Source organism: Triplophysa dalaica, chromosome 8 (genome assembly GCF_015846415.1).
Source record: "Triplophysa dalaica isolate WHDGS20190420 chromosome 8, ASM1584641v1, whole genome shotgun sequence".
Classification (NCBI taxonomy): domain Eukaryota; kingdom Metazoa; phylum Chordata; class Actinopteri; order Cypriniformes; family Nemacheilidae; genus Triplophysa; species Triplophysa dalaica.
Window position 1 is genome coordinate 22,240,916 of NC_079549.1, and position 288,358 is coordinate 22,529,273.

Genomic DNA, 288,358 nt, shown 5'->3' on the forward strand with positions numbered 1-288,358 from the left:
CACGAGCAGGACATGTCTATACCTAGTACATTTATTGGCACGGTTTACCTATTTTGGTTTATCCATACTAGTAAGTTAGAAACACCTACCAGGGCGTTAATAGTTTTTTCTGAATCATACATGCTATGAAGTAAAAAATATCATCATCCACAGCATGCACACACATGTATGCGTGTTCATAGATGTGCTTGAATGTCTAATGATCGCTTGATTTATACCAAAATATCCGAAGTCTAGTCATTTTGCAGTCAGTGCAGTTTTGTTGTGCTTGCACAATGATAATAAAACTTTTCTTCAATTTTTTTGATTCTACCATAACACAACAACTGTTTATGTTATTTACTGACTTTATTTGGCTAAACAAAACATAAAACAATGTTCTTCTTTTAACTATAACATATCTTTCTTAGAAAGTAATCATATTTATGATTAAATCTCTTACTTACATACTCTTAACATGAGATAATCAGCCACTATTTGGATCTTCCACAGCTTTGTCTAATCCACTGACAAAGTGATCTCAAGAGCTTCCTGAATCTTTCTCCGCTGGTTATGTAAGAGCTGAAATGAAGCCTACTTTAAAAGTCTTTTAAATTGTTTGGAAATTTTTTGATCGTTTGGGATCTTACAATAAATTTAGCAGTTTTGCTTCATCTCTCTTTGAACTAATAACACAGAAGCGAGGAGATTTCCACAAATCAACACGGATCACTCTTAAAACTGGCAGCGTAGATCAACATTGGAAGCAGGGTTAGAGACATGAGATATAGAATAACATGAGAAGCATCAAGTATATAGCGTTGACTAGATAAAGGCCTCTTAGTATCAAAAGAAGCATACACCCAGACATGATCCAACTCATACTTGCGAGATGATGTCAGGTTCAGGCTTCTGTCAGTGAGTGGCCTCACAAATGCCTTTAGTTACACCGTGGTTTATAGGTCAGCTCTACCGAGAGACAGCACATTCTAAGGAAAACATTCACATACAAAGCACTTCTGTTGTTGGACAAATAATCTCAATTTCCAAAGGTATTTGGAATTTCTAGTAAAGGGGGTCACATCTTGTAGACAAGCAGACAACAGTTTAGCGGCACATTATTCACAGTTTAAAATAATGCATCTCAAAATGCTTGGACAGAAAAAGTGACTGTGCATGCACGAATGGAAAAGTTGATGACTTCCATCTGGTATACAATGTGCCGAAAGGGTGGGTGTGCATTTTCAAGAAGGGTAGTTTTGGTTAAGTCATGTATCTTCAAATTAAATGTCACCCATTTTTGATATTTGTTTTGAAAGACAGAGTTTGTAGTTTGGTCTGAAAGTCAAAGTGCATGCAGTTAAAAAAAACTATCAACGAAAGATCTTCATTTGCCAAGCTTTACACAATACAACACAACTTTTTTTGGTGTGTGAACGACTCACAACTTTGTTGGCATGTGAACGTCATGTTATGTAACTTAGCCAAATGTGCATTTCTATTACAAGTCGTGAATGAGAGAAATATTTGAATCAGTCACGCTATCCAACTGAGCGGCCATAATGCGAGGTAGCATGTCAATGGCTAAAGGATTCACACCTAAGGACTATTTCACACCTGCTTTGGCAGACAACAGCCCCCTTTTATGTTCTGTTTCCAAACAAAAGTCAAAAGCAAACAGCCCAATAAACACCAGAAAGACAAAACCACACTTTGCAAACTTGAACTCAAGATCGTACAATGCGAAGCACCAAGTGTCATGACCTGCTATTCAGTCTCTTGAATATGGAGGAGAAAGGGCTGACATTTTAACAATACAAAGAATCGTGAAAAATGTTAAGGACCCCTTTTCAATGGAAGAGGTCGTTCTGTGTTGAGGCGCAGCACCTACCCCCACCTAGTTGAAAGCACGTTTGGCTATTTAACCTTTAATTTGCACAGTGAAAAGAAATACCTCAGGGTTTTAGCAAGAAACTGGACCAGAAAAGGAAATAGCCCATATTTACTTGCCCGAAGACAAAAAAGTTGGTACAAACCTAAATTTACCTACTGGCTATTGGCATTGTGTACTGTATATATGTTCATGTATATGTTTCATATTTCATATTCATTTGTTTGGTATTGTATATTAAGTTTCTAGTCATGGGCATTGTTCTTTGCAATTCCATTTCAAGCATAAAGTCCAATGCTTTCATTTTAAATTCGTTATGGCCTCATCTAGTTGAGTCTAAACAAGTTGTATAGTTTATGCCCAGTCTGAAAGAATAATTTGTAATGGTTGTTGGATTTTGTTATCATTGTGTAACTTTGTTTGTTGGTTCAGTTTGAAAATCGGAGTTAGGTTATTCAACCTTTTACAAGAGCTTTATTATATGCCCGAAAAAAAGTGTAGAAAATTTGCTATAACTAAGTTTTGGGGTCTGGGTTCTGCATAATTTTGGTACAACTGGGACAACAAAGAATGTGTCTTAAATATATTTACTCAGCTTTCACGGTTAATATGTTCCGTTTTTTTTAATGTCAAACCACAGTTAAGGGTCGTTTACACCATGGACGATAAGCATAACTATAAAAATAAGGCTTTAGAAACCCTTCCTAATTTAGGAAAATAGCAACAATTTCACATCACAACAATAAAGATGAAGATACAGGGAACGGTACTGTTGGGATAACTTCACAGCAATTTTTCCAGCTGCTGGACGATAAAACAAACAGTCTCTGGTGTTGTTAAGCAATTGCTGATTGTGATGCAGGTTTAATGGCTAATTTAAAGACTGCAGAAGTCGGAAAGCAATGTGTGTACGGCAGGATATTATTTATTGATAGTCCGAGCAAGCTGGCAAAATATATGCTTTGCATCCAGGACACGAAAGCACCTTCAGCCTCCAGATAGACAATCCAGTTTTTAGTTTTTAGTTCACAGCACTAAAATTATAATAATAAAATAAAAATAAAATAATATAAAAAATGTTCTTATCAATCAACTTAAGATATAAACCAATGAATTATAAAATGACAAAAACATCTACCAAAATTACTAAAACTTTAAGACAAAAACTAAAAATATAAAAATAAAAGGGAATTTAAAAAATATTAATCAAAACTAAAATCAAAACTATAATAACTCTGGTTACAGTTAATGTTATAATTTGAATTCCGCCATTAGTCGTTTTCTTTAAATCTTTCTAGATAAAGTCAGTTTTATTTTCAGTCACATATTTGGGCGTGTTTGTGCCTCACCTTCCCACTGCAGTAAAGTTTTCAAGTTCAAGAGCTTAAATGTTATACAAATATTTTCCTTAACCCATGACCATATAGGACAAACAAGAAGGTCAAAATAATAGAGTCTGTATATGTATTGACCTGAATCATCTCTGTGGAGTTTTCAGAACAATTTTTTGGCTTTTATTTAACCTGTGTCATTCCACTAGGCAAGGCAAGGCAAGGCAATTTTATTTATATAGCACATTTCATACACAGTGGCAATTCAAAGTGCTTTACATAGAAGAAATTAAAATAATAAAAAGAAATAAGAGTAATTAAAACAGTTTATAAAAGTAAAATACAGTACAGTACAGACAGTCGGACGAACATTGGCACAGTGCTCATTCATTAAATGCATATCTAAACAGATGCGTTTTGAGTCTGGATTTGAAAGTGACTATTGTAGGAGCACATCTGATCTCCTCTGGAAGCTGGTTCCAGCTGCGGCTGGCATAATAGCTAAAAGCAGATTCGCCATGCTTTGAGTGAACCCTTGGTATTTCTAGCTGATATGATCCTAGTGATCTGAGTGATCTGTTGGGTTAGTCTAATAGTAAATATTTTTTAAGTAAAGTTTAAGTGAAAGAAAGTTAGCAAAGCAACAGTAAAGCATTTATTTTAGACAGTGCTGAGACATAACCGCATTTCTGGTCAATAAAAGTGAAGTATTTCATTGCCTACTGTTGAGATTACTGCGTGGTTAAAGTAATTGTCGGCTAATGCATGCCTACAGACTACCCACAATGACCGGCTGATGCTTATTGCAGATAAACCTGGCAATCAATCTGCAGTTCTAAATTCATTATTTACAGTAGCTTAATGCAACCTTTAACAGTTTAAATGAGTGGCTCATGTCCACCTGGAAATGAAGTTGTGCTCTTGATAGAATAAGCTGTTTGGGAGATAAGAGCTGGTTTGCCAAAGTTTGCCAGGCTAGTTGCATCACGAGTTTAGTTTGAACCACTGAGGCAAGGAACATAAAACAATTCTGATCGTTTTTTTTAACCATGTGTATGAAATATTCTCTACTTTTTACATTTTGGATGGAAATCTAACTACACGATTTTATCACATTTTGCAGGTCCTGCAGTGCTTGCATAGCCCGACACTAAATAAACAACTCGGATTGATGACTCTCATAAGTGCGGTCCACTTGAATAGGACGTGGAAAGGTAGTTAAAATGTAATCAGGACAAATACAAGCTGATAGGAAACTGCAGTTGCTCAAGGAAAACCAACAGCATTATCAATGGGTAAACAAAAAGCCTGCTTTGTTGGTTTCAGGGTCTGGTGATGAATAATAGTGTTGAATGCACAGGCTTATATTCACCTTATCATAGCTCTGGAGAGGAACAATAGAGTTCTCATGAGCCTTTTTGTGCAGGGGTGTTTAGAATAGGTGAGCTAAAATTCCCCGAAGCATTTCATTTTGAGGACAGGATCTGTAATATCCGCATCCATTTACCCTGAGATAAATCATGAAACATCATGATACGCTTGAAAAAACATCCTCTTTTTTTGTGTACTAGGTCACTGAAACTGAGACTTGTTTCAAAGGCTTTCAAAGTCAGTCATCTACATCCCCAAAGCAGCCCCAACCTGTCTGCTGTTATTTTTTTTCTGTTTAATAAAAAATTGAGACTTTACTCTGATATTCTACACCCTCCAAAGCCACATGTAGGTGAGGTTGCTTTTTTAAATAAAAAATGCTGCTTTGGGATCATTTATGTCAAACTGTCAGTTATGCTATGTGAAATAAGACTTTAACACTGTATGGGTGTATTTTTATGGTGCTTAAATTGTTTGTTGTTTTGTCGTTGTTATAGTTGTTGACTGAATTGTCTGTGTGAGTATGTTTTTCAAGAGTTTTGTGTTTCTTGTAAAAAATAAAACAGTACACAGTCTGGGAGGGACATAAGGGTTAGAATTCACATTTTTGGGGTCTTCAACAAAGCTTTTAGATATGTTAAGGTAGAAGGCGATGAAATGAATAACAAGAACAAAATCCCTTTTCTGCAAGGCATACAGCACTTTATAATATTAACTAAAAAATGTTTTCCTTTTTTTGAAGGAATTTGTTGGCTGACTGGAGAGGCAAGACAATAAACAGATAAAGAGATTCAGATCACCCAGCCAACTCTATTCACTCTTGTTGAAAGCAGATATGTCCTGGAGTCCACGAATGGGAGTACAATAATAAAACCGATTCTCCAAAGAGCCTCTCATGAGAAGTTCAACGTGGGTGATATTATTCTAACCAGGTATGATTACATCCAGGTTTAGATTCTCAGTAGGAAACTGAGCTGGTCCAGAGAAGAGTAGCTGAGCGTGGGATGGGAAGTAACTAGCCAAGCGTAACTGATCCAATTCAATTTTATTTTAAGATGCACCAGTATACTGTGTGCTCTCAGATGTCCATGTTAAGTCTGGCTTTTTGAAACCAGTTACCGACAAAGCTTAACTAGTTCAAAAAAGGATGGTGTACCGTTCACATTTTAACCGGTACCAGTTTGATACCTACAATTCCATACCTGTAAGGTAACTTTTTTCAAACTTTACTTTATGTGTAATAATAAATACATTTGAAAAATGTCCAATTGAAAAAAAGTCCAAACACATTTGTTAAATTTTCACAATAGTAAAATCAAATAAAGACAATAGAAATATATTTTAACAACGCGATTATGAAAATTAACAGATTTTTTATATAATTTTATATAATATATATATATTTTATATAATTTTATATGTAAAAAAAATTGGTCATATGGTGTGATGGCATACATTAAGAAAAAAACCCAGATAAGATCTATCTTATGCTCTTTTACATGATCAATATAAATATTAATTATGTAAAAAAAAAAAATTGTTTTCATAATTTTGCTATGTCACAACATATGAAACATGATTTATCCACATACATCACATAATATCAATCTTTAAACGAGCATATGGAATTAATTACATGTGAAATAATATTAACATGATAACCATGTGTTTATTCGTCAAATGTTTTGTACGTTAATAAGAACAGTTTGCTTTATGGTACCCAACACTGGTTCATTGTCCACAAAGAAAATCTTTTCGACATTGTTAACAAAAATATTCAGATGTTTTTTCTAGCCACTATGGTTTGATGGATGTATTTTGGTTGTTGGCAAGGGAAGCATCCAGCGCTGCCATGTTCAGATTGATTCTTTAAATATGAAGCTGTTTGACTGACACTAAAAGCCATGGGAGGAAAAGCTGTCTCTGTTTAAACCCACCATGCTCCCGGGTGTGTGTTAATCCACCATGCCCTGCGCCACAGCAAAATATTCCTTCGTAGTTTCTTGTCAGCAAAATAATTTTCCTGTAATCAGACAAAAACAGAAATAACACTTCCCTTTCAGCCCTGAAACCGTTGAACCAGCCATGCAACATCTGCAAAGGATCACACACAGAGCCGAAGAAAAAACATTCGGTTACAGATGAATCCTGAAACAGCTGCACCACCAATTCTGAAAATGACATCGGAGAATGCGTTCTAAATCATGAATGGCAGGAAAACTAGGCTTATGTGAATATGCGAAGTAGACGATCTGAGCTCTGTTTTAGCCTCTTGGAAGGATAAGTTAAATTAAATGCACTAAGAATAGCCATTTAAGTGCTATTTTAAAAAGTCTGCATGCTTTTAATCGGCTTTGTGTTGAATTGAACTCGGTGCCACCCATGCATCCACCCTCATGTAACTTAAAATATTTTCCAAAGTTCCCATCTTCTTTTAGAAAGAAAAAACTGCGGTTTATCTGGTGGCTGGGCAACCTCAGTCTTCTAAAATGTCAGTTTATTTAGAGCAACTCGGTCTGAAAAATGTTTGTGGGTTTTGATGGCCGCTGATGTACACTGTACCTATTTCAATTCAAAAACTTTAGCTGCCCTAAAATTGAGGTTAAATCAATTAGGCTTTACAAAAATATAATTATATTTTACAGACTTAAAAAAGTAGTTTTTCGTATAACTGAAATAAACTGTGAAATCTAGTGTAAGTATTGCAGCTTTTGGCAGAGTACAAATCTATATTTATCATGCGTTCAAATAGTTTGATTCAAAATTGTAATAGTTGTATTATATACCATTGGGGATCATGTGTATAGTGATGGAATAAAGCAGACGATATATGACAAAGGTATTTAATTCAACTCATTTTATTCCAGAATGATTTTTGGTTTTAACAAGCAATCCTTAAGGATTTACTTTATTTATTTTATAAAAATGTATAATTTATTAAACACCTAGTTGCCATTTTTCAAATGTTTACTTCATTTGGTTGAAAAAGAATGCACTTTTCAAACGGCTTTAACTTTTGAACCCATTAATACAAAAATTCTACTCAGCACACGTCATGCACTCCTCACGCTCATCGCATTCCATGCGTTAAACTAAGACCCTGCCCATTACAGTAGTGGCCATCTCAAAAAGTACAGTAATGTGTTTTTTCGCATCTAGTCCTAGAAATTGTTACAGATTGTCACGAAAATGTGCTAACCTGATCTTTGGACTTTGCCGAATAGAAGTGAAAATTTTTCTAAGTTGACCCAAAAATGGATCTTAGGCCGTATGCTGTGGGCTTACTGGGGGAAGTGTGGGCTGTATGTGGGCATGCTCTGGGGATACTGGGGGAAGTGTGGGCATGCTGTGGGGATACTGGGGGAAGTGTGGGCTGTATGTGGGCATGCTGTGGGGATACTGGGGGAAGTGTGGGCTGTATGTGGGCATGCTGTGGGGATACTGGGGGAAGTGTGGGCTGTATGTGAGCATGCTGTGGGGAAACTGGGGGAAGTGTGGGCTGTATGTGGGCATGCTCTGGGGATACTGGGGGAAGTGTGGGCATGCTGTGGGGATACTGGGGGAAGTGTGGGCTGTATGTGGGCATGCTGTGGGGATACTGGGGGAAGTGTGGGCATGCTGTGGGCATACTGGGGGAAGTGTGGGCTGTATGTGGGCATGCTGTGGGCATACTGGGGGAAGTGTGGGCTGTATGTGGGCATGCTGTGGGGATACTGGGGGAAGTGTGGGCTGTATGTGGGCATGCTGTGGGCATACTGGGGGAAGTGTGGGTTGTATGTGGGCATGCTGTGGGCATACTGGGGGAAGTGTGGGCATGCTGTGGGTACACTAGGGGAAGTGTGGGCTGTGTGTGGGCATGCTGTGGGCATACTGGGGGAAGTGTGGGCATGCTGTGGGTACACTAGGGGAAGTGTGGGCTGTGTGTGGGCATGCTGTGGGTACACTAGGGGAAGTGTGGGCTGTGTGTGGGCATGTAGGGGAAGTGTGGGCTGGTTGTGGTGGGTACACTGGGTAAAGTGTGGGTACACTGGGCAAAGTGTGGACTTGGCCCCGGTGGTACTGCTTGCAGTTCTTGTTGGCAGTTGTTATATAAAAGGACACACTTTCATTACAAAAATTCACCAAAAATTGACTGCCCCTGGCTACGGGCCTGTATTACACAATTTTTTTTAATTATAGTATCACGGTAAACACTTGACAAGTACGATTTGACGCAGTGCTACTTTAAAGCATGTAAGCATGAATCAGCAGTAAGATCTAATCTAAATTAGGGCCTTTTTCTTTGTGTCACTTCTGTGAAATAATAGGTGTTTATAGATAAGAGTGGTAAGTTAACACGCGTGTGTAAATATTCTGATATAAGAAAATCCAGACTTCCGATTAAACTAAATGCAAATTCAGTCTTAAAGTCTTTTTTGTTAAGCTTAGCATTCACGTAAACTAAAATGACTAAAAGTACTAAAGCAGTTTATTTGTAAGTGGAGACCAGTTATAATCTGCACTAATGCTGATATACCGGCAACACCAGACTGAACAGTTACCAAACAGTGAAGATTTGCAGAACCTGATTAAGTGACTCATTGTCTCGTAACAGTTTTAGCGAACATAAACATTAATTTATGAGCTGCAGTGTAAAGAGATAGTCTGGTTATAAACTTACTTATTTCAGTAAAGTGAGAAATATTGCAATAATACAATGTATTCTAATTTAAAGTATTATGTATATATTTTCATATTAACATCCCGCTGCTGTTTCTACTATCTGTATGTATAATGCTGTTTGCATCAATGCAGAAGTGCTATAGAAATACAGGTTTAATTGACATGAATCTGAATTTTAATCCTATATCCCTATAGGGATCCTATAGCATTCAATTGTAAGAGATTCATTTACACTGCATACAGCTAGAAATTTCAATTGTAACAAGTCATTTTAACCCATAGAGATGATCATCAGTGTTTAACGAAATATGTAATTAAGACATAAAACAATTGTATAATAGTGCATAAAAATCCACACATTCACTTTTGTGCAGGTGAATCATTTCTTGTTGAACTGGTTCACATGAACCATCTTACAAGCTCACTAACTATAAGTCTTCCCAACTCTAGACGTGTGAGATAGACAGTTTGATTGCTGACAGATTGATTGATTGTACAGTTCATTTGTTGATAAAGCTCTGAGCTATGCATTGTTTTGTAAAATACACCGATGTAACAGTTTGTTGTGCAACTCTGATACTTGTAAACGAATACTTTAAATGCTGCTATCAGGATAACAGCAGAGCAGTATACTTACATGGCGGAGTAGTTCACAAACATAAAGATCAACTTAACCATTAGTTGTAGTCCTACTTGTAAACATTGCTTTGTAGACAGCACCTGTTGTTAACTCATTATACAAAATGTTGAAAACCCTCCTCCACTGTCTGCTAAATAAATAAATGTAAATGATACTTTAAATGAGTTACTGCCAACCGTTTATTCATTTAAATTATTGTTTTGTGTCATTGTTTGGTTAAGGAGATTGTTATACAAACCAGTGAATGACCAGGGTACAATAATCCCTCTGAAATGGCCATTGTTATTTTAGAAAATGAGTCCACTCGCTTACCTTATCTGACTGACTGAGTTATAGCAAAGCAAACTGATCTGACCGATAACGCAGAGATGCTGCCAAATCAAACATCATTCAAAGAGACTTCATTAAACAGAGGTCATAATGTCTTTGAACATGTTAAGATTTCTCTTGAACTGCTTAAAATAAGGGTTTTCGAGTTTCCTGGTCCTCAGGAATAAACAAAATAAACATCCCAGAAGAACATTTTATATCTCATATTGTTGCTCCTCGGGAGACTAAAAGGAGCTCTCAGTTATTTTTCAGCAACTTAGCTACTTTATCTCAGATGTATCGCATTAACTTGCTCTGAATCACAAGAGGACTGTTTTTGATGCATCACTGTTCTTACGTCTGTACAATAAAACTGAATGTTAACTGGGGTTCTGATAATATCATAATATCTTTTTAGCATCTGCGAGTAAATGACGACAACAAGCATTTGTTAAAATATTATTATAATGTTCAGATCTAAGTCACTAAGCTGCCTCGTCGTGTTCTGTGCAGTTTTAAACAGACTGGTTTGTCTGGTTCATATACGCTTAAAGTCACCATGAACCGGAAGGTGCGATTGACTATTTTTCCGCATCGTGACAAATATTCGTGAAACGGCTAATGAAATTAGAAAAAAATGTAGGGCGGGGCTTTACTCTGCCCTTCCCTTTTTGATTGGTTTGTTGTAAGTTGGGCTTGGAGTGTAGGGCTAAAAATGATGGCCATTAGATAGTCAGTATTGTCCTACAACTGTTTTGTTGCTTACGTCATGTGGTGAAGAGTCGCTATTCCAGCTTATTGTTTTTGATTAAAGATTGTGAAAATGAATTTTGAATTTTGAAAAAATAATGGTGTGCACAGATAAATCATTTATAATAATCACTGCAACACTGTGAAAACACTTTTCCTGTTTGATTTCATGGTGACTTTAAGTCTTTGTTTTCAAGAATACTTTAAGTTTAACTTGTAATCATGGCATCTTTCAGTGCATCATCTGTTCGGAGTGATCTTTTGACTTTGACGCAAGGACGTCTTGGCCTGTTCTTTCCCCTTGTTTGTATATTGAAGTGCTTTGAAAATGACTAGTCTAAACACTCCACATGACGTGTAGGTGCAGATAGAGATCGGAGAGTGTTCGTTTGCATCAGACAAAATATATTCGTCAATGTCTGAATTCCTTGTGCATCATCTGTTCAGAACGATCTTTTGTCTTGTTCAAGGACATTTGCTTTCTTTACATTTCTTTGTACTGTATATTCAAGTACTTTAAGAAATGTGACCAATCAAAACAGTCAATATCAAGACGGTAACTAACTATCCGGATTTCAAACATTAGGCTGACTTTAAAAATTAAACATGACCCAATCGAAACTCTTGATATTATTATATTCAAATCGTAGGGGTGAGTGCTTAAAACAACCTGGAAGCCATCCACCCTGTTACCACAAAAATGTGTTGATCCAACAGTACTTTGGATGCCGCCTACTGAATGTTAGCCGAATGTTCAATCACGTCTGAACAAGTAAGTGCATACTTCTCCACAACCAGCTGCGCGGGTACATATTACTGGTGTGATAATCTCTTTGAACTTGTACAATACACACGATGAAAGGGAGACACCCAGAGAGGCTAAAGAACACTACAGTTTGAAACCTAACATGATAAACCCTAAATCTAACGCTGATTTTGTTTTGCTTTAAAGGGAAATAGTTCAATACAAATAAATCAAATGTGATTAAAAGTTATTTTTAATAAAACCAGTGATGCCTATTTATGAGACAATAAAGTAGACTACCCGGATTAGACGATAGTTACCAACTGTCTCATCCTGGTCAACATTTTAAACACGTCAGATCTGTTTTACTGTTTACCAAGTAGGACAGGCTTCTCCTTGAAGATCTGAAACACAAACATTCATGGTTGAGAAATTAAAACAAGCAATCCCTAAACCTATCTCAAAAAGCATGCGCTAACTGACTATTCATATGTGAACCTGGACATCAAAACCAGTTTTATGGGTCAATTTTTCTATTGTTTTATTAGTTGTTAGAATAGGACAATATCTGGCTGAGATACAACCGTTTAAAACTCAGGAATCAGATTTTGAAGTTGTTAATCAGGGACACTGTGGCAGGCCGTCCACTCACGAAAATAAAAGTTTATATATATTTAAGGTAGGAAATGTATATAATATCTTCATGGAACATGATCTTTACTTATTATCGTAATGATTTATAAAAGAAAAAGAAATAATTTTGACCCATTTTTGTATGTATTTGTGTTGTATTTTAAAAATGTTCCTGTGCTACTTAAGACTGGTTTTGTGTTCCAGGGCCACATATATAACACATAGTTGAGTCATCTCAGCATGACTTATAGTTTATCTTTGTCCACGTAAGAACAGACACAAGTATTAATGATGAATGCCAAAAAGTGTTCCTCCACGTTAACACAAAGCTAAGCAACTGTTAAGTGACAACCCCAACATTAAAACAAGCAAACATCCAGGCATTTCATCATCTGTCCCTCCACTCTGACCTTTGACCTACTTTGTTCATAAACACCTTCCGCTGGCCTGCAGAATCCTGGTAGTCTCGATCACACAAGCGAATGGAACTACAGCATCACTTTGATTGACAGTCTGCATCTTACTTTCTAATTTCCCCCATCCTCCAGTTCACTGTGTGTACAACTTTGATACAGTGGGCTGAGTAATGACAGGGTCTGGCAATAACGTCTTCACTCCTCTGTGTCTGTGCTTACGCATTCGTTGTAATGGAATCCACGGATTCACATGGCAGGAGGAGATGACTTCAAAAGCAGGCGGACACCATCACTGTAGGGCACCCGGCCAGTCTGGCCAGTAAGCTTTGAGTACAGTACTATCAGACAGACGGCTTGCTTCGAATTACACAGGACATTCATCTTTACAGGGCTAATATCAACTTGATTTTTCTCCCATTTGCTGAAGAAAATGAGCGCTTTTATGAAACTAATAACAGATCTCTTCACATACGATATGAGATGTCATTCAGGTTAGGGGGATTGAGAAATCCATCCTAAGAATGAACAATAGTAACAGGAATGCATGTGTTAGTGCTGCTGTGAAGACAGTGTTTGTTATTCATCGCTGTGAAAATACGGCATAAAATATTTAGAATATTTTCAATTAGAAACAAAATGGCAGCAAATTTTAACAGTGGAACAGCGAGTGTTTAAATTTACAGCGGTGTGACACATTTCAATCATTCCAGTAAACATTTTTGATTTAATTTATATGGAGCTTTTCACGCTTTTTAAAGCAGCTTTACAGAGATTTATTGCTGCAGAATGACATTATTATGTTGCTATTTTGTAAGTATTTGTATAAATGTCATCTTTCAATCCCTCTCGAACACCATGTGGCGCCGTCGTCAAGGATACTAGACCACTTTTGTAATTGCGGCGTACAAATAAGCAAGTAAGTAAAAGTAAGTAAAATGTATTTATATAGCACATTTATCTCAGCAGACCTGGTCAAAGTTCTGTACAGAAATAGAGTTAAAAACAAGACAAGTGAAACAAAAAAGAAACAATAAAACATAAGTAAAATCAATCGAAAGACTGAGAATAAAAATATGTTTTCAAGCTTGTTGAAAGATGGACGGTGCGGCCATGCCGATGTGCAGGACGCCACCCTCCGGGATCGCAGTCAGGGGAGATGGGTAGCAGGGCTGGGCTGAGACACTTACATTTATGCATTTGGCATTCGCGAGAGTAACCTCGTGTCTCACTCATCGGTTGGCCCGTGGGCTGTTTTTTTTGCCTTCACCTTACCGTGCTTTTGGCCAATAAAAGGAACAGGATCCCTTTGACGACACAGAATTAGAAAAAACTTTCTGAGTATATTTGGAGTGCTAGGGGAGTGTATCAAGCACAGAAATACTATGTCATACGTCCAACTCGTTTTTTAACAAGTTGACCATGTTAAGCATGAAAATGACCACTTTAAGAAGCTGTTACAAACATCCATCCATCCATCCATTTTCTACCGCTTATCCGAACTTCCTCGGGTCACGGGGAGCCTGCGCCTATCTCAGGAGTCATCGGGCATCAAGGCAGGATACACCCTGGATGGAGTGCCAACCCATCGCAGGGCACACACACTCACTCATTCACTCACACCCTATGGACAATTTTTCCAGAGATGCCAATCAACCTACCATGCATGTCTTTGGACCAGGGGAGGAAACCGGAGTACCCGGAGGAAACCCCCGAGGCACAGGGAGAACATGCAAACTCCACACACACAAGTCGGAAGCGGGAATCGAACCCCCAACCCTGGAGGTGTGAGGCGAACGTGCTAACCACTAAGCCACAGAGGGTAGTGGTCCATGTTTTTGAAGGCATATTTAGATCCTTGCAGTCAGCATTTCCACACTTTTGAGAGAAATGGTGTTCATCAAAGTTCTCCTGGCCTGGTTAGATGCCAAGATGTATCAAGCAAGCACCCAACTAACTAACCATCAAATCAAATCCCTTTATTGTCACTCAATCATATACACAAGTGCAACAGTAGGTGGAAAAACTTGTGTGCAGTTTCTCTTTTAGACCAGTAGAGGGAAGCAGGGATCAGGGACATGAGAGCTCATCTCAGATTTCAAATGAAATCACAATGTCATTTAAAATACCAAAATCCGTCTGGAAGATGGAAAACACAGTCCATTGATTTGCTTCACTGAATGTTTTTTCCTGCATTCGCTATTAATGTGAGACTTGTAAGTTTCCCCATCTATGAACAATATTTGCCCTTACATAAATGTCCATCACATTAATATCGTGCTTATCATCTGTTGGAAGAGTTTTGCCTAAGTCCAGAAGAAGTGTTGATGGATCTGGACCTGAAGCAGCCCCTCCCTCTATCTCAAGAAGAGCACATGGTATTTATTTCATCCTTTACTCATACAAGACTTTTCCACTCTTTCTGCATTTCTATTGAGTGTAATGACTCCAAACAGTCTCTCTTTGGTCCCGCCACTCACAATCTTCCACTGGCAGATCAGATTAAAGGTGATATGAACACAAATTTGTGGGAGTTCAGATAATTGAATGGTATAAACATGTACACGTGCACACTGCACAGTTGGCCAACAAAATAAAACGTACACAAAATAAGATGTCTGAATAAATAAACAAACTAGAAATGTCAAGATGTCAAAATAACCACCATCACATATACCATCGTGGTATTGGGATGCATCTGCTCTCCACAGAAGATTATGGGGAGGATTGGCATGAGTGTAAAGTCGTGTTACTTCTACACAGATTGAAGAGAGTGGGTTGGATTTATCAGTATCCCTACTGAAAACCCAGACTTAATTGGTTGGCTGGTTTTAAGCTGGTCTCCCTGCCTGGTTTTAGCTGGTTATGCTGGTGAAGCAGGCTGCTTGAATCTCAGGAGTTTTGACAGCTGCAGGTGTGGAAATGGAGTCCTCCAGTGGTGATCAGTGGTACTGCATTGAGATATCCAGGGAGATCTTGAGTTTAAAGAGGCTGCAAGGCTGACTTTCTGAACGTGACAGATCCTAATGGTAATCACGTACAAATAGTCCTGGCTTACACCGTTTCTACGCCTAATAATAAGTAAATTGCTTTGGATAAAAGCGTCTGCCAAATGCATAAATGTAAATACAAAACTGACATTATTCTTTGTTTAAGTTTACAATAAAAGCTAACTGTGTCACATTATGTGTCAGTGCTGTCACCAAGGTTTAAAAAATAAACTAAGACATGTATGTCATCACTCTGAATTAACCTCAAGGACAATGATTTATGTAGGCATGTGGCAGGACGGGTTCTGTTGGTGCTGGTGGGATGCTGGTGGATATGAACCTACTGAAAAAGACCAAGACACACAAAAAACATTTTCACTGTGTTTATGGTAAATTACCGATGGTTTATATGATATTTGTAATAAACCTGTTAGAATTTATATTGTTTTTATCAGCAGTAAAATAAACAGGAGTAGCTTCCGTTCCCCTCACAGATTGACCCCAAGCAGTTACCATGGTAACCATGAGTTATTTTTTGCTCGATTAATGTACCCTGTGGACTTAATAGTAACTACACGCAAATAATTCACGTCGCCAAGCAATAAACAAACCCTCTAGGCTTCAGAAAACAAAAAAAGAGTTCAGAAATGGATTTAGTTCTGTAAGGTTCAGTCTTCGTTATGCAACGGGATTAAACCTTATTAGGATTAAGACTGAAGCCAGCCGTGACAACCACAATGAGAAAAGTATTATTACATCTCAGCAGATTGAAAATGGGTCACATGGGTCGGAAAAAGCAATCCGATTTTGCCATTTAAGAGCAAATGCAATAAATGAAGTTTGGGAGATATTGTGGGTGAAGGACGCTGCTGTTTTGACAGAGGAGAGTGTGTCCAGATATACACAGAGACCAAAATAGGAGCTCGGCATTCTCTAGTGACTGCATGGGGCTAAATTCAGGAGCCACATATCTGATCTGTCCGAGGAAAAGTCGCACTGTGGGAGATTAAACTTCAACGCAACGCTGAAAGAGAAACGCTGTTGATCATTGGCCAGGTAAACTTGTTTTTTTATGCATGGTACGCCGGGCTAGTTGTCACACGGGGAAGTGCTGTTTCTCAGTAAGTTGGATATACATTTGTTCTTGTTCTAGTAGTAGTTGTGTGTGTTGATTTCAAATCTAGTTAGAGTAATGATTTGAGAACTAATTCACAATTTTACAATTTCTATTAAACTGCCATTTATTAAAGCATCTACGTAATGAGGTTACAGTGCACTTCAGTAGTACTTTTGTCACCCTTGGAAAAATGAGCAAAGGCGGCTGTTAAAAATGTCTTCATTGTTTAACCTTTCCATCTTTTGTTGAAAATATTAGCAAAAAGAATATTAACAAAAGGTGTTATCTGATATTTATACACTTGTGAATTCCCTTTTCTTATAGCAAAACATTTATATATTTATATAAAGTGTATTTTACTAATAAATAATTCATAATTAGAATTCATAATTGGGCCAAATATATGAGGGTAGTTGACAAATATACCCTACATGTGTTCTATGACAGCAAAAATGTAGAAAAAGAACTAACAATAAAGATAAACCTCTCTTATGCGATTTCATATTATAAATTAAATATTATTAACAGTTAGTTTTCTATATTTTTTGCTACTGTATGTCACACCATAGGACACATGTTCGGCATATTTGTCAACTAACCATATATTTTTCAGATAAATTGGTTGTTGATGAAACAATGTTGTGTCTAAAAAATTTAAGTTATCCATGACAGCCAAGTATTTGTATTAATATTTTAAAAATAAATAAAATGTGTTGCTAACATTTTTACAGCATTTTCTTTTTATGTTTAATGATTTTAAAGATTTATTTTATTTTATTTGAAAAATCTTGATTTCAAGACATGGGAGAATAAGTAAAAATGATATTCACTTACAATGACTATGAAAAATTGTGATAATCCATGTGTTGTCTGACTGTGTGATGCTTACATTAGAATCACAACATATTATCACGAGGGTTTATTTTTCCGATGAGTCGTTTTATGACAAAACAAATTTAACCACTTTTCTTTCTAGAAAAAATGTCTGTAAAAGGTCACAGCAGTTACTCCTACGAGTTCTGTGATGAGACTCACTCATCTGAGTTGCTGGACGTACTCCATCAGTTTCACACAAGCGGTCTGTTCACAGACATCGCCTTGCGGTCTTCATCGGGACAGGTCTTCCACTGTCACAAGGTGGTCCTGTCCTCACGCAGCTCCTACTTCAAGTTAATGTTCACATTAGACATGAGGGAGCGTGAGAATGACATCATCAGCCTGCCTTGCACAGACGGAAACATTCTTGGTTCTTTGATAAACTACGTCTACACCTCAAAGATCAGCATTACCCAAAGCAATGTTCAGAGCCTTCTGGAGGCGGCAGACCTACTTCAGTTCACCTCCGTCAAAACAGCCTGCGAGAACTTTCTGATTCGCCTGCTGGACATCGATAACTGCCTCGGGATGCATTCGTTCGCTGAGCTTCACGTGTGCTCCGCCCTGCAGCGTGAAGCTTTGAGGGTCATGCTGGGACGGTTTGCGGAGCTCACGGATCAGGACGAGTTTCACGAGGTGGATTTCCAAAAGCTCAAGATGATATTGACCACGGAGAACCTCAACGTATGGAAAGAAGAGACGTTATTGGGGGCGGTGGTGAAGTGGGTCTCTCATGACACGGTGGTCCGAATAGACCACCTTCAGGAGCTTCTCGCCTGCGTTCGTCTCGAGGTGGATGACGTTTACCTCAGAACTGCTTTAGATCTACACAGTCGTTGCTCTGAAAACATACTGCGCTCTCTTATCGTCAGCTCTTTAAAACCAAGCAATCATTTATCTCATTGCTGCAAGACACTGACAAGCAGCTTGTACGTTATAGGAGGATATTACTGGCATCCGTTGTGTGAAGTCCACACATGGGATCCTATCTCCAACACCTGGACTCAAAGAAAAGACATTCCCGATTTTGCACGGGAGAGTTACAGTGTTGTACTTTTGGACCCTAATATCTATGTGACCGGAGGCTACAGGACAGAAACTGTGGATGCTTTAGATACCGTATGGATTTATGGAACAGACACAGATGAATGGACAGAAGGATGCCCAATGCTTACAGCCAGGTATTATCATTGCTCGGTGGCTTTACGGGGATGTATTTACGCCATAGGTGGATACACAGCAGGAGCCCCTACACGAGAAACTGAATTCTATGACCCTTTGAAAAAGAAATGGCTCCCTGTGGCAGATATGATACAAGGTATGATATATTCTGGTTCTTTTTACACCATATGGGGTATTTAACCTATAATCACACCCTTTTTTGACTGTCTGGAATTGCGTGTTGATAAGCACCTTGATATTAACACACATTTCTATAAGAGATCTATTAAAGACAGATTACACATGGTATCGTAAATTATCTACCGACATTCGTATTTTGAACGGGATTTATTGCCCAAATTAGGTCTGAATTTGCAAAATTCTTTTTTTTTTTATTTAGTTATTTATTTTTTCAGATCGCATAGATATTGTACATTCTTTTGGCCACGATAGTCCTATTCTGGTTTTGTGAAAGCCCTATTCTGGAAGTTTTTCAATTCATTTTCTTTATAAAGACAAAAACAAAACCCATTCAGGATTTAAGATCTTAAGAGTCATATGAAACTAGGCATGGGCCGAATACCGGTTACAAGGTACGCCGCGGTTTAGAAAAGTCACAGGTTTAAAAACCACTAAGTTTCTCTTATAACGTTCCAAAGGTATGAGCTGTTTTGTGCAGGAATCCGTCAGGTTCTATATTTTGTTTATGCTTGATTAGTTGTTTGCTCATCTGCATTTAATTTATTTATGTATACGTATATATACACATGTATGTTTGAATGCATGCAAGTTTAATTAAAGACGACTAGAAAGCTGTGCCATGCTTTCAAAATGTTGGGGAAGCAATGATTTAACCCGCCATCCTGTTCATGTTTACTACTGTTCAAAATGTTCTGTGTTGGTTAACAATAAAATTGTGTTCAGTTTTTTTTTACTCAGACATCTAAAATAACACACTTTAAAGCTGCAACGGCAATACCGCCATACCATGATAGTTTGGCTCGAGGTCACCATACCGTCGAAATGTCATACCGGCCCATGCCTATATGCAACTTTGATCTAAGAAAATTCTTTTTTTGTTTTTCGTCATGAGAAGGACAACAAACAATAAATTACAAGACTATTAAATATAAACATATGCAATAAAAGACAAATGAAGAAAAACAGCAAAAGGTCAATTCATAGTAAAACCCATAATTACTGATATTAGATTGATGACCTTTACTTACGCTGGAACATACCAGAGTAGCAACATAGCAAAACATGTAGAAGGAAACCCACAGGAAAGCCCTGTGATTGAGAAATGGAGATAAAGTCAAAATTGTATGTGACTGTTCACAGGTGATTTATTAACTTCATCTCCTGCAATGGCCAGAGCTTCTGTTTTATTATATATGTGTTTTTGTAAAAAAGGTTGTTATCTCTCTATTGACTTTTATAGGTGTTGGAAATGCTAGTGCTTGTGTAATAAATGACCGAATCTATGTAACCGGAGGGCATTATGGGTACAGAGGAAGCTGCACTTTTGAGAAGATTCAGATCTACAGGGCAGATGTCAATGAATGGAGCATTATAACAATATGTCCACATCCTGGTAAGACAGATCCAGACATCTAAGTAAAGTAGCCTACAATATGTTACTTTGCGCTAAACCGTTTAACCACTTCTTTAACACTCTTCACCTTCAGTTGTGATTGGAATAACTCATCAAATCTTTGCTTCTTTCAGAATACGGCCTGTGCTCTGTGTCATTAAACAATAAACTGTACCTGGTCGGCGGTCAGACCACCATCACAGACTGTTACGACCCCGAGCAGAATGAATGGAGGCAGATAGCAAAAATGAAGGAGAGAAGAATGGAGTGTGGCGCTGCAGTAATAAACGGATGCATCTACGTAGCGGGTGGATATTCGTACTCGAAGGGGGCGTATCTGGAGAGTATAGAGAGATATGACCCTGAGATGGACTGCTGGGAGATTGTGGGAAACCTTCCGTCGGCCGCCCGCTCGCACGGATGCGTTTGTGTGTTCAGTTTGTGAAATCTCTTCTGATGTTATAGTCATGCGTCAACGGATTCAGGTCATTGTGATAATGTCAATGTGGTAACATCTTTGTGTGTAATTTGTCACTAACATTGTGTGAGAAATGGTTTGGCCTGTTCTCGGCAGGAAGATATTTCAAAATATGAATGGCATGAAATATTACATCTGATAACGTCACTTCTGCAAACTATACACAGCAGAATTTAACAACTACACTTAATGCTAATTGCAAAATGAAATGAATCATATAATTGTGCACTATGGGGATGGTAAAATAAATAGTGTGTTAGCATTTGAAAAGGAAATGTCAAAAGAGGTACATCCATTTACAACTCAATGGTCTTGAATTCATTTGTTAGAGGCATTCAAATGTCTCATTCTCAAATGCCACGAGAAGCCTTGATTCAACAAAACTACACCAGATAACTGACATCGCAAACCTGACTGTTTTATATGAAACATGGTATAATGTGTTTTATGCATTAATTTATTGTCATTATATTCTTAGATATTATGAAATGATTGTTGTGTATGATGCCAAAATGTGAAAAATTACTACGTGAAATAGTAACAACAATGTTGTTTATTGTTATGATACAATATAAAATTCATTTTGAGAAATGGAATTAAAAAAAAAAATTGCACTTTATGCTGGTGTGAATCGAATGAAGTCCACTTGAATATCAACCTAAAATGAAAAAAAGTTAATTTCATTGTACAGTTTACACAACGTCTGGATGTTGCCAGTGCAACATTAAATGCCGTAGTACTTTCAGGTCGGAAAAAGCAAAACATGTTGACTTACCGACTTCTTTTTGTGGAACCTGAAAGATGCTGGTAGATCATATCTAAGCTCTGCGGAGAAACAACACCAGGACAAAAATTTCCTTATTTCTAAGTAACTTTGGATAAAAGCATTTGCTTAATGGATAAATGTACACATTTATTTACTTTTTGATTTAAAATATAATGCATATCACAACCTACACGCTAAAGCACACACACCATACACATGTGAAACCCAGACACAGAAATATTACCTGCAATGACCTCCATTTTCACTTTCCAGTCATTTGCTTTCTTCTGAATGTGCTGCAGAGAAATACAATTCAATGATAAATCTAAGAATAGTTAAAGGGGATGAGCAACAGTGTTTCGTGGATTTTGATTTCTTTACTATGTTAAACGCAAACTTCTTATTCTTGACATGGTCAACTTGTCAAAAAACGAGTTGGACGTTTGACGTAGTATTTCAGTGCTCGATACACTCCTCCAGCCTTTGTATGGGTTTCAGAAGGCTCTGCATTCGTGAATTTCAGCTTTGTTTGTTTGTTCACTGCATTTCGGTGAGGAATGTTATAAATATGGTGGATATAACAGCTTGATTTGTAGATTGTTTGAAACTGATATATGGAGCGGTCCCAGCGCTAAAAGATGCCGGACATGAACTGCACACGGTAAGTGAAACTTAGTCATATGTGTGTTTTGTTGAAAATGAGCATTCCCGTTGCCGCTTACATCTCGCGTGGAGGTCTTGTGAAGAGAATACACAGCCGTTCTGGCCATGGATATTGCTGTCCTCAGAAACTGCATGTCAATACCTAAAGATTAAAAACACAGAAACAGGGCTGAACTTTCCAGTAAATCTGAGGATTTACTGCATGGTGAAATCAAAGTAAACCCCATTTTTTATGCACAATTGATAAGAATTCCAAATAAGAAAATTATGTTTTCATAAATTATTTTGAAATTGTGACAAAAAGGTCCTCCACCTCTAAAGCTTTATAATACATCCACTTAGAGAAGTTAAAAAGATTTTAACATAGACTTGCCTTGGTTATGCTTTGTGCCGAACGGAGGATTCATGATAACCGTGTCAAATTTCTTGCCGTACAAAGATCCCATAGAGCAAATGTCACACTGGACGACATCAATGTTCGACAATTCGAATTCTTCCACATTTCGTTTAAATATCTCCAAAGCATCTTCATCAATGTCAAATCCCACACAAAACCTGTAAGAAGTACAAGACACTGACAAATACTGATAAAAAAATGATACCCTGAATGCGAAATCGCTTTGGATGAAAGCATCAGCCACATATTTAAGGAAAACCGTACCCAGCATCAAGGACTGATGCTCCTATAGACAGCACCCCACAGCCACAGCCCAAATCAGCTACAAGCTTGTTCTGTATGTCATCAAATGTGTTATGGATGGTGTATAACATACAACCTGAAGTGAGAGAACATTGATCATTATACATAAATGTTGAAAATTGTGACATTACTACTTTGTTCATTGGAAATGACAAAAATAATACTGCTAGACTGTTTATGGTAAATTTAGGGTCAGTAAATGTTTTTCATGACCTTAAAAAATTAAGTTTGGTATTAAGTGAGTAAAATGTTTAAAGGGTCATTTATGATTTTTTGTAAAATAGTTTCTTAGTCTTGTACATTCTGAGTGTTTTTTTTGTTTGTTTTGTTTACTGGTGTTTATTGTTTTGAATATAATTGTATTATGCAATTAGGCTTTATTTTATATTAATTTTGTTTATTTAGGTTGAGGCTTTAAATAGGCACTTAGAGTTTGTTTTGCCTTTCCCTGCACAGTATTGTTGTACTTTCAATTTTTATTTTTAAAAGTTCAAGTATACATATCATTTTACATTGTGCAAAACTAAACTAATCTACAGATGTAGGCTTAAATGTTTAAGATTATTTGGTTACACAAAAATATAACTGTTATAATGGCAACATTCTATTAGACGATAATATTTTATTAGAAATCTAAAATAAAATATATGTAAAAAACTACCTCAAGAAGCTGCTTGATAAATTAACAAAATAACATTTATTTTATCTTATTATATTCTTTCACAACATAATTCTTATATCGTCTTATATTCACAACGTAATGTTTTCATTCGTGTATTATTACTTATCAACTTATCAATGCCTCAACAGAAGAATAATAACGTTAACGTTACCTGCTATGTGAGGGCTGGTGGGGTACTGCTCCAGGAGGATTTTGGGCTCTTCAAACCCGTCCACCTGCTGAAGACAACTCTCCAACTCCTTCAGCTTCATGTCAACATGAGATCACTTTTTTCACAGATCCATTATCACAAACGTAAACGTTTAAACAGCGTCTTGACAAGCAGAGTTCTTATGAAAACATGTACACATGTTTGCGCTTTTTTCTTCTGCTGCACTTGAATGGTGACTTGTGAAGCAATACCGCCCCCAACTGGACTGGAGCGTGAAGCATTAACAAAAAGGGCAAATAAATAAAGAATATCAAATAAAGAGTGATTATTAGCACTAACGCAATATGTTAAGAACAACAATATTAATATGAATAAAAACTTGTGCAATATGTTTGAAAAAAAATATATTTACAATCTTGGTGTTTTAATATCTTCTGTCACAATTTCACACATTTGATTTTTCTACTTCTTTTAGGGGGTAATTTAAGAAATGTATTGTTCCTTACAGAAAGAGTAAGGTTTCACATTGGACATACATAGTAATCACATTAAAATGTTTCAAAACCACAAATTGAAATTTGTGTGTAATTTCTAGGTGTGTGTTTGTGTATATGTGTGTGCGTATGTGCAAATACAGCTAATTCTGGTTCTCTTTGTATCTTTGATTGTTCTAATTCTAAACACACAATTTAATATTTTACATTTGCTCGAGTTTAATGCAACCTTAACTAAAAACTGATTAATGTTAAACATTTTCTTCAGACAGTGGAACATTTGTGATGCAATACCACATCCTGAACCTTAAGCAAAACACAATGACACACAGACTCAAAAACAACTCTTCCCACCACCTTTCTTTTGATAAACATCAGTTATACAAGCAGATAGCAAAGCAATAATTATAATGGTTCATATTATTCTGATAATTAATCAATTGAATGAAAAGATCTTAAAAAGTACTGTTGCAAAAACACACATGTGAATGTAAAATGCATGATCAAGTTATTGTTTGTGTACTTTAATAATTACATATTATAAATAAATATGACAGAGAAGTCCTGGTGGACAAAGACTCAGGTTTAAAAAATGTGTTTAATTGAAATAGTGTTTGAAGAATAAAACCTAAATGAATTTACTCACTGCATTAAGTGTATTTGTGCAATTATTATTGCAAGAATGGTGTTGTGGGGTGTGTTGAGAAATGAAATGGATTGCTTCACTTCTCTGTGTTGTGTTTTTGAGGGGAAGTGGACAGGATGGTGAAAGCCTGTTTTCGCGAGGCAAAAACACAGACAGACCTCTAAACAGTTCCATTCTCCATCAGTAAAGACATTTTATTGCATACTTTTGAGAACCATACCGAAATCATAATGATTTGGCTATGACAACAATTCAGAAGCAAATCTGTGTTTAAAGTTATGACATAGAACATAAAGGTAACAATGATAACATCTGAAACCTTTGCTGTGAGGAAGGGTTTTTTCATAGATTATAAGATACACCAAACAATACGAAACCAACCCCTTCAAAGATTGTTATCATCATAATAGAAAGTGACTGACAAACACACACACACACGCAGGTTTTTTGTTTTTATACATTGTGGGGTTTTATGCATTTTCCATGGACACAACGACTTTGAAACTGCAAATTCTATCCCTTCACCCTTACCAACATCACCAAAACCATAATGCATTTTTACAATAGGAAACATAGTGCCATAACCAAACAGAGATCTTATGCACAATGAGATATTAAGATTTTGAACATTTGTTTTATTAAATGCTATGTTTCCAAAATAAAATAAGAATCGCTTTAACAGAAACAAAATTAGTCTTTATATCTTGTCGTACAAATTTGCACACATTGAGTAAGTAAAATAGCAGCAAGCTAAGATTTGGTAGTTTTACAGCAGCTCTTGTGAATTATAATGTATTAAATTGTCCTGAAATCTACATTAAAAGAGAATGTCCCGCTTGTTTTGTGCCCATCCGATACAATTTAAAAGGGGCCAGTTTTGTTTGCTTGCCAACATTTTTCAAAATATCTTATTTTGTGTTCTGCAGAAGAAAGTCAAACAGGTTTGGAATGACACGAGGCGGTGTGAATTTTCCTCTTAGGGTGAACTATCACTTTAAATGTATCTACACATAATAATCTCCAAGCTCTGTTGCTTCATAGCCCCAGAAATTGCATTTACAGGTGTAGACTGCATCCCCCCCCCATTTTCTGAGATCACAGGTGATAAAACATGCATTTCCGGCACACTGCAGACCTCACAGGAGCACTGAACTCCTCCTGTCATTGTTACTTGTCTGTAAATGACATTTGCCTTGAGCTCACAGAACTAAAGCCTGATCCAATTCTATATCTGGAAAGATTTTCTCTCCCCAGCAGGCCTTTCCTAAAGAGCGCCATCAGGAGATGGTTGCGGAATTTCTTCCCAATAAACGCGTACAGAATGGGATTGATGGCACAGTGGCTGAAAGCCAAAACCTCTGTGATGTACATCACCAAATCCACTCGGTATCTCAGCATGCAGCTGTCCTTGATCCAATCGGCACGTATCAGGCTATCAATGAGCTCTGTAATGTTTCTGGGCAACCAACAGATGACAAATACCAGGACGACGCAGAAGATGACCCGCATGGCCTTCTGCCTTTGGTTGTTTCGTGTGTGACACAGCGTGTACATGGTAAAGCTGTAACAGAAAACCATCACAACCAAGGGAAGGAAGAATCCAGCCGTGTGGCGAAGAATCCTCAGGCCCAACCTCCAGTCGTCCATGGTCTCGGTCAGATTCTCATGACATTCGTAAGCGTCATCCGACGTCACGGACCCAAAGGCCTCACGGTGCACAATAATGGGCAGGGATAGGAGAACCGCACACAGCCACACCAACGTGCACACCACCCCTACCAGGTGGCGCTGTCTGGAGAGGAATTGGGTGGCTTTAACGATGGCCAGGTAGCGATCGATACTGATGCACGCCAGGAGGAAGACGCAGGAGTAAAAAGTGGCTTCCTGCACGCCCGATACCAGTTTGCACATAAAGGTGCCAAACATCCAATGATTGTGGTGAAGGTAAACAGCCCAGAACGGGAGAGTCAAAGAAAAGAGCAGATCAGCAACAGCCAGGTGCATGAGGTAAACGTCGGTGGACGCCCTGTTGTTTTCCATGAAATACACCACAAGTATCACCACCGTGTTCCCCAGCAAGCTGAGGAAGAAGACTATGATGTAGATAACCATAAAAACTGTGCGGTTGAGATACTCTGCGCTGTCAGCACACGGTGGCTCCATTCCATCGTATATGTAATCCATCGTAGAAACTTCCATGTTTAAGTCAGGCTGCCAATCAAGACAAAAATTAAGTTTTGTAATGAAACATTTGTACAATATTTGCTTTTAATGCTCCCTCAGGTTTGATTGGATATCAAATAATGAAACGGGGTATACAGAATGGAGAAACGCGAACGTTTAAGCTTGTATTTCATGCACAAATTTATACAGGATATCGGTGAACAATGGTTTTAATGTAAAAAAGGCATTTAAAAACAAAAAGGCTAACAGGAAATAATGCAAACATGCATGATGCAAACTACAATTGTACATTTATATCTTGTTGATCTCATTTTTGACTACAGAAGTCATTCTTTTCTTACTCAATACTTGAATTTACACTCCAAGCACACCTACACAACATGCATACACATTTACACGATTAATACATCTTCATGTATGATCTTCAATAACATATTTGAAATAAAAAAAAATTACATCACGTTGGTCCACCACTGCATCGAACGTTTCCTACAACTACAGCACTCACTTTGAAATCTGTCAAAATTCTGTATGCATATATATATGTTTAAAATTGCATCTATGCATCTAAAGAAAGAATATAGTTTAGAAAGCCATACTTATAAATTGCAAGTAGATGACTGAAGACTATAATGCATAATGTGTTAAATCACAGAATTGTTATTCTTGAATGTAAAAAAAAACAATTGTGACCAAACATTCGAGTCATAATAAATAATATAAAATATGTTTTTTTTATAAAATAACAAAAGGTATTACAACAAATACTCCATTTCCTAATCCCAGCGTTAATCATTTTTAATTGATCATTTTTGTAAGCTAAAACACAGGAAGCATCTAGCACTTACCAATTAAACTTCTGTTCAAATGTGTGTGAAACCAACCCATGTGGCCATTCAGTTCAATGTGATATTCACTGTCTTGTAGGTTTCTAAGAAAGTCTTTGAATATCTGTTTATTTCTACCTCATCTCTTTCCTTCCTGTATGATAAATAGAAAAATCTGAGGCTTAAGGTGGGCGGACGTCAAGAGATATGATCAGCACTACAACTTTTTAAGAAAAACAAGGTTCTATTATTGTAGCGTCATGATCAATACTTATTGTAAGTAATTTAGCCTTTTAGTTCAAATTTATTGTCTTCCACTTAAGCCAGGAGTACACACATAGACAACTATAGTCTTTCCTGCTGCATGTAATTTCTTAAAATGAATACATTGACTATACATGTTATTTTTTGTGGTCTTCTTACTATAAATTTATATAAAATTTATTTTCATTGTTTATTAATAATATCCATGTCAAGAGAAAGAGTCTTTTTATTTATTCTCATAAATAGAAAATAAAAAAATACACTATACACCGAGACATTTAAAAAACAATGACCTTCCAAGTATTCTACATATTCTTAAAAAAACACCACACAGCCTACCTTACAGTTTTAAACTATACGTTGCCTACTGGCAGTCAGCGGACCAATTCTTCCTGAGTCTATGGACCTCATTGACCGCTGAGAACTTTGTGCTTAAACGTGCTGTTAGAAATTGCAGATATTTGCAGACTCACTTTTAAACCACCCATCTCTTCTCAGTAAGTTTCGCAACGAGGGGTGCTATCAGTGTTTGTAATAGCAAGGGTTCAGGTTGACATAATGTAATTTAAAGTTTGATAAAATTCTTAACCCTCCGCACAACAGACCACTTCAGATGACGTAAACAACGCTGGTTTTACAATTGTCCAAAAGAACGTTCAGATGCAAAACCCTCTAAATCCTGCAGACGGCTTTTCGGCAATACCACATATTTTAGACTGGGCAGTGTGTGGTATGAAGAGGGATTTGAAGCAAAAAATTTTGAGGAACGTATGTGGAGAGCATTCACTCAACATCCTAATCTCATTTTTCACAGAGGTGGCATTTATAGCAGGGGTTCTCAACCTTTTTGACTCTAAGGCGCCCCGTTGTATTCAATAATATTCAAAGGGCCCCATTCCAATATTTAAGAGCTTAATGTTAACTAAAAACTTTTATTAACTATAAAAATGGCCAAATAATAAGAAATATCTTGTTTAAAATAATATGAAAATTTTGTCTCATTTTAAAATATTGGTCATCTTGAGGCCCTCTTGGAAGTCAGCTGGAGGGGTCCTTTTGGGGGAGAACCACCGATTAAGAGGGTTTTGCATCTGAACTTTTCACCAAAATGACATTTTTATAGATTTAAAATGACTTAACTACATATGTAAGATTAGAAAAAATAATAAATAAATAAAAACCAGAAGTGGGTCTGGAACAGTGTTTATATCTCGCAAAGTGGTCTCATAACGCCCTTACGAAAATGAACCATAGTTTTTTTGTGGTACAAGTGTAGTAATGTTTTTTTGGTGCATTGATTACTTAGGGCAAAACCATGGTTTTACCATCATTTACTATGTTTTTTTTACCAAAAACATGGCTGAATTCACATTCAGAACCATCTATGCACACCATTATTTTTTCAAAATGAATTTGCACTTGTAATCTTTAATCAAAAACATTCATCTGCCCTCTCAACAACGACTCTTCACCGCATGACGCAAGCAACAAAAAAAGGTAGCAGGACTATACGGACTCTCCAATGGCCAGGCATTTTTAGCCCTCCCCTCCAAGCCCAACTTACAACAAACCAAGCCGTTTCACTCTGATATATGTCACAAATTTGAAATTATACTTTCAATTAACATTTCATTGTGAAAGTAAAAAATGGCAGAACAGTATATAGTCTACAACTGCTGTTTCTGCTGCATCTGCTAAATTGAACTATTTTCTCATTTTTAAATTTCTCGTTGCTGTTTGACTAGAAGGTATACAGCTACCTGCACTGGGCATGCGCACTTCAATACCGCATCATTTTTGTCACGCTGAAAACATTTGACATTTTTTTGATTATTGTGGGTTTAGGTGGAGGGTCGGGGTATGTGTAGGCGTTAGCTAATGTAACTTATTGAAATAATATGGGGAGGTTTTGCACCACTTCCTGCAATAGCTGTATCCCTAGCAACAACCCATTGGACATCTCAGGTTCTCCAAAAATGTGAATGAATGTTCCCTTTCTGACCACTAGAGGGAGACATGACGTCATGACACGACATATCCAATAAAAAGTGTTGAAAATGAAGCAAGCAAGGGTATTACACTTATGCATTTGCCAGACATTTTTCTTCAGAGTGATTTACAGTTAGGCCTATAGGTTTCCAGGGATAGAACCCACAGCCTATTCTAATACCAACGAAGGTCAGTTTGTCTTCATTCACAAAGTTAAAGTCCATTATATCGGCAGCTCAAAGGACACTCGAGGGGATTTCCGATGAATGTGGCACAGAAGAGGACCTGCTGGATCTTGATAAGCGATCCAGCACTCCTCTCCTTTGGAGTAATTGCATAAATCTCCTTCTAAACTTCTCACCCACAAAAGCGTACAGCACCGGGTTCACGCAGCAGTGCACGAGGCCTAGGTTTTGCGTGGCAAACATAGCGACGTCCACAGAGGTCCGCATAGAACAGCTGAACTGAAGAACTTTGGCCCTCAACAGCATGTCGACTATCGTGGTAACGTGAAACGGGGTCCAGCACAAAAGGAACGCCACAACCACAGTCACTATCACCTTCATGGCTCTCTGCTTCTGGAAACCCCGCGTACGCAAGAGGCGGGCCACCGTCACACTGTAGCAGATCAGCATGATCGCCAGAGGAAGCAGAAAGCCGAGCAGGTGCCTCAGGATACGAGTGGCCATTCGCCACTCGTCGGCATTGTTCGCGTCAAAGTGTTCAGCACATACGGTCTGTTTGCTCATATTGGAATAAAACTTCTCGTTGTAAAGTGACGGCAAGGAGAGCAAGCCCCCCAAAACCCAGACCATTCCGCACGCGACGCCGCTGCACAGCCGCCGCTGAGCCTTCTGGGATTCCATAGAGCGCACGATGACCATGTAGCGATCCACGCTGATGCACACCAAAAACAGAATGCTTGTGTAAAAGTTGATTTCCTTCACCATGCAAACCAGTTTACACATGACATCTCCAAACACCCAGCCGTGCAGTAAAGACACCGCAGAAAAGGGCAAGACCAGAGCCAGCAATGTGTCGGCAAGCATCAGGTTGAACAAATAGACATCCGAAGAGGAAAGGGCTTGTTTGTTTGAGCCGATCACCCAGCCCACGATCAGATTCCCAGGTACAGCCAGCAGAAGGATGAGCACGTAGATGACACAGAATGAGATGTTGACCGCATCTGCGAAAGTGATCGGTGAACAAATAAGCGTGCTCTCATCCAAATCAAAGTCGGTGATGTTTTGGAGATAACTGTAGTTGAATTCTTCATTGTAGAAGTCACTGAAGTCCATATTTTGATAGGAGGTGTTTGGATCTGTAAACATTTTGTTTAATTAATAAGCATATAGTCAGCAAAAACATGATCCCTTAAGTGGGTTCCACTTTAATCAATTAGTGGTTACATTAATGAATAAGACAAAGCAAAATATGTATCTGCAAACTAAAATAGTATATGAAAGGGAATATTGAAAGGGATTGAATAAGGCTGTATAAAATCAAATAAAGAGATAATATCTATATAATAATAAAATGTTTGAGTACTAACTTAAAACTCTTTCATTAGTACATTATTCATTGAAAATGTGATTACATTTGTTCGGTTTGATTTTTGTTAAAAAGTAATCTTTACAAAGATCTTTCAAAATAATTTGTCACACCACATGACTTTTCAAACAAACAACGCTGTTTAATTACAAAAAATCAGAATTGAAAGTATTAACTTTATTCTAAATGACTGAGTCCAATAAATGATTTTGAAATTATGATTTTATCTTACCAGTCATTGCAACTTTCTTTATATGATAATGCCTTACATGAGAATCCACAGATGTTTGCGATGTATAATGAAGGTTCCTTTATACCCTATGGGGTGATGTTGATATATCCGTTTGCTTAAGACTGACGGTTACTCAGAGGGTACCATCCCAACAAAAATGTTAGTTACGAACTCAACACTGATAATACATCTGGAATAGTTTTAGAAAGCTTTTTCTCTTCCATAGGACACACGCTTCATGTGGATGAATTAAAAAATCTGTGGCGGATCTAGAAGTTGAGGATGCTGGAGGATGTTGCTTTTATGTGACCAGAAGAAAGCAGAACATCACAGAGATGTTTGATGGGGGAAATTTCAAACATTCCTAGTGTCACAAGATCAACATCCCGTGTCGAATGTAAAACGTAAACACGATCAAAACAATCAAAGTAAAACTAAGAATCATGTGGCACTTGTGATGCTAAAAATATGTTTATGATGTCGTATTAGAGTGTGTACATGACTATGCAAAAATAAAAATTCAAATAAGAAAAAGGTGGATAAATAAATAATATATGTAGTCTCTATTCTGCAGTTCATAAAAACAGTAAAAAATTTTAATTAAAATTATAAAATGCTTGAACATGGTTAGAATCAAAGAACTAGAAGATTCTGGAGAATAAAATGATTACATAATAAAATATCATATTTTTATGCGAAACAATTACAGGGAGTGACTTTCAGCATATAGAGAATATTGATCACGTGTAAAAAGACGAGAAGCCACACGTCACTTATCACAACCATTAACCAAAGGGAAATTGAGCAACCCGTCTTAAAACTTTCAGAACATGTTTGTTAATCACATGAGAACCGCCAGTGTATTACACATCCGTTTAAATGTAAAGAATGACAAGAATTGTGTTTCCCAGTTTAAAACATATCTGTTTAGAATAGCTTTTAGTGATTTTAAAGTTTGTTGTGTTCTGTACTCCTTTGTAATGTATTCTGTTAAGTGTCATTGAGTGCCTTGAAAGCTATTATATAAATGTATTGTTATTATTAACATTAATAATAAACACAATTATTTAGGGACATTTGAGAATGAATTTATTTCTTAACATGTTATAGTGATATTAAAATCTTGAGAAGACTGTAGCCACCCCTGTTCCCTATAGAGCAACTTTTTTGGTATTGCACTCTGTGAAACACGTTCAAGTTTCAACTTTCAACTTTCAAGAGAGAATGCTATTTTTTACAAAGGCCCCTTTCTGTTGTATTCAGGACAGGAAGGGGCACGTCTCTTTTGGGAAGGATGATGTTAAGGAATTTGATATTAAAAGGACAGAAACCTCAGAATGTTATACTTATGCTCCACGTTTAAGTTTGTATCGGTTTTAGATGATTTAGCCCATTTTAAAGCATAGAAAACGTAAATTATTTAAGCATTTATTTGTTTTAATGACAGAATTTTGCATGTTTTATGTTCCATGTTGAAAGATCACAGGACTGAATGTCACAGAGATGTGAACATGAAGATACCACACTCATGTACACAGATTGCATGGAAAATGTGTTCTTTTTATTTACAGTGTGGGTAAAAGGTAGTGGTTTTCAACTGGGACATAAATATAAAAGAGGTAAAAATTGTGTCCAATCCACGGCACTGTATGTTTTGCCTCTTGCCAATAAAAATAAAGACTTATTTAATGCCTGTCCTGGTAAAAAACATTGTTCAACAAGAAATGGAAAAAAAAACATGTCATTCTCTCTTTCATGTCGTTTTAAAATCACATGCTGGCATTTGAGCACAAAATTAACAATTATAACTTTAGCATTATTTTTATTTAGAATTATAACATTATTTAGTAGTATGCCTGTGCTCCAGCCTGTTTTAAACAGGTTAGACAATTTAACAGAAAATTGACTTAAAAATCATTATTATTATTATAGTAGGTAGTACTGTGCTTAAAGTACTGTATTCAGTACGTGGTGTACGTCAGTCAGCTATGGAAATTAACTGATCGAAAGTAGTTGAAATCCACAAGATTGACTTTTAAAATGGAAAATTATTAAATAATACAATAATTAAACATAACATTTAAATTGCATGAGAGCACCATTTTACCTACAAACGAAGTATTTTTTTAAACGTCGACTACAAATGGACAGGCACTGACGCGGCCAGTTCTTGGGTCCTATTATTGAATGCGGAAGTAGGCGGAAGTCAGGAAAACCGAAACGACTCGAAGAATTGTTGAAAAAACAACATTTGCCGTTTATTTTTTAATTCTGTACCGCCGCTAAACATTATTTCAGGTCATCATGATTTTATTGGAAATCAACAATCGGATCATTGAGGAAACTCTAACCCTTAAATTCGACAGCGCGAGCAACGGGTAAGATGATAATCTTCCTGTCTGAGTCAGAACTCGGATCAAAGATGAATAATTCAATGCTTTTAAACGATACATAGATTATTGTGCTTCCATATAGCGACACAAAATGCAAGCATCGATGCACGATTGCTTTTGTTCTTTCAGTATTAATGAATGCCTTTGATTGTACAGTAAAGCATTATGACTGGGGTGTGTCCAGCTGTACGCGTTACACAGAAAACCAGTTTATCTCTCTTCGGGATTAACCTATCAAACGAACTGCCTATCAATTAACGTTACATTGAAATAGCTCGAAATTAATTCTGATCATTGCGTCTGTCGTTTTAAGATGACCTCCTCTTTGGGAATTTTGTAATGGGACAGGGAAGTTACTTCCTGATCATACATCCAACCTCATCACACAAATGCTTGTTGCTGCATGGCAGAAACAAACCAGTGCGAATACTCCCCTGTTAAAAACCACAGAAATTCTACTTTAATTCATTTATACTATAGGAATTGTATTGTCTTTAATGGGAACTATAATGGCTCTCTAGTCTCTGCTGGTAACGCGTTGGGTTCTAATAGTGGGAAGTTCATTGGCAGATAGGAACAAGTAGAACAGTATAAAATCCTATTGGAATAAGGCCCAGAACATACTACCTAAAGGAATGGTTCATGATATAACAGATTTAATACCACCAGACGATATTAACATAGACAAAATAAGACATTCGTAAAAGATGCAAGACAATAGTCTTTGTGTGAACTGTATAACCTGAATTTCAGTCTTCCACAAAGCTGGCATTAGGCAAGCGAAAGGTTAAAGTGCCAAATTATATAGATCGCCTTTCTTATCTGTTACCAAACTACAATAACGTATGTCCATGTTCTGTTTTGTTCAGGAACAAGCCTGAAGCAGTAGAAGTTACTTTTGCAGGTAAGCTAAGAGTGAAAATGACCTTAGCAGTAGTAGCATGTTTTTAAATGTGAAAACAGCCTAGACATGTATTTCTTTGACCACCATTCTGCTTGCAATACCAATGTTAAGAATGTGTATTTGCATTTGGATCTGTTGTTGTTTAGATTTTGATGGTGTGCTCTACCACATCTCCAACCCTAATGGAGACAAAACGAAAGTAATGGTCAGCATCTCTCTCAAGTTCTACAAGGAGCTGCAAGTACATGGTGCCGATGAGGTAAGATTTTGTAAGATTTATCCTTTAACGTCACCCTTAAGCATGAAACTTTACTGTGCAATTGGATTAGTGGGTTGGAAAATAGTTGTGTGTGATAATTGTATTGCGTAAAATTCTAGCCTGCCCTCCCGGTTATGAAAATTACAGTCTAGACTTCCTGACATATGACAGAAGCTGCTTTCACATTGTTCTTTTGGACATTTTATTCATACCGTCGTGTGATGGTAATAATGCTGTATGGGGTAATTATAAAGTATCTGCACACCATTTAAGGTGTTAAATGTCCTCTGTGGTTTCAACTCTGAAACGGGAAGTGACTGTTACTCAGTTTGGATGGAGGAAGTCACATGTTAAAAAAAGAACTAAACTACTGTTCAACTTATTTAGATTATATTCCATTATCCCATTTCAGGACAATTTTTTTTTTAAATAATAAAGTGATATAGCTAATATTCCTGATGATTTTTATGGGACTATCACTTTTAGCGACATTAATATATTGGTGTTATTACACATATTTTCATCCAAGTTTTCTTTCAGTCAGTTGTTTACTGGTTTATTGAATCTGGATTGAACCGTTTCAATGGAAATGCATAAATATTGAGATTTATTGTTAAGAGACAGTATGGTACAGTCTCTTTGCGCAGCTGACTGAGGCTTTTAAACAGCAAGTCCTTTTGTTTTATTCTGATGTGACTTTGCTTGTATAAAAGTTTATTCTGGCGGTGTCATGAAGTTCGCACCATAAATTTATTTATTCGATTTTTAAAAGCATTGATGTTATGACCTTTTTCCTGACAATGCAAATTATCATTCAAAATATGCCCCAACTTCATCCAGCCTTTCTGTTGCAAGGATTGCTAATGCAAATCAAGTGATCTACCGATGCAAATCATAAATGTCCCTCATCTTTCGATAACAATACAAGAGCTGGATGTATTGAATCCTGTCTGTTAACTCCGGTGACATTCGAAAATATACAGGTGACAAAATACTAAATACAGGGCACGGCATCTTAAAAATGCAAGGAATGAAACAAGCCACTGCTTGTTACTTCACACGGGGGCCGTTTATATGTCCTATTTGACCGTCTATGCTTTGCTCAAACAAACACTCTTAAACAGCAATTTGATCATTTTTATGATTATTATTTAGATTTTATTACAAAGCATGACGTCTGTGCTTTTCAATATAAATTTAGGAAAACTGAGTTTTACTTCTCTGATTATGATGTGTGTTTTTTATTTCAGTTGCTTAAACGCGTTTATGGCAATTTCCTTGTGGCCCCAGAAGACGGTAGGTCAAATGACTGTGTTCTTTATTTACCATCTGACATTTGCTTCTCAACATTTGACAGTTTGTTTTTGTTCTTTAGGGTACAATATTTCTCTGCTCTTTGACCTGGAGGCACTTCCACCCAACAAAGAACAGATGATCCACCAGGCAGGCATTCTGAAGAGGAACTGCTTTGCCTCCGTCTTCGAGAAGTATTTTAAGTTCCAGGAGGAGGGTCGTGATGGAGAGCAGAGGGCTGTTGTGCATTACAGGGAAGATGAGTCTATGTGAGTGATTTCAACATTTCGTCATATTTGCATTATTGTATATTGAATAGCTTTATTGAAAATAAACTTGTTTTGGAAAGATTGTTTTTAGACTATTTTGCATATTTGCAACGTGATCAACAATCTTCAAGATGTAAATACAGTATCTTTATATTAATCGTTACATTCTCTGGACCTTCTTTGAAGTTGTGAATATATAAAGATGCTTGAAAGTTGATGTTTTGCCCTATTTAACAAAAACCTGTTGCAGATAGTTTGAATATCCGCTCGTCTCTTGTTTCAGGTATATCGAGGCTAAGAAAGACAGAGTAACCGTTGTCTTCAGCACAGTGTTCAAGGATGACGATGATGTCATCCTCGGGAAAGTGTTCATGCAGGTTTGAGTTTTTTAATACTAACACTGAGGTACTGTGAAGGGATCTGATGTAATCCTCACATTCTTCTAACATTCCAGGTTTCTTCTGTACGTTTATCGATTTCAAAGACAAGCCCTCCGGGGCATTCGCAATTCAGCTGTTTCCTGTCATGGTTTTCTATTTAAATTACAAGGTTAAACCACCATCTGTCAAGCACGGCTGTCATTTGTGTATTTACAGAATTATATCCTCATGGGGGCTGTCATTAAAGCCGCAGGTATACTTGACTTTCCGCGTCTGTCTCGTGCACAAACGCATCCGCACAGCTAATTTAGCATTCTCTTCACGGATTAAGTGATGAGTATGTGTGCTCTACCAGACCGTCAGAGGGCAGCGCTGAGGCGCGTCATTCACAGACCCACTGCAAATTAATGATAGAGGAAGTCATTCGCCATTGTAAATAATCCGAGCAAACCGCAACAACAACAACAACCAAACAGTGTGGAGAAGGATTTGCTTCTTAGCTTACTGTTCTTTGTTTTAGTGTGTTGGTTTTGTATCATTGTTCTTCGACAACGGCACAATGCACACTTTCTGTGTGTAGTGACCCCTAGTGGACTAGTGCAATTTTCATGCGCATGCTCCGTTGTACGCATCAAGTGTGCGGACGACTGCAAACCCTCCTGATGACAAAAATTACATCATGCAGGCGGCACGCGGACGTCCGGACTATACTTGTGACTTTACAGTGTACTAAAAACTTCCGAGCTCATTTTTGATGCTCTACATTACTAATGGGTTGTAACTCTTGTTATTACGGCAATATAGTCTGATCCTAATAAAAGAATACAATCTTACTGTAGATTCATTTCAGCCACTGTCTCTCTCCCAAAACGCAGTCCTGTTTGTGACGCCAAATAACGAAAGACCTTCTTATCTTGAAAAAGAGAAAAACATGTTCTCTGAGTTTCTTTATTAAGATAAAATAACATCTCTGAGTTGTATACAATGATCATTTGAAAAGAATTCTCTTCCTATGTAGAACAATAGAGGATTATTAATAATGAATCAACAGTCTAGCATCCCTACAAAAAAAGCGATATTTTATAAAGCTAATGTTAAAACAAAAGACTCATAACAGAACTATTATACAAGACTTCCACAGTAGAGTTGGAGCCTCATTTGAAGTTGTTGTTGAACAACTGCATTCGGGATGGTTCGGTCTGCCTCTTAACATCTGTTTTTCTGTGTTTAGGAGTTTAAGGAGGGGAGGAGGGCCAGCCACACGGCTCCTCAGGTGCTGTTCAGTCACAGAGAGCCTCCGCTGGAGCTGAAAGACACCGATGCTACAGTGGGAGACAATATTGGCTACATCACTTTCGGTTTGTACCACCAAAATGCTTCTGTATGAACAGTCCAAACTGAGGTTGTTTAGCAGGTCCTGAATTTGCGGTTTCTTTGTTCAGCATCAAACTCGCCATGAAATTTGAATCCTTAAAGACACTTAAAACAAGGAAGAATATACCTGTAAATACACAATGAAAAGTTATTTTTAGCTTAAGGCCTTTTCAAAGAATAGTAAAGACTAGCCTCTTGTCTTATTTTTCCTGGTTCATTTGAGTTTTTGTCACCCATGGATACGAGGCGAGGACAAAGAGGTGGTACTAACCTGTAACAGGTGCTCTGTGTTTGTGTTCTATTCACAAAAGCAAACATCAGCCTCTTTACAATCGTACACACTTTTTTTATGGGAAAAAAGCAGACACACCCTTTTATCAATGCCGACTGTATAAACCAGTACTACGCTGCTTCTGCTTTTTTAATCTGTGTTTTCTTTTCTTCTTATGTAGTTCTGCTTTTTATTTATTTATATTCATTGCCTTTTATTTAACGCAATGAGAGTAGCTATAGCTTGAAATAGGAACCGTTTGTATTTTGAAAAATACATTTCAGCACAGATCCTAAAGTGCTTTGATCTGATTTTCTCCAGTGCTGTTTCCGCGACACACCAACGCCAACACCAGAGACAACACCATCAACCTCATCCACACCTTCCGGGACTATCTGCACTACCACATTAAGTGCTCCAAGGTGAGACGCTCCCTAAAATCTAAATTCAAGTCCGACAATCGAAAGACTCTTGAAAGACTCTCGAGGCCCTAGAGCTCATAGAAAGCGTTGTAGTGTGCTTCTCAGTTTGCATACTTATCATTCAACCACATGTACCTTAATAAAAACAAATATAATGCTGATTGATTTTGTAATCCGGGGAAAGCTGATGTTTTATTGGTGTGTTTATCTCGTGCCAGGCCTACATTCACACTCGCATGAGGGCCAAGACCTCCGATTTCCTCAAGGTACTGAACCGAGCTCGCCCAGACGCTGAGAAGAAAGAGATGAAAACTATTACGTAAGTGCGGTTTTCACAACATTTTTACACGTTATTACCAATTTTACTCTCAGCCACACAAAGCAGATTTTTTTATTTGAAGAAAAAGTGTTTTTAACCAGATACTTTATTCAATAGTAGACGCCGACTTCTCCTGTGATAGCTATGAACATTAATATAATTTTTATTTTATTTTCGACTTAAATATGCAGTGTAACATTTTGTTATGGATTACATTAGTCTTGGCTCTATTTTGAACGTCTGTTGCCTTGTTTTGACCTGAGAAAATAAAACTAACCCTCACATGATCTGTTTAGGGGAAAGACCTTCTCACGTTAAGGATATGTCACACGGTCAGACCACATGCTGTCACAAGACCACGTTGAGATCCATGGGATTTTTATACACCTCTGGCCAGTGATGTCCGTCATCCTGTCATTTGCACCTCAGCAGGGGGACAAAAGATATTCCTCGCTTGGCATTTATAGCATATTATATGTTGGATAAACGATTTTTGATACGCTCTTGTGTTTTATCGCATAGGACTCTGTTGTCTGGCAGAGTTTTATTGACAGTAGTCATGCAGTATTTTCCTCTTCCTCTTTTGCCTTTTGTTGTTTCGCCAAATGCATCAATATTTGACAACATGAAATAAACCGGCCCTCTATATAACTCTTTCGCTCTGTTTTTTTTGTCTGGTATTTTGTTAAGAAACTAAATAAAAGCAATCCTTTTATTTGCATGAAAAGAATATATTTTTAAAACAAACTTGACTCTAATACCCTTTCGAGGGCATGTCATATTGGGATTTTTATTGTGATCAAATTTTACAGGCACTGCGGTTAAACGGATGGGTTTTATTGCTTTACTTAAACATACCACAACCACAGTATACGATTGACCAGTAACGCTGACGAAAAATGAAGTTTATTGTGTTTTATTGTCACACAGGAGAGTGGAAAAAAATTAAAACAGATGCGCATGCTTCATAAGGCTGTGTTAACAAGACTAGAAAGTAGTGCATAGTTGAAGGAGGAAGTCACTCGTTTTGCTCCAGGGCGTCAGAAGAAGCTTCATCCTCCTTTTGCTCAGCAGGTGTCTCCTCATCTTCCTCCACACGAGCGTCTTGGTTGTTGAAAGGAGCTGTGTTTTGCTCATGTAAGCTCTCAGAGATCACCTCTTCGTCCTCTATCTCCTGGCGAATGATGATAGCTTTCTTACTATTTTCGGGAGGAGGAGCTGGAGACAGATGTTGGAGATGCGAGTCAGTCGGTGTAGTTTATTTTATGAGTTTATTAAAGCTGCAATCCGTAACATTTCTTCTCTATTGGCATCTGTGTTTGAAATGTAAAATTACAGGTTACGTTGTGTGCTTGTTTTTACATTGGGGTGAAGTCCAATTATGTCAAACTGACATTATAAATCATCTTCATATGCTCACCACTGTGAATCGTAGTAAGGTTGGAGATTGATTTTTTATGTAATGGCTTTATACCTGTTTTTTCTTTCCTTTTAACCAAAAAAAGTTACGGATTGCGGCTTAAACAAAATAAAGAAGTGATTGTTTCAAACATTCCAAGCTGTTACAAGCAAACAAAGTTTTGACACACCATGTTAAGTCTCAACACAGTTACGTTAGTCGTTTAAAATGGAAAAAATATTTTAATATAAGCAGGGCCATTCTATAAAATGGTGCTTTCTTCTGTTTGATAAATGCATAGATTTCAAATGTGTTTAAGCCGATTAAGACTTGCTATTTAAAGTCATTTTTAATGTTTTAATAAATGAATATATATATATACATAAACACATATGATATATTTATATTATATGCGTGTATATATATATATATATATATATATATATATATATATATATATATATATATATATATATATATATATATATATATATATGAATACGTATGTATGAAGACTTTGGTTCTAAAATGAGATAATGAGATTTTAAATCATGTTTTTTACAGAGCATTCCAATTAATATCAATCAAGCTGCAGTACCTCAAAAAAACCTGCTAACTAACAATAAAAACATGATAACACAATAAAAACCATGATTTTTTAATTTAAAAAAAAAAAGGAGTCATCTCATTTTGGAACCAAACTCATATCGTCGCTGTCCTTCCAAAACCTTGTATATATTCACTATTTTTCAGGAAATACTGTGTTGTCAAAGATGGTGAAAACGTTATACTTTTAATATTGGTAAGAAACCCAGTGAAAAACAAAAAGGGTGACTAATAATAATTACTTAAATATCACATAATCAAATTATGAAAATATGAAAGAAAAATTATGAAATGTGGAGATACAAGGTTTCAGATGGCCAGCACCGATATGCTGTAAGCAGCGAAAAGGTCATGAGTTTGATTTCGATTAAAACACATACTGATAAAATGCACTGAAAGTCCCTTTGGTTAAAAATTGGCAAATGCTGGCTAAAATCCAGGATCCAAATGACACCTTTTCTATGGAATGGCCCATTTCATTCTTACATAATCTTCTTGATTAAATGTAATGAATACGTGAGGTTAGCAAGAATAACATGAAAAGCATGACTGATTGGTGCATATTTGGTCAGAGAGGGTGCAGGCAGCATTATTGACTCCTTATTGTTAGAAGTGAGTACAGCGGGGGTTAGTTAGAAGTGTTTATTTGGGTTAAGCAAAGCACGGTTGTCAACTCACACTGATAAAACCTGTAATCTACACACACGACACTTACCTGAGTACAACGCCTGCTCTAAAGAAAAATCCACTCTGTGGGAGGCAGGAGAGAACACGAGAGGAGAGAGAGAGAGAACGGAACAGATATTGTTAACCGGGGTGAACACAGGCTTGTTTTGAAAGGATAACAACTGAGGGATCAAAGGGAGAATTTAAAGAATCGGTCAATGAAATGGTTATTGATCTGTATTTTAGAGGTCGGGCCGGCGGGCACATCTACTGTACCTCAATGTCAACAACCGTTTTGCTGGGCGTCTGCTATTAGAAGGACAGACGCATGCGTGGACATGTTTTACAACAAGCCTGTCGAGAGAATTTGTGCCATATTTGTTGCTACAGAGCGGCGTCATTGCGTATTGTGTGCTCACAAGGGAAATTATCTATTGGACCACAGTAATATAAAAAATAACGGTCTGCAATCAATGACCAAATTGTTGCAATGCATTGGTATTAGGGATGAGCGATATGGCGTTGCCTTTTTTCTATGCTTTATTCACAATTCTTACATCAAGCTTATGAGGCACGGGTGATTGTTTTTTATTGGAATAAATGGTAATGATCCAGTTATTGTTCAGTACACAGCACGACGAGCAGTTCAACATCTCTAACCTGTTATTGCCCCCCTTGTCCTCACCAACACCCTCCAGGAGGCTGTGATAGGTGGCGATCTCGGCCTCGAGTTTCATCTTGATGTTGAGCAGGGCCTGATATTCAGCGGTCTGGCCTTCCACCTGGGCACGCACCTGCCCCAGCTCCCCCTCCAGCTGCTGAATTCGAGAGTTGTGCCCGCCGACTTCCTGACCGTAGCGAGCTTCCGTCTCATGCAGTGTTTCCTCCAGAGATCGAATCTAAGGCACGGATAAATAACAGACCCTTTAGTTTTGGGGCGGGGTTTGGTGAAATGTGCAGATGACTGATTTGCGTAACGTGTGTATCGTACCATGTTGTGCAGAGTCTGCAGGTCGATCTCTAGAGCTTGTTTCTGTCTGCGCAGATCATTCAGCTCTGTCCTTCGGGTCTGCAGAGCCTCTGTGTTCTGTGTCACTTCAGCTGCGATGTTTTCAAACTGGAGGGAGACATGTAAGGGTTAAGCATGATCATCTCGATAAACAGGGATGCAAAATATGAGGTTATCTGTGGCCTATGGTTCGCACTGACCTTGTTTTGATACCAAGCTTCAGTTTCCTCTTGGCTCTTCTGCGCAGCTCGCTCGTACTGCGTACGGATGTTGGTGATGATTTCAGAGAGGTCCGCGCTGTTTTTATTCTCCATTTGCACATTGACTTGGGAGCCGTTGATTTGGGTACCCATGTTGGCTACATCCTGTAAAATATGAAATCGTGTATCGATATTGTGGTTACTATACAAGTATGCATATGGCCTGCCCTAAGGCATAGACTAGGCTACTTGTCAGTGTTTGTCTGTTGGCCTTGGATTCCTTCCCAAAACGACTTCACAAAGTTATAAACCATGTATGAAACCAAGATGAAAAAGCGCATGATTAAAATCAATAACGATGAGTAAGATGATTGTTGAAAATTCTTTTTCAGAGTCTGCTGAATATTTTCTAAAACAAGGAAGCTTGTGTGCAATAAAATCATTGTGTTATTTGGAATCTCTTAGCTCAAGATAAGGTTGTCTTGAACACAATCTACATCTCTGACGGAAGTGAACGACATTCCTGTGAGACGTTCTGTTTACTATCTGTGGGTTTGTGGTACGGCCAAGCGCCTCACGAAACAGATCAAACAAACCACCCGAGTACATATGTACTCAATGCAGGTGTTGATGTTTCTTCAGAGTAAAACAGTGTATTGAAGGCGTGTACCTCCTCGTGGCTTTTCTTCAGGAAGGCGAGCTCTTCTCTCATGGACTCGATCTGGCCCTCCAGTTGCATACGGCTCATGTAAGTGTCGTCCAGCATCTTGCGCAGCCGTGCCAGATCCTGCTCCACCCCTTGCCGCATGGCTTGCTCTGACTCGAACCTGCCCGCAGGGAACAGTTCATTTACATGAAGGACTACAGGACGCTGTGGATCATCGCGCTTGAAAACATATGTGTGTCTTACTTGACTTTAAAATCGTCAGCAGCCAGGCGGGCGTTATCGATCTGCAGAATAAGTCTGGAATTGTCCAAGGTCATTTCCAGGATCTGAGGTAGAATAACAAAGACACTGATGGTCAAAAATGTCATCATTTTGGACAGTTGTCATTCAATCTTATGCTGAGTGATGCAATTTAATGTGTTCGCTTTTCTATTATTGATTATTATTAAAGATAATGTCTAGATGTTTTTTTGTCGTCTTTCCGGCTAACAAAAATAAAAGAAATGCGTTAGTTCCTTTTTATCCTTTGCTCTGGTCTTTTCCTGCATCACACCATGAATATATTAAATATTTGCATTGAAGTTTGCAAGTGGCTGCAGGGCACGCCACACAATGTTTTTCAAAGTCCTATTCAAGTGAAATGGGACACACTTGACCGAATTCACGCTTGTGTCTTAACATGCATTTCACCTCTGCCTTACTGCTTGAAATTTCAGGTTTGCACAAACTTTGCCAGTTTTGCCCACATCTCAATTTTGAAACCAAAATATGACATTATATGTTATTCTCAAATGTGGGAAATATCATAAAGAACACGCAGGTGTGTCCAAGCTTCGATTGTTCATGATAATAAAACAATGGATGAAAGTCTGACAAAAGCTTATATTTGCTCACCTGGTTTCTCAGATCAGTGATGGTTTTCTCATAAGCGCTCCAGTCCCTCCCAGTCTCGTTGCTTTTTCTCATGAGAGCATCTTTGATCTGCTCCTCCAGGGTGTTGTTGGACTCCTCCATGAGTCTCACGTTGGACAGGTACCCCGCCAGACGATCATTCAGACCCTTCATCGTCTCTTTATCATCAGGGCTGAAGGTGTTGCTGTTGATGTTCACGTACGGACGCATTGAGTTGGCCATGTTACCTATAGAGGCAGATGAAATAGACCCAAACTTGCTGCCTCTTTGACCCAAGCCAGATAGACTTGAGCTGGAGAAATTCCTGGAGGAGTTCCTGAACGACATCGTGAGGATTCGAGTTGGTTGTTTCACTTGAAGCAGGTAGACAGTGTGGGGGGATGGAGCACAGAGGGTTTATATATCACCTGAGTGATGCGTTCAGCTCTGTCTGCAGTGATTGGTCTGTTTGTCTACACCTGTTCGTCTCTCATTTGCTTTACACAATGCGAACGAACATCGCAAAACAAACAAGATTAGAGCAGCCTGGTTTATTGACACGAATACACGAATGAATACACTTCACTTATTGAATAAATAAAACTGGATGTCCTGGTAAATGTTCTAAATGAACAGGAAGCCTAATGCATGATCATTCTTGCAATCCAAAGAGAAAAAAAACTGTGAAGCAAATAAAAATGGTGAAATGTGAAAAATATGCTTTTAAAATATACTTTAAGTCTAAAAATTATTTTCTATTATTTTCTATAAGAACAAATAAGTTTATCGCAAATATTGAATGCATATTTAGTTTTAGTATTGCTTAGGTGTGCATTTTTGCTTTAGTGACCTGCTTGAGATGCATAAACGATCATTTAGTTTAGTTAGGTTGCTAAAATGTTATGAATTCCGTTTGATAACAGCTCGACACTTTTGATTTATTTCCTGATTTAAATGCAATTTTTAATGATCAACAATTAATAAATTGGCGTTAGATTAAAGTCAGAGTTCATTTGTGTGTGGAAAACAGTTTATCATGTGGACAATATGTTGCTTTATAGCCCCCTCTAGTGGTTGGAAACATTTTGTGTTTTTTTATTTCGTAAACGGATGGTATTTATTTGTTTTGGTGTGTTCATTTTTTATTAGTGTGGCAGCATGCTCTATCTTTTTATTACAAGTATAACGAAGGCTCAAACTTAAGATTTATTTTGTGTAACTTTTACATTTATTATACTACATCAAAATGAAAAGCATCTTTAAAGGATATTTTTTAGGATCAGTACAAACGTTTCAAAAAAATTGTATAGCTTTCTCACATTTTTTATCCTTTTACATTAAGAAACGAGAAGTACATTCAATAACACTGTATGTGTGATAAACCTGTGATCATAAACATTTTATGTCATCAATCATCAGTCCCAAATTGTGGGCCAATGGTGTAAGTAAAATAAAATAAGGAGGGCAAACAAATCGTGTAGACTAAACATTGTACTAGAGTCTAGCCTTACACAACCAATAAAGATGAAATTTTCTCAGAATTGAAAAAACAGCCCGAACAGCCAAAACAGAGACTTCTAAGAACACCAGAAACAGATGATAAAAGCACAGGGCAGTACATGCCTTCTATAAACAATATATCAGTATAGGATTAGATTTGAAACTCCTATAGACTACTGTTGAATCAAAACACATCAATCCACATATCATGTATATTGCCCTCCCCAAAAAACAGGTCTAAAGAAAAATAAACATTTGGGAGATTGTCTTAACTCTGCTGTCAATGTCAGAGCCATTTTTGTACCGACACTGGGCAGAAAACGCACCGCGGTCTGCTTCTGCTCAAAGGGAGGATTTTATATTAGAGGTGTAACTCAATCTGCTGTAAACATGGTTGTGTTGATCTACATTAGCGTTGTATAAATCATTCCGACTTGCATGCGCAGGTCAATTTGACTGTGGAGTTTCTCAGGGACATAAATAATGTCAGATAACATTTACACCTGTTGATTTCTCAGATTTAATTGCTAAATTCTTAACTTTAAATTCTGATTCAGAACTGATAAACACAGACCCGTGACTGTTCATATTAATGCAACCCATAACGTGCCATGTATATGGGAGAACAAAAACTCATAACGAACAACATGACAGTGGTATAATTGTTTATTTTGATAATTAATATAAAAGTATTTAAATCACTATTTATTGAACATTGATGTTTTATCAACCTGCCATGGACAGCGCTTTATGAAAGCAATCATTTACGTTTATAGCTTTATTATTCTTCACAAAGCAATTTCTTCACACATTCAAAACACATCATAAAATAATAAACATGTTAAAAACATGACACATAACAAATCTGTTCCTGTAATTTTTAAGGCATTCTATTTTATAATGTTTTGTTTTTAAAGTCATGCATTACAAGGATTAAAGTCCATGTTTTGTAAACAGATTGACTTTTCTTTTATTAAGTCTTTTAATAGGTTTTAATAGGAAACTCTGTATTTATAAATAAATTAAGAATATCTCGTCCCTTTTTGATTCAGAAGATCTGCTGAACATCAATGTCTTGGCCATGGAGACCAAAACGAATATAGAGATAAACAACATCCTGACAGCCAGTAAAGCAGTTAGAGAAGATGAAGAGCCAAATAAAGGGTAAAAAATGAGTTTGGTCCAGTATATTTGATATTGGTCTAGTTACATTTTAAGTAAAAAATTGTCGAGGTCCGAGAACAATATTATGATGTAAAGTTCTGATTTACTGCTGCAATATCATTGGCACCAGAAACATCGTATTTATAGAAGTGGATTTTAAAATGAAGGCACAATATAAGGCCCGGTTCAGTCGGACGGGTTATGAAGCTGCACCTGGATTTTGGCTTTTACTCTCTAATGGGTTATTACAGTTGCCAATTGATGAATGGGAGCAATTCTATTTCACAGGTGAATCTCAAGAACATCCAAGTCTTATTGCACCCCAATACTGAATCTATCCCAACATTTATTTCTTACCTGAACCATACCCATTTAGCGCTGCCTCACCTTGACTGAGATTCTTCTCATGCCACTTCCATCTACCTTCATCTGTCTCCTTTTATGCTGCAACAATATAAAATAATACAATCTAATACTCAACCTTAACTTGCCCCAATACTACGTTTAAATAAAGTTGCACAACATTAATACAAATGTGAATGACATTCGCTTCAATCTTAACTTCTTGTTTTGAAACTTACAATATTTGCACCAATTACATAATACATGGAGTGACCATATTGTGTAAGTTTTGCACAATATTTGAAACATCACTCTTGATAAAACTGAGCCACGGCAAAAAGCTGTTAACAAAACTGTCTGTGTACTTAACTTTTGCATTTATCCCAAACTATTAATGATTAACACGATTTTCTGATGAAAATGTAACAGGTGCTTGCTCATTCAAAACTCTCTGTCACAATGCATGTTCAGAATGGTTGCTAGGGAGTTGCTAATGTGTTCTGGGCGGTTACTAGGACATTGCAAGGCAATTGTTGGTGGTTCTAGCATGTTGTAGATTATGCATTTGAGCTATAGGCACAACTTGAAAGTCAAAATGATGAACGTCGAAAAAACCCAACATAATTTGCCAGCTATTTTAAAAGTTCATACATCATAACTCTGTCATAACTCTTCGCTCTTCTGTGAGAAACAAGAAGAGGAAGAATGTGCAACAGATGAATTTGTGTGTGTGTACTGCAGTTTTCATACTCTTGACCTTGTTTAGCTTCAAACCATTAGGGAACAACGAGTCACAGAATTTCTCTGTAGAATGCAAACCCAAACTAAAACCACTATGACACACTTTTATCTTTATATAAATGTGTATTTGAGTAATGATCAACATTCGAGTGCAGTCGACAATGTTTGTAGTAACGTTACTGAAATGTTCACAAGGTACACAGCATATTTCATAGTTTCGCAACATCTAACACAAACTATAAAGGCATCTTCATTTGTCTTTTTCTATTGTTTAGTCACTATTCAAATTTGACCTCTTTGTGTTTGGCGCACACTGACTGAAACACACATTCTCCAGACTTCCATTGGGATTAATGGGTTTGTCAGTGGACAGACACTTTCTGGGAATATTTATACAGCTATTTTGGAAAACACTTATACATCAGTTTTTTGCCTCTCATTTGTCTATTAAAATGTTCCATATTTGTTCATTTATGACTACAAGCTCTTCTTGACGTGAAAAGTATGTCTCATTGTAAAATGTTTTATAAATGTTTACAGTATGAGTAATACACTGTGACATGTTTTGTAAGATAACACATCATAGTCTGCTAGATTTCCCTGTGTAATTTCCCTCGTTCTAAATCTCTAACCATGATGCTTTTCACCTTCTAATGGACTTAATCTTTTTTTGCATAAATTACAGATTGGGTTATTTAACATTAAAGCCCTTGATTGGACTGCATGATTGGACTAAAAAATCAGATCAGATGGCTGGACAAGATACAAAGATAGACAGGCAGAGAGACAGATAAATAGACAGATAGACTAGAGAAAGATAAAAAAGACAAACAGACAGACAGAGAGAGAGAAATCCAGATAGATCGACAGACAGACAGACAGACAGACAGACAGAGAGTGAGAAATTCAGACAGACAGACAGACAGACAGACAGACAGACAGAGAGTGAGAAATTCAGATAGATATATAGATAGACAGACAGAGTAGACAGACAGACAGAGTAGACAGACAGACAGACAGAGAGTGAGAAATTCAGATAGATATATAGACAGACAGACAGACAGACAGACAGAGTAGATAGACAGAGTAGACAGACAGACAGACAGAGTAGACAGACAGACAGACAAAGTAGACAGACAGAGTAGACAGACAGACAGACAGACAGAGTAGACAGACAGAGTAGAAAAACAGAAAGAGTAGACAGACAGACAGACAGAATAGACAGACAGACAGACTGAGTAGACAGAAAGATTATAGAGAGACAGACAGACATGCAGACAGACAGACAGACAGGCAGAAATAGAGTAATACGGACTGACAGACAGATTAAACAGATAGAACAGAAAGTGTTTTGTTCTTATACTTCATAAAGCATTTTATGCACCACAGAACTGTTGAGTTTAAAGTCATTGACACATTTAATTGAAACATCTTTCGGCTCATCAAAGAGTAATATCTCTGCTGTTCTGTCCAGCTCTACATCGGTTTCTCAGCTTACGCATGACTCTGCTGACGGGCTCTGTGTACTGCTTATTCGCCAGCCCCAGTATGAGTGGAACGATGGCCATGCTGCCGATGCCCGTACAGGACATGATGATGTATAAGGAGGAACTGGACGTGCTCACGCCGCTCTGCAGCGCCGTCACGGACATCAGCTGATAGATGATGTACGGAACCCAACACACCAGGAACGTGAGGGACACGGCGGCCACGCATTTGGCGTAGCGCAGGTTGAGCTGCTGCTCGTGGTCCGACTGCTGCTGTAGACGGTCCACGGCGCGCTGAAGCTTACAAATGTTCTTCACCTGTTTGCGCGCGATCCACAACACCCGGCCCGTCATTCCGCCGATGGACAGCATGGCGGGCAGCACCAGCCCGTACACTTCCAAGTAAATAAACACCTCGGGAAACACCTGCCTGTAGGAGCAAAGCTCATCCGTCCCGGAGTAGTTCCCAGATGTGTAGGATCTCACAAAAGACTCGTTGACGTCCGAGCTCTTGTTGCCTTTGGGGTCCACCCAGTTGTTCCATCCGAAGGCAGGAAGTGATGCGTACAGCAACGGTGGGAGCCAGACGATCAGCAAGGCCACGGGGAAGCAGCGATGGACCCAGAACTGGCTGTGGTGCAAAGGACTGACGACACACAGGTAGCGCTCGTAATGCACCATGACTAGATTAAAGAGGAAGGACAGAAATAAAAAATTGGGCAATATGTACATCAGCAAACAGCTCTTGAAATCCAGCAGCCGGTCGAGGGCCATGCGTGGAATGAACGGCAGGGCGATGCCGGTGCACAGATCGGCCACCAGCAGGCTCAGGAAGAAGTAATTTGGGGTGTTGTGTAGCTGACGGTTGCAGGCTATGCCCACTATGATGAAGAGGTTGGCCAGGATGATGATTGAAGACAGTGGTACGGTGATGTAGAAGATTAAGTTATCAAAGCTCGGCTTGTCAAGCTGATCCATGATGGAGCTCAACCCTGTGCTCCGCTGGACTTAACCAAGGCGGGACTAAGCCCATCCAGACTGAAAGAAATAGGAGAGATGTTTATAGCATAGGAATGAGTTTTATCAGCTACATAGGAAACCTGCTGTATATACTTTCTGCTCTTATCTTTTAACTCGGTTTAGTTGCTTGGGCACATAAGCATTTGTGTCACAAAGATGGTGTTAAAGGAATAGTCTGCTTTTAATTGTATGTAGTCCCACTATTTAATAGTTCCCCTTATTTAGAGAATAATGAAATTTAATAATTTAAAGAATTAAATAAAAGTCTTTTTAAAACTGCATGCCATTATATTTCCATATGATTGTTATATGATGCACTCCGTTCCTAGTCTTCTGAAACCACATGACAGCATTGTGTGATATGGGACCTGGTCTGTAAAAACCAGGCTAAAGTCTCATTATAATTATGAGATAACAAGCATAGTTTTGTTTTTAACCATTCATTTCACCATGATTTCAGCTATACTCAGTGATTATTAAGAACACCAAGATTTATTCATTTATATTATGACCTGTTTGAGCCATTGTTTATTTTCATTTTAGTATTACAAGAGAAAATTAATTTTAGCATATGTTAATACAAATATGAATATCAATTGGCATACGAATACAAATATGGATATAGATATAAATAGGAATATAACTATGAATTTAAGTAGAAATTGAAATAATAATACAAATATGGTGATTATGAAAATTAATTTCAGGCTTGAAAAAACATCACATGGACACATGAATTCTCATATTCTAAACAGATTCGATCTTGCCATGATGCACAACTTCAATGCGCAATTTAAAATGAAACCGTGTTTAATGATCGACACTTTAAATACTGCATAAAATAGTCATTACCACAACATCCTGTTTTAGTTTCACAGAGAGCATCTTTAACATCATGGCAGGTTTGAATGGGTCAATGCTGCATGGTCGCATTCGTATAATGTTTAAATATTTATATAGGTGTCAAGTTGCCGTTTGTATTTAACGATTATATCAAACATGACCTCCGGTGTCCACTACTAAGAAAATAAAACTTCTACGAAGAAAATGTCCTACTTTCCAAGGTTTTAACATGTTTATCACAGCAGGGGATCCATCCATCCATCCATCCATTTTACTTTTATTTAACATAACATGCTAAATATTTAAAATTGATTAGTAGTTTAGAAATATAATACATTAAACACATCTATCCATTATGTTGCCTTTTGGCGGTACAGTGGACATAAAGTTATATTATGCTTCATTAGAAGTGAACATCTAGTTTGTCCAAAGCATGAAATTCTCACAATGTCAATATTCTGGCCAAACTGTACTGCTTATAAGACTTTGTTTAAAGAAAGAAAAAAATATTATTGCACTCCAACTTTTGGAGCCCAATTGACTTGAAATTGATAAAAGTAACAACCATAATGTGAACACTCACCTGAAAACAATGATTAATCTTCATTCAACAGACATACGTGTGATGTAACAGCCATGTGTTGATCTGTGATCTAGTGATATTCCTACTGTCTGTGCTCACCGTACACCAGCATTTGCAGCCCAGTGCTCCCAGTTAACAGGAGTCACACAGTCGAGCAGGATGCTTCTTAAAGGGACAGTGACCTCATTCTGACTTGAACACAAAAACACCACTGGAGAGGTATTTATACTCCGGAAGTCACAGTTTACCCACAATTTACGATACGAATGTTGCGGTGAGTGGAATAAAAAATGACGTATTACATGATTCTCCTCTGAAAACGAACCAGCACACATTCATAAACTCACAAGAGAGTTTTGCTTCATCTTTTAAGTGTCAAGCATAAATCTTGCCCTCTTGTGCACTTAAAACGCCAGAAGGCTTCTTGCACACAGCTACCGTTTGGCTTGCTTGGAAAATTCTGCATTTCCTGTAATGCACCGTGTGACATTTCACAATATATAATGTTATGACTCACAAGGCCTTGCGTAGTGTGTACACTTCACCTATAAACATTTTTTACTCACTGTACAAATGACCGTCCGTGATGGATGAGAAACCCATTGCGTTTGCTGAGGAAAAGCAGGCAGATGAAAGTCAGGCTTGCTTTGCCTGCGGCCATTGCAAACACATCTATCAAACTCTGTGTCACTTTTGTAAGCTTCCGCTTGGCAGGCCTCATGCCTGAGATATGCAACGTCACAAAAAACACACAATTACACACTTGTATAAGAACATGACTTCCATTGTTTTACCAGATTGTTCATTTTAATATCCAATAAACTAAACCATCATACAATCCTGAAACATTATTCGTTTTAAAATAACACATAAGTATAACCAATTCTATACGCATACACACACCAGCACATAAACACACTTTTAAGAGAAAGACAAAGAGAAGTGTCAGTGTTACGTCATGAAGGATGTGTTTTGGATGGGGTAAGAGATGAGGACGGGATGTGGACACTTGGACGTGTATTTCTCAGCGGTCAGATATGGAACAGGGTTATGTATGGAAGACGTTCCTCATTTTATGTCAGATGCTCACAATCTAGAAGGAAAGAGTTATTGTCACGAAACAAAGACATGCTGAAGAGAAATGCTTCAGGTGTATTTTTACATGCTGATGTTTACGGAAACTTTTGAGCGCCGTTTATTTATTACCCCGATTTGACTTTTCCTGTAGTAAATAAAAGTAGTGCTTGACCATCAACAGTTTAGCTGACTATTGTCGACTTTGTTTAAAACCTGCGTGTGACATCTGTGGAACACAAAAGAAGATATTTTGAGAAATGTCTCAGTGGTTTTGTCTCCGTTCAAAGGTAGGCCACGGGGACCGGTGTTGGTCGGACACCAACACTCTTCAAAATAACTTCTCTTGTGTTCAGCAAAAGAAACTCATGGAGGTTTGAAATGACATGAGGATGGAAAAAGAATGAATGAATTTTCCTTTTTGGATGAATTCTCCTTTTAACCACCAATATTTTATAAAGTATAATCTATTCCTTTCAGTATAAAATGACATCAAACACAAGGTAATATCCATATCGACTACTAATTGGCTTCTATCTAGTGCAAATAACTCACAAATAAATCTTATCACAGTTATTACAGGGAGGTTTTTGATGGAACATGAAAGAAGCTTCCCACAAAAACAATCTCACAAAAGCGATGGCTATATTTTTTCTCTTAAGTCTTACAGAGGACTGCTCTGCCGCTCACATACGCCTATGAGCTATAAAATGAGTGAAATGTTTAAAAACAATTTTATACATGCCAAATGCTCTATTGACAAGCACTAAGAACAGGAAATAGAGTAAAGGTCAAGCACTTCATGGCAGTAAAATGACTTTGTAAATGGGTTTTTGCAGTAGGCTATATCCATTTAACAAACAAAAAAACTGTTAAGCAATTACTATAAAAAATCCATCATCCAAAATATGTGGAAAAATATCCTACTGTGGCAAAAGCAATGCAAACTGGCATGAGAAACTTTACAACTTAGGTACGTTTTTATATGTCTTGACGCAGAAAATGCAGAATCATTTGGAAATTTAATAGCAAATATTATCATATAGTTGGCGCTACCAGTTTAGTGGTTGTTGACATACTGTATAGTGCAACTGCACATCTGGCGTCTGGAGTCAAATCCCGACTCAGGGTCCTTTGCCGACCCCGTGATTCCATTCAATCTCTACCTCCTGTCTGCTTAAGCATAATATATATATATATATATATATACAGTATATATATATATACTGCATATATGTGTATATGGGCATTTTCACTGTCACATAAGATCAAAATGAATATGATTAGTATTGTCATAATTTTAAATGAAGTAAATGGTCAAGCATATCTTTATCTTACATGCACCTGTTGTTAAAAACTGCTGTTTTTAGATTAATACATTTTTTTTAGCCAAATGTCAAAATTGTCCTGTGGTGTGACTGTCTCAAGCATGGTTCAGTAAATTAAAACTTTTATAAATAAAAAAATGTTAATAAAAACATCAGGCATAATTTCACAAGTGTCTATTTTAGTAAATGAACTTGATAGATTTTGTCACTGAAAACCATGTCCTATGGTGTGATCCTGATTTTAAATCGGGCAAATCCACAAACATTACTTTGCTAAAAAAGACCCTATTCAAGATCATGTTAATGAATTCCCTGTGAGGCACACGACGTGTGTACATGCTAAATTTTTGTCTCAAAATTGTTCAAATATTTAACATTTTTGGAACCACTATAAAAGTGTCAAGTGATGTTGTCCTTTGTTGTGACGCCCTGAAATTTTATAAAAAACACTATGTCAAACTACATAATCATGGAAAATGATCCCAATTATTTTTGCTTAATGCTGTTGACAGGCAGTGTTGGGTGTAACTAGTTACTAAGTAATTAGTTCATGTAATTTAATTACTTTTCCCTTAAAAAAGTAAAGTAAGGGATTACTCTTGTTTTTCTGTAATTTAATTACAGTTACTTCGGATCTAATTGAACTAAATACTTTGTGTAATTTATACAAAAGTGGAACTGATATTAAAATTCAATGTCTAACTTTAAAATGCACGTATTAATTCAACTTTCTCACATTTGTAATACTTTATTCAGTTAATAAGAGCAAATTATGTAGCTTTATGTCATTTATTTGAATGAATTAGGAGTCGTTTCGTGTCTAAACTTAAATCACTTAACTAATCAAGGTTGATGTAGGATATAGAAAGTCGTAATAAGTAATTTAAAACTTTTTGGAGAGAGTCCAAAATATTGACACTATTGAATATGTAGTTAGTAACTAGTAATGAATTACTTTTTCAGAGTAATTTACCCAAAACTGTTGACAGGTTAGCTAGAAACAGCAAGGTCTCTAGCTGAGGCTAATACGTCCTTCGGTGTGACAGATATTGTCAACTGGTGAGATGGATAATGTACACTGTGTGACGACTGTACTGTCACAATTTTACATAACATCTTATTCATTTTTGATCATTTGTGGTGTTCTATAATTGAAGTAATACATTAATTAAAACAATTCTGATGTTTTTGCAGAAGATGTGTGGTCATGAAAATAAATAAAATGATGTACTTCTTTGGTTTTGAGACAAATTGTGGGAGAAAAATGAATGGAAGAGAGAGCACACGTATAGAGAGAAAATGAACAATGACTCAGAAGGGAGGAGATCATGAGAGAAGGACAAAGAAAGAAAATAGAATCAAACCGATTCCTCATAGAAAGAGCAGCATTACACTTTATAAAACTAATTCACTTCTTAACGAAGTAATATTTAGGTAATAAGTCATATTTTACAGAATGTTGGTAACTAAAAATCATTTGCTTCATTGACATCAATCGTATGAACACAAAACCAATTTTTGTCATAACATCTTCTTTCGTGTTTCACAGATGAAAGAGTCATATACAGGTTTGAACAAAGTGAGGATGACGATGAAAACATAATATGACTGAAATTTAATATTATGGGGGAACCATCCCTAAATGAATTGCATGAGAGGTTGTGTATACTGCACCATATAGTGGACAGTTTAATGTGTGGTAGACAGCACCATCTACAGCCGTTTTCAGCTGGTGGGCTACAAATGGGCCGTGCCTACCCTGCGCCACATCCCAGTGTGAACAAAATTGTATTAAATTATAATGTGTCTAATGCGTTTCTAATGTTTATAATGTAAGGTATGTCTGTTCAGCATGGGCAGTTAGCCCCTAGTGGTAGATTCTGTAACTACACCAATCTGGAGGCAAAAAACGATTGATGGCCAGTCAAAAAGAGCTTCTGCATGATTGAATGTAAATATGTTGCCAGTCATCTTAAAGGCACAAAATGGACTATCTTGCATTTAGAGGTCAGGTGCAAAATCATCCAAAGTTTTGTACCAAAAATGTAACGCCCATGAGCAAAAGTAAAATCATTTTTACTTCTGGTAAAACTTTGCCAGGTAAATAACTCACCAGTCTGAGTGCAGCTATGACACGTCAGAGGGGATCTGGCCCTCCCGGTTGAGCCTGGTTTCTCCCGAGGTTTTTTTCTCCATTAATCAATCATTGGAGTTTGGGTTCCTCGCCACAGCAGGGCAGTGTTGGCCTGCTCACCGGGAGACTGCATTCATTCATTCATTTATTTATTTATTTAGAAATTAGATGTTATTTATTAGAATGAACTTACTCGTTGTATAAATACCATGCACTGTGCTGTGTTTTAACTTTTCTGTTTTTCCTGTTTGCCCCTGTAAAGCTGCTTTGAAACAATACACATTGTGAAAAGCGCTATATAAATAAACTTGAATTGAATTGAATTGAATAACTGTAATGGAGATGAATGGAGATCTGTCTATGATTATACAAACATCTTATATAAATGATATATTGTTTTACTCTTTGACCATTAGAGGGCACTCTTTGATAGTAATCTACATTTGTATTACTGTCAGAGAGAACCGCTGACACAACAGCTGACCCTACATGTTAACACAATATCATTAGAAAAATTTTTTATTTCTGTCAATATAAATGAATTAGAAACATCTGCAGAGAAATCAGAGAAGGTATTTTCTGGTAGAATCTGATAATTTATCGCACTTGTATAGTTATTACTTCCTGTAAAACTATCTTAAAGCTGGCATTTGTTTGGTGGAGGAAAACCAATTCATGGAAAGCAAGCGAGGACTTTGGGAAGACGTAATACTTTTTTTAATAAGGAAAGGGAAGCCGCAGACATTATGGTCTGACCGCTTTTGTTATCCTGTGGTGTTGCATTGTGGCGTAAGAACTGTAACATTCTTCTAAACAGCCGAGTTGTATATCCATAGAGCGCCGGGCCCCTGCTATAACCGGCCCCTTTGAAAGGGCTGCCAAATGTCGGCTTCGAGTCAAATTCCGCACATCATTGCCGCCCCCCGGCCTTCATGTTTGGATTAAGTGAGTGATGGTAATTGCTGCTAAGGCCCTGGACTTTAAATGTCACCTTTCTACACACCAAACACAATCGTGCCCTAATGTCCACTCGTAATTTGAGCTCGACCTTTGACTGGACAATGCCTGAATCCGTTTCTTTCGGAGACAGAAATCTCCCTCCTTTTCTCTCCTCCCTCATATTTAGCAGACGAGGAATCATGACGGGATTTTCCCAAGGTTTCCTCCTCCAGCCATCTATTGTGGGTTTTTAGATATAAATTAAACAGAGATTGTGTTTTGTTATCATGCCTATAAACATTATTACAGGAAGACATTTGTTCGCACATCTTTTGTTCACATCATGTTATTTCAAACCGGCATGACTTTCTTTCTTCTGTGGAACACAAAAGAAGATATTTTGAAGAATGTCTCTAACCAAACAACATGGCTCCCATTGACTTCCAATGTATGGACACAAAAGCACGGAGACATTTCTCAAATTATCTTGAGTCATACTCAGGCTTTGAGTGACATGAGGGTGAATAAATGATGACAGACGTTTTCTTCTGTGTGAATTAGATAATAATAAAAAATAATAAAATTCTGTCATCATTTACTCACCCTCTTGTCATTTTAAACCTCTTCTGGAGAACACAAAAGAAGACATTTCAAAGAATGATGAAGACATTTCAAAGAATGTTGGTAACCACAAACAACGGCGGTACCCATTCACTCCTATTCTATGGACAAAATGAAGCATATCTCAAGTATACAACACAAATATGTTTCTTGAAGGAACTCATTTACACACCCTTGGGTTCTTCCAAATCTGTATAAATGTCTTTGTTCTGATGAACACAGAGAAAGATATTTGGAAGAATACTTGGAACCAAAGAGTTCTTGGCCACCATTGACTACCATAGTAAGAAAAATTGCTTTATAAATATCTTTGTTCTGTTGAACACAAAAGAAGATATTTTGAAGAATGTAGGAAAGCCAACATTTCTGGGGCACTTTTGACTACTTTTGTAAGCCTTCCAAATATCTTTCTGTGTGCTCATCAAAACAAAAACATTTATACAGATTTTGGGTGAACAGTTCCTTTACTGTGTGCTCGTGTTTTCATAAAACCTCATAGGATTTCATCACATATAATAACTAATGAAATACTCCTGCAGTTCTAATGTCTTTAAAAAAAAAAATTGTTTTTTCTTGCGGATTAAACCATACACCTGTATCAGCTAATCTCTCAAATGCTATAATCAAACACCGACAGCAACTTCATGATTCCCCCCAAAAATGCTCATCGTCAGCACTCCTGGAGGCCACAATAGGTCTCTGTGAGACGGATTTGGGGTCAGACCGGTGCTGCTTTCATGTCTAGAGACTTCGGGACTCCTTCGGTCACTTAAATCCACAGGTGCTGAGAGGGGACGTCTGTGCCCTGTTCAACATGCTCAACATTCCCCACTGCTATTCGATACAGAGGTGAATCAGAACATCCCAGAGCTGATGACTAAATAAACATTGAACTCATTCATCAGCTCAGCAGTCACATGTTCATCCTGCTCACGGATTTCAGATGCATGATCTCCGTTGTTTATTTTATTTAAACATGTTAAATAGGAAGCACATGGATCATGATGCAAGTTACATATCCTAAAGGGTTAACCATTTAAGATTAGCATTCAGATGTTTCTCTTGTGGGTGGTTTACTTGAAGGGATAAAATGCGTTTTAGCCTTTCGGGCCACATTAACAAATTATCCTCATTCAATAGGATTGCATTGTGGGACTTCATATCAGTGTGCTGGAACCTTTTAAAAACAAATACGCAAGTCCAATGTGCCATTATTCAATTAAATTGGCACATGGCCCTGATACCCACTGATACACATGTTAGTCCCCAATCCGTGGTGATTTAATAGAGAATAGGAAAATGAAGAAAGCAGGACGGAAAAATGTAAGTGCCGTCTGCTCGAGACCCCAACATAAAACAAAACATGATAAGGCCTGCCGTTCTGCACTGCTGTTGCGTTACCATCTCATGGAAAAATCTGGCAAAAGAATGTACACAAAGATCAACAATCCGACATAAATCCTGGCAGCCTAACCTTCCCAAAACATGTCATAGAAATGAAAGGATTTTCCGAGCAATAAACCTTAATTTTTCTGTCTCTGTCGGTTCATCTGTGAAAACAGAATATCGCCTGCAGGACTAACAGCAATAACCTTGTGACGCTTCCTCTACAAAGACGTTTGATGTTGTAGGGCAAAGCAGATATTGGGTATTGTGGCCAGGGAATGATTGTAGGGCATTCTGTAATTTGAGGATGTTCTTTACAGAATAATGTGCAGCATAATAATGACAGCAAATTAATATCTCAGATGACTCCATGTCATTCAGCGGTAAAGTATGTATCACCTTTCTGTGTTCTTTTATTCTGTCCAATGGGTCTATAGAGGGAGGGGGACTTTATTACCTCCTGCAGGTTTCGATTCAGTTTTGATTGATGAAAAATTATTCTCCACGAAAAATGCATCTCAATATTTTAGTGAATAAGAGAGGGGGACTGTGTTTGGTGAGAATAAAAAACAGGAATAAAATCTGTCCACTATGTGACAATGCATCAGAATGCTAGTTCTTAAATCCTAAATAAAATATACAGTACATCTGATTTGTACATAAACCTAAGTCTAAATACCAGTTTCCTGTTTATTTCCTTATTTTCATAATGTTTCCCTTATGACTCTATACTGCTGAAATGTTTTCGTGAAGTTTCTTTGCAATGATTCAAAGCTGTGAAAAGCATTATATAAATAAATCTGATGTTGTTTTTATGTTTGCCGTTATTCTGAGGAGCTGAACAGTTTTGTATTGTTTTTTCTGAACAATGACTATACATTTCTATTCAGTTCTATTCTAGTCAAATAACTTTTCCTCATATGTAATGTTTATATTTGTTTGCATTAGCATTTTTAACAATAAATCAATTTATCATTCTATTCTATTCAAATAACTTTTCCTTATATGTAATGTTTACATTTCCTTTTTTTTAACAATAAACCCATTTATAATTTATCATTCTATTCAATTCAAATAACTTTTCCTTATATGTAATGTTTACATTTGCTTTTTCAACAATAAACCAATTTATCATTAAGCCAATTAGATCAAATTAGATCATGCACTTCAGCAGATCAATCCAAAAGCATTTGAGAAACAACTGTAATGCAATTTGTGCATCATTTTTTTTTCTCCCACCTGTATCAACAGCGGCTTTGCTCCACGCACAGAACCAGGGCTGTGCCAAGACAACACACTTCTGACAGGGCTGCGTCTTGGCCTCCCAAGACGCCTTTCATGTGGAACATAAAAGATAAAAGCCCTGGAAGGTACACAAGAACAAAAGCAAACATTGAGGCAAAAAACAAAAGATACATTCTGTATTGTCAATTTCTCCAAGTAATGATTCACTTATGTTGCATCTTGATATACCTTTCAGATTTATGGTGCAATTTCAGGTGTGTTTCTTGACAATGAGCACGGCAAACGACAGAAAACAACAACACTAGAATTTCAGACTCTGAAAGCGCCGTTATCATTCTGTCGATCTTTTAGAGACCAGACCAAAAGATAACTTTCAAGTTGAGGAATGTGAAGATTCCTCTACAGTACACCTCCGTTGCTTTGAAAACATGCATGTTTCTCTCTCACTAAAAACACACAGCCACGAAACATGTCTAAATATTTTTCAAAGATTTGATAGCAGGAACACCTAGTTTTGTTGTTTAAAATATACGATAGTGCTCTGGAATAGACAGTGGCTGGGTTATCGGTGGTACTGTGTGTGAAGCTAAGACAAACATTAAAACAAACTCTATTGAAACTAATTATAAAATCTTAGATCTGCCAGGACAACACTTCGGCACATTGCCAATAAAGATGACAATAAAGATAACCATTTCTGACCTAGAATCAAGCTAATAAAGAGCTTTCATCATACAGTTGGTTCCCATGGATGCTTACCTGTACATAAAAGAGATAGCTGGTTCTGTGAATCAGGAATGTCTTCATAGCCAATCCTTAATATCCCGTAAGGAAAGGAAAGTGTATCAAAGCGTTCGATAAGAATTTTAATGGTGCATAAGTCTACAGTATGCTGTCATATTTTAAAGAGTTTTAGGAAGAATTTTAAAGAGTCTTTCAATCATTTTTTTCAATAAAAAGATAATACATAGAGACCACAGCTGTCAAGCACCATCATATAGCACTTAAATCATACAGACCAATTTTATGGCACTTTTATGAGTTGTCTTTGTGTAACAGATTTTTGAATCTTACAGATTCAAAAGCACATGTTTATTTCATTGATGCACTAATGATAATGTTTAAGGATGATTATTATGGAAAAAAGTACTGCATATAGTCTACATCTGCCTAAGATAAACGCACGAGGAAAAAGAAGACCGGTTTAAAATGATCTCAATTATCTCAGTGTCATTATTCTCAGTCTCTCCCTCAGCCGAGCTGAATACTAATGGAATCAATGGTCAACGGGAAAAGGACGAAGACAAATTGGGCTGTGTAATGAATTGAGAGAGGCCCTTTGATCTTTGACCTTGGCTATTGCGGCACTAATGTAGTTATCCTTCATTACGTGCCATCCCACCTCTGTGCTAATACGGTAAATGTCCTCAAAATTGCCAACAGCAGAGGAGAAAAACAGTCAACCAATGTCACAGCATGAGTTCTCGAAACATGACAAATTACAGCTGTTTGCAACGCCTCTGAAAGAACACATAGAATTTTGGGCTCTTCTCAAAAATCGACACTTTCTCCAGATGTGAACCTTTAATAATAGAAACATGACCAAGTTCATTCTTTACTCCAGCATGTGCATACTGAAAAATGGTTTAAAGGATCAGAGCACTATGTAGAGCTTGGCAATCCAAAAAGTACTAGAAGCGAAAAAATTCTGTCCCTTTACGTGTTGTGTGTCTCCGAGTGACTACTGTATGTCAATTTACAAAAATGAGTCTCTGCCTAGAATTAGTCTATTGACATTAACTGAATCATACAGAAGAGACATTACCCGTTAGGTCTAAGAATGAGTACATTTCTTATATTTTGGACTAAACCTTCTTGATCTTGAACCTTTCAAATGACCAGCGAAAGAAATGATGACACATCAACCACAAAATTAACCAGCTTTCCTGTAGCTCAGTGGTAAGAGCATTGCGTTAACAAGGCAAGGTTGTGGGTTCGATCCCAGGGGATTGCAAATACCTATGTAAAATGTATAGGATAAAGCAATTTAAGTCGCTTTGGATAAAAGCGTCTGCCAAATGCCTAAATGTAAATGTAAAATAAAAGTCAAAGAATAACTCCCACTGCAAAACCAAAACAATCCAGAATTCATGAGACGTCTGAGGAAGGAAGTCATTATTTAAGCTACTTCTTATCTGTAAATGCAATTTACCCTGCTGGCCTGAACTACCAAAGTTTAATACAACAGATAACAAATTGGGCACTTCGTCTGCCAGATGTAAAGGAGTATGTGTCCAGCCTTTATGGATAAAAGCTTTCACGGACTACTTTCTTCCTGTTGAATCAGTGACGTATTGATTCAGGGATTGAAATTGTCCATTAAGTGCAATTAAAAAAGGGCTCTAAAGGCAAGCCAGGAACACACGTTTTAATCACAACACTGTTTTTTTTTTCCATTTCAGACCACTTTAGTAGACAATGTGATTAATGTTAGCTATATAGAGTGAAACCCTGAGTGCCACAGACAGTCCAGAATACAGTTAGATACAATGTAAAAATAGCCATAAACATAACACACAAGCTACAAAGTGTACACATAATAAATCAGAACAATTGTGCTAAATGTTAAGTTTCAATGCAGCATTCTTATCCTCAATCCTATACAGTCTTCCGGGTTAAATTAAATACATTCCCTGAGGGCATTTCACTATCTGTTCTGGTTATTTTGACAAATACAATTTTTTTAAACCCCTCAACACAAATGGCACATTTAGTTTTAATGCACACTTGTATTCAAGCCCCTGAAGCTCTCATATCATGAAAACAATACCTGGATCTGTGATGGATCAGTAAATGTAGGTAAACACTTGCTGATTGTAACTTTGTTCTCGCCGTTTACGACTTTACTGCGCTGATAACAAGTAAAGGACAGATAAACTCTGATATCGGCTCGACAAAGCCTTAACTAAACGTTGAAGATACGCGTGAAAGTTGATCATTAAAGGGCCTAGAAAGATGAATGGATACATCTGAACACTCCCTCTGTGTGTCATAGGTCGGACAAACAGATCGGCCCGCCCCTGACTCACACTATTGGTTAAACCACAGTGCAGTTTAAGCGCCGAGACGCTGCGTAATGTCAACCTTCCCGTGGTAAACTTTGCTTTTCATGGGAAAGTTATAACCAATAATTTGGGCAATACTGTTGTTGTCAGGTATGCGTACAGTTTTAACACTTTAAATCTGATGTACAATGCACGTGCCTTTATTTCTGATGCACGTTGAAGAACTCCACGCGTCACTCTGATGAAACATACGTTGCGCGTGTTACATTGTAACAATGTTAGTGATGTTACAGTATAAATGTTACAGTGGTGCAAAGTAAAGCAGCGTGTTTCCACTCAGCGCCATTCGCTTGTTCTGGAAGGAGTGTGGAGTTACACATCCCAGATTTCCAACTTTTCCCTCTCACACTCCAATCCTTCCTGTTTCTACACAGCGGGAACGCGCTGCTGCGGGATTATGAATGGGATTTCTGAGGGAAAACGATCATCGTTCGCGTTCAAGTTCGCACTGACTCGGATAGTTTAAAGAGACGCGTGGATTGACGTGTAGCCAGTGTAAGCGTACGAGGTCTCGGGTAAAACAGCACATCAAGAGGAGCACTTACCTGTCGCGCTTACCTTCAGGAGGATTCATCGTTGTGAAGTTCGCGTTGAATGGGTCGTTATAGTTCTCATCTAAACCTGTCTGGATGGGATGCACCGTGAGCTTCATCTGTTGTGAAGAAGATTTTCTGCAGATGCCTTTGGATCAACATGTGGAGAAGAAGAAAGAAAACGGGCTCTTGTCTAAGGTAAGACGCGCATGTGATGAAGAAAGCGTTTGATCTTGTCGAAGCAGCTGGAAAGGAGTTCAGCTTTTATTTGAATCAGTCGGTCGGATTTCATGGGTGAAAAATAGTAGATGCACTAGTATTTACATTTTCTTTTGACAGACCTACATGTTCTTTCTATTATTTTTATGCTTTGGAATAGTTGAAAATCAAACATGACTGACATGACACCAGTTGAGCTATGGGGACTATGTAGTGACCACCATAAAATCTACAGTATCTCATAATTTAGCTCATTTAAAGTAGTCACCAGTTCCCCATGGGGTGCATCCTGGGATGCTTTTGAAGGTTTTGAACCTATGCAGGACATATCTGAGCTGCTTTTTCTGCAGTCACTAAAGAACGATTAACTTTGGGATTTGGGCAGTGGATTGTTCGGTGATGAAAGATGAGTTCTTGCTATTGATTGGTTTAATTCAGAGATGTGTGCATTCTGACCTCATGCCATCAGTTTATAAATCTATGGATTGTTTACAAATAAATGTGTCCTATAAAAAATGTAGAAAAAACCTAACAATGAAGATCAGTTATTATAAATATAAATAATAATAATATTAACAGTTTGTTTTCTAAATGTCAAACCATTGGGCACATGTACAGTATATTTGTCAACTACCCCATACTAGTAGGCCTATAGATTTAAGTCTTAACAAATTCTGTTTTATTGCATATTGTGTTGTTATTATAGGGTAATGTTCTGTCCGGTTGCAAAACTACTAACCAGTTTGACAAGTGTATTTGTGCTTCTTGAATATGGCTGAAATGGGACCCTTGTGATGGGGTGGTCTTCGCTGGGCGGTGGGGTCAGATTTAGAAGGTCAGTCAGGGCGTAACTTAGGGCAGCAAGACTCGAGCAACAAGGTCTGCATTGTTGCTTTGCTCTCCGGCAGAGAACCAGCTTTCTAAGAGGAATGCTGTTTTCTGATGCTGCATGCTGTTTCCTTTTGGTGCCATTGTGACATTAGCTTCTAAACCTGGCTCACCCCAATATATTTTAGGGTGATAATAGGGCCTATATTTTTTGTAAGTTATGATGGGAATGTTTATCTTTTATCAGCACTGGTATCTTGGTTTGTAATGCTAATGTGTTTTGCCTCTGTAGTGTTAAGCAATCCTTGATGTCCGTCGCGTGTTTTAAAGGAATATTCTCAACGGAGCACAAAAGGACACATTTTTAGAACATCGTTGCACTAAAATAAAACGACACCGCTGGGAAATAGTAACAGTCTTATGGACTTACTGTTCGTCTAACTTTGATTGGGCATTCGGATCATGAGAGCAATGTGCATTTCTTTTTAGATGGTAAAAGTTTTATTTTGAAGATAAAAACTAGCCATAACTTCTAGTCTAGAGACCTGTGCTGCTGCATTTTTAAAACATTTGCATACAAATCTGTAGTGATCCTTATGCATGTAATTATCATTTTAATTCAATTTAATTTAAATAACATAAAAAGCTTTTCTCCTAGGGGTAATTGAGGCGTTACAGGAACAGAGAAAAACAGATGCAAAAATGTAAATGATAGGAATATTTAGATATCTGCCTTGCATGATATGATCACTTCACTTGTAATGTGCATTCGTTCGCGCATAAAAATGTCTAAAATAAGTAGATGGAAAAAATCCACGTGTTTTAAATGAGACGAAATGCTTAGAGTTGTTTAAAAGAAGTAGGTGTCTTTCATCCCTCCAGTGGGAATAAATCAGGCAGACGGCTCTGTGGTGGGATTAGACAGGGTTGGGGGATAGACTGACAGCAAAGGGGAGGTGGAAATTCCAGGGATTTGCAGGGCAGTGAAAATCTACAGTTACCTGCATCAGGTAGCTCTGTGGGGTAAAACTCTGGGTAGTTTGTGTTTGAAACACTTGTAAGAGCTCAGAACAAGGGCACTTAACCTACTAAACTAGGGTAATAGAGAACCGCTCCCTTAATTGGGCACATCGCGTTACGCCCAACACTTTCTAGTTTATTAACTTGTTCAGACAAAAATGTGAGGTTGTGATTTGACTGAGTTTATGAATCCTGGGGCTGTGTTGGGGTTATAAAAAGGTGCTTGATCTTGAGTAATCAACAAAGTTTGCATTAGCAAGACAGAAATACCAGGAGGTTTGATCTTCTTTGGAATAATGCTTCTCTAGGGATCTTTGATGTCTTAACTTGGTTCCTGTCGGCAAGAGTTTATTCATACAGTTGTTTAGCGTGGCTGTGTTAAAGGAGCACCAAGCAGAACAGCAGAAATAATGATCGTTTTCAAACAAGTTTCAGAAACTCTCCATCTGTCATCTGACTTGCCCAATATTCCATACAGTAACATGATATATTGTGATACAAACAATTTGTGTTTCTCAAATGTATTGTAAAGCGATATTTTACAAAATGACATCTGTTTAATTTTATTGGGTGAGTTTCCAACATGTGTCAATGTATATAATGCTTTCGTACTTTTACTGCTTTACGAAATTCAGTCTTATGGTTTTGCTTTTTAAGTCCTTTCTTAAAACTAAAATTTTACAAAAACTAGACAGAACTTTTTTCCATTGACTTGGGTAGTTGAAAAATAAACCATACATGTGTCCTATGGTGTGACAGCAAACATTTAGAACTAACAATGAATATAAATCTCTCTCTGTGTGTTTTGTGTTTTTATATTATAAATATAACATTTACATTTAGTCATTTGACAGATGCTTTTATCCAAAGCGACTTACAAGTTGGGTAAACAATTGAAGCAATTGGGTCAACATTAGGACAACAAAAAGCAATTTTTGTTTAAATTAATATATAAACAGGTTTTTTCTAAATTTTAGCTGTCACGCCATAGGACACCTTAGGAATTGGTTTATTTGTCAACTACCTACTTGCAGAATTGAATTCTAAAACAAGCTTTACATTTTTTTTATATTTTGGAAATTAATATTTATATAATAAACATGTTTCTAAGTATATATATATATATAGACGTATAATTTAATTTGATGCACGCGCCTGGCCTAAGTTACCCCCAGTCTGTGTTTGGTTATCGGTATGGCTAGTGGCTTGTTATAAAATTGTAACATTTAAATTATATTTATATTAATTAATATTAATATTTTCTTGTATGTTCATTATGTTTAATTTAAATGAAAAACCACTCAACAGTTATTGATTCTTTGTTGAGGTCTAGCAGAAGTTCTTAATAATCTTTGTTTATGTGGTTGCCTACATAACCTTCTATAATAAAATTGAAATAAATAGTACAATTTCAGTTTCATTATTTTCAAATTTTGATCTAGAAATAATGATTTATAACATTAATGGAAATAAAGCTTGCATTGCAATGAAATGAGAGTGACCGAAAAATGTCTGAATTTGTTTTTTAACTGTTGTATTAATTATGCCTCATCTTATGACATGCATGTTAGATTTCCAAGATTTTAGCTGTCCTTAAGCTGTTTTTATAGATCATTCTTCTCTCACATGGATATTCTGGATGATCTGTCAGCACCTGGCTGAATCACATTCCCTCTATCAGACAGTCAGCTCAGTGTTTTGGTCTTATCTCTGCGCACACTCGCTGTATTTCTGTCTGACTGCTGCTCAGGCTTCAAACGAAGCGGCTTTCCCTCCCCTACGTCGCCGTTCAGTCATTCCACACACGGCTGCCCGGGCCTTTGTGCGATCACAGAGCAATTGTGCGGGACACAATGGGTTCCTGAGTGAAAAACACAGCCAGTCAGGTGTAGAAACATGTGCCGGTAAAAGTCATCTCCTGCAACGCCCCGCCCCCTTTTTTGCTGGCTCTCATGTCAGACATTTTGGTCAAGGTCATGTTTGTTCCTTGAGATGAATGCCTTCTCTTTATTTTTAGACCCATCTTCATAAAATTCACACCCCTTGCCTCTAGCTACACCTAGTCTTAGAAGATCAAAGGCAGCCCGTCACGGTTTCCTGATCCCTGAAAGCCGGGCACACACTGTACCGTTTCTGACATAATTTTAAGGACGATTCTAGTGATTTTATTGCTTCCTTCAGGGACCAAAATTGGAGTTGCTCGCTCACAATGACCCATTAAAAGCTTTTTGGATAAATCTTCAGAGGGTGTTCTGCCAGTGCCCATCTAATGAAGAACCAATAGGAGCACAGAAACAGTTAACTTCAATCACACACGCGGCTTAAGGTCTTTCTCATGCTATGACATTGGGATTGACTCTCAAGTTCATTTAAAGCTGTTTTTACTGCCCCAGGTGCTACGGCTTGTGTTGGATTGACTTGTTTTGCAGATTCAGGTGTGGTAGATTTGGTAGAGAAAGGAAGCCCTCCCCTGTTTGCGAAGTGCTTTTCTGTAGAACGCAGATGTTGTGTAACACCTGTATTTCAGTTCTCTCTTATTTGCAGACTAGCATGCCATGCTTTAACCCTGCCAGGAAGAAGAAAGGTAGCAGGAAACCAGACCTAGGAACACTTTTATGTCTCATTTGTTAACATTAGTTGGTGCATTTGCTACCATGACACCAGGAAAGAACACTTTTGTACATTTTAACTGTAAATATTTTTTGGTCTAGGGATGTAAATTACCATATGTATGAGAAACTTGTGTTTAGTTGTGTAGTAGTAGTCACATTTAAAGGGATACTTTAATAGCAAATCAACATTTCCCCACTTTTTACTCACCCTCAAGGCATCCTAACAAAATATGTTTTTATTCTTGAAGAATGATGCTGTCAGAGTTATAATACCATATCTCATGGGAGTGGAGTGAATGGGAGTGAATGGGTGTTGACTTTTTGAAGCCCCCAAAAGTGCATCCATCGATCAAAGAACTGCTCGACTCGGCTCCATGGTCTTAATAAAGGTCTTCTGAAGCAAATCGATGCGTTTGTTTAAGAGAAATAATATTGAAAGCGCAATTAACATTGATGTAGAGCTTCCGTCATCTCTCGAATACATGGGAACCAAAGGCTTGTTTTTCCAGCTAATGACTCGACGAAAGCTCCCGCCAGAGTAGACGCTATCCTATTGGGTCACAGGAACTTACGACATGCCTGCGTCATCTGCCGGGGATGGAAGCTAGACATCAACGTTAATAGTGCTCTCACGTTCGATATTTCTCCTAAACAAACGCATCGAATCGCTTCAGAAGACCTTTATTTATGGAGTAGTTCTCCCACAAATTGAAATTCTGTCATCATTTACTCACCTTCATGTTGTTCCAAACCTGTATAACTTTCTTATTTTTTGGTTTGTTGAACACTAAAGAAGATATTTTGAAGAATATCCTATTTAAAAATTTCCTACGTGGTAGTCAATGATGTTGAATTGAATTACTAACATTCTTCCAAATATCATTCTCTGTGTTTATCAGAACAAAGAAATTAATACAGATATGAAATTACATCAGGATGAGTAAATGATGACGGAATTTTCATTTCAATTTTCAATTTTCACAGCAGTGTCGAGCAGTTCTTTGATCGATGGATGCACTTTTTGGAGCTTCAGAAAGTCAACACCCCTTCACTCCCGTTCTAACCGCTTTGAAGTAAAATGATATGTGGTATTATAACTCTGACTGCATTATTCTTCAAGAAGAAAACCATATTCAGTTAGGATTCAGTTAGGCTAAGTAAAACATGGGGAAATTTTGATTTGGTTATAAAGTACCCCTTCAATTCTGGCCTTTTAAATGTGTGTGTTGAGTTGAGGCCATGTAAAATATTGTTGGCTTGTTTGATCAGAAACTTTCCATTGTGACAATGTTTTCTTGGTCTGTTCCAAAGGGCAGAGTGGAGTATGGATGCTGGCCAAAAAACAATGAAATTTATTCTATTATTCAAGCTTTGAACAGATGGAGCCCAGTACATTTAGTCAGTTCAAAGTGATTTTCTAGATGAAGAATGAAGATGAAGACAAAAGAATTAAGTATTAAGAATTAAGAATTAAGTTCTACTTGTATCCATGGTGCTTTTAAAAGTAATGTTGAAAACCAGCAAGTGAAAGTTTACATAAAAATGTAAATGTGCATTTATTCACCCACATGCCATTCAGAACCTCTTTCTTTAGTCCAACACAAAAATAATTTTAGAAATATCTTGATGGTTTTGTGTCCAATAGAATTATCAATAGGGGTCATGTTTAAATGATGAAGGAATATTGTTCATTAGAAAAAAAAAGAAAGTTTGCATCATGGCTCATACTCACTGAGTCACTCAATCAAAAGAAGTGTCACTATATTGAGCATGTGGATTGGCAGAACAGAAGCAGGTCTGTCAGACACCGTGCCCCGCCGTTGCGTTCGACAGACCTCCGGCAATGTTGCCCCCCGCCTCCGCTATGTAATTATCTGATAAGGTATGTAGTGCAGTGAAAGTTAGCCCCAATCCCGCACAACATTCCAGTCTCCTGCTGGCCAGCAGAAAACAGTGCGGCCTCTGTGAACGGTCTCTACGGCAACTCCTGCAAGTGACCTCTGATCCGCTCCCTCCATCCTTTAATGAAAGTATCAATGTGTCAGGAACTATTTCTGACCCCTGGCTGACTTTTAGAGAACCCCACAACTGCATACGCTGAAAGTCATTCTTTGTTCTTGTGCGTACTCTGTTTCCTGAGGTTATCTGTTCTTCCACAGCAATATTTGTTCGAGTTAAGATTGCGATTTTTGAGGTCAAGCTCGTACCTGTTTTCTGTGATCTTGATGCATTGGGATTGTTCCAAAACCTAGTGAGATGCCTACCTAGCCAACGGCATGATATGTGCACTTCAGGGATATTTTGATTCCCATTCTAGTTTTGAGCGTTGAACTTAAGAAGCCGTTTACACAAGACTGTTCGAACTAAAAACTGAGTTTTTTGCGTTTTAGCTGTTCGTTTACAAGCCAATGGTGTTTTGGGGGACTGAAAACGCAAACTTTTGGAAACAAGTTTTTAAAACGATTGCGTTATCTCCTCAGTTTAAACTGAGCAGGCAGGTAGTGTTTCTTTACAAAGTGACATCGCCATCCACTGACCTGGCATGTGCAATACAGCATTCTTACTCGTTTTTGCGATTCCGTGTAAACAAAGATCGTTTTGACAACGGTGTTGTGTTTGTGTGAACACTTGTATAAAACGCGAAGGAAAATCTTATCCATTTTCCACTCCATCGTTGTCGTGTTAACGTACTCTGTGCTACTGTGCTCTGTCTGGTCATTTCAACAGAAGTCACACACACCTGTGAGAATTCAGATGAAAGGGATCCTTAGATATGGTCTTACTGTGGTGAGAAAAGACAACTTGCTTCACCTGACACTCAATAGTGAGAAAACCAGATTTTTGGACTGAGAATCAGTGAGACCGTTGAAGGCTTCTGTCTTTTAATAGACGCTGGCCAAGCCAAACAAGAACCCTGGGGTTTTCACACAACTGCGTTTTTTAGAATGGAAACTGAATTGTGTTAATGTCTACAGCAAAACATAATAGGCATCGGGTAGTGTTTCATTAAATTGCTTCTAAGATCCTATAAACCTTTGCTGACTTTTAGATTGGAGCATGACAACATGCATGTGCTATTGTTACATGAGTGGGTGATGATTAAGATGCAAATAGAGTGAAACAGGTGTAAAGAATGCCAACACAAAGAACTGCTCGTTTCAGATTACTTCATTCCATCACCGAAGACCTGCGTGAATGACACCAGGATATCATTTTTCCAATTCCCCAATGCTCACGCTTGGTTTAAGACTTAGAAAATGACAGTTCGCTCGACGTCAAAATCTTGACAATCTGAAACCTGAGAAAGGGATTCACGCTATCTCACTTTCGTCCATTGAAGACAGAAAATTGGTGTTTGGGAAGTGATGTGTGAGGCACTGTGTGTAGGCTGTGAATAGGACGGTCAGATATGTGGTTCGGAGGCTTTGAGAACGTTACAGATCCACTGATGCAGAGACTCTTTCACAAAGACTCTGTCAACAGAAGATAATGGCATACAAAAGACTTTAATACAGTCACTTAAAGCTACTTTAATGCAGCGCGGGCATCGCTTTGAGGATGAGATGACTGTCCACATGATAGATTAAGGGTTAAAGGCGACTGTATTTTTCCCAGAGTTCCGCTTGCGTGCTCTCTTTGTGGGGTATAACACGGCTTGTCTAATTTAAACACCTCTTTTGGCCAGAGACCGGACAAAATGTGAATTCTACGCAGCCGTTTCCGTCCAGATCGCCGTCTTTGTCTGTTGATGAATGTGGCTTTTATGTCGGATTTTTGTTGACACTTTTCTGCCAGAGGGATTTTCTTGTCAGTTTTCTAATACTTGGCAAAGAATCGTGTCGATCGCACTTGGCAACCGGGAACTCCTACAACGTCTTGCTTGTCTCCTTTTGTGGCTTCTTGCAAGATTTTGTGGTGATGGACAGGGTGGTTTGATTCGCATTTGGATTCATATGGTGCTTAGATGGTTTTAGCGATCATTTAGTTCTATAAACTTGTGTAATTGGTGGGGCAGAGCCATTTAGGTTGGGTTCCTGGCGAAGTTTTTTTACCAAGGGATGGTAATATATCCTCTCTGACATGCGGCATTTACTCTGAATACACGCAGGAAGAAAGACAAGTTTTTTTCTTTCCATTTCACGCCAAATGTTGTAACAAGCCAAGGCAGATAATGGTAGTTGACTTGCTCTGACTGTTTCTAAGGATAGGCTTGCACACTTCCACATTCCGTGTAAGTGGATTTTTTTACACTGCGATTCCAAGTGCTAGTGGACTGTAAGAAATTCCAAGGAATCTGATCCAACTGTTCTTCATTTTGATCATGTTTCAATGGAGCGAAGGTGTTTCAAGAATGTCAAACTCAGACACAGTTCCTAGCAATTTCCATGTGAACAACTTTGATTCCCAACTGCATAGCAGCAGGTACCCGCGTAATCTCTCCAGGTCTGGGATGCATATTGTTAATCCAGTGTTTTAAAAGCCCACCCTTGATCAATGCAAAATAAAACTCAAAGAAAGACATACTGTATGCCGCATGTTGCAAAGACCAGGATTTTGAGACTGTTCGGCTGGTGTGGCACCTTTAGGGATTGGCATAGCTGTAGACTCCAGCGAGACTTTCTATCCCATTAGGCATGAAGAATAATTTTTCATCATTTTTTTTATGGGGTGGAGTCACCGGGATGACTCACCCGGGATTACCCAGACACGCTTTAGATGCCAAACTGAATCAAGTTACGTGCCATCTGAGGGGAAGCGCAAGTGCACCACGCCTGTGAAATGAAAACACATGTCATGTTGTCATTCTGATGTCTCTTTATAGATGGAGCGCGTTCCTCTGAATGGAACATGAGCTGGGTCTTCTATATTCTCCAATGGCGCTAAGCTTCAAGGGAGATGTGTCACATTCACATGTTTACAGAACAAAGCGATGTTTTGTCCAATTGTGAGTTCTCTTAGGACATGACAAGCTATTTAATAATGTGCCTTTTGGTGCTCAAGATAGTCAAGGCGTAAGATTGTTCTCTTTGTGTCTTCGCTGGTTTTGCCGTTGGCTATAAACTCTCCGGAGTTCAGCAAAAAGGTCTAGGAACTCGTCTAGTGGACGTAGGTCTGTGGTGGGGTCTCTAGTACCATGGAGATGACAAATATTTGATCTTTGAATAAAGTAATTGTTTTGAAGAAGGCATTGCTTTTTTTAGAGAGTCTATTTTAAACATATTTGTGTGCAAATATTGACACCTGCGTGCCACTTTAATCTTACAGTTTTTAATGAGCTTTTATGTCAAATATAAGAGAAGACAGATAAATACATTCCCTTAATTGATTTTAAGTCTGATAAAATTATTTTATGCAGAATCATCTAAAAAAAAAAAAATCCTGATGAAGGTTGTAGCCGTTGATAAATGCGTCAACACTCTGTGTTATCTGAAGATTGGTGTATAGAGTAATTCAATGTCACCTTCAGTGACACACAGACGCATGTGTCTCTGAGCCAAACGCACGTGGCAGTTAATTTTTCCTAGAGCCGATGATATTTCAGATATACCAGATGAGAATTCTGCTGTTGTATTGAGATGCTGTTTTAATAGAATGTGTCAGGTGGAGGGCGTCTGTGCATTCATCACTGACTGACGCTCATCTGATGTTCAGATCTAGATCCGCAAACACTAAATTTCACAATATTAGTCAACATTATTTCACAATTATACATTTTATGTTAAATTTTGTAGTTTCTTTTGATCTATTGGCAGAGCATCATTTTATCAGTGAAAAGGACATGGGTTTGATCACAAGGGCACAAACATACTTATGAAAATAATTGACAGTGATTTCAGTCTATACATTAAGTTTACATTTTATTTTAATTGTAGTTGTTAAATATTTAGAATTGACTTGTTTCTTATATTCTTAGTTTTAATTTTTTGCAAATTTGTAGTGAATTTGTCATTTAATCATTTATTTTTTAATATTCCTATTTACATCTATTTATTATTAGTTTTGGTTTCAGTTTACTTTACTATAGTTTTTATTTATCTCCACTTAATAAATCAAGTGCTTACAACTTACAGTATTTTGTTTACTATTAAAGCAGCATTTCTAATTTAGTTAAATTTTATTTTAATCAACAGAAATGCGTTCGCTTTAGCTAACTGTAAATGGCTTTGGAGGAAAAATTTTAATGTGTTAATGTGTTTGTAGTAAAAGTAGTAATTTAGCTTGAACTTATTTTAACTTACTTAATTAAATTAGGTCTGTAAGATAATGTTTGAAATTATGATCATGATTATTTTGCTCAGTTTTCACCACAAATTGATCATCACAATTATTGTGTCAGTTCTGAACTTTATTTCACTTCTGCATATTCTTAACACCTCAATGCCATTTAATACATGTTAGTCTGCCGCTATTTAACTTTTGTGATCCTTCAGAAAATGACATTTTTGTTGGGGAAAACTATTTGAAAAGTTACAAAGTCCATAAGGTCCCAATCAGAAATTACCGATATAACATCTAACTGCCGTGTCTGTCAACCGAGTCCACCGGCTTTTACTCCATCTAATGCAAGAACAAAGCTCAGAACTGCACCTTGTGTGGTTTTACACGCACGGCTGACTGGTGCATGTCTGCCAGGCAGGCGGTAGCTGATGACACTGAGGTGTGGAGTGACTGAATAGCAGGCGGTGAAAGCTGATGATTATATGCATCTGTTGTGAGATCAGTGAATGACATCAGGCAGAAGACACTCACAACACCCCCACACTGCAATCTGACCACACACTTATCATCGCAGACATCTCAATCACCTGCTTTCCTTCCTCCTGCAGACTGCTTAGGCTACTAGAGACGATCCACCAGCGGTAGCAAGACTCATGTGCTCTGGGTACAATACTCCCTGACATGATGCACGGGGGCTTTGGGTGGTTGCCGGGGTGTCGCTTTGTGGTTACTAAGATATTTTTAGTTTGTTGTCTCGGGGTAGCTCTTGTGTTGTGGGTCAATCATCGTGGGTCTTCATGATACTGGTCTGTCTAAATATGTCTGTGCATGGTCAGAGTTTACTAATGTGACATTTCAGACTGAGAATGAAGTAGCTTTAATGAAATTTAGACCCTTTTTTTCTTACTAGAACTGCACGATGTTTAAGAATATGTGACTTGATATTTGATGGTTTAAGTTGGTATATTTTATATATTGTGAACTATATTGAAATATCATAAAAACTTGATTACGTAACTTTTTGACGTAGTAAAATCGTTCAGTCACTGCAAGCCATAGAAATATTCCTATGTATTCACCCATGCACTATTTGGTTTTTCTTTTGCAGTCCTTGTATTCACACAGTGCAGAACAATTGCACCTCCGTCACATGTGAGAAAAATTGATTTTGACTTTTTATATTACAGTATCAAACCAATTTTTATTGCATCTGCCTGACCGGATAAAACATGAATAATAACAAGATAAGAGCTCTTGGCCACAAGATGGAGGTGTTGTTGTAACAAAGAAACACAATAAGCATTGTTACTGCCACTAGTCAAGACTGGTGTGTGTGGTGTGACCCCATTTAATGTTTTTACTGGAAACCAGTGCCTCCATTACAGTCAGTTCAGTTTCCTATTGTCTCTCTCTGAAAAAACAAAACATGCTGCAGCTGTTTAACTTTTGTAAACAGTTCAGTGACTGTTTAAAGCTGAGGTTTATTATAAGGTAAACATCCGTATATATATCTTTTTTTAGATAAGCTGACTGTGTTTGTGTTAGATGACGTGATGAAAGCTTGTCATTGTGTTTGGCTTCCGCCTCTGATTAGTGCAAGTACAGTATGTCCAAAATAATATCTCATTGAAATTATTTGAGACTGGAAATTTTATGAAATCCTGTTTTTAATGTTCTTAAGTCTTGATATTGTCTTTAAATAAAAAAAGACACTTTTAATAAGGCCCGTCAATTTATCGCATTCAGAATAAAAGTTTGTGTTTACATAAAACGTGTCTGTGTACTGTGCATATTAATTTAGTATTCATAAAAACATACACATACATTCATATATTTCATAAATTCATAAACATTTATACATCATTTTAATTATTGCAAAATATAAATCAATACATGCAAATATTCCCAAACTATGTATACATGCATGTATGAATGTATGTATGTATAAATGTGTATGTGTTTATAAATAAAAAATGAATATGCACAGTGCACAGACATATATTATGTTAACACAAACTTTTATTCTGGATGTGATTAATCGCGATTAATCATTTAGCAGCCTACTTTTAATAAAACCCGTAATCACAGTCCCTCCCTTAAGATTATAATTAATGGTTTTATTATAGTCATTTGTAGTGACCATGTTTTTTACCAAAATATTTGTAAGACCACAGTAAATTTGTGGTTACTGTGGTTTCACTACAAATACAAGTCTAAAACTATGATTTGTATAGTTAACTTTTGTAAGAGCTCCAATGCTGAATTTTTCCTTGTCTGGTCGGTTCTGACCGCAGGACAGTAATTGCGTACCTCTCTGCAGGAGGGGCAGAAGTATCTAATCCCCTAAAGGGTTCACACGCTCCCTCCTTAACCCATCTCATCCCTAACAAGACCCGGCAGCCTCACAGTGGAAACAGCCCCTCACCAAACAAACCTCGGTTATCCTGAGAGATGACACAAATGTCACCGTGGGCTGACATTCCTGGTTATAAACAAATATTCACGAACGCCTCCATTCTGTCGCTGACTCGGCCCTTGGTGTTTTGGAAAGACGAGCCTCCTATTCAGCCGCTCTAAACATATATGAATGTGGCAGTTATGTATTCCTCACACGTAAGCTTCTGTTTACTGTTTCCTAAATGCGGAGGGTGTAATTGTCTCGCACTACAATGTGCTGGGTGTTTCCCACAGTGTGTAGCAAAGTGATGCGTTCAAATGTTTGCGTGTCTGTTACGGTTTAGTCATTGGTTTGGTTTGCATGCGTTTACATTTATGCATTTGGCAGACGCTTTTATCCAAAGTAAATTCAATCTAAACGTTCTTTATCAGTATGTCTTTTTCCTGGGAATCAAATCTGTGATGTTTGATCTCTAGTACTAATTGTTAGATAAGATGTTATGATGTTAAAATATTTTTTTGTTAGTAACTAACTTAACACTTTTCTCAATGAAATTGGATAGGAGTGAACAGGAGACGTGTTGACCGCTTGAACCTATTGCCCTCCACAGATATTAATATAAGGTGTAAACAGGCCTGTTTAATCTTAAAGGTTTTCTGTGATCTTTGTGATGTCGTCCCTTAACAGCCACTGTTACGTGACGTTATTGTGGTGTGTGGTCCTGCCCACAATGTTTCCTCTGGAGTTAAGAGAGAGTACAGTCCAGGGCCAGAGGTTTCTATAGTTAGCCCATCAGGTTGTTTTGTTGTCTAGCAGGAATGTTTTCTCTGGGTGTGTTTCCTGTCGCACACTTGTGTGTTTGTGTGTGTGTGTGTTTTTTCCCATGATGTTCAGAGTCAGCACCCAGGTTCACATCCGCAGCTGACCAGCACCGGGAACAGTTTGTTCTTAAAGTGCGCCTATTTTTATTTTACTTTGAAGAAGTCTTCGTGAGATTCACACAAGATGAGCTTCAATTCAACAAACTTGTCAAGAATGTTCATAGAGATATATTTTATCCCAACATCAAAAGAACGAAATTGAAAACGATTTTGATTTTGCCATTTTTTTAATAAAAATATAAAAGATAAAAAGTTTTGAGTTGCTAGGGTGTTGCTTATGGATTCTCATTGCATGAAAGGGGACTTCTAAATCTTTGCTAACGTTTTTTTTGTAGGGCTGTTCAATAAATTGTAAATAAACTATTGCGAAAACAGGTAAAACGGTTATTGTTCCACATTCTGTTTCGCAAAAATTGTCTCAAGTCTTCTCCCTAAAAACCTACAAGGTTTCGTCAGACATATTGAATGTAGTTTATCAATTTTTCGACTCTGGTAGTGGTTAGGAGTTTTAAGTATGTTGTGGCGGTTTTAATTATTAATTTTTAAATATATTTATTATTGTTTATATTGTATAATTGTTTATATTGTATGATTTTAATTGCAATATTGTTTTATATTTTTAATAATTTTAATATTAATTTCTACATTATAATTATTTTCATAACTGTGCACCTTTAGTGTAGTGATTTGTTGCTAAGATGTTCTGGGTAATATAGGGTCTGGCTAATTGGTTGCTATGGTGATTGCAATCACCAATTGATAGTGGATCTTCATCCTTTTCTGCGTCTTCAACAATGATTTAAAAGCAATCCCAAACCTGTGTTTGTACAGTTACAGTTGCCTTTGTCAAGGGAAACTAATGATGAGTGTGTTGGTGGGCTTGTGTGTGTCTGCTGGCACTGGCGGCGTTCACTCATTCAGTCAGGTACTAAGTGTTCTCTCCTCAGGGCATCATGTCACGCAGCTTTTGCCAAATGAAAACACGGTTCACTCAAGGGGGCCGTAAATCTGCCTCTTTTAATGGAGGACGTTCACTGAATGTCCTGCGACGAGACCGCAGACGTGTTATTTAATACCTGTCGGTGAACAGAACGGACCAGCGTTTCTCTTTTATATCACCTCTATTTCCCTTTCGGTTTCAAAGACACTATCTATTCATTTTAATTCACGACTGAACATGGACGGGGGTATTCAGTATACTGAAGTCCAATTGTGTTGTTACCTCTTGGGTTCTGGACATTTTCTGTAACTTTGACGTGAGACACATTCACCTCTGTGCTAATTCTCTAAATCATGCATTAGAAGAGCTCACAAGTTCGATCTCTATAAACACAACTGTCTCGGTGTCTCCACCAGTCAGGCAGTTGAAATTTTGTCCCCTGGGTGTAGATTTATAGATGAATGACCCTGTAACCGGGGGAACTGGTTGTTTCCATCTACGGGTTCAATGTTGTTTGGTTACCAATGTTCTTCAAAATGTCTTCTTTTATGTTCTGCAGAAGAAAGTAAGTCATACAGGTTTGGAAAGACGTGAAAGTAAATTTAAGTTTAATTTTTGGGTGAAATATCCCTTAAACACGGGTAGGAGTTTGTTTGTCTGTGTACGTCTGTCTATGCTGCATGTCGCTCTGTCTTAAAGGAACAGTTCACCCAAAAATGATAATTCTGTCATCGTTTACTTGCCCTCAGATAGTTCCAAAACTCTACAAATGTCTTTGTTCTGCTTAACACAAAGAAAGATATTTTGAAGAACGCCAGTAACCAAAACAGATTTTTTTCCCCCTACATAGTATTTATTTCCCCTACTATGGCATTAAAAAGTTGGTTTGGTTGCTGACATTCTTCCAAATATCTTCCTTTGTGTTCAGCAAAACAAATAAGTTTACATAGGTTTTAACCAACTTGAGGTTTGAGTAAATAAATGGTGACAGAATTTTCATTTTTGGTTGAACTGTCGCTTTAATATCTGTTAGTCTGTCTACCTTCTTGTCCATCTGTTTATTTTTACATCTGTCTAATATCAACTTTATCTTGATGTTTTTGTGCAGATTTTTTTTTCTATTTTACATCCATACACATACAGTCCGTCTGTTTTATAGAGCTGAGAGTCGTGTTGTGACAGCGGCTAATTCAGTTTTGCACACCTCTGGTTTTGACCTTTAAGAGTTTTAAGAGACACTAATAACTTATTCTTATGAAGAACTCGTAAATAACCGAGGCAAAGCCAGGGGAGTTGACAGCCTGTTCAGACGGCTTCTGTCAATGATCAACATGCATGTTAAAAATCTATCTTCTCTTCAGCCGGAGGCCTGTGCAAGACACTGGTTAAACTTTGACCTCTGAACAGCGCAAAGGGAAAGAAAACAATGTCGCCTCGCGCTGCGTGTTGTCCCATGATCGAGTCCCCCGGGAGAATCGCGCAGGAGAGTGTGTGTGAGTATGCATGTGTTTCCTCTCCATGGCTTACAATGTAGCTCAGGAAATATGTCAGAACAAAGGCCAGACGACCAGGCTCTGGATCTCAACACACACGGCTGAGGCGGGCTGGAGCACACACGCTGACGACGTGTATGAACCTCACAGGGCTTGGTCACCTGTTTGGATTTAACATCTGGTGGTTTGTAAAACACACGTTAACCGGGTGATCGACGCAGAAGGCCGTGCAATGTCTCTCTTGATGGTGAGTCACTTGTTGACCATTTCTACCCGATGGTGTTTGTGACGGAGTGCGCTTTTGGACGTGAGACTAGTGAGGGTCATTGACAGACCTTCTGCATCTTATCATTGATCATATTAATTGAAAATCCTGAAAATGCCTCTTGGATTTCGACTATTTTAATGCTAGGGAAAGTTATATTTCACAGTTTTTCGGAATCATTAAACGAATGTAAGCAAACCTCAGCGGATGTAACTTTTTGTTAAAGCGCACAAGATGTTCTTTGAAAGTCATCAAGAATTAGGTTTGGGAGTCCGTGGTGTCCAGGCCATTCTTTCATTAAAGCAAAAGAACTGTCTTGCTTGAACCGTCTGAATTGAAATGATCGTTTTGTAAAGAAATGCTGTGTTCCTATGTTCGGCAAAGAATGCAAAATTGAAGCATATTCAGTTATTATCTCAAAGTATCGGACATTCTGTCATTTCTCAGAAGAGGCATTATTGAAGCAGACTCATCCTATTGTGATCTTCCTTCACTCAAGTAGTAAACGTTTAATTTGAGATTTTGTATTTCCATTATTTTGGAATAATTATCTTTATGCCTTTCCTGGCGAAGTCCCACAGTGATTCTATTCAAAGACATGCTTATCTGAGTCTTTTCATTTTTATTTGCCGAATGTATGATTTTCCTTGCTGTGTTTTTGCAAAACAAAAGCCTTTCTGCTGATTTGGCGTTAAAATTCAATCAATATCATAAACATCCATTGTTTTGCTTGGGGCTGAAGAGTTTCTGAATTCGTTCTAGGCAACGGCGCGTGTAATGTTATTGCAGTATGACCTGTAACGTCACAAAACGTCGCAAAGGTTATGACTGTCAAACACAACACGCGTTTAAATCACAGCCCCTCTGGGTGCGTTTTTCAGATGTTGTCAGAATGTGAATCTCGTTCTGGAAAAACAAGATGCAAAGCGAAACGGACACACGACTCCAAGTCTGGACTTGTCAGTGAGGTGTGCCGCAAAAATAAAGCTTCAGAGAACTGCGATCCAGTGAGCAGTGCTGTCACTGTTTACTTAACTGAACAATTCAACAGCTTTTAAACTTCTCTGGAACCACTGTTTAAGACAGAGGACAAGCCTCACGTGGACATTCTGCTGTTAAAGTCTAACGGTGGAAAGACAGTGTCTGAGCTGCAAAAGATCAAATGCTTGTAAACAGAAAGCAGAAATCATTTAAATAGTTTTTTGAATAATGGTTGAAATAAACTTTTGGTGTCCTTAAAAACAAGGTTTTGTTTTGCTGTATCAAGTACATGTAGTCTCATTTCAACTGCTCCAACTTCTTTTAGTTAAAATGAAACATTAAGTATTATTATAATTAAATATGTTCCTCAATTTGCATTGGTTGAGTTTATAATAATTCATTATAAATTGAGCCGTTGGGCTGATTTCATGGGAAATATCTTAATGTGACTTCAACAAATGTAAAGACATAAAGTAACCTGCAGTTTTACGTGTTAAACAGAAATGGCGATAGGGAGTGAAAGAGGATTATTAATAAAGACCGTTTGTTGTTGGTTTGGTGCAGACTGAACTTTTTTTTGGCTGATTTTGTTAAGTATGCTTAGGGTGTTTATATGTTTAACATAATTGCTGCAAATTTTTATGGACGAAAGTGTCATTTGCAGTAAGAGAAAAACGCATGTCCTACCATTGGGAATCTTGCCCACTTTGCCGATTTTGTCCATTAACATCAATTGTCACCAGTCGTGTTGTTCCAAGGAAATAAGCCGGCAATGTACGAGAACTTACTGGAAAAGGTTTAAAACACAGACCATAACAAAGAGTCAGATGACAGATCTGTGAAAAGCCGGGAGCTTCTGCACGGGTGTTTTGATGTATCTTGATGACTTTGTGTTGTGCATGTCTCAAATTCCTGGTCACAGTGCCTGCAGGCCATTCAGAAGGTCTATATGACCCCCAGGATGGTTTGTGTTCTTCACACTATAGGAGCCCGCAAGTGATGCGTGTCTGCACAAGTGAGGCATGTCTCCTGGGCAGGGCACTGCTGGCCGTTCTGACTCTTAGCGTTGGGCTTTGTGGACACAGAGCGTGGATCATAATAAGAGCCTCTTTTACATGCTCTTTGGGCGTTACTGCTGAGCAACTGGCCAAAACGTTGACCTTTGAGATTTCTCATGAGAGAGAGATGGTGTGGTTTGGCTTCCTTTTCAATTTTTCTGAGTTTCTGATCGGTTGTGGGACACATGTTTGCCTGGTTGTCAAAGTTAATCAGAATGTATACAAATATGATTCATACAGACATTGGGCCTCATTCAGGAAACACAATATTTTGTGTAAATCGTCGTAAATTTCGGATTCATGAAAATGTTTGTATTTTCAAAATGTTTACACCTGCTACCTACCATGTGTAAATAGTGCGTAAAAACGGCACGTAACGTTTTCTATTCTTTTAGACAAACTGATGACATTGCATTTTGATGCACTATGTATCATAATGATATTTCACAAGTCATTTTGGCCTGTCTTTTATCTTTTTTCTTTTTTCTTTTTTTACTATTTCCCTTTGGTTAACACGCAGAGCTCGTCAATGTCTTTTTTCACACAGCAAACCAATCACAGTGGAGAAGAGGCGGGACAAACACTACATTGACCAACCGTCATACACAACAATGGAAAAGTTAATATTAATGGTTAGTGCATTTTCATATTAAGTAATATTCTTTAAAATGAGATACTAGTAAGTAGGCTAACTGTTGCAGATTTTATTAATCATACCAACCAACGGATCTCCGGAAAAACGCGCAGTGCCTCCAAAGTGTTATTAGTCGTTTTCAGAAGAGCACCAGGTATTATTATTTAAGCTGGCTAATAACGCTTTAGTTGACACAGTTTAATTGATGAATTTATTGGTAAGTATATAGCCTATTCGTCTCTTATGCATTTATGCAATATAATGTAGCCAAACCAGAGAATGACGTAGAGAGGATTCTAGCGTTCCTAGATACGTAATTTGCGCTGTAATTCATAGGTGGGGATTGTGCTAATTGTGAATGAGCGTGCATGCACGTCCTGTTTATGATTGATTGGAAGTTATTAACACACGTTTTACCATCAAATCTGACGTTTACGAAGTATTAGTGAATCCAGAGTAGAGTTTTCGGAAAGGGCTGTTTTACGCGCAAATTATTCTGAATTTACACATATATTTACGAATGTTTCATGAATGAGGCGCATTGCTTTTATGATTCTCATTCAGTTTTGGAATTACAAAGAATTTCGAGATAAGCTATTTTTTACTTTTCGAATGATTGTTGCATCAGTGTAATGGTTGTGGCTACAAATATTTGTATTAAAAAAACAGAATACAATTATTTACAAATCCAATAAAGCCATATTTTATTCACATTATTATATAAATATACTTGTAATGTACCATTTTAAAGTATCTAAAAAGGTTTTAATTAGGTTTTGAAATCAAAGGAATTTCATATGTGTCAAATTAAATTTTACACATCGTCCCAACTTTTTTAGAAATGAGGTTGTACTTTGAATTAACTGTACATTGATTTGGATAAAAGCCTTTGCCAATTGCTCAATCATATATGTTTTATAAATACATTGTTATAGTCAATTTTGAATGTAGTCAGTTAAGTTAAAAATGATATAAATGTGTTTATGGTTTATGAATTCATCACATTTTGAGAATATGGCAAATGTATTTTCGACACAATTGTTTCTCCCATGTCCTTATTTGCCTTTGACCCTTTGGTTTCTCCTCCTCAGACTAACACTGATGTGATATTTTTAAGAGTAATTCAAAGTCACCCGCAGAGGTTATCTTGGGGCCGGTTTTCCATCTCACATATTATTGCCGCAGTCACGGGCCAGAACTCTCCGCCGCTGGCAGTGTAGTGCGCTGGTATACGTTCCAGTCAGCAGAGTAATGAGATTAGCTATCTCTTACATAAAATGCTCCTCTGGCAGGCGCACGTGTCCCTCGGCTATTCATCAACGTGGATGGACGCAGGAGTTATGAATATAGCGAAACTAGAATACACTAGAGGAGAAACGTCCATTGTTATAAATGAGCTTAGAGTCAAGTGTTATAAATGGGCTGAATGAACTACATTGCATCTGAGAGTAATATTTGAAAGGCACTATTGGTTTGCCTTAAAGGAATAGTTCTCCCAAAAATGGAAATGTATTCACCCTCATAAATTTCCAGATGACTTTTTTAACATGATTTAAGTTCAAATCAAATATATGTCACTTTATGTCCATAGGTTGGATGAAGCTCCAAAAAGCACACCGTCCATCATAAAAGTATCCCGAACATTTCTAGGGGGATAAAAATGTCAAATGTGAAAGAAAACTATTAATATTTTGAGCTTGTTTAGCAATGTTGAAATATGGCAACACATCAACTTGAATTTTCGTTCTTGTAGGTCTTGTGACTAGTCATATATGTTTATGCACGATTACTGTGAGAAACAATTGGATTATAAGTCAAAGATTTGACATAACTATATAAAACCAAAATTTAGTTTAGTTATCATCATCGTGGATGAGTTTTATTAACCTCCTAGTCATTTGGATTTCTTTTCAGAAGAATGTTCTTTTTGGGGTGTCAACATTTATATGGACATGAAGTGATATTATTTTAGTTTTATACACATTTTATTACAATTAATTATAACAATTAATACAATTATTTTTAAATATATTATTTCGTTTTTTATTTAGATTTTTATAACATAATATAATAATAATTATAAAAATTATAAATAATTGTATTTTATTATTGAGTAAACTATTTCTTTAAGCGTGGTGGTTGGAGTTTGTTTTATACTTTATAATTAGCCTGAACAATGAAACACTAGTATTTTTTTGCATAAAATATTAGTTTTTTTCAAAAATCCAAATGTGTACGAGCTCCGCTGGTCTTGATCCTGTTTATTTTTTATCTGTTTGTACCTTCCGTTAACATCTTGGACACCTCGCACATTCCCACGGGGAACATCCTGACCTCACTTAACAATAGGCAAATGTTTGAATGAGGGGCGAGAGGGGCTTATTGGTCCGGCTTTTCATTGGCTTATCCCCTTTTTTAACGGAGAGGATGAGAAAGCACAGGCTTCATTAGAGGCGTAGATGATTACATGGCAGTCTGCGGGTCAAGCATGCGTGACCCTGTTATGTCCCTCTTGTTTGGCCATTGTAATGGAGAAATCCTTGCTAGATGATTAGAAACACCCTCTATTAGAAATAAAGGCCAGAGCATTTCACAACAGGTGTCCCTCCTTCTATCGAGTTTTGCAAGTTTGTTCGCTTCAATGCCAATAATATGCTAGCATGCTCTTAAAAGTGATTGAAAATACTCAAACATTTAGCCAGTCGTTTACTACATCACTATAGATTGTTGTGTTGAAAACATTGTCTGGCATAGCTCGAGACTCTTCAGTCAGCACAAATCTTCAGGAGACCGTACGCTTGAGTTCCCACACTCTTCCTTATTAGCCTCCATTCAGCCGCAGGATTAAAAAGGCCCCGTTCATACGGAGGAAGAGGACCCTGTGCGTCACGTCTTGATAAGACATTAGAACCAAATATCCTGGAAGAGACGAGAGGTGGAGAGGATATTCTTCTGCGTTTCCCTCCTTTCTTGTCTGTTCTTTGCCTCCTTTCCTCTCTTTTGTGCTGCTTCTTAAAGGGCCACACAGAAATGTTCAATTTCGAGTCAATAGGATTCCAATTAATTCCAATACGCTTCTGCTAATCCTGCTGCGTCTCCTCTGGTTACTTTCCTGTCTGTCTGATTCAGGGACTGGCATGATTTGGGACGCTCCGGAAAGTTTTTAGGCAAACGTATGAACAGACACTGGAATCATTTAAAGGAATAGCTCAACCAAAACTGAAAAGGAGTTTGTTTATTCGCCCTCATGTCTATCAAAATCTCCATGGCTTTCTCTGGAACACAAAATAAGATTTTTTGAGATATCTCTCTCTTTGTTTGTTTTTGTGTTAGTCTGTGCCAACGTTCTTCAAAATATCTTCTTTTGTGTTCTATAGATGAGAGTCAAACAGGTTTGGAATGACATGATGGTAAGTAAATGATTGAAGAGATTTTCCTTTTTGGGTAAAAGCATCCCTTTAAAAGAGGATAGGCGTGTTATGGATGTATTAGACATGTAAATTACAAAAATTTAACAAAAATGCATTCTATCTAAAAGCGAATGCTCACCCAGACCTGCCTGTAACGCCTCGTGTAACCACACCCCCACAAATCTACATCAGTTCTTTGTATGATTTGCCTTAGACCGTCCAAACGTATATACAAGTAAGGTGGGCTTACCTGTCACTACAATTGCTTTCGACCCTGATGTTCCAAATGTGGTAAGACGTGTTACATTCCGTCACACGCTTACATTATTCGACCAATCACTACGCACTGGTTAACTAACGGAGATAACATGCACGGTATGTGGAAAATACAGCGTTGTTGAACCTTAAATCGTGTATACACATTGCATTACATCTAAAACAAGCGATAATATTTGCTTTAGCCGTGTCATATGACTCCATTAAATGTTAAACACCCATATGTTCCTGTCTCGTAAGGAGAGTGATCTTCTTCAGTGCAACGAGAAGTTTTATTGAATTAATCAGAGAGTCTCCATTTGTAGACTTCAATCCTCTGAATGGCTTTTGGATCAATAGGAAGAGGTGAAAGGGTAATTGATTACATTAATCTCTGATGTTATGATGAGGTTGGCATCCATTCGTATCCATAACAAAGCAGAATGGCTGTCACTAATTGCTTCGTGTAATGTATGTGTGTATATGTAAATAAGGCTGAAATGAATGTCTGCTTTTCTTAACACTCGATTTAGTGCACTTCAAAAGGGAAGAAGGGCTAAAATTACCCTACAATGGGTCAAAGGAAGCCATTATTTTCGTTTGAAACAACGCAACATAGTTTAAATTAAAACCCAACGGTTGGATGCCTTTTCGACCGAATGCTTGGTTGAAAATAACCCAACATTTTGTAGATTGTACACTAGCAGAAATGTCACACACTGTTTACCTTTGTCACCATTGAAGGTACGTGCATATCTTGATGATGTAACCGAGGTCGTGCCAGACCGAGTTATAAACCAGAGGGAGAAAACGCAACCGGCTGCTTATATAATCAAGCTCCATTTTGCTGTGCACTCCGAAAATGAGAAAATATTCATTTATTCTCCAGCACGTAAAGAACTGTGCATAGCGCTGGCCCACGGCATAGTGCAGCATCAATAAAAGAATCAGCCGTGGGGGATGCGCATACACACACACTTACAAAATTGAATTTGATGAAGCACAAGCACCCTCGGTTCTCTAGCAGGTTATGCTGACGCATCAGCGAGCACGACACATGGAAATGACCGGCTTATATCTCTTACTTCATGCTTTTCTTGATCGATTTCAGTTATAGGAACAGGGCTATGATATTGTTTTGTTCAGTGTTTGTGTAGGTCTGTCTTGTAGCCGCTTTTATTGTTTGATGTTGGCTGTGAGGTTTTGTTAAAGAGATGAATATTTTAAAATATGTTTCTGCTTGTGTTTCGTCTGTTATGCAAAGCTAAATGAGTTTTGCAAGCGTATTAATTCGGTGAATATATTGACGTCATCCTAAATAAAATCGTATTTGTCTTTTTTATGTCGCGATATTTTTAACATGACGGTTAACTTAATTTTCACAAAAGTAATGTCTTTTTTGTAAATCATTTTGAATGATTATATATTTGCTTTGCTTATAATGGTGAACATCAGATAGATTGTTCCTTCACTTTTCCAGACTACTGTCTCTCTTTTCATTTCGATTGCTTAAAAAAATAAAAAAAACAATGAAAACGCCGCCCTCTTCCTTCAGTTTTCCCAGAAATGCCTCGCTTTTGAGGTACACGCACATCTCTAGGCTTTTTGTCCTCCCATCAAACAGGAAGTTTCTGGTTTCCACACCCAGCGTGCTGTGTTCATGTCAGAGATGTTCTGTGGAAAGCACTTTGTGTGTTATGCCGTCGTATTTTTTCTGCACGTTGTGTTTGATGTCCTCAGGACAAGCGGGATGACGACGTGTCATCATTCGTAATGGAAGATAACAGACTTGTCAAAATCGCAATTTTCCACTTTTTTAAGGACTAAAGTGCAGCGTGTTCCCTGGAAAACAGGACACGGTGGAGATCCGCCCAGGCCGAGTTTATCTTTGCACACATTTGCTGATTTTCCTGATTATTTTTTTTTCAGAGATCAGTTATGTCTCATTTCCCCTTTTATAAAGCCGACAGAAGCACATCCGCTATGATTTTATGACTAAAACATACACGGGTTGGCAGCTGATGGATCTCCAGAGGCTCTTCTGAGGGAAATTCATTTAGCTACTTTTTGTGAGGAGCTAATTCGATATGGACATCTGCAGGGAGCCGCTGGAGTCATGCTGAGTTTTTTGGGGCTTTAACACTTTTTATTATAGACAGTTAAATAAGAGAAGAGATATTATGAGGGCACAGGTTTGCTGTGTTGACGTATTTCCTATTGGAAAAGGAAGTTTGGGTGGGACGTAATCTAAGGACTTCGTTTTAAAAATAGCCGATAGTCTATAGTTGCATCCCAGCTGTGAGATTTGTATTCCATTGCAGGTGGAAATATTCAGAGGGATTTTTCACTCAAAACTCTCATTGTGAATTTTTATTATAACTTCACGTCAAATGAGATTTATGAAAGTTATGTCAGCGTATTTTAGAAAGGTACAGTGTCAACAATTAATTTTACATTGATACGACAGTGGAGGGTAGTAGGAGGCGGGAAAGGACCACGAGCCGGGACTCGAACTCCGGTCGCCAAAAGAAATAAACCTTTTGTGATGATTTTCAACAATTACTAAAACAACCTTAGAAACAAGATACAGTCGCTTAAGCAAAATTATGTTTCATGCTTTGGTTTCAGAGAAATCGAATACAATTTTTGTGATGTTTTTGCCAACAATTAAAAGCTGTTTTTCAAAGCGTTGAAAAATAATATTCTTATTCAAAAGGAAACTTTTTTTATCGCACTGGCATCTTTTTCTTGTTTTATGCATAAACTTCACAAAATTCTCTTTGATCAATCTGAAATCAAATTTCAAGTAAGTAAATCTTCGTTTTTAAATGTTTTGACAATTGTTTTGCAAAAGAAGACAAAAATATGATTTTTTTGCATTTGCAGTTGCATGCATGCATGTGATCGCTTCTACACCCCAAATACACAGGTTTGACTTTTGTACTAATATTTTCAAAGTAAGATCTTCATTTGGTTGTGTGACATCCTAAATCTGCATGACAGGTTCACCTCTTTCACCTTATTGTCAAACACTGTTTAGTAAAGATGATGTTGGCTGTGTTAGCCTGGCAGAGGTCCAGTCCGTCTCTATCTCCCGCAGCCAGTCCTGTCCAAAACCACCAGTGAATTAGTCACAGTCCTGTCAGAAAGCTGTCCCTTCCGTATCCTCTGTGCAATAAACGGCTTCATCTGGCCTTATAAACACTCAAAACTCTTGTGTAACTCTCTGTTCTTTGATACATCATGCACTCATGCAGAAGATTAAAAGTTCTTGATCATAGATGCATACACAATATGTACAGCTTTGTAATGTGATATATGCACACAGAGAGGAAATGAAGACAGTGGTTCAATCTTTAACTCAAGGCAGTTATAAGTGACTGATTTAAAACACTATGGGCAACAATACAAAGCACATTTCTTGTTTCAAGGACCTCTGAGACTTGGCTGTCAGTTTTTTTTCAGTAGTACATTTGGTACATGTTGCTGAGCATAAAAATAAATGGGAGACACAAATATTATTCATACTTTGGGGCATTGAATGATGTACAGAATATTTAAATTTGAGGTTTTTCTTTATGGACTTTCCTCCACCTTGTTACAGTGACATAAGAGTCCAAACGCCTATAACTATAAAGATACGGAGTAAAGATTTACGTTTATTCATTTAGCAGATGCTTTGATCCAAAGAAACTTACAAATTCGAGAACATTTCACATTCTGTCTTTGAGCTAGACCACAAAGAACAAGTGGATCCCTTTCAGAGATTTGTTTCCAGCTGATGAACAACATTGACAGCCAATCAAAATTTGTGCATTTGGCAGACGTCTTTATCCAAAGCGACTTACATTGCATTATTCTATACATTTTGTTTCTAAGCATGTGCAATACCCTGGGATCGAACCCACGACCTCGCGTTGTTAACGCAATGCTCTTACCATTAAAATACAGGAAAGCTGTTGAAGCAAGGCTCAAGATAGGGAAGGAAGGCGGCGGGAACCGGCAGGCATGTAAATAAAGTTTTAAAATAAAGGATAACAGCCGCCGGCTCCTCACGGCCAACAAAACAAATCACGAACAAAACAAATCACAAACTAAACACGGAAGTAAAACATACATACAACCATAAAACATGTTCGGGCCCGGTCCTCTCTCCTCGACGGTCCGGTCGCTCGTTCTCTTATATGCTCCCGATCTCCTAATTGATACGAGACCGGTGGGCGCACAGCTGGGGCTCATTCACAATTACTCACCGGTCTCGAACCACGGTCTCGCCCCACATACACGACTACAGCTGTAAATTCAAATTAAAAGTTTGAACAATTGTAGTGCGCAAGCTTGGAACGAACATTATTTTTTGTTTTCATCTGTTGGTGTGGGTGATACGGGAATAGTAACCGTTACTGTTTATGGTCTGAACAAGTCTTTATTCTATTAGAGTCCATAAGTACAAAATAGTGGATTTCATCTATTGCTCTGTTAGTTCATATTCCAGACCGGAAACAAGTATAATGTTATGGTTAGTTCTGACTAATTCTCTTGTGATTGTGAAATCTATTATTCTTCATATTCGTAATGAGAGCTTTTACTCCGACAGGGAGAAGAGCCCCAAAGGGACAAGAGCCCATTTTACAATTTTTTAGACAGAGTCAATCTTCATTATGTTGCTGCTTCCTGTTCTCAGAGTCTCCCTGGGGTACATCACTCGATTTGATGTGGTCATTTTTACATGTCATTTCTTATTGTACCCATAGACATGATTCCATGCCATCCTGAATCAAAATCACTTGTCCAGTAGGGCTGGCTGATATGCTGAACATAGTTTTTAAGTACCAATATAAAGTTGAGCGATATGATGCAGTTATTTTTCGCCGTTTTCGAGATTCTGTTAATTACTCGTGTTTAAAACAATGGGTCTTTTAATAGCTTTTTCATCTTAATATATTTATTTATGGAATAAAACATGATTGATTTTGTTTTAATTATGAGTTGAATAAATATATATTTTAATTTTAATTTAATTTTCTCTTGCATTCAATATTTAGAATCTAATGAGCTACAAGGACCATTTGATTGAAATCTTTTTTTTAATTAAAAGATTAAAAAAGATCCTAAAAAGTGCTTTGAACACGTTTGTAGATGTGTAAAGATGCAGTTTTTTTTTCAGGACACAGTTTTGTGATGTGAGCATCACTTATATAAGTCAAGCTCTGATTTTTATTCTTGCGATCTTCACTTTCTAATATCCATCTTTTAAATAACTATTAGTTTGCTTGCTACAGCAGATTTTTCCTTGTATTTGCTGCTTGACAAATGACATCTAGCACCGATCCTTCTGTTTCTCCACTGGTGATTATCACTGTTCTGTTCTGGCAACCACCCACCCGCCCCCCGCTCCAATTTCTCCTCTAACCCCCCCCTCGCCTCCTCTTCTCATGGCTAGAGGAGCACTGCAGCATCCAGTGTGTGCGAGACGGCATCATCCCTCCGCACGGCGCTCACATCAGGGGTGCGTTTAACCTGAGTCAAGCTGTCGTCTCGGGGACGCCCCACTGAGGAAAGCCGGCTTGCTGAATGAAGAGGGACCACGCTTCTGGTTTGACTTTGGATTCGGACCCTGGGGTCGCTACATCCTTGTGATTGAATCGGAATTCGAGTTTGCCGGGATACGTACATCAGGATGGCCCGTCTGAACTGGTGCTTTGCGGCTATTCTCAACTGGGGGAAGTTCCTCTTCTTCTGTATCTTTCCTCTCAGATTGTCCAGGAATGAGAAGGTAAGTCCACATCATCCCCAGCATCCCGGCATTTACTTGAAGATCATGCAGGGCATCTTTTGGGGGCAGATTCTTTCCCAGCAAGCCATTGGTTTTCCTATTTCCCCCAATGTTTTTCATTTACCCCATTCTCTTGTTTGGATGAAATATATCGTGCTGGTACGCAACGTCATTTAGACGGTGGGCGCTTTCGTTTTTACAGCCGCAACACTTTGCTTGAGTGGGTGCCCTTTCATATCTTCAGGTTGTGGTACATATGAAATATTGCAGGTTGTAAAATTGGAGGTGACGGTGGGCTTTTACTGCCACTCAATTGATTATCATAACAATGAGGTGCTTCAGTGCATAAAGAGTTTCTATTTTTTTGGTGGATTCTATATGACATTTAGCTACAGACCTCAGAAAACTCATTATCGTATCTGCGAAGGTTGGGAGTTTGTGCACCCAATGTGTTATGAATTGCGGTCTGACGCATTTCGTAACGCATCATTGCACAAAAGCGAGCCTGTATAGCTTATAGCTGAGTTTGTGTTCACTTGTGTAGAGTACAGCATGTTTCAGGACTTCGTCTAGTGTTCCTATAGTTATATTATATAATTTGATCTCAATGTCAAAGCGTACCAATCAACCCCATTTCACTCTCTATCTTAAATGCAATGTACAATATGTTGCTTTGGATAAAAGCGTCTGCCAAATGCATAAAGAAAATTGTATTGGTATCCCATGATCCCAGTTGAATCACCATTTGCCTGCATTTAAGGCCAAGGACGTTCTGGATGTTGCCTGTGCATGTTCGAGCATTTGGCATGAATAAAGTGAGCACTTGATATCTATAGCATTCAGGCCATTCTATCATGTCTACGTTGGCTCAAGGCCACCGAGCAACCAAGTGCTTATCTGGCATGAAGCTTTGGTGTGATACTTTTTGGCGGATTGGCTGAAATGTTCCCCGATATGCCCTCTGTGTGATTTGCATTCTTCTTTTGATGCCCATGCTGTTTGTGACAAAGCCAAAAACATCTTTATGCCTGTATCTGCAGGGGTACGTAGGAATCAACCATGCAAAGAGATACCAGACGGTGTAGTGACTGTTCATTAAACAGTAGCAGACATTAGTAGTCATTGTTATGATTGTCATTGAGCATTTAATGAACATTGTTGTTTTTAAGTTAGCCACACTTTTTTGTAGCCTGTTTTTGTCAGAAAAATATGATCACACAGATGGGTTTTGTCTTTACACATTTAGGTGCAGGTCCATCTGAAACCATAATACCAGAAATTTTTACAGCATTTTGTAGCATTCTTATATTCTAATTGGATTATTTCATGTTTGTTGTATATTGATCTTTGTTGCAAACTGTAGGTCACTCGGAAGAGTTTTGGAGTAGCAGCACAAAGGTCATTCAGATTCCTGATGATGTGTTAAAAACAAATACTTAACTCCGTAAGTCGCATTGAATGAAAGCATCTGCTAAATGCGCAAATGTAAACCAACGAAACAAGCCGAACCTGCAGTCATTATGTCCTGCTGCCTGCTCATAAAGAGCTAGGGATTTCAGGCATAATCTGATTTTAGCGCAAGCATTTTTCTTTCACCCTGAAATCAATTTCAGGATATTGGCATTTTGATAGCAGTCCTCCCCGTTTCCCTCCAGCATTCATCATTGGGGAGATGAAGCGCTTTTTCTCTCGTTTACTTAATGTCTTTACATCTGCTAAATTAAAAGCCTCTCACACGTTTGGCAAAGAGAGAAATGTGTGCCTTCGAACATGTCCTTTGAGTCCCCAACAACCTTATCTGTGATATCTAGCTCAATGCACATCAGTCACGCATTAAAAAAATGGTACACATACGGTCTTTGTCTGTAACCTGTAACATCCACAGAACCGTCCTGTTGCACACAACGTTCTATGTCGAGAAAAAAGATGGTTCTCTATAAAAATGTATGAAAAAGTTTCATTTTATGTCACTTGGGACGAAAGTAAATGCAAATGTATGCAGAATGCAAACTGAAATGCCTTTTTGCACAGAGCTCTTTAGGAACTTTATTTTGATTTCATCCTTTGCATTTCATTGTCCTACACTGTTTATCCGAAGTTAGTTTTTAGTTGAAAAATGAAGTGCTTGTGTGTGCTTGCTGTGATCGAAAGCTCAATGTTTACAAAAACACGCTTGGTTATGACATCTCATTTCTTTGGATGATTTCGTAACATCAGGCTGGTATGAGTAATGCTGTTGAGCAATGGAGCAGTATTTATTAATAATAGCGGTTACTTATGTATTATATATCAGGTAATTAGGTGGAGTTCCCAGAGCTTGGGATGAGATCTAATATCTGCTCAGGCATTGGTTCCTTTTAAACTCGGTGTAAACACGCAGCACGCAGACTTAGTATGACGAGCAGGGAACAGGAATGATTTAATGGTAGAACTTTCTGGATAATCCTGAGATTCAAGCGAAGTTTGACAAGCATCGGGTTGTTAGTTTGGTTTGGCACTCAAACCTGTGGTGTGTAATAGGTTAGAATGACATCTGACCGCTGGAGGATTTCAACCCTCTGACATCATCTGTGTGTTATGATGAAAGGTTTGTTAGATTCATGTGCGTGTTGGCCTTTACTTTTTAAAAGACCACTGGGTAAAACCCTTGCTGTTACATGTGAGATTGAATCTGGGTGGGAGGGTCGGTGTGTTTTCTATTGTTTTCCATGGAAGAACAGATGTTGTTGTGTATTTGTGACGGTACTAATATAACACTGTTCTAGAATGAGTCCAGAGGAGAGTGTTCAACAAGTGTTGTCACATCTTCGCAAAACAAACCCAAATGAAGACAAGTACTCCGTATACAAAAATTGTTCCCGAATTGTAATCATGTAGATCATCCAAATTATACAGTACTTTGTAGAAGTATGTTATTATTATTATCTTAACATGTACATTAATGCACTTGCCAGATACTTTTATCTAACGGCGACACGGTGTTACTCTTACAAAAGACTGTGGCTCATCCAATCAGAATTTAAAGGGAAAGCACCCTAAAATAAAAAATCTTTCAACATTTATTCAGTCCCATGTTTGTCAAAGCCTGTATAACACAAAGAAAATATTTTGAAAAATGTCTCTGGAGTTCGTGTCCATACAGTGGAATTCAACGGGGCCAGTGTACTTTGGTTACCATCATTCTTCAAAATATCTTATTTTGTATTCTCCAGAAGAAAGTCGTCTGTTTGGAATGACATAAAGGTGAATAAATTAAGAATTTTCATTTTTTGGGTGAACTGTCTCTTTAGATATCCAGTATGCCCATCCGTGACTCAACATCAGGTACATTTTAAATGAACGTGGCAAAGTCTGATGTTGCTTGGCAACTGTAAACAACCACACTAAACCATCACAGGTCCTGTATCTACTCATTCCTCCACGTTTCTCCATCGCACTCACGTGTATAGCAGTCCTTCCCACCAATAACCGCACAAACATTCTGCTTCTCATCTCTATTGGTTTGCACATTTCTATCGTCAAACATATAATATCATACCAGCCACACCGACTCATTTCCTCCCCTCCCATACTTCCTTCCTTCCTCTGATCTTTTCATCCTCAAGTCCTGGAGCTGAAAACCTAATAGCACAATTTTTCCCAGAACAGCCCTGTTTGACTCCAGCGATAAACTGTACTGCTCAGAGAGGGACTTTATTATCATAATGGAGGCAATGAGTATAATGCATGTGTATCATCTGTAGCGAAGGACTCCGCTGAAGGTCGTAGCCATGTTGATGCAGAGCCGATGGATTTCATTATGCTGTGTGTTTTTGCAGGACCCCTCCTCCTCCTCCTCCTCCTCACAGCCCGTGTTGGGTAGATTAGACCGGGCTCTGCACCAGATCTCTGCCTGTCAGCGGAGATACCGTTTATGCTTTTATGTGATAATAGATGGTTTTATCTTAGTTTGATGTATTTGCTTTAATTTCAAGCTGGCTTTCTCTCGAGACGAAGATTAGAGATTGTTGTGAAAGAAAATAAATCAGTTTTGCGCCAGTCTGATAAATGCATACATTGGCTTGACCACTAGAGGCTGCTCTGGCTTGTCATGAAGAAAACGTGCAGCTCCACAAAAGTACAAGAGCTCTTTTTTTGCACTGCTGTAAATGCATGTTATTGCAATTTTAGAATTCACAGACCATTTTCTCCACAGCTGTCTCTCTGTCTTTCTGAAGTGTCTGATTTTCCCCTCAAGGAATGTAGATTTTGGTAAAAGCGCCAGTGATGTGGCATAAGTATCCGGGTCACGCCGTGTGCCTTTAAGTGATAGTTCACCCACAGATGAAAACTCTTGTCATTTTAAACCTGTATGACTTTATATCTTCCGCAGAACACAAGTAAAAATATATTTTAAAGAAAGTTGGTAACCGAACAACAATAGAACCCAATCACTTCTTGTGTGGAGACGAAACCAATGCAATGAATGGATGCCCGGTTAACAACTTTCTTCAAAATATTTTTTGTGCGTTTTACCCCAAAACACAGAACAGAAGCGCAATTCGCCTGGACTATGCAGAGCCCTTAAGTCTTCAGATTTTATCAGTAGAAGTCAAATAAAAGTCTCAAGTGTGTATATGTTGAAACATTGAGGGCGGTTTTACCGTAGTGACATAACAGCTGAAAGTATAACACACTTACATATTTTTGTGTGAGTATCCTTGTGAAACTCTGACTGTCCTGTGCAAACTGAGAAATCTGGTCATGTAACATTGGTTCATGTGGAGAAGTTTGTGTAGCGCTTGTGGCGTGTCTTGAGCTCTTCTGAAGCTCCAGTGATGTCCTTGACTTTTCAATGTAACATTTTCCACCGCTTGTCATTTCAATGGAGGACAACTTTAGTTTTAGTTTCTTGTCACAGTAGATGTGATTTGCTGTGAGTGTGAGGTCTTGGAGGGTTGTTCATTGATTCTGTGTGTTCTTATTATGTGTTCTGGTAATAGAGATGAAGCACCATGCAGCCCTTGACATCCCAAATCGCTTCAGATGATGCTTGCTAAAGAAACACGTCGTGTTTAACAGAACAAATTACACAACCCTTTTTCCAACTATTGTAGTCAAAGAACTGCTAGTTGCTAACATTCTTCCAAATATATTTATTCGCATTTAACCAAACAAAGACGTTTACAGTTTTGGAACAACTGAGTGAGTAAACTGGTGAAGACAACATTTTTATTTTTGTGTAAAATGTCCCTTTAATGACTCTCTTTAGGTACAGAACATCATCATCCACGTGTGACCGCTCAGTTTCCAACTCTCAAGTCATTACACTTTTAAATAATCTCTTCAAATTGTTAAGCTTTTTTATGATATTTTATGATCTAATAAGGTTTATTAGGGTGTTTAATAATATAGTTGTATTTTTCACCCTGATTTATACGTATCATTTATTGAGTAAGAGTTTGGAATCAGTTAACAGAAAGATTAGGGATGAAAGTATATGAAGATGTCAAAGTGACATTTCTCATGAATTCCGACTCAACATCTCAAGTTAAAAATTATAATTATTAGCTTTCAAATTGTAAATCAGGTTAAAGAGACCGTTTTAAACACCATTTTTTATTTGCTTTCTTTTTATTTCTTTTTGTTACTTGTAACCATGAATTTCTTTCAAGTTATTTATGAAGATAACGTAGCTGTGAGCTGTGGCCGTAACGACATGTGTTGGGTAATTTTAATATCACCAGAAACTATATTATAAATATTTAATAAATCCAGCCCCACAGAGAAATGTTTCTGCTCTTTCACACAGTATGCTCTGTCATTATCTTACATAACAGTTTCTTGAGAAGTTGTAAAGAAATACTCTCACGCTCTCTAAATCAGCTCTTTTCTCACTGTTTTGACCTCAATTTCCTCTAATGCGCCAAAACCGTGGCTGGATATGATATCCTCCGTTATATTGCTTCGCATCTGATTCATAATCTGGAAATAGAAGCGGGTGAATGCGCATCATGGCCGTTGTGTGTGTGTCTGTGTATATTTAGCCGGTCTGTCCACAAGAACGGAACTCACAAAGGGATTGAACTGTGTGATGAGAAATATGAAGGTTTCTGTAACTTCGGGCTTTGAGGTGCTGTGAAACATTTCATTGTGACGGTTAATATGCGGATTAATTGTGCACTTCTCTTATCTTCTGGCCCTCAGCCTGTTGAACCTAAGAGTGCGTGTGGAGACATACTGTAAGTGACCTGTAAAGAAAGCTCAAACAATTAATGAAATCTAGAATCGGTGGATTGGGTTTTTAAGGCGCTATTTTTCTGATGTTATTGCGGTGTGATGAAGTGCCTTAATCCATTTTAATCCTTAACCCACAACTTCTATAAATCAAAGTGGCATCTAATTTTATGAATTATTACCTATCACCTTACGGTCCTGAGTCGGTTTTGAGCTCGAGCTTCCTATAGGACATGCATGCTTTAGGTCTGTTTTTTGGTGATCGTCTGGCTAGTGGCTAATAATATCACTTTTTATATTTTATTTTATTTATATTAAAATTCATTCTTCAATGAATTTTATTGTATGTAATTGTATATAATTAACAATTTGTTGAATGGGTCGTGTATCTCAAACCCAAAGTAATACTGGCTGCTGGCTAGACATACTTCTTAACTTGCTTGCTAATATAATTGCCTTTTTTTCCTGGTTATCAGAAATAATCTGCAAGAACTCTGTTTTGTGCGGATGTGTACCGGAAGTTAAGTTTGGACCACAAAAGGGTGCATGTGCAGTTTGCTTTGAAACCATCTATTGCATCAGTGACGAATGCACACGCTCGCCGTGTTGTGAATCACTGCAATATTTTTAATTTAAGATATTAATCTTCCTCACTGTTCGAAGGTAAAAGTCATTTGCATCTCACATGACCTGAGGGTGAACTGGCTCTTAAACTGCGGTAAAATCACTGTAATCCACGTCATCCAGTGTCTTATTTCTTATTTCTCTAAATAGTCTCATTTGTTAATAATCTAAATAAACAGATGTTCCACGATGAGATATTGTTCATTATCCTAAATGTGGGCTTTTTACAGTTGCCAGGCAACAAAACAATTTGCACATGTGTAAGGGGTGGGCGGATAATATCCGGTATGGCAATATCCTCAAGACACCATATACATTGTGTTATATGTTATATATGTTTTTGGGAATTCTGAGGTTAATTCATACTTCAACTAGAAGATTCTAACTGCTCATCTTCACGTTTCTTGCAAAGTAATTATCAGACTTTTCACAGGCTGTGGGTTTAACATCTGAGTGTGAGACTACTGCAACCCAAACCATAAATGTGTACAAACTGTCCCGCGATGGGCACTGTGAGGAAAAACAGGACTGACCCCCGCGAGACGTTTATAAAGGATCAGGTTGATGAAAAGGAAATGCCATGGGATTACAGACATTACCCCCTAAGATTGAGAGAGAGGGAGGGAGACGGACGTCCCACAGTGATGGCCAACACCAGACCACCTTTACCTCCAACAGACCAATTTAGATGTGATGGATTGTGACTCTAATGAAACGATTTAACTTTTACAGCCCTCAGCTCTGCCGTCTGTCTTGGGATGTGTCTTTGATGGCTGTTTTTCAGCTCAGAAAAGCAACACGTGGCTTTTGGTTCTATCTGGGGCAGAGTTGCAGGCGCAGAGGGAAATGTGCTCCTCGTAGATTTGTCACAGAGACGTATCAGTTCTCACTTATTTTTTCTTGAACTTTTTGTCAGACATTTTGATAGAATTGTGTAAAAAACACATAGAGAAATTTGGTGACATGAGAAAGAATTGCGTTCATATATTCAAATATCAAATATTTAATTGTAGACTTGAGGCACAGTTTTTGAGACATCTTCTAAAACCTATGTGAGATTACAGAAAGTGCAGAAAACCTCAAACAGATTCATTTTGCTCTATATTTAATTCAGAAAAATCTGTTGTAATCTATTTGCTTGTTTTATTTGTCCAGGAAAGTGTTATTGCTTAGATGTTGATCGTTTTGTTTTTCTTAATTATTTTAATAAAATACTTAACTTTGTTTCAAATTAAATCTCTGACATTTGAGACATTTGTTGAGATCCCTTATGAAAATCTAGAGAACAAAATGTTTATTTCAACTAGGCGTTGAGTCATAAATGGACAAACCCTGCCTTTGAGTTATAATTTATTGGGTTATTTGCTAATATATGCCAATAGTGCCAATAGTGAGGTCGAGTATAAAAAAATTCTGGGTTATTTGTCCATTTTTCACCCAATGTTGGTTTGAATTTTTTTTTAAACGCAAGACCCGAGAAGCGTGAGCTTTTTCTCCATTTGGTCTCCCAATCGAATGGTCTAGGAGTAACAACCAAGATATTAGACATCGCCTTCATTGTTCTTTCTTATGTGGATGTTTGACCACAGCCGGATTGTCACACTGTTTGCTGAAGCGAGAAGAGTTCAAGATGAGAATGGTCGAGCTAGCTTTGAGAAAATTGGCCGGTGGGGGATGTGAGTACGGGAGGCAGGGGGTGGAAGATGTGAATGAAAGTAAGAATGAAGAGAGAGAGCGAGATAGGAGGAGCCAAAGTGAGAATAACCACAAGGAGAGCAATGAGGAGAAATAAAGAGGCTCTCAGTCACCCCCCCTCTCCTGTGGAGCTGAGCTACATGACCCCAAAAAAAGAGAGAGAGAGGGAAAGAGAGAGGGAGGGGGTCTGGAATAAGAGAGAAGAAATAAGGAGAGCAGCAGCAGTTGAGTCAGACTCTTCTCAGCGTGTCATGGATCTGCAGAGCATTGTGGGAACAGCGTGTGGAATAACTAGGCGTCCTGTGTTGGATCCAAAGAGGAATTGATCTCCCGTCGTCTCGATCTCGTCATGCCCTCCGTGTCTTTGAGCCTGCCGGCGGCGCTGGCCGGTCGCGCGCGCACCTGGGTCTGCCTCTCCTGCATGTTTTGGGTGAGCGGTGGGTCGGTCCACTTCACCGGGGTGGGTGGGATTTGGGTAGCGACAGTGTTTCCCAGGACAAAAACGAATAATGAGATTAGTGCTGTAGCAGTGGGCTTGTTGTTTACTTGTGCGTGTGGCGTTTTGAAACGTTCTGCATTTATGTTTATGATGTCGGTGCGCCTTGTCCTTCACCGCTGTCTCCATGCTATCTGTTATTTAAAGGGATAGTGACCTGTAAAAAGGGAACCCAAACGTTTTACTCATTATGTCATTCTAATCTCAGATGTTTTCTTGCAAGATGCTGCGTAATACGGTAGATGTGTGATAACCGCTAAACTTGGACTGTAAAAGAATTCCACACAAAAACATTTCATATCTTTATTGAGAAACTGGTTAACTTGAAAACTCTGTGGTGGCACATATCTCTTATATAAATTTACTTTAGTAACCGTAGTTTAAATATTTATACTACTTGATTACTTCAACTTTTCTAAGGGATTTGTAATAATGTAGCATGGAACCATATAAAAATTTGTACATTTTGATGAGAAAATTCTTGATTGAAATTACAAATTTTAAGCGAACTGTGTCTTTACCAGTCTGTCTGAATGGTGCGATGCTTCTCTCTGTGTGTCTGTATGGTCATTCTCTCTCTCTGACCTCTCTGCTCTCTTAATTAGCATTCTGCTTCACTGAATGGAGTGGGAAAGGATCCCAAATCCCTCCAAAGCTCAGGCACCTTTTGAATCTAAAGACTAGCTGAGCATTTCGTCCTTTCAGACTCTGAAGTTCCACTGGGGCTGATGGAGGCTCGAGGTCTCTGTTTACAGCTGTAGATGTTATCAGACGCTGCCGAGTGAGAAGATGCAGGAAACAGGCGCTCAGAACCGAACAGATGTGATTTATTTGCTAGCTTCATCCAAAGTGAAATGCCTGATGCAGAAATGTATTTGGCACGAGTCGGAGTACCTGCTGAGCACAGGTGACATTTGAATAGGAGGAGGGCTTGTTCGGTGCTCAGGATGTCAATGCTCTGAAAGTGTGTCAGCAGAACGGGAAAAAAGGAAAAAGCATAAAAAACATTCAATAGTTATAAGCTTGGAATGCACTTTGGACAAACCCTGAATTATAAATGAACTGTCTGAGAGTTCTTAGACTAGTCGTGCTGAACGGTCTCTTGTTTCCTTGAAAGTACCTTGAAATGAAAGTATTTTAAGGTTTGGCTTGAAGTTAAAGTTACTGAAGTCAAAGTGAATTGCTGTTGTGACATGCAATGAGAAAAATCATGTGGAAATGTTATGTTCAAAATGTGGTTGCATGCCCAAATGGATCCCGGTGGTTGGAGGTTGCAGGCTGAAAATATGTGCCAAGAAAGAAAGTTTGACCATTCATGAATTAAATTTGGATTTCATGTAGACTCTTAACCTGTTTGTAAGGCTGAAAATTGACTTTTTCTATTCTCAGCATGTCTAGGAAATTGAATCCTTGGTGTTTTACTCAATGAATTGTTGTAGAGATGAGTGCATGCATCTGCCACTCAGCCAATGCAAATATTGACACGTCTTGAGCTGTCCGGGGTCAGAGAGCTTTGTGGAATGATCGATGTCCATTACAACTCCCAGAAGAATCAAGAGTTCATATGTGACCCTGACTGTACAGTGATACGCTTTGATTCTGATATACACAGACATGGTGATGGAGCAGATGCCCAGTGTACTAGAACCGTTGATGTATTAAAAAGTGATGATGTTTTTAGTGCGGTGTCCTAACATTCTGTCAATGGTCTTAATATAAAAAGTATGATAGTTTTAAAAAAACTCAAAACCAGATATTTATTTTAATAAATGAATCATTTTATTAATTACATAATTGACTGCAATTTAGTTTGATACTATACCATTATTTTACTATCCATTGGCCATAAACCAATATTCTCTTATTGTGACTTTTGTACAATTGAGCAATTGTACTTACAGGTACGCCCACCTTACTTGCGTATACATTTGGGCGGTCTTAGTCAAATAATATCACCAAGTGTGGTTACACTAGGCGTTTCAGACAGATCTAGGTGAACATTCGCTTTAAGATAGAATGTATCTTTTGTTCCGACACTTAAATTTTTGGCAATTTTGCGTGTCTAAAACATACACAGGCAACTTAGTTATAACAAACCAATGACACAGATAAACACGTATTCGCGCTGTATCAGCCCTTTAAGTCCTGTCTGTGCATTACATGTAGCACTTGATTTTTCTCGACTAATACTTCTTTGAAGTCACCCGGAACGTAAACGAACAACTCTTGCACTTCTCATAGGTGTTCAGATTCCATGTTGATGACCTCATGGTCTACATGCTATTGGTCCCTTTATCAAAGCATATGAGGGGCCCCTATAATTTTGGCAAATTCAAAATTACAACATCTGGTTTGACTTCATAATGGATCAGACACGGTGCTCCAGGCAGAGACTATGCAGCATGTACGTGTCTGCAAGTGATTGTTCGTGTTTATAAGGTGTGTGTACATGTTACAACTGGACTGTACGGAAAATATTTGTGATATGTGCGTAATATGTTGGCTAAATAATATTAAGAAACTGAAAATCACATTTATTTTTATACAATTTCCTACAGAGTACGTGGTTGCACTTTATCTTACAGTATGTGTGTTTGGCCTGCAAAATACGAACTATGAGTTTTTAATGTGGGTTAGGTTCAGGCTTGCTATACAGTATTACTGTATTTTTACACCGTAAATACATATAATGTGCTCATAGAACAGGGCTGTAAAATAAAGTGCTGTTGTCAGACTAATTTTACGATAATGACTCAAAAATGAATACTTTAGTTCAAAGGGTTATAGTTTTCCCAAAAAAAACAATTCTGCCAACATTTATTCACCCTCAGTCTATTACTTTCTATAGAGTTAAAAGTGTTGTTCCATTGTTGTTTGGTTACAAACATTGTTTGAAATATTTTCTTTTGTGTTCTGAAGGAGAAAGTCATGCAGGTTTTGGAATAACATGAGGATGACAGAATATTCATTTTGTAAGAGAAATATGCCTTTAAAAGCAATGTGGACATTTTAGTGGCATCTAGTGGCAATGTTCTGACTTGCAACCAATGGGTCACTCCACCCCTCCCTTTCGAAGCACTATGGCGGCTCTCAAAAGACAGAGATCTCGTCGCGTTTTCGCTTCTTTGCCGAAGGAGATAACGTATTTATGAAATGCTCTGTAGAGTTTGGCAGTTTAGGGCCACTATAGAAACAACATGGAGAATTCCATGTTAGGGGACCAGGGTTGTATGTATATTGAAATAACTCATTAGATAGAAATGAGTAATTCTAAGGTAATAAATCATAGAGCATTATGTAAGGTCTACACCTCTGAAGACATAGTTATGTCAGTAGAATTAAATTAAAAGGCTAGTTCAATCGGAAATCTAAATTCTGTCATCATTTACTCACCCTCAGGTGGTTTCAAACCTATATAAATCTCTTTGTTCTGTTAAACACAAAGGAAAGTATTTGTAAGAATGTTCGCCATTTTCAGTTCTGTGACATCATACACTGCCATAGCAATATATTTTGAATAATTCAGGAAAACAAACAGTTCTGGGGCACCTTTGACTACCCTTTAAATTTTTCTACACTGTAATTTCGGAGCAGGTTTCCCAGTAACTTACTGTAGATTTATTTTACAATTTTTTTCAAACATAAACTTACCTAGTTTATATATTTTTCTTTCATAAAACAAGACTAAATATCTTGAGTCACTTACATGTGTGAGTGTTAATGTGTCGTAATTGAAGAAGTTTCTAATATTTTTAAAGAAAACAAGAGAAACATGAAGAATGTCGTTCTTCGCAGTGTTGCTGTGCTCTCCTCTTGCTCATTTTGAATCTCAAAAATCAAAGAGTTTCACTTTTGATTAGAGTAATTGAAAACGGCAACTGTTGGAAAGTCTATTAAGGTGTAATTAAATCTACAGTAAGTTACTGCAAAAAGTGCTGCAAAAACTACATTAAAGTTTAAAAGTTTACTTTGCCACTCAATGATGTCACAGAATTGAAAATTCCTAACATTCTTATACAGGTATGAAATGACATAAGGCCTATTGAATGATGACATCATTTTCAATTTTGGGTGAACTATAACTTTAAAAGGCTGAGAATTTTTTGAATTTTGACAATTGTCAAAATATTTCCCCGCCCCGTAGTGCACGTGTTTGTCATGTAGCAGAGCATCATTTGTAATTGACAGTCAAAGGAAGTTCAGCACCCTTCTGAGTGCACTTAAGGCGCTTTAACTCCGATTTATGAAGCGAGTCTAACTACAGGCCCGTGTACACTTCACTGCTCTCTAATCCCCTGCTGTCAATGTTGCTGCATTGTGAAATATCTCATGTTCCCTACTTGCTTCTTCATCGCCCTTCTCCTCCCCTGCTCTTTTTATTACATCTTTTATATCTCGCTTTTCTCCGTCATTCTATCATCCGCCCTCATTCTTACCATTTCCTCTTTCATTCCCATCCTCTGACACTCTCTTATTCCTCATTATGCTTCATTGCCAACTTTGTCATTTTTTAAGATCAGTCTCCAGTACCTGTCTTAAAAAAAATTGTTATAGACTTTATATTTAAGGCTCTAAGGCGTACGATTCCGGTTCCCATCTGTTTTAACGTTTTATTTTTCCAGATATCTGCACCTGCGTAGTATGTCTGGGAATGTGAATATTTAGGATCTGTTTGGGAAGATGAACAACGTAATCACCCTAGGTTTACAGGCCCAAATATTGTCTGCTCCTTCTTTTCAACCAACCATAGCTTGTTTTATTTTAAGTAATGTTTCATCTTAAATACACTACCAGTCAAACTGATAATCGATAGAAAATTGGAAATTGATTGAAACTGTTTGACTGTTATGATTTTCATGTAAGGATGTGCTGATTTGTGCACTAATAATTTGGTCGTGAACTTTTTGTTATTATTTTAATTATAATTGCAATTAATAACAAATTTGACCTTAACTAGATTAACTAATTGCTGCATCATCAAATAATTTTCATTATACATAATGTAAGCCAATAAATACCTTGATGTATTTTTAGTTTCATCCTATGGCTTGTGCTGAATTTCGGAAAATGGTTTTAAATAAAAATTAGGTGGAGATGGTGCCATCATGATCTTGTGCACAGATGTATGCGTAGGCCTAAGTGGCATAAACAAACACTTTACAAACAACTTATTAAGAGCTCTAAAAATTTGATTAAAATGGCAATTATTAAGATATATTAAGCATTTTTAGAAAATATTAAATTATTTCAACCAAACAAAATAAAAAGTTGTTTAAAATAAAATTTAAGCTTTTATCATTTTTAGCCAACAAGAGCCAACTGAATTTGTCAGTCTTATTTAAAACTAGCATTTTTTTGTGTGGTTCAATGAGCTTTGAATGTTTCTTTTCAATTGTTCAAACAATTCAGTTCAACAGTGTCATTCGTTTGTGAGTCGTTCTGATCACAGTTTGTGTTCTTACAGGCGAACTTGGTGTGTACAGTGTATGTTGTGTAAATTGATCCAATGAGCCACCTGCACTTAAAATATTACACTGAAGAACATCACGTAAAGTTAAAAAAAATCATTTTCAAGAAACTGAACGTACAAGAATGCAAAATAAACTATATTTACCTGAACTGCGGTGAAATACAGTTAATAGAGCTCCTAATATAGCGGAGTAAAATAAACCGCAACTCTCAAATTTTAAGGAATGGACAGTGATAGAAATGCAGTTGTCCAGTGTATACAGAAACTCCTTCTTTGCCATCTTGTTTATTGGCACAGTGGCTCGCCCACAACACATCTAATGCATTTTAGTCAGTTTGTGTAATTGATCAGAAACTCATTACTGTTTTGGTTGTGTTTCTTGAGGCCTGACAGGGGGCTTCGCCTGCATGTCATGTGGTTTTCATCATTTTCAAATTTACTTGATTATTCCTCATTTGCGTCCTTGTTTTGTCTTAGTATGAGGCTTCATTTGATGTGAGGTCAGATAGCAGAAACACTAGCATTGCCTGAACCAGAGGTTGACAAATAAACAGACATCTTTGTGAATCGATCCGAATAGAGGGTGCTTTCATTCTCACTTCTCTGCTCGTTCAAAATTGCTAAATACTGTCAAGTGCTTTACATGTTGTTGATCGATCTTTCAGTGTCTTTGAAGGGGTTGCTGCTCATTGGGCGGTTTCGAAGAAAAGTGGGCAATAGATAATAATTAAGTTTCCTCTTAACTGCTTTAACTTTTATGTATTTCGTCTTTTGCATACTTATGTGTCTACAGAGGGGTCAGCGGGTCGTTAAGCGGATGAGGTGATTGAGCAGATGTGGAGGTGTTTAGCAGGGAAGTGGTTACGGGGCCGGGCTAGAGAATAATGGATGTGCTTTCCATAAATCTGAGAGTCCATGAGGTCCTTAAAGCTGTTTGCAATTGTGTTTAATGTGATATGGTACGCAGACCCTCTGAATGGGACCTCCTACTTTGTCTTTTGAGAGGACTTCATTGATTTAGTTTTTTAAGTTCACTTTGATGTTCTCTGTTGCCCAATTTTGAGGTAAACAACTTTTAAGGGCTAGCAGTATTGTCACTGAATGTGGTTTGAAAAACTTCTGGGTTTCGTTTGGTGCATTGTTTGGTTTTATCTGTGTATAATTACGTTTTTCATGAGTGCATCTTGCCTCGGGCCCTCAGAACAATCGTGTTAAATGGTGGGACTCTTCTCTTTTAGAGGTGTCACATAAGCGGAACAAACAATCTGCATGTTTACAGCTTATACTGCTCGAACAGTATATATTTAAGTGGACTTGATTCTCATGTGATGAACATAAAGGGGCTGTGTGTAATATTTGTGTGGATCGACACATCGTTTCTGACAGAAATTCAATATAAAATAACTAACTATTGTCTTTAGAGGTGTATAAAGTCCTTACATAATGAAGCTTTTTTTTTATCTAAACACAGCTTGTCCCCTTACATGGAATTCATCACATCGAAAGGCAGAGGTGGAGTGAGCCATTGATTGCAATTCATAACCTTACCACTAGATGCCGCTAAAATCTCCACATTGCTCCTTAAAGTTGATAAATTGACTATTTGTGCTTACTTAATGTACCTACTTAAATGTGTTGAACATAATATATATGTGAAAATAACAATATAACGTCTATTTGAATGTGTTCAAACAGTCTTTCGATTCCAGATCAGGAATATGACACACAATGTCACACGACACTTATTTTTAGCTGGTGAAGAATAACCAAGTGTTTGTTATTGGCCTGTCCTATATTAGTTCATGTGATTCAGACATTGTGACCTCATTTCTATCATAGTACATTTGGGTCTCTCGCCAGGTGCCTGCTGTGCTCTGAAAGGCTTCAGGTTTGTTTGTCCCACACTTGTGACTCTTAAAGGCCTAGAAATCTGTCCGATTTAAAGTTGAATCTCTACACCAGTGGTTCTACAAACTTTTCAGAAGTACAACCTTAATTACAATGAGTTGTTCCAAGTACCACCTATTTACGGCCATTGAAAAATCATATGAATAGTAATGGATCTTTATCTTTACACCTCGTTCTCCAATTCTAATGTATTATTCATAATACAAACACTTTTTATTTACTAGCTGTTTTCAAACCAAAGAACATGTTTTTCAAGTTAGTCAGCAGGAATAGAGGACACAAAACACTTTTCTGTAGTGCACAGGGCTCTGTAAATAACTTTGTAGGGACTTGTAGAAAGACTAGTAGCTTATATTTAAGACAAACAATGTGGAAAGAATATTTGACACAGAAGACAAATAAGTATACGTTTACTTAAACATCAAGAGAACAGCTGTATATAACAAACAGAGACTTACACTTTACTGCAGCAGCTCGCCAATGCGCCCTTCAAACTAAATCACAACGAGCACTTCATTGATGAAACCTCGACTAGATGCAGACGTGTTTTGAATTAGCGCTTTGCAACATTAACAACAGCGGTTCAAGTGCAGAAATACCCAAGAAGATTAATTTATACGCATTGAAAGAGAGGGATAGAGAGACGCACAATTTTCTGTCGTGTCACACACCACCAGGGTCTCTTGAAGTACCACAGTTTGAGAACCAGTGGTCTACACAATCTCATTGCTGGGGGCAATCTGGTGTTAGTTTTGTTATTGTATTTCTGAACACAGCATGAATCATTGTAATTGGCAAAGTTGAAGGTGGCGATCTGTTTAGCTGTGAAATGAAAATAGCTGGCGTAGAGGTTGCTTTCACTCTGTACAGATGTAAGACAATGGTATCTTAACTTCTTCGTTTTTCCCAAATGCATAATCTGAGATTTATTTTCGTAGGATAAATCACGTCACGTGTTAAAACGGGCCTTTATTTGGGTTAGGTAAACAAGCCAGGATTGTGTAATCTTTAAAGGTAACATATGTGCATCTCAGCTTTCATACGCTGCCTTACATGGCTATGCTTTAAGATTTCAGATAGAGTTATTTTTTGCCAAAAAATACCATTATAACACCGTAATCGAATTGGATGTCTGTTCTGTGATCTAATCGCGTCTTTTTAGTCTTGCGAAATCTGGCTAAAAAGCTGTTTTTTGGCCTGTGGCTGTTTTTGCATAGACTGAAATTGCAGGGCATCAAATGGATATATGAGATTAGCTCTTTCTTCATGCACAGCAGGCTGTTTCTTACCCCAAGAGATTAAAGATAGCTGCCAGTGTCTCTAGTTTCTTTGTTGTTGCTTTTATTTAGTGAAACACAAAGTGATGAGTCCATATGGAAGTGTTTGGCAGAGATGGATATGGCACCTGTCAACATTGATTCATATACTGGAAGTTCGGGATTGCGAAATAGTTAAACCGATTATACAGTATCTCAATATGTTTCAGCTGTTTGGCAAAACGGACATGTTTTGTTAAAGTTGTTTGACTGAAGAACAGGAAAAGGATGTGTTATAAGTTGATGGTATATAGTAGTGACCAGTGTTTCTTTGTAGTCATATGCACATCTTCAGAAAGCAAACGGCCCCAAACCTTCAGGCTGAAGGAGAGCCTGAACTTAAGCGATTGAGTAATTTCCTCCTCCGGATCCTCCTCTTTTGAAATCAAATGCTTTTGAATAGATGAGGGATGTGAAGAGGAGAAGAGAAGAGGGAGAAATTGGAAAGCCTGAGGAATTTTTGTTTGACTAAATGAAAAGCAGGTGACCATCACAGGGTAGCAGGGTAAAGGGTCACATTTAAACCCATCCTCCCCCGTGAGAAAGAGAGAATAAGAGGGAGTGAGAAAGAAAGAAAATGAATAAAATAAAAGTAAAGAAAAAAAGAGAAAGAAAGAAAGAACGAAAGAATGAAAAGTAATGAAAGTGAAAGACAAAATAATGAAAGAGAAAGACAAAATAATGAAAGAGAAAGACAAAATAATGAAAGAGAAAGACAAAGAATGAAAGAGAAAGACAAAATAATGAAAGACAAAGACAAAGAATGAAAGAGAAAGACAAAGAATGAAAGAGAAAAACAAAAGAATGAAAGAGAAAGGGAAAAAAGAAAGAAAGAAAGAAAGGGAAGGAAAGAAAGAAGGAAAGAAAAAAGGAAAGAAAGAAAGAAGACGAAAGGAAGGAAGGAAAGAAGACGAAAGGGAGGAAGGAAGGAAAGAAAGAAAGAAGACGAAAAGAAAGAAGACGAAAAGAAGGAAGGAAGGAAGGAAGGAAAGAAAGAATGCTCATAAAAAGGCTAGTTTACAAACATTTCCGTTTTGTCATTTGTGGTGCACTTTGTTTTAAACACAAAAAATAAGGGATAATGTATAGGGAGCCGGTTGTTATCGCAGAAATAAGCCCCGACAGTGTGATCAGGACCCGATGCAAAGCGGAGGGTCTTGTATCACACTGAAGGGGCTTATTTTACGATAACAACCTGCTGCTTGTACATTATCCTGCCTATTACACGGCTACTTGCAACATGAGAAAAAAACTGGACATAAAATTTAAATTATAATAATTTATTAGCTCATTTTAACCGAATGCAGATCTTCCGCTAGGAAAAGCCGTTACAGGGTGTTATTAGTTTTGAGCGGTTGTGATTTGAAAATAAGGGCCGTTGGAATGTCGCGACTGGCCAATTAGAATCAAGCATTCAAATGAGTCGTGTAATAAAATAATATATCATCTCTGCTGTATCTACATTTTACTGTATTTATTTTTTTTTTTTCTAGTGTTACACAAATGTAATATAGATCATAGAGGTCCAAATACATGCCCACTTTTGCATGTGAGGAGAAACGCGCTGTTTTGGTTTGTGTCTCTTTAAGTGAATGGGAGCTGCTAGTCTCCGCCCCCTTTTCATCAGAAATCGTGCTGTGAGCCTGTGCTTCCAGCAACAAAACAATAAAGTACGGTCACATAAAGCGAATGAGAAACAAGGTCTCGTCTTTGACACAAAACACATTGTTTTCGAAAAGCACACCGGTTTCCCTCAGGGCCATTCGAGGAGCCCCTCCGGACCCTGTTGGTCCGGTTATGACCGCATTCGGAACATAGAACCGCGTCCTGGTTTACAAACCATACACAGATTGAAAGTCCATCAGATCAGGCTAACAAATTTTGTGTATATTCTTTCTGTATTTGTTACTGTAAGTACTTCTTGTACTGCTTTTTGTGCGACACGTGACCAATCTGAGTATTACTGCAATTTGCATCAAATCCCGTTTATTCCAAATCCATTCAGGACTGTAGAGTGCTTTCATTTTTAAGTAAACGTATGCAAAAAGATTTTATTTCCGTGCAGAAAAATCTATTTGAAACATGCACATGTGCTTTGATACTGCTGATGTTCACCATGGTGCCATCTGATGTGGTGTAGTGTAATCATTCAGGTCAGTGGATCCGAAAGATGTTTGTTTGGAGATGGGATCTGGTGCCAGCATGTCATCCTCACGTTCCTCTTCTGAGAATTTCCGGTGGGATAGACAACGGGTATAAGAGCGAGCGAAGGGGATGGGGAACATTACGTTAAAACACTCATTATGATCAATAAATAGATTTGCTGGCATTGTGTGCCAGTAATATAAACGCCAAAGATTCTTTGCTTGGACTAGTGCAGATAACAGATAATGTGAACCAGATGGAAACTGCTTATTTTTACAGAGCTTGCTGCATACAAGGTTTGTTTGAAATGCTAAATCGACATTGGCATTATTCGACTCGGGATACGACCGGGATTGGTATTTTGTATTTTAAATATTTTGTTTGATCTGTGGCGTTTGGGTAAAGCTGTGAACTGGATGACAGAGTTCCAGGTTCTTATATCCGCTTTAATCCAGTCATGTTTGCTTCCGGGACGGTTTGTGTTGCATAGAGTCATTCCACAGTGCTTTTAAAGGAACTTCTCAATCACACGTGACCGAACACCTCCAGCGCTCACAACATCGGCTTTGAACCCTAAAAGGAGCAACGAGATAGATCGAGGAGACGTCCTCGTGTGTAGATGTGGGGTCGAGACGAGTGTAAGGAAGGGGGTGTGAGGTCAAAGGTAACCCCCCAGCTGAGAAATGTTTTTGTGAGCAGAAGAATCGCAGTCTTGTGAAGAAAAATAGTGTGCTGGGATGGGTGGGGGAGTCCCGGAGAGGCCAGAACCTCTTGAACACAGTTATGCGCAGTGACGGAGATATTTCTGGTTGTTGATTAATTAAGTGTGTTTAGAACGGTTTAAGACGTGTTCAGACTGTATGGATGAGGTGGGGCTGACCACGGGAGACCACAATAAAAATAGGATATACATGAAAAATTGTAATTGTTGTTTGGATCTTTGGAGCAGAGCCATTGAGAGAGTGAGTTCTGCCAACGGTCACGTGTCCAAAAGTCCAAAACGGTGGAGCATCACTTGATTCATGGAGCCTTCAGATAGTTCCAGGAAGATGTGTTTTCTCTTTAAATGCTTTATTTCTTTCATTTTTTTTATTCATTGAATGGCTTTCGTCTTTAAATGGGTTAAATGTTTACATAAGTTAGTCTGTTCAGTCGCAGCTCCATGCGTAACTAGTAACTTCCGGGAACCAATGGACCAGTTTTTTCACAGTTTCAATAGAGTCAACGGAGAAGACGCGACTCTTCTCTCTCAATGGCTCTTCTTTGGAGGTGCTCCAGTCCAATGAAAGGATTTGACTAAAAATGTGTGTTATTTAGGACTTGCTCTCATAGTGTTTCAAACCCAATGGATTTAGACAGAATGTTACTCTAACAGTATATGAGTTTATGTTGGAATGACATGAAGAAATAACAAAATGTTTATTCCTGTTTAAACAAACTCTCTAAGCTCTTCCTACGTGAAGCTATTAAACCAAACAGTGTCAAATCAAGCATGGTCTTAGGTAAAATTGAGTTTCTGGTGAGTGCAGGAGTGCCTGTACTGTAAAATTGAGTCTGTTTTGACACTTTATTGGGTTTTGGCAGCCGCATACATCTGCTTGGGTTCAGGTACAGGTTATGTGGTTATTTCGTGTTTTTGTGATTGTATGTTAGAAGGTTGATTGATGACACATACAAAGGGTGATTTTTTTTTTTTTTTTTGGTGTTTGTGTGTGTTTGAAAGATTTATATGGAGGCTTAAGTGAGTGTATTTAGAAGGGTGATTTAAAGTGTGTGTGTGGGTTTCGCAGATTTATGCGATGTCATTGTATTTAACAGAGTTGCAGGCCGATATATTAGAACGAGTAATGCTGACGGGTCTTAAGTGATTCGATTTGGAGAGATTTCCTGAGCAAATAACACATTGTTTGTGAGTCTGTGACTGTCTCTTGAATCACTAACATTGATTCTTTTTACTATTTCGTATACTGTAGTGAAAGCTATGAAGTGCTTCATAGACATTTACATCCATTAACATTTACTCATTTACCAGACGTTTTTATCCAAAGCGACTTACAGATGAGGGAAAGCAATGGAAGCAATTGGAACAACATAAGGACAACAAAAGCATAAGTGCCAAAAAACTGGTTTTTTAGAGTAGAAAAGAGATAGCAGTCAGAACTGATTGGTCAAGTGATTTCAGACGATTCTTAAAGATGGCAACAGAATATAAACTAGACCAGAATAGAAGACTTTAAGCAACCACCGCTGTAATGTCATATATGATAAGAACTGAATGCCCTGGAATGATTTCATTTACAGATAACAAGCTTTGTGAATTTTGAGTAAATGGCCCAATTTTCCATGCCTCACTGTGCGCCAATGCTTTCCCATGATGTTTGGTGGGTTTTCCCCATATATGTGTCATATGACCGAGACACGGCTGAAAGATGAAGCCTTAAACAATATCAGTTGAGTATAAATAAAACATGCATTGGGATCTAATGCAGTAAGATTAATATGTTTTTTAAAAAGACCAAAAATGGCCTTTTGGCACATTAAGCTGTGCTCAAAGTAGAGGGTGTGCCAGTGCGAGTTAGTGTGTAATGGTGACACGCCCCTTTCTATGCCCCGGTGTGCGGCCAAGTCAGTCTGCCAAGTTGAAAAATGGATGACAGAAAGTGAGAGTGAGAGATGGAAAAAGAAACTGGGGTCCAAGCCTGGCGGTAAATAGGTAGCGTATTAATACTTGACATATGTGTGCTGTGCTCTTTTGGCGTCCCGTCTCACTGCAGACCTTTAAGAATTATAGAACCTGATCTTTCACTTCAGCTTCTCAAACATTTCCCTTATGTCCAGTTCAAAGAAAGCCATCAAAGGGAAGCCAAGTTGGCTTCACCTCACCCACCCACCCATCTGGATTCATTGTGAACTCATGGTAACCGCATGTGTGTCCAGGTGGTGATGCTCATTATTGTGCGGTGATCGTTATGTTGTGAGAAGAAGGCTGGACATGCTGGAGTATAGAGTAGGAGTTGATATTTTGCATGGTCTCTAATGTAAGACAGATGTTTTAATAGCTTCTTAGATATCAGTTTCACTTGCAAGAACTGTGTTAAGTTTGAAGCATGCAAATGAAATGGCTCAAACTTGGTTTTAAAAATGAAAAGAAATCTCTTTAAGCCATTTTCATGCTTTAAGCATAAGTCTGACCCTTTTAATATTCAAAGTGTCTTGCAATGCAGTCAAGACAAATTTGATCTGTCTGTGGTTTCTAGGCTCCAAACCATGACCTTTGAGTTGCTAACCCAATCCTTTGGCAAGAGAGATCCAACAACACATAACGAAGTTAACCTACCCCTTTAACATACCCTCTGAACTTTCCAATCGATCACATTAGGGGGCAACCCATGCTTTTCCTCATCCACACTGGAGGTCTCGGTCCATGCCCCACACTATGAGGTGGCCCGCCCCACCTCTTGTCTCTCGTTGGGGCGAGAGGATGTATTGTTTGGGTGTATGGATTGGTAGCCTGAATGGGGCCAAGTGCCTTTCCCAGGGGCTTAGCATCCCGGCATGGGGGCCTTGTATGCAGTTACGCAGGCCATGGGAGATGATGTGTGCCCTGTTTTGGGAGCTGAACCTTTGTGGCAGTCTGAGTGTGTGAGACGGGCCATTTGAATGGCGGGCAGTGTTCGGATCCGTTTCAAAAGAGATGGTTATCTATCTCTTTCTGTGATTTTTGCATCCCCAGCACTGTTTTGCAACAATAACCAATATCCCATGATGCTGTATTGTTTGGGAGATGTACTTATGTGCAGTGTCCTTGAGAAGTATTTAGAGAGTTAAAAATATATAGACATTCTTTAAAGCGACATCCATTTGAACAAAATACATTGTAGCACACACTTTACTTTAAGTATTTATACACTTTCTGGTTATGAAAATCTGTCCAACAGGCCCATATTTGGTGTGATAAGACTGTGGTTACTCTGCCAAAATAATTGAGAGCCAATGTATTCATATATCAACACATGACCTTGAAACCGGATTGTTAAAGACCTGCCAAAGTGTCTTGAAATACACAGCTTTGTTTGATGTGTTTACAATTTCCACTGAAACACGAACTGAGAGCTCCTCCCCCTTTTCAAAGAGTCAACAAGGCTTACTTGACCCCACAATCTGACATTTAACGAGAAACTGAAGAGCAGAATGGTGTGAAAATGTTTTAAAAATTGTTGATCCATATTAGTTGATGTGGAGGTTTTGATTTTGACTGTTTAATTCATACTGTTTCTTCTGAATGTGATTTTTGAAGCGAACTAGATTATTGGTATCTTTAGAGCTGGGAAAGCCAATTTTGTATTTTAATTTGAATTTAAATATCTGTCTCACAATAGTGAATTGATTTTTTTTTTAAGATTTCCGAACCAGGACAATTCCATGAAAATGTCAATCTTACCACGAAAAAAAAAAAATCACAAACGGTTTTACTATGGTAACAGCACAGATATTAACATTTGGTGGTTTAAATACCCTTGTGAGATGTCTTTTCAAATTTGTTAAGTATTTGTTTTATTTTTAGTACATGATTTTTCATAGTCAGGTAAGAGCCATTTTCAGGATTGTCACATCCATAACGCAACATATTCCTCATAAATGGACACTGAAAATTAATACAAAGTAACTATTTGATGTTCTATAAAGAGGCATCCCTTCTCCATTCATTGGGTAATATTGCTTCAGTATTGTGCATTCATTTGAAAGAAATCCTACAAAGTTTATCGTCTCCCAAAAGACGTGTCCTTTTTTTTGTCACATCCATAGCGCATGTTTATTTCCCTTTTTTAAATACAAAATGCGTTCATAGACTGACATTTTTTTACGTATAGATTCTATCAAAAAGGGTTTAGTAAAATATAAACAAATGGTTCAATATATTTGTAACAAATTCATTCTCTGAGCATTTTTATGTCACGTCCATAACGTTGGAATTGCCCACCATTATTATTTGAATGCCATTTTCTATTTTCTAAAACGGTACAATGAAGTATCCATCCAATGTTAACGAAAGTGTCCAAATGCATTTATTGGATGTGTGCCCAGACGGGCATTTTTCCTGTCAGTGTGCTTGAGTTTCTCTCATTGACATCAGCCTCCTGTAGACTGTGAATGAGAGAACACATGGGATCTGTCTTACTGTCAGGAACGCAGACACGTCTCGCTGTCTGCTAAACTGAGCTCAGATTGAGACGTTTTCCTGTCTGCACTTTAGCTCTCTCTCCCCCTCTTTTTCTCTGTCCTGTCCTATTCATTCTTTTGTGCGGAAAGCTGAAAGAAGTGCTGGAAGAAGCATCCCGAGTGTGCAATGTTAAAGTTTCTAAAAAGCTTTACAGAAAGTCATGCACTGATATTTTGTTTATCTGTCAAATGGATGGCAAAAGCAAATGTTGACGAATGGGACTGGGTCTCAAAGGCTTGTTTGCATATGTGGAATGATGTTTGTGATCTGCAGATGAGATTCTTCAAATATGAACCGCATACCGTACAGGTTTGGACTGACATATGAGTCCCTTTCGTTCTTGTTAAAATGTGTTGGGTCTAAATGTATGAAACCGAAAACAGGATCTATTGATAGCGTTTGTTACTGTCCCTGTTGTACCATAAACAACGTCAAGTCCCAAGCAGGTGATGGGCTCAGATCTTCACATTGGCTGAATGCGACGGTTTCATCCTATCTGCACATTTCCAGAGTAATTGAAAGGCTCTGAGAGCTCAGACTGAGGTGCATTGATTGTTTCTGGTTAATTAGATTAGACTAATCACGTTAAGTTGGTGCCGTGGCGGAACCTGGCGGTGGAATGGAAATGAGACTGGCATTGTTGGCACATAGTTATCAATGTAGCACTGTCCCATGAAGGTTAATTCCTACGAGGTCTGGAGATAAACCATCGTTGTTTTGTCTGTCCACAGCTTTTACGGCTGTGTGTTGAGAGAAGACTGGATCGTATAAACCCTTAGACGGTTCTCTGCCAGCATTGTGTTGTGCATCATCCAAGACAGAGTGGCTATAATTATCGTGGATATACCACTGACAAAACAAGTTTACTTTTTATATATTATTTTCTATTAGGGCTGTGATGTATATCGAAATGATCAAATATCGCACAATTGCATTCCACAAGATGCATATCGCGAGGGTTTGCAATAAATGAGGTATTTAATTCTTCGAAAAGTTATGTATGGTTAAATTTTTAGGTCGATGCAGATAGTATAGTATCTATTATTATTTAAATCATTTTTAAATCATATTTTTAATTGTGCATTTCAAGTAATAGCAATTAAACTGCGCTTAACCTATTTAAAGAAAATCTAGCTTACTTTCACAATAAAACACAATAATTACATGAAAACAATAATACATACTTTTTTCTGTTTATATATATTTGATTAAAAAATTATAGAAAAACATGTTTTTTGTCCCATTTTGCTAGGACAGTTATTATTATTGTATTTCTTCATGTTTGTGCAAGGCATGCGATTCAGGACAAACACTTTTGTTTTGAAGATGCTTTTTTTAATTATTCATGTTACCTATAGAATGGGTTAATTTCAATTTTTATGCATTGGCATTGAATGCAGTGCATCCAACATAAACTGTACGTGTTTTATGTTTTGCTTTACCAACTGAGTTGAAGGAATACAAATTAAGCAATGTTTAATGTTACAGTTCTATCAAATACAGTAAGATTTGAATAAGTCATTTTGAGCATCTCCCCTGATATGCTCTGGAGCCCCCTAGGGGCTTTTCACACACTGACATCGAGCGAATGCATTATGTCAAAATATTTTGTGATCAGACAGACACATGAGCCCTTGATAATTAGACTGAGATTTGCCGCTCTAAATGCAAAGCTTCAAATACAAGCTTTTAAGTATAGGTCTGGAATTTAAGCTTTGTAACTCAAATATTAATCCATGTTAAAATATTACAACAAAAATGCATTATTGCATGATTTTATCTTTAGCTGCAGGGCCTTTTTTATCCAAAATATTTCGTTTTTTTTCCACATACTTTACAATTATATGGATTCCCTGCAGGATTTGTTCTCATCTGCATACTGAAAAATTGGGCATTGCGCATCCATTGTTTAATTTTTCTGCAATAAAATAAGTCTGGGCGAACACCCAGAGGTAGTGATGTCATCGTTTCATCCCCATAGACGCTTGTCATCATCTCATTACCATTCCACGTTATCAACCAATGTTCAGCTTTTAACCTTCATCTCTTTCACATATCCTGATCGACAAAAAATCATCACATCCAGACAGAAAAAAGAATCAGGTATCATTAAACACGGAGGCCTCGAACAGAGGGGCTTTTCACAGAAACACAGCCAATCCCATTGTGTCGGGTCCGAATATAGAGTTCCAGCTTACGTAACACACCTGCAGCGACCCAAAACTCCATCCATGGCTATCTTGTTTTTGGATGGCCTCTCTCTCCCCTCTCATGTCCTGCTGAGGGTGAAGGACGTACTTTAACTCAGCTGCACCGCTTCCAAATATGGTTCTCTCTTTCACTTTCGAGAAAAAACAAGTTCTTGGCGATTTCAACAGTTTGTTTGTTCTTTTAAGCTTCTTCCATGCATGTACATATTCAAAGAACAGAAACATTTACATTTATACATTCGGCAGACACTTTTAACCCAAGCGACTTACATTGCATTATCCTATACATTTGCTTCTAAGCATATGCAATCCCCTGGGATCGAACCCACGACCTTGGCATAGTTAGCGCCATGCTCTTACGACTGATCTACAGGAATTACTGCAGATTAAATGATGGTTTATTATGGATAACCATCTATCGTTTTTGTAGTACAACCATTTTTTATTTTCGTAAGGTAAATGAGATTGAGTATCTTGCATTTGTAAAGTGATTGAAAGGCAGGTATTGAAGAGATAGTTCACCCAAAATGAGAATTCTGTCATCATTTACTCACCTTCTTGTCATTTCAAACCTGTACGACTCTTTCTTCTAAGGAACACAAAATACATTTTGAAGAAAGTTGGTAACTGAAGACTGCTTCTATTGTATGGACATAAAACCAATGCAAGTCAATGCGTGCCTATTAACAACATTTTTCAAAATATCTTCTTTTGTGTTCTGCAGAAGAAAGTCAAACAGGTTTAAAAAAAATTCTAATTTAAAATACCATTACCATCAATTTCAGTGTCTTGAACGGTCAGTGTTTTTGTTTATACGGTCAATGTTTTGTAATCCAACACTGGGTCATAAACTCTAATTTGTTGACTGGGACTTTTAGTGATGTCATGCTCCAGTGATACCGAACACATGTTCCCGCTGTGAAAACAAACAGGTCGTCTTATATTGCACCAGTTCAGGTCAGACCTCTGCTTCAGTTCTTTCTACCAGATCTGTTGGTTAGAAGACATGGTGCTGCCTGCACTCCTGTACTTTTACTGGTGTTTACAGAAATATCACTTTGACTATTGTAAACACATGGGGTGAGAATTAAACATTGTGTAAACATGTCCTGCACTTGGAGGGGGGCTTTTTTGTGTAGTACAGACCACCCAGAACACCCTACAAACCCCTGCAATTTACTTAAAACCACACCAAAAAAGCATAGCAACAACCATTAGGAATTTCACCTGGGGTCACTTGTTATCGGTCATGGTTTATTGCTTATTTCAGATTTGTAAAACTGTCATGTAAAATATAATGAAATATATAAATCTATCCAATGCATATTTGAAAAAGTAGTTACAGGAGATCCTGACATGTTTCTTTTCCATTACAGCCTGAAGAATTTGAAGCCGTCCATTCTCACACCTTCCGCCTGAAGACCTTCAAGAAGGGGAAACACTGCGGCGTGTGCAAACAGACTGTAAACAATGAGGGGCTCATCTGCAGAGGTCAGTCCAGGGCGGGGTGGTAATTGTGGTGGTCTCCCAGCAGAGACCGATCCAGCATGCGATGAAACTAATGGAAAAGTGTGTTGGAGCAGATCGCAGGCTTGGCAGCTGCGCCCGTCGTCCAGTCTGAAAGTTTCTTAACTTGATTATTATATTTATTAGATGACAGAGAGGAAATTGTGTGACGTAATATGAACCTCTTACGACAGCTGGGGGCCTGAGGGTCTGTGATATCTACTTCAAATGATATCACTGTCTGTCTCAGGCACAGAACACGGTGAGAGAGATGTTTGGACACAATGTTTCCATTATGGCACTACGCTGGTGTAGATCACCTTCTCTGTACGTTTTCTACTTGCTGAACAGAAACGGCTCATGTCGCGGCACGCATGTCAGACTCATGCAGTCTTGGCTGTGCTGTTATTTATGAAGTGGTCATATAAAAAATGTAAGCGTGTAATGCAGGATACTATGACAGGTAATTTTATTCTTACATGATTATTATCACATTTATAAAAACACATTTTGAGGTTTTATTTTATACAATAACTAAATGCTTGATTGTATAGTAGAAGTGCCACAGGGATGATGTATTTTTGTAGGGCAACCCGGTAGTTAGTGTCACAATGGTTTCCTCGTACCAAACCCCTATGGAAATTTCCCATAAACTTTAGGAAGATCTCAAAAAATATGCCTGAAGGTTTGTGATACGTGCACGCTTCGTCAAGATAATTTTTTCCAATTCAAACACAACATTTATGAGTTTTACAGTCTAAATTAAATTCACCAGAAGCAAAAAGCTAACATGAGGCTAGAAACAGGCTACACCTTGGTCACTCGACATCAGCGTCACCACCATCGAGAGTTTGACAATTTTTTTATACTTTATCAAAAACATGTTCCCTGAGAAGTAACTACTCTGTTAATTAGGGATATAACTATATCAAAATCTCAATGTACAATAATAACCGGGTATTACGTTTGCGGTACGGGATTTGTTGATATATCTTAAATGAAATGATGACTTGGAAACGTCCCATAAGCATGCTCTTTTCTTTAACCTCAAATCATAACTTGTTTAGAGATACGAGTTCTAGTATGATATGAGTCAAATTACCTAATGATCTCTTTTATAAAATAAATATTTGCACCAGATGGACTTTGACAAAGGTAACATCTATAATTTTTTCTAACATTTTCTATGTTAGGCCTGGAAGACCTATCGTTTCATACAGTCATGTGACCACAGTTATATTGAGACAATTTTGATATTGCGATAACACGATATAGAAATATTGTTACACCCCTAACATTAATTAATCTCCATCTACCTTTGAGATTTGTGTCCATAATTGTGTGATTTAATGTCACCGCTATATATGTAGTTGCAATTCGCAAATTGTTAGCAGCCATCATTTTTGAGACGTGTAAAAGGTTATTCTCTTAGCCCGTTAACCAGAATATTTCTTTCTCAGAATCTCGACACAAAAACTGTAGCATTGTAAAAAGGATTTGCAGAATTAGATGTGTATGTTGATCACTTTCAGACAGTGTATAACCGTTTCGCAGACGTCCAGAATCAATACAGTCTGGAACAAGTCAAAGCCAAGGACAGTTCCAGGTTGAATTCAAGATAATGCTGATTACCAGGGAAAAATTCCATGCTTTGTTTTTTCTTGGTTACAGTGGAAGTCGCCGAGCCAATGGTCTGGAGGTTTTTAAACCTGAAACTTGTATTTTCAATAAAGCATTTACAATAAAAAAAAATGTATCACTTACACGTCCAGTCTATGAAATTTAGCAGCACCTAGCGGTGAGGTTGCGAATTGCAACCAATGGCTCACTCCACCCCTCCCTTTCAAAGCACCAATGTTGAGGAGTAGCGACGCTACAAGTTACTAACCCCTAACTTAACTACATTTTTCAGTAGATTGGCGGTAGCTCAACTAATTAAGTAGTTAATTGCTATTTTTAGAAAGTAACGGTGTAGTGCGACCAAAATCTACATTCCGTTCTCCCTTCAGAGCAGTTCTGTATTATCTAGCTATAGTAAATTCATACACTTTATAAATTCTTTAGTATACTTTAATATTTTCTTAGAAAAAATGTAAATTATGCTCCTGCATTTTTTTTAATGTGAGATTTAAAAAAATTAAAAAGTACTTTCAAAGAAGCTAGCTACTTTTTTATAGTAACTTTTAGTGTAGCTAACTACTTTTTCAGATGGGTAGCTAAGCTGTAACTTAACTTCTTTTATTAATAGATAGCTTGTAGCTTATCTACAGTTAATGCAATTTCAAAGAAGCTTCCCCAACACTGCAAAGCACTACGGTGGCTGACACAGGACAAAGATGTTGTCACGTTCATGTCTTTGTCGAAGGAGATAACGAATTTACAAAACAGATTCTGTAGAACAGTTAATCCGTTTTGGGCTACTGTAAAAAACAACATGGCGAATTCCATGTTGTGGGACCTGCAGCATATGTAGATAGAAATAGTTCATTCTAAGGTAATAAAAACATAACCCCTAATTATGTAATGTCTTTATACACCTCTAAAGACATACTTATGTGTATAATATTGGATTTCTGTCTATAGATCCTACAGAAAATGACACACCGGACCTTCAAAGCTGTTTGTTATTTCAGATATAAATTGTTGCATTCAAGTTGGATTACTTTCACTCATCGTTGTTTTACTAACAGTTACCAACATCTTATTATAGTAGTTGTAGTAAAACCATAGTAAACACAAATTTACCATGGTCTCACTATAGTAAAAATTGTTAAATTATATATACATTATATCTGTAGAAACTATTGTAAAACACATGCTTACTACAGTTTTACTATAATAAAACAATGGTACATTTTTCTACGACAATGAATACTTGTGTTGAAAATCTGATATAAATCTGATAAAACAATTCTCTCTCACTTACGCCAGGTATGGATTTTCATGGTCAGCAGTAAAAAAATCCATAGTTATTTAAACCATCAAGTTGATAGTGGGAATTTATAAGCCTTGAGGGATATCTATATAGGGTTATAGTTGGATGTCTGTGTTCATTACATTAGTATACATCTTGTGTTGGTGGCATTAGGCTTCTATCCAGACATTTGACCCTTCGATCGTAAAGATCATCCCGGGTAATGATTTCCATTGAGCAAGAGCGATGTCTCATTGTCAACATCCCTGGAGAATGTGTGCCATCTGAGGGATTGAGTTAAAGCACTAAAGACTATTAGTTAAGAGCTTTGAGAGGTGATTGTGTGACACTTGTGTTAAACAGCTGAAGTCTTCGGCCAACAAAAAGGATGAACTCTCCTCAGAGAGCAATGTTGCCTGTGGGCTTCGAGCTGGAGAAGACAAAAAGATTTATGCCCCTCTTTGTATCTGAATTGTCTGATGGGGCTTTAAGTGAATGGTGGAAGAGGTCAGTTCTTTGTAGGCTGTTATTTAAGGGATAGTTAGCTAAAAATGGAAATCCTGTTGTAATTTATTCACCCGCCCCGCCACATGTTGAGACAAACTCGAAAGCTGGCGCTTTTTTCTGTGGCCTTCTGTAGGCTTTATTTTAAAATGGCAGATGTTTGTTGTTCGTCACAGCTGTGAACAATGGCAGAACGCATTATATGGAAAAATGTTGATTTGTGCCTGAGTGCAAGATCAGTTCAATTAGATTTTTTGATTCAATTTCATTTTAATTTAAGTATTGAAACTTGTAAAACATGGTTGGTTACTATGAACTGCCGAATGTAAAAGTGGATCATTAATGGAAGTTTACAGAAAACTAAATATGTTGTAACTATATAATTTTCTCACTTTTATGCCAGCCCATATGACTTCCACTCTTCGGTGAAACACATTTTTTAAATAATGATATAAATATCTGTAATTTTATGGGTCCCAAAAGAGAATATGGATTTCTCTAATGTATTGTTTTGCTTCATTTTTTATTTAATTCATTTATTCATTCATGAATTATTTAGATTACTTATATAATGTATGTATGTGCATTTTTGGACTCTCAACATTTTGGGATATTTATACAGTATTTAGTGACAGTTGAAAATATAAGGTAACATTTTATAAACCCAAAAAAACTTTCATTTTTGAGTAAACTATTCTTTTAAGTGTCAAAAGTTGTTATTGCGTTTGAAATGTCATTTGAAAACTAATTTACAAACTGTTCATTTGAATTCAGGGACTTTCAGATGCTCGTCTACCTTAGAAATAAAGGTGCTTCACAATACCATAGAAGAACAAGTATAGTATAAATGGTTCCATAAAAACCTTTATCATCCGAAGAGCCTTTCTGTTTCTTTTTGTTGAAAAAAGTTAGTCAGATTATATAAAGACCAAGAAAGAGATGGTTCTTTAAAGATCCTTTGACTTCTTCTATGGCATCATTTCAGAAGAACCTTGTAAACCCAATATTGCTCTTTAGCTGATATCTTTGTCTGTTCAAGTAAACTTTGTCTGAAAGGAACCATACCTGCACTTAAAGCTACAGTTAGATGAGCATCTACCACAGCTGTCATAAAAATAAAATGTGGCGTAGCTTAACAGCAAGCAGTTTTGTCTGATATCATTCCAAATATAGAAAATATTTTAAGCAGATCTGATCACAGAGAGACATTTGTCAGGAACACAGCCCACTGCTGTCATCTTTAAGATGAATATCCCTTCAAATTTTTATTGCACAGATGTGGTTTACAGTTTTAAAGTGTCTGTTGTGTGGTCTGTACAGTTTATTGAGGCGGTGAATCAGAGATGACACTTGAGTGAATCTGTTTTATTGATTCATCCGGTGCAGCTGTAACCGACTTCCATTGACAAAGTGTTTAAAATGGTCAGTAATTTACTAAGGCGACTAATACATCATTCATTTAAAGTGTTTCAATGATGATTTTAGACATACTAGTGTGTCAGTTAAGTGAAATATTTCTCTTGACCTTACAAATGGTTTTGATCAGAAGGTGTATGCATGAATGTCTGAAATTAATTTTGTGTGCAAATTATAATTCTGCAAAAATATGAGGTTTTGTTTTCATTACAAAACTAATATGAAGTTTTTAAGTGAATGGACTTGAGGTTGAATAATGACAAAAAACAGTCAGTAAGAGTCTAGAATTGATGTGAACTTTAATATTGTTTGAAATGCATTTCAGGGTGAGACCTCAAGAAACGTCTGGATAAAATGACAAGAAAACATTCCTGCAAATAAATTCTAGGCAAATCTTAAGGTGACTACACTGATGATGCCAAAATATGTATATATTTTTTATTAATTTTAGTCATAATTTCATATTTTTGAAGAGTTTTTCCATTTCAATGGACATGTATTATACTAATTCCATGGCATTTCCGAAGGTAGTACTTAATAAAAGAATTGTCATCATTGATGATATTCCCCCGATGATATTTGTGCATTTCGTCCAAGATGGCTTAGAAGTAAATAGCAGAATATGCCCTGTACAATATCGTCCTTCTCAGTGTGATTTGGCAAGAGTTTGTTGTACCTCATGGGACACAAAAGGCCAGCAGTCATCCCCGTCGAGACCCCTGTCCTGCAACGTGAGCTCATTTGATTATTTTCATTCCAGGCGATCGCAGTGTTGGAGTTAAACCAGCCCATCTGACTCACGACTCGTTCCCCGTTTGCCTTTCAATGGCATCAGTAAATCCGGCGTGTCCGTGCTTCCCGCCAGTATAAACACCGTGGGCACAGTGCCGAGGTGACCCAGAGATACGAAACCCTTTCAAGGGATGTATGTGTGGGTAAAAATAGCCTTTTCTGTGGTTTCATTTAAATTCCATCTCTGCCTCGGGACGCTGAGATTGTTTTCCTTTTTCTGAGACAAATGTGAAATCTCTCCTGATCGCCCCCGGGGGTCCGGAATGAAATGCAGGCTGCTTTTGAAGACAATGCGGCTGTGCTGGATTGCACACATGGCGAACACATGAGTGTGGACACGCCGTCTAACAAAGTTTAGGTCAGTTTACCCAAAGGACTACAGCTGGAAAACAAGGGAGCATACGAGTGATTTATGTACCTGTAGTTGGAGGAACTGCAAAAATGTAGGTCCTCTGAAATTATAAACTAAATCAAATGTACTGCAACTAGGTCACGGTATGACAAAGTGACAAGAATATTGCACACTGTTTGAAACAACCGCTTCATGATTCCTTTTAGGAAATGGTAGTCAGTAGGTTGTGGAGTTATGCTCCATTCTGAACAAACCAGACGGTCGTACAGCCCAACTCAATATCACATCCATTGCAGCTGAAAACCACCGGCCTTTTCTAGTTGGCTGGTTTTATCTGGTCTGGTTTTTCACGCTGGCCATGTCTTGTTTTAGAGGGGTTTTAAAGGGACCACCCGAAGACCAGCTAGGACCACCAGGTAACAGGAGCAACATAAACCAGCTAAGACCAGCCAACCAGTGTACGCTGGTTTTAGCTTTTTTTTCATCAGGGCGGTTGAGCCGTGGCTGTTATGTCTGGCTGTTTTCGTCTGTTGCTGCAGTGCCGAAATTACACAGCAGGTCCATCACGCAATGTTTACTCTCTCTCATCCATCATTCTCATTGTGATACAGGCACACACGCACACGTTACATAACTATTCACTATAGCTCATTAGGGCTTCCAGAAGTTGCCACTCCTCTCCTTGAATTGCATTAGTGAAATGAGATAAGCAGATTGATGAACACAGCCGGTCATTTCTCCTTGTTGATAGACGGCCTTTGTGCCGAGTCTAACATCATTATTTTAATCAGCTGAACCTCGCTGTTTCTGCACACCACATCACAAACACTCAAGACATTCTGCGCGCCTATTGATATCTTTAAGACTACCTGTTTTTATATTTGTAATTTAATCTATCCCTTCATCTTATCCTCGTTTGGACTCGTGAGAACTTCGGCTGTGTTCAAAACTGAAGGCCGCCATTCAGTGATATTGTATGAAGAAACTTTTTTTTTTTCTTAATTAAGAAACTTAATTCTTAAGTTTCTTATTCTTAATTTTAGTCAAATGCACCAAAAGCCCGTTAAATATTTTGGAGGGATGCTGCCACCTTCTGGTGAAATCAAGTTTGTTTAGTCTAAATTAACATTTTCACATTTTTAACTGCTGAAAATATTGAATAATGTCACATTGATATTTTGACACGGCATTGGAAAGGAACTAGTAAAAATTCTGTACATGATTTCAATCAGCCTCTTATTCCCATCAGACGTTTCTGCTGATTTTGACCCGCCCCAACCCTTCAACCAGATTTCCTCTCTCCTAAACATGCGTCTAGGGGCATGTCAGTCATCCCACAACAAATACAAACCATAGTGCCTCCCGATTGACTGAAAAAAAAAAGGCTGACCTTGACCCCTGTCACAGGTGTGATTTCTTTATAAGAGATCAGTATTCGGCAATGTATGTATATAGAAAGAAACGCGCATATCCAATGGAAGTCAGCTGTTATAAAAGAAGATGGAAATGAACCTTCAAGGCAAATGATAGAGACAACAAAGATACACCGCATTGCAGACAAACTCATGCAGTAATTGTTCTCGCCACTAAGAGGCAGTATAAGAATATATACTTCATATTCTGTACAAATCCTGTAGGTGTTTCATGATTTTTAAGACATTCACAACAGTTCTGAAACCGTGTTTTCTCTTTTTTATCATAAGTGTTTTGATCTAGAAGCCGAACTGAACAGCTGTTTCAACACACGTGCGGTTTATCTCGCATTCCCAGGCTTTCAGAAAGCATGTCGATTCAATATCGCGCTGCACTTTGACTTGGAAATCACTTTGAGGCATCAGAGGGAATTGTGGGAATTTTTCCACACAGGATATTAAAGCTTAACGGGGGTTTGTTTTGTAGTTAACACCTGAAATCACACTTTAAAGGATGGGTGATCTGTATAAACGCAATAAGAGGAGAGAGATAAGAATTAAGAGGTTTCATTGGTGAGTCATGTTCTGTAATAGTTTTGAGTAAGGAATTATTTCCGTAAGCTGTTCTCTGCTATCAAATCTTATCAATTTACAGTGGAAAAGTAGCCTTTATCATCTTCAGAATAAAAATTGCAGGTTGTTGAAACGCATCACCTGTCACTGCTACGGGTGTACGTGTGTTCACGACTTGCTGTGCGTGTGTTCACTGCTCGCCGGACGGGTTAAATGCAGAGGTCATTTTTTCGGGTATGGGTCACCATATCTGACAAATAGGTCACGTTCACTTTCAATAAATTGCCATCTGGAGTTGTGTCAGCTGGTCTCTGAATCTTCTGTACTGTATGTGGTGGTACGCTGAATCTTCCAGAAAAACGACACGGGGTCAATATTTACCACGCTGCCGTATCCAGTTGTCAGTGTGCTGTGGAATTCTGTGCGGTTTGTCTGGAATGGTGAACTAGGCACTATAACCAGTCTTTTGCCAAGCTATGAATCATTTTATATTACGGTAACCAACCACATAAACCACTGTATGCTTTTAGCTGAACAATTTTTGCTATGTCATTTTATATATAAAATCTGCAAACTTTAACTTTCGGGTTTAAAATGAACAGAAATCTGATATTGAGCGCGTAAATAAAAAGTTTAAAACTGGCTCCCTTGATTGAGCCTTAATGGTATTATTATTAGTACACGCTTTATTATAAATCATAAAAAAAGACAAAAAAATTTGGTTGTTCATTCTCTTCTTTGCTTACTCCAGCTTTAATCCTCCTAGTAGCATGGCCTTGTAAACTTAACGGTAATGTTTAGCGTGTTGACAAAATGTTTAGATGCTGTCATACTTGTACGTTAGTTTTTTTTTAAATAGAAAACGAGACTTAAATTCCGGGGTCACTTTGCTTCTGAACATAATATAACTTGATTTAGTATTTTTTTAGATATACAGTATGTTCTGCAAATCAAGACTAAATAAGCATTTTTTTTATTATTTTTTACGTTAGGTACAAAAAGCATCCTGAGATGGTGATAGAGATGTAAATGTTACAGAGTTGCAAATATTAATGACTATATGATTAAGCCTATTCAAGATTTTAAACTTTTTAAAAGTTATTTCATTTCACTTTTGAACCGACCAAAAGTAATTTCTTTGAAAAAAGTCAGGGATGAAAGTCTGGGATTAGTTCAAGATATATCTACCATAAATAGTCAAAAACTTTACAGAATGACACATTTCAGCATCATGTAATCATGAGCGTGCAGTAACGCTTCACCCTCATAAGTCACTCAAGAGAACCGTGCTGTTTGAGAGAATAGCTGTGTGTGTGTTTGTGTGTTGAGTGCGGTCCAGTGTACTTGTTTGTGAGGAAATCCGTGGTCCAGCTGTCTCATTGTGCTTTCGGTGTAACCCGGCACGGCCCAGCCTTCTGGGACTACGTCCCGCTCTAAAAGGCCAGTATGGGAAACGCCGATCCCCGTCCCACCTCCTTTTCTCTTTCTGAACATTCTCAAAGCCATGAGTCAGATATTAAACAGTCCTCCGCTTCTGTAATCTCACAGCCGTCACCTGTCTGTTTTGCCCCTCTTTAGCCCTGTGCTGTTTACACACCAGACATGATTTCCTAACAAGGCAAAACCACGTGTGATTCACACAATGTGCTTTCACACCCAATATGGTAGTGCTGTTTTTCATCCCGTATCCTTCAGAAAGGCAGGGCACATGTGCGCAGAAAAGTCGTAGAAGTCTGATGAACACAAAGTTAGGATCGCACATTTTGTGGTGAATCGGCTCAAATTATAAATCATTTCTTTGATGCAATTTAGTGATGCGTCCGTTACGATTCTGGGTAAGGGAACTGATTTTTTACGTATCTACTCAATGTTTATTTTTTACCAGAAACATTTCAGTTTTGGTAGTTTGCTGTGATCATCTCTATTGCAAAAGCATCCTCGAGTTGTAGTAAAATGCACATTCAATTCGACAACTTCGAGCATCCCGAGGTTAAGTGTTCTGCTCACAATCATGGGAACCGTTTTCTCAGCTTCCATTCCGGATCCGTCAAGCCACAACACCTCACACCCGAATCAAACCCTCATCAGGTCTCCAAACTGTCTCACATCCGACACACTCGCAAACAGGAGGATCAAATGCTAATGAAAATATCCTTCAAAAGCCCAAAACTATGCAGACCTGACGCCAAAGCTCCAGTTTTCCATCACTCGAATGAGAATCTTGCCCGACCGAGAGCTTTCGGCAGAACTTTCTCAGAAAATCGAAACCTTTATGAGCTGGAAAAGAAATGCTACAAACATTACACATGCACACAAATATGTGACCCAAGACATAAAATACAGTCTACTCCAGAAAAAGCACATATTTTTTATCTCTGATAGAAACTATTATTTTCCCAAGGCTTTTTAGATATGTGCTCTTTGAAAGGAGTTGGCCGAGATTGAGTGGATTTGTATTTTATTTATCATTCTTGCAATGACCCAAGTTGACATGCGAGAAGAGAGTAAGTAAAAAACCTGGTAAGGTTGATTTCATAGAAAGAATTTTTAAGGTATCTTGTAGCTGGTCTTATAGTGGCCAGCGTATATTTTCTGGATCTTTCTTTTCTCTCGAACAAGGGAATCCTTGTCGGAACAGAAGCAATGTTGACTGTATGTGTAATGTATTTAATACCACAAAGCCATTAGGGGGGAGTAAGAGATGACGGGGTGTGGCTTTGGAAGCATTTCATCACTTTGGTGACTGAAATACCCTCCCGGTGTATAGACCTCTGTCTTTAAGGCCCGGCCCCTTTCTTCGGAATGGAAGTGGAGACGGAGAACAGACCAGGTCTGTGTAGCACCAGAGATTTGTGGGTGTGTGTTTGCTGAAGTTTACCTGTATAAGCAAGCAGCAAGAATATAGAACTGGGACGGATTGTTTAGGTTGTTTATGTTCCCTGGTCCTCGCGATTCAGTCCGGGAGATTTATTTGGACAGGATTAGTTTTTGACAAATTATTTTTTTAGGGATAGTTCACCCAAAAAAAAAATGTTCTCGTCATTTATCCACCCTCATGATAGCTCTTTCTTCACTGGAACAGAAAAGAAGATATTTAGAGAAATGTCTTGGCGGTTAAGTGTTCATACAATGGAAGTCAGTGGGGGTCAATGTTGTTTGGTTACCAGCATTTAAAAAATATATTTTTTGGTGTTCTGCAGAAGAAAGTCGGGTTTGAAAAGTAAATGTTGACAGTTTTTAAGGGGATGAATTTTATCCCTTTTTCCTCGGTGATAATTCCTAACATGGTTTAGATTTTCTCAAACTCCAAATACTTGTAGAATTATAGCAATTCTCTGCTAGTTGCTTTAAAGAACCTGAAGCATCTTTTTCCTTAATTGATGTGCATTTGATTTATGTGCATGTGTACAAGATGAAGATTTATTTATTTGATTTTGATTGCCTTTAGAAAACGATTCTTCTAAATATAATTTCTGTCAGCAAGATGCAGTTTAGTCTTGGTTTATGTATTTTCTAAACAAGCTTATTTTCGGTCCGTTTTGTCCGGATTTTTTTTGGAAGATCTGGCAATGCTAATGTGGAATTGCACATTCATTCAGCTATTAGATGAGTGGACAGAATGCTTCTGCTTTCAAAAACATGCTTTTCCTGCTGTGATTCCAGTCTAATGTCTTGGAGGGAAACCCGGATTTCAAATCTGAATGTGATGTTACCATCTCATGTGAGAAACAAAGATGCTGGATTGTGTGTCTGGTGTGGGGGAGCTGGTCAACGTTAAGTCTCTAATGGCAAATGTTATTTGACGGGTCGCAGTATAAACAGGAAAAACCCTTCATGTTAAACACGCATTCATTCTGAAACAGCAATGACAGAAACATTCTTGCTTTTTTAATATTATTGGTTCTAGCCTTGATTCCAGTTTTGTCTCAACTCGAAGTTACAGCGTTACGGCAGCCGGTCAACCGCATTAATGCGAGTAGAGAGTAGCGGACGTGGTTATTTTTGTGATAGAAATGCTCCACGAGTTACAATTGAAACAACATTATAGAATTGCAGAGAACTGGTTTGTACAGAGATGAACATGTGACGCTGCAGTACACGGCTTTGTTTATGTGTCTAAATTTTGCGACCAGACGTTCAGAATAAATAAATGAAAATAACACGACTACATTTGTAAAAGAAAGTTGGAAATGACATCACTTTATGATTCGTATGCTTGAGTGTGTTGATCATGGCTATGTTCCAAAAACTTGTGTGCTGTAGGAGACGGCATCTTAGGGCACCGTTAGCTTTCTTTATACTGCTTTCTAAAATACACTTATTTAAAATATAAAGCCAATTTTTTGACATGTGAAAATAAAATTTTGACAAAAACATTTTGTCCCTTGTCTTTTCGCAGTTTGCCGGATAGCCTGCCACCGGAAGTGTGAGGTTAAGGTAAGAAACAAAGCATGGCTCATCTAACATTCTGCCTTTCGTGTTCCAGTTAACAATCTAATGCCTAAAATTGAAAATGACAAATGACATTGGATGTGCTCGGCCAGACTTTCAACATTCCTGAACCAGGTTCTTTATGTGCCCTCAAAACTAAACTGAAATGAATTGTCGATTCTACCATCACATTTCCTTCTGGAAGCCACACAAGTTTTATCACAGTGAAATGTTTGTCCTGACAGTGAATACAGGTCTGTTTTGTTGGAGGAAGAGATTTGGCATACTCTGACAATCTCAGGAATCTAAAAACAACTGCATGCAATCACAGGACATGTTTGATTTGGCCAACACTTTCCTTGTTCAAGGTTCCCCTCCCCAAAAATTAAGACCTCTCTGCTATTCCTGTGGGGCACTCGCCAGTTTTAAGAAGAGGTTAATATGTTTGGGTAATGACGTATTTATGTAGGTAAAACCCGGAAGCAAGTGAGCATTTTAGGACTTCCGGTTCCATTCCTCCAAAGTCTATGTTTTTTAATGGGTTTTTGGTAAATCGGCCGAAATAAGGTCTGTGGTAAACAAAACTTCCACATTTTTTCATGTTTGATTCTATGAGATGAAACACACCAGTTATAACCCGGTTGTGATTTTTTTAATTAGCGGTTGCTAACAAGTTGCTAAAAGGCGATTACTTCCTTTGGCGGGGTTGTTAGACATCATCGTGCTTATAAAGCTCACAAATAATGCACACAATTATCTTAAAACGTATTTACCAGGGAGCACATTTTTAATAAAGTTTGAAAGAGTTGTTGGGGGTGGTGACGTTGATATCGAGCAACCTTATGTGTAGTCCGTTTATAGCATTGTGTGAGCCTATTTCCTCTGCCGATTGTGTTTCGGTTTCAAAAGTAACTATTGTTGTGTTAGTTTGTAAAGATGATCTTGATAGACAAAACGTGTAAACATCATAAACCTTTGTTCATCACGGAGCTTGTTTTTTGCGATCTTCCAAAAGTCTATGGAAAAATGCATAGGGCTTTCGGTCGAGGGAACCAGGGTTAGCCTCCAAAGAAAACTTATTCTCTGAGGTACTGGATTTGCAATCAAACTTTCTTTTCAATCATTTTGCATCATATTTTTTTCATATTGCAATGCATTATGGGATTGCCATCTCCAAAGGTGCACAAGTGATGCTGCTAAAATGCCCTAAAATGCTCCCTACTTTGGCAGCGCACTGGGAATTGGAACAGAGCCATCATCTATTATTGTGTATTTTGGTGGTGTGTGTATGCGTGCGTGCGTGTGTATACAGCTAATTCTGCCTACTGCTGTGCTCCTCATCACACCCACAGGAAATTCCAGAGGTGTGAAAGGGTCCGTTTGTGTGTTTTGAGTCCTGTTGAGTGTGTTTGTGGATCAGTGCACACTATCCAGTAGCTTTCAGACACTTCAGCATTCCGCTGTGTAGTTTGTACCATCCGCTATAGAGGAATGCATGACACATTAAGACGTGTTTTCTTTAAGCATTGTTGGATAGATTATGTCTAATTTAAGAGGAGATCTTTGACAAGTTTCTTTGATTCGACTGCAATTAAGACTAAAATAACTCTCCAGATCTGTTTGGAGATGTGTAATAACTTCCCCTGCCAGTCACTGAGGAATTTCCGCCTCAAGATTCAGGAATGGATGCAATTCGTCCTCCCACCATTAGATAAAATATTAAAATGACATTTGATAATTTAAAAATGACAAATAGTCTTAGGAGTTTCCTGTTTTAGATGTTTATTAAATTCTTTTGTGGCGTACGGGACATGTTTTCACTGTTTACTAAAAAAACGGTTGATTTTTCAACCTCAGACATCCATTTCTACCAAAAACAAATAGCACCAAATTTAAGAGATATATTTAACAGAGGCAATGACAAATAACATCAATATTAATGTTTAAATGTTAGGATGTTTTTATCTGGACTTTCAAAAGTAGAGAAGATTTTATTTTACATTTTTTGATGTAAACACTTTTTTTAAGATTTACTTTTGGAGTTTTTTGCATGTATTTTGTATTACGATAGTACAGAGGAATATATGACAGGAAGCAATTTAGGATAGAGAAGGAGGGGCAGAATTGGCAAAGGACCACGAGCCAGGCTTCTAACACAGGTCGCCCTGAGCGTGACCCTAAACCATGTCCGAGTACTTGCCAATGAGGCTATTGACTCCGACATAAACACTTTTTAATGGAAGATAACTTGCTTACAGCTTTTTGGCTATGTATTATAATTTGATACAAAATGATGTTTTATTCAATGTAAGAAAGACAAACTTTTTAAACTCCCATGAATTCATATTCGACCAAAAGGGATTTGCAGCAGGATGCTATGCCATAAATCACCTATTTCCATTTTTAGATAAGACTTGCAGATGGCCCCTGTGTAACCTCTGCCACTAAAAGCAAATGCTCAGACAGTTTGCTATAGCCACATTGGAGGGTTTACTGGCTCCGGTCCCCGTCTGATGGAAGGCTGGAAGAAACCACGTAAACACAAATATGACAGACTGAAGTGCCCTGAGCCCAATTTAGAAACAGTTATCACAATTTGTTAAACAGTTTTCGTGTCTTGGATAATGGTTAGCAGGAAAGTCCCCTGTACAATATATCCACGTCCACATGTGCATGTCCGACCTTCGCTTGGAAAGCTCAGAGATCTTGGACAGAAGAGTTTTCAACCTCTGTATTCTCATGCCAAGCTTAGATTATATATTTGTGTCCTGACATCACTGGTAAACCTGGCTCAGACTTGAGAACATTGTGCAGGTCAGACATCTCCAAACAGAACACATCACATCTGTTGTCGGATAGGATCTTTTCGTGGTCTTGTACCAAAAAAGTACAATAATGTTGCATGAAAGTATTCATTTGTTACTGCTGTTTGGCAGAGGTGTGGATGTTTGTGACATGAAGTGTGTGTTTATGAAGTTTAGGGAGATTTTAAGAGTTAGTAATTCCCATTTCTGTTGACAGTTTAACTTGGTGTCTCAAGAGGTCAAAAATGGCCGTTAACTGCTGCGGGCTCACAGCGGGTTCACAGCACATGAGTTTGGAGACTGGACGTAATTTGAATTCCAAAAGCTAGAAAATGAAGTGACAGTCTCTGGGTGATTGTAAATATAGTAAAAAGTGAAGTTAAGTGGTGGAGTAAAATATTCATTAGACTCGAAGGGAAGCCGCGAGCTGTGGAGAGCTGATGTGACGCCAGCGAGTGCAGAGCACCGAGGAGAACCAGCACGTCGAAGTCAGAGGCCAATTACTGTAAACGCCAGAGGAAATGAGTGCAAATTAAATGGTGTGAGAAAACATGCAGCTGATGACGACCTCGGCTACATCTTCATTGTTTAGCCTGACATGTTTCTTAAAGGGGCAGTGTGTCCGTTCTATGCTGATGCATGACCAAACTCAATGCAAAGATATGTTTTTTAATCACCAAAATCAAAGTTTGAAACAATCAGTACAAACCGATTTGTTATCTTAAAGAGTACATATTACAAGATCATGTAAATTACGTTTCATACAGTGTGTAATGTTGCCATGTGTGAATTTAAGCAAGAGAAAAGGGAGTCGACTATGAATCACCCAAGCGAGTCGTGCCCTAGTCCGATTAGCGAACCGCCGCAGATTTACGTCACTACATATAGTCCCCGCCTACGTTTTGCTAGGACTGCCTGCGAAAACTTTACTCTTCTCCCCCAAACATAGTAGCTTGTGAGCCTCTTGAGTGGTAGACTAATCATAGCAGTCTAGACCATCTGACCAATCAGATCAGTGTAGGCTTGCAGAAAGGAGGGGTTTAGACGGATGAATCAGTTAATAGGTAAGGTAACAATAACTGCCTAATTTAACAAAATAATAGTGTTTTTACAACTTGTATGTACATAAACTTGTTGTTGGACTCTACATTAACTAAAATAGGACCTTAAAAAATATATAAATATTTACTCTTTAAAGGTGCAATATTTTAGAGGACTTATTGTCAGAAATGCAATATAATATACATTACTGTTTTCAGAGGTGTATAAAGATCTTACATTTTGAAATGTTATGTTTTTATAAAGTTAGAATGAGCTATTGCTATCTACATACACCATGAATCCTACTTACAGGGAATTCACCATGTTGAATTCACGCATTTCCTAAATATGTTCGGATGCCATTGAAAGCTTAGGCAGCTGACTTGTTGCCTCGCTGTCTCATGAGGCAATGACTACGGAGGCAGCGTTTAGGCATGAAGGCAGCTCCAAGAAACACGTTCGGACAGCCTTCATAGGTACCGTAACGGTAAATATTTTAAAACTACAATAGTAATTTCTCAATAGAAATGCAATTGAATTTGTAAAAATTTAACTTTATTTACACAAAAACTGTGCTATAGTGGCTTTCTTGGTTGCATTTTTTTTTTTTTAACTCGACCCTGGTCGACCGATCACATTCCCCACACACATAGAATTGTGGGACATTGAAGGCAGCGAAGAAGACATCTTTGCTGCCTTCAAAAACCGACCAGATGGAGGTATGTCAGGAGACAGGAATTAAAGCAAACATTGGATTTAGACATGCCTTGATGTCTTCCTACCTTGATATACTGCCCTCCAAAGGTAAAATTTTAGAGCATTTGGACGCAGGCGTTATCTACTTCGGCAAAGAAGCGAAAACATGTTTGTCTTGCGCCAGCCACCATAGTGCTTCGAAAGGGAGGGATGAGGGGTGATTGAACCATTGGTTGCAATTCGTAACTTCACCACTAGATGCCGCTAAATTTTACAAACTGGACTTTTCAAGGTTGAGCTCATCCCAAAATCAAATTTGTGTGTTTTTAGTTTTATTTTACTCACCCACATGACGTAAATCATGTTTTGAGACCTCTGGGCGTCTTCGGAGAACAAATAAAAGATAATTATGTGACATCCTCATGGACATAATGGTTATAGTTGTTGTCAAGGTCCAGAAAAGTACTAAAGACATCGTAAAATTCGTCCATCCGCTCATAGTGGCTCAATTGAATTTTATTGAAGTGACGAGAATACTTCGTGCGAAAAAACTTAACAAAATAACGACTTTAATCTATATATTCTCCTCTGTCTTGTCAGTCTATGGTGCACCTTCATGAGAGCACTTGGACGCATACGCATTAGGTGGGGGCAGACGCCGGCATTCTGACTGACAACCTGAAAGCGTAATTTATTAATGAAGACTTGCACTTTTTTGCCTCATCCGTATGTGCACATGCGTAGAAAATAATAACTTATAAAGTCGGGTATGATTTTGCATAAGTCAGTTGGCCTTAATTTAACTTAACCAAATAAGTTCTGCTGTAATAATTTGTCTCATAGAGATGGGCATATAGAAGCTTTAGCTTGGGCACTGAAACACTGGTTTAAATCTGAGTTTGAGGTGTTTACTTCATCGTCATGAGAAAATTGATCTCAGACTCCAAATATCCATATTGTATGTTTTTGTCAGAGATCCATCCAGTCTTAAGTTATTTTGGGTCTATAGAGAGAAATATTTATCCCTATTTTGGTTCTAGTTTATCTTTCTTCACCCTTAAAAATGAAGGTGCTTGAGAATTCCATAGAATAACCTTTTTTTTGTCTAAAGGGTTCCATAACCTTAAACATCACAGAACCGTTCTGTTTCACAAAAGGTTCTTTGTGGTGAAAATTTGTTCTTCAGATTATAAAATGGTAAGAAAGAGATGGTTCTTTAAATAACCTATGACTGAATGGTTCTTTGTGGATTTAAAAATAAAAGGTTTTCCACATCGTTGCCATAGAAGAACCATTTTTAGAGTGTTGATGCCATTACAAAAACTTTGTGTAGAGGTTTCTGGCCTGCGGGTTTAGTGTAGAACCGAGCTGGATGGATTTTGCTCTGTTTGGACGATGAAACACTACCGCAATGCGTCATGAGTAATGTTCAGGTCAGTCTCCGGGCAGCAGTATGAGAAAATAAACTAACTGTGACCACTGTAAATCGCCTCCTTTCCTAACAGTTAAGCTTTTCTTTCTTTTATAGTTTTTTTGTAATCGAATATGACCACAACACATTGTTAGTGCTGGCGAAACACACTGTCTCTTTACGACGCTTTGCCTCATTTCCACAACGTAATGTTCCTCTGTTTCACTTGAGGTATCTGAGGACTTACTCGCCGCTATCGGGAGAGTTATAACCTTCCCGTGTTTGTTTTTTTGCCACTTGAGGGGTTCGATTAAGCTCCTGACATGCTGGTGTTCGGCTTGGGGTGGTTTAGGAGCATGGTTTCAATCGGGTTTTTTTTTTTCTTGTGGCGAGTTCTCACTCTGTTGACCCGCTAAGGTTAGAAAGATCTGAGGAGGAACTATAAGGAACTGTTTGTCGACAGAACAATGATGGGTCCTTCTCCAAAACTACATCCCCTGGTAGCCAAGAAGAACACGGGGGACTCAGATCTGGGTCTGGTCGTGGGGGAAACAGTACAGGAAAAGCCCCGCTCCACCCTGTCCGTGTGAAGTCCGCGTGAATCCAGGCCGAAATGCACATGTATTTGCAATGATTTTCGGAAGCTGGCTGTTCAAATAGCAGAAATTGCAAGAATTGGGATATTCTTTAGTACTTATTAAAAAGTGCTCTGACTGTCACACAAGGCTTTTCATCATTAAGCACAACATTTTTTATTATTTCACTTTATTTTTTATTTTTTATTATTATTTTTATTTTTTTATTTTTTTGCAATTAATTCTTTATATCGTTGTCTACAAAACTCTCCTGCAGATAAAAACGATTTCTAAGATCCTGAAAAACATTTTAATCAAGTGATCCAACATTTTTGAGACTTTTAGAGTATGTTATAAGCTTTTATATATATTATTTTGTCAAATTTTTATTTTATTGAACTGAACAGTTTGATTGCATGTCAGTCAAGCCTGAATCAAGAAGGCAACTCAACCCTAATGTTTCTCAACATAGCTACTGCTCGAGTCTCACACAGCCAGGCAAAAAAAAAACATGTCAAGAGAGAGAGAGAGATAGGGAGAGAGGGAGAGAGAGAGAGAGGGAGAGAGAGGGAGAGAGAGAGAGAGAGAGAGAGAGAGCAGGGAATGTGCTTCTAAAGTTTGGAGGTTGATTGAGGTGTGGTTGGCAGAAAGAATGTCAGTGCACCTCCTGTACACACACTTTCCTTCTCGTAAGATTTTACAGCCCGGTTGCAGCTGCGGTTTAGTGCCACACATTTGGACTTTAGAAAACAGGACTGTGGAGCCTCAGCATCTTTCAGCAGTCTCTCGCAACCAGGTAAGAGTAGTATTGATAGAGTTAAATGTTGGTTTTTGGGTAGTTTTACTTGCAGCTCACATCAAAGTCTTGCACTGAATAGAGAATGTGTCCTGTGGAATTTAATGTTTGCATCAGCCTTTTAGGGCTGGGTGATATGATCGAAATCCTACACATTTCATTTACATTGTGGTGATGGTATAGAAAATATGTTAACACTTTCCTTGAAGTATTTATGTATAGTGCATTATAAAGAGTTTTTAAAGGGGAAGATGCATCATAATTCTTCATAATGTGTGTTGTAATGCATTATAACCGATTTAAAATGTACAGTGTAACAATTAATTGCTAAGTGTTATAATGTATTAACTGTAATAACAATTATTTTTAAGACGATACAAAGCAGTAAAAGGTGCATTACAATGCTTTAAAACTTCTTTTATAATGCATTATACATACATGCTTCAAGGAAAGTGTTACCCAAAATATTTTGGTCTTTATTATAACAATTTTCTCACGTCTATTTTTGGAATAACCTTTGGTATAAATTAAGTATATTTTAAAAACAAGCTTTAAAGATTTTCTTTATATTTCTCGCTTGATAAAACACCAAAAACTGATATGAATTGAATGATAATTCTGGCATCAAAGGCAAAAATATTTTTACAGAAGATGTAATGCTTGTAGATTGGTCAGTATGCCCACAGATGTGAGTTATCACTTGTTCTCTGCTGTATATTAATGTACCAAATTGGTTTCTTGGCAACCGTAAAGAACTACACTCTGTTGTGCCTAACAGCACGCCTTTAAAACAAGTTTTTTCTCATCTTAACTTGTTTGGGACACGTCCCGCTCTGTTTTCACAATACAGTAATTCATGTTTTTGTTGCTCGTGGGTGTAAATAATATAAACCCCACTAATAGCTGTGCAAATATTTCTGGTGCAGTACAAATGACATAATAAAAAACCTGTTGACACATTTCCGACTTTGCACGGTATATCGAGTCATGCCGCCTACCGTCTTTGCTCTCTGACCTGTTTTTTCAAAGTCACTTAAACTTGCACGAGTATTTTGTAGGTCTACTTTTATCTGGCGAGTCTGTGGTTACGCAGTCAGCCATCGAGTGTGAAGGCTCATTTGGAAACGGTCTCGCAGCGAGTGCTGCTTCAGAAGTGGCTGACAGTTCCCTTTGTCAGCGTTTGAGGTCGGATGGACCGTTTGCTGCAGGTCAGTCCATTTCTTCATAGAGAGGTTTGGTGTCTCCTGGTCTAACCTCTGGCTGACTCTTTCGGGATCATTTCATATGCAATGATCTGTTTCCTGTCCTGGAGACCTAGTTTAGAGAGAAAACGCTTGTCATTAATGGAGATTTATATACAGCGTGAAACAGAGATGTTTTGACTTTGTGGAATATGGCTGAAGTGGTTGAATAGTCCTGTGGGGGTGTCGGGCCAACCACAACCACCCCCTACCTGTGGAAAAGAATCACCGTATTTTAAAGCGATTTACTTCGCTTGACTGTTTTGAGGAGGAAATCTAGATTCTTACATGTTATAAAGCAAATCTAAGTGAAGCTGGTTTGGGCAAAACTTACCTGTGGCTTTTGGGTGGCTGTTGGGTCAATGCTGTATTTCTGTTCAGGTGTTTTTTATCAGGTTATTATGGGTTCTTTTGGGGAGTTATGAGTGGTTGCTAGGGTGTTGCTGATCAGTATAAGTTTGGGGAATTTTAAAATGTTTGTATCATGGTCTGGTAGGTGTCAATCATGAGTTTGATTTGTTTGAAAGGTAGTTGCAAACTTCTGTTTTCTGACCCAACTACTGAAAATGTTCAGCCTTTTATGTAATCCCACGGTGGCTAGCATGCACCTGTATCTGTGAACCAATGATCCTTAGCTCAACCCTGGCGAATAAATATTCATAGTGCAATATTCATGATTTTAGCTGTACGCCTGGCACAGTTCATAAGATCGGCCACTTAGAGATATTAAACATCCTCGGGTAAGAATGAGAATAATGCATTTTTAAAATATAGATTTTTTATTCATGATTCAGCATTATCTCCAAGAGGCTTTGGGCTAGACTTTCAAACTTTTATGATATTTATAATTCCCCCCATTTATAGATGATTTATACAACCCCTGGCCAGATGAAGAGAGCGGTAAAAGGGGGATTTTGGTTAGACTCCATTATACTCCAGTGTTTCCGCTCCGAGTCCCTCCTCTATGGCCCCGCTCCAAGTCTTTGATTCTTTTCTGTGCCTCTGGGGTTTTGCACGTCCTCGGCGTCGACTCCAAGCCTTTGCTCCTGAAAACAATGGCATCACACAGACCCCTCGCATGGCGTTTGGGTGCGGCCATCATCTATCACTGCTGTACCCATCCATTTCAGGTCCTGCGACTGCGCAGCACATTGTTTCTCCTATTAACTTAATACGCACACGTATTAATGATCATAATGCCGATATCAGAAACATTTGTGTCGAGTCATTTTTATTTGGGGTTTTACAGAAAGTCATACTGTAATTTCAATGGAGCGTTACAGTAAGATTTTTTATCTTTTGCTGATTGTTGTTGGTCCAAGGAGATGGACCTAGATGTTGGAATATGAATGCAGTGATTTGCTTCCATTTAGCTTGAAAAGCACCAGGGAGGTCAGGTGCTGATGCTGGGATATTCCAATTCATTTCAAAGACAGTATGTACACCATTATAATTTCCACTTAAACCAATACAATTCCTGTTATCCACTTGTTAAGGCTGACGTCACGCACCACCATATACGGAAGGTTTATCTTCATAACGAAATCACTCATGGCTAGTCAACGATTTATTTTTTATAATTTATGCGAGTATTGATGTTGGAGATTCCGTGAGATTCCGTGAGCCAACAGCAAGGCTACAAAACGATATGATGTCATTGTTTGAATTTTTTATATATCCATGCTAGTAATGTGCACAATATATACCAGCAAGGTGCACTAACACAGTTTCCAGGATCAGTATTGATTTGGTATAATCTAGGGAGTCTGGCTTTGTGAGAATGCGCTAATAAATAACACTAATACTAATAAACATCTTCAATGTTGCTTTATGTAATTCTGTAAGGCTCAAGGTGAACAGAATTTGACCCCAGAATGCCCGGTGCAGGAGACGATGAATGAGTTGTCTTGATGGGGAAAGTGAATCTGTATCTTTACTGATGATTTGGGGCTCTATGATTCACTTTTTTGAGTCAAGTGAGAGGTCTTTGTTTAGATCGGAGGCTTAAGGTCATGAACACAGATCATTTATAAAGCTCCGCTCTCTTCTCTTCTACTGTCAGTATCTCTTTCTCTCTACCTTTCTCTCTTTTTCATTATTGTATCTCTGGAGATCTTTGAGCCCAGTTCCTAACATTAGTAGACTCCAGAGAAACGATTAAAAAACATATATAAAAATGAATAGATCAAATCTGATATGGCCACTTCAGCCAACATTTCCTTGATGTCCTGGGAGCAGTTTTCTCAGGATGGCCCTGTTCAGACCCCTGACACTGGGGACGGGCTCGCAGCTCGATTGCTTAGGCTTTCAGAGCAATAAACCAGTCATCATCCTATACATCATCAGCTTTTAAAAAGGGTTGAATCTCCTGTGGAGGTAATGACAGCGGTTGTAAAGACCGGAAACTAACGACACCACATGAACTCCTCTATAATAGGATTATTTTTCTTACCGCTTCCCGCGATACGGTTAATGAATGTTGAAGCACACGTGTCTCCAGGCACATTCTCGATGTTTGGAAGACATGCACGAGGAACATGAAAGCACATGTTGCCCACTTGGTTGTGATTTTGTTTTGAAATAGATTGTGTACAGCTGAGCTCTCATGTCCAGATCCGGGCATCAGACAATGAGGTATGATTTTTCATCTTTCTTCATTTATGTGTTTGTCTTTCTCCTCAGCTCATACAGTTGGGAAAACAAACAGCGACATACAAACTCCGTTAGATGGAATACGACATCAAAACGGCATTGAAAATATGTAAACAAAAGGCCTTCAATGTAATGTAAATATGATGTGATGTCCAGTCTTTGATTCAAACGCGAAGATGTTTTCCACCACAGTCAGCACGTCATATTCCTACAAGATGTGTGTCTGCATTCATTCCGTTGGCTCCGGCAGAAACTGAGCTCTGTGACTCAGGTCTTCCAGTTTCTGTACAATACCTTGTTTAGGCTTCTAACTGAAGCCAGGTGTACAGTACGCTGTGCTCTGTTTTTTCCGTCCGTGATTTCTGTTGGTCAGATTGTAAGATATGGCCTGATTGAGATGTTGAGTAAATGTTAGCTATGGTTAAGACTGTACGATATCTTGGGTTAGATTTGGTCATTATGTATGCCACTGACTGGTCTTTTTGCATGAATGTTCTGTTTGGGCATTAAGATTTGCACAAGAACTTTAACTGAGCGTATCAAAGTGGGCCCGTTGATGTTGATGATGTCTTGCCTGGAAAATAAAACCATCACAAAAAGTCTAATGGATTTAATGGTTACGATGAGAATTAGACTGGTTTTGATGGAAAGTGATGTGTTGGGTTCTGTTAGTGGCATGTTATCTGGCTGATGGGAATGAGACCCAAAGTCACACTACATTTACGTTGTTGGATTTTGTGATGGTAAGCAGCTCATGGTTCATAATGGTATTTGTAACTTAAGCAATATGATTTTTAAATTTATAGTCTGGAGTTTGACGTGACTGTATGAATATAGTGCGAAGACCGCTAAATGTAATGACTTTTTTATTGCAAGGTGTGGTATAGCTACACACTATTCATTGTCTAGTTGATGACCGTCATAGAATTAAAAAAATGTATGCTTTCAAAGAAGGAAGTTTACATTTATTTACATTCAGGCATTTGGCTTTTATCCAAAGCGACTTTCAATGCATTTTCTATACATTTTGTTTCCAATTATGTGCAATCCCCTGATTCGAACCAACATCCTTGCTGTTGCTAGCGCCATGCTTTAACTACTGATATAGCCACTGCTACAGGAAAGTTTTGTTCTCATGTACTTCGAAAAAAAATGTTGTCAAACAAATTGCAGCTGAAAAGATACAATCACCCCAAAGACGGCCTACAAGAGGTCTCTTTTAATTGAACATATGCAAAGTGGAAAAAGTGCAAAGAAAACAAAGAGCTGCGTTTCAGCCAATGTTTACATTTTTGGCTATTTGGTTGTCAGGATAAATCACAGCAATGTGAATCAAGTTTTTGGACACCGGTAGCGGCGAGCCGTGAGTCCATCTGACGCTGAGACTAGCCACATACAGAACAAATCCAAAGAATTCATACTAGCTTAAAGTGCTCTTCGGTAAACCTATAGCCGTAATGTTGTTTTACAGGAACACAGGAGCAGGGTACTAAAGCCCCCCTCTGTGTTCTCAAACCCACAACATTCTCTCTTACTGTAACTGTTTATTATTTTCAAAGCCCTGTTTCTGGTTCTGCCGAGAGTGTTGGCTCGGGAGTGCGCGTTGGAAACCGATATGTGGACGAACAGTAGACTTTGCCGGTCTTACCGAGTTTGTGAGCCTGTATATATCTTTGGGGTTTTTATGTGTTTAGGTTCTGTTGATTTGAGTGGTCTTGGGTTTCTGCGGTGAGCAGTGAATGTAAGGAGGCTTGAAATCATGAGACCTCACTGAATTGGTCTTCACGTACAAAACCACCTGCTGAGAGTCGTAAAAGCATACAGTTTGTATACAGTCAATGCGTGGGCTCGAAGATTCAAAAACAACAGTTCAGTCATCATTTTTACCATTATGTTGTTCAAGCCCTGCAAATGACTCTTTCTTCTATGGAACGCAAAAGAAGATATTTTGAGAAATGACTGGTTTTGTGTCATACAATCGAAGTCAATGGGGGCCAATGTAGTATGGTTCCCAACGTTCTAGAACGATCTTCTTTTGTGTTCTGCAGACGAAAGAAAATCATACAGGTTTAAAATGACATGAGGGTGAATAATGAATGAATTTTTTTCTATCACTTTAAATAGAAAGTTTACGCTGTAGCAGGTTTGATATATTTATATGTATATGTATATTTATATATATATGACATGGGAGCATTGCTTGGGAGTTTACAAGGATTGGAAATGATATTCGGCCATTACCACCTGTAGCTTTAAGAGAGGTGAAGGAATTCACAGTTAGTTGAATGTGTGCGCTCCATATGTGCAGCTCAGTGTCATTATAAACCGCTTTGGTGGGCCTCTTGTTCCCGCACCTGTCTCTCTTCAGGCTTCTGATTGGCTCCTGCATGTTCCAGCAGGACATACCTTCCGGGAATCACGGGAATGTGCTCCTTTAGATGGAACATCTAGTGGACATGAAAAACATTTTCTCATTTTGACCCCACACTTTCTTATGCCATGCTGGACCTGGCGTTTGTTTTCCCTGCACGTAACTACAAACATTAATGCCTCATTCTAGGCGTCCTAACAATGCTTATTACAGACAACACCGAGGGGAACATAAAAGATAATAAAAGCCAGGACGCAGGAAATATGTCAGACTCATAACATCTAATAGGGCCTTTTCAGACGAGCCTAAATTCTCAGCTTAAAAACAACAGCAACAACAAAGACACAACAACCATGCATGATATTTCAGCATACTTTCCAACCTTGACAGCATGATGTTTGCATGGAAACAAAAAACTTTTTTATCTGCATTTGGTCATATTATTCAATTATGTGTGCTCAGTGTAAACCAGTTGACCGTGGTGTTCGAGGCTATGAGATGTTTATGTTTATATTCTTATTTTTCATCCACATCATACATTTTTTTAGAAAAGAGGCAAACACAAATAGCACCTTTTTCATAAATGTCACAATATTGTGTTTTTAACTGCCATCTGAGTTCATTTATTATAAACTATTAAAGAATGTGAGATGGTTTTTGGGGGCGAGCCAGTGTCTTGTTTTGTCTCCTCCTTTTTCTTCAGGTTTGTGATTAATGCTGAACTTTGCGTCCCACATAGTACATCAACATCTGTTCCGCGTAACTGCAGGAACTCTCCAAACTTTCATACTCGCATCTTCTGTATAATTACTTTGATATCACCAAACAAAAGGCTCATGTTTTCCATCAGGAAGGTGTGTTTCTTAAACAGACACCCAGTTGTTTCCTTTGGAAACCACCGAAAGGCTTGTTAAATGACGTAACAATTTACACTGTCACGTCTAAAAAACGGTCCTTTTCTTTTGGAACGATATCAGCGCTGTGTTTATCAACCTGGTTCTTCAGTTGCATTACCACTATAATTATTATGGTTCGAAGTACTGTGAATATAAATATTCCAAATATTTTTGTAAGAATACACACATTTTTTACTGTCAATAGAATGTAGTTAGATCATCCACCAGAGGGGGCGATCTGATCACGCAAGCCAGCCTAATCCTGACCCCTGGCATTAATAATAGCTATCATGCATGTTGTTTTGGCTGTGATGTTGGCGGTTGGTAGGTGTTTGTTTGGGAGGGGTAGGTGTGTAATCTGAACAGACCCCTCAACCCAGATTCAACAGAGAACTGATTTCAACAGAGACCACATTGTGTTGTACTTCGATCTCAGAGGCTTTGTAGATCGATGATCGCTTTAGTCTTGACATCAGGGAAACAAAGAGAGAGAGAGAGAGGGCAAGAGAGAGAATGAGAGGGAGAATGAGAGAGAGAAAGAGAGCGAGATAGAAAGAGAGAGAGAGAGAGAAAGAGAAAGAGAGAGAGAGAGAGAAATAGAGAGGGAATGAAAGATAGAAAGAGAGAGAGAGAGAGAGAGAGAGACAGAAGAGAGAGAAGAGAGCGAGCGAGCGAGAAAAAATTGAGCGAGAAAGATAGAGAGAAAGCGAGCGAGTGGGATGAGTGTTGTGTTAATATAAAAAAATTCTATTTAACGTTTTTTTGTACATTGGATAATTACACATCAAGAAATTTTGTGATATTGTAAAAGATATTTGTTGGGTTAAATGTTGAATTTTATCCCAAATGTTATCTTTTGAATTTCAAAACATTGGTGTGATTTCCCAAAGGCACCGAAACACTTGGAGGCGACGGTTTGAAGAGAAAAGTCCTTTTAAGGAATAATGAATCTTGAAAATAAATTCATTGTCCAAACCAGACATTTTTTCACCTAAATATTACGAATTTGGCTTTAAAAAAAAATGTTGTGCAGCCCTGAAGTTGTTATCTCGTAAACACAGACAGACTTCAAAATGTCTTTGTCTCCTGAGGGTGAAAGGTAAAAGTGCTAAAGCTGTCAGTGAGAGCGCATCAATTGCTTTGGATCTGTCTGCTTTCAAACAGCTCCGAAGCGTTAAATTCCATGTGCCCGGATGCTCACCTGCCTGTTTACCTCTGAAGTCAATTTAAGTGATCTTTATATTGTGCTAAAGAACAGCACTGTATTCATATTTGTAGAAATTGTCTGTAGGGTTTTTTGTCTAAACCCCTTAATGTTACCCATAAGAGACATCTGAGATTAAACCAACATTTTATTGACATGCATTGTTGTCAAAATCTTTCTTTAAACAATGATGATGTCAACACAATCTACGTTTGGCATTTTCTTCCTTTAAACATTTTTTTTTTTGTATTTTCTCATCTGTAGTCGCTTTGAACGTTTTTCTTTTTACCTTTCACAATAACAAGCTGCATTTTTCTCCAGCTATAATTCAACAAATAGTTTTCTTTAATCTGAACTCTATTGCATTATCTTTCAGAAGATGCTTTCGGGCAGGTTGAAGTGCATTCGACATGGTTTTGTTTGATATGTCAGAGCCGGTCCGAGTAAGCTTAAACGCTCTCCACAGTGTTCCTCACATTCACAGCTACACGCCTCATGCTGAGCACGGATTCTGGGACTGCTCCTGGCGTAACTTTGAGCTTGTCAACTCATGTTTAACCTGTAAGCTGAGAACTTGATAACAACTGGAGAAGAGAGAGAGAGGAGTGGGCGAGAGAGGTGGGCTGATGAGGGAGAAAGAGAGAGGCAGAAGGGCTTTTGTCTGTCAAAACCAAGTCCAGCCCACATGACTAGTTGGGAATTTCGGCTGTGTGTGTTTCTAAGGATTTTTTCCCCTGGCTTGTTCCATAAATGCTTACAGAGCGAGAGAGAGAGAGAGAGAGAGGGAGGTAATAAGAGGGAAAGCAGAATGGCAGTAGCCTGCACTTAGACTTCCTAGATTTCCTTTCGTAGCTGCTTGTACGACAGAAGCCAACCTTCTTTCTCAAGTCAATAGCCATATATAGTGTGGAGGTTTGTTATGATCCATCCTTTTACCCGGAGTGGGCAGCGAATGCGAGTCATTTTTCCAAGAGTTAAATCTTTCCCGGGAAGCCAAGGAGGCAGACGTGTCCGCACACTCGCACACCCCGACACACTCACACTCTCGCTGGATTACACCGTGTCTGTGTGAGAAAGCCGACTGCAAGTCTGCAATACTGTCTGCACGGAGGAGAATGCGGCGCTGGGCTTGACACATGCACACACGCATTGACACCCAGCAAACCTTCTCGGATGATGGCCACTGCTGTGTTTCAGGTAGGAGGATCGTGACTTAGCGACGTTGATGGAGATATCGAGGGATTTTTTACCTCATTTGCTCTTCGAGTTGTGTGTGTGCGTGCTGCAGAACAGTTGATGGGTTGTTTGCTTGTTCTGTGAAAAGACTGAGTGTGTAAGTGTTTGCAGACGCGCTTAATGGATGGGGAGGAAAGCTTGTGTGTGTGTATTCTGTAACAGCGATGGTAAAACGGCTCTGAAGGCGAAATGAAAAGTGCAGGAGCGCTGCGGTGATGTCGAAGAGAAATGAGACATAACTGATGTTCGACCGCGTTCAGACTCTGGGTCTGGAATGCCCCGGCAATGCAAACATGCATCAGAACATTTCAAGGGGTCGTTGTGATTTAAAGGAATAGTTCACCAACAATGACAGATCTGGAATTATTTTCTTAACCTAATATTCTGTTAAACCCAAATGTTATTTATTCATTTTGTGGAGAGTATGTGGAATGCACATGCTCATACAACGATAGTTTATAGTATGCTATGGTTGTTCAGCTTGAAAAATGCGCAAAAAAATCTATAAAAGGAAAAATAGTGCATGCCACGTGTGTGCTGTTAAATCTTTCGATGCCACTTGATAACTTGAAAAAATGTCTAACATATTGTCAACTGGATTTGGTTTGCGACAAATGTGAGAAGCAATACTGCACAGGAATGATGTCAAACTACAGACACCGTGTTCAGAATTTGTTTGACAACCAAAGTCAGTTTAAATGTAGTATAATAATTCTCATTATTGAGTGATCTGCTCTTTAAAGGTGTATTGTATGTTATGTAGCATGTAACAGTGTTTAGGGTGAGTCGGGGTTGAGGTGGTGTCGGTGTCAGCGGTCCACAGCGAGGTCTCTCGGCTTTGATTTAGGGCTCTAGAGTGCCGTGTCCACAGAGTTTCCCTTTCTACTGTAACAAATGTATCTGACAGGCTGACAAAGTTGCTGTTAAATGCTGAACAATAGCCTTCCCCCTGTGGCGCAGACGAACAGCGTGGCGTGTGGCTCTCTTTCTCTCATTTATCTTCGCTTGTTTAGGGTTGAATCTCACGAAACATGTCAAATGTGGTTACATTTACCCCAAATTTAGAAAGAGAAGCAAAAATATACATTCTGCGGCAACCTTTTTTGGTAATACTTTGGTAATAACTTTAGTAAATGCATTAGCTAACATAAACTAGCAATAAACAATCATATTTCAGCATTAGTTCATCTGTGTTAATGTTAGTTAATACAAAAGCATTTCTTTACTCATTTTTCGTGTTTGGTACTGTGCGTTAACTCATTTGAAAAGATATAACTTGTTGCTTTAATCGTCATGAACTAAGATTAATGTTTATGGGAGTTTATGTTAGATAAAGCATTAACAGAAAATTCTATTGTAAAGGTTTACTACTTTTTAAATACCAGCTTGCCTAAATGTAAATGTGTAACAAAAGCTTGAATGTGAAATGTTCAGGTGCATTGCAGTTAAAATGATTTTAGGTGAAACAATGTGACAATACGCACAAACAAGCAAAAAACAAAATGCTTGTAATTCTTCATGCATACTATTTTTCTGTTGATTTCAGTGACCTGTATATGTTTTTATGAGATTCATATACATAGGTTCATCACTGTGACCCTGAGGTCAAGAACAGTTGTGACCCTAGATATCACACACCAGACTCTTTAAGTATTTATGACGATGCAATTCAAATGCATTTATGGCATCAAAGGTCAAGTAAACCTTTTAACCGTGCTATAATGTTCTCTAAGGTTAAAATACAGGCACATGTAATATTCTTTAAGACGTGCGGGTCTTGTGCTATGCAACATTTTGAGGTTTGTTTCTGTATTCCTCCCTTTTATCACAACCGTGGGAAACAGTGGTATTTTGGGCACTTTTGCAGATGCAGTTTTGACTAATTTGACTCAAATTGAGGGAAAAGAAAGAATAATGTTGTTTGAAAATATCAAGTGTATTTATCTTTAGCTAAAGATACCGAAAGGGGAAACCGAGTCAGAGATTGCATTTCTCATGGGTGTAACAAATATGTTGTATCGCCAGACTCCTGTTATTTCATTCGATTTCTCTCCATCATCAGACCTTGAACGTTCACTCGGCCTCACTGATCTCCGTAACATCTGAATCACCAGGAGAATATCACTCTTTCATTTTGAATGAATAGTTCACTCGAAATGAAAAATGTGACTAATTTGAGAGTTTGAAATGCGTGGAAAAGAACTACATGAAAATCCTTTAAAGCCTCAATTTGCAACTTTTTTGCTCAAAATAAAGAAGTGCATAAAAAATAGCGTAAAAAAAATATGTTTCAATCCAAGATTATAGACTATAGAAAGGCAAAACTTTCCTTTTTGTGTACAGCCTAAACATAAATCCAGCATACGTGTTAGGAAAAACATCAAAATGAGTAATTAAATGATTGCTTCAGCTTGTTATTGGTAAGCATCTATTGGTTTCTTCTCAGAAATGAATTGGATCATGGCTCTGTACTTTATCCAACCCCCCGCAGGTTTCATTGCAGAAACGCCAGTAAAACCATCAGCTGATGGGGCTTAAGTACCTGCCATGACTCAGATATGAAGGAAGGAGATTTGCGGTCACTCAAACAGAGCTAATTACCAAACCGTTTTGTTAGTCTCCCACTAAGCTGTCTGATCCGCGATCGCTGCCAGCCGTTTGATGTTGAAAGGTGTTTTTTTCCTCTTTGGTTAACTTTGTTTCTTACATAGAAACTAAACACACTGAACTACACAGAAAGATCTGCAAAGGTGAAGTTATGCACATTTGGGGTAAGAGAAGCCATTATGGATTTTTTGCACTGTTTGTCCGAACAATGGCGGACAAGTAAATGTTTTCTGCAAAAACGGCACTTCGAAATCGCTTTTAACTAGGTTTGTAAAAAGTGGTCGTCCCATTTTAGGATTTCGTTCCGTCAACTATTAGCCAAACATGCAAACAAGTTCCTTTTCTTTGATTCATTGTCATAACGGTCAGAAGTGAGATACTGGGACTGTGGAGTTTTCTCAGCATTCCATCTGTTGGCTCGGATTATAGTTTAAGCGTTTCAAGATCCATTTCCAACATTTCTCTATTACTCAAAGCGAGGGAGATGCATCAAGATCCACATCGCTGCAGTCCAGTGCGGAATTCTGTGTGATAAATGTGTGTTTAAAAAATGTTCTGGAAGTTCAGGGATGGTTTCATCTCATGCCTGGAAGATGTATCTAGTATCACCTCGGATTCTGCCAGATAAATAAATCTGCATTTTCTGTGCCTTTGCATAATTTGGCCAACCCTCCTTCTTTTACTCCGAGGTGAACGCATGCATCCAGCGGGCATGTTCAGATAGCAGGAAATCATGCAAAGGTGTGTGGGCTTGTGCGGTCACGTGTTTGCTTGCAACAAGTGTTAACAGAAATGACAGCTGTGGAGATAAAGGCTACATCGCATGTAAATATAAGATCCGTTTTTGGAGCGATTAAGCTTTGTTTACATTCTTGGGCTTTCTTCTGGACATGTTTAATCCACCACAGATTCATACCTTGACTAAACAGAATTCCCTTGTTGGGAACAAGATCTTTGCTTTCTTTCTCTGCTCTCCACAGATTTGTTTGTTTTACACATCTACCGTTTTTAAGACTTCAAATTTGTTTTGTAAAAGCACAAAAATAGGCTCATACAGTCAACTTTAATCATAAAGTTAGAGCACCAGATAACAAAATTGACAATATAGAAAAACTGTAATCAAGATAACCAAGATAGGGCCGTTTTGACCGGAGAGCAACTTTTCACAATGTCAAAGCAAATTAGCAGCAATCTTTAAGAGGTTCAGTACTCGCCAAATGGTTGGAGGCTAGAAAGGTTGTGAGGAGGTGCTGACGGAGGCAGAAACGCGCTCTATGGACATTCCTGCATAGAAGCCGAGTCTCCAGGACTGTCGGAAGAGGGCTGATTTAAGACCCCTGCAGTATCTTCACAGACTGCTGCAGTTTAACCGGATGAATGCCTTCGCTCTGCGGAAACAAAGCACAGCCGCTGGCGTGGAGTGTTTATCACTGCAGTTTGGCGGGCGGCACGTTCGGCTCTCTACGGCTAGTGGAGGTTCACGAGGACGGGGTAACGTGAAAACACAGATAGCCGACATGCATCAGGATGGCAAACCTGTTTTTAGGAGTTCTAGTATATCGTGATTAATTGCAGTTCCCGCAAGACAGAGATATTCCTCAAACATTCGGGTTAGAGTTGACTTCAAGCATCTTTGCTTGTGTAAAGAAATTTCAATAAGAAATCACCTTTTAGATGGTTAAGACGTGTTAGATAACCTTATGGGAATAGTAACCCAAAAAGGAAGATTCTGTCATTTATTGACGCTCAGGTTCTTCAAAACATGTATGTAACTCAGTTCTGTGGAACACAAGAGAAGCTATTTTGAGGAATGTCTCCGTGGTTTTGTGTTCATTCGATAAAAGTAAATGGTGAGGACCACTGTTGTTTGGTCACCAACATTTTTTAAAATATCTTCTTTTATGTTCTGCAGAAGAAAGTCATACAGGTTTGAAATGAAACACCCGCATATTGGCAAATTCATTTAACAGTGTTGGTCAGAAATCAGAATGGCGTATATACTTAAACCTCCATAAAATAAAAAGTGTTGAATCTGAAGGGAATTTTACTTAAGGGAGACTGCGCTCGATGCCAAAAGATTTTGGCATCTTCCGTGACATTTCAACGTTGGCTGTGGATGTGTGAGGTAATGGCATCTTTGGCTTGTGCTCTGGAGCTCTAATGAACCGGCTGTTTGGTTTGAGGTGAATGATGTCAGTGTTTCTGCATCCATTTGGCTATGTGCTGTATTAAGCAGGCATTGATGATAGAGGCCGAGAGGCTCTCAGAGGAGAGCGGAGATTGGCAGAGATCACTTTTCAAAGGAGCTTTTTGGAGTGTTGGCACTCCTTGTAGCTGCTAAATGGGACAGGGGAAGTCATTTAGGGGACAATTTGTTAAAACACCGTGTTCTGACTTTCGCTCACTGGCGCTTAGTCTTACAAAAAAGAGGCTTATGAGAGCTTGCTTTATTACTTTGAGAACGTACAATTTAAAAGCATTTTACTAATGTTCTGCTGCTAACGCTTATTTACTTCTTTTCAGATGTCCAGGCCATACTAAATTGGAGAGAATTACTCTCACCAAATCAGGCAAACCACAATTGTGTATTAATGGGAAATATTTTCCTTGAATTCCGAAAAAAGGGGTTTGGATGGGACATGGGGAGAGAATGTAAGAACAGCAGCCCACATAGAATTTGCGTCCGAGGAACTTCGTGGAAAACTCTGAATTAGATGGTCATGTGCACATCCAACTATATTTAACACATTTGACCGAATAAAGGAAAAGTTCAGCCAAACATGAAAGTTCTTCCATTATTTATTCACCCTTAAGTCATTCCAAACCAGTATGACTTTTTTTCATCTGCAGAACACAAAAGAAGATATTTTGAAGAACGTTGGTAACCGAACAACAATGGCCCCCGTTGACTTCCATTGTAAAGATGCAAAACCACAGAGACGTTTCTCACAATATATTCTTTTGTGTTCCACAAAAACACCCAGTTATATAAAGGTTTTAAATGACATGAGGGTGAATAAACGATGACAATAATTTTATTTTTTAAGGAAATATCTCTCGATTGTCCCCAAAAACTAATGCACAAATATGGGAAACAAAGCTTGCAGATTCTTGTTGGGTCTTCCAATAAGTGAGCCAAAAATCTGCTGGTTTGCAGTGTGTTAACCACCACACAAACCGCTCGAATGGTTGGGGCCACAGAAAGCAATAAAATTTTGCTTCGTGGCCCGAGAAACGCTAAACCTGCCTCTGCTTGTTTTATTCCACGGATTATCTGATTGTAACATTCGTCTGATTGCCGCTGCCTAGGAAATTCATAGTGAGCGGCACCAGTTTACCACTGGATTTAGTAATTGCACCAAATCAATCCGACCAAATCCCCTACGCCAGTACGGGAAGTTGCCAGTTGCATGCGGATAGTTCCTTCAAATGATTGCAGCAGTTTAAAACGTCTTTAATATGAAAATTGCCATATGCAATCACACAGGCCTGTTTCTCACAGAAATATGTTTAATAAACCCATCGTCGCTGTTGGAGATGGGAAACGTGCCCGTTTGCTTGAGCTTTGAGGTTCAGTTGTGTGGTTTGTATGGGGTATTGTCTTCAGTCATTGCTGTGTGATGCCAGTCGTGCTGTCTGCTGCGCTGTCAGGAGCCATTCATCATGTTGTGCTGCTCATTGGGAGGTGATACGAGACTCTTTCTGTTTTCTGAAGACAAAATTAAAGCACAACCCTGCCGAAAACAGCCTCAGCCAGTATTCAAGACTTTTTACTTGTTGAACTCCAGCTTGTTATTGTAACCCATCCTTGGGTCAAAATTGGACAAACCTTGGTGTTTATGTTTATCTCAACTATGTGTTAAAAACACCCAGAAAAGTTTGATTTATACGGTTGGGTTAGTCCATTTTTGACCCATCGTGGGTTCAAATCACCCACATTTTTAGAGTGCATGTTGCTCAATTGCAAGAGTAATGGGTTTGATTCCATAGGAATTCGCTGAGGGTTATAACATATGCAAAGAAAAAACGTTTGTGATGTTATTAAATTAAACATTTAAGTAATAAATTGCGCTGCATTTTACCTTGTTTGAAAGTTTGCAGAAGTGAACATATGTTAGAATGACTGTGGGCTGCTTGCATTCTTACCCAATGTTCCGTCCAAATACGGTTATCAAGAAAATGGAATAAAGTCCCATTGATACACACAATAATGGTTTGTCTGACTCTTAAGAGTGATGCTGTTTCATTTTGTATGGTCTGGAAAAATGCCTGTTTTAAATGGATTCATTTAAACGAAACGAGTTAAAAACTTCCCGTGAGCAATCCCGTGAGTCATTCATACATGTTTTCACTGTTGCACAAGAACACTGCCACCAGATTGGCTTGAGTGATGTCGTCTGTTGTTATGTCTGTAATACATCTTCTATTATAGGATGAGAGCCAGACCACAGAGAGATTTGGTGGTAGCTTTCGCAGCCCTGATACAACCCCCTCTATAGGAAGAGGCGTGTGGTGCGCCTGTCTATCGCACATGTGCCAAAACCGTGGGATGGAGTAGATCAGCCCACTGTTCTTATCACTCTGGTTGGGCCAAAAGATTTTTCAGACTTTTTCATGTGAAAATTCCAGAGGAGAACCCATGAGCGTGTGACTGCCGAACACGATGTGAAATATTTTGATGGTCGTACGTGTCGCTGACGGGATATGGAGCGGGGTTCATGCCCCCTTTCTCTTGAGTATGTGGAGGTCTTATCAGGGCCTGGTCTCCTCAAGGAATGTTTATATAAAACAGGCCTGTTTCGGCGCTTGCTGGCACAGAGCTGCTTGTTTGCTTTTGCGTTTGATTTATGGACCGGGCAGTGAAATAAAGGCAGGAAACCCACCATCCCCCCTCGGCCCACCATTGTGCTGATATGCAACATCACGCAGCACTAAAATCAGGGCTAGCACACAGAGTTTGGCCAAAAAGAGTCGGAATTTACTTTCACTTGAATGTTTTCCACTGACCCTTGCATGTAAACGAGCCAGTGTTTGCTGCGGTGCCTTTAATACCCAGATGCTCCACTTTAATTCAGAGAACATGTGTTGTTGGGTTTTTAAAAGTTCAATCTTTGAATAAGCCTACATTGTGACAGAATTACATGGCGATCTGCACACGGAAATGTGCAAATCAAATTTAAATGATCTGTGATCTCATTCAAAGTAACAATGTTGCAATCTAATGTTGTATTACCTGATCATTTAAAAAAAGTTCAACTGTTAAATGATGTGATTCAAAGCTGCAACTTTTGTATCATTTGACAACTTCTGTAGCTCATGAGCCAAAATGTGCAGATTATGCAGAAATGATCCGGGATCTCATTAAATGTAACAATGTTGCAAGTATCTGATAATTAAAAAAAAATAAGAATTATGTGATCACAACTTTTTGGGTAGAAATATTTTTTTTGTTATAAGGCAAGCACATACATCGTTTTTAAAACTCTCTCCTCACCTTTCCCCTTGTTCACAACGGCAATGTTATAATAATGTTTTATAAATTGTTCTGTCATTTCCAATTTCCCAGAAAATTTGACTTAATCCCATCATGTAAAGATAAGTATGTCAAGTAACCTGCAATTTTATGTTACAATCAGAGATGGCTACAGAGAGGCAATAGTTACATATTGAAGACGGCTGTAAAGTTGAGAAATAAATTACCTTGTGTACTTTCTAAACACAGGTTTGTGCAAAATTCATTGGTGCGTGTTATTCCAACAAAACTTTCCTCGTTGGCAAAAATCCTTTTTAAGCCCCTCCCCTCCATCCACCTGGCTCCAGTCTGGTATGTATTGCCCACTCAGATTTATCACTTCCAAATGGATAAAATCAAGTCCTGTCCTGCATTTTTCCTGTTAAATGTAGTTTTGGTCAGAAATTACAGAACAGAAAATGGGATTTTACACGCAAACTACCTGCATTTGTTCTTAACCACGATTTATAGAAAACTAGCTTTTCTCGCTGTGTAATTCAGGTCAGATCAGCCTCTTAAGTCAAAGCCTAATTGTAGCTTTTGTTAGTGTGCGTGTAAGAGAGAAATACATTAATCATGACTGCTGTGTTGGGACAGGACAGGTGAAGATGTCTCCTGTGGAATGGAGTGGGAGTCCCCCTCACCTGCTGGCCAGTAACTCATGAAGTCCCGCGTGGCTTGTTTCAGCATGCCACGTTTCTCAGATAGCAAACGACCAGGTCTTTCCCCCAAAGTTCTACAATTCATGCAGTAACATTTGGATCGTGTTTACGTCTTCTTATGACTGGTTCTTTGTTTTAAATGGTTCTTGAGTTTTTGTCATTACGTTAAGTTACTTGTGAATCCTCTTGTGATTGGAGATTTACCTTCTACTTCCACTCAATGGTCCTCATTTATTTTTTAAGGAATTGACTGAGCAGGTTTTCCATTCTGACGTGGCATGATAAAGCCAGCGATTGTAAACAGACGATGCATTATAGCTTAATAAGCTACTCTAATTGTTGCTCTTATGAAATTTCTCACAAATGGCTTGTACTTTATGTGAAGGCTTTAATCACAGAAAATGTTGTTTTCCTTGCTACTCATGGATCGGGTTTTCTCTTTTGAGAACAGACTCTGTGTTTGTTTAAAATCATTGGTCATAAATTTGTTGGAATAAATTTGAATGTACATATGTATTTGGCAGATGTTTTTATGCAAAGTGACATACATTGCATTTAAGGTCTACGTTTTATTAGTATTTATGTGTGTTCCATGTGAAACAAATCGATGACCTTTTGCATCCTCAATGCTTTACCATTTGGGTCAATGTAAAGTGAAACTTCACCCAAAAATCTAATTAATTTACGAGCCTGCATGTCAATCCAATCCTGTATGTCTTTCTTTCGTCTTCAGAACACAAAACAGCATTGGCTTCTTTTGACTTCCAATGTATGATGAATACAAGACTACTGAGACATTTCTCAAAATGTTTATTTTCCATCCACAAAAAAATGAAAATAATTGATCATTTTCATTTTTAGATTAACTTTAGATGAGAGGTGGACTTCCATTCAGTACTGCATACTGAAGCTTATCTCGCTCTCTCGCTCTATTTCTGTCTCTCTCTCTCTCTCTCTCTCTCTCTCTCTCGCTCTATTTCTGTCTCTCTCTCTCTCTCTCTCTCTCCCTCTCTCACTCTCTCTCTCTCTCTCTCTCTCTCTCACTCTCTCTCTCTCTCCCTCTCTCTCACTCTCTCTCTCTCTCTCTCTCTCACTCTCTCTGTCTCTCTCTCTCTCACGCTCTCTCTCTATCATTCTGTCTTTCTGTCTCTCTCTTATGCTCTCTTTCTGTCTCTCTCTCTCGCACATGAGGGAATTTTAAGTTCAGCATGGTTGAATTTTGTTCAGAACCCATCACAACTGCTACTTTATTTTCCAAAATTTATTTAAGGGAAAGAGATGAATGAGTAACTCCCTCAAATTTGTCAATTTTCTAATGATTTACTTGCTCTTATGTGTTATTTTCAGTCGAACACAAAAGCTCTTTTATCCCTCAAGCATAATTTTTTTCAAGACAATTATATGCTATAACATTTCAGGTTTGAATATACATGATTTGTATGTGTATCACAGAAGAGAAAATGTTGGTTTGCTGACATTTAATGAAGCAGCAGATTATGAAGTCAGTACGGGTAGCACATGACGTCCGGCAGATCTTGCTTTAATCTTGTTAACACAAGCATGTAAGCAATGTAAAAACAATTACCCGCTCATTATTTAATATTCATTTGTGTACTCCGGCATCGCATCGACTCTCTCTCCCCTCGCTCTCCTTGCTTCTCTTTCTTTTCCACAGAGAGATACTGACTGCGGATTTATGTTCCCAACATGCCAGCCAAGTCGTTCGGAAAGATTTTGTTTCTGCCCGACTGCCTGATCATTCAAAGACAAAAAATAAATTCTTGTTGGGGTTTGAATTTTTTTTACTTGATTGTTTCCGTCATCAGTCCAAGTGGTTTGAAAATGTCTTTATGCGGGGTACTGGGTTACTGTGGCGTTGAGCAGTGCTTCTTCTCATTTGATTTTCGTTTTGCAACACAATGCCTCTTTCCAAAATCTAGTGAGCTACATAGGGTGCATTTTAAGGGTTCATGCATATGCACAAATCTAATGTAGTCTTTTTTTCAAGGCCTCACATGCATCTTATTTATGTTCTATTGTTAGATTTGTAGTCCAAATTCTAATTTGCATCTTCTAAATGATGGTAAATCTGAAAAAAAAAAGCAATGCAATGCATCCTTAGAAAAGGTTACTATGTGATTCAAAAAGGAATCTTGAAAATATATAAGTTTAATAGATAAGATTTTATTTGCATTGAAAAACAAACAGTAAACACATAAGAGACCTGTGGTTTTCATCTTGGTGTTCACATGTACCCTTGCTGTCTTTTAAGTGGTCTAGTATGATCCATTAACCAGGGCTTTCTCTCGGGGTGAAGACTCACAGTGTGTCTGAATGATTTATGTGGTGGAGTCATATTGTAAATCCCTGGACAGAATCTCCTGTCTGCTGCCCACATGAGGCATGTTGTTCTGACACACGAGGATCAGGGGTCACATGTTCATTGTGTGATGTTATTTCAGCCCGCTAAAGAACATGAGCATCTGTCGTCTTTATTACGGTAAATGTCACCAAGTTCAAAACACCTGTTTACCTTTAAGTGTTCAGTCTCGTGCACTATATTTCTTATAGGATTTGATCCGCATGTCTCATCGGACTTCACTTCTGTGGCTATGCTTCGGTATAGAGTTATAGTATTATTTTTTAGCAATCGCCATATAGCAAAATTATCTTTCTAAAGGGATAGTTCACCCAAAAATAGAAATTCTTGCATGAATTATTCACTGGAAAAAGAAATATGAGCTTCCACAAAGTTCCACATTGTTAGTCAAAGGGGACAATGTTGTTCAATTACTTTTTATGATGACAACCTCGTTTTGCTTTCTAGAGAAGAAAGAAATGAATACAGGTCTAAAAAGAAATGACTGAGCGTTCACACCAGACGCAGTAAATTGTGGGTAGTTGAACGTTTGTACATTTTGAGTTTACTGGCTTCATTCGCACTTGAAATTTGCTTCATTCGTTCAAAAAGTTCACTACACAACAGATGCAAATTTGCGTCATGGGAGGGGCTTCTGCCAGGCGGCTCAATCCCGTTATGAAACTGTTACCAGATTGTCCGGCCTCCTGACTCACTTTCTTCCAAGCAAGATCCTTTTTAGATAAAAGTAAGAAGATGTATAGTACAGCTCTGGGTATCCATATACAGCGACGGTGATTTTATTCTCCTTTGTTGTTTCGGATTTCTGCCTCCGCTTGCTACGCAGTAATCACGTCACTACAAAAGCAAGCTCCTGATTGGGGTGTTTTTCAACATCAAATGCCAGAAATGCTCAATTCACACACCGTCATTCGCGCAAAACGCGTCGTAGGATTTCCATCCCGTCTTTACATTGACTTAACATGCATATCACTCTCACTTAGTGCTTCATTCGCGTCTGGTGGGAACGCAGCTTGAGCCTGCTTAAATAAAAAAATACATTAAAAAATTGGGCACGCTATCCCTTAACTATGTGAACATTTGCAAACCAGAGTTTTGATTGATTCGTGATTTGCTAACACAAGTCAAACTTGCAGAACCTAACAATGTTTTTGATCTTAGAGAAAAACTATTGCAATATTCCCTCCGTTTTTTAACATATTTGTGTAAGATCAGCAAACTAAACACAATGTATGTATACGGATTCGGGCCGGTCCTGCTTCTGTTGCCCTTCAAAGTGACCCTATGAGAGATCGCAGAAGTCAGGGCTCCGACTCAAACATTCCAGGCGTTTTCACAGACATGAAGGCATGCTGGGTCGGGCCAGATCTCAGGGCAAACATAAGGTGTTTGTTAGTTCTGGATAGCAGGTGGACGAGCTGTCAACAGCAGGTGCCTGCAGGCCGAGTTAGACCAGGTAATGGAATCCAGGGTAGAGATACACCAGGACTGGGATAGAAGACTGGTCAACGGTTGAGAACAGAACCCTGAAAAATGCTTAGATCAAGTATTGTCGTGTATTATGAAGTGGCACTTTATCTGTTTTGGATGGAGATAGAAAAGGAATGTGGATGAGGGTTTGCGTGTGAGATGATGTCGATATTTGAACTGTATGTTGGGTCAGGAAGGAGCATTCAGAAAGGACGAGACATGGCCTGGAGAAAAAGAGAATTGATGAGGGAGAAACACAAGAGGCCGTATTTTAACCGGACACAAAGCTTAAGTTGTAAATTGGTCTTTTTGGCAGATTCTTAGAATACAGAAGATACAGTGACCTTCAGAAGTCTGAGATCAATAGTGATAATGTTTATGTTCTACATCGCTTTCTGATTTCACACAAATCTTTTTTGCAATTTTAACGTTCAGCATTTAATGCAAATTCTAAGCAAAATGTTCTGGTTATACTTTAATGATAGCATACAATGGAGAAACATATGAATGTAGAGCATCTTGTGTGTTTCAGTGAAGGCTGATCAATATGTCTCCATTTTGTACAAAAGCATTGAAGATAAAGTGTGCAATTTTATTATATATTTTTACAAATATCAAAAATGTTTTTTTCTGAAACGTGTTAAAACTTGCAGACTTTTTGTTTTGAGTATCTTGACCATTACAGCTCATTATTCTTGCTATTTCCTTTTGGTGACGCTCGTGGCACAGACATTTTTTATACCAATTTTACCTTTTCAAAATGAAAAACTGTTTATTTGCTGGTTGAAATGAAAGTATGTTTGGACCCCACAAAAATGTCCTATGTTACGATTTATTATACAGTATACTGCATTTTGTCCACGTTTGTTCAACTGATCTGGAATCCTGAGATAAATGCACATTATGGGATGTCAGTTAGCTGAGGTTTGGTGCGTCACTCTTATCTGTTTCCTGTTTATAGTGTGTTTGTTCTAGCGTTTGCCTTCCACGTCCACAGATTCATAATCACGCTTAAAGTCTCACATCAGTCATATCACAACAGAGCAACTTCCTGTTCATATCATTCAAATTGTAGTGTCATTGCTTTTGCTTGCAAACATCCGTTAAAAAGATACATTCAGGACCAAGACACCTGTTATACCAAACTAGTTAGTTGAGGCTCTTTTATAAACACTTGGATAACCTTGAAAATTTTCTCGACTAACATTGAGGCAATTACACGAACTGAGCAACTTTAACACAAATGCCAGATGGTTCGACTGAACACATCTATATATTCAGCTGTCAAAACAAACGGTCTAAACTGATGGCTTCCAGAGCAGTCAAATTCCTCGCTTTCATCTGAATCAAATTTTTTGCGAAGACACGGTTGAACTCTGGAAATTCGTAAATAGTTGTCCTTGAAATCACACGAAGGAAATCTGACCCAAGTGGCTTATGACTTTATTTATTTACCACGCTTAGACGGTGAGGTCCGGTGAGAAATAAACGCAATCTTTATGCTTGTGGCTTTCAAATCATAGGGTGTGTTTAGAATAGCATGCTATCATTTGGTAACAGGATGTATGTTGTGCACAGTATGCAAGTTTCTGTATGCTGGAATTTGCAGATGACTTACTTTGTTTGCCAAAAAAGTGCGGTATACAGTACAAGTAGTGTTTTTTTAACTAGGTTGTCAAGATTCACTTGGGTGCCTTAAAGGGACAGTTCACCCAAAAAAAAAATTCTGTCATCATTTACTCACCCTCGAGTTGTTACAAACCTCTATAAATATCTTTGTTTTCTGATGAACACAGAGAAAGATATTTGGAAGAATGATTATAACCAAACAGTTCTTGGGCACCATTGACTACCATAGTTGGAAGATTTACAATGGTAGTCTAAACTCAAAGTGCCACAGAACTGTTTTCTACATTCTTCCGAATATCTTCTTTTTTGTTCAGCCATTTTTCCAGCTATGGTAGTTAATGGTGGCCAAGAACTGTTTGGTTAGAAGCATTCTTCCAAATATCTTTCTCTGTGTTCATTTTGGGTGAACTGTTTCTTAAAGATAACTTCGAATTTTTAGAAACGAAGAAAAAGCAAGCATTAGGTTAGGTTATTGTTTGGTTATTTTCATAGCAAATAAATCCATAGAGTTATGCTAAGCTCTAGTCTATAATATTTGATTGTGTGGAACATTAGTAGGTGTTCTTTACACCCACAATGTGGAGGTTATAAAGTCACGTCTTAGTTCTATGTTTGTGAAACATTCTGTCTACCAAGATGCCTTCATCGGAGTTATGGTTTTTAAAGGAACACAAATGTTTTAGTTGCCCGCTATGGCACCCCATAATGCTTTGCATGTGGTTCTGAGGTTGTCCGAAAAGGTAGAATGAGGAAGAATCAAGTTCACATTTATTTATTCAATAAATCCTTTGGGTTGATAAAATTTTGCTTTAAAGGTCTTTGCAAGGTAACTTTAAAAACGCTGTCTTGGGTTTGAGATACTTTATAGAGAACTAGAAGAATCTTTTTTGTGCTCAAGTCAGTGTGTTCCTCACATTCCTCACATCCAATTTTTTTTGAACCAGCATATAGCCATATTTTACATATTTACAATGAAATGTGAAAATCTGAGAACAAGTGCATACAATCACACAGTAATGATTACAGATTTATATATTATTTTTATATTATATTTATATATTATTTATATAAACTCATACAAATGCACTTGTGCAAAACATACCATTCTCTAAATTCATGTCTAAACTACCTACACATAAACATATACAAATATAAAGCTAAAATACAATAATTTATATACATTATATATATATATATATATATTGCACATAATGAAGGAAATTGAAACATCTCCCTCCTGTAACGCAGATCCAAAGCAACTAGTTAAAGTAGTTACTTCTCCCAAAAATGAAAATTCTGTCATCATTTACTAACCTTCGAGTCGTTCCCCAATCTGTATATTGTACATTTCTTTGTTCGGTTGAACGCAGACAAAGATATTTGGAAGAATGCTTATAACCAGACAGATTTTGCCCCACATTGTCTCCCATAGTAGGAAAAATACAATGGTTGTAAAAAGTGCTTTAGAACTGTTTGCTGTCCTACAGTCTTCAAAATGTCTTCATTGGTCTTCAACAGAACAAAATAAATATAAAGTAATTTTTATTACTATGGGAGTCAATGGGGGGCAAAATCTTTCTTTTAAAATTACAGATGTTACAGTATAATACATTCTTAAAAGTATAAAAGTGTAGCTTAATCGAAGCACACAGAGCGCACATTTATCCTTAAATGTTGCAGAATATGGTTTGCCATCCTGTTTGTGAGTCCAGAGCTCATTTGTTCATGTAATTCAGGGATATTGGTTGTGGCAGTGGACTGGGCTGCAATCTTATTATAGTGGACCTCAGCAGATATTCAGTTCCGACAAATCAAATCATATTTTATCAGCAATGACTTTCTTATCATGTACGAAAACTAGACTTTGACTGTTATTGGTGTTTTTTGTGCAGCTTTCTAATTTATAAAGAGGAATACAAAATATGACTTAATTTAAAGACAAAAGCCCTGTCTGGAGATTTATTCATATTGTTTATTATGCACTTTTGTTATTTTAGCCATTCAACCTCCGTTTGGTGTTTTTGTAATGGTTGTGTTTTGTTTTATGATGTCAATGGAGCACTTTTGATTTTAACATCACAAAATTAAGCCTCATATTTGTGTCCTTTATGTTTTGCAGGTTTCTGCCCCATGTGTTCCTGTAGCCAACTATGAACTGGTAAGAACATCTCTGGTTTCATTTGTTGACTTCTTTAAAAAAAAATAGAACAGTCCATACTAAGAATGTCCTCTGTTAATCAGATTAACCGTAAAACATTTTTGCCTATTTTGGAGTCCAGCAAGTATCCTCCCACAAGCATTAATATTTATAAGAGGGAAATAATAGCTCGGGGTCCTGAGTTCAAAGCTCTCCCAAGACTTCAATAAGCCGGGGGGAATATCAAAGAATGAGCGATAGCAAACTGCACATTCCTTTTTTGGTCGGAATTGTGGTTTCGCTCTCAAAGATCTCTTTTTGCTCCTCCTATGCTCGACCTAGCGATGGAAGCCAGAATCCATCGCTCTTAGCCGCTTTGCGAAAAAGTCTCTTGTTGTACATAGCGTCCTCGAATGGAACACATATTTTTAGTTGTTTTCAGGGAAAATTTGGCTTTCGACTGTTGGAAAGGGTTTGACTTTCTCCCTCGACTGCTCTCCAGATAGAGCAACAGATTGTAGAACGAGCTATGTTTATAAGTGAATGCAGGTACAGTATGCTGAATCTCGCCACAGGCCTTGAAAACCAGACACTTGAAATCCAGAGGCCCATTTCAAGACTGGTGAATGTGAAACGTAACAACATTCCGAGGAAAAGTGTGAACGCAGAAAGGCTGAGGTAACATTACAGATCTCAATGATAGCAGTTTTTACAAACGAACCAAAGGAAAAGCAGCTGTCCTGCGAAAAATGTTGAAATGGAGAATCTTGTTTCGTGAGGCTTACACCTGCAGTTTCAGCATCCCTGTTACGTGTAAAGGTGAATGCGTTGTGATTTTGTTTAGCAAAAGTGTTCTTTACCCTTGTGGTCACGATGTGATGGATTACACCACCATAAAATAACCCGGAATCTCGAAAACATAAACAATCGCAATTCCCATTGGTTGGCAGATGTTGACAACGCATTCCGAGTTGCATAACAGAGCGAAACTTTTATTAACATTCTCGTAATGCATCCTTCCCTAAAAATTGGATGGCGTCTAACCATCAGCTTGTATGCGGCGTATCTCAGCCCCCAGCATTCGCTCACACTTTTCTGTAAAGCAAAGCCGCTTAGCTCACTGTGTTTACAGTGGCTGAGCTCACAGAGGCCAACAACATCTCCGTTTAATAGCTTCTCAGTGAATTCAGGACCGTTTCTGCCGAGAGAGACCTGCTTTCACTCCATGTTTGGTCAGTTATCCTCCGCTGAACGCCATGGCTGGCTGGTGGTTAGATCTGGAATAAAAAAAACATCAAACCAGATAATACGTTTTAAATGATGATGCCAAATGGGACTTCGGTTAGAAAAGCATACATAAACATAAACATGGCATAGTAAGATATCTGGAACAGATCTAACGTGTATCCCAAATGAGCAAAATAGACAAAGAGGTCATTTTAATAACAACTTCTTTCTTATGCAAGTCATTCCCGCTTTTTCAGTACATGAAGGAACAACCGGTTAGTATTCATGTGCAAATGCATCAATCTTCATGAGGACATTTCACCAAACAAATCTGACGAAAAGCCTGTTTTTAAGTACGGTTATATATATATATATGTATATATGTAAAAACTCTTCTACTTGTAAGTTGCATTGGATAAAACCATCTGCCAAATGAATAAATGTAATGTAAATGTAATCTGTTTTGCAATATATTACATAAGTAAATGTAGTCCTACTATCTTCACGGCAAAAAAATTGAATTTCTCATTTAGTTTTTTTGATTATACAGGACAAATGTGTAAAATTCCAGATATGTTCTTATGCAAAATGCCTTCAGATTAAAGAAAAAATAAAATAAAATAATGAAGTCATTTTGTGCTTAAAACAAGCAAACATATCTTAAAATTTGGTAAGAAAAATCAAGTTGAATGAACCTTTTTTCTTATCCAGTGTCTGGCATTCAAAATATTACTATTTCTTATAGCTCAGTGGTAAGAGCATTGCGTTAACAACACAAGGTTGAGAGTTCGATCCCAGGGGATTGCAAATACCTATGTAAAATGTATAGGATAAAGCAATGTGAGTCGCTTTGGATAAAAGCGTCTGCCAAATGCCTAAATGTAAATGTAAATCTACTATAAAATGTAACTGTGACATATTTTGCTATTATATAAGAGCACTTTACTTATCAAGTAAATAAGAAAAAAAATCCCTTTGATATAGAATTTTTTAGGTATTTGTACTTGAAACCGGGACAACAATATCCAGTTAGAAATTATTTTAACTGAAGTGTTTAATGTATGCTGATTAGAATAAAAACTAAACTATTTTAATTGCTTTAAATAATGCTGTTATAAGATTTTTTTGTAAACTATTCCAGTATTGTTCAGTTGTACAACAACTGATGCTGATATAACACTTCAGTCTCAATAACATACTCTCTACATTGTTTTAACGTGAGGCTTTGGACTTTCTCCCTCTCTGTTTTCCACTCCGAGCTGTCTTCTGTCCTCGAGCCATCTGGTCTGTGTCTGTATCCCCACAATGTAATATTGGCCATAATTGGCCATGAGTAGGTGAAACACACGCCGGCCGATGGGTGACATTGAGCAGGGATCTGTCAGTGCCCAGTGCCCGTTTGCTCTATGCACAACATGAGTTACGCAACATGTATAGCGAGGGGTCCGTTCTGCCTCTTGTGAGCCCTTACCTGGGGTCAGAGACATTTCTGTCCGTGGGTTCTCACAGCTCCAAATTCTTCAGCTGAATACCATCTTTGGAATACTTTCCGTAGAAATCTCAAGGGATGGACGAAAGCCACGGACCCTCCATTAGTGAAGCGTAAACAGAGAATGCCACTGAAATGTTCGACTCCTCCACTGTTTACAGGGTTTTTCTTCCCCGCTGCACATTGCAGAGAGTAAAGCAGCTGTACTTGTGCGTGTACTGTACTGTACGGAGCCAGATACACTTGCTATTCAGCCAAACGTTCAACATTCAACCCCTAATTGTCGATGTTGAGATGAATTTAAAGGCTTTTATTTGTTGAACGTTGTTGTATCAGCCGGGCCTGGACATTAACCAAACACATTTAAATCACTCTGTACTGTGCTCTGAGGTGCTGGACGCAGATCATGTCCTTTTTAGGTGCTCCGTGTGCTGCACTTTGACAAACAACATCAGATCTTAAATCCAAACATTTGTCTGCTTTGAATAACTTATTTGCACAGTTTATTAAGAACGAATTATCAGATAATCCTGAAGTTTTCTTTCAAGGTCTCTTTAATGCATGTTCCAGTCCTTGTTTAAGAATAAACTTGAGGAACTAGTTTTTAATGCAGAACTGCAGGTAGTTATTAGATCGGTATCAAAAGACCTGCCTGCTCTAGGCTGAGCAATGTTTATGAATTAAAAAAATGATTTTATCATTACTCAACCTTGTGTCATTCCAGACCTGTATTACTTTGGTATTCCAAGAGCACTGGCTCCCATTGACTTCCACTGTATGAACATTTCTCAAAATACCTTTTTTTTGTGTCCCCTATAAATGGTTTTTGTAGGTAAATGTGTTAAAATATATATTTGTTGTACTTTGTTTCTTGTTTCCATTGGGGTTTCGAAAGATCACAGCGTGTTGCGTTTATTGAATATTGAACTCTTTATTTCTCTTAGGAGAAAAGCAAATTATATTTTATATATCACATTTCCATTTTTAAAGCAACAGGCTCTGTCTTGATGCTAGTGAGATCCTGCACTTCCTGTGGCCACCAGAGGGAGGCAGCAGACAATATGGACAGTGTACAGTTACAGTACCTCTGGCTTCAAGCAACTCCTCCCGTTTGTGGTTGTCTTTGTTCCTGAAGATCTGCTCTGTGTTTAAGGAGAGATTTGATCTACATGGTCGCTGTTCGGTAGGCAGTTGAACTGGGGTCAGTGACTAAATGCGTATATAGTCTCAATATAGAACAGGCAATTTTTCCCATCATTAGTACGACAAGCACATGGTACATTGACAAAATGCCTTTTTAACTGTGCGGTTTGCGGAATTTTCATTGGGATATAAATCTGTGGCCCACAGAAATGCACATAAAAGCTTTTTGAAATGCTTGGTATACCTGTTTCATAGACATTATGGTCATAGGGGTGATTTAGGACGAATAGCTACTGATCCCGTGTTAAAGCACTTTCCAAAGTTACTGACAGTGAAACGTAAAACTATAAGTTTACCCACATGAAGCTGAAGTGAAACAGACAGAGAAAGGCTTGTTCTAAATGCAGAGAGCCTACAGTGAAACAAAGGCTTGAGTATTTTAAGATCCCATAGGAGAGGCTGTAATACCACATTGGCAGGCCGTAGTCACTGAATCGACGTGGGCACACCCTCAGCTCCACAGGATACCTCGGATTAGGAGCCTGTTCTTCTCCGATTTTTCCTGCGAAGAAATGGAAAACTTGAACCAGCTCAAGCTGGTTTACTGATCTGAGCTGGTTTATACTAAGACCTCTGGCTTGACCAAACTGCTGTTCATTGATTTCATCTTGACCAGTTTGGCAGGCCATCAAAGCAACAGAAGGCAAGTTTACACCAAGAATAATGCATGTAAAGATAAAGTTTAAGAAAGCATTATATATTGTATAGAATAGCGCAAACCATATCTATATCAATAGATTCAGACAAGGCTTAAACCTAGTCCCATACTAAAATGAATGTGCGACCTGTCAGTGCCATTGTTTCTCCTCAAGATGCACACCAGTAATGTATTCTTCCAAGGCATTGAACTAATCTGTTTTTTTGAAACCAGGCCAAAACAGTTCATTTTTAACAGAATTTTACAAATTGTGGTTTCACCCGACTTTTTTTATAGTTCTTGTACAATTGTGTGTCATGCTAAATATTCTGATGGTATTTTGTTTTACGTAGCATGAATATTTTAGTGTATTTTTAGCAAGTAAATTCTGAGCTAATATCATTTAATCAGGATAAATCGGTTGATTGTAAATAAACAAAAAACATACAAATTTTCACATATTTTAAAAACTATTTTCCAATTGTCACTGTCAGAAAATCGTAGAAATTTCTGTAGCACAGGGAAGGTGGGATGAAGCGATGGTGGGTAACTACGTCTAGAACATGGTTTGTGAGGACAGTATTAGTCATAAAAGACAAAAACCATCAAATGGACACTTAGATATCTTGGACGACTACTTTTTAGTAAGTGTTATGTTAAACAGTTGTTTTGAAGTCAGTGTTATGCCACAACCTTTTAATTTCCGCGTATGAGTAATAATACTGAAAAGTATAAATGTGTGAAAATATTGTGTTGAGTACTGTAGATGGTAATTTTTTTATTGTTGTATTTAGCATGTTTGATTCTTAAAGAAAAAGTTAATATTAAAGCAAAACACAAAACAAAGTTAAATTGTGTAGTCTGTGCCTAAGTAGAATATTGCACTGGAATATTAATGACAGTATAATGATAATCGGACATTCTTGGTTTTACATAAGTACCGTCTGGGCTTATTTTAGCCACATGGCATTTTAAAGGAGGCTCTGTTCACTCGATTTGTGCCTCCCTGCAAGGAAACTCCCTGTGCCTTTTTATTCCTGCTCTATTTACTTAAGTGGGCTATAATTTGCGTTCTGTGAATTGGTTAAAGCGAGCGGTCATGTGATGAACCGTGCCCGTCTGGACTGAATCATGTCATTCTTTTCCTTTTTGATCAGTTTGAACATCCGTCAATGCACAAATCTCTAATCCTGTCAAGTTGCCCTGGTTTGCGCCTTATGAATGCATCCATGTTACTATCCTTCGGCACATTACACCCACGCTGTTTTTGCTACGAATATGAATATCTTAAATCATGTGTTTATAAGGAGATGTGCCGTTTCTTTTTGAAGAGATTAACTCATGTTTCTAGATAAGTATCTAGGTTGTATTTCTGTAAATTCGGACACAGAATAGGAAGGGCTTTGTGATTAGTTGCAGGAGTTGTGAAAATAGACCATACAGAAGGGTAACAGATTGCAAGAACCAGCCGAAACAATTATTGTGAAACAACAGGATTAAACCGGCTTCGCTTGGAAAACACCCAAAGCGCTCTTCAGGAACATCATCCTGTTAGCTTTTTAATAAATGCTGTAGCTGAAATCGTGTAGTTCATGTCAACATTTTAAGACGCATTACAGACCACACAAGTCTAAAGGTGCATGTACGGTGAGACCAAAGAATGAACTTGACTTTGGCATCATAAGCCTGGCAATTATGAATCTTTGCTTGAGAGTTGTTCATAAATCGCAGCTTATATCCATGATGGTGTTGTCTCGGGATCTGGATCATTTCTGAAATCCAAAATATTGCTCATCATTGTGACTATGATGCAATGTTCAGCAGATACCGGGAAACTGTTTCTTGCGGTACAGAGTCCTACTGTACGCTCTTGAACTAAAGATATAAGAAAAACTTTTACAGAATTTTACACGTAAAATTTACAATAAAATATTACTGTTCTTTAGAATAAAAAAATTAAATACGGTAAAAACCTGTAAATTCACAAGAAAATCAGGAAAACGATTTTAAAATATCTATTTTATTTTTACAGTTAATTTTTGAAATACAGTAAAAACTGTGAAAAGGCATCAAATATTAAAAAAAACGGGGAAAACAGTTTATATATCCTTATATCCTGTAATTTTACTGCAAAGATCTCCAGCTGATAGAATTTTTTTTGATTTTTGTAAAGAATTTTTTTACGGTGCAAATAGACTAAAATGTTTTGCTATTTGGTGTGTTACTCCGATCCAGTCCAAGTATCCACTCCAGGCAATGGTAATGGAGTTAAAAAATAAAGAAAGGCTGAAGTAAAAGATGTATGCACTGCAGGAGAGAAGATGACAAACCACTGAGAGAGGTTGAAGCAAGATGTGAGAATGAGGGCCAGAGAAAGTGTCTGATATTCAGAAATGTGTTAAGGTTTACCATCTGGGTGAAACATTCCCATTGGCACTGTTACAGATTGTTTGATCATCATGCAGTCCTCAGACAGCCCCATCTTAACATTTATTTTCCAGCACGCTCTAAACCAAAAGGACTGAAACTTTGATCTAACAGGAGTCTATCCGTGGAAGTTTCCTACCTGTACATTTTGATGATGTCTTTGATTCTGTTTGGATTGCATGCTGGAGACTCTTGTCTCGGAGTGGTTTACACACCACGGTATGGACATCTTGACAGACCCCTAGATTATCGATGGACTCTGTGTAGTTTCGCCAACGGTTCTATCTTGATTCGCTATTTCCTATTTGCATTAGTGGTTTGGTCTTGCAGGTCTGGCTCGACTTCTTTGCATGACAAGCGGGGGCCATAATAGGTTTATCGGTGGTCACGCTGGATGGACGTAACAAGCGGCCTCGGAAGCATGCAGAACGTTGATGTTGCCAAATGTTCGGTGTCGGTGAAGCGGATGCGCTCTAGTTAGCGGTTTGAGCCTCAGCTCCTGGAATCCGTTTCAGGGGCGACAGCAGTGTACACTGCAGCCGGGGTATATAATTTCTTGCTAGCTTTATTAATCTTGGAAAACAGACTTAGCGAGTCGTTTTTCTCAGGAATCGAGACGGACGTGTAGGGTCTTCTGCGGAATTGGGAGATTTGATGACTCACATTACATCACTGACCGCTCAGACCTCAGAAGCCTGAGGTTTCGCCTCTCGTCTGAATCACCCGAATGCTTGAGTCTCCAAAGTTCCCTGGATGTCATTTGTGTATTTTCTACGTTTTATATCTTCTGACATGTTCAACCATCCCATCGAGTTTAAAGACCGCATAGCTGCCCATTACTGGAAATATATAGCAGGACTTCCATATCTCGCCGGTTATAGCTCGATCTTGCCCATGTCCTCTTGTCTCAACGTGGTTATTTCTTGTGTTTCTGTGCCATCTCAGTCTTACAGGGGTACTTTGAGTCTGGCCAGGCTCGAGCTGGTTCATGACATCATGGATTCCTGGGGGCCAGAGAGCTCATAAATAAATACCTTCCCTGGCTCAGGACCTCAGAGCTGATGGGGGAAAAACTTCGGTGAAAAACTTCTGTATATGGTGCGTCTTGGCCGCTGGGCAGTCTCCCCACTTTCACATTAATGCTGGAGCTATGCGCTCAAGTCTAAATATTTACCCTGGCTGTTTAGCGATGCACCTACACACTGGGCTCAGTCTGTAACCTATCCTGCCCCCTTTGATGTGTTTGGGAGTGTGTGACCATTACAAGAGTGCAAGCCAGGATATATATTGTTTTGTTTTATTGTTCTTTAAATTATGATATGGGAAAATCCATACAAGTACAGTACAGTCTAAGTAAAGGCATTCCTTCCTTTTTTTTTACTTTATCATAATGTAGTATATATCATACTTTTCACCTCCATGAACAAGGCAATTTTCAACAAAAAAAGGCATATTTATATATTTTAAAGAAAACAACTGAGGTCTAAGAGTTTCATTCTGGAGAGAAGAAAATAACACCCATAATGCATTGCAACATGAGCAGCCAATCAGTACTACAATATAGTTTAAACTCTTGGCTTCTTTTAGCATTTGTTTTGGAACTTGCGTTTTTTCTTAAGTTTAGCTTGTGTAAATATGAATACAGCAGACTCACTCAGACCTAAATGAAACATTTGATAAGACCACCTTGATGCTTAATAGCATGAAGTATAAATACAGACATAGACTGTTTATAGAAAATGACTCAAACGTTCTCTAAAACCAACAAACATGGCAAAGATGTGAGTCATTCACTCTTGTTAATATGTGAGTTTTCAAAATTATCAAGTGATATTTTTCTAAATTCTTTGAGTTTGTGAAATTTCCAGTTTGATGCAAGGCAATTATTTTATTTGATCAAGTTAAATGTTTAAATGGTTTTAATAACATCTATAAATAATGACCGATATATGCTATTTTTAATTAGTACTTTTTGTGTGACTCTAGTGAATACACAAGCGTATGCTGTTGTAAATGTGTCTGTATTTCATGATTTTTTTTTTCAATAAATCAATACTCACTCTCCATGTTTGTTATTGGATTTTGCAGATAACTAACTAATAAAAACGATTAAAAAGTGCTTGTCAGCTTGACAACAATCATTGAAAAAGTACAGTTTTTTTCTATTTCCAGATCCATCTGAGGTTTTGTTCGGAGAGGAACAATATGTCGCTTTTTATGTGTTTTTAATTTTTTATTTTAAGCTTCTGGTGTCCTACAGATGTGTAACGTACAGTCATGTCAGACTGAAGTCTTTTTCCACAGTCAGTGAGTTGCTGTGTCTTAACAGATTTCTCCTCTTTCTTCCTCAGGCTCCCAGCATTGATCTCCCTCTGAAGCATGTAGAGACAACAGTAAGTATTTTACTAATGTTTTACAACCATATTAGTGTGCGTGTGCTTTCTTTACATCAGGACAACGGCACATCCCAAGCCTTACACAGTGTAAAGTCATTACTGAATGTCTAATCGCTTGAAATGTAAATATTGAAATAACCGCTTTAAAATATAAATATTTAGATGGTTGGCCGTTGCTATGCGTCCTCTGTAGTCTAAACTTCAGCAGTCTAAACCTCACGGAGTGATGAAGCTCAAACTATCGGTAGGATTAGCCAAACCTTACTGTGATCGTATTGACCGTCCAAGAGGTGAAAAGGAAGGTAAAAGAATAGTTCACCCCCAAAAACTTACGTTTGTCATTATTCTTATGTTTTTCTGTAAAACGTACTTGGAATGCTTGAAGAAACATCAAGTTGTTCAAATAATGTACAACGTTTTCAATGCAGCGGTTCGCAGTGACCGTAGTGGCTGTAAGAAGATTTTATAATATTTGCAAATGTTTTTTTGTCTTTGGCTGATGCCATGAGATGACTGTCCTTTTGTATTTGACAGGACGTCAGCATATGGGTTTGGATTGTGAGGATTTAGTTCAAATTAAAGGAAGAGTTTCGTATTCAAATCATGCTGTATCTCAAGCATGTGTGTTCACATGGGGCGTAATCCCCCTCAGAGAAGCTCTCCAACCATCCACCATATTCTCCCCGTTCCCTCCAGTCCGTGAGTAACACTCACGCTCGGCCAGACGCAGCTGCACATGACTAACTGCACTGAAGCAAATAAAATTCAGACGTTTGGTTAGAGGAGCGTGTCTCTTCAGACTCCGAGAGGTTCTTATGGTCCCACAGAAACATCATTAGATCTTTTTATTGCAACAGCATTGAGCTGGATCGTAGCCTAAAGAGATGCCATAAAGAGAAAACCCCTACGTATAGACTTCTGGAACAGTTTGACCAAACAGTTTCGCCTCTTTAGCGTGAGATATTTGCCTCAGATTCCATCCAGGCACAGCGTGTGTTGGTGTGTCAATATGTCAACGAATTCACTGCATTTCTGTTCAGCGCAAACACGCCTCCCAACTCTGAATAATGCCGTCATGGGCACAATTCATCCTTTGCTAATACCTCCCATTGGATGTTATATTAAGCTACGGTATGAGTAGGTCCATACTACAACTGCTGCTAACTTTTTTGGGGATGTTCTGCACCGATTATCCAGCAAAATTGAACTTGATTGATTTCACCACGGTTAAAAACCATCATCTGTGCATCCTTTTAATGTATTTTCTTATAGAATATTATCAAGCAAAGTTTATCATAAAGACATATAGATAGTTGTGAGCTCATTCGTGCTTGGCGAAGGAAGTATCGCATTACAAATTCGGCATTCGTGCATTCCTCCTGAGCTGAGAGACAGCTGTCGTGTGAGGTGTATCATAACATTACAGCCTTGAATTCCCAGTGTTATTTCTGATGTGCTTTTATAACCGCTCGACAGATAAATAACCAGATGTGAACGGTCATGTGCTAGTTTGGTTTGTGGTATTTTGTGTTAATCTTGCAGAGTTTAGTTCGCCTCTAACCAAGTAAACACGTGAGGTAGCTGAACTATCGTACCAAATTGCAAAATGACATAAATGCATTAAGGTTGAAAAGTCACAATTCATTCGTCGCAATGATGGATAATTGCAGTCATTTCCGAACACTTGGGTTTTGAATAGAAGCCCTCATCTCTCCTTTTCAAGAATACAACTCGTTGAGTTCAGAATGATGTTGCTAAACAGGGTTTAACATGGTATGGCATTTTTTCTGGAATTATTTTGGACAGATTTTTCAAAACTGAAAATATCAGAAAAAAAATGAATGACAATATTATAAACCTTACCTCATCTGTTCTGCTCATCATTAATTATATATAAAAACAAGACAAAACTTCTAGGTAATATATTCATTTTGTGCTGTGCTGACTGTCTGGATAATGCTTTAAATGAAATATCTTTATAACGTCTTTGTAGCTCACGTTGTCTTGTTAACATGCATGTCTTTAAAAGATCAGTAATATCGCTCTTAAGAGAACCAGAACAATGTGCGTGCAGCTGTTGGCTTGTGGAAAACAATGTCTATGTTTTATATCACCCTGTGTGTCCATAATTAAAGCTGCATGTCCCTGTGGCTCACGCCCCGGGGCATCATGGGAAACTTGCACCTCCTTCACCTCTGGGGTCTCTCACGGTCATTTGGTTGTGGTTATGGTGACGTCTTTGATTCATGATAGGAAGCAAATTGAATCTCGAGAAGGCATATGACTTCCTGTATCAATGTCCTTTTTTACCTCTCAGAGCGTGACAAGATATTTGTTTTTGCCTGACTATGGGTTAAAGCAGTCATAGTTTGTTAATGTCTTTGGTTCGACTTCAGTCATTGGATTTTAGTTATTATCCCCTCTGGCTCCGATTTTAAGAGGTCTCATCATGAGGAATCAATTTTTCCTTAAATGCTTGAGATGACAGAGTCCATTGTAATATTAAACCATACTTAATATTTTACATTTTTTACAATTTGTCCTCACACAAGGATGCAAAGAATACACCAGAAACATGAGCAAATGATTTACATGGCAAAAGCAACTAATGGGTTATTGACAATGGTCTATTTCCAAGTATCAAGGTAATGTATAGGTAGTATGACAGCACTACCTATATATTAAGATTTTATAGTATAAGATTTTCTTATTGCTGAAGATCAGACCTCAACATTACATTTGTACATTTTGATCCAAAGCGACTTAAAGTACATTTGAGCTATACATTTTTCGAATTAGAGTTTGCCAAACCCTTTGCTGTTTTTGGCTAGGTGTCACATCTGCCTCTCTATTCTTCAAACTATCGTCCGTATGCTGTTATTGTGACATGATGAAACGGCTTGGAAGTGTCGACATATTTCCTTTCTAAAACAGGAAGTGGGGGTGGGACGTGTCAAAGGGCCTTCAATTAGCTTAATTAGCCGTTTGAGAAAAAAATAAGGGATAGTTCACACAAAAATGGAAATCATTGCATTGTTTGCTTATGTCATTCCAAACCTGCAACAAAAAATGTGATCCGAAGAAGGCAAATAGAAGATATTTTAATGTTGGTTACCAAGCAACATTGGCCCCCATTGCCTTCCATTTTATGAACACAAAACCACTGAGACATTTCTTAAAATTTCTTTGAGAAATGAGACGTGTGCAAGTGTTGAATGACATGAATAAGTGATGATTTTTTTATGTTTGGGTCACAGAGGGTTGAAAATGTATATGTACCATGAAATCATGTGTCTTCGTGGCGTTAAAAGCACAAGGTCCAGGGTCATGGAGAGTACGGATACAGTCATGAACTTGGCTATTTTGGGCGTTAAATGTTCCAAACATCGTAAGTGGACCCGAGGGATTTCTTTTATTTTGTAGTATATAACATGACCCTTTTGCGATGCAGTAGACTATAAGTTTGAATCCACGAAGCAGAGATGTTGGGTCATGATTTTCTGCTGAAGAACAACCGTGAAAACTTGAAACTGTTGGGTGGATTAAGGAGGTCGGAATGATCAGCTGCTGAACGTGTGACCCAGAGAGGGAGCAAAGGCTAGATGGAAGATCCAAACAAATGCGGGTGGCAGAAACACACGCACGCAGCATGGGAAAGAAGGAGGGGGAGCAGTGCCGAGGAAAGGGAGGGGTCCGAGAGGGAGGCGAGTTGGGAAGGCGGGAGGGAAGAACAAAACAAGGCAAAGAGAAACTTTTTTGACTGCAAGAAAGAAGGCTGTGGTCCGCTGGATTTTGACGGCAGGCATGTGGCATCCTCAACGCGGCGCAGAACCAAAATAGAGCCGAGAACGTGAGGCACGGTTTGGGAAAAGGGGAATGCGAGGAGAACCAGAGCGTTACTTCCCAACCATGAATCCCAGCGGATCTCTACGAAGGCGCTTGTCTTCCTTGCGCGATGCCTGGAGGTGGAGTACAGGTTACCTGTTTAAGGTAGGCCCTCGGATTTCTGTGGAATTCCAAGCTTTGCACGTTTTGGGGTTCATCTTGGATCGCACGTCTTTGTGTTGGAGTTGCATGCGCTGCCTCGCTCTCGGACGGTTTATTTGTCGGCCCGCTTGCAAGCAGTGTTTTACAGCTGGTTTTGATCAAGCCCGCCTGAGACCCCTCCAACCCCCCACCCACCCCTTCTTGGCCGTCCTTCTGGGGGTCGCAATTATCGGCTGATTAACGGAATGTTTTTGGAGCCGGGCACAGCGTGCCGATAGATGGATGGTGGGACTGTGAGGATGGGGAGAGGGTCTTAAATGCCAGGGTGTGTTGTTCTTGTGTGTCGTAACGCTTCTCTCTGGAGAAAAGTGGGAGGGGGGCAGGCACTCCCCGTTTTTGTTTTATTATAGCTTCTATGCGAGTTTCCTCAAGTTTTAGGTTTATAATGGGATGGCCCGGAAATCTGTACATAAATGTGTGTTGGCTACAAAATGTGCTAATGTTCTTTTACAATCTGTTGATTTGAAACTGGATCGGTCCTGCAATACCGTGCAAACATTGTTGTAGTGGGTTTTAATGGATTCTTGGACTGATAATAGATTGAGGAAATGAATGTGTTTTAACAATGATATAAACTCAAATGGAAAGATTCATGAAGTAACATTAAACGCGCCCGACTGTTAAACATGAGAGTGAGGGAATGCACGGAAATGTAAAGGAAATCGAAAGTGATTTGTGTTTTTTTTACATGTTCAAGATTTTCGGCTATCCAGATTCAATATTCAAAAAGTAAGAAGTGTGTAGGTTTGTTTGTGTTTGTAAACACTGTGACTTAGGGGAGCTTTCAAAACATTACTCCGTTTATTTGACAATCCTGACCAGCCGAATGTGGCAAGAACGGTTCAACCAATGACATGAATTTGGTCCTTTTTTGTGTTAGAATGACTCTTCACCTAGTTAAGGAGTAGAAGTGAAATGTAAAGGCCATTTATGTTTTTCTGTAATAAATAAAAGTTGTAAAGTTATGTATTGCAATGGTTTTGGATTTTGTTGGAAAATGAAAGCAACAACTTTTTCAAAGTATTGGTTTGTGTTCTTCTATAGTACTCTAAGATTTCTACTGTACATATGAAAAAAAGGATCCATACCGTTTTAGAACGGGCCCCAGCTCTGTCTGTAATTAGATGCTGATTCTGGGTTTTCTTAGTAAGCATTGTTCCTTTTTAGTATTCTCCGTCATGCCCTATGGTGCACCATCATTTAGTCACTCACTGAATGTTTCCACATTTGTGAGATCTCATCTGTTTCTCGCTTGAACTGAGACCATGAACACATTGGATTGGTTGATGAGTGTTTTCAAAGTTTCAAACATTCCTCCCATCTTCCTTTGCTTCACTACACAGGTAGTCCCACCCCAGACATACAGTATTGCTTGAGCTATCGACACAACCACTGGTTGAGATAAGAGCTGTATTAAATTGGCTGATTATTATTATTATTCATATACTATGTATCAGTTAATACAATTTCCAGTTAAAAATTGAACCATAACTAAAAATTAACTAAACACAACTTTGCTGTAATGCATAAATCAATGTGTGCTTATAGTGTAAAGATGTTTGCTTGTTGAATTCTTTACATAGTTTATTACAGTGTACAAATAACATTCAATGGATAAGCAACCAGTAGGGATGTTTGAGTAAATGTTTTGTAAATTATTTTGTATTATTTGTTTACGACTTCTTTACCTTCTTGAGTTTGTCAGCCTGATACTTAATAGAAATGTTAGATTAGATTTAAACATTTTCTGTCGACTTGCTTTGACACAACATGTCGCTTCATAATCTGATTAACATTGTCCATTATTTTTGAAACCGTAAAAATTACCTGTACATTTTCTGTTCTCAGTTTTTTTAACAAATATTTTCGTTAATGTTAAAATGTAATTACATTTTTAAAACAGGTAAATCAACTGTAAAAATATAACGATATCACATTAAAACATATTGTGCCATTTTTTTTTAACAGATTTTTTACGTTTGTACGAGGGTCCATGACATTAGTGTCAGCACAATAGCAAACTTTAGTTTGTCTTTCTCAAACAAGATGCTAACTCAAATTTTCTTGTGTCTAAGGGCTCCACCAAATCCTCCAAGAGCATGGAGTCTCGACGCAGACCATCCAGGTAAACAATTTGTTTTATCAGAAATCTCTGAGTTCTCTGGTGTGATGTAGTGCTGTACTGAACATCTCGATGTACACTCACAGCGTTCCCAAATCCATGACATTTGACCTCCGCTGTTGTTGGTCTGCTCGGATCAGTCACACAAACTTTATTGTAGTCTGAGAATAAGCAGTTTCAAAAATGTCTTAAAAATATAGGTGCTTCACGATGCCATAGAAGAACCTTTTTCAAATGCTTCCAAAATCTACCTTTATCATCCGTAAAGGCTCTTAAGATTCTTAAAAGGTCAGAAAGAAATGGTTCTTTAAAGAACCTTTGACTGAACGGTTCTTTGTGGAACCAAAATGGTTCTTGTCTGGCATCGCTGTAAGAGTGTATACAACCCCCCTGGATCAGTTTTGTATGTCCTAATAATGCTTCTCTCTCACATGGATTACATAACCAACAACACGTTTATCTCGGATGATCATTTGCTGATGGCAAGGGAGGCCCCGCCCACCCATGGGGATTCATGATTACCCTGGTTACTCATTCATTTCTATGCAAAAGCAATTGGAAATGTTAAATAGATTTGGCTATTTTTTTTAAAGAAAAACAGGCCAAGCTTGCTTGTATTACACTTTAAATAAACTAAAGAAATGCGGTCCTGATATTTCATCCAGTGAATGGAATAACAGGATTCAATAGAAGTCTTTGTACAGTTATTTGTGCAAACAGTTTAGTAACGGGATGATAACAGACGCTTGTGGAATCTCACATGTGAACAGATACAGTAATTCTTTGGTTATTGTTCTAATTGAATTTGATGCTTGAAAAACACAGATCAAAAATAAGTTTAACAGTGGTTCACAGTATTTATTGAATGAGCACATTTTGAGGCATATTCAAAAGAAAGATGCCGTGTTTAAGAAAAGGTCTGAAGCCGATCCGTTCTCTTAGTCTGGTGTCTCTGGGCTGTTGGGTGTGGTCATGCCATTCTCAGAGACAGCTTTGCTCTCAATTAAGCTACCATGGGAATTTTTGCTATTTTGTATACAAGGACAGCTATGTTGTTTGTCCTTTACTTTGGGCAACTATCTGTTCAGACAAGCCCTTCATATGACCGCTTGGAACATTTCCGTTTTCCCATCGGAGAGCATTCTTTATGTAGAATATGAACGTGATTCACATCAGATCTTCTGTTCAAAATCAAAGAAGTACAGAAATGTCATTGAATTCTGCTTTATAAATAAGCGTATAAATAAGAAATAGTTCAAAGTTAAAAAGATTGTTCAATCATTGTCACGCCTCTTACAAACCGAGATTAGTCAGAAATATCTAAGGGGTTGTTCAAGTGGGTGTTTTCTCAAATATTGAGTTTTGTGTAAGTGCAGTGTTTGTATATAATGTACCATGTGCAATCATGAGTTATTTGCATGCATTTATTCCACATGGATTGAAAGCAAACCGTTGTTCGATTAAAATCAGACGCAGAGAGCTTGGCAAGCACAAAAACTACCCTCACCGACAGAACTTCCATTAAAAGTGTAGCATATGCAGACATTTGGCTAAGTAATGCATGTTTAATTTGATTTTTTTTCCAATTATTTTCAGTGTAATTGGCCCTCCGTAAAGATTTCTTGTGAATGAGCTTGAATCTATATATGATGCTATAAAATGCTGCACACGTAGGTTTTACATACAGAACCTCCGCTGTCCTGATAGACTTTTATCTGATCGCCCCGAAAACCAGACCTGAAGAGAATAGTGAGGTCAGAGACGGGGGGGCGATGTGGTTTGTCCTTGGCAGACTCGCGCCTCACCAGCGACCAAATTGTTTTTCTTTGGTCTGCCCCGCTGTGCACATGGAATGCAGTATATTTTCATATCTTTGTTTATCAATCTTTCCCGCTAAACTTCGTTCAAGCCATCCTGAACATAAGATCGGCCCTGACATATTAAAGATGTTGGCGTTCATCTTAAAAGCACCACGATTTGGTGATGTCACGTACCGTGAGACACAAGACTGTGCTTGATTTGCGAATAACAAGACTTCCAAGAATCCAAGATTGTCTAGAGCTTGTGACTGTGAGTCTGTACCGCATTGTCGCACTCGCTTCTGTTTCCCAAGCGATCTGTTCTTGTTTTTGCAGGAGTCTGAGTTTAATCCAGTCCATGGAGGAAAACTATGAGGTGGACCTGGTCTACATCACAGAACGCATCATATCTGTGACCTTCCCGAGTTCAGCAGAAGAACAAAGCTACAGCGCTAACATAAAGGAGGTGGCCACCATGCTACGCTCCAAACATGGAGACAACTACTTGGTAAGACATCTTCGAGTTTTATCACTGATAATATGACAAATTAAACCGTTTTTGGATAAAACACACTTCTTTTACAGCTCTTCAACCTCAGTGAGAAGCGATATGATATCTCCAAACTGAATCCCAAAGTAGGTTAACATATGACTCATATGTTATGTAATGAGGGGAGGTTTCCTTATGTGGTCTCATATGTGTTTGCTTGCGTAAGGTGCTGGATTTTGGCTGGCCGGATCACCACGCTCCTGCCCTGGATAAGATCTGCAGCATCTGTAAAGCAATGGACACGTGGATGAATGCAGACAGTCACAATGTGGTGGTCTTACACAATAAGGTAGTGTTTCAGTGTCTCCGTTGCCTCTGTTTTTTTTTTTAAAGGCAAAGCTCCTGTACAGACATTAAACGAGGAAGCTCAGTTTTACAGCATTATTTAAGCATGCCACATATTGTAGTTACTGTAAACAGTGCCCATAGGGCTTTGTCAGTAGATGGCGTTCTCAGCAAGCTTCTGTTTGCACTCTTCTGCCACTCTTGGATTATATAGAAAGAAATAAAGCACAAACATCACAGAGCAGCGTATGTATCATTTGTGGTCACCGCAAATGTAGGTGGTCTGATTTACGATGCGGCTGCATGGTTTTACATAATTGGGTTTTTTTATTAAACACATTATAATTTGACTTTTACAGTTTCTCCGTTGTTTTGAAACCCCTTTAGTGACCCAGTTTTGAGGTTCACACGAAGCTGTGTTCATAAACAATATATTTAAATGTTCCCTATTACTCCCCTTTGATCTGGTTAAGTCACATTGCTGAGTACCACATGTAAACATACAGTAATGACAAGACGTTTGAAGTTGCGTCGTTCTGGTTATATAGCGGTACTGTCAAATGACTTCATAATGAAAACAGGTTGTGTCCGCACATAGAAACATGAGAATATACTTTTTTATATAATAAGATATAAATATTATATTATATTATATTACATAAAATTCATCTGATGGGTCAGAACTAAACAAATCTGGATTGAAACAACGCAAGGTGCAAAGAATAAAATCAAGCCATAAAAAGCAAGTATTTTTTTGTTTCAGGAAATAACGCAAGTTAAAGTTTTTTTTGAAAGTGGGCACAACCTTGCAAATGTTTCAGACCCCGACGTAGGCATCTATTGAACGATGATAAATTGAGCTTTAAGAAATCTAGTTCCCACTCCACACCCCCTCCGAATGCATCTCCACATTCCTGTCCATCAGATGCCCTAAGCAGTGTAGCCAAGACAGACGCCCAGAGAAGATGTGATCTGGGATTAAAAAGGGCCAAAAATGTTCACTTTCCTTTTTTGAACAGAAAACCATAAACACTGCATTGTTATGGCGACCTGTGTTGTTCGGTGTTGTTCTTTGTAACAATGGAAACAAGGGGCGATGGCTTGATGGTGGAAATGTGTGATCATTCCGAAAGTAAGAAAGCAAGTGTTCAAAATGAAAGAATTTTCCATTTTTTAACGCTGATATTCTATAACGTTGGATTTGGTTATTCGTTTGAAGTGTATAATTTAAAGTGATTACGCTTTCATTGAGTTGTTTTTGTAAATTGTGTACCGCACCTTCATAAATAAGCTCAGGTCATGTTCAGACATTAAACTTCATGATACATACTTGGGTTTTTACCCAAAGGCAAGAAAAATGTGTTCAATAAATAGCTTCATTTTTCTAGCCATGTTTTTTTAGTATAATGCTGATTTCTGTCATTTTAATATCCCAAAATTTATTTTAGAGTGTGATTTACCGATTTATATTACAAAACATCATCAAAGTAGTCCAATCCCCTGCTAATAGTTAATAATGTTTAGATTTTTGTATATAATTTGTTACATCACTTCCTGAAGGATGAGGTCATCATGAGCTGGCAAATGTAAGGTATATTACAAAAGACAGAATAAGCCGAAGAAGAGGACATACATTAATATTAAATAAATGTCAAATGTAACAGTGGTTTTCATTCTGCATATTGCTATACATTTTTTGGTTGCATTATTTTCTAATCTACTGTTCAATTTTCTCCTTGCAGGGAAACCGAGGTCGAACAGGGGTGGTTGTCGCGGCGTACATGCATTACAGCAACATATCAGCAAGGTAAGACCTGCATACTGTTTGTGTTTATTGAATTAAGGATGTTCCTTTGAGCACTTCCCTAATCCCACATCATAAGACTGGACACGCATTAGGTAACATGAGCGAGGGCTGGCCGGGAAAAACAGCTGCCAAATCGCATCATTTTACAAAGGAGGATTTGTCTTAAGACCTGAATTACGTGCCTATTAAATTCCTTTCTGATGCAAAAACTGTATTCAGGCTGTTTTTGTGGTCAGGAGGGAGTCGTTTTAAGAACGCCATGCACTAGATTGGATTTAAAGGAATACCGCACCTAAACTTTTGAATCCCTCGTTATTGTATAACTTGTGTTAGTGAACACAAAATAAAGTAAAACGTTCACAAAATGAAAACATGAGTAAATGCTAAGCAAATATTCAGTTTTTGAAAGAATATTCTTTTGCAATATCTGAGCAAATAACCATACGGAGCCCATATTTATCTTTGCGTTTAAAACCATAAACATTTTTCCTTTAATATACCATGTTTTCATTTATCACAGTGCGGATCAGGCTCTTGACAGGTTCGCCATGAAGAGGTTTTATGAAGATAAAGTGCTTCCTGTAGGTCAACCCTCCCAGAAAAGGTCAGTTGTGCTTTGTTTACTGTCTGACCTCTGCTGACCTCTTATCTTTTTGCTTTATGAGTTTGACCCTCATCATAAATGTTCGGTTTCCACTATTGTTCACATTTATAAGCTGTACCGTTATGATAACAGCATTGGAAACATGCAAACGAAACGTGTATGGTGTTGTTTGCTTGGCATGGGTCAAGTGGTTCTTACCAAATCTTTTGTACCTTATGGCAGTGTGAAATGTTTTTTAAAAGAGATCATCAGAAAAGGTCCATTGTAGAGTATATTATATTATATTATTTTATTTTATTATATTAGTACTAGATTAAATGTACTCTTTCAGCTTATTATTGTGTTTTTACCTACACCAGTGTAAACAAAATTGGAGGGAATCTTCTGTTTTTCAAACACTTAAATCTTATGTACATTTTGGCCGAAAATGGTAACCAATAATTCTTGAACATTGGACGCGATAACAATATTTTGGCTGATATACAGTACCTAAATATTGGAATAACATTTTCTGAATCTGAAAATAATCTTTTCCCCATGAAAATCATGTACAAAGCCCACTTAGAGTACAGTAATTAAAGATTATTTAACTTTTAAACTGATATAGTGTTTATTTATCAAACATATACCAGATGTTCTTCCAGAGTGATGCATAAAGGTGTTCTCAATAGCCACAAGTCTAACAGGTCTCAAGACAGAAAGCATTCAACAATATGCTTTTGTCCCTATAATTTACACATTCATAAATATCGACATACTACGTCAACAATGTTTTGATAAAAGCAGTACGTTTATGATTTGGATTTTAACTGTGAGCAGCTTGCAGCTGAAGTGGTTCAACCAAAGGACTGCAGCTCTACTACACACAAACACACTGATCCATTCTTTCAATTGTACATCCGCTGCATTTTATACGTACAGTCAGGTCCAAATGTCTGAGACCGCATTGAAAATCTGACTTTTTTAAACCTAGAAATTGAAACAAATGAAAACAATTGTTTAATGAAACACACAGGGAAATGATTGACCTACGATTCTGCACTCATTTAAATTAATTGATGCATGATGGACGCTTCTGTATGCGTGCATGCGTGCTAATATGCACGCTCATATTTACATTTAATTTAACTTGCAATGAAAAAGGTTGTATTAGAAAAGCATGCAAAATAAATGCATTTTCACTAAAGGTCTTAGTGTGAATCTGTGATTGCATTTTAAACCTTCATTTATGCAGCAAAAATGACTGAAAACGTATGAACACCCCCATACAAACTCACACATGCCTCAGTTATGCTTCATAAGGGAACACTGCTTTCACAGAGGTAAGCATTCCATCTACACAAGCAGAACTGGCACTTTTGGCTTCATTAATGGGATAATGGCGTTCTTTATGGAAAATGGAAAAGCAAAGTCATCGCGCTTCACGAGTAGAGAAGAATTCAGAGCTCATGAGTTTGCAAGCCTGCTCTCCCGGAACGGAGGGGCCTCGGAGTTTCAAACTCTTAAAGCTTCATGGGAAAGGCAAAAAGAGGCGAACGCTCCGGTCACTGTCCATCTCAAGGGACGTGGCCTGATGAGAACAGCCTTTCCTGTTTATAGAAACCAGCATCTGGGATTGAAAGGACAGCGGAGCGGTCCTCAAACGCCAAATGAAAACGTCTCACGACCCAAAATAGACTTCACAACAGTGCTTCGATTTTGATGTTGCGCATTATGCAACGTGCACACGTGTGATGCTGAAAACCCCTGTTTTTGCACAGCTTTACATTTTGTAGTGTACGCTTTGCTTTTTAAACTTCTAGGCCCGGTTTCACAGACCAGGATTAAGACTAGTCCCAGACTAAAATTAATGTGTGACCTGTCTTAACTGAATATAACTTGCCCAGAAATATCTTAAAATGTATCAGTGCCATTGTTGTGTCTCAAGATGTCTCAAAAGCCAACATAAATACTAAGTTTAACCAAGGCATAGTCCTTGTTTTAGCTAAGCCATTTCTGTGAATCCGGGCCGTGATGTTTATGTGCCTTGATTTCCATTTCCATTTAGTCATTTAGCAGACGCTTTTATCCAAAGCGACTTAGAGTTGGGTGAACAATGGAAGCAATTGGGTCAAACATTAGGACAACAAAAGCATAAGAGCAACAAAAACATCTCTCACAAAGCCCTACTACAGTGTACAGAGCCAAGTTTAGTTCTTCTCCCGTCACTTTATTTCTAAATTTGATTATTTGTTTGCCGTAGGTATGTGCAGTATTTCAGCGGTCTGCTCTCCGGCCACATCAAAATCAACAACAAGCCTCTGTTTCTCCATCACGTCATCATGCACGGGATCCCCAACTTTGAGTCTAAAGGAGGTAAGCTGTAGCTGAATGTTTGTTAAAGGTCACTGGAGATGTTGAAGGCAGATTTCAGGAGCCGGTCTTGGGCATCTCGCAACCGCCCGACCACCTGCTGCCTTTGACGCCTCCCTGTCAGACGCCTCCTGAGAGACTGACGGGACGCTCTCTGACACATGATGGTCGATCTGAGTTCAGTCTCAAGTACATTGCTATTTAAATATGCTATTAAGATCTCAGGTCTCGGGTGTAAAAGTAAAATTGGGGTTTCGATGCAGTTTGTGATTTTTAAAATGCCACATTGCATTAGTGGTAATGTGTGCAGACTGTTTTCATTTTGCACAAATGCAATAGCGCAATACATGATGCATACAGTCATGAACTCCGAGACCCTCCCCATGACGAAATGCGAATTGGTCACAGGAGACACATGTTAATACCAGGCGTGAACGGTGATACGTCTCGGTTGACCTCTGTGATCATGGATGTTAATAGCAGATGTAAACAAGGCCAGAGTGAGACAGACAGACTTTCTGTTCCAAGATGAAGATCATGGATTCGACTCCCAGTGAACGCATCCATGTAGACCTCGAATAGCTTTGGACGAATACACAAACCTATATGTATAATCCAGCTATTCTAAATTCTGTTTTCACTTCTAAAACTGCACTAACACATTGTTATTGTTCTTCCCGTTTCCCAGGTTGCCGCCCTTTTCTCAAGATCTACCAGGCCATGCAGCCCGTCTACACATCTGGGATCTAGTATGAATGGCTTCATGTTTTTCTAAACTATATTGCTCATGCTGCCCTGGCATCAAGCCCAGCCTCCAAAGCAACCAATCACGTGCTGCCCCCATCACGTCTGCCCCTCCCGCTGTGTCTGGGAAAGCTGAATCACACACATTTAGAGCGGCCAACATGTGCCGCTTTCATACAGCTGAACATGGCCTCCGTAGAACTTTCTGCACTCTTTCCGAAAGCTGTCGTGTTATTGTCATTAGGGGAGGGAACCAAAAAATTGCTTTGCTTTTAAAACGTGCGTTTTTAACACTTGCTATCCCAAATCCCATATGATACGCAGTTAGCTGTCATTTTAATAGGACCATGACCATTGACCATGCATCGTAAGGGCTCACAGGAGAAACTGTTTGTCTTAAATGTGTTGTCGGTTGTGCTTAACAAATTTATCCGTCTGATATTTGCAGTAATGTGCAGGGAGACAGTCAGACCAGCATCTGTATCACCATCGAGCCCGGCCTGCTCCTCAAAGGAGACATACTGGTAAGAACATTGTTGTGCATCTCACGAAACCTCATCCATTCTACACCTTTACGAATAAAAAGAGATATTAAGGTATATTTAGTTTTGAAGCGAAAGTTCAGGTCAAAATGGTCCCACATGATATTAAACATATTTTGAGACCTCCCAGCGTATTCGGTACACAAAAAAGATATTTTAGTTGACATCCCAGAGATTTCCAGGTCTAACAGTTGTCGTCAAGGTCCTGAAAAGTAGTTCAATTGGTCCATCCATTTTGCGAGGATCATCAAAGAGATGCTCTTCTGGGTCCCGACAGGGGAGAATAAATCGATTAAAATCGTTATTTTGTTTTTGTCGCTTCAATTTCAATTGAGACACTATGAGCAGATGGACCAATCTAACAATGTCTTTAGGACTTTTCTGGACCTTAACAACAACTATAACCATGATGTCTATGAGGAGGCCTGAAATCTCTTGGATGTCACCTAAAAATCTTTATTTGTGCTCCAAAGAGACCGGGAGGTCTTAAAACATGTTAAACACCATGTAACACAATTTAGATTTTGAGATGAACTTTTTCAAGTTTTCAACCTAACAAAATGCACAAAAGTAATTTGAGGCAATTTTTGTCCTAAAACAAGCTGTGTGTTTTTTTTTACGTTTGGGGTCAAATGAAACCTTTGCACAGGTGAATTATTAGACGGTAGAAGTGGAGAGCACGAATGGCACACGCGCTTCATCCATTTATGGGCTTGTTCAGAGCAAAATATGCAAACAATAAAGCGGTGCGTCAAACGGGGCATCCATCAGACAAGATAGACATTCCAGTTGAAAGGCACTTTTCTCAAAGAATGCCAGCATGGATTTATTCGCATTTTTCCCAGAAAGCATTTTGGAGAAGGAAGCCAAAAAGAGCTGAGTGCTTTATCGTGTGCAGTTATGCTGCGCTCGTGGAGGGCTCTTTCACTGATGTTATCGTTTTAGGAAGTCCAAAGCTAGCATTATTAATCAAAGTGAATCTATAGAGAACTATACACCAGACCACAACAGTAGTGTTCTGTTTCTGGAGGGCACAATAGATCAATATGTGTTTAGCGCTTACAAGAGAAAGTTTCCCTTGAGCTTTTAGCCTCTTAAAGGGATAGTTCAGCCACAAAGGGAAATTCTGTCACCTTTTAATCACCCTTGTTATTCAAATCTATATGACTTTCTTGGTTCTGCAAAACACAAAAGAAGATATTTTGAAGAACGTCGGTAAGCAAACAACATTGACCCCCATTGACTTCCATTGTAAAAACAGACACAAAAAGCCACTGAAATACAATTAAAATAATAAATAAACATGAGAGTGAATAAATGAAAACAGAACTACTTGGATGAACTATCCATGCTGTTTAATTTTTCACATATATTTTTTTTTATTAAAAGGCTGTCTTGTTTTATTCTTAAATCGTGTAAAATGTGAATCATCGAGGAATGTCTTGCTGTGCCGGACCCCCATCTGCGCGGCTCAGACGCTGTTGCAGTTTGGGAAAACCGCAGGGTTCGATGCCAGGCCCCGTCTTCCTCAATTTTGTTGTGTTTGTTTTGTTTCTCTCTACGAACTGAGAAGCTGTACATTTTTATGTCCATCTGCCCCAAGTTAAGTAGCTTAATTACAGTTATTTCGGGCTGCAGAAAATGGGATAAAGTTTCCTCGGTAGCCGGTCAGGACATTTATATGTCCTTGTCTGGGTTTTGGAGAGGCTCTGCAGTCCTTCATACTTTCACTATACTGACATATCTGGCTCAGCGGCACCATGGGAAGGCAAGAAGGCAAACAGTCTATTTCAAGCCCATGAATAGACCTTTCTGGGTAGAATGTGTGTGCTGACAGCTTCTAAATGCGGTGGTTTATCTACTCTTAAAAGAATGTTTCTCCTTAGGTTTCACTTTATAGACAGCATGTTGATCAGTTTTGAAAATAATTCAGAACACAGTATGCTATTAAAATTAGTATGCAGTAAAAATGCTAATTGAATGAAGGTACACAGGCAAAAAAACAATTTAAGTATACTATTAATATATAAATAACAGTATAATTCCTTGGCTCATTGTGACCTGGTTGATATCCGCATTAATCATGTGCGCATGTTGCCATAATTACATCATGCTTGTTTTTCATGAAGTACTTTAATATGAACGGTCGTGAGTATTTCTGCTTATTTGTAGACTTCACTTACAATAAGTCAAGTCTAGAAAGAAGTCTTGGACTTCTACATCTCAATAAAGTCTGATCACGTCATTCCTAGGCAATACTTGATGAATTGTTTTTATGAAATGTACACATTTAAGAATATTAATGTACAGTGCATTTAAGTTTACATGTTGGGAATTATTATCTGGTGTGTTGAAGTCAATTTGGTCCGAGTAAGATGGTGATGTTCTTCTTTTATTGAAAATATAAAAGATCATTATATAAACCAAGCACCGATGCAGTCGCGCTGAAGTCTTTTAAATGTTGACCTCTTTTTTTAATAACATGCTGCATATATAAAACCCACAGTCATTCAAATCAGCTTCTGTGATGAAAAAAAGTCATAATTTTAACAAGTTCTCATCAAACTACAAATGTTGTTTATCAGCTTACCTGTTGCTTTATGTCATTTGTTGCTTGTGCTCGTTTTCCCTGTAGCTCAAGTGTTACCACAAGCGTTTCCGCAGCCCGTCTCGTGACGTCATCTTCCGTGTGCAGTTTCACACCTGTGCCGTTCATGACCTGGGCATCGTCTTTGGCAAAGATGAGCTGGATGAAACTTTTAAAGGTATGCAGGGTTTGTGAGGATTCAGTATAAATGCATGTGTTTTCGCTTTATTGATGAATTGACTGTTAAAATTGTTTTTGTCAGTAGTTAAAAAAAAATCAGTTTTTGCCTTTGTTTTGAACAGACGACAGATTTCCTGAATATGGGAAGGTGGAATTTGTCTTTTCTTTTGGTCCAGAAAAAATCCAAGGTAAGAGCTCTATTGCAATGTATTTTAACTTGGTACACAAAATACCACGAACTACAAGAACAGAACATTCCGGTCTCAAAATTGTTATAGGAATGGATCACCTTGAGAACGGGCCCAGTGTTTCAGTGGACTACAACACCCAAGACCATCTGATTCGATGGGATTCATATGAGACCTTCAACCAGCGCTGTGAAGACTCCATGGATGGTAAGACGTATTCAAAAAGAAAAACATGTTATGTGTCAAGTTACGTTGCTAAATATCCAGTCAACATTCACTATATAGTGTCATACTACTTTAAGTAAAGATTGTGAAAAATCTGTACTCATCTCCGTCCATTAAAGGTCTGGTTGAACGCACTGTTTTTTTCCACTCTCAAATTAATCTTGAGTACCTATAGAGTAGTATTGTATACTTTGTATCTTCGAAGAGTATTTTGTTTGATCACATTTATAAAAGACAGATACAGCTGTATGATTATTTCGGAAAACAAACGGCATCCTGGGGGAGTGCGGGGGGAGGAACTAAATCTCGAGCACACAATATATCAAGACATTATCCCTGCGTAACTGTTGATTCACTCTAAGTTCGTGTTGTTTACATTATGCACGTAGGTGCCGATTGGCAACAAAACACAGACATATGACTTAGTTTCACTTAACGCGTGCGGTTCATGTCCGGCACCTTTTAGCACTGGGACCGCTTCATCTATCAGTTTCAAACGATCTGCAAATCCAGCATATATCCCTTTTATATAACATCGATCACTGAAATGCCCTGAACAAACAAACACACCTCAACCTCTCTCACTATCGCAAGAATAACGTGCTGCAACTGCAGGCCCACAGCGCAGCTAATCTTGACGCAGTGCAGCCAATCTTTGTCTTGGTCTTCCTATCGCTCATCGGTTGACCTGTGGGCGGTTATTCCTTTCGCTTTGCCGTGGGCGTGCCTTTCCAGGAGAATTGCCCAGTTAGGGACTAAGAAAGTAAGTTGTTCAGTAACGGTTTTTCATCTTAGAAAAAACTTTCCAAAACCTGTACGAACCTTAGGGGAGTTATCGAGCACAGAAATACTATGTAGTACGTCCAACTCGTTTTTTGAAAGTTGACCATGTTAAGCATGAGAACCAGCACGTTTGACAGTGTAAAACCATGTATACACCAGACGCTACAAACGGCATTAGAACCCATTATTATTTCAAATATTGTCCACACTTGATGTGGCGCGGCGAGAAGGGACAAACACATTAAGAACAAGAAGGTTGTCATGTCGCGTCATGCCTTTCACATCCGGTGTAGACACGGTATAAAGAAATCAGAATGCATGAAACTTTATGTGACAGAACTGTTTGTTTACATTACTGTGGTTATCTGTGCTTGTGACACAGACTGATTTAATCACATGTGTTAGTAGTGCTGCTCTGAGGTCAGTTTAAGTTCACACACGCACACAAAACTACCGTGTCGCTGGAACTGTCCATCCTTATGCTCTCATGGTCCTCAAGTTTTAACCCGTGGTTCAGTTGTGCTTCTCAGACATGTGATTTGTTGTGCCTTTTTAAGACGTCCGCATTTAGGATAGAGATATTCAGAATGCATGAAAATATCCGTCAGTGTTTGGGACGGTAAAGACACCAACCACAGTGTTCATTTTATCTAAATCCCTGCTGATACTGCAATAATATACTGATGTTTTGCTCCGTGTAGGTTTTAAGGATGACAGTGGTTAAAAGTGAGAGTGAGACTGGATGGTCACGGTCAGAAGGGTGGTATGATCCCAGGGTTAAACAGACCACAGACATGCCGTACCACCCTGTGTCCCGGGCCTCTCTGGACAGATTTCATTGGATGTTTGTGAAATATTTCAGGCGTTGGCTGAGATTTGTGCACCCCATGCTGTGAGAGAGCGGTCACTGTCAAACCAGTCCTGGTTTGAAAAAGTCCCAAATAGTCTATGAATTATGTTTGTGAGTAAAACTATAAGATACATGCATGTTATGAGTATTACTACAATCCAAAAACCTTCCAATGCCATAACGTATTGTTATTTCAACACAATTTGTAAATATTTTAAGAGGTGGTATCTTCTTCCGTGATGTATGTTTTTTTTGCAGCCACATCGTTCACACTCATACGAATTAGCAACCTCGTAAAATAGTTATGAATTCCCGTGAGTTTCGGATGTTTATTTTTATTAGCCCACTGTCCCTGGGGTCCAGTGTTGGAGCTATAGTCAGTTTAGCACATATTTAAATTCTACTGTGTTCTCCATTAAGCTATTTGAGATGAGGGGCCATAAAGAATGCCAACCTCTCCAGCAGCCTCTGCTTTAAATAGGGCAGGCAGAAATAGGAAGCATGCCACTGCCACCTTTAAGAGAAGTGTAAGCAAATCTTTCTCTCTGGTTAAGAGGCCAGACCCCCGAAGCCCCTTTAACTTTAATCACCTACCTGGAAGCATTTCAGGCTTCTGTCTGAGACGGTAGAAGATGCCAGATGATCCATTGCATGCTGACATCATATGCTTGATGGAGGCTATCTTCAGACGGCGGGTCTGGATGGAAAGGGCACATTTGCACATGAATTTAGATGGCTATCACGTAGTCAAACATCTCCATTGAGCGACAGGGGCCAGAGGACTAGCTATAGAGACTTGATAAGCACTTAGACAGTATGTCTTTGTACTGGAACTCATGAGTTTAGACTGCCAAGACTGAAGAACGGTTTGTCATTTTGTGATTTTGAGAGAAAATGACCAAGCGATGGTACTCGTAGCAGTTGAACTTCTTTACATTTCTCCTTTTATGATGGTTCTCTTAAAGCCTAAAATCTCTACATTTTTGGTCAAAATAAAGCAATTACATAAGAAATTAATGTTTTAAACCGTATTCCCATGATTCACAATGGGAAAATGATTCATAATTTGATCTGTCAGGCACAGTTTAGCAGTTAATGTCATTTTATTTTAGAATAGCGTTGCTGTCCTTTTGAAACCTTGGATGTCAAAATTCACAGTTCTTTGGGAACTTCTCAATGAATAAATAATGTTTTTTAATACGTTTTATTGGTTAGATATTTGCTAAACCAGTGACAAACATAATGGGTGACTAATAATGATTTATGTCAAAACAATAAAAGCACGAAATATGGAGCTACAAGGTGTCAGAAGGACAGCATCAATATGAAAAATAACCTGCAAAATGTTTCAAACAAAGTTGGCGACAGAGAGGCAAAAGATAAAAAATTTATTTTTAAAGGTCCCATGTTTGAAATTTAGCGCCATCTAGTCGTGAGTTTGCGAATTGCAACCAACGGCTTACTCCAACCCTCCCTTTCGAAGCACTACGGTGGCTGACCCAGGACATTTTCGCTTCTTTGCCAAAGGAGATAACATATTTACGCGTTTGTAGAGCAGTTTGTCTGTTTAGGGCTACTGTAGAAACAACATGGCCAATTCCATGTAAAGGCACCCGCTGTGTATGTAGATAGAAATGACTCGTTCTAACGTAATACAAACATTATTATGGTAAGCTTTAATATGTAAGGTCTTTATACACCTCTGAAGACAAGGTTATGTATATTATATTGCGTTTATGTCAATAGATCCTCCCAAAATTTCCCATTTTGCTTTTTATGTATATAAAGTGGATAAAAAACTAAAGATTCCTTTTAAGGGACCTTCATGCCATTCCAAAATGCATGACTTACTTTCTTTTGTGGAGCACAAGTAAGCGATAACATACAGTCAGCCGGTCGTTGACTCAAAATAAACCCAGATAGGGTGATCAGTACCTCGACGAGGCTTATGTCAACCCGAAGAGGTGATACAAGAATCTGATTCCGTCCCAGGAGCGCCTTAAAGATGACCGAATGTTCATTTTGGGTTAGAGCACTCCTGCATTTTTATTAACTTCATAAGATATTTCCCACAGTACACAAAATCTAATCACCATCTTAAAATTCACTCAAGCTGGAATGAGAGCCATAATAAGAGTATACAGTAATATGAGGGCTTGTTTTAGATAATAACACCTTATCTCTTCTCGGACGTTAATGGCACGGTAATTGATGTCTTATCTGTTTCTTGCCTTGACCACAGATAGCACTTCTCTGTTGAACAGGAGCTGTTGGCAGGGTTAGGGGAAAGCATGGCCAATCTTTGCCGGTTCGCTGATATTTGCGCACCTCAGAAACCGCAGGGTGACTCTGAGCTTCAGTTATGCTGGGCCGAGATCCATCACAATGTAACCGTTCATTTTCAATAGTATAAATCCCATTCATTTTTATCTCCATATACAAAGAAATCGATTTTTAATGATACCCCTTTGAGACAGACCCACTGTGAGCTCGGAGATGAAGTAATGGTATGTACTTTTGGAGAGGTTAGTGTGACTTCTGGCGGTCATTTTTGAGCTATAAGTAGTTTGGGTCGAGTTTGATGAAGTGAATCTAGTGGCAGAAGGGTAGTACACATGATCTAGTAGTTGACAAGAAAGGCAGAGATGTCCTGTGGTGTGTCATGCTATACTGCATCTAAAATAATTTTGTTGCTACATGGACTATGTGGAATATTTGGACATTTCAAAGGCTTTAGACTTGGTTCAACCAATAAATAACAATGATGTCATCATTTATTCACCTACAATGAAGTGTCTTTTCCTCCATTGAAGACAAAAGAAGATATTTAGAGAAATGTTTAAGCGGTTTTGTGTGCAAGCAACGGACGTCAATGGGGGCCGGGGTGTTGGTCACCAACATTTTTCAAAATATCTTCTTTTGTGTTCTCCGGAAGAAATTAAGTCATTCGGGTTTGGAATGACATCAGGATGAATAAATGGAAGACTTTTCATTATCGGGTAAACAATCCTTTTAAAGTGATATTTGTCACGAGAAACAAAGAACACAAACTTTCTCTCACACACATGCTTTTGATTAATAAAGTACTTGCATGTGTTATGAGGCAACTACCCGGAAACATATTAGAAAATTAAAAAGCAGAATTGCAACATGCTGTAAGCAGACCCACACGCTACCATGTAAACATGGTAAAAGGACAGGCCTTGTGACTGTAAAAACAAGCTCTCTACCCATCATCCTCTTTGAGGGGGGCCCTAAATCTAGAGTTCGGCTTGAAAGAGTCACGGGGAGCCAGTAGACAGGGCTGAGGCCTTGTTTACCGTGGCCTCCCCATATTTGGCCAGGGCCCTGCCCACAGCATTTTTGGGATGGTTGGGTAGGAAATGCGTGAGGGCTGGGAGATGGGATTGGAGAGTCGCTGACAGAGATGGTGTGTGAAAAACAGCCAACTCCTCCAGCCTAAAAACGCTTTGTGTTATCAGTCACTAGAGGGAGAGTGACATAGCAGAAAGTGTGTGATCACCGCACACACAGAGATCAGACGGGATTTAAGGGCTTACTGTCTTTGCTCTGGGACCTTGAAAGCAAAGGAGTTGGAAGAATTCACTTTCGGTGTGGAACGTTGATACCTGACAGTAGAAGTCTTTTCTGAGGTAAATTAGTATATTTCATCCTCTCACGACTTATTTTCGCTTACTTATGGGTTGAGATGTATAGCTGCCAGGTTTGACCAGAGTCTTATTTAATGGTATATAACATAAGTATATACTTTGTAAAATCCTTTGAAATGGAAAGGACGTTATATCATTTGATTCGTTTCTCTTGTTATTTGAAACTTATTACGAAAATGACATAAGATAAGAACAACAACAAGGGCAAAAACAGCACTGCAATATGAACCGTGAGACTTGAATACTCCAAACATTAAAATACGTACAGTTTAGACTCTAAATTCTGATTGGATGAGTCGCGTTTGAAGTTTTAAATAGCAGATATACCCACACCTGTTACCTCATGTCAGTTGAACTCTATATATTCATGCGGCGAGTCGCAATGTTGCTCAGCAACTGTAAACGATGTGAACTCAGCTTCACGTTCACAATAATAGTGATTTGAGTTGGATTTGACATAGTCTTGACCGACGTTGTGTTTTCATTTTTCTGATTTTTTGAAGTGTTAATGTCATATAGTTGTGCAAAAACTATGCAAAGATATATGTTTAAGACATTCTCTGCTTAACACGGAGTCAGTTGTTTTTGGAATTGGATTCGTGAAGCCTGATAGTTTCACCAGAACATCGCATAATTTTAAGACTTAAAGTGCTAATATGCTTAGTTCACAAGTTTTGGCGGTGCACATTGAGAAAACTGCAACGTTTCACGTCGATCTCACCTACGCAGTCTGTCATCTGCGCCAGTAAGTTTTTCTCCGTGCTCTTGCAGGCACAGTTGATCTTATGCTTATTAGCTTATTATGAGACTAAGTGCGGTTAGCACATATTTACGTTAAGCTCTTAAACAGAAAGTCGACTAGAGTTTCATCCCTGTTGTCGCAGGATCGAGCACCGCAGAGTCTGAATTGGCGTTTTGAATTCAGCGATGCCGAGCTTTATTATGGACTGTTTGTGTGGCTGACAGCGTAACTGTTACATAATAAACGTGTCTACACGCCAGGCTGGCTTCAATTAAATTTCTTCTGATGGGCGGCTTGGCCTCTCCATCTCAGATGTTGTTTAATTATGTGGCTGGGAACCGGTAGCTCATTTCTGGTAGACGGTTAACCCATTCAGCACGCTGCAGTCTATATGGACTCTCAGTATTTGAGTGGCTTTCACAGGAGGAGCGGTTTGTCGACACAATGTTAAGCTTTTACTGTCGTCCATCTGTTAACACATGACACGAGAACTGCACTTTTCGTCTTTGCTTGACTGTTTGTCAGCGTGTGTGGTCCTCCGGATGTTTTCGTTTGTCTTGATTGGACACGGTGGCCAAAGGGACAGAAATCTTGGACTTGAAAAAATAGGGATCTTGTCTGTTATGTGCTCGATATTAAGTGTGGATTACTGTGTAATGTTGGCCTTCTTAAAACACTGCTTTAAGGAGTAGTTCACACACAATGACATTTTTAAATCATTCATTCATCCAAACCTGTATGACTTTATTTCTTGTGCAGAACACAAAAGAAGATATTTTGATCAACGTTGGTAACCAAATAACATCCGATCCCTCGATTGCCATGGTAGGGACAAAATATCTGATTTTGTGTTCTACTGAAGAAAGAGTCATATAAATTGGGGGGGTGAACTTAAATGTGTTGAAAAGTTCACTTGATTGACACGTCATCTGAATCATGGCCTTTAAAAAGAACATTTCTGGTGATAAATAGACTATACATAATATTCAGGTAATGTATAAGTTTTAGTTTATATATGAACTGAAACTGGATAATCAAATGCAAAGAGAGATTTTTCAACAAGAAAGATTTTTTCAATTTCTACTCAAAGGGGATGACCCTGGAGATGTTAAAATGTAAAATATTTTTGATTTATTTTATTTTTTAGATATTCATATTCATTGATTTGTTGATATTTTCATTGATTTTGTTAAATGACCATTTAGATTTTTTTATTTCATAGTTTTGATTCGTTAACTATTCAAAAATAGGCTTAGAAATATTAATGAAGATTAAATAAGTAACGAAAAATGTTTTAACGTCATATCTGCCATTAAACATCCATGTATTACAGTACTGAGCAAATGTGCCTAATTGTTACGAAAAATGTGATAATAATCCAGAACCTCATAAAAAGATTTTTATCCCCTTGATTCTGTGGTGAAGTATAATCCGAGCATGTTAACCGGTTTCTAGAGATTTACCCATATCAGAATCACATTGCACATCACAAAGTCGCTCTGCTAATACTGTTTATCTGTAAACAGATTTTGGATTTGTCACTTGTAATCGCTGTGGGATTAAACTGCTTTGACTGTAAACACAGAGTGAGCTGCACAGTAGCACATGGCAGATCTTATGAAAGCCCTCTGAAAACATCATTCTGAGAATGTTCAAGAATTTCTCCTCCACAGTTACGGACACAGAGAGGCGTTTGTTCAGTCCGGCTCTGCTGTAGGCCGTTACGTCGGACCTTCAAAATTCACATTTAGCCAATCGTAACATTTCACCTTTGACCTTTGCCTTCACACCCACGCCACACCCGCAGCTGCTGTCCAGACCTCTTTCTCATCGGCCCCATGGTGGATCTGTGTTTGTCTTTGGACTTAACTGCCGCGCAGAGAGAAGAACGGGGTGAGCTCATTTACCGGCCATCAGCGCTCGACCTTCTCTCTTCCCTTGACTTTACAAGACACGATTGTCTTATTTCTCCAGCATTCCAGAGGCCTACACTCAGAGCTTTGCACGGGTCGCATATTGCCCCCTAAAATAGCTCTCTGTGACCTGTGACAGATGGTGTTGATATTTATGAGTTCGCTTTTTCTCTTTTAAAGTCACCCCAAAATGAAAATGCTCCTATTATTTACTTATTCTGACTTATTTTTAATAAAATATTGTGGCTCTTATTGTCTTGGTGATGTCATTGGATGGTTTCCATTATTTGGAAGCTCCATCAAAATCCATTATAAAAGTATGCATATTTATGTTTTCTTGTTGTTGTAATGGCTTGTGTAAGTTTGATGATACAATTTTGTCGCTGCTTCAGATTTTCTGATGACTATTGATGAACTGTTTGATAACGCCCATCAAAAAGCAGCCCTCATTCCGCCCGCTCCATTCCCAGCCCTTTGAGCAAGACGATTGATTTTCCTTAAACGCGACGTCAGCTGTAATGAAAAGTTGGACGATGAGCGGCCTTGTGTTACTCACGTGCAGAACAGCTAGAATACAAAACCAACATTATGTTGTGGATGCAGCGGGTGTACACATCCAAAAAACATTACATTCAATTTAACTTTTCTCCAAAAACTGTTTTGTAAACAAAGACGTCTCCTCGTTTTATCAAAGTCTAAGAAGTGAGCACATTGCGCAACCGCTCGTGGGATGTGAGTTGGATTGAAAGTGATAATGTCAAAAACTTCTTTAGTTACAGAAGGCTCTCACGTCTCTTTTATCTTTATTTACGAGCCATCAGAAGCATCTTTAATAATTTTTTAATGTGCTGCTCTTACCTTATAAAGACTTCCATTAGAACAGAGCTTCTGAAGAGATGATGAGCGCCTGTTAAGTTTTTCTGAAGTACTGACACAACAGTTTCACAGTCCAAGAATGACCGCACACTTTACCGCAATCTGCGACTCCATCACATTAAATTAAATATATTGGCACATCGATAATATACACATACAATACACAATGATTTTATTTATTTATTACAGTTGACTTTAAACTTTATTCTTTATAATATTCAATGCATTAATTTTAATATAATATATAAACAATATATATATATTATATTATATGTATAAATATATATTATTGAATGTGTATATATATATATATATATATATATATTAGATCATTTATTTTAATTGCGATTAATTACGCGCATATCGTGAAATTAAACAAGCGCTATCTCTTTTGCTTGACATGTTTTTTTTGTGCTTTTAATCGATTAAAAAGATAAACTGACTAATCGCACACAGTTATGCTATTCCAGTTTTTGAATAAACTTTTACATTCTAATAATTTCATATTTTATTTCCCCATTTACATTTAGTCATGTAACAGACGCTTTTATCCAAAGCGACTTACAAAGAAGGGGAAAACAACAAAAGAACAACAATGCATAGGTGTGGTAAAACTGGTCTCCGTAAGCCTAACACAGTATACAAAGCTAAGAATATTTATTTTTGGGGGGATAGGAAAGTAGAAATTAAGTATTAATGTACTAATGAAGACTGTACTAATGGGTCAGATGTTGAAGGAGGAGATGTGTTTCTTCGACAAATGAATGTAGAAACAGCCCATTTCTTTCACAGCATAATTCTAACATTGTTGGCCTTGCAAATGATGTCTTTATTATTATTTTTTTCTACTAGTCAAACCTATTATAATAAGTGTGCCCCTCCTACATGTCAAACTGGTAGGAAATACACTGAAAATAAATAAAGTTCACAAACACTTTACAGTCTTTACTGCTTAATACATAAGAATCCTCATTAAAGCTACTAAATCACATTGATTTCTTATTTCTTTTCTATTTGATTCACATTAGCGACAGGAGTCACTCAACACATTAAAGAACGCGGCCCCTTTAAGAGATGCCGCTCTAAGGAGGTCTTACACGCTTCCTATTTTCATTACCCTTTGCATTCATTTAAGACGTTTTTAACTCGTTGAGGACTGTGCTGGTGAGAATACTAGACAAAATGTGATTTCTGGCAAAATCTTGTGTGTTTTTGTTCATTCAAAGCACGAAAGAGAAGTTAACACTGGTGCGCTGTCTGACAGATTCTGACGCAGACTATAGCCCATATGTACACCAGACGGGACCGTTGTCATGTTGAGCCGTGTAGCCAGAAAACACCAATTTAAACTGGACGTGTCAATACATATACATTAATATAAATACATAAACCAGTTTGTCTCCAGCATCTTTCATCTTCTGGACTTTCCAAAGTCTCCTTTGCTCACTGGGGACATTAGGACATTACGCCATCATTTTCTGTATGTTGTAAAGAAGAGAACTAATACAGCTGTGTTGATCTGGACCACAATCATTTTGATAGTGTGTCAGGAAAGCTAATGATTCAGTTGTGGAAGCAGGTGTTCAAGCGATGATCACATTCTGTCTGTTGTTTCACACTGGTGGCTGTTTGTTACACATGGATCAGCAGTGTTTGTAGAGTCCTTTCCTTAATTCGATTTGGTTACAGGCACATACACAAAGCATCAGTGATGTAGACAACCTGAGAAAGATCTCTTCCCTTTTGCCGCACTCATTTTTAAAGAGACTTCTTCATATGGTTGAAACCTCACCTGGGCTTTAAACACCCCATACCATGGCGCTTAAATCATCCGGCGCAAGAGATTATACGATCACACAAAAGATCTCACCCACCGTGAAATATGAGCCGTGATGTCATTCTCGACTAAGAGTCTTAACGGAATAATTTGCCTTTAAATGATGCCTTTACCAGACTTGCATGCTACGATTTGTTTTTCAGAGAACAGAAATAACTTTTTTAGAGAATGACACGTTCCAAAACTACAGATCCAAATATGGCATCTTTAGATGCACTGCACTGGGCCTGACGCCGCACAAATTAAGAGATGAATCAATTCTTTTAAGGTGAGGTTAGGAGGATAAACTGTTACTCAGTGTTGTGATTTGGACAATTTGATCACATCGTTGCCACAACATGTTTGTAATTGGGCAAGAGGTCATTGTGGAAAAATGTCTGGGTGTGTTTGTTCATTTGCGATTTTCGCAGACAGATGTCTTGCTCTGTGCCTTGAGCAACACATTTTAAGAAGCCGAGCCTATTTAAAATTGTCAACTTTTAGAACAGATTTCTCAAGAAACATATTTCAGTGCTAATGGCCCTTGTCACAGGTTAACCATTCACTAACCAAGTCATTAACATCTCTCAAGTTATGTAAAGTATGGCCTACTTTTTTGCCCACTGGCTATCTGAAAAAACACACTCAAGGACACTCACGTATACTCATATCGCCTGCAAATCTTTGCAACGACCGAGGCGTAAAAAAAGACAGTAAAACTCAAAAGCAATTTTTTTTCATTCTGTAGCCTCATTATCCACATAAATCATAATGTTCAAGCCAGGACGGGCGAGGTGTGTTTCAGCGGTGTCTGAACTCTTAAAACTGTGGTAAAAAACATAAGACCACACCACCTTGAGTAGCTCTTTTTCTGAATAGGCAGAAGTTCAAAGAGTGTTGTTGTCACAAGAACGTGTTGTCAGATGCTTTTTTCTGTTCCTGCATTGTACCCCGCCCACTGTGAACCTTCGTCTGTCGAAATACAGTACATTGTCCTGATAAGTGTACATAAAAGAGGATCAGTGCAAACGAGGTGAGGGAGCCCATCTGAGAAAGCCCTAGTGATGTCACACACCAGACTCACAGCTGAGCGAGGATAAATTTACGCCCACTTCACCGAGGGTGGTGCACGCTCGGCCAAAGGGAGGGAGTCCTGTCATCTTTAGGCGTGCATGCAGCTCTACTGAAAAAGAAGGAGCTTTCCAATCCAAAACAACACCCACAGCTTGCTCGAAAACAGACCGCTTTCTGCTCGAAGCGTTTCACAGAGGCAGGTAGGAAAGTTTCTCTCGTGTTTCTTCTGGTGATTTTAAGGTGAAACCGGAGCTCAGAGTAACTTCTGTTGCGCTTTGCCATGTGTTCGTGTCGTGCTATTTTTACGGGTGGTGATCAGGGATAAACGCAGGCTTGTCGGGATGGGAAATCGCTGAAAAATAGTAGGAGGCGTGTCTGATTCAATTCGTCTCGCTGTCATATTAAGATGGCCTGCCACAGATCTTCTGATGTCAGCGTGAAGTCAAGAGGTGTTTTAAAGGTACAAATAAAACATGAGATCCGTCCGGCTCATCTGACCTGAACATTCACATGTCACGGTCGGAGTAAAGGTGCCGCTGGTCCTCTCAGGTCCGCTGTGGGTGTGTTTTTTTATACTGGAGCGCTGGGAGATGTTTGAAACAGCTGAGGGATTGTTAAGGGAAACCAGAGAGAGAAATAACGAAGAATGGGGGAAATGCTAATTTTCCAGACTGTGCCGTAATAGGAAAGTTCTGGCACTGGGCCTGGTCTTACTTGGGAGAAACAAATAGTCATTTCTTATTTCACTCTCATGAAGACGTCTCTGTAGCAACTTACGAAAATGGTTAAAGTTTACATTATTATTCACCTGTGTAAATGATAATGTAAACTCTACAGATTCATACAAAATTGATATGGGCAGATGAATAGAGCTGTTTTGGGGGGTATGTTGGCAACGTGAAAGTGGGGAGTGATCAAGGTTGGTGTTTTTACTTCATTTGACAGACATTAGCTTGTGGACGTCTCTAATCCTGTCAGACAAGCAGGTCACATAGCTGCCTGTGTCACGGGGTCGAAGGTGAACATTGAATTTGTTGCAAGTAGACATCTACAACCTTAAGGTCAACGGGTCACTTGATGTAACCTAGGATGTCTATTTTTAAGGAGCTCGAGGGAACTATTAGTCTCCGAGAGGGCAGATATAGTCCACCACATTTCATTCCATTTGAGTTTTTCCAATGTTTCACAAGTTGCTGTTTTATGGAGATATTAAGAAGCGAGTAAGTAAGTATTTTTAAATGAATTTTAAATGAACTTGATTTCGTTCAATGAGTTTTAAAGACCTCTAAACATCAAAACGTTTGTATTGGTCAGTTTTCACATCATGTCTGAGGGGGCGGTTCTCGGTCAGAACAAGCTGCAAAGTGAACCAGAGTTACCAGACTGTGATGATATTTTAAATTCTAGTAACGTGACACCAGAGATCGTCAGTCTTTAGCTTTTAGCGCTATAGAGTGTCAAAGAAACAGCGCAGTGGAGCTGTAGAGTATTGTGCGCGTTGTTCCCAGTTGCATTATCACATTTGCGGCTCGACAGATCCTGCATTAAGACACCATGGGAAACTGTGCGTGAGCGTTTTGCTGAATGAATGAGATTTTGTCACAGCCTGTGGTTTTGTCTCGCTCGCCGAACATAGCACTTCTCATTTCTTTGTTCTTGGATTGCAATACTTGGTTGATATTAAAAGGCTGTAGCGTCTTAAACTGTCAAATAGCAGCTTAGTGGTTTTGGAAGGCGTGGTGTTATAATACAAGAGCACAGGGAAACAAGACCCTGATTGTTGAGACAAATATAAATAGACACATAGTAGACAAGCTAAAAAAGGTGTGTTGTGTGTAAGTGTCCAAGCATGTGTGTGTAAATGTGTGACTAGAGGAAATGATGTTTTAATTCCGAGGAGACGGGAAATGCTGCCGATCTTTCCACTGGTGAGTCACTGTGTTGGACAGGGGGCCGGGTGGCTCTCATGAGACTTTTTTACAGGGGTGGAGTTGTCTTTCTGTGCAAGTACATGAACACGTTTTTAGGGAGGAGACCTTCATCTGAATAAAAGCTGCTATTTTTAAGAGCAAGGATCCCCAGTTTTAAAAGAAAGGTTTTTAAAAGCACATTCTGTGGAAGTGATAACATATGAAAGTAAGAGCAACAGTATCCTTTTTTGAAACAATATGGGCACCTCTAAAATTATAGAATGCGATATAAAGTAAAGGTATATACATTAAGCAACTTTTATTTATCGTTTTACTTTTTTATCGTTAATATTACTATGTGTTTTTTTTTTCTTTTGAAGTTTTCATTATATGTGAATTCTTAGCTTCGGTATTGTGTGTGGATGCATATTTTACTTTTTTTTTACTTTATCCATTTATTTTGGAGCTGTAAAAATAGGTCAAATAAATTAATAAAACATATAAATCAAGTTCTTTTACCACGAATATATACATAATTCCCCCCCCGTTATATTATTTAATTTATTGTTTTTTGCTTTATTAATAATAATAATAATTATTTGTATTATTATTATATTATTTATTTATTTTGTATATATAAAAGCACATAATTATTTGCCTATTTTTTGTTTTTAATATATGTAAGTGTTCGGGTGGGTATGAAAATAATTTGAAGTAAAAGGACTGTAACAGAAGAATAAATGAAGATCCAGCTTTTATTCTTTAACCTTTTTGTGTTTAATAAGTATTGTTTTAACACATTCCATGTTTCTTTTTTCATCCACAGACGTTATTCACACACAAGGTCCATTGGATGGTAGCCTCTACGCTAAGGTCCGGAAGAAAGAGTCTTTGGATGGAGAAGTCACAACCAATGGTATCCCAGCTGCTTCCGATCACTCATTACCTGTCGTAGACCACACCCTACCCCCAGTCGACCACGCCTTGTCTGTAAGCAGCGACTCGGGCAACTCCACAGCATCCATCAAGACTGACCGTACTGATGAAGCCAGCCAGCAGCCGGCCTTGGTGAGTCAGTTGTCCTCCCAGCCCCTCAGCCCAGAGGAAAAACAAGAGCTGGATCAGTTGCTCAGCGGTTTGGAAGCCCCAATGCATCGGTCAGGTTACCAGAGCGGCGCGGGGAGTGGAGGGGGAGGAGTCCTACACCTTGTCCCCGCCCAGGTTCACGTGAACGGACATAACACCGTAGACAGAGAAACTGACATTCTTGATGATGACCTGCCCATCAGTCAGGAGGGAAACAGCGTGGACAGTCTTGGAACCTTGTCGTCATTCGAAGGCAGAGCCACTCCAGCGGACCTGTACTACCAGACGGAGACGGTAATTAATGGGCAAGACGTGCCCTATATGGAGAAGAGCGTCCACGAGAAAGTGCCAGAGCCTAAAGTTCCCGTTCGTGGCTCTTTATCTGCACAGGACAACTTGGGAGCTCCTAGTGGCTATGCCAACCAGAATGGTATCATCTATCGATCGCAATCTTTCGGTGCAGCCCCAAACATGGAGCAAAAATACATGCCTAAAGCTCCCACGCGCACAATCAGCAGCAAGGAAGCGGTGCAGAGAGGACTGAACGTGTGGCAGCAATATGGGGTTCCAGAGGTCCCTGATACGGACGTCACCTTCAACCCCGTCCTGCAATCGCACAGCCTGCCCGAATTCCCCCACATGGCGTCACAGCATGAAATTGAGCAGTCTATCGAGGCGCTCAACATGCTGATGTTGGATCTTGACCCGGCACTTACCCAAGTGCCCAAATCCCACAGTGCCCCCTCTGGAGAGGGAGGTGTAGTCACCACTCAACCGTCTTTCGCTCAGAGCCAAGCACGGCCATCCTTCCAGGGGGACGCTGCCATTCACGAGCGCGGAAGAGCCTCTCCGGTGGGTTATCCTCTGGTCCATCAGCAGATCTCATCGGGGTCCCTGGAGTCACCGCAGGCTGTCATTAACCAGCAGAGACCCACGACTTTATCCCAGCATGCTTCCTTTTCCCCTGAGGCCGAGGGTCAGGTCCCTGCTCACATGTACCAATCGACAGTGCCTTCATCAACCTTCGGAGCTCTCCAGCTGAAACCCCTGAACATCTACCCCTCCAGTACCGCCTCACAGTCCCCGGAGCCGCAGGAGAGCCAGCGCAACTACTTTTCTTCCTCATCTTCTCTGCCCAGAGAGAGCGAACCAGAAGATGGCAACTACAGATTGGAGGGTCTTGTAGCTCACCGTGTAGCTGGTAAGATCACTTTTAAGTTCATTTAAGGGCTCTCCTGTTTTTGCCAAGTGGTTGATGTCCTCAGGACCACATCAAGTTGACCATGGGACAACATTTAAATCAACAAATCAGCAATAAGTTTACAGTTTATTTTAAGTTTTATCAGGATTAGAGGCTTCTAGACCATTGTTTTTCACTTATCATTTCCCTCTGATTTTAGGGGTAAATTATTGTTAGGGTTGGGGATGGTCTGGGTTTAGGTCTTATTTATAAAAAAAATTCCTTAGGTCAACAAAATATGTTGTCCTGAGGACATCAACCACTTGGCAAATCAGGTCGAGCTCATTTATATTCCCCAAGAGGCACAAAACTGTCACTCAAATGCTATTGCATCTAAACGCTCATCTCACAAGTTTTATTGAAAAACTTCTCTGTTGCGCAAAGCATCAGGGAGGGTGTGAAGCTATCAGACAGTGTCCCCATGTATGACGATTGCACTCACTACACAGTAGATTAGTCATTTAGTTGAAGCCAATGAAAAGTTAATGATCAGCCATTGGAAGGTCAACAACCTTTTAGCCAATACGCTATTAACTACACATACTTTATGACAGGGGTTTTCAAACTCTATGATGCCAAGGACCCCCAAATATGATTAACCTTTTCTAAAATATATATTAATCTATATTTTTTCTGTTTAAAGAAACGTTTAGAATTGGTTAGATAATGGTAAATAGGATATTATAAAGACAACACATTGTTTCTAAACCTAAATAGTCGGCAACGATTTCACTTTGAGTCCCAAAAATGAAACTATAGTGAGAAAAACTCACTAGAAAGATTCAAATATAAACAATTCTGGATACCATCAGTAGCAAAAAAAGAAGATAAACACTGTGGACCATTTTTCTGTGGGACCCCTTGTAACCTTCTGGAGGCCCCCTAGGGGTCCCAGGACCCCAGTTTGAAAACCCCTGCTTTATGAAATTAAGGAGATATATACAGTATGTGACATGAAACTAGCCATCAACAGAAATATGTTGGAGAAAAACATCTTACTTTTCCTGAGACCTCGAGTTTTACACTCGCCGCTGGGCCTGTTTGGTAGAATCTCTTTGTTGGCATTGACACAAGCACTGTGAGATCACAAAGAAGCTTTGTCCAAAGTGCTCCTGGCTTAAGAATTATTATCAGGCCGCATTTCTGCATTGCGGCGAGCCAAAACTGAACATTTGTACATTACATCTGGAGAAGATCCCAAACAACTGAAGGCTGTTAAATGGCAGCACACGGTTTTCCTGTTCACATGATCTATTCAGCTCCCAAATTTAAAAAGATTTTCCTGGACGTCTTCGTCTTTTTCCTTGTGATTTTTGGAGAGTTATGAGAGCACGTCAGAGATGATTGCTGTCCTGTATATCTTTTTGTCATAGACTAAGTTTTAGCTGCTTTAAATTTTTTGCCGTTTAGGTTACAGTTTTCCATGCTGCAAAGCATTACACATACTGTAAATCTAGTTTGCAATCCAAAATTTCATATACGCAGTATTTAGGCCTTCATCAAAGCTTTGCTTGGAAAGTAGTTTCACCCTCACACCAGTGCTATTGCATTTAAACGCTCATCTCACAAGTTTTGTTGAAAAACTTCTCTGTTGTGCTAAGCATCGGGAGGGTGTGAAGCTATCATTCAGAGTCCCTACATCATCTCTGTGAGTCATGAATACAATCAAATAGACATTTTTATTACGTTATTTGTTTTTTGTATTTTTATATATTTATCACTATTGTCTGTCTCATGAAAAATGTGGATTACAATTTATTCTATATGTTTGCTTATTTCTGTTTTTATAATTTCTTATTTATACACTCAGGATCGATTCACATTTCGCGTCTAGAGCCGCACGGAAAACTAGAGCCGCACCACTTTCTCTAGTCAAATTAGTGCATGCGGTACTATGAAAAGTTGAACGATTTCCAACTCGATTAGGCGCTGACACATCTAGAAAAATGTGCGTACCGCACCTTATTTTCTTGCAGCAGCCGTGTGTCTACATTTAAAATAACGAACATGCGCGCGAAAGCTGAACCTCAATGCAAAATTTGTTCATAAATTTCATTTTAATCAACTAGAAATTTGTAACATCAAAGGTTAAAATAGTCATGACCAAAACTGGTCAAAACATGCGTGTTGTTTTTTCTATCAGGCTCAGAGATGTTTTTGTTGAGTCTTGAGATAAGTGTTCATATAACTGAAGCTAAAAGAGGAAGTTGCTCTCTTTGTAACCTTCTCTCTTGACACACGCTCTTGCCACGCTGATTGAAGACTCTCTGTATCTCATCCATGGGTTTTGCTTATCAGGCCTGTGGATATCTGGGATTAGTAAAGCACTTTGTCTGCATTTACCATTCGCAACAAGAGACGGAGATAGCCGCAGATAAGAGTCTGTTTAACTTTACGACTGATGTTAAGGCAAACACGCACCACATGTTAGGACTGAGTGGTCAATCAGTATATTATTCACAGGGATTTTGCTGGTGATTTAAAATGAAAATTTAAGATTTAAAATTAAGAACAACATATCACAGTGGTTTTAATGTGCTTTCATTTTTCCTCTTTTTCCATATTCTCATTGCGGAACGCACGTCCCATCATCACCTCCGCCTTTCCATCCTCTTCCTCACCTTCCTCTTTTACTTCCCACCCTGGTCCATCTCTCCTTCTCTTCATCCTCCCAATGGTGTGCAGAGTACACTGCTCGTATCCGAGGAATCAAAGGCCGGCCGGGTGTTCCTGAGCTCGGCCACCGCCGGCGTTCCCTCTCCTTTAGTGGTTGGTCTCTCTGCTGTTCTGTCCTCATAACACCTCCACGTGCATGTGTGATGTCTTACTCTTGTTCTCTTTGCTACTTTTTACTTCAGCTTGGTTAAAGTTTACAGTGCAGCATATACGCTCATTTGTGTTGCTGCACTTTTTTGTAAACAGATTGATGTTGATTCTTTATTTTTGGGGTTTTTCTAATACAAATTTAAATACAAATACTGCTATTTACAGCTCTTTACAAGACTTTGTGACATGCATTGTTTTATTGTCATTTAAATGAATGGTATTCCAAATAAATTCCAAATACCATAAAATTACAATTATGAAACACAAACCATGAACAAACAGTTAAGTATTCATAAAAAATATTTTTCACATTTGTTTTCAGTTTATTTCTTCCTTTGTGTTCACATTCTCTCTCTCTCCTACTCTCACTGTTGTCATTCGATTTTTTTCTCTTACTTATAACACACTCAAAGTTGCTAAACCACTTACCTGTTCTGGAATGTTCCACCCCGCATGGTTTGTGCACGCTTTTTTGTGATGCGTGTGATCTACAAACAAATTGCATTTGTATTATGTGAAGAGTTACGGTGACACAGCCTTAACACAAAGCCACGTCTGTATCAACCGAACCCATGTCACAAGATCTGGTCTGCCAGACTCGAACAACAATGTGAGGGCGAGCAGACAGTGCTCTCATTCAGGGACTCTCTCTAATACCTCTGCTTTAGCATTTAGTTTGAAGACAAACGGTAATAAATCCACCCTAAGTCTGGAGACCATTATACAATCCTTATTAGCCACCAGGGAGAAAATGTCTAGCGCACGGATTGTCTCGGGTCCCGTTTGGGCCTGGCAGGACGTCTTCAGCAGGCAGGTGCCAGGTTGATTGTTTGTGTTTGACCTCTCCTGAGTCTGATCTGTTACATCGTAAATGAGGCTTTAGAGAGAAATCGAGGAGGATATCCTGATATCCGGCAGATATCTCATTCATCTCATTCAGAATCCACAAGCTTCCCAAATGGGATCTTTTTTTATGGTAATGTAAGGAGGGAGCACATTTTCTGTCCGGAGTTTTGTATTCTGATATAGGATTAAATCATTTGGATATTGTACATTTAGGACACTTTTTATTTTGTTAAAAGTAATTTAATGAAGATCCATCGTTTTGAGTTATTTTATCGATTTCTATATACAAATATATTTAGGGATATATTTTGTTCATAGTCTTGTTAATGATGAAGGATCATTCTTACAGAGATAAAGACGTTAAAGGGATAGTTCATCCAAAATTGAAAATTCTGTCATCATTTACTCGCGCTCATATCTGTATAAATTGCTTTGTTCCGATGAACATAAAGAATGATATTTGGAAGAATTTACTTCATTTTCCGTTCAGGGACATCTTTGACTACCATAGTAGGAAGAATTTAATGGTAGTGAAAGGAGAACGATTTGTTCTACCATCTTCAAAATATCTAATTTCGTGTTTAAAAGAACATAAAAAAAACAATATTTATTTCATACTATGGTTGTGGATGATGTCCCAAAACCGAAAATTGCTAACATTCTTCCAAATATCTTTATTTATACAGATATTTATACAGGTTAGAAACAACCTGAGGGTGAGTAAATGATGACAGATGTTTCATTTTTGGAGGAACTATTACTTGAAAATGTACTTTTTAATCCTAGTTTTCTTAAACTAGTCAAACTTTTCATCCAGCCATTGTAACCAAGTGAATTTAAAGTGAAAACTCATTCTCTTATAAAAATTAACCATGTTTTTATTATAGTATAAGTATATTAACAATGTTTACTGTCGAATTTATTAACACAGTGTATTGAATTTTATAACCATGGCTTTACTTCAAATTCCGTGGTTAAACTATTTAAAGTCGCAAAACTATGGTTCTTTATGTTTACCATGATTTTACTATAGTAACAATTGGCCATTGGCCATTGCCAAACCAAACCACGTTTTTAAGCTATTTTCTAGATTTCACATAAATATTGTATATATTACATATTGCCAAAAGACTAAAATATATCGAGATGAAATGTATAGCTACTGCGCTGTATATCACAGCACTGCACTGTCTGCATATCTGCCGAGTTCATTCTAAGTTCTGGTACTCACGGCTACTCCAGATTGAATCTATTAGGACTGTGTGGTTGCTACGGCAACATCAGAGGGTTTGTCATGCACAGCTGTCGAAGTCTACTGCTGTACTACATCTGTTATGCATGTTTGCTTTCCCGACTCGTGTGAAGTGATGCTAAGCCATATGGATTCATCCAAGCACCTGCGGCTTCCCTGTCAGTTTTGGAATCGGTGTATTTGATGTTCTTTTAGAAAAGGCCTATCTAGGAATTAGACTGTATGTCACACATTATGCTGGGGGGTCGTCCCGCTGTCCTGAATCGCTCACTTTGTGGATAGCCCCGCGCTAGTGATGTAAAGGCACTAAATGTCAAAGCTTGTGTCATGTTTATGAACAAGGGTGCTCACTTGTCTCCGGAGAGGCAGTGGTCATTCTCCCCACAGCTGTTTCTAGGGTCACGTAAGGTCCTAATAGTATGATTGTAGGGGTCCTGAGTTGCGGTCCGACCACACGGATCAGTGCTAGGCCACACTCGGGGAGCATGTAAATATTTTGTTCAGCTTGTTGCCGGTTTCCATAACACTCCGCTCTCGCCAAACAGTATATTAATGGCTTTCTCTGTTCCTTTCCAAGTGCAAGGGCCTAAAACTGTGTGTGGCTTTACATGTTAGCAGAACACACAAGCACACGCATTTATATGTAACACTAATAGTGACTGATTGAGTGACATTCAAGAAAAAAAAAATGAATGCCTTAATCCGTTTTCTTTAGTTCTTGTTTCTTGGATTGTCCTGTAAGAGTTGACTTACACAAATCCAGTTTATTAGCACAAGCAGCAGGATTTGGTGAAACAGGCTTTGGAGTTGCTTTGATTTTCTTCCAGAAGTACACACCACTAGACGAATGAATTCACTGAATATGCCCGCCTTCTGCAATCTGTTTGAATGCAAACATTGTTGATTAACTCAAAGTACTTTTTCATTTCAAGCATCCGGAGGCCTAATAGTTACAATGTCTGATTTTTATTCTTGGCAGGAGTTCGGTCCGGTGAAATGTCACCAGTTGAGACTTCAGCTCCGGGGCGACGTCGGACCGCCAGCGAGAGTCTGTCTCAAGACGAGAGCCCGACCAGAGGAAGTTCAGTCCGCTCCCCCGTGCGCTGCATCTCACCCGAGATGGCCACTACAATAGCTTTGAACCCTGGGGGGCGGCCCAAGGAGGTAGACGCCACAAACATCTATAATGCATATACAGTATATGAATATCTGTGTGATTGTGTGCTTACGGATATATATGTTCTTTCTCGTCTTTAGAAGCACATGCACAGCTACAGAGAAGCATTTGAGGAAATGGACGGGGGTCCCATCAGCCCCCCTCCGTTCGTCGGTGGTGAGGCCCTACCCCAAACCCCTGCCTTCCCTGTCTCGCCACAAACCCCTTACTTCAACCTGTGTAAGTTCCCCCCCGGAGGAGGAGGGTGCCATAGAGCTTTAGGTATCCTGCCTACACTTAAATAGGAGTGGGAATCACGAGGAACTTCATTTAACCATGCTGGTTCTGATTGAGGTTTATTTCCTAACGAATGCATTAACAGTTCTTAATGTATACAGTATTTGAGGAAGAACTCACAAAGCCTAACAAAATACAGACTCGGATTCGTTTATAAATCAGGCAACGCTGGTTGCAGTTCATTGCTTGCGACCAGATTTATCGTTAATAATAAATAACATTATTTATTTTGCCATGATGCCTTAGATTCAGAATGGCAGTGCTGGAAACATTGTTTTCATACGAAGATTGTGTTTTTAATGTAGTAAAAGTTTGGTAACCCTGATTTTTTGTGGTGCCATTTATATAACCACAGTTTTACTACAAATCCTGTTTCTGGAGTAAATCATAGTGATCTGTGGTTGTCATGGTTTTGCTTTGGTAACAAAGTTTCTCTGGTTTTATTTGTAGTCAAACCGTGATTGATCTTCGTAAGAGCTAGTGTGTTTTGTTCACATCATAGCCGTGAGAGAGTGAGTTCAACAGAAGTACAAAACGCTGAAGTGTCACGTGATTCATGGAGCCTTCAGATAGTTCCAGGAAGTTTAAATGCTATATTTTTTTAATTTTGTTATTCATTAAATGGCTTTCGTCTTTAAATGGATTAGAAGTTTACCTCAGTTGGTCTGTTTAGTCCCAGTACTAGTAACTTCCGGGAACTATTGAGAGCCTCCATGAAACGAAGTTGACACAACTCTCTCTTTCAATGGCTCTGGTTCACATAGGCGGAAGACCTATAGTTGCCAAATATTACAAAAATCATAAACAAAATCGCTGGATGCTGGTTCTTATATGGAAACCAGATCTGTCTTGACATTTACTATTGAATCGATTTCAGAATAAATTTTGCTTGTTTATATCATGTGTTTCATAGTCAACACATCAGAATAGTGGTGCGGTTTTATTTGCAGTTTTTTAAGAATCTACAGGGCTAACATTTCATTAAAACGCTGTCTATAAGCCAACGTGAGCTCTGGCTACACTTAAATTAAATCTACCTCTGGATATTTGTGTGAGCCTGTAGATATCATAAACATATCGTGTCATTCATTCACAGGTTCTTGAAATCGTGACTTGTGTGTGGCCATTATACGAGTGAAAACACACTTTGTGTTGGCTCATAGACATCAGATCAGAAAGACCCCCGTCTCACCTGCTTCCCAGCAATTCCCAATGTCTGCGGGCTGAAAATTGCCCGTCCGTCAGCAGATTTCTGCAGCACGTCAGACTCCACACAGTCATTGGATTACACATGTATGCCGGTACACTTAAAGAGTCGCACATGTGATGTTCATCAGACCTAATTGGATAGATGGATTTTTCTTGTGCAGTGTTAGCTTTGTTTTCTATAACCTAGTGCTTCATCTACTTCCACCTACAACAGATCTCCTTCTGGAATATTCATTATTATAAATACAAATTATATAACATTGTGTGAATGTCACAGTGATTTTAATAGCCTTTTTATTAGGGCATTAAGGTTCCTAAACAGTCTCAGTACTTAGCAGTTTTCTTAATCGATTTGTCCATCTTGTGACTAAAACATTATTACAAAAATGTGTAAATAAAGAAAGGGTGACTTTAAAATTTTAACACATTAAAAACATGTTTCTTTTAATGATTTGGGTAACACTTTCCTTGAAGCATGCATGTATAATGCATTATAAAAGTAGTTTTAAAGCATTGTAATGCACCTTTTAATGCATTGTAATGTCGTATAAATAATTGTTATTACAGTTAAAACATTATAACACTTTGCAATTCCTTGCTACACTACACATTTCAAATTGTTTATACTTCTTTACAAATACATATAATGCATTACAACACACTTTATGAATAATAGTGCATTTTACACTTTAATAACTTTGTAATACATTATACGTAAATGCTTCAAGTAAAGTGTTACCATGATTTGATTTATTTCTGATTCAGCGATTCCATTGCGTTGCCCCATTTAACTGGTACATATAAACAGTTTACTCCTTTAGTTTATCATTTTAATTGGCAATAACCATTAATTGTTGGAAAATGTCGATGCTCACACATTTAAGTCTAAATGTCTCAACACATCATCAAATCACTGAATTATGTCGGCGTAATGTTCTTTTAAAAGATCTTCTCACGTCATCTCATGAGCATTGCGGGTGGTTCTTCCCCACTGCTGGATTTCTGGAAAACAGGTGACACGCACACAGGGTCTATTTTCGGGTGTGTGGAGGTGTACAGTCGCTCACATGCACGGTTAGCCGCTTTCTGGTAGCAAATCTCTGTGGTTCCCTCCTCCGACGGAGCTGCGAAAGCTTCCCTATACGAGCCTTTCCCCTTCTCCATGCGTCCCGTCCTGTACCGAGACGCTTATGCTGCCAAACAAAGAATTGATTTGGATTCTTTGGTAAGTGGAGGATGCATGTAAGGTCCTGATGTCAGCGATGATGTCATCCTGGCCCTGCCGAAACGCAAGCATCTGCTCCGCCTTACCCAGCATGCATGTGGAGAGCAGCCCCGAAGAACACGCACACGTTAATACTCCATCCCATAGACACAATTGGCACATGGAAATTCTCTTCCAGGTGGCTGCTTTCCACAGCTCTGCAGCCACATCACTTTTTATTTCTTCATTTATGCGTTCACATCAGCCTTGTGTTCCTGGGCACCATTTGTGTTTTCGTTGTTGTTCAGGTCTTGAACGTTGTGTCATTCGTTTCACTGTTACATTCAAATGTGTTTCGCTCGGATGTGACCTGTCTGCATGATCTCTCGTTTCACGTTCTTTCTTTGGGCATAGTGAAAGCGATCATTAATCCACATCGTAAAATGTCTTAGAGTCACTTGCATGGCCTGACCACAGCGCATGAGACATTAGCTCAGCCCCCAGCCATGTCACCTCAGTCTGCTCACTTTTAAAGAGTCTCAGTGTTGTACCACGGACATCTTTAAGATTGAAGTGGTACCACTGACCTGTACTGTGACGACAAAGACCAGAATCATGCTTTACGCAAGTACAAATGATTTGCTTATGAATGTTTTGTCCATTTAAGCCACAGGAGAAAAGAAAAAGAGATCTTGGAATCGAACGTTTAATACGACGCCCCCTTGTGGCAACACTAAAAATCTAATCTATAAGCTTATCATGTATGTACTTGCTTAGGGTTTGCGTTGGGTCTGAGACTTTTGTTGACATTGCTCTGAATAAGAAAATCCTTTTGGTATATTTTCTGTTTGTGTAGGTCGATCTCCTCCAGGATTGGCAAAAACTCCACTGTCCTTTCTGGGTCTGAAGCCCCACAACCCTGCTGAGATAATGCTCAACCAGACAGGCTCAGGTGAGACTACACATGCAGACACACGTCATCTTCTGTCAAAGATCTCGACTTCCTTCATATATTAAACTGACTTCTCATTTTCTCCTCTTGTGAGCTCATTCGTGTCTTTAAACTAATCAGTGTTGTCTTTACAAATGCGGTTTATATTGCGTGTGTCCGAGATGGAGCGTGTGCACATTTGTTAGGCTGGATCGCAAAAGCCAGTCTTATGTAGAAGGGGAACATTTTTAGTTAAAGCCAAATATACATTGTGTGGCTAAAAATGATAGATTTTTCTTTAATGCTTCATGTTCCATGAAGATATTTTGTAAATTTCCTAATAAATGTATCATCCACTTTTGTGAGTGGATGGCCAGTAACAGTGCCTCTTATTAACAACTTCAAAGGCAATTTTCTCAATATTTTGCAATCTCAGATTCCAGAGTTTTAAACCGCCAGATATTAGTATATCATAACCATCCATACATCTTTAGCAAGCTTAATTATTCAGCTTTCAAATTATGAAAAATCTCAATTTCAAATGAGACAAAGTTTTGTTGTCCAGGGTCACATTTGTATACAACAGATTTATTGTCTTTCCCCTTTTGGCAAAAGTATTAAAACAGTACATGAAGGGAAGTTTTTAAGTTTAATGTTGGGTTTCATTCCCTAAATTCACACATACTGATAAAATGTAAAGCTTGAATGGCATATAATTCACTTTGGATAAAAGTATTAGCCAAAAGTATACACGTTTACAAGTAAAGCATAGGAACTTTTCAGGAATGAATATCATAAAACGTCTAAGTCAAAATATAACCCTAAAGTTTTGTTTTACAGCCTATTTATGAATTTCTTCATTGTCATGTTATTTTAAGTGGGGATGTTTAATATTCTTAAAGCGAAATGTTTTCATCTTTTAAGATGAACATGCTCTTGACCGCTTCGGTAAGATTTCCTCTCAGGGGCCAGTGGATGTAGACGTGTAGTTTTTTTTGTAGACTCCGAGGTAACAGGATCCCGTGTGGAGGCTCTTAAGTTTGGAACTGGTTCTCTGATTATCGCGTCATTCCTCGTGGCGTTATTTTGAGGCCTGCCAAAACACAAGAGCTTTCAGTACCCATCCATACGGCACACACGCTAACATTATTATAAGACGGTGATGTCACAGGGGCCTCTTTGTCTTACTAAGGTCGGACTAAATGATGTCATGTGCTTATTGAAGATAAGGGATTTAACTTTGGTTATTTTCATCTTCGCTCAGGCCTCCTGGTATTTGGATCGAGTTGTTTTTCCTATTTTATGTTCTCCTAAAGTCAACATTAAACACTCTGTTGCTTCCATTAAACTGATCTAACATGTTTTTTACTAGAAACAAAATATACAACCAGAGCAAATGTTGGACAAGGGGCAATTTTACTTATCAGAAACTGATTAAAGTGTGTAAATTGGGTGTTACATACCAGAAGGTATTATTATTAGTAGTGGAGAGGCGAAACCGAAGCCAAGAAGTAATGTTGTTTATGAGGTGAAACAACATGAAACAAGTTGGAAACACGAAGGTTACAAAACAGTTTAATTTTCATTTGGTTACTCATGACCAGAAGAGGTTTTTCTTGTCTTTCATGTCTGTGATCGCATCTCTTTTCTCCGTTTTCTCAAACGTTTACAATTTACAGTTTCTTATGACTTTGTCATTCCGCTGCTGTCTGACACAGAGAGTGAAGATGAGGAAGGTAAGAAAATATCAGAGATAAAGACGTACAGCAGAACCATCTCAGAATCCTTCTCATGTGGTTTCAGTCATCACCTGCATCCCAGATATCCTTCTTTACGCCTCATTTCATTCTGACAATCGTGCATCATAATGCATGCTCCACCTGTGTTCTTCAGGAAATCTCTTCACTAAATGTCAAGTTTCTCTTTAATTTTGGATCTTATGTCAGTTCTTAACACAACTTATATGTCAACCTATATAGTAAAGAAGGTTTTCTTTGAGTCAGCCTCGAATCTTTCCAAACATGTTTAACTTTCTTTAGCAGTTTGGTTTCGTATAATGGTTTTTCATGCTATTTTTACCCTGCTAAGACACATTTTATTTGATCTTTTTTAGTCTAGTCTAATCTAGTCTCTTGTTCTGCTTTAAAAAAAATAATTATATATATTTTATTATTTTATGTAAATTTACTTTTATTTTACATTTTGTCTCTTGTTTTGTTTTGTATTGCTTTGGTTACTTTTTTATTATGACATTTTCTTGTATTATTTTATTTTAATTTCTTTTATTTTTTATTTAAGATCTTGTCCCTTGTTTTGCTTTGGTTATTTTTTTTATTTGCTTTTCTTTTCTTTTTTTATGTTTATTTATTTATATTTTAGATTTCGTCTCTTGTTTTGCTTTGGTTATTTTTAAAAAAAATCTATTTTATTTTCTTTTATCGTTTTCTTTTATTGAATTCTTTTATTTTAATTTTAGATCTGGTCTCTTGTATTTTTCTAAAACTCATAGGCCCGGTTTCACAGAGAAGGCTTATCTTAAGTCAGGACAATGCCTTAGTTGAATTTATATATATATATATATCTATGCCTTATAAAAATGCCTTCGACGAAAACATTACTGCATCTTGAGACAATTTTTTTTTAATTAATTTTGAGTTAAGACGGCTCAAACATTCATTTTAGTCTGGGACTAGCCTTAAGCCTTGTTTACGAAACTGTCTCATAAACTTGTTAATGCTTTAAATGCGCCTATTATCTATCAGTTTGGACAATTTGGAATACTTGACCTCACCAATATCTCTTTGTCTCTTTGGCAGAGCCTCGTAGCTATGTGGAGTCTGTGGCCAAAGCCGCAGCGGTGGCGGGCGGACCACACGGTTCACCCATGACCCCGACTTATGACAGCGACAGTTTAGCTCATCCATCCGGCCCATCCCACAGCCCGAACGCTCCACTGTCCTCCAGCAGCCCTATTCAGAGCCCCGATGCAGTGTACGTGACACCCATTTCCTAGCTTAATATTGTGATTAACATCTGTGTGTTTCCAACTTTTTCACTTGTTTTCTGTGTTTAACAGTGAGAGTACATTGGTTGATAGTGGAGTTATGATGAATTCTCCACCTCGGGCTGTTGTCGAAACCGGCTATCACTCCCAGCCACCCGAAAGCATGTACCGCATGCCCACACCCTCCTACCCCTCATCCAACAGCATGCTGGGTAGCTATATCCATCCTGATTACAGCCCATCCCTACCGGAGACCGTCCAAAACATCACCACAACCACACAACCCATCCCCGGGAGCCCTGCTACGAGACACTACGGTGCCGTGCCCGACATGACATTTGCTCCCAGCATTCAGCACAGAATACCCAATCAGGACAGCCCCATCCTGGGCCGACAGCCAGCTAACGGTCACCCGCCGGGAATGGCAGGCAGCCCCATGCAAGGGAGACACACGATGGTGTCCCAGGGTACACAGAGCAGCCCGATGCTGACCAGACAGTACCCCACCAACCAGGGGTCTCCGGGTAGCCCGATTCTCAGCAGACAGCCAATGGGTCAACAGGCTGTTCAGAGCAGCCCAGTTCTCAGCCGACAGCCGGCTCTGAATCAACAGATCATTATGCCCAGTCAGAGCAGCCCGGTATTGAGCAGACAGCCGTCTGTCACGCAGGCCAGCCCCATCCTGACCAGACAGGCTTCCCTGCCGCATCCCAATCAGGCCAGTCCTGTTCTCGGACACCACCCGTCGATAACGCAAGGTAGCCCTATTTTGGACAGACACCCAATACAATACAGTGGCTACAACACTCCGGACGAGAGGCATGGAGCTCTGTCCCGCCAAAGCAGCTCCTCTGGATACCAACCGCCGTCCACGCCGTCTTTCCCCGTCTCTCCTGCCGGATACATGGAGGGAGCGGGATTCAGACAGGGCAGCCCCAGTATGCAACCGCAGCTTCCCGAGAAGAGACGCATGTCCAGCGGCGAGCGGCCCAACGGAGGCCTGTCCTACGGAACGCTGAATGGGAAAATGTCCTCGCCGATGTCCAGTGGAGGCAGCACTCCGAGCGTACATTTCTTCCACACTCTTCCGGATTTCTCCAAACTCGACATGTGCGGTAAGACCCGACATATAATTCTGAAGGAATTAAAACAGTTGTAGTTTATTTTTTTAATGAATTTAAATTTGTTTTTTATTTATTTCTGTATAAATGATTTTTAGTTTAGATTTTTTGAGTATTGTGTTTGCTTACCAGCACAGTGGACCGTTTTAAACAAACGAAAATACTTTTTTCAATTTCCAGATGGAAGTCCAGAGATCAGGATGAACGTAAAGTTCGTCCAGGACACGTCCAAATTCTGGTATAAACCAGATATCTCCAGAGACCAAGGTGAGGGCGCCGCCTGTGCGTTTCGGGGTTCATTTATCTATATTTAGACTCGACCATGGGGGGCTCGTGACTCCCATGAACAGTGAAATATTGCTAAAGCCACCCTGTACGAGGTCAGTCGCTATTGGTCTGCACATCTGGTTCTTCTCTGTGCTCTTATTGGATTACATCATCTGTGCTGGAGACCTCTATAAATGCGTGCACATGCAGTGACATCACACGCCACTCAACACATGTGCGCAGTTAAACATCTGCATGCGTTGCTTCATTAACTCGCTGTTACGATAAGGAATAAACCTCTTTAACAAGCTCTTTTCCTTCCTTCGTCCCTATATGTGTAAAACTGCAGGGTACGTTGTAGCAATTTGTTAACATATTAAAACTTTCTTGGAAACAACCAGTCTGGTAGCGTTACAGAGAAATCAACCAAAATATTGAAATCGTGTCATTTTTGTTCCCTTTTCTAAACTCTTATGTTTTTCCAAGCTTTATAAGGAACGCAACATAGGAGTATCATAAATCTTCTCTTTGCATGAAAAGGAGTTTTGCTTTCAACCGCAGAATGTCTTATGAGTTTGGAATGACAAAAGGAGGAGTAAGCGATCTTTTAGTGAAATGTTTTCCTTTTCATTGTAGCGATCAACATGCTGAAGGATCAAGACCCGGGAGCTTTTGTTATTCGAGACAGTCATTCTTTCAGAGGTGCCTACGGCCTGGCCATGAAAGTTGCTTCGGCACCTCCGACCATGCAGCCCACAAAGAAAGGTATTTAATGTGCCTCCTACAAGCCATCTATAATCATTTGCCAAATGTATTCCAGACAGGAGATCGGACCCCCTGTAACTCACAATCCTGCACTGCCCGCAACAGACACGCACACACACAACAACACGCAAGAAGATTTGCACTGACAAATACTAAACCGAACACAAACACGGTGGTTAACCTACAGTACATATTTCAAACCTGTTAGTATTATTAATGCACGGCTTTGCAAAATATTCAGTTGTATTCTGCAGTCAGATATTTCTGCTAAACTGTGTAATCATACAGATCATACAGATCATAATCGTTGGCAATGAATTTACTAAATTGGTTTGCAAGTTTAATGTTCTCGTCACAATCTCTGGCCTCCTTTTGCTCCTAAATGCAAAACTAATCCTCTCAGGGTTAGAAAACACTGGGGTCTTGATCATTCCGTCAGGGTTTACTTTGCCAAAATAATGGGTTCATTATAAGTTTCAGCATTTTATGATATAATGAAGTTATCAAATCCAGTGTATCTGCAAGTTAAATTATGCAGTGAATGTTTCAAGCATTTTTTTTTATTCAAGTTATTAAATTTTTTTATGTGTTCTGCACACTTTCTGGCTGCTTTTCTTCATCCTAAAACTCAGAATGATGTCATTTATACGGTATGCATACATTAAAACAAGGGCTGTCAACGTTAACGCGTAAACGCATGCGATACATTGTTTTCAGATTAACACGTTAAAAATATTTAACGCAGCATCCGTTTGTTTTGTCATCCTTTGTGTAGCAATACATTATATAATCGTGACCTTATTCACGTACAGGCTTTTAAACCACTTATACGCGATTCGAAACAGTTGCTTTGATGCGTTCAGTGAAGATCGACACCTTCTAGCTGTGGGACGCAGGAAAACGCAACATGAGGTCGAGTCTGGTGTACAGTCACGGGCTGCGTCAGTGAATCTCTGTCAGAATCTTTCGTTCTTGAATGAATAAAAACACTCAAGATTATGCCAGAAAGCTTTAAAATAAATAAATAAAATCTTTAATGAATGCAAAGAGTTGTTAAAATGGGAAAGGACGTCAGATCTGCGTTGAGCGGCAGCTCTTAAAAGGGCCGCGTTCTTAAACCTGCTGCTGTGACTCCTGTCACTAATGTTAATCAGAGAAAAAGAAAAGAAGAAATCAATGGGTTTTGTAGCTTTATGGAGAATTCTTCTGAATTTATTTACAATTTAGCATTCAAGACTGTAAAGTATTTGAGAACTTCATTACATTTCTGTATATGTCTTACCTGTTAAGACATGAGAGCTCTCAATTATACCGTTGAATGGCTATAATTAATGTAAAAATGTATTAAAAATATTCAATTTAATAAAGACATAATTTGCGGTACTAATATCAGAATCTTGGCTTTCAGAAATCCGCTGTTACTTCATTAATTTAATCTAAAAACATGAATGTTATGTACGATTATTTTTTTTTATCGATTGACAGCACTAATTTAAACGGTATACATTTGTCTAGGAAATGTTTAAAAAAAATAAGCAAAAACCCTTTTGGCTCGTAATATTTAACAATCGTAAGAAAAACTGTGGTAGCATAGACACCTCAAGGTCTACTTTTTCAACTTTTTAATGCTGTTTAGTTATTATTGTTGCGTTTTCTTTCTTTCTTTTTCTTTCTTTAATTATTCTTCCTTTATTTCAGCTGGAGATGTCACCAATGAGCTCGTGAGACATTTCTTGATTGAGACGAGTCCAAAGGGTGTGAGACTGAAGGGCTGCCCCAATGAGCCTTACTTCGGTAAGTCGACTTAAACAAAGATTTTTTTCCAAAATATCCTCTCTGTATACAGAATATAGCTTCAGTACATACACACTGAATTCATTTGATGTTAACTAATGCGAGACCCATTACGTCAAACTTGTAGATTCAGCGTTTGTGTGATTTCTGCTCTTCAGCACAACTTCATACATGAATATTCTCTCTTCCTTTTACATCCCATTAAATCAAGCTGTCCTTTTCGCTTCCAGCGGTCTGTAGAACACATGTCCCGACGACAGCTGGTGTAATATAAATTGCACAGCGGCGGTCCCTGCTTTAATAAAGTGTCTTTTGACCACACTACTAAGAGGGTTAGCATTCTGCATTCAACGTTGTCTTCTTCAATATTCATTATTGTGTCTTCAAAAGAAAAGAACGATTCTGTGTCGGGCGTAAGTGTTAAAACAGCCTGTTACGGTAACCATTGCGTAAACGTGTGCTTGTTATGAAAAGCAGAAGGCAAAAAAAAAGCGTGATGTGTGAGAACAAAAGCAGGTGTGAGAGAAATTTGGCAGGACTTCCATCTTGTGGAGAAAAGTGCTCGTGTTAGAGATCATTTGGCTCACAGACACTTCTCCGATAAATGACGTCTGCCAGGACACCTACGGCTAAAAGAAACGCTTCACACTGAAACGAACAAACATTCTCTCATTATTTACTCACCTGCATGTCATCCCAAACCTGTTTGCTGTTATTTTTTATCTTGGAACACAAAAAGAGTTTTGAATTCATATCACTCCGGTGAAACATCAAAAAAGAAGACCGTCCATTTCCATTTTACTACGCAATACAGTCACATGGCGTCATTTAATGATCTCTACTATATAGATATAAATGTAATTCGTAAGCCTAAAACGAGATGATTTTTGTATTCCACATTCGAAAGTAAGTCGAGTTCTGTAACGTGAGTAAATGTTGCAGAATTGTGACTCCGGGTGAACTGATACGCGGCCCTCATTCTCAGCACAGATAGAATCTTTTCACATAAGGAAGGGAGTTCAGACGCTGATAATAACATTTAAACATGGCAACAAGGACTCCGTCAAATCCGGGAGGTTCCCTGGACTGTTTTCCTTCTGTGCTGAGATAACACGTGGCCATTAATCATGAACGGTGAGAAACATTTTGTCCGAAGTCTCCCCCGAGTGTCATCTTTCCTAATATAGTCAAATATCTGGAGCAGAGGTTTAAGCACTTGCCAGTATTATCATCCCGTGGTGCCGCACGCAAGCACAGTCATCGCACGACTTTCCCCAACGCCTATTGAGGTTAGAATGAACCGTGCACAGATTTATGGGTTGTCAGGGAGAGCGTGAAAGTTTGAGTGCCTCGGGATGCTTATAAAGTAAAGTATGCCCTCTTCTGATTTCTGCTCATAAATCTGATCCTCGTTTTGTTTTCATCTTCTCTCTCTCTCTGTGTCTGTGTGTGTAGGTTGCTTGTCCGCGCTGGTGTACCAGCACTCCATCACTCCACTGGCTCTACCCTGCAAACTCGTGATTCCAACCACAGGTTAGAGACACGTTACTGTACCTTTTCCTGCGTTCATACTGTACTGTCAGGTCTCAGCGTGACCTTAGATAGCAGGGCGCTCCGTCACAAATGATGTATGTTTCCCGTCCTGTTTGCCTGCTGTGAGTAATGGAGAATATTTTCTGAGGTCGTTTGTTTGGCTGCCGCTCTCAGCCAGCTGCTAGATGCCATCCGGGTGTCAGAGGGCACAAGACCCGAGACCTATGTGTGCCTCTCTGAGTTTTCGCACAGAGAGTGGCAAGGCTGTTAGTCAGGACACTGATTCATAGCATGGCACAAATTCCAGGTCATAGTGCTCATTTGATTAGATCGTAAGCATGCTGTTTGAATGTGAAGATGTGTCAATTCTCAAGTGTGACCGGATGTTGTTTTTCAGATCCTCTGGATGAGTCGCCCGAGACGGCGACACCAGTTAACCTGGCCGCTGAGATGCTCAAACAGGGTGCAGGTGAGCTGATCATATACAGTAATATTTGGCTAATATGGGCTCTAAGTCAAATAATAACGGGTTTGATACATACTTGGTCCTATCATCATCATTTTTATGTTTTTTATGTTAAAAAAGGTATTTTTCCTATGAAAAATAGTTCCACCTTAAAAAGAACACCTTAAATAATGCGCTCTCACATACAGTATTTGGCCGAATGATGTCCATATCTGCTATTTGCATATTTGCTAAATAATTGCTTTTATTAAACTCAAAGAAATCGAACTAAACTTGGTTAGTGTTAATTTGACAAAGTTATTGGTCAAATATATATATATATGAGTTTATGATATTATACCATTATTACATGGCTCGTTGGAATGCCTGATTCTGATTGGCTAGTCGCAACATTCACAGGTTCGTTATTCCCAGATAACAACCTCTCAAAACGAATAACACGTGTTAACCCGGATGCAGCAAATCATTTTGACAGGTTTTTTGGACGAATGAAATACGTCCTTTAACGATATATGACATTATATTTACATATTATTCAACCAAATGGCTTTTTCGTGATATATGAACGTCGTTTCTTTCCTTAAAAATGTGACTACACGGCTTTCCCCGCAGAAGGTCTGCATTCTGTAAAAAGAGTAGATATTTCAATTTCACATTTCATGTCATATTTTTTCTCATGTGGCAAGTAGCCGTGTAATAAGCGGGATAATGTACAACCAGCCGGCTGTTATCACGAAATAACCCCCTTCAGTGTGATACAAGACCGTCGGGTCCTGATCACACTGTAGGGGCTTATTTCTGCGATAACAACCGTCTGCATGTACATTATCCCTTACATTACGTATAGAAAATAACATTTTAAAAAAGCTCACGTATAAACCATACATTGACTACAATTTATCATTCGTTTTGTTGGTTTTAATAATTTCGATGTGAATGTGTTTTGTGTAACTTTTTAGTCAAGCCTTCCTTAATTCTTATAGGTGAGCTTCACTTTATACTACAAGCATTACCACACAACATATATTTCCCAAATTCTTAATACGTCCTATAAATATATTTGAATAAATGGTGACATCAAGTTGGACATCATTTTGGCCACTACTTTTCATACTCCCTTGAAATATGCCCCCCCCCCAAAAGTCTTATGTCTTGAACCACAGTTCAAAGTCCCGACGTTAAGTTTATGATTAAAATTTTGAAATCAGCTGAATAAGTTATTATCAGAAAACCACTCAGGTCAGGTGTATGTTTAGTCATTTTTGGTTGATGGTTTGTTTGTTATGATGTGATATCAAGTCTAAATCAATGTTCTCCTCCACCCCGGTGTCACTCCTGTGGAAATGATTTAGGGCAGAAGAGTTCTACTGAAGCCCATGGTAAAGCCAGCGATGCTCTGCGTGTTTTATGTTTTTGTTTATCTGTGTTTTGTTTAACTCGACTCTGACTGCTGTATCCAGAGCGACGGCTGTACTTTTCTCTTAATTCTGTGCATGTGACGGGACCTCTGGAGCACTTTTATCTGTCTGTTCAAACCGTTCAAAGCACTTCTTTTTGTCAAAGCCTTGAGTGTGTTTCAAAAACTTCTGTCTTAATAAATATGGCATGTTCTTCAATGACTGTGCAAATACACTGCATGGATTTACAAAAAAAACCGATATCAGTGGTTCTCAATTTTAGGCCATTTGAAACTACAGAAAATTTGCTCAATCCAAATCTGAACATCTTTCTATGAATGCTGCTCTATATTACTGCTAAATAATACCTTAAGGTGATTAAGAGAAAAATTGCTATAAATAAACATAAACTGATTAGAAATCCTCTGAATTGGACTTCAAACAACAGTGTTGTGTCTGAAATAGATTTTTACCCACTGACCATCTGTGTCTATGTTTAAGCAAAAGTGTGTTACACATGACCTGACCCCACATAAGTTTCAAATTTGAGAACCACTTGATTATGCAAATGCTGAATATTTTAATGATATTTTTGTTAACGATGCCTTGATGAGATTCACAACATAAACTGAGTTTTTTCAAATGTGTCCACGTCATTAGATTTTGGCTCAAGCATATTGATGGGTTCATGTTTTCTTGTCTTTCCCAGCATGCAATGTTCTGTACCTGAACTCTGTGGATATGGAGTCCCTGACCGGGCCTCAGGCCATTGCCAAGGCAATCTCAGAAACAATGACAACCAACCCGGCACCCACAGCCACGGTTGTTCATTTCAAGGTGTCGGCGCAAGGCATCACGCTTACTGACAACCAGAGAAAGTGAGTCGTCTCTCTCTTCTTTTTCTACTTTTGTTTCTATTCACTTGGATTTATCTCAACTATAAAAAACGTGACTTTTCTCAACAGGCTTTTCTTCAGACGACATTATCCCATCAACACAGTCACATTCTGTAATATCGACCCCCAGGAGAGAAAGTACGTTTACTAACTGCTCCGTGCTACTTAACTTACTTAACAAATCAGACTGAAAAGAGTAAAACATCAATTGAGTTTTTTTTTTACTTGAATTGCTTTTTCTCTGCAGGTGGAGCAAACCAGACGGTGGAAATGCAAGGTAAGGACCGGCTTTTCATAATGAATATCCTTAGATGCGGTTATACGAAAGCTTAGTTTAGCAGCAGTTCCCATTACGGTTCCCCCAGCCCGTTGCATCATGGGATAGCGTGCATTTTCTCACGAGCGTCATTATAAATAGTGATATTAAGCATAGCTATCTAAACTAAAAGTGTGAAACCTCACGTTAGCTTGCTAGTCATCACACACACGTGTTATAATTTACTGTATGAGGTCACAGCACATGCAGTGTGTCAGACTGATGAATACTTTTGACATTTTTACACACGAGTAACACAAGCGTCACATTCTCTTCCTTCCCAGGTTCTTTGGCTTCGTGGCCAGGAAACAAGGCAGCACGACCGACAACGTGAGCCACCTGTTTGCTGAAATGGATCCCGATCAGCCGGCCACGGCGATCGTGAACTTCGTCTCAAAAGTGATGCTCGGCTCTCAGAAGCGGTGAACGTTTACCGCGCCGCTCGCCGGAGGACTTTCTGTTTGTTTCGTTTTGAGTTCTTTGAGTTTCTGTTTTTCGTTCGTTTGGGTGTGAGGTTGCGTGTACGTGTGTGACGGAGGGCGATCCGGGCGGAGACGAGGAAGCGGGATAGAGGAAGTGCAGCGTGGGAGTAGAGGAATGACGTGCAGAGGGGAGGTGGTCTTCATCTCACTTTGAGGGAAGGTGGAAATGATGTCAGTGATTTTGTTGCTCTTTTTTTTTAAGAAAAAAGGAAAAGAAAACGTAAAAAGAGGGGCGAAGAGGAGGCTGAAATTAGACTTTGGGGGCTGATGTACCAAAGCTGAGAGAGCAGTCAGGACAAACCCGGTCATCATTCATGATAGGTCTTGGTTCGCCACGACAGCTTTGACAAACTGTACATAAGAACTGATAAGAACTTAAATTCTTTTCCTTTTAAACGCCGCTTCTGTTTTTCACACGAGACCATTTCACATCCGCACACAGCCAGTGCTGTGTCACCTCACCAAGCAACTTAAAGCATGTTGCTTCTGTTCGCCTCAGAAAGTCGGTATTTCCAACTCACTCCTTGAAAAAGTAAGACTTCCAACTTGGAAACTTGTGAAGAAACCTTGACTCATTGCAAGCACATCATGCATAAACAACGTTATGCAATTGCTTGGTGATTTTATTTCAAGCTTTTCACAGTTCTGCTTTTGTTGCAAAGCCGCTTTGCAGAAAAAACAAAGCAGTATAGAAACAAGATAAAGAAATGTCATTTTATTGTCTTTGTTTTAGACATGTCTATGCAAAGAAGTTTTCATGTTGCAAGTCTTTATCCGGATTTCAATGCAAGTAGATAATACACATGATCCAACTGTACTATACTCCAGTATTTACTCTAGTAAACTACAGAAAACTGCAGTATACTGAAGTAAATTTTAGTGATTGCTACTATATTCTTGTATACTACAGCATTCTGTTGTTTTAAGTATTATAAACTGATAAACTGCAGTAAGTACTGTAGTATACTGGAATTTTGTGTACTACAATAGTATACTACTGTTGGGTCCAAAAAAACAAACGTTATTTTACCATAATTTGGTAAACACTGAAGTATACTATAGGATTTGTTTTCGTGCAGGAGGTTGGAAATTCTGACTCGCGAGGTTGACACAGCATCACACGCATCAGTCTTTAGTTTCTGTTGACCTCTGTGTGATGCAGGTGTCCATCATCCACTGCTGTGCTCTCTTCTCAACCAGAAGCGTGTTGTACGGTTGTGTTTCTGGCAGAAGGTGTGTGTCTGTCACTCTATCTTTATGCCTCTCTTAAAAACACACACACACAGTATCATTCTACCCCAAAGTAAGCTAAGTACATATATATAAAATACTTCAAAAAAGTGATTTTACTGAATATTTATTGTATTATGTTTTTGCTACATTTTCTCTTTCATGTTAACTCATTTACTCATAGGTATGTTGTATAGTCTACATAAAGATTAGCCTTGGAAAGAAATACTCTTTATTTTGGCTAATATTTCAAAATATCATGTCATTTTGAGAAGCATTCTATTATATGGTGTAAAATGTATGTATTTGAAAGCTTGTCACTATTTTCTCAGTTTTTCTTTGGCTTTAAAGGAGCGTAGGCTTTGAAGTAGAAATCGTCCCTTTGGACGACTATCTCATACTTAAAGAATACATCTAAAGATTACAAAGTGAGTTGGCCGATATGTTTACTGCGAGAGGCTTTGTGTAAAGAAAAGTAAGGAAACGAGTCTTTATTTTTGTATTATTATTAATATTATTTTTGCATCCCTTCCCTACCATTATTCAGCCCACACTGTAACCCAGCGTTCCCAGTAGTCAGTCAGAATTCAGTATTTTGTTTCATACTGCCATCTTGAGGAGCTGACGGGTATTGCTAGCCATGTTTTCCATCTATGCACCCCCTCCCTTACAGTCACAGAACAGGTCCTTGTAAATTTACTTTAAAACAAATACTGCAGTGTTTTAACTGTGATTCGAGGAGAACGTCCCCAGCGATGGACAAACAGGATCTCTATGTCTCCCTTAAACTGGTTTGATTCCCTCCTGTCCCGTGCCATCCAGAATGGGGTGGCTTTAGGCTGAATAAAAAAACAAGTCTTTCTTTTTTGTATGTAAATACTTCATTTTTGCCAAAGATTTTATTTTACTTGTGTATGCCTTAGTTTGAGTAATGATAACCGTCTGGTCGGCGCGCAAACGGCGGCTTGTTTAAGGCATGGGGGGTCTATTTTGACTTGATGCAGATACTATATGACTGCGTTTGGTTGCCATTAAGCCCTTTGTTCAGCCTTTTAAAAAAAACTACTCCAAGAAAAGCAAAGCACTTAATAATTAGGAGCTGAAGAAAAAATAAAATATGAAATAAATATGACTGCTTCACTTAGTCTAACAATCGTTGGCCCAGATAGAGCCGACACATTGCTTTCGAGAGAGGATCTGCAGAATGATGAAAAAACAGATTTTAAAAGTGTTTAATGAAGCAAAGAGTGCACATCTAAAAATACAAGTTCCTAAAAGGTTTTCTGTTGACTGTATGATTCTTTGGGGAACCAAAAATGCTGCAAAGAACCCTTTCAGCATCTTTATTTTTTAAGAGTGTGTGACATGAATCGTTGGTGGAAAATATGATCAAATGAACCAAAATATGGAACACGCAAAGAGCAGGAAAATGCAGATCTTCCATCATTGCAGGTGTCTGTTCCATCTGGGTCCACATGTGAATGATTACGCACACGTAGAATACCTATAACTTGCTTTGCTTGCCTTTCTGGACATTTCATTTGGTGCATTGGTTACGAAAAGAAAAAGAAAATCACATACGAAGACAACCACACAAAAATGACGTATGGCAGATTTTCTGGAATCTCTTGGCAGTCGGAGAAAGAGATCTTCCAGCAAAATCAGCTCTCCACCTCTCGATGTATTAGCCAGCAGTGTTGTATTATTATATTTTTTTACGTCCACTTGTTAACAGACTTAGAATGTGTGAATGAGCTACTATTGCTGTACAGAACCACGTCTTTTTATTTGCTTCATGTTTTACAGCCTCATTGTATTGTTTTGGCAAATAAAATATATAATAAAGAATGATCCAAATCAATAAAATACAATAAAATACAATAAAAAAGTACACTGTTGCTATAAAACGTGTCTGTGTTTGTATAATCCTTATCACATATGACACAATGTTGACTTGATGCATGTTAACAGCTCGGAGTTAGATTGATGAGACCTAAGATGAGAACTTTGTATTATCACGTGTGAAACCTGCATGCACATAAACTTTATAGTATAGTGTCGTTTATGGAATCGGGTGAGCAGAGTAAACTTTGCATGCATTATTTGTCGTTCACTTTTGACTTTATATGCAACTAAACCTTTGTAATGTGTAAAATACGTTTTAGAGAACAATACAGAAAATAGCCTTTTGACTTTATCCAAAACGTGCAAGGTCCATTATACACTGTATTTGTTCTGTAGAAATTAATTTTCAAGAAACGACTTTGAGATGGCACACAATGAAGAATATATATATTACACTATTTCTGGGTCACTAATCTCACAATGATGCTGTGAAAGAATCAGTCTGTGCATCCTCATGTACAATACATACCGACATTAAAGATTGATATTATAAATTAAGAAATCTGAAATGCATATTTAAAAAAGATTCACTTTCATAAGGATTCTAGGACTGATAAGCTCTAAGGATCTGCAGGGCTGTCCAAGCTTTCTGATTATACCTGCTAACATGTACGGTGGGCCTATTGGATAAAATGTATATATTTTTCGTATCGATCATACTGTATAACAATTTTTTGAACAAGTAACATACAGGAAAAAGAAAATACATAGTATAAAACAATTATGTAAGTCAACAGACACATAAAAATGAGACATTACCATATAAGAAAACATGTAAGTTGTGAAAAAAATCAGGCTTATATTCATAAATTTCATGTAAAAACATCAGTATTGTGTTGTTTCAACATACCTGAATACATGAACATGTTTACATCAAAATCTAGAACATTACGTATTTTTCATTATTTTGAACGTTTTGTCCTATTTCAATTTTTTACAAATAAATACATAATTTTGCATTTTTATGGACATCATTTTCATGCTTACAACACACACAAAGGTTTTGTTTCTGTACTTCCAAGTCTTTTGTAATATCTCTTAAACTAGCCAGGCACTCGATGACATCATCCAACAGGAAGTGACATCATTTTGGAGGGTAAACAACACTACGAACCTCAGTATTTATTGGCTTGTTTGAATCTAAAATCAAGTCATATTGAATTAATTAACTGATATTTGACACTGATTGAAAACGAATATGAATTAACTTTGACAACCTCATAAAAATAAACAGTCATTGTTAACTTTATTAGCTGTTTATGTCTATCCTGTCCAATGTCTTGATTGAATATTTACAAGTTTACACCTAATAAGAGTTTTTTAACAACATTACGACTAGCTAAACTTTTAAAGGTTGCAGAGGTCAAAGTCTTTCAAAACCGGAAAGGCTTAACTGTGTTGTTCATGATGAGTGGGATTGCACTTGTCATGTCTTTGCCATAGTTGTCACTAACGTCTCTTCACAAGCAAACAGGAAGTGATGTCATTTGGGTGTTTTGGTGCAGATAAGTTAGTAAAAAGCCATGTTGTGTTCGGGTGTCTCCTACATATTCGCATAGCTACACAGTTAGCACAAAAGTTGGCCCGTTGTGTTGGGAGTGTCACTCGAAGCCCCAGTAGATTCTGGAGCAAAACAATAGCTCTTATATAGCGTTACTCAGAGTTTCCACTGATCGGTTAGACAAAGCCCTCGGAGGTGATCTAAGACCATGTGTGTCTGTTATTGGTTAGCATCATCTTGTTCTGCCTATACACTGTCAGAAACTCCAGTGAATCATCTACAACACATTGTATATTTAATCACGCATCGATATTCCTTTGATGTACCACAAAGCGGGGGACAACCATATTTTATTTCTGGTAAAACAACAGCAGACCCCAACAGAGACTGAATCATGCACACAGGGTGTGTTTAAAGCATCTGACCATTTGATGTCAGTGTTGAGCCATCTTTAAAAATAACTTTCCTGGGAGTAAAGGGAAGATGCGGGCCACGGTGGGCTTATCGGTCTTCAACAGTGTAACACTGTATTATTGATGCTGGCGGTGTGGTAGATAAGGTCCCAGAGGAATTTCAGACACTCTCTGTTAAAGCAAGTCTTGCTTTGTCGAGCGCACTGATGTGTGACTCGGAGCGCCGTACGCCCCCGACGCCCAAACAATGGAGCTAGTTTTGTCCCACAGTTTATACACGGCATATCTCTCCGGGAAAACATCACTGTTTGACGTTACGGCCAATGGAAAAACACAACGCGTCCAGCCACGTTTGAAGCATGTGTGGGCCGGCTGCATTTTTCCTGCAAATATCATTGTGATTTTGCAAATGGCTCGCTCCAGGGGGTCCGAATGATAAGATGAGAGGTATTAAGGAGTCCGTTTGAGGCCAAAGAGGGGATAACCCTCTAATCCGAGCGGGCTTTGTGCGTCAGGGAGGAAAATCTGAAAATCAATATTTTGTCTGGCTTACTAAGCGAAGTAATCTTCCTCAAAAACAGGTGTCCCATCGCACGGCGAAGACCCTTGTCCCTGCATCACACATCAATGGCAGGAGCTTTAGAAGGGAGGGACTCCCTTTCGCGAGGTGCTGACCTGAAATGTTTCTAGGTGTAGGACTACAATATGGGCCTGCAATTGCCCCAAGCAGGCGACAAGCCCCAGAGCTTGCTTCCAGACTAAAAAATACACACTTCAGGATGTTATTCTGAGGCTTTGTATGCGTGTCTGATTGGCATTTTTCAGCTTTTGGTGTGTTTCCTTTCGCTTTTTTCCTCCATAAATTAAAGGGGCAAAATTCTTTAGTAACACATCATTGTATACTCTTGGGTCTGTCTCTTTAACAACCTCTCATGTATTTGTGCTTCTCTGTATTTAAAGATGGGGTAACACACACAGTTTCTGCTAATCCCTTATTAATCTAGTACCTGTACAGTCGTATTCCTTTCGTTCCTACAGAACACATTAATCCCTTCGGGTTGTTAACATTATGCACGTAGGCTTCGCTTGCCCAACAAAAACACAGATGTATGACTTAGTTTGATTTACCTTTTTCAGTTCATGTGTGGCATCTTTCTCTCCAATCTCTCCAAGCGTGTGGGCGTGCTTTTGCGCTTGGTGGATGACGATTGGGCGTGCTTTTCCAGGAGAATGGTCAATCAAACGAACACGAAACAGGGACCCAGACTGAAAAACAACTTTCCTAAACAAGTTGAAGTGCTGGGGGAGTGTATTGAGCACAGAAATACTGCGTCATACGACCAACTCGTTTTTTTAACAAGTTGACCATGTAAAGCATGAGAAGCCAGCACGTTTAATAGTGTAAAGTCAGAATTCCACGAAATTGCATGTTGCCCCATCTTTAAGGTGTCTAGGGACCCCTGCTGTTGGCTACGGTGTTATCAAAGAGTGCCAGGATGTGAGCACATGCTGCACCATTCAGATGTCTGATGTGATTTATTATGTAGGAGCAGAAGTGAACTGCCTGCTAAACTACATAAAAAATACAGCTATAGGGATAGTTCACCCAAAAAATAAAAATTCTGACAATTTGACGGTGGGGTAAATGATGATAGAATTTTCCTTTTTGGTTGAAATCCTTTTAAAATTTTAGTTTAAAAGCTGCCTTACATTTTTAAAATGCAGTTCAATAAATTGGCTTTACAACTCACTTGAATTTAAACTGACTTTAATATGAATTAAATTAAGTTTATTTACTTTTTACATTAAAGCTGCTCATAACTGAAAATTATTCAACTATAGTTATAACAAAAACTTGATTTTGGTTGGAAGTAATGTCCATTTCAACTTATAAATATCATTTATATTTTAACTAATGTTAAAATAAAACATTAAGTATATTAAACCAGAAACGATATCTGCCAATGAAACTTAATAAAAAGGGAAAACCCAATTGGTTTTCTTGTGCCATTGACTTTTATATTTTACTTGTTTTAAGCAAAAGTGCACAATTCTGTTTAGTCCTTTTTCAAAAAGATCTCAATTTGCTTCTCATGTATCGGGATTCAAGAATATTAAATTTGCACAGAAAAACAAGAACAAATTCTTTTTTTTGCAGTGCATTATCTACATTTATAGAACAGCTAAGTGAGACTTTGAGTTTTTTTATGAATTTGACTTTGAATTTTGAATGTTTGAGTTTCTGTGCTTGGTCACTGACTCAACATCTGACATCTGACTCAAGTATATCTGTGGCCACATTACATTGCAATTTTATAAACAGCGGCGGTATATCGTTTTGTTGTGACACATAAAAGCAGCTTGTTATTAGAAAAACAGGGCTTTTATCCTATTTCAAAGTGTATTTAAGAGGCTAGTTCACCCCCGAAAAAATCTTGAAGAAGTCAATGGAGGCCGGTGTTGTTTGGTTACCGACATTCATCAAAATACTAAAAGAATGAAAGTCATGTAGGTTTACTGCGACACGAAAATGAGTAAATAATGACAGAGTTTGTATTTTTCTGTGAGCTATCCCTTCAAGCTAATATCATTGATATCGTTCATTTCGATATTAACTCCACTAAGGAGTTAATCTCTGCAGAACTCGGTACAGAGAGTTCCTTCAGGCCTGTCATATGGGTAGAGCTTAACCTCCCCGCCCCCCCCCCTCGCTGTAGCTGTCAGGTCAAGTACGCACCCATATAAATAGCCAGCAAAGTAGGGGTCAGAGGTCAGGGCTAAGCATGCCTGGGGGAGGGGGGACTGAATGTGGAACCCCAACAGGGATCAGGTGTCTCCTTTTTATGGGTGGGGGAGAGAGTATCACCTTAATGATTGGTGAGGAGGGTGGGAACCATTAAGATGGAGAAAACACAACCGTCCCCCAGCACCAGCACCATCACCCCTCCTTGGAGAATTCACTAAGACTGGCCACCATCCGGCTCCGTTTACCCTCACGGGTCAGGTGCTTTATTCGTTTTGGTTTCCAGGCTGCTCGGCTGGGGCTCTTAGCAAAGATTGCGGTAGGCCCCTGAGAGCCGGGGCACATTCACATAGTAAGCACTTACCCTAATCTTTCAGGTGCTATCACTCTCTACATCTGTATTGTATGGGTGCGAGGCTCTCATGCTTTGTCATACAGCAGGGGGACTTACGGGGGCTTCTGCACTAGCCACTAATGGACCCTCGCTCATCAGCAGGGATCTACGGCTGCTGCAACAGATGGCAGTGGGGTCATCACGGGTCACGGCTGTTTGTGATTGTTGTGACAGGGCTGGTGCTGTGCAACGTGCAGGTGGAGACCTGGAAAAATTGTCCCCATCAATCCTATAGACCGATGGACCGCCTGTGTAAATAAATAGTTGGTTGTATGTTTTGGCTTGAGTCATTTTTGAACATCATTTTTGCAATGACTGATGAAAGAATCTATATATAGGAATATACTTCGGAGATTTGTATTCTTGTGCTCTGCTTAAATTTGCATGTGAGCTTTGGTTTTTATTCTCTATCCTCAGGACCAACACAGTAAACATTTAGAAGTACAGTAAACAGACCCACGTGCTTCTAAAACAGCACAGACCTCGCGTCAGTCACAGCTCTGGCCCGGTCTGCAGGTGTCAGGTGTCCATTGGTGTAGGGGGTTCATGGAGGGGGCCGCTCATCATTAATCATTCCGTGATGGCTGGACGGGTCTGCATGCAAACTTTGTGTATTCCATTTAAATCGCATGTTGGTGGCATGTTTTGGCTGAAATGCACAATCTTAGAGAAGTTGCATTATGGGGATGTCTGGTTCCGAGTGGTGTGCAGTTTTTAGTTATTGATGATGATACATTTTTAGGTTGCTTTGTGTTTTTGACGTTTAGAGAATCTCACATTTTCATACTTATAAATGCAAGCAGTTTTAGGGCACTTAAGTCAGTGATACTTCAGTATTCACCTTTTGCATCAGCTTCATTACATGAAATTGCGTTTGAATTTGTTGTAGTTTACAATTAACATGATACTGAAATATAAAGAAGTTTTTATTTAATCTATATCTTTTGTATTAATATTCTAATTATAATATGTTTTTAATTTTTATGTTAATTTTACTTTAATTGTGTTATGTGCTTTTGTCAATTTGATAAATAACATTGCTTTTTTAATATTTTAATATTTTCGTTTAATATTTAATCATTCTTAAATTTTTGGAATATTTCTGTATAATCTTAATTTATTTTATTTCATAGTCATTTTTTTATTTGTCAATTTAGTGCTTTAACTTGAATTTATTTCAGTTTATTGCTAAACAACAAAACAAAACAAATTTTTGTTTAGTTTTCCATGTCATATTTAAGCCTATATTTTATCTCATTCCAATTCACAGACATCGTTTGCTAGTTTTCGTTCATGTGAACTATAATAAACCTGCGTTAAAATTACTGTATTTCTGAAAAAATTACGCCAAAACACATTACCCAAAGTAAAATGCAGTTCATAGGAATCTACAGAAACCCCATCCGTATCTCTGCTGATCTCCTGCGAGGTCACGACCCCAAGGTTTTACATTGCTTGGAGGAGTGGTTGACTTATGCATTGCTTGTTGTAAACCTCTGCTCTAAAGTTACATAGGGGACTTATATCAGAACGCTATCTGTTGCATTCCATTTTAAGGCAGCATGTGGGTTGTATGTTTTGGCTTAAATGCATGTGATGCATGTTTAAGACGGTTGCAATATGTAGCATGTCTGTCTCAGCGTGGTGCAGAAGCAGTTGAGTAGCATCTCTCTAAAGTTACAATATCAGGACGCCTTGTCCAACAAGCGATCTTCAACCCCATATTTAGCAGATGTTAATGTCAATTCCTAGACTGCATTGGGGGATCCTTTATTTGTCATTGGAGGCCATCAGAACAGAACACTCTAACCCTGAATTACCTCTATATTTCCAGAACCCTCCAGAATCTCCCCCACACAAACCCTTAATAATTCACTACCGTTGTATAACGTCTCAGAACCTGTGTCCACCCAGCCTGAGCCTATCGCAACATTCATCATGGCATTCTTTCCTGCGTCTGCAATGCCTGGAATGGGACAGGCCGGTGATTCTTTTACTCGGGCGCAGGCTCTCGGCAGGGAACTCCCTGACACCAGAACCAGCCCGGGTCTCCTGAGAGAGTATGTGGAGGCAGAGAAGTTCTCCAACGATCCCCTCGCACCTGACCGATCCAACACGCGCATCGGCAGTTCAGCCAAAGACAACAGATGAATAAACTCGCAAGAACCAGATTGTTTGATTCGTTTTCATGTTTGAATATAGATTGTGGCTTCACAGTGTACAACAATATGCGTTTGGTTTAATGTCTTTGACAGCAGGCTCAGATGTAAAACCGTTTTTGGTCTGTGCATGTTAACATGTGTTCGAGAGTGTGTGTGTGTGCAATGATATCTCTGGGAAAGCGCTCGTGCCCTGGCCGGATCTCTACGCACAGATGCGACTGCCTTGTGGGATTCTGGGATGCATGAGTCTCGTGGTAATTGTGGTGATTCTTGTAAACAGGCAGACGCCTGCAGAGCTCCCCGGTCTATGTCTTTCCCCTTCAGGTTTTTATTTTTGAAGTCAAACTTTCATACCTACACCATTCTGGGGATTTCTGCCAATTGACTGTATGGTAGACTTTCCTTAAAGGTGTGTAATTTTTGGTGGGATCTATTGACAGAAAGGCGATAAAATATTCATAACTTTGTCTTCGGAGGTGTATAAAGACCTTACATAATGAAGCGTTATGTTTTTACTATCTTTGAAAGAGCTATTTTTATTGACATACACCTTGCATGGAATTCTGCATGTTGTTTCTACAGTAGCCCTAAAGATACAAACAGCTGTTAAACAGACGTGTTTCATAAGTATCTGATCTCTACCGTCAAAGAAGTGAAAACGTGACAAAATCTTAACCATGTGTCAGCCTCCGTAGTGCTTTGAAAGGGAGGGCTGGGCAGTGTAGTGAGCCGTTGGTTGCAGTTTGCAACCTCACTGCTAGATGGCGCTAAATTTTATACACTGGATTTTAACTTTATATTTAACGTTGTCTGTCTTAGTGTAAACGGGCCTTTCGAATGCTTCTGTCAAAATGCTGCCCTGTATTTTAACTGTTGGCTCAACGTGCACATACTGTAATGATGATGAGTGTGATGTCACAAGAAGTTTTGGTGATGTGTCATGATCCAGAGAGAGAGAGGGGGAGAGCGAGAGTTAGTGATAAAAGGCAGTTAGTGATAAAAGGCAGTTAGTGATAAAAGGCGTGTTCCATCGTTCCATTTGCCTGATAGTTCTCCATGAACTGGGTTTGACTGACTCCGCTGGCATGTGCTCGGCTGCGCTGTAAAAATGCGCTGATCACAGAGTGTTTCATTAATTTAACAAGCTCTCTTTCTACATCGCAGGAGCGCTTCCAAAACCCCAGATCTCCTGCACGGAGTATCGGCTGTCAGCAGCTAGCCCTGGGACGCCCATCCGAGGCAGCCGTGAACAGTCAAGTTTGTGGGTTTGTTGGTAATTGTGTTCTCATACGGTGCCATGTGAGTTCAGTAGCTTTACCAAAACAAATTGTCAAGCCCAGAGATAATGCTGCCAATGAAAAAAAGGCATGGTCGAATGGAGAAGGAAGGACAGTGGGTCATAAACGCAACGACAGGATCGGTTTTCCGTATAGGAATCAAGATGTAATATTTGAGATAGCTATGACAGGAAACTCTGGATTGGGTGACAGCATCAAAATGTGCAGCATGCGCTTCCGGAGTTGACAGACGGCGACAGGTGGACCAGCGGAACGGGGCCACGCCTGCCCTGTTGCCTCATCAACACAAACTAATGTGAGCCCTCCTCCTTGGATCCCCCCGGAATCATACGTTGTCGATTCGCAGCCTCCTCTACTGGCAGATGCAGTCGTGATGGTTGTGCTAATAAGGTTTGATAGGTCAGAATGCACTCCACTCATAGTGCCAAGAGCTTCGTCAATAACTCTATGCTGCCCTGTAGCTGCAGTGAGCCAGCATGTGGACTGACGGGGTGGAAGTGGATGATTGTGGTACGCTCAGCGGTTTAGATGCTGGACGTCAGTGTAGGCCTGTGTTTCCTCTGGCTGGGCAGCAGGTTACTGTGGGATAAGTGAGAGAGAGGGCGAGAGAGAGAGAGAGAGAGAGAGAGAGAGAGAGCGGTCAAGGACACAAGAACTCAGAAGCCTAGAGAGAGCAGGATAGTGGATTAGGATTGTGGTTCTGTTGACCAGTACAGCTTTATGTCTTTCTTTCTGTCTCTCTATCTAATGTATCTGTCTGTATGTCCATATCAGTGTATCTGTCTGTCTGTCTGTGTCTGCCTGTCTGTGTCTGCCTGCCTGCCTGTCTGCCTGTCTGTCTGTCTGTCTGTCTGTCTGTTGTATGTCAATATCTGTGTATCTGTCAACCTGCCTGTCTGTAAGTCCATATCTGTCTCTCTGTCTGTCTGTCTGCCTGTTTGTATGTCAATATCTGTGTGTCTGTCAACCTGCCTGTCTGTATGTCCATATCTGTCTCTCTGTCTGTCTGCCCATCTGTAGGTCCATTTCTGTCTGTCGGTCTGTCTGTCTGCCTGCCTGTCTGTATGTATGTCTGTATATGTCTGTATGAGTGTCTGTCTGTCTGTGTTTATTTATCTCTCTCTCTCTCTATACATATATACCTGTCTGTATATACTATTATCCATCTGTCTGTCTCTTTGCTATCTGTCCATACATCTGTTTCTATCCATCATTCCTATTCATCTATCTATCATCTTTCACTCCATCTGCCTGTTCATTTGACCATAGACTTGGTAATTCAACCTTCCCAGATAACTTCATTAAGTCGCTGGTAATTAAACTGACATGATATTGTCTTTATATCCCTCTTGGGTCACACTCTTTTTATGCACACAACCCACACAGACATTTTCAAATGACTTTGATAGAAAACACCTATCACGTACAGTTAATGGCATGAAAACCATATGTTGTGGGATCTAGCCCCCGAATGACACGTTTGCTCAGTTCGCATTTTATGTGCTAGACAAGGTCCATTTGCTTTAAATTCTATGTCATATACATTTAATGACTTTGGAAAATCAACAAAAAAGAAATCGTTATAGATTTTCTCTCTGCGGGAATTTAAATTGTGAACAGATTGTGCCTTTTGCACTGTGAGAATGATCCAATATCTGGATCCGGTTCCAGGAAATAAACTACATTCAATCAGAACACCCATAATTAAAAGTATTACTCACATTGAAGCATGCAATGAGGTATCAACACAAGCTCTCTGCAGCAAACCGTATTGACTGCCGCCCGGGCCAAGTCAGAAGTCTTCCAGGGGTCTCGTACGAGTGTGCGTGTTCCCACAGATGACTGTGAATCCCCTCTTTGGTGTGGAGGGATTTGTGGGTTTGGTTATCAATGCCAGCGTGTCTATGAATGTGTATGTCCTGTATGTGTGGCAGAGTGGGGTTATCAGGCAGGATTCGGCTGGCCGCGGGCCTGTACCATCTGTGACTGCCAACGGCTTGGCTCTGTTCTACTCCACCAACCTCTACTTGCTTTCTGGCTGACCTTAGAAAAATGGGGCTCACAATCGCAGGGCACGTGAACACATGCACAAATATAAACACGCACACAAACAGGGATGCTGTGAGACAACAAACCCCTGACCTTCTCATAAACACGGCAATTCCCATTTTTCTAGCGAGAAAGTGATGTCATTGTTCGTTGTTTATTTTGCCGAGAACTCAAGCTTTCTTGTTTGTCTTCATCTTTTAGAGCCAGTGAGGCAGTCTGACGAATCGCTATTGTTTGTATTACACAATTCTATATTTAGCTAATTGCGAAATCTCAGTCACCACAGTTTGTCTGAGGAAAGAATGAATGATGATGTTACCTATCTGAATGTTTATTTCAGATTACGATCTGTCTTGTGCGACCCAAAGCGATGTTTTTGCATCCTGAGTAATACTATACAAAGTATTCCAATACATAGTTACATTTTAGTGTAGTAAATATACTTTTGAATGGTATTGTACTATATGTATTGTCTAACAAAAGTTTCTAACAAAATACTGTAGATGTTTTTTATTAGTATACTTGTTTTAAACTAAAAATAAGAATGCACAGCATATTTTCAGTCTACGTTTGGACTGTTGCACTAAAAGTACCCTTAGAATTGCGCTTCTATAAACTAAAATGTGGACCAGCTTAGTCCCAAGTAGTGTTGAATTAGCACACTTACAAGTATACAAGTACGTACTACATGCATTACTTTTTTTAGATACTAGAATTTGAGCTTAATTTTCTTAAATTAAACAAGTATACAAAATATTTGTCTAAAAAGGCTTCTATTTTGACATTGTAATTTGCACATTTAAGTTTGTGATGTTCCTCATTGTAAGTCTCTTTCAATAAAAGTGTCCATATTTATACTTATACACTTCTATTTAAAGTAATTTTTATGTATTTGTCAGATGCTTTTATCCAAAGTGACTCACCGTGCATTCATGGGTCTACAGCTATTATTTTGTTCGTTCCCACACCTGAAAATGAACACAGGTGTTTGGCATTGCTTTACCACTGGACTTACAGAAACCCTTTTCGACCAATGGAAAGTATGTGGTATAGAGAAAAAAACACCTGTTTTGTACACTCCAGCAGCAATGACACGCACAACTGCCCAGCTGCAAGTCAGAGCAACTTCCTGTTTCTCAATGATTCTGTCTCCTCCAATGATGTTTACTTGATGCATGTCCAGAAACCAAACCACAATTTAAAGTGAAATATTATTGAGTGCGTTCCAACGGCTTACTTCTCTCAATTTTCTCATCAGGTGTGTATTAAAAGTAATTAGGAGCAATATTTATAAAAAGAGCAACGTTTCCAGAACTTTCCAAGCATACACATTTGTTTGCAATTACGATGAGAAATACCGGCCCCCTTATTTCTTCCAGAATGCATAATTTTTCATTTGTATGGGAGAGTTAATAATTATTTCATTATCCAGTAAGCCAAACACATATGAGCCCAGATATGAACCATCCGTGGAAATTATGAACAATTTTCCCTATAGATTTGGCCATAAATACTGGATCAACCACGAGCACATGTTCTCTCTAAACCGGTCTCTATATCCTCACAAACAATCTACTTTCAGAGTGAAAACGAACATCCATGGACACACAAAAGCGGATGAAAACTTTTCATATGTGTCGGGTGACGTGATGTGGCTTATGACACGGGCGTGTTGGCTGTATACTCGATAGTTAATACTCGATTACATTCCATTCTCCAGCGGTCACCGCAACGATCTGCTCCCCACCTGGCTCAACGCTGTCACGCAGATGTGGCCTGCCGGAACTGACCGCCGTGTGCGTTTCGTGCAGGGCTTGTTAGATTCTGTGTGTTGTGTGGTTGTAGATCCCTGTGAAATGGGGCAGAAACAGTGTTAAAGAGGTGCTAAAGAGCGGAAGATAGAAAGATGGATATGGTGTGATGGAAACGTAGGAGGATTAAGTGAACGGCCAAAAAACACATCCTGCTCTGGATAAAAGCTGACTACAGGTGTCAAACTGAGCTGAGGTGTAGAGCTGGAGTGGATTAAATATCATTTTATGTGGGCTATTTTATTTAGTTATTCATTTATTCATTTTTACTTAGGTGTTAGCCAGGCGTTTTATAGTAAATCATTTAACAAAAAATACAAATGGAAACCTAACTAAACTAAAAAGTGTTTTATTAAATTTAGTTTTTTATTTAATTTAATATTTGAATTTTTATTTCAAGGTTTATGCATACAAACTGGTAGTTTTGGAAAATCCTTAAATTTGTTATTGAAAAAATAACTAATAAATGGCTGTTTTTAACTCACAGCATTTAATCTGTAGACTATTTAGAATAGAAATATGATGAAATATGAATTTAGAAATGATATCTATAATAATATAATATGATATAATATAATATAATTAATAATATTAAAAGTAGTGAAAATTTAAAAGTTTTTAAATCTCGTCTTAAAATATACTTTTTTAGGCTGGCTTTTATTTGTGTATTTATTTGTGTGCCTATCCCATGTTTATTTCTAGCTTGTATTTGTTTTTATTTGATGACTGTTGTGACTATTTGCTGTACGGTGTCCTTGAGTGTCAGTAAGGCTACCTATAAATAAAATGTAGTAGTAATAGTAATATATAATTATATTATGTAATGTAAATGTTGCCTTGTTTCTTAATGTTATGAAGCAAAATGATATTAAGGCCCGGACTAAAATGAGTGTGTCACCTGTCTTAACTGAATATAACTTGCCCAGAAATATCTTAAAATATTGTTTATCTCGGGATGCACACCAGCAATGTATTCTTCCAAGGTATTTCTATAGAAGCGACATAAATATCTTAATTCAACTAAGTCATATATAGTCCTGGTTTAAACTAAACCGTGTTTGTGAAACTCGGCCTAAGTGTATTAAAACAATTATGCCCAGTTTCACAATCAAGGCTTAAACCTAGTACCAACTTGTTTTGTCTCAAGATTAACACAAGCAAAGTTGGCATTTTTATAAAAGCTACTTAAATATCCCAATTTAACTAAGGCCTAGTCCTGGCTCAAGCTAAGCCCTGTCTATGAAGGGCTTCGTTTCCTGGAAACTGTATTGAAATGGAGTTAATGTTTACAACACGAGAAAATATCTTGTTTTGGATAAGAATATATATATATATATATATATAAACTGACAATTTATGCCGTGTGGAGCCATTTAAAACAAACAAATATAATTTTTACATTCTAATTTTAGTCTTATTTTTTTCTTTCTTGTCATTATTGCATTCATGTCCATGAGAAATTAACCGTCTGTCCCTATAAATAGAAATGGGTGCAAGTGCATATAACAGTACCCTGATTTAGCTTCAACCAAAGACTACAGTTCTAGTCAAACTTGTTGTTTACATCTCAGAATAGGAACTTTGCCTTCAGTTTGGAGTGGAGACATGTCAAAGTTGCATTACATGCGATTATGTTCAGAAACTCAATTTGTAGGCAATGTCAATCCATGCTAAATCATTTCAGCGCATGCGATGGGCGTATTGTGGTCTGGCCGCTGCGCATGAATGTATTTTTAGCTTGACGGCGTGCGGTCGGCGGAGCGAGACGGGCGCAACCATCATCCTGATAAAATGACATGAAATACAGAGTATCTCTAATGTGAGACACATGCAATGAGAAGACCATGCGCTCTATTCTTGGAAAGCCAGGCCGTCGTCGATTTAAAGACCTGCTTCTATTGATGCATTGATGTTGTATCTTGAATGAACTGTATAAAATAAAATACAGGGTTCGTTAAAAGGCCCTCTGAGTGTTTATTAATCCACATCTGGTCCTGTCATCAAGGCAGCATCAGTATAATGGGGTTAGCAAACGAGAAGAGTAGGTCTGCATCAACAGTGTCTATGGGTTGTAGTACACTGTTTGTTTATTATTTAATGTTCTTATTTCAGAGATTATTTGAGTCAAACACAGCACGGTGGTGATGATGGAATACATGTCTTACATCAAGCTATTCAATCTTCTCAGACGAATAGATCAATGGACAGGGTTCGGCTGTGAGGTACAGTCAGGTACAGAACACTTTTGGCGCTTTTCCACTACATGGTCCGGACATGTTTAGTATAGTACGATTCAGCTCGGTTCAGCTCATTTCACTTCGGCTCACTTTGCTTTTCCACAGCAGTTTAGTAGCGCTTTAAAGTGGGTGTGGATTATAAACTTATAGCCTAGTCATTTTTACTTCGCCTCTACTGCTGTAGCATCATTGTGAACGCGACAAACATTTAGATTTACGCATTTGGCAGATGCTTTTATCCAAAGCGACTTACATTGCATTATCCTATATCCTTTATACTTAGGTAAGTGCAATCCCCTGGCAATCGAACCCACAACCTTATGTGTTATTGCGGTGCTCTTACCACTGAGCTACAGAAAAGACCAAAACACATGCACAACACAGGAATAATGGAACATATCGACGGCGTATGGCAGCAAAACAAGATACTCCTAAAATACCAGAGAGTTTGAGAAATCTTGCAGCAAAGAGCCGGCAACGATCATTTGGTTTGCTCGATGGTGCACGAGGTTAAGATAATGTAGCATTTAGCATTGTGTTAAGGTTCTCGATCTCTATTTTACTGTCACAAAGCATATAACAAAATGTCAATAATACGTATTTAAATGTGTTTCATGTGTTGCAAATCCAATGACGGTGGTAATGATTCTTTCTGCCCAATCAGTGAACTGTGTGCTAACACATCACATTTTGGTATCGGTACAGTACGCTTGAAGCCTAAAACGAGGAGGTACTAAAAAAAGTATCAGGTACTAGGTACTGTTCCCAGTGGAAATCCCCCCCAAAAGTGAGCTGTACTGCGCCGTACCGTGCAGTACTATGGAGTGGAAAAGCACCAATATTTAAGGATTTCTCCATTCACTTGTCATGAATGATCTTAAATGTTTCACTTGCAGGGCCAGACTGGTTGGACCCCTAAAAGTGCATCTTCTGTTTTCCTTATTCACTGTGCTATGAAGCATGACAGAAGTCCTCAAAACTTGGATTTGATTCAAGACCAGTAAGTATTCTTGAAAGGAAAGTCGAGAGGAAATTACTTTATTCACAAGAGAATAAAGGAAAACAGTCTTCCCGGGGCTCAGGCCTTCTGTGAACTGCACCACTGAAGAGCTATTGATAGGAAAATCCCATAATTAAAGTTGCAGCATGGCGATTGCTATGCTTAGCTTAGCGCTAAGCTTATAATTACAGTACTGCTGGTTCACAGTCTTGACTAGCACTTCTGATCTAAAAATGAATGTCAATATTCGTTCATATTTGAAAGTATGTCTTATTATATATATATTTTTACACTTCTTTTAATACCTAAATGGCGTGCTTCCTGGATGGTTGCCAGGGTGTTGCTATGCAGTTTCTTTGGGCTTCTGCCAGTCTGTAGCTATGGTGTTGCTAAGGTAGTCAGAGTTATTTTTGACTGGATGTTTTGAGTCTACTCAGCCCTCTACACTGTCCGAAAATAGGTCAAAGAGTGTCACAGGGGCAGTTCCATTTTCCAGAAAGTACACATTTGTACCTAAAGAGTGCATATTAGTATTGATAAGGTCAGTCACAGAAGAAAATCTTCCAACAATACAATTTCAAACAAAATTTGTATTACTATTTGCATGCAATTTCAAAAAATAAAAACCAAAGAAACAAGAGAAAGTAACAGAAAAGATGCTCTGTACCTTAAAGTAAAACAACAGATATATTGCACATGTATTTAGAAAATAAGAAAATTATATTTTTTTAAATATGAATATTAATATGTTTTTTGTCATGCTGTCAGTCTTTCACACTGCTGTTGGATGACTTTGTCACTCCTGAGGTTTAAGTTTGGTGAAATCCAACAGCTACTGGACTGCAATTACCACAAAATTTAAATTCTAAATAAAAAAGAAATTGGAATGGTCTCTTAATGTATCAAATGTACACGTATCGGACTTTAAAGGGTACTGTCCCTTTTCCTGACCTTCCTTCCATCATTTGCAGTATTGAAAATGTTTTGCCGATTAAATGTTCACCAGACCAAAAGTCATAGCACTGTTCTTCTCAATAAGTCGTGTGATTTATTACCTCCTTAATAAAGTTAGGGGTTTGTTTAAAACGTTCATTTGTCACTCCATTTAAAACATTCTTGTGGGGAGGACATCATTATATCATGAAGACAGACTGTTGGAATTGGGACTTTAATCCCTTATTGTAATAATAAAAAAGCACACACAAAAATGACCTTAACATGCCATAGAAGTTGTACACCCATAAAAACGTCTATGCGGATCAGCTTTACAAATCACCATCTGAATTCATAAAACAGGGTCTCGCTAAAGACCTTATGATTTCATCAGGGGACCAGATCTGTGTTTTCTGGTAGGAGCAGTCACAGCTTTGGCCGGGTTAAGGTCTTATTACCTCAGAGGCCTGGAGCCGGATAGATCTAAGATCTGACAGATAGCACTTTTCACAACATACGTAGGTGTGGGCTTCAGACTGTTAACAAGACCTCTGGACCCTCACACACTCAGACCTGTCACGATCGGATCCAGCGGCACAAAAGCCCGGCCAATTTTCCTTCAGCGTCTCAGCCAGCAGTGAAGAAATGGATCTTGACCCTAAGACCAGTCCCTCCATCTCACTTCTTGACCTCAACAGAGAGGCCAGTCATGATGTCTTCGTTTAGAGAGGCTTGACGTCAGGCACAGCTGATTTAGATGCGAGTCATCCAGCTGCTCATGTGGTATTATTGCTACTAGAATTCAAGGATTCTCCATTGTGATGTGCAAGGCACATTGATCACCTTTTTCCCCATTTTCAATTACACTTTTCTAATGGACCACTGAATAAATGTCTAATCAATGAAACCACAAAAATTGGGTTTAGACCCAAAAAAATACTTTATATCTTTCCAGAGGGAAACGTTATTGCTCAGGAGATTTGATTCAATTCTCCAATTGTGTGTCAACTTTGAGTCTCAGAAGTTTCTCTGCTTACAACAAAAAAAAGAAACAAATAAGACAGTTGTTAAGAGTATGGAGCTGTAAAATAAATGTGTTTATGGAGGATTTGGGTAAATTTGAAGATAAATGTTTGAGTTCATATTGAGATCAAACTGAGCTCAGATTTGTCGAGATCTCTCTGGACCTCTAATGGAGACATCGGTGAGATTTTTTTATCCGAGGAAAATGACACTGAAGATTTTAATTATCAAGTATTTATTAAGAAACAATCACGTGCTTTTCTTTCTTATGGGTTTTTATTTGCAGGCACTAAACTACTTTTGGAAGGAGGGATAATAATACCAGATTGGGAAAGTTTCCTACAAGAAAGCAAACAGAAAGAGAGCAAACCCAGAGGGCCAAAAGCCAGTGTACCTGTGGCTGATATGTTATGATGAAGAGATTATGAGCAGATGTTTGTACACGGGCTGCTTCACCACCACTTTTGATGGAAGGTGGAGGGCCGTTGACCTGCTGTGAACATAAAGATCACAACCATTCTAGAAATTCCAAGTTTCTCCCTGCGTGCTGTATCTGGGGGAATTATGTAATACTGTTATCGAGGGCAGGAAATGCACTTCTGTGTTTCATCCACGATGACTGGATTTATTCAACGTGGAGGTCCACAATCTACAGCGCGAAGAACCATGTGATTCATTCACTGTCTGTTGTTTCACTTGGTGCGGAAAACATACTGTATTGTTATCAAAGCCTGCAGTGGCTGGTTTTACTGTGATATTTGATGTGAAGAATGTTTCGTCTCACAGTTGTTTTGAGTAATTAGACTAATTTAAACATCAGGGCCACCAGCATCACAGAAGTGAGGCGCCAGTATTGACTGTGGGAACTTCTGTGAATTAAGACGTCACAGCTGGTGTAATATAAGCTATTTCATGTCATTTATGCATTTGTCAGACTCTTTTATCCAGAGAGACTGTATAGTACAGTGTATACAATCTATTCATTTTATCAGTGTGTGTGTGTTCTCTGGGATCGAACCCTTGAGCTTTGTGCTGCTAGCATAATGCTCTGTCAATTGAGCTCAATAGTGTAATGTAAACTGTATCAGCACCTGACCGATTAGTTCAGACTTCTATCTCTTTTCTACACCATCTATCTTTAAAAATATATATATATAACTGAAAACCATAGTTGTGTTAGCCATTATGAGACCAGATTTACTGCACTTATGCTTTTTGGGGTCCTTATGTTGTTCCAATTGCTTCCATTGTATAGCTCATTTGTAAGTCGCTTTGGATAAAAGCATCTGCTAAATGACTAAATATAAATGTATGTGGGTTACATACATAAAGGCGTTTAGAAGACGCTTTATCCAAAGCGAATTTGAAGACAACAATGAAGAGATACAGCATAAGGAGGCAATAATTCAAGAAGTACTTACACAGTTACTAGTTTTCACAATGTTGGAACAAGAGCAATCAACATGTTTTCTTTTGCATCGTATTTTAAATGTTATAAGAGATGTGGTTGACTGAACTGAAATGGAAAGGAATAGTACTAACTGATAAAATGTAAAGTTTTTTATGTCGAACAATTATTGGATTTTATAAGGATATTTTGAAATACAAAGATTATGGAATTCATGGAGCTGTTGTTGTTAGGAATTAACAAATCACACCACAACCAAAGGCAATTCCAGTTTCTCAGTTTTTGTAAATGTTTTTGTAAAATTATAATTGGTTTAGATCTTTTAGGGCAAAAATGTGTCCATAGTTTGTTTCTTAGCGTAGGAAAAGTGTGATGCCAATGAAGACGATTACAAATCTTTCAGTATGATGCTAAAAATACGGATAATTTTCACTGAAATTAGTAACATATAATACATAAAGTGGGTGTCTGTGTGTGAGTTTACTTATTTTGGAGGACAAACTGTCCCCAGAAGTTAGCTTAGTCAGACAAGACATGTCTTTAGAGACGTCTGGGAAAGTCTTTAATTAGAAAAATGACTCCTGAAATATCTTAATAATATAATTTCCTTTAAAGTAAGCTTCACTTAAAACAACAGAACTGAATTGTGTGACCTCATTTAACATGTGTGTGTTTGCACAAAGAAAAGCTTTGCTAAAATGCTCGAACATTTCCTCATCTGGTTTGTTCATTTACCTACTAAAGGAAGGAGTGTCTAAGACTAAAAATGAGAGCATAAATCCCAGACTCTAACATTTATCAATGACTTTGTAGGATTAGTAGACGTTCGTGCAGTGTGTTTGTTTATGTTGGCCTAGCCGTGTCTGCTTGAGCAATCTGTGACCGCGTTGCAATCGAATCCTCTTTAACCAGAACGTCCACCAATAAAAACATAATTACCCTCGCTTTCATTTCAACCGAATCTGATCTCATGACCTTTCTCGAGTTTCGGGTCGAGTCTCTATGTGTGATGCAATGACCAGCCGTAATTAGGTGACTTATCGGGCCGTGCAGCGATGTCAAAGGACACCTAATGTATCTCAGTAAATGAACTCACAGCGAGAAATTATTTTCACTGAAGACCTGTTGAGGTCATTAGACAACAGCGCCCAAGAAAAGCAAAATTTAACCTTTCCACGATATTTAGTGTAATTATTCATTTCCCTATAGGTTCTTTGGAATGCACAATTACATCACCTTCATATTGTGAGCCAATAACTCTTTTTTTTTTGTTTTACAAAGGTTCGGACAGATGTGCAATGGTATTATATTTTTGTAATATGTGCAATGTTTTTTTAACATAAAACAGTAAAAGGTGCAATACAATTTTGGGGGATGTTTCTCCTAGAATACGGACGTATTTTTTGTCAAAATGAATGTGGTTAGTTTGGATAATTTGGGAGTAAGCTCACACCTCGATGAGGAATGCTATGGGTTTACATCACAAGCCTCTTATTTTTAAATGCAAAATCTGAGCAGTCCAAAAGATTTGTAAAAAAATATACGTTAAACTACAATCAACTTAGCTTTACAAGTCATTTCAACTTATTTTTTTATGTTTTGACCAGTGGTGAGTTGAAATTGAGTTGATAAAGGTTCAAAACTGGAAATGACTCGTGAAGCCAAGTTGATTTAACTTGAAAATCAAGAAAAGTTGATCACTTTTCTTCTACTCCTTGTAGGTAAAGCTACAGTCAGGGAGTAAGACCTTAAGTTGAATTTCTCTCGGCTTGAACTTCTCCTTGGATTCTTGCTACCTGCAGGACATATGAGAGATGGCCTTGCGCTGTAAGAGATATGTTTGTGCCGCTCACCGAACAACAAAGCCATTGTGTGGCGTGCCAAACGGAGAGCACCTTTTCAAAGCACCGCCCCTGTAAAGAACACGGCCATGTGTGACGGCAGTCGCCCGTCACGAGCCGTGACATTACACCCTGTGAAGGGTACGTTTGTGTCTGATAGGGAGCAGAGGCGTGGATAGGTGTCGTCAGGAGGGGTGATGCTTGTTGGGCTTGAGAGAACATAATACTGTCAAAAGTCAAATTCATGGCTTCTACGATTACAGAAACTACCTGGCAAGAGAAGGATTTGGTACCCCACACGGCAACAAGGCTTGTGCTTGTTTTGAAACATTCCTGATACAACATTTTCAGTGTTCTGCCGGTGGAGGAGAGCAGTTTAGCTGAAAGGAAAAATACTGGCTGAGCAATTTTCTTTCATTACAAAGTTCAGACAGAAAGCATAATGGAAGAGTTTTGCATGTCATTATACGTAGACACAAGATATATGTTTTTCTGCTGTTAAATGAATTCCATTTTGTTTCGTATAAGCAAGTTCTACATATTTCATAGACACAAAATAGAGCAGAATTGTTTATTCCACACTCTTTTCCTGTAGTTTTTTTGATACTATAATAAGTAAAACAAACCAAAAATGCTGAATTGTTTACAGCCAAATTTCTGTCAGATATGGAGAAACCCACCCGTTTGGTTAAATTAACCTATAAAATGTCAATATTTTACAAATTCAAGGGTCTAAAGTGTAATTTTTTTGGGATCAATTGACAGAAATGCAATAAAATATCCATAGCTATGTCTTCAGAGGTGTAGAAAGACCTCACAAAATGAAGCTTTATGTTTTTATTATCTTTGAATGAGCTATTTCTATTTACACTGAGGGTCCCCTTGCATGGAATTCACCAAGTTGTTTCTACAGCAGCCATAAACTGATAAACTCCTTCGGCAATGAGGCGAAACGATGATGACATCTTAGCTGCTATGTGCTCTGAAAGGGAGGGAGAGGGTTGTGTGAGCCGTTGGTTGCAACTTGCAATCTTGCCACTAGATGCCGCTAAATTTCATACAGAGGAATTTTAAACCCAAAGGATGGATTTGCCCTTTTGTCCATGGGTTTGTGGATTTGTCCAGTGTTCAGAGTGTTTCTTTCAAAAATTTGAAACCATAAACCCGGCACCAAAACTAGAATATTATTAAATTATATATGCAAGCTTACTATTTATATACTAACAATTGTATTGAGCATCTTTATATTGGTCATAATATTATTAATCCATCTTAAATAGCTATTTTACACAATGTATAGGTTTTATTCTACCTTGAACTTTATTATTCTGTGGAAGCATTAAGTGAAAAGTTATGTGGTCCAGCAATTGCGTGCTTTGGTTGAGGAGCCCCAAAAGACCTTTACAAACACTTCAACATTTCGGAGTTCTCACACCCATGCTGCTGGTGACCTCTGCAGTAAATTCACAGTGAGAATACCTTGACAGAGCAGACGTATGTCAAAAGCACACACGCTTTCAATTAAGAAAACAAAATATCCGCCACATCTGCTTACAGTAGGAAGAATTTTGATTCATATGTTAACAACTATGTGCAGACACTCATCACAATTATTTTGCTTTCCAGACTTGCTTAAAACTCCGGTTGTTAGCGTATAAACCCAAAGGAAAAAAGTTTTGCTCAAATGCACGTGTCTGTGTTGAAAAAAAAACGATCTTTCTGTCTGTCTGTGTTTCTCTCTATCTGTCTGTTTTTCTTTTGTTTCTCTGTTTCTCTCAGCTGATAATGGCTAGTGTTATCTTTTGGCACTTTTCATTGTAAACCTAAAGTCCTGAGGAATGGCACTAGCGAAACTGTATTCCCTCGTCTGGCTACCCGTCTGGGGTAGATGAATATATGCGTGTGTATGCTGGTACCGAACACGCCCAGTTGCATGATTTACAGCCGTTGTTCTGCTGGCTCAACAGAGGCCTCGCTCCATCTGAACTTATTACCATTTGGGTTTTGGTTTCCACTCTCTGCCACCGTGCCACACCTATTGCATGTCTGAGTCAATGAGAGCAGTGTGGCTGCATGCTCAGCGTGGCTGTTTTACTTCCATTTGGCATCGATCTTTCATTTAATTACTTCTCATCATCCTTTCTTTCCTTCTTCTATGCATGCCATTGAGAGAAATGTTCCTCCTCGCATAGTTGACTTCTGGCCAGAGGAGAAGTTATGGCAACCCTCGACTGTTGGCTCAGACGTCTGTGGTTTTCAACTGGTTTTGCTTCGGGACCCAGATTTTACATTTACATTTATGCATTTGGCAGATACCTTCATCCAAAGCGGCTTACAGTGCAAAGTTTAGGTTTTATAAATATAGGCTACGTGTTTTCAAGGAATTGAACTCATGGCCTTATGCATTGGTTTAGCAATTGAGCTATAAGAACACTTTAAAACATGTTCGATTTGACTCAAGTGATAGCAAAACAGTGCCTTTACAAGAAAGTTTAATGTGCAGTTTCTTATTAGTAAGCCATTTTGATTTCTCTGTAATTGCAACATTTTCCCTGAATGGCATAAACAAAGTTTTCAACTCAAAAGCCAATGATGTGAAAAAGAGGTTTTGAGGCTGTCTTGCTCTTTTAATTTTCTAATGCTGTTTTGTGTTTTTTTTTCCTTTTACCATCTCCAGTTCCAGCACATCCTCCACTCCCAGCGCATCTCCAATGACACAGTGAGATTAGATCTTACAGACACTCTGATTAGAAAGAGACATGTGGAAAAGCTCAACAGTCACTGTCTGTTTAATGAAGAACACCCTCCATCCCATAATTATACAGCCCCATTATATATTACCTGGGGCAGGATGCACGTAAAGAATTAATCAGCCACAAAAGAAGCTTCAGAGACTGTGTTTTTGGAAAGACTTTGTGTGCCTCGGGCCTTGGTAATTAGCTGGTAAATGTGCGTTTCCCCTGTATTTAGAACTCAAATACATTGCTATTAACAGGAACATTTTCAAAACTTTGGATAATGTTCCCTAAATTTTTTTAATTATTTAAAAAATAAAATCTTGCAGTAACAATTGCATTATACGTTATAAATCGTTCAAAAATAATGTTTTCATAAATGAATAGGATTATTGATAAGAACTGGGGCAGTGGGTAAAAGTTGGCAAACTGAAATCCACAATCAATGAATTCATCTTTTGAAGCACTTTTTTTAAATCGCATGTACTCCAAATCAAAATTGTATTGAATTAAATTATGTATAGCACATTTTCATTGACATATGACATTTTTTTACTCATAAATATACATGATTACTAAAGTAAAATAGGCTGCAAACTGCATTTCACGTCGATTCCAGTATAAATGTGCTAGTTTGAAAAGATTACTTACAGTAGATATATAGATATACAGAACAAAAGTCTTTTCTCTCTCACCATGTCAGGCATGAAATTCGTTGATACAAAATGGACCGAAAACACTTTAACTGCGGTGAAGATTAAAAGGGAAATGTAGTGGCGGCTTCAGTCCTGTTCTCTCAGCAGACTTTAGGCTATAGCGCTCATTCTAAATGAGGTTTGCTAGGCATGGAACATTTGGGAACCGTACAAAGAGAGAAGCCTAATCCAATTTAGACCCTTCGTGGTGATGTCTTATGTTTTTGACAGCGGAGAATTGAGACATATAGCTTGTAGGATTTAACATGGAATGCTAATGACCCGCTCTGCCCGTTCGAGAGTTTGTGAAAATATAATGTGGCTGTTCTTTTAGGAAAGAAGAAACTTAAATGAGAATTCTTCAATGCCTTAATTGTTTCTTTAAGTCAGCAGTGGGGTTAAGCAGAGGAACATGTAAGGTTTTGTGAATGTTTACCCTGGTGGTACCCTGGTATCACATATTTCTCCTGAGAACGAGACATTTTTTATATTTCTTAATATATTATTCTATTGATTTCAATCGAGACGATTCATGAATCTTTTTACAAAACCGGATCAACTGAGCTTCTGTGTGTGACACTCTTTGTGCGACGATTCTGTATACAGAAACGTATATTTGAATTATGAAATAAAAATTACAGATTAGATCTCTTTATTCATATCTCAGTTATTTCTCATAGACATCAACGATAATAAATGCACAGCAAATGGAAACTTTTTCTCAAGTCGCTTGCGTCTCAGATATTTTTCCAAAGAAAGATCTCAACGTGAACTCAAACATTTCTCATCAAATTTACCCAAATCCAGATTTTAGTCCTAAACAATCACAGTTTTTACAGCTTCATACTTATTTTACTTGTATCTATTTGTACCTATCATTTTACCTCCAAACGGTAGAATGGGAGTGAATGGGTGTTTACTTTTTGTAGCTCTGAAAAGTGCATCCATGAATCAGAGAACTGCTCGACTCGGCTCCATGGTCTTAATAAAGGTCTTCTGAAGCGAATCGATGTGTTTGTTTAAGAGAAATATCTATAATGAGAACATTAATGTTGATATCTAGCTTCCGCTATCATATTCACTTGATGCCTTGAGGGGAGTAAAATATGGGCAAATTTAGATTTTCTGGTAAAATATCCCTTTAAATAAAACAAAACGGAGAACTCCATCAAATCACCTTGTTTCTCTAGAAGAAAATCTTAGTGCAGTTTCGGGAGCAACTTTGACTGCATATTGTCTACATGAATTTTTCGCTGGAGTCGTCATGGGATTGGGAAGCTCATGAGGAGCTTATTTGTGCTAATTAGTCTTCAGGGGTAACAGCCTATCATCTGCCTGCCAGCGAAACCTCGGCCCAGCCTGTCCGGGTGAATTTGCACGAAGGATGGTAAAATCTTCCTGGTCTTCCAAGATATTAACTCATTTTAGCAAGTATCTTGACAGAGGTGAAGCACCAAAGTGGATTTCCTTGGCCCTCCTCTCAAGCACAGAACGGCGACCGGGGTAATCCCGACACTTCAACACACAGTCTGTAACAAACTGTCAGAGTCCTGTTCATGCATTTGTAGATCAGTATTCTCTTTCCACAGAACGTCAGCGCTGGATTGAGTTGAGGAACATCTCACCGACGCTCAAGTTTGCTTGGTTGTGAAGCGGTCTATGTTGAATCGCAGCGGCTTCTTAATCACACAACAGATCTGGACTATGAAATATCAGACCTACAGTAACTGAACGGAAGATGTTAGATGCATACAGGGTCATGTTGAAGGTAGATTTGGTTTACAATGTTCATAACATGACGACCTTCCACAGACGGAGCGGGTGTACATCGTTGTCTGGGTGGGTTATTCAATTGTTTTTTCCAACCACAGGGAAATTGTAATCCAGAAGGCACTTTCTCAAAAGGCGGGAATGTCATTGTTGTTTGTTTTTGCTTGTATTTGTGTATGGGTGCGTGAGTTCATGAGTGCATGTGACTGCGGTGAGTTCACGTCATCCTTTTGTAAAGTAAAATATTCCTTTAAATGCAATGGAAAACTTTGTTGCGCACACACATCTTTACTTAATCTCTAATTTGATTCCATGATTTTTATTGTTTCATTACACAGACGCATGCTTATTCTGTTCCACTGCTTTAGTTCTTGAGCTGAGAATTATTCATTTGAAAACGAGATGGGTTCCTCTTGAACAAAAAAGCACTAAAGACCCGTTCCTTAAAAAACACGGTGTACTGACTCAAAGGCATGTCAAAACAGTGTCAGAATACCAACATCAATAAAATAGCACGGAAAAGCCAGCATGGGATTGTGAAACGTGCGAGCGTATTCTACTAATGGAAAATAGTCGCTTTCTAAAAATATCACACCCCAAAACACTTAAGATCCCAAGACGTGACCGGCCTGCTCAAAGTTTAACCGCAATTGCACAAAATGACAACATCCTTCTTCAACATTTCCAGTGAAAGTTGTAATTCATCAGCGAGTGTCAGTATCAAAGTGCCCGGCGGAGAGAGGGTGATGCCTCCTTCTATTTAAAGACCAAAGTCTTCCAGGTAGACTTCCAAGCTTCGCTTTCAGTGCTTCGCCAAACGTTTATGAAAAATCCCAGCAGTGGGCATCTGAGACAGGGTCACGCCAATGTCTTGGCTGAAGTCGTCCAGAATTTTCGGAGTAGATGCATTAGGATACAAAAAAAATTCAAAACGCACAGGGGGAAACAGAGGTTGGTATGTAAAGGGCTAAAAATACACTCTCATGTTCCTCCAACATTAATAATGTTTCCTAAAATAAAAAATAAATGACCTGTCCGATGTGTAAGAAGGTCACTGCCAAGCAAACATGACTCACCGGCAGCGTGGGGGGTCGCTGTTTCTGGGATGAACATTTATTAACTTGTTCAAAGGATCCATTTTTACATGCCAACAGCTGCTGGATGCCCGGCTTAGAACTCGTATGTTTGGACTTTTTTCTTCCAGTACTGGTTTGGCTCTGAAACATCAACTAAATAAGACTTGAGCTTAAAAACAGTGTGCCTGGTAGAAAAAATATGATTCAGTATTGCTCATCCGAAACAAATAAACAAACTCATTTTTAAAAGTGTAAGGAACAAGTGGTGCATTTCCATCCATCCATCCATTTTCTACCACTTTATCCGAACTACCTCGGGTCACGGGGAGCCTGCGCCTATCTCAGGAGTCATCGGGCATCAAGGCAGGATACACCCTGGATGGAGCGCCAACCCATCGCAGGGCACACACACTCACTCATTCACTCACGCACTCACACCCTCACACGTGGTGCATTTCACTTTTCAAAAAAAATCCAGCAGCAGGAAGTGACAGGTGACATTAAAGGGATTATTCACTGCAAAATAACACTTCTGTCAGTAATTATTCACCCTCATGTTGTTTAAAACCTATATCTGACTCTTTCTTCTGTGGAACACAAAAGAAGATATTTAGAGAAATGTCTCAGTGGTTTTGTGTCCATACAATGGAAGTTGATTTTGGGTGAACTGTCCCTTTAAGAGCAGTTTAAAGTTAAAAGAGATTTGCTTTTACTTCAAAGTCAACAGACTTATTATAATTTCCGCCTCTAACCCTAAATCAAAATTTTCTCAAATAACTTTCTCCGTCTTTGACCTCACACTTCAGGATTATCACAACAGGCTTAAGACTTGTGTGATGGTGGCGCCCTCAACCAATCAGACATCTGTTTAAGACCGAGCAACTTCCACTGGGATGACTGATGGCTCTTTAAGAGGTTTGTAATAAATATGTGTAGCATTTCAAATTTGTCTTGATCAAGATGTTTTGCTACCCCGCTGGTGCTCAAGATAAAAAAGCTGCTATTTGGTGCAAATGTGGCCAGCGGGGGTGTCTCAGCTCTCAGCCAGCTTTGGGGAATTTTGTCTTAGTCCAACACAGGTGGTTCACATTTAGAGGTGAGACTATATATAGACTGCGAAAACACAATCCAGGTGGTTTTTACAGTGAACAAAGCAACTAATGCAGTGCCATGCGGCTGCCCCCTCCCAGGGCTTGTTTAATAAAGACAATCCTGGAGAATAGAGGAAAGACACAGACATGCCAGCTGGGCACAGACCGCTGATCGTTCAAGCCTATTGGATGGTAAAACATCGGGCAGTAAATGTCATAAATCCAAACCAGCCCTGAAACTGTATCTTCCAAAGTTATTTATAATTGAATGTATCTTGTTCCAAACTTGTAAACTTCTTTGTTCTGATGAACACGAAGAAATATATTTGGAAAAATGTCAATTTTCATTTATGCGACATCATTGGCTACCATAGTAGGAAAAATAATTGTAAATGTTTTTTTGTTCTTTTTAATACAAAAGAAGATATTTTGAGGAATTGAAGAATCACATTTTTCCAAATATCTTTCTTTGCGTTCAACAGAACAAAGAAATGAATACAGGTTTGGAACAACGAGAGAGCGAGTAATTCATAACAAAAATGAAAAGAGTTAAAGCTGTCTTTTTTAGTTAAAACAAAAATCTGTTTTACATAAACAAATAAGTGATCAAAACTCCTTAGCTAACCCGATTTGCATCGGTAAGCTTATGATAATGATATAGAATTTGAGCTGTAAGGTACAATTTCATATGTCAGGTCAGATATTATTTGATTTCAATTTTACATTTATGATTTATTTGCCATTTTATGTTTTAAACAGAGAAGGTGGTGGATGTAAAAGTTAAGGATTGCAACTATACTATAAATTGGTTGCAGTAAAGCTAATGAAGGTGACACTGTTTCTGTTTTAGTGCATTTTGCATGGCAGAAAATACATTTTAGAACAGACAGTAAAGAGACATAAGAAAAAAAGCATAGAAATAAGGAAAAAATAAATTTTAGAAAACAGAATCATTAAAAACATGGTATCACAGAGTGCTTTGTATTTTCTGCCACTTTTTCCATAAATTCTACCGACAGACACAAACATTGTAGTTTTTGACTAGAAGCATTTTATCACGGACACCCGAGTCTTGTATATTGTGAGTTATCAAGCTCTGCAAACGCAAAACAAGACCCGGAATTCATCCGTTTCTTTTCAATTTAGGTCAGATGCCTTCAATAAGCATATCTCTAAAACATCTCCATCAAATATTTACATAGCGGTGTTATTCTGGGGAACTACAACACAAGACAAACGCTCCTAGTAAAACATGTTTTGGAGAACTTAGCTAGCGGCTGCCTCTGGTCTGAAGAGACGTTTCGGCAGTGCCACGGTGGCCACAAAGGCCGGTTTTGTTGGCTGCTTACAAAGGAAGCGTCTTTGAGCCAGGCCACTCTGCCCACTTCCAGCCTCCACCTCTTTTGTAAAGCTAATCCTGCAGTCGGGCTACAGCAGACGGCCCCGTCTCCATCACAGTCTGCAGTCATCCTTCTCCCACAGCTATAGGCCGGCTTAATCTGTAGGACACGGGGGTCTCTGCAAGGTTCAAATAATATTATGATTAGTGAAAACTATTACCAAGATGAAAAATAGCACTGAAAACAAAAATGTGTTCGCAGAAATGAAAATAAAAACAAAAATCAACCGAAGCTTTGATATTATAATACGATGTGGCATTGCATGAAAAGTAAACAAAATTTGACTTTAAGGCAGTCTTAAAATAACTGAAATGAAAATTTTCAAACTATAATAACTAAAGGCTCAAAGGAACTTTTAGGAATTTCCTTCCCCCCCAAAGAATGTATGTCAGGATTTGATTTTATGGCAGGGTGCAGCCTTCCCCATGCTGCCGAATGGATTTCATGTCAACCGCATGCCTGATCTTTCTCCAGACGTCTGAAAATACATCTCACCATTTAAAACGTTGTTATTTTCCTTCGGTGCCCTCTGTGGAGAGCAGATAGAGAACGAATTTTTGTTTTTCACATTTATCATTTCCCTTACTTCTCTCTACCTTTCCATCATCTCGTCTATGTTAATATCAACCAGGTGTGCTGTAGTCTCTCTTTTACATTTTTGCTAATCTTTTTTTTTGCAGCTTGTACAGTGCCATGTAAATGATATTGATCGAGCGTTTTTTTCACTGTTCTCAAACGGAAACATTTGGACAGTTTTGGGTCCTCCACCCTGTCTAATACTGTGTGCATAGAACACTTATACCTGTGCTTAAAGCGTTGGATAACATAACCATAGAACCAAGAGCTGGGCGATGTATTAAATTCACAGGAAATTATGCATTAAACTGTCTTTACATTCATATGCTGGTTAAAACATCTGTCCTGCAGGTTCCAGATTTTTTCTGCCTCTTATTCTTCGTTCTGAATAACCAACGCAACAGAGATTTTGTGCTCTTTACTGAATGTAAATTTTGACCCTGGACAACAGCAGTCTTAAAGGGAAAGTTCACCTCAAAATCAAATTGATGTTTTATGACCTCCCAGTGTCTTCTGAACACAAATACAGATATTTTAGGTGACCTTCTAATAGACATCATGGCTATAGTTGTTGTCAAAGTCCAGGAAAGTATAGACATTGTTAAATTGATCCACCGGCTCAAAGTGGCTCAATTGAATTTATTTGAAGCAACGAGAATACGAGAATGTGCCAAAAAACAAACCAAAATGACGACTTTGACACATAATGGGTAAAGCTCTCCTGTCTTGTCAGTCTCTGATATTTGGCAAAGATGCAACTTTTTGAAAATCTGTAATCTGAGGGTGCAAAAAAATCAAAATATTGAGAAAACCGTCATTATAGTTGTTCAAATGAAGTCCTTAGCAGAGCATATCACTCACAAAAATGAAGTTTTAATTAGTTTAAGGTAGGAATTTTACAAAAAAGTATCTTGAAAACCTAAATTCTTTTAAGTTTGCCTTAAAGCATATTTACATGCCGTAAGAATCGTTCAGAATCACAAAAATGCATCTGTGCAATTTGCCACAATAGACTAATGTTCGTTCCAACAGACGGGCTTCCTTGTCATTTCCATCGATTCAAATAACTGTGTGCTCACATGCGGTCCTCCTTCATTGAAAACAAATCTGAGTGTCCGTACACAATAGCCAAGCTTTATTTGGAAGACATTGTCTATGTTGGAACAAAGAGCTGCCTGCGTTTGTGAGTCTGATGCTTTGCAGGACGATTCCGTGAATTTTTCTAGAGAAAGACACAAATAGAACATTTGACTGGAAGTCACCTTCATTAAAACATCTTTTTATTCTCAATGTTCTGCCTGACCTAGATTAATAAAACTGAAGTGAACAATGATGAAAAGCTGTTAGATCTTGCTATTAAAAACCATTAAAATGAGACATTTTCTTGTTTTTACACATTTAGTTCCTGTGGTGGGAGATACGGATCTGGCTTGTTCCGGCACAAATTAATTCCGGCGTCCTGACCTTTTAACTCTGTCTGGGCACAAGGATGTAATCCCCGACGTGTGGTTTGAGACATCAGGCTGCCATCCCCACTACAGGAAGTTTATGAGCCACATGTACAGTTTGTGTCTTTGATATATTAACAAATAAAGGATGTCACACTGGCCCTGACCTTTTGTTTGTCCTGTTTATTGGGTCTCCATTCCCACAGTTCAGTGTGCGTGTAGGACGGAAGGTGAGCGAGTTGATCCAAAGAAAGAGAGAGAGAGAAATCCGGTTGACCGATGCTGTGCAGGTCGTAAGAACTGCAGGGATTTATTGCGTCTGACAGTAATGATGTTGACACTGTCAGGACCTGGTGGCACAGCACCAACAAGAACCAGCCCTTGGGGTGGTTTGGCTGGTCACATCACGAGAAGTCCAAAACCTTCTACTGCATCTATTTCACTGCACCGTGTGTGTGGCCTATGAGAAAGTCTGAACCCATCACTCTACAATGAACCACAGTCTTGCTGGAAATGAACGCGTCACTCTGAAAATACCCGGCCCTGGTCGCCAACCTTTAATAAGCTTCTAACAGGTCTCACTCGGGGTGTTCTGGCCCTGCGGTGTGGCCGCTGCACAAATCCTACTGCTTATTATCGGCTTCTGCTTCTTCAGGTGAAACTTCACAACATGTTTTACAACAGTATATGTATAGCCTGGGAGAAAATTAATAGACCATTCAAAATGTTCATTTGATCAGCAGTTCAGGATGTATTGCGGCCATTCCAGTCTATTGTCGGATGAATTTCAACAAAATCAAACCTCAGTGACATAAAATCATCCAACAGCAATGTGAAAGACTGACAGCATGACAAGACACATGAAAACTGAGAAAATCTAGGTTATCACATTAAACAATGTTTTCGAACTTTTCCTAAATACATGTACAATATTACTGTTGTATCGCTTAAAAGTGAGAGCATCTTTTCTGTTATTTCACCTGTTTCTTACGTTTTCATTTTCTGTAAATAAATGCAAATAGAAACAATATTTTGCTATGCAATTTTGGAGAAAGATTGTTAATAGTTCACAGTTTGAATGTTTAACCTAAACACATACCTAGTAATTCAGAAAAACTGAAAATAATTTTGAAATAGTATCTTTTTTTCCGCTGGCTTATTTGCACAATAATTGTTTTTCATGTTCCTTCAGGTTATATTAAAAAACGGTCAGTTCTGGTCCTTGATTCTGATTGGTTAAGCCGAGTTCTAAACATTATAAAATACCCTGATTTATAATTGCTGACCGCATGACATCACTTTATTTACTTTATTTTATGAAACCTAACTACGCATATGGAATAACCATTTTATAAAAGCGATAAGCCCCATGAAGCAATGGGTTACAAGTGCATTTTATAACAGCTAAGGCCGTGTTCCCATTTGACTTCTTTTTGGACAAGAAAAAGTTAACAATGGTGCTTTTTTAACTTAAAAGAAAACGCTTGCAGCGTTGTGGTAACAAATAGCAGCTGGCAATGTTCAAAAATAGCATTTGTGCTCGAAGGCAGTTTATTGAGACTGGCTCTTTGGCAGCATAACGGAATTCTATTTGAATTACAAACAGAGAGCGCCTTTGCCATAACCAATCACATATATAAAACTACAATAGAAATTTCTCACTAGAAATGCAACTAAAAGATACAAAACAACGCCTTTTATTTTTTAAGCTTGAGCCTTCGCGACCAATCACGTTCCTCGCATGTTGTTATGGAAACAACTGGTCTCTGTCATTGGTTAGCTGGGAAAAACTCAACAGACGCTCTGAGCTCCAGAAAAGGACTTTTAAAAAAATACGGTTTACTCCATAGGATTAAAATGTAAATTAGAGGCTAGCAGAAAAAAAAAAGAAGTTTGGTGTGAACACGGCCTAAGGTGTGATTCACATTTCGCATCTTTGCGCGTGCAAGTTTGTTATTTTAAATGTCAACATGCGGCAGGCGCATGTAAATAGGGAGCGACGTGATCGCATCGTGCATACGGTGCGCCACGCTTATTTTTCTAGCAGCGTCGGCGTCACATAGAAATGGAAATAGGTCAACTTTTTAACAGAGTGTCGTATGTGCACCGCGGGTCATTTGACTAGAGAAACCATTTTCTGTGCGGTTTTAGACATAAAAATGTGTTTGTTGAATACGAAATATGGGGCTTATTGAAAAGAAAAAGGTATTTGCAAAAACCTGAGAAATAAAACATATATTGAAGACAATTTTAGAAAGTAATTAATATATATAATATTATTATTTATGTCATTCTGGGACTTCAACACGAGGAAGCTTGTGTGTATGTAATTTATTGTCAAGTCTTTATGCATTTATAATCATTTATTCGAATGAAGACCTCACTATTGGCCACGACTATATATATTTCATTTTTTCCTTTGAGATGTGTGCATTAAATTGTCTCGACTCTCTTGTAACATAACAGAGCATCTTTTTCTAAAAACCCTCGCAGTATGTGTCAGTGTGACGCATCATACCCATTAAAATCAATGAATTCACAGCATTCTCAGACGCAGCGTAAAGTGTGTAGGCGCCCTGCCGGAGAGAAACAGGCCACCAGCTGAAGACGCTGCTGTCGTTATAAAACAGGCCAGAACCTACTGGAGCCAACACCTATAAATCCTTCTGCACGTTTCATAGTCCTAGTAAATGTGCAATCCTTTCTTTCATTGCCTGATGCACACCAGCCTGTAGCCACCAACTGAAAGTCATGCCATACTTAGACAATGTCCCACCACAAAAGCACAGCCGCCGGAGGTTACGCTATTGTATCTCATTATGATGTGTACAAAAGACTAACCTTTGAGTTTAATTACCGAAGCCCATTTCTGCTGACTCCGCTGGTTTTATACAGACGTCATTCCCTGGGCCACAATACTCCAGATTTACAGTAACAAGTGTCATACAGGCCAACTGTGAGAATGGGAGAGAGAGAAGAGACAAGTTGCGTCATGCCGGGGGGTTTTGGGGATTCACTTGAGATGTAAAGCGGTTTTCATATTGGAACCATCGCATTAGAGTGGTGCTGTCACAAAGTCGTTCTCTAACACAGTGCCTGAAGCAAGATGAATTGCTCAGAGGTCGCTGTTTCATAGATCAGAAGATTTGATGGAGTCAGTTGTCTTTCAGATGTTTCTCCTAAAATTACTTACGAGAAATAGAAACAATTGAGATGATTGATGAAATCCATGAAGAGAATGGAGGTGTAAGATGACTGTAGATCGTAGAAGTAAAGTACTGGATTTGGGTTAATTTTAATGAGAAATGTTTGAGTTCAAGTTGAGATCTAAAATAATGGAGACTTGTGAGATTTATGATTATTTTTCTCAGGAAAAATATCTGAGACTGACTCAAGATTCCATTTGCTCTCCATTTCATCTCATTGATGTCTGTGAGAAATAATACAGGCTGATGGTATCCATGAAATCCAGCGGTTTTGTTTTTAGGTGTTTACTTACGTGTTACAATTCATTTACACCTGCATATATTTTAAATGAGCGGCTGGAACACATTTGCATAAAAAATGGAAAGGAAGTCGCAGGGCGCTCAGTCCTGGTTCCTCCTGTGAAATGTACTGCATCGGCGAGCGCGATCCAAAGCACCAACTCGCCACGTGACTGAAGGGAAATGAGTGTAAAGCCACCTCCATTTATCATCTCCTACGGTTAGATCCTCCCAAAGTTCTGCCTGCCGAAGCTTTTCTGGTTCCAGTAACTTTGCTAATGTTGCTGGAGCTCCCAGATGCGATGGGTCATGGCGAGCCGGCATGATTAATCGCGGCCTAATGAAGAGGCAGATATTTCAGACGTAAACTATGCGGACGCCCCACAGGCGGCTCTCATGAAAGCAGAGATGCTGACCCGTGTGCCAGGGTGGCTTTGTTTTGGCTGAGATGCGTCTGAGTCACTAAGTCGCTCTTCGGCACCGCATGAGCGGAAGTGCATGCAAAATTTTCCCTTCTGCCTTTCAAGTGTCTGGTTTGACAGGACGTCTGGGCAACTGCTGTTTTCTTTAAGATAACAACCTTCAGCAGAGGCTCATTAACAGAGAGCAGGACACGGCGAGGCCGATTCTGAGTAAGTGAGACAGACTCTTTCTGCTCTGCGAGCTTGTTTCCCGCCGAGCACTTCTCCGTCACCACACCCATTCCATCTCCGCTCAATCCTCCCGTGGCACATTTTCCGAGCATTTGCCACAGGTACTCAAAGACTGTGTTCAAACTGCACGCAAATGTGATTTGGTTTTCCAAATCAAGCCTCAAATCGAATCACTGTGGGTTTGCAAGCGATGAAATCTAATCGGTTGACATCATACGCAAGAGTTTGTGTCAGGGTGAAATAGTGATGGAGACAGTGATGTAGTAAGGATGGCTAAATTGCCCAAAATAACATCTTTACTTTGTTTTGCCCTTTTTGTTCTGAAGTATTTTCTACTCATCTATCTTCTGATCCTCAGATCACAGGAAGACAGATGACCTGGTAGAATTTGTTACTACAGAATCTTAACACTGACATCGTCTCTTAAAATGACCAGAATTGCTTGTTTTTTGTGGTTTGTAAGTCTTTGTAAACTTTCAGACCTTTTGACAAAAACCAAATACTGTAGATCTGAGTGGGATACTTCCAAAAGAGACGCAGATTTTTGCTGTCGGTTTAATACTTCTTGTGTTTGATGTGGTCTGAGCTATTTGGGTAGAACTAGCAGGAAATCAATGTTTATGTACCACACACATGTGAAATGTCCTGTGTTTAGTCTTAGAGCTGTGAGCTCAAAGTCTTTTGCCGTATTAAAACCTTAAGAACACATTTGGGATATGGCTCATGTGTATAAATAGACTCTTTACCTGAATTTGTCACCTAAAAAAACTCACGAACAATCAAATGTTCATTGTGATGTGTGTTTTACTGTAATTAAAAAAAACAGCTGCTTTGTAATGAAATAAAATTGTAAAAAGAGCTATATAAATAAAGTTGAGTTTAGTTGAGTAATTTACTGTTTCCATTGACTTAAATAAGACGTGGAAAACATGCATCATTTAATTGTATTATTCATTTTTATTTCATTTCATTTTGTGGTATTGTATTGTATTGTACTTTATTGTATTGTTTTGTTCTGTTTAATTTTATTTGTTTTTTATTTATTCATTATTGTATTATTTTTTATTTCATTTATTTTATTTCATTTTCATTCTATTTATTTCTATTTATTTTATTATTTAATGTAATGGACTTTTTTATTATTATCATTATTATTGTTATTATTATTATTATTACTTAATTATTGCATTATTATTTTATTTTACAATAAGGTCTTATTCATTAACACAAAAAATGCTGCTGTATACCAGTAGCCCAACAACGAGGGGGTCTGAACGGGATCTAGGATTTTTGATTGCTTGAAATAAAAAATAAGCAATTGTTGATTTGTTTCTCTGGTTGATCGACCAATCAGTGCTCCCTGCTGTTTTCAAAGTAATTGGTTTAATTATGTCAGATGTTGTGCGTAACATCTTGACTTTCGCTCCAAGAGTTTAATTTTTACGCTGCGATGGCGGGTGTGCACAATATTCTATTTTTTTTAATTAAGAAAAGATGAGCGAGAAGAAGATGAGTAGACTGCTAAAGACTACACTTCATTTTACTTCTTGGAGTGTTCTCGTAGACATTTTTCAACAGAAACATTTTCTCGCCCTCAAAAACCTCACCTTGTCACGTAAAAGTAAGACAATGAAACAAATAACCCTTCCGTAGTAAGTTTTTTCCCTGTATGAAGACGCTGCAAATTTGTGTTATGGGGGTAGACGAGGACCAGATCAAGAGTAGGCAATGTGGATGTTTGCTAAAACGGTGAAATGAGCTGTATAATACAGGTGTATCATCTTAGTACCTATAAATATCTACATGTATGAAACCTATACGTATACATAATGGCCCCCTCATTTACAGACAGGCCCCCTCAAAAAAAAAAGAATCTTGCTACGCCACTGCTATAAGGTACTAAAAATGGTTCTTGGCTTGTAATAATAGGGGAACCACTTTAAGTGCTATATAGAACCATAGGTTGGTGCTTCAGTTGTTCTTCAGAGGTTCTTCACAGTTCCCCAGATGATTATGAGCCAAGAACCACTTTTAGTGCTCCATAGCACCAATTTGCACCACAAAGAGAAATTCATTTTTTAAACCTTTTGTCTTTGTTTGCTGTATGCTTTTTGATATGCTTTTTTTCATTTTAGTTCATTGTGCATTAACAAATGTTAACAGATACAAACTTTCATTTGACACTGTGTTAAAATACATTAACTAGGCGTAATGGAAGCTTTAGAAGTGCTCTTCATTATTAGTGCTTGCAAATAATGTTATCAACTGGAACCTTTGCTGTATTTTATTTGCGTTTGGTTGAAATGGCTGTTTTACTGTATATACTTGATTCTGGTTGGTCTGAACAGACTAATTAAATAAGAAAATAGATGGAATCTCCCTCACTGAACGAAAAATCTTAAGCTTATACTATGTAGATGACAGAACAGTTGCTTCAGTCAACGGTCAAATGTTGATATTTTTATCCAAATGTCACAATATCAAAAGAACAACTCCTCTGCACTGTATGCAGACAGACGCTGCACTGATAATGACTGATAGAGTTATTATATAAAATATGATTAGGTGAAGTATGTTTGGAATTAGAACGCAAGCTGCAGAAGTCTCAGGCACGGCTGTCTGTGTTTAATGATCGGGTTTTACTGTGGTATTTTGGGGGTTATTAATGGCTGTAAGGAGAGGAAGGAATGTAAAGTAATGTGAGGGGTGGGCGCAGATTAATCTCTTGTGGTTAATTGTGTTGACTTTTCTAAACACTCGCTGAAGTTGAACATGCAACCTTCACTTCCAAAAATGTAGAACTCGGTCCGTCAAACATATGTGGGTATCGGAACCCAATTCATCACTGTTAGACGTCAATGTTGAGCGGTTGCATCCTTGCATGGATTCATGGCTTGTCTGTCACTTAAATGTCAAGTCAACACAATGTCAGTATATGCATGCAGAATCCAAAATGTTCCACCTTGTTTTTATAGGAATGGAATTGTTGAGTTGTTTCAGATCACGCGATCAGGTATACATTTCATTAAGCAAACAAAATGTTCTAGGAAAAATTGAGTGAACTTGAAAATCAACATCACGTTTGTTGATCCTTTAATATTCATCTGTGTAGTGCAAAGTCAAACATGTTAGTAGTTTACAAAATCTTGCTCATATTAAGATCTCTGTAATCTCTCCACTATTTCTCCAAACAATGAATGAGACTAAATGGAGAGCAAATGGGAACTTTTGCTTAAGTCCCTTGCTTTTCAGATATTCCTTGTGAGAAAAAGAGTCAGAAACCTTAACAAAGTCTCAAATTGAGCTCAGAATTGTCAAGTCTGGAATCAAATATCATTAAAGGTCTCAATGCGAACTCAAACATTTCTCATCAAATTTACCCAAATCGGGATTTCACTTCTAATCAATCTTTCTTTTTTATTTTCTAAAACAATTTTAGGAAAACAGACAAATTGAGACTTAAATAAGACAACCGAAACAATCTTCTGAGCTATAAATAAGCATCCGCCGATCAATAGAATTTCCCTCAAAGTAAGCTTCCTAAATGTCCGATATTTCTTGTTTCAAACCTTTCGTTTTGAGTGTTTTTACACTTTTTAAAGTTTAAGAAGAATCTTGTTGCTTGGAGTTGAATAACCTTGATCTCTGGGTCTGTTTAAGATACGTGATTTGAAACCGAGGGCAGCATTACACACGGCAAACTATCGCATTCCTAACCACTTCATTTCCAAAGGTGTGTCTTTTACATTTCTAAGGAGAGTGTCTCTAAGTGCTCGGTTGCTTTGTGTTTCCCTGGTTACCCAGTCTCCAAGGTAACAGGTGCTTAGAAATAGACCGAAAGAACCCCTCTTCTCTTGGAATGCAGCCTTGAGCAAGACAAGACGGCATGAAATGTTGCCAAAGAGCGTTGGGAAGTTGTGAAAAGACGTCCCAGGTCTTACAAGTCATCGTTTTTTTGTTATTCATACACTGCTTAATGGTAAAGACCATTTAGTTCATATTATGGAACATTCAATTATTACATAAACTTCAAAGTTTTGAATCAAGGGGTAAATCCCCTTAACATCGGAAGGAAATTCATTTCAGAATGCTGTTATCACTCCCATAAATAACCAACCTCAGAATGTCATTAAGTGCTTAGAAGAAAGCGATGACCAACGAGAGTTCACTTTTGTGTTTATGACAAAGCATTTCTGAGGCATTGGCATGTGTTGCTTCGGCTTAAAGCGAGTTCTCATTGCTGCACAACTTTCCACTGGCTTTTCATCTATTCGTTTCTTGCAACAAATTTCTTGTAAAATGGAAACTGGGTGTTTTCACGTCTATAGGGTCCTCTGTAAACATGGCAGAGCTCAGAAAGCTGACATTCCAAACATTACTAGACAGGGTTGAGGCTGCGTGGGAACCAAGTGTTTTTATTTGGATATCTATCATGTTCATAGCATCATTAATAAAGTTTGTATGAGAGTTAACACCTACTTGCATCAGAAAAGGGGGTCTTATTCTTTTTATCTGCGTGTTTTCTTATGTGTACAGGTAAGAATGAAGAACATCAATTTAACAAGAATCAAGTTTGCTTGATATGATCACACAAAGATCTTCAAGTTTATCCTGACTTAACTTGTACATGATGCACTGTTTTCCCCTCACGCAAAGAAAGTATATTTTCCCTTCATATTATTCCTATAAATTTGCCACCTTTTATAATTCGGAAAATATATGACAATTATATGGAAATGCATGATATTTTCCAGTACATTCCCACATAATCCTGAGATCTTTTTTAAAGATTGAACGTCACTACATGGCATCTATAACTGCAATAAAATGTAAGTTGTCTTGAGATACCCTTTTTGTTTGTAGTACACACAGTAATATACAAGTTGCTCATTGACTGTTTTATAATTCTGGCTTTTGGGATCAAAAGCACCTTCTAAGTGTTTCTTGAAGCGACACAAGTCCAATAAAGATACCCCGATAGATCAGAAAAATCAAACTTGGCAGTTGCTGTGGAAAAAATTGCATGCGGTTTCAAGTTCTTCATGGGATAAAGAGGATATCGAGTGAGAAATGGTGGGGAAAGCTCTGAGATTGTAAAAAGACCAAATGTTGACGCTATGATACATCTGGAGAGTCCAAGGGGCCAAGTTCAATCTGATCTATGCTGGGCGTTCGGCTCCGACCAAGATATCAGGGTGAGGCCACAATGTGCTTTGTAAATTATCATTAAATTTTATTTGAAAAAGCCATCCAGGCCTCACGACCGAACATAATTGCTGGTCACAGTTGTGTACGGTTGACATCACTGTGGGGAACGCGGTCCCTCGTTGGGTGTTATTTGGAGATGGCTGGTTTGTGTTGGAAAAAAAAATTCATTGAAAAACGGCAGGGGATTCAGAACATTCTCCAGCGTGAAATGAATTACTGCTGATTACAGTTGAGGAAAACCCTATGGTCAAAAGATTTACTTTCGTCCTTTATTGAAAACTTCCATGCATAACTTGTATATCCTTGTCATAACATTGCGTAACAGCTATGCTGTATTTTATTCTCCATTATGGAATTTGGAGTCTGTATTTGGGTCTGTGCTAAAGTAATTCATCTTAAAGCTGCAATCCTCATGATTTGTCTCTTTATGGCCACCTTGAAACATAAAAATTCAGCTTACTCTTCTTTATGTGGGTTGAAGTCAGATGACATCAAATTTACATTTTCGAAAACGTATCCAAGAGCTCCTCACTTTATAATAAATAATTTGTTGTAAACCTTATATCGTTGTTAATCAGATTTTCAACACTTGAAACTTGTACTTGTTAAAAAGCTGATTTTAGCCTGAAAAGTTATTGACTGCAGCGTGGAACATCATTCTTGATCTTAGCACGAAAAAATTAGAGACCATTCCAAATTTTCAGTTAATCAGCATTTTCTGTGGCAATTTCAGTCCAGTGTCTGTTGAATTAAAAAAAAATCCAACCTCAGGAAAAGAAAAACTCATCCAAAAGCAATGTGAAAGGCTGACAGCATGACAAGACACATGTAAAGATATTACTGTTGTTTTGTTTAAAAGCTGATATGAACTTTCATTGCAGTATTTGAGGTTAAAATACATTTCTATTATAATTTCTTGTTTCTCCGGTTTTCATTTCTGCAAATAAATGCAAATAGAAACACTTTTTTTAATGGAAATTTGGGAGAAATATTGTGAATGGTTCACAGTAGTACATAGTGAATTCAGAAAATCGGATTTCTTTCTTAAATGGTGTCTTGTTTTTTTCCGTAGCTGTATATGTGAAATGTAAGTTGTGTTTTTTTAATGAAATTTCACCAAATTTTGAATACCCAGAAAGTCTTAATATTTACTATCCTTATCTGTCCCTATATTTAAAGGTATTTACCATAGATATCAATAACTAGATGCTGCATTCAAGCGCTCCGGCACGTAGACGTATCCACCATCTTGGAACGGTCCACTGATGTCACTCATGGTTGACTAGAACAGTAGTTCCCTTTGAGTACGGTTATAAATACTTATAATCCTAAACTTAGAATTTTAATTAAACCAAATACATATTCAGTTGTACAATGCTGGAAAATCAATTAATTTGGTTGGTGGGCTTATTTTAGTTTAAATACTTATGATACATTTCTATACTTCATAAAATGCCACAAAATCTGTGGCCATCCTAGATCCATCTTGGGGGCCCCCAGGGGGCCACGGCCCCTAGTTTGAGAACCACTGGGCTAGAATGCCTGAACATTGTGCTGCGCAGATATGGCTGTGAAAACCAAAGGGATTTAAATTCTAGGAAAATGGGATTACCTTTCGTTGTTGTGTAGCAGATATAATGTTTGAGTTTACACCACAGTTATTATGATATTATAATTCCACACATTCTCACTCCCGACTCCTCACTTTTCAATGTTTTTTGACAAATTTTACAGTTGCTATGAAATTGCATATTGGATATAATTTGCAATGATGATGTGATGAGGGTTGATTAAATGAATGAATGAATGGATGAGGCATTTATATAGCGCTTTATTGTTTATTGCTGTACACCCAAAGCGCTTTACAATCTTGTGGGGGGTCTCTCCTCAACCATCCACCTGGATGATGCGACCGCAGCCACGGTACAACAGTGCCAGTGCGCTCACCAGACACCAGCTACAGGTGGAGAGGAGAGAGAGCCATTTCAGAAGGAGGGGATTATTAGGAGGACATGATTGACAAGGGTCAGCGGAAGGAATCTGGCCAGGACACGGGGTTTACAGCCCTACTCTTGTACGACAAGTACCATGATGGGATCTTTAATGACCAGAGAGTCAGGAGCTCTGTTTAACGTCTCATCCGAAGGATGGTGCTTTTTTACAGTATATTATCCGCATCACTAAACTGGGGCATTAGGACCCATACAGACCACAGGGCTCACTAACACCTGTTCCAGCAGCAACCTGGCTGAAATCAAGGGGTAACAGTGATTTCGAAGCGGCCGCCATACATTATGAAATAAGCGCTAGCTCTATATAAGACCAGCTTCTTCTTTGTCTGAATTCAAGTCACATCTTAATACTTGTTTATTTTCTCTTGCTTTTGGCCTGTAATGATTGTCCTTGATTTTTTTTCTTGGCTTTTGGTTTGTTTGTTTTATTTTCTATTGTGTCTCAAATATTATTTGTAATAATTTACACATGTACAGCACTTTGGTTGGCCTGGGGCCGTTTTTCAATGTGCTCTATAAATAAACAATCTGAACTTGAACAAAACTTTCCCAGGAGGTCTCCCATCCATCTAATGACCAGGCTTAGAACCGCTTAGTTTCAATGGGCAACCAGTCTCGGGCTACAAGGTGATATGGCTGCTGGCGATAAGTAGAACGGCCAGTATTTAACTGCGTTTACATGATGCTATTCAGGCAGTTTGAGCAAGTAATGTAACAGTTTATCGTAATATAAAACACAATATACAAGCAGTCACAATAGCCAGGTTTCCATTGCAGATTTGCGCAAATTGTAAGCAACGTTTTCTAAATTTTGATTAAAACAATATCACGGAATGACTGCGTTTCAATTTAATGATGTTATGCGATTAGAGTTGAATTTTGATTCTTCTCGCTAAATCTCCTTCTGGCCATATTTCTTCTTTGAAAGTTTTATGGCAGGTTCCAAACCAACTCTGGTGCATATTGTCACCTACGATGGTAAAAGAGTGAAGAGAAATGTCTATATTTCCTTATATATTTTCATATTACCTCACTGTTCCTAATAAATCTCCATTTTCCTGCATTTTGGCCATCATAAAAGATATTACTTAATGTGAATTCCTTACATCATATCTTTCCAAATGTTCTGCCAACATACCGCGAATGGTCTTGTGACTTTTTTATACACCACATGACTTGTAAATATGACAAAAAGTGTTTCCATTGCAGTTGTGCGAAATATGCCTTTATTGTATTGCTTGAAAAAAAAACTCATATGAGCCCGAGAACGTTTTTGCGATACATGGGAATGGAAACCTGGCTACAATCATTCAAAAATAAAGATATTTCATGGGTACCTGTGCGAAACGATAGATTCGTACGAACAGATGCAAAAGCGATCAACCTCCGCCGTAAATTATCTGATCCGGTGAACAATAGACTTTCAAAAATTGCCGCCAGAAATTGAGTTATGTCAGCTTAGATGCCATTGGCTCTCTCTTGTCTCGTGACCGAGCGTGTCTTTTTTTTGGCTTTAACTGTGAAACGTTTTTGGCTGGACACAGCCCCTTACTTTACTTTTATTGTGTTTAACATGGTTGAGAAGTGGTGTGAGGTGGGGTTGGGTGGGTTCAACAAAATATTATAACCACAAATAATTATGAAATGCTAAGAATTGCAAGAGTCTCGGTCTGGAGCATTAAGCGAACAGCAACGCAGTTCCCTGCTCGTCGAAAAACGACAAAAAAAGAGGTAGCCTACGCGCTCAAAGGTGATTCCAAGGCGCGCTGACCGAGCATCAATATGTGGCGAATGTGGCGATTTTGAATGTTAACGGACCGACTGGTATGCTTTCCTGTAACTCAGTTGTTAAAGCAACAGTTGAATTCGAAGTTTGTATGAACCAGAGCTGTTTTGTGAGAGTGTAAATCATAGCAAATCTCTCCAAACACACTCACGGCTCATGTTCCCAGGTGACTAGAAAGAAACTGCACAAGGTCGTTTTTCCCTTATTCAGAAGTAAACAAGTAACTTTGCCCTTGGTTGCATGTTTGTGTATGTCGCTTAGAAACATGTCATACAAAACATATTTTTTACTACAAAGCCTGTAGGTTAAAATAACAGCAATACCAGGAAAATGGAAATATAAATGTTTACAAAATGATCAAGTGAATGTAATTCACAAGCACAAGGTTACAGAAAAACATTATCTGATCATGATATTCCTAAAATTTCCATCAATGCCAACCAACAATCAATGCAATGTGTTTGCTTGTAGCCTTATGGACCTATAGATAATACCAAAGCAAGTTTTTTCTACATTTAAGTATGACTCATCCTTTACTAAGCTTTGGTTACTCTTTCAAGAAAATCTCAAATTGTCGATTTTCTGATGAATTTATCTAACAAGGCCAAAGCAGAAGAAATGTTAACACATTATAAAGAATAATTTGTTCATTTTGTGTTCTGAATTTTACTGGCGGTAAGAACCAAAATCCTCCTGTTTCATTTGAATTTTCCTTTCTGCAATCGTGTAGCTTGTATCGTATTTTTCTCTCTCTGTAACGGTCCAGCTTTGGTCTCTCTGGGAAGAGCCTCTCTCATGGTTATAAACCACTGGGTTTATCTGACAGTGACTGTTATTATGTTGCATTCACAGACACTTATTGATCCAGTTAATGTCTGGACCTGTGTCAAATTCTCAGCCAAGCTGAGCGGCACTGTTCCGGTTCTTCCTGGTCATGTGGCTCCCGTCTTTCACATGTATATTTAGGTAAGTGATAAAATATATTTCAATGTTGAGATGTCAGTTTTTCTGTATTAGAGCTCTGTGAAATTTGCACAAAGGATAGTAAAAACTAAAGCCAGGCCGACGCTTGCTTTGCTTGATCTTTTTTTCTATTAAAGGTGAAACGATTTAGATTTGTCTATAAAGTTAGTATGTAATACACGAAAGTCTACCGTACCACTCCCAAAAAGAACAGATGTCTGTTTTTCGTTATTCCTTTTTCTGACAATCTTTATTAATTTTAACCTCCTTGTACGTGAAAGAGCATTGGGTCATGTGTGTTCTACACTGGGATATAATGAACGTCAGGTTCTTTATGCTATTAAAAGACTGAAGAGTGGGTTTAGGGAGGTGCGGTACGATTAATGAGCACAGTAGTAATAACTCAAAATATTTTGAAAGTCATACTTTGATGGGGTGAGTGATTGGAGCTGGCCGGGTCCACATTGTAAGATGTACAAAGTAACAAAGTGTGAGGTCTGGCAGGGATTCTGGTAAGAGAGAAAAAAAATGACCTAGCTTGTTTGCCATCCTGTAAGGATTTTGAGCAAATATGCTGTAATTGTTGATGTAAGCAGAGCATAAACAGAAAGAGGTATATGCATTCGGACCGGCCAAGAACGTTTGCTTGCAAGTTTTGTCTGATCTTAATTTTCTAGACAGCTGGAAATATCAGAAACAAATCATGTCTAAAGCCATTTATTCTGTAGAGGCACATCAGAGGTGTATATATGGAAATGTATATACACTGCACATATGTTCACAGCTCTTAAAGCGACAGTTCACCAAAAAAATGAATTCTGTCATCAATTACCCAATAGAAAATTTTGAGTTAGAGAGGACATTGAGGATATTTTATATATAGATAATCATTCAAAACTGAAAAATGCATTATTTACTCACCCTTATGACATTCCAAACATGTATGAATCCCTTTTTTTCTGCAAAACACAAAAAATATATTTTGAAGAGCATTGCTAACCAGACAACATACGTCGACCCCCATTTACTTCCATTATACTGACACAAAACCACTGAGATATTTTTCCAAATATCTTCTTTTGTGTTCTTTTTGTGTAAAACAGTTTTATACAACATAAAGGTAAATTAATTTAGTATTGAATCAATCAATTTAGCATTTTTAGATTAACTTTAGCCCTGCGATGGGTTGGCACTCCATCCAGGGTGTATCCTGCCTTGATGCCCAAAGACTCCTGAGATAGGCGCAGGCTCCCCGTGACCCGAGGTAGTTCGGATAAGCGGTAGAAAATGGATGGATGGATGGATGGATGGAGATTAACTTTAACTGTTGGGATACTTCCCCCAATTCTTTCAGCATTTACTCACCCTAAACCTGCATAAATGTCTTTGTTCTGCTGAACACACAGGCAGATATCTAGAAGATTGTCAGATTTCACCCCCCATTGAGTCCTATAGTATTTATTTTCCCTACTATGCCGTAAATAGTGCATGAGATCTGACATTCTTCCAAATTTCTTTCTGTGTGTACAAGAAATGAATAAAGGTTTGGAACAATCTAAGTGTGAGTAAACGATGACAGAATTTTCATTTTGAGGTAAAGTATGCCTTTAAAGTCCCAGTGAAATAAAAAATTACAATGCGTATTTTTTTATTAAATATCGCAGCCTTTATTGGAAATAACATATCAATGTGGGTCATTCTCTTTTTTAAATTGTTGAGCCCTCAAAATCTGTGAAAATCTGGAAATGCACTTTCTTCCTGTGATGACTATCCAACTTAAATGACGTATGTTAGACCGCTTGGGCGGAGCATCCGTTAACTCCTCCCCTTCAACTGTTAGGCTGCTGCATGTTCAATTTCAAAATGCAACGGCTGTATTTATACATCCAATTATATCAAAGACGAATGCCACGGCCACTATTTTCTCAATAGAAATTCCATTTCACTCTGGAATGCGTCAAACTACGGAAGTAGAAACGATCGCAACTCCCGGTTCATGGGGACTTTAAGTAATACACACATAAGAATACATTTTAAATAGTTTCTGCCAAATGTTTAAAAATAGTACTAAATACACTAGGAACTACATCCTCGGTTTTAAAGTGCTTATTTGTTCATTTGAAGTGAAAATGGTAGCGTGTGTAATCTGAGGTGAAAATCTAAACTCAGAACAGTATGTGCAGTAGAACAGATGAGTGAGTGGGGTGTTTCTGTAAGTGCTTCCAAATCCCCTTTGGCTGAGGACCACCTGTTCTCTTCTGCTGCACATGTTGATGGAGGGATCCCTTGCGCTGGATTCGCATGATGCCACACAACTCGCTCAGCCTGTGCTGCGTTTCATTTGCAAACGATCCGCTTGCGTGGTAGAGCTGTGACAGAATTGATAGTCTTTGAGCGTTCAAGTTTTGGATAATAAATATTATAATTATAGTGCTTAAATCCCCAGGGAAAACCCATACTGAAGAAATGTGAATACAGTCTCTTTGGATAAAAGCCAAATATTCAATTCAATTCAATTTTATTTATATTGCGCTTTTTCAATGCGTTTTGTTTCAAAGCAGCTTCAGAAAAACACATAAAGTTTAAAATACAGAACAGTGCATGGTGTTTATAGAACAAGCAAAATTATTCTTGTAAATAATATCTAATAAAATTCACAGAGTATTCTGTTTTTTTATTTACTAACCTTAGCTAATTCAGTAGAATTTAGCCTTGTAACTACACTCTAAAAAATAAAGGTTAAAAGAACAATACCTGTGTAATGTTTCTGTATAATCTTCTTCCACTATAAAAACATTTTGCGAAAACAAAAAGGTTCTGTGGATCTTGAAGGTTCTTTATGGAACCATACAGACAAAAAACTGATGCAAATCCAAAGCTTTCCTTCTTTGTCTTCAGTCTTGTTTTCCTTGAGCAAAGAAGGATCCAATGAATACCTATGAGACATTCAGATTTGATCCTGACATTCTAATGAAGTGAAAGTGACCTATTTGTCAGATATGGTGACCCGTACTTTGCTTTAACTTATCCAGTGAGTAGTGAATACACACACAGCAAGTCGTGAACACAAGTACAATCAGAGCAGTTATCACTGCAGCGCCCGGGGAGCAAGCGGAGGTAAGGTGCCTTGCCCTGAGAATCAAACCAGCACGAATCGAATAATGGTCACGAGTCCGACCTTCTAACCATTAGGACACGACTGCCCGTTGTGAACACACAAATCAGTCAAGAAAGATTTCCACATTGAGTTTTTAGAAAAATGAATGAATGTGTGGACATTATCATTGTATGCTTAATCGCGACACATTTATGTTATCATATATGGAGTACAAAAGAGTGTACTTTTGTTTGACTAAACATCTCTCTCAAACACAATTGCAATGGTTGTGCTCTTACTGGTTCTTTGTATTTGTTTCAATCTGCAAAAATCATTGCCACATATGTAGAGTGAGCTTCTTAAAACAAGCATGTTTTATACAGTCGAGTCATGGGATGGGTTAGCAAGTACAACTGTTTTAAATCTCTGTACAAAAACCTCGAAAGATCTGGAACAGCGAGAAATAGAGCGGTGCCTTTCCTTCTCTCATTTACGTATGATGAATGCAATTTAATACAAACATTTTGCCAAAGACGAGCAACATGACTCATATAACCAGAGTGATAAATCGAGAAAACGTGGAGCGTAATGACAATCCAATGCTTCTGAACTTTCAGACAGACTGTAGTCTGCTAAACCGCAGATGCTTGCATTATATCGCCCTCATCAAAACCAATGGCACTCATTTAGTTAAAGACCGCCAAGAGTTTTTTAAAAGGATAAAGCTCGAGGCCAAGCGTCACAGAATATGTGACAGAGATTTCTTTCGATTTTGCATACTGCACAGATACTAAACAACCAGATGTTAAAGGAACAGTTAACCTCTTGAGCCGCAACCTCTTGGACCATTCACAGGCGTAACAGCGTCTGACTCACCTGTTACTGACAAATGATGTCGCTTCTGTGGGCGTTATCCTGTCAATGTCTGATGGCCATCAGTGAAAATCAGCATATGTAAATAAACAAAAGACCGTTGAATGCTTAATAGGGGTGCGCTTCAAGAGGTTCATGCCAAGAAGAAAGATAATTGTTATTGTTTCACATGGTGTGGTTTAAAGTGGCCAATCTCATATTAATTTTGAGTAGCTATAGAATAGTATTGTATACGTTGTGTCTTCGATGAGTATTTATAAAAGTCAGATACAGCTGTACGATTACTTCCGGAATCATAAAGCATGTGTGGGGGGGAGGGGTAGGCTGAACTAAAGCACATCGTCAACAAAACACAGACATCAGTTTCACTCAACGCATGTGGTTCATGTCCGGCATCTTTTAGCGCTGGAACGGCTCCGAATATCAGTTTCAAACGATCTCCAAATCCAGCAATATTTCCACAGTTTATATAACCATTATCACTCCAAACAAACACCTGAACTTCGCGAACATATGCTCTCTCTCTCTCCTACAAACAAGTGAAAGTGACGCATGCTGCGTGCTTTTCCAAGAGAATTGTCCGAAAAGGGAATAAGAAAAATTGTTACAAAACAGTTTTATATCTTTGAAAAAAAACTGTCCGAAACCTGTACGATTGCTGGGGGAGAGTTTTGAGCACAGAAATACTAGTTTTTTGACAAGTTCACCATGTTAAGCATGAGAAGACAGCACCATTAACATTGTAAAGAAGTCAGAATGCATGACACATCGTTGCAGCACCCCTTTAACCATAAATGTGCATAGTTCCATATGGCTTTGAATAGATAATCACGTAGCCTACTTTTAATGTAATTTATTGGTATTTATTCCTTTAATATGAGATTGCATTATCCCATTGCATTGATTATGTCTAGGGGGTTTGGCTCATTGTTTGCATATGCTCTGCCATTTGTGCTGAATATCAGATCAAACTACGTAGAGCACTCACATAACTCTTATCTCAGCGTATGTGCAAAAGCTTACATTATGGAAACACCAACATGTCCCACCGGTGTCAGATGATTTAAAATCTCAAATTGAATTCGGAAGTGAAAGGATTTTTCCATAAGGGATGGGATCACATTAAACCCGTATAATGACCCTTGGCTGGCCCTAAATGTGTCCCCACCTCTTGTTCTGATAACATAACACCACCCAGGGAAGTATTTTCACGCTCCTTGACTTCGGTCAGGACGACTAACTCCCTTCCTAATGCATTGGGAGGTCCAGCACTCCGAACGCCCTGCACGAGACCTGGCCAGGCCGCTTCTCTCCGCTTTTGACAGATCTCATTGAGAACTGTCTCACTGAGCACTGCTTCGCCTTCTGCTTACGTCTGAAGCCCAACAGATAAAACAACATCATTGCGTGTGGAACGTCCAC

The 288,358-nt window shown here is 38.4% G+C and overlaps 8 protein-coding genes across 25 annotated transcripts; 3 read left to right on the plus strand and 5 right to left on the minus strand.

Moving 5' to 3' along the window:
* Nucleotides 1-16,464: 16,464 nt before the first annotated feature.
* klhl23 (kelch-like family member 23) lies at nucleotides 16,465-21,349 on the plus strand. Of its 4 annotated transcripts, none has more exons than XM_056755928.1 (4): nucleotides 16,465-16,770; nucleotides 17,808-19,025; nucleotides 20,310-20,462; nucleotides 20,597-21,349. In XM_056755928.1, the coding sequence occupies exons 2-4, from the start codon at nucleotides 17,813-17,815 to the stop codon at nucleotides 20,905-20,907; spliced, it is 1,677 nt and encodes a 558-aa protein (XP_056611906.1). In that variant the 5' UTR covers nucleotides 16,465-16,770; nucleotides 17,808-17,812; the 3' UTR covers nucleotides 20,908-21,349. The 4 variants fall into 4 exon arrangements, with proteins under 4 accessions (XP_056611906.1, XP_056611908.1, XP_056611907.1 ...); XM_056755930.1 differs by having other exon boundaries at nucleotides 17,922-19,025; XM_056755929.1 differs by lacking the exon at nucleotides 16,465-16,770 and adding an exon at nucleotides 16,797-16,835.
* Nucleotides 21,350-21,475: 126 nt separating this feature from the next.
* Nucleotides 21,476-24,108, minus strand: mettl5 (methyltransferase 5, N6-adenosine). Its single transcript, XM_056755931.1, has 7 exons — nucleotides 23,903-24,108; nucleotides 23,031-23,145; nucleotides 22,743-22,924; nucleotides 22,429-22,511; nucleotides 21,951-22,002; nucleotides 21,716-21,765; nucleotides 21,476-21,598 (listed from the first exon to the last, which is right to left on the minus strand). Exons 1-7 carry the CDS (start codon nucleotides 24,000-24,002, stop codon nucleotides 21,557-21,559), a joined length of 624 nt encoding a protein of 207 aa, XP_056611909.1. The 5' UTR covers nucleotides 24,003-24,108; the 3' UTR covers nucleotides 21,476-21,556.
* A 1,108-nt stretch (nucleotides 24,109-25,216) lies between these two features.
* Nucleotides 25,217-28,727, minus strand: cxcr2 (chemokine (C-X-C motif) receptor 2). Of its 2 annotated transcripts, none has more exons than XM_056755772.1 (2): nucleotides 28,657-28,727; nucleotides 25,217-27,253 (listed from the first exon to the last, which is right to left on the minus strand). In XM_056755772.1, the coding sequence occupies exon 2, from the start codon at nucleotides 27,239-27,241 to the stop codon at nucleotides 26,210-26,212; it is 1,032 nt and encodes a 343-aa protein (XP_056611750.1). In that variant the 5' UTR covers nucleotides 27,242-27,253; nucleotides 28,657-28,727; the 3' UTR covers nucleotides 25,217-26,209. The 2 variants fall into 2 exon arrangements, with proteins under 2 accessions (XP_056611750.1, XP_056611749.1); XM_056755771.1 differs by lacking the exon at nucleotides 28,657-28,727 and adding an exon at nucleotides 28,075-28,159.
* Nucleotides 28,728-30,535: 1,808 nt separating this feature from the next.
* On the minus strand, nucleotides 30,536-32,364 carry LOC130427983 (C-X-C chemokine receptor type 2). 2 transcript variants are annotated; one of them, XM_056755770.1, is made up of 2 exons: nucleotides 32,127-32,364; nucleotides 30,536-31,627 (listed from the first exon to the last, which is right to left on the minus strand). In XM_056755770.1, the coding sequence occupies exon 2, from the start codon at nucleotides 31,602-31,604 to the stop codon at nucleotides 30,543-30,545; it is 1,062 nt and encodes a 353-aa protein (XP_056611748.1). In that variant the 5' UTR covers nucleotides 31,605-31,627; nucleotides 32,127-32,364; the 3' UTR covers nucleotides 30,536-30,542. The 2 variants fall into 2 exon arrangements, with proteins under 2 accessions (XP_056611748.1, XP_056611747.1); XM_056755769.1 differs by having other exon boundaries at nucleotides 32,090-32,364.
* Nucleotides 32,365-34,252: 1,888 nt separating this feature from the next.
* On the plus strand, nucleotides 34,253-40,624 carry arpc2 (actin related protein 2/3 complex, subunit 2). The gene is made up of 10 exons (XM_056755335.1): nucleotides 34,253-34,467; nucleotides 35,352-35,386; nucleotides 35,533-35,645; nucleotides 36,896-36,941; nucleotides 37,021-37,207; nucleotides 37,491-37,584; nucleotides 38,819-38,945; nucleotides 39,554-39,654; nucleotides 39,873-39,973; nucleotides 40,270-40,624. The coding sequence occupies exons 1-10, from the start codon at nucleotides 34,394-34,396 to the stop codon at nucleotides 40,289-40,291; spliced, it is 900 nt and encodes a 299-aa protein (XP_056611313.1). The 5' UTR covers nucleotides 34,253-34,393; the 3' UTR covers nucleotides 40,292-40,624.
* A 225-nt stretch (nucleotides 40,625-40,849) lies between these two features.
* zgc:92380 (uncharacterized protein LOC445086 homolog) lies at nucleotides 40,850-45,823 on the minus strand. 2 transcript variants are annotated; one of them, XM_056755332.1, is made up of 8 exons: nucleotides 45,415-45,823; nucleotides 44,764-44,846; nucleotides 44,524-44,680; nucleotides 43,854-44,018; nucleotides 43,636-43,761; nucleotides 43,305-43,543; nucleotides 42,694-42,728; nucleotides 40,850-41,191 (listed from the first exon to the last, which is right to left on the minus strand). In XM_056755332.1, the coding sequence occupies exons 1-8, from the start codon at nucleotides 45,757-45,759 to the stop codon at nucleotides 40,992-40,994; spliced, it is 1,350 nt and encodes a 449-aa protein (XP_056611310.1). In that variant the 5' UTR covers nucleotides 45,760-45,823; the 3' UTR covers nucleotides 40,850-40,991. The 2 variants fall into 2 exon arrangements, with proteins under 2 accessions (XP_056611310.1, XP_056611311.1); XM_056755333.1 differs by lacking the exon at nucleotides 42,694-42,728 and having other exon boundaries at nucleotides 41,024-41,191; nucleotides 45,415-45,822.
* A 1,839-nt stretch (nucleotides 45,824-47,662) lies between these two features.
* Nucleotides 47,663-53,749, minus strand: gpbar1 (G protein-coupled bile acid receptor 1). 2 transcript variants are annotated; one of them, XM_056754140.1, is made up of 2 exons: nucleotides 53,658-53,749; nucleotides 47,663-51,683 (listed from the first exon to the last, which is right to left on the minus strand). In XM_056754140.1, exon 2 carries the CDS (start codon nucleotides 51,621-51,623, stop codon nucleotides 50,601-50,603), a length of 1,023 nt encoding a protein of 340 aa, XP_056610118.1. In that variant the 5' UTR covers nucleotides 51,624-51,683; nucleotides 53,658-53,749; the 3' UTR covers nucleotides 47,663-50,600. The 2 variants fall into 2 exon arrangements, with proteins under 2 accessions (XP_056610118.1, XP_056610117.1); XM_056754139.1 differs by lacking the exon at nucleotides 53,658-53,749 and adding an exon at nucleotides 53,092-53,487.
* An 11,566-nt stretch (nucleotides 53,750-65,315) lies between these two features.
* Nucleotides 65,316-237,257, plus strand: tns1b (tensin 1b). 11 transcript variants are annotated; one of them, XM_056755607.1, is made up of 34 exons: nucleotides 65,316-65,674; nucleotides 123,143-123,257; nucleotides 135,635-135,672; nucleotides 168,969-169,007; nucleotides 178,321-178,362; nucleotides 184,488-184,537; nucleotides 186,670-186,841; nucleotides 186,919-186,969; nucleotides 187,050-187,172; nucleotides 188,911-188,975; nucleotides 189,496-189,579; nucleotides 191,822-191,934; nucleotides 192,620-192,680; nucleotides 193,124-193,199; nucleotides 195,853-195,982; nucleotides 196,107-196,172; nucleotides 196,263-196,379; nucleotides 210,859-212,319; nucleotides 215,044-215,127; nucleotides 218,262-218,446; nucleotides 218,540-218,678; nucleotides 222,005-222,100; nucleotides 224,896-225,070; nucleotides 225,156-226,198; nucleotides 226,385-226,471; nucleotides 227,108-227,236; nucleotides 228,935-229,030; nucleotides 230,486-230,563; nucleotides 230,961-231,032; nucleotides 232,382-232,408; nucleotides 233,136-233,304; nucleotides 233,392-233,460; nucleotides 233,570-233,599; nucleotides 233,923-237,257. In XM_056755607.1, exons 1-34 carry the CDS (start codon nucleotides 65,573-65,575, stop codon nucleotides 234,062-234,064), a joined length of 5,526 nt encoding a protein of 1,841 aa, XP_056611585.1. In that variant the 5' UTR covers nucleotides 65,316-65,572; the 3' UTR covers nucleotides 234,065-237,257. The 11 variants fall into 11 exon arrangements, with proteins under 11 accessions (XP_056611585.1, XP_056611590.1, XP_056611588.1 ...); XM_056755612.1 differs by having other exon boundaries at nucleotides 218,540-218,615; XM_056755614.1 differs by lacking the exon at nucleotides 65,316-65,674 and adding an exon at nucleotides 82,137-82,333.
* The last annotated feature ends 51,101 nt before the right edge of the window (nucleotides 237,258-288,358 follow it).

What these genes read in the sequence shown, in the direction of transcription:
- klhl23 (XM_056755928.1), top strand. Translation starts at nt 17,813, where the DNA reads ATGTCTGTAAAAGGTCACAGCAGTTACTCCTACGAGTTCTGTGATGAG. An exon ending in TGTGGCAGATATGATACAAG is followed by an intron (nt 19,026 to 20,309) that starts GTATGATATATT and finishes TGACTTTTATAG; the next exon opens with GTGTTGGAAATGCTAGTGCT. An exon ending in AACAATATGTCCACATCCTG is followed by an intron (nt 20,463 to 20,596) that starts GTAAGACAGATC and finishes TGCTTCTTTCAG; the next exon opens with AATACGGCCTGTGCTCTGTG.
- mettl5 (XM_056755931.1), bottom strand. Translation starts at nt 24,002, where the DNA reads ATGAAGCTGAAGGAGTTGGAGAGTTGTCTTCAGCAGGTGGACGGGTTT. An exon ending in CGGCACAAAGCATAACCAAG is followed by an intron (nt 22,512 to 22,742) that starts GCAAGTCTATGT and finishes TTTAATCTTTAG; the next exon opens with GTATTGACATGCAGTTTCTG. An exon ending in ACAAGACCTCCACGCGAGAT is followed by an intron (nt 22,003 to 22,428) that starts GTAAGCGGCAAC and finishes ATTTCTCTGCAG; the next exon opens with CACATTCAGAAGAAAGCAAA.
- cxcr2 (XM_056755772.1), bottom strand. Translation starts at nt 27,241, where the DNA reads ATGGAAGTTTCTACGATGGATTACATATACGATGGAATGGAGCCACCG.
- arpc2 (XM_056755335.1), top strand. Translation starts at nt 34,394, where the DNA reads ATGATTTTATTGGAAATCAACAATCGGATCATTGAGGAAACTCTAACC. An exon ending in TTCGACAGCGCGAGCAACGG is followed by an intron (nt 34,468 to 35,351) that starts GTAAGATGATAA and finishes TGTTTTGTTCAG; the next exon opens with GAACAAGCCTGAAGCAGTAG. An exon ending in CCTTGTGGCCCCAGAAGACG is followed by an intron (nt 36,942 to 37,020) that starts GTAGGTCAAATG and finishes TTTGTTCTTTAG; the next exon opens with GGTACAATATTTCTCTGCTC.
- zgc:92380 (XM_056755332.1), bottom strand. Translation starts at nt 45,759, where the DNA reads ATGTCGTTCAGGAACTCCTCCAGGAATTTCTCCAGCTCAAGTCTATCT. An exon ending in GCTGACGATTTTAAAGTCAA is followed by an intron (nt 44,681 to 44,763) that starts GTAAGACACACA and finishes CCCTGCGGGCAG; the next exon opens with GTTCGAGTCAGAGCAAGCCA. An exon ending in TGCAGACTCTGCACAACATG is followed by an intron (nt 43,544 to 43,635) that starts GTACGATACACA and finishes TCCGTGCCTTAG; the next exon opens with ATTCGATCTCTGGAGGAAAC.
- gpbar1 (XM_056754140.1), bottom strand. Translation starts at nt 51,623, where the DNA reads ATGGATCAGCTTGACAAGCCGAGCTTTGATAACTTAATCTTCTACATC.
- tns1b (XM_056755607.1), top strand. Translation starts at nt 65,573, where the DNA reads ATGGGATGCACCGTGAGCTTCATCTGTTGTGAAGAAGATTTTCTGCAG. An exon ending in TGGTCCAGAAAAAATCCAAG is followed by an intron (nt 196,173 to 196,262) that starts GTAAGAGCTCTA and finishes AAATTGTTATAG; the next exon opens with GAATGGATCACCTTGAGAAC. An exon ending in AACCCCTTACTTCAACCTGT is followed by an intron (nt 218,679 to 222,004) that starts GTAAGTTCCCCC and finishes CTGTTTGTGTAG; the next exon opens with GTCGATCTCCTCCAGGATTG.